The sequence below is a fragment of the Mauremys mutica genome, chromosome 1 (genome assembly GCF_020497125.1).
Source record: "Mauremys mutica isolate MM-2020 ecotype Southern chromosome 1, ASM2049712v1, whole genome shotgun sequence".
Classification (NCBI taxonomy): domain Eukaryota; kingdom Metazoa; phylum Chordata; order Testudines; family Geoemydidae; genus Mauremys; species Mauremys mutica.
The window spans coordinates 240998756-241242548 of NC_059072.1; the positions used below are offsets into that span (position 1 = coordinate 240998756).

A 243793-nucleotide genomic window follows, 5' to 3' on the forward strand; every position below is an offset into this window, starting at 1 on the left:
ACAGTGCCGCACTGCACATGAGATGCAAAACTACAGCCAATCCACCTTGTTAAGAGCCCTCTTCACTGACAGGGGAGGAGTCAGGAAATGGGCATAAAGAATGGAATACTGAAATTTGGCAAACTCAGCAATCCTACCCAGCATACACACACACGTATACCCAAAACCAGCTCCTTATATTTATTTTTCTACATGGTGAAAAACCAAAGTAAAACTTATGGTTCCACATTCTTACTACAGAAAATGGCAAGGTCAGTCCTCAGCCACTGTTCTGATCACTTTTGCACTGTCTGGAAAATTTATCCGAAGGGAGCACCTGAGAGTTCCACCAGCATAGAGGAATCCTTCAGTGGCTTAAAGACAGCATAGCCAGAGCTGTCCACCAGTTGTTCTCATACCCCAGGTAAGGCATGCATCAAGAGCAGAGAAAAGAGGGTCAGAGCCTGTCTCTGACACTGGGTAGTATCAGATGCTTCAGGAGAAAATGCTAGAATTCTTTTAATAGATCATCATGGAAGGATTTCACTATATGGGAAGTTTCTTCTTAAACCCTGACAATTACTGATTGGCTTATGCCTGGAAGCAGAAGGGTTTTTTACCCCTTATAATTTTATCCTGTGTAATATTACTATGGATGTTCCCGCCATATAAATGGAATATATGTAAGAAATGCCATATAAATCCTCTTTGAATCCTGTAAATGTCTTAACCACAATGAAATCACATGGCAATGAGTTCCTTTAATAATTTCATTGCCTATTTCTGACCCCTTCTACTGCTGCTAAATCTTGTTCTGAGATGCCATGACCTGCACTAAGCACAGTTATACCATTACTATATATAACATCATTAAAATATTTTCTATTCCGTTCTCCTAACATTTTGCTTGCTTTTTTGACCATTTCTGAATATTGAGCTGAGGTTTCTATTGATTTTGTCCAAAATGACAGCCAAGCCTTTTTCTTGAATTTTGCCGTTATAATGTGTATGAGTAGATCAGATTATTTCTTCCAATATTCATTACATTGTATTTGTCAGCAATAAATTTCATCTGACATCATGCTCCCCAATCACCTAGATTTTTTAGGTCCCTCTGGAGTTCCCCACAGTCTTATCTAGTCATAACTAACCTAAAAAACTTTGTATAATTTGTAAATTTTGCTACTTCACTATTCACGCTCTTCTCCAGATCAATAGCGAATATATTAAATACCTTGGATTATAAGGGTACTCCATTGCTAACCTTTTGCCTTGTTGAAAATTGACCTGCTTTGTTTTTTTCCTCTCAGCTAATAGTGGCAGAATTTTGATTCTCATCCCATAACTAATCGGTATTATTAATCGGATTTTGCCAGTGGCTTTTTGAAAGTCCAAAATTCTATATATTAGTTCTCAGAACTTAAGGATGAATAACATCTGTCTGGACAACTTGTTGCTATTAAAGGTACCAGTTTGTTTGAATACCTCCTCTTTTGACACCTCTCTGCATGTGCCTCATTTTTATTACTTGAAAAGAGTGTATGTTGTTTCTGCGTGCTGCACTGACTCTGGCCAGATAGCCTGTACAGCAGACCTTGATTGAACTCCCAAATAAGACCACAAAACCCGTTATAGCAGCAAAGGAACTCAGTCAGGTTTATTACCGATGAAGCATGGTCCTAGCTCCCCAGATCAATGTTTACAGTTACACTAGCACAGGTATGCCTGTGACAATGGATGCAGCTCAGTCAGTGGCGGGACTTTCCACTGCCCCCTACAAAGGGTGAAGGCGGGGTATCCTGACATTTATAGACTGATACAAACAATCTAGGATAAACAGCTTACGTATCACCTTACAAGTTTCATTACATGTTTGTTGCCTCCCCTTGTACTTTCCTCCTGATGATTCAGACAAAATATCCTTATTCACCACCTGTCTTTGTACTTTTATTCATGATGTTTCAGACAAAATAGCACTATTCATCACTTTTGTGAAACCATTTTATCCTGTGCTAGGTTGGGGTGTTCTTGTGCTGGCCTGCTGGAATGTGTTTACATATTCAGTGTGTTTTAGCAATGCTAGCAATACTGGTGCTGAATTCGTGTACTGGACACTGACTTGCAGGCAAGCAGCTGCTTTTGACAGGGCCTGACTGTTGCTCATAGCATAACTTTTGCTGACTTTGGTTCAGGCCTTAGGCCTTGCACCAGGCCCATGCTTCAGGCTCTCTCTTTCTACTACACTTGCTTATGGTCATTGTCAGGGTTCCCTCCCCACTCTGAACTCTGGGGTACAGATGTGGGGACCTGCATGAAAGACCCCCTAAGCTTACAAGTACCAGCTTAGATTAAAACTTTCCCCAAGGCACAAATCCTTTCCTTGTTCTTGGACGGTATTGCTGCCACCACCAAGTGATTTAGACAAAGATTCAGGAAAAAGACCACTTGGAGTCCCTATTTCCCCAAAATATTCCTCCAAGCCCCTTCACCCCCTTTCCTGAGGAGGCTTGAGAATAGTATACTAACCAATAGCTTAACAAAGTGAGCACAGACCAAACCCTTTGGTTTTTAGAACACTAAAAATCAATCAGGTTCTTAAAAGAAGAACTTTAGAAAGAAAACAGTAAAAGAATCACACCTGCAAAATCAGGATGGAAGGTAACTTTACAGAGTAATAAAAGATTCAGAACACAGAGGACTCCCCTCTGGACTCAACTTCATAATTACAAAAAACAGGAATAAAACTACCTCTTAGCATAGGGAAAATCCACAAGCAAAAACAAAAGATAAACTAACGCATTTCCTTGCCTTTACTTACAATTTCTGTAATTTTAGATGTATCATTTCAGGTTATCTTTTTAGGAGCTGGTTTACCTGCTTGGTCGCTCTCTCTCTGTCCCAAGAGGGAACAAACAAAGAGAGCACAAACAAAACCTTCCCTCCACCCAGATTTGAAGGAATCTTCTTTCCCCATTGGTCCTTCTGGTCAGGTGCCAACTAGGTTAATTGAACTGATTAACCCCTTACAGGTAAGTGATTCTGTACCTCTGGCTAGGAGGGATTTTATGTTACTGCATATATAAAGGTTGTTACCCTTCCCTTTATATTTATGACAGTCATATTCCATATCCTCCACATATTTAGTGGTTTTTTCTACTAGAATTTCCACTACTTTACTAGAGATAGAAGTTAGACTGACAGAATGGAAATTCCTAGGTTCACTCTTCTCTCTATTTTGGAAAATCGGTAGTAGCATATTTACCACTATTTAACATTATATTTAAATTTGATGCTATTTAAATATCTCTACAGAATTAACACAGGGATTCCCCTTGATATTTCCAATAAGTGTTACTGTAACGTACATGAGATCAACCAAACTAACAGCTGAAGAAACTGGGTTAGATGCACAGTTACTTAACAACATTTGCATTAGACTGAATGGATTTGCTCTTCATACCAAGGCAGAGAATGGAATCTTTTGACACTAGGAAAATTATTTCAGAATGAATATTTGGGGACTAGTCCTCCTTTGGGCCCATTACTCCCTGACAATTTTTCAGAAATATGTGAGGTTTAGCATAATGGTGCTTAAACTCTGTACTTTTGGCAAGGGGTCCGTAGTCTGGACCACCCAGGTGAAAGTCCACTGGAGTTCATAAGTACTCTTCCTCTAAATGCCTTGGAATGTCCCCCTCCAACATTTGGTTTTGGGGGAAGTAGGGGGCTTGACCTCCTTTTGAATTCCACTTTTGTTGCAAAAGTCCACTTGAGTTCCAGGGGTGAGAGGAGGCCTTTGAAATAATAAAATAAAATAAAATCACAAAGATTTAACTCATTTATTGTTCCCAGGAGGCCAACCCCCAGACCCAAAAACTTAGCCTTACTGGAAAGATAAAAAGAAGGGCTGGTTAAGGACATGGCTCTGGGCTTCTTTATCATTTTGTATTAACATGTAGCCTTGAGATGCCATGTTCTACCTACAAATCACATGTTCAGCAACCTATCCACTCAGCCACAGTTATCCAGTAATTGTTTGCTGCACAAACTCTGTAACACTTCATTAGTTCGGACACACATCTACTTCCACTGAAAGTAAGTTTCCAAAACAACAAAGCACAGGGCAACATTACAGCTTCGATCTATTTTTAGTGCAACTTAAAAAAAATACAGGAAATGCAATTGAAGAAAAGGGTGCTTGCACTACAGTTTACAATTTTAAAAAAAAAGGTCTGTTATTTTTTCTGACAATCTTACATTTCTCCAATGAGACTTTGAGAAATGTGAAAAGTTATGTGATCATTTCTGACAGTTCCTGGCAGCTGGGCAGGCAAGCATTGGAAAGGATATCTCTCTCCCGATCCAAGATTAAATTTGGACTGAAACACAGGGCTCATTTAGGCAGCAATTAAAGGACCTTATAGACTGAGGGAGAATGAAATGATAAATGCAAAGAGGCTTATTTAATGGGGATATTAAGTAAACTGCTGGTAAAAATGCCCATTTATCATCCATTGAATCCTAATTGGTTTCCTGTTCCTGCCTGCATGTGGCATTTTCAGAAGGAATTACCTTCCTTTAGTGCGACCGTTGCAAATGCAATAAATCAAGCCCATAGATTTTAGCTAATTTAGATAGAGGCTAAATGGGAGCCAAAGCATGCAAGAATGCTTGCAATTAGTGTTCATTACAACTTTTAGCTTCAAAAACTGGAAGGATAATATTAATGCACCACTCCCAACCAAGGCTTTCATTCCAAGACTAGGCCACTCTTCGTATGTCCAGCAGCAGTCATCCACCTTTGTAAGAAACCCATCCTACCAGAAATCTAATGGGAACTGATCCTGCTTTCTAGCTTCCCTTTAGATGCTCTTATCTTAATAAGATTCGTTCCTGTGTCCCGCCTTTTGCCTCCATGTACACTACTCAGTTCTCATCATTTTCTTGTAAGGTTCAAACTTTTATCAAGCTAATAAATAACTAAATAAAGCAGCATAACCTTATAGATTTCAACTGGCATTTTAGCCATTTAAACTTTATCAGCGGACCCTCCGCAGGCACGTCTGCAGGAGGTCCATCGGAGCCACGGGACCGGCGACCTCCAGAGCGCCCCCCGCGGCGTGCCGCCATGCTTGGGGCGGCGAAATTGCTAGAGCCACCCCTGGTTATAGGCGGTGCTCTTGGGAAGACGGTGGTTACGCTGACTCTGCCATCCGCATAAAAATAAATATTGAATTAACCAGAATAGATTAGACCAGAAAATAATCAGACACATAAAAACATATGTACTTTTACTAACACCGCAGCACAGTTCACTGGGGAAAGCATAAGACTGACAGTCAGGACACCTGGGTTCTATTTCCAGTTCTGCTCCTGACTTACTGTGTGACCATTGCCAAATCACTTAACCTTCCTGTGCCACATTGTGCCCATTTATGAAAAAGAGGTAGTGATACTTACCCACTTTTGGAAAGTGATTTGATATCCACAGATAGACACTGCTGTATAAGCGTCACATATTTCTATTTATTTTAACTTAAACTCACCTTTAAACAATGTACCTGAAACACCAGAAAAGCTTAGGAATTAGTGCAAAGGCTCTGGAATTTTATCCTGTGACAGGAAGGGAGGTGTCACCATTTCAAAACTAGCTCAGTCTGTCTGGTCACACTTGGGTGCTCATTTCAGTTCTTGTCTCCAAACAGGTCTAAAAGTTAAACTGTAGGATAATCTCTATATAGCCTTTAAAACAAAAATCCAACACACTGGACAGAGAAGATGGGGGAAAACTTAAATTTGCAACAATCCTACTCTCCCTGATGACCCCAGTTGGCAATCGTTATTGTTGATTGATGGTGGCTGCTGTGTCTCTAGGTAATGGTGAGTCCTTTTTTATTTAAACCGTAGCTTAAAACTATAAAACCTAAACTTTATAAACAATTCCCTTTCTCTCACTTTCTCTTTTCCTGCTAATCTAACAACCTCCTAGCACTGGGCCATATGTCAGGGGCCTTTCACAGACAGAGCCTGATTGTTCCTGTTCTCCTCCCCCACCCTCCCTCATTCACACAGAACGGGAGGTCAGCTATCTCCACAGAACCAGCGTTCCCTTCATCAGGGCCTAAGAGTGAGTCCAGGATCCATGTATGCGGAGGGGAAAGAACTGGGGTTGTCCTCTCTTTACTTCAGCTCCAACTGTGAGGCCACTATCTGTAAGCTTCCATGTGCCTGATGGAGCCCTGCTGTCTTTCAGACAACCCAGAAGGTGAAACTCCTTCCCAGTTTCAATTCTGATTTTTTTTGTTTGTTTTTTTGTTTTTTTGTTTTTTAGTACACATTTATTGATGCAGCCATGTTACAAGTTTAGAATCGCAGCTTCTGGAAGAACCACTTATTCTTGCCAGTCTTGTATCTTTCCTCAAATTTCACCTTGGCTTCACGCCTTGCCTTGCGTTTCAGTGCAGGGTCCCTGAACACATCTTTATTGACAACGGTTTTGTCCAGAGGAATATCCACAGAATACCTGGTGGGCATTAGATGGTTGTAGTTATAAACCTTCACAAAAGATTTGATCTTGGACCTCTTCGCTATCTTCTTTTTTCCCATTGCAGCAGTTACCTTCCGTGGGTACCAATCGATACCAGCCCCCAGGGCGTGGCAGATTTTCCCAGAAGACCATATGAAGCTGGTGGGCACTGGTGCACTGGGCCATTACACTTCAAAAAGGCAAAGACTGTGGAACTTGGAACTACAATCCTTCTGATTTCCAAATAATTGCCTTGATTCTGATCTTACAGGTTTTACACTGCTGTAACTCCATTGACTTCAGTGGAGCTACTTCTGGTTTTATACCAATGTAAGTGACATCAGAATCAGCCCTAAAGGCCGGGCTGGATAGCACCTCTCACCTAATTAGTCTGACAACTCTTTGAAAGCCATCTCATTTAACCATTCACAAGGCCTCACAATCTTCAATAAGGAAGATGCTTAGGTTTTCTTTAAACCAGATGCACCCTCTCTGCCAAACATTTAGTCCAATTAAATCCCAATTTTATATTATTTTTCAGCCACATGTTACAACAAACAACAGACTAGAAACTCACATATGGTTCTTGATACAAGAATAATGAAACTCAAAGAAAGAAAGAATTGAATTTCCTGTGGCTCTTATAAAAATATAAAATGTGTAATATTTTAATGGGCTAATATCAGTACACATGTCTTATTACGTGGTCCCTGCTGAATACAAGGTTGCACATTAATGGAAAAGTTCTGCTGATGTAAACAAAGAGTTAGAACATTGCTCTAAACAACTGGGAATTTATTACTCAACCAAAGTCATGTAGAGTGGTGATACAAGTCACATGCCTGATACAAGGAGAAAATGTGTTGGTGTTAATGTGAATAGCCTTGTAATTGCCAGTTTCCAATGGTGTTACAGGGCCTGATTCTGATTTCACATGGTGTAAATGAGAAGTAATTCCATTGATGGCATTGGGCTTACATTAGTGTAAAACCTGTTTAAGTGAGATCCAAATCAGGCCACAGTGTAGCTGCAGCAATCATTACCATGAAATAATGTGCAAACATATATAGTAACTCTGCAATTAAAGGGACACTCTCAAATGTATTTCACTATTTTTAAATGAAGTGCATTTAGCATCCCTGTTCAATTTCTGTCCATACTTTTCCTTTTTTTGTTTTGCTCTAAAATCCTGAGAATGTGCGTAACCCACTGATGAGTGTGTATTATAGGGCCCCTCTGTGTTTGAGCCACAAAGGCTCTGTTACAACATCTGCCTGTGGATCTTTAGCTCAAGCTCTAAAGGCTCATGCTTTTAGCTATTCAGATCCTCAGTTTAACCCCCAGTGTCAGCCAAGATGGAAGCTCTCACGTGTGTACCTGGGGCCTGATGGAAAGACTCCCACTGACTTCAGGGGGCATCGGACCATGCTCACTGAGCACAGCTTTCAAGCCTGCGCTGCTGCCACCAAGCCATGAAGGACAAAGAAAAGTTCAGGTGTAAAATACTTCTCTCCTGTGATGGCAGGGTGAGGGAAGAATAGCTGGACCAGAATCCTCCCCATATCCTCTACACCATTTTCAGAGGTCGGGAAAAAAGACGCAAAAACTCATGATATACTATTGGACATTCCACAAAAAATCTTGTGTGTGGGAAGTGTACTACTGCAATTCTCTAGCCCATCCTCTCACCCCACAGCCAATGCTAGTGCAGAGCTCCCCAGAAAATGGTGCTGAAGTCAGTGCCAGTTTTGCCTAGGTAAAAGACTAAGTTAAGCCATCAGGATTTGGTCCATTGAGGGGAGAAGTCATTCGCAGTGTATGGGATGTAGATGGAAAACTACTGTGGTGGGTGTGAAACTGGATCAGGAAAGATTATAATCTGGGTATCTGGCAACTAGAAGACACAATGAGTTACAAGGAGGAAGAGATCATTTCAAAATTAATATAAGGTTCTACACTGGAGAATTAATCGCATCTATATTACCAAGTCAGGTAAAACAGTAGTAGTTATACACTAATTAATATGGAATCACAAAGGAAATCCTATTTCATTAGATAGATGAAGCATTCATGTATTACCCTTTCCATTTTTATTGTTCACTTTATAAAATGCCTTACAGGAGGTCAAATTAAGAGACCAAATGAACATTTTAAAAATTAAAATAAATGCTACACCACAGTGAGTCTAACTACACTATTCTTTATCATCATGGCATCAAGGCTTGTTTTAGCTTTGGTGTTAGAAATTAACTACTGTTATTTCCACAGAGGCCCATTTTTCCTGAATGTAGATCATTCAGTAAAGTCAGGCAGAAGAAACAAAAGCATTACTCATTTCTTAAAAAGGTGTAAGCCGAACGGGAAGAAAGCAAGCAGAAAATTCAATGGGTCCATGGTGCTAAATCAGTTCCACTTTCTACCAGAGTGAGCCATATGAAGGAAGTCTCACAAATCTCAACTTGTGTTTATGACAGAAACCAACAGCGTCTTTGGCTTTCACTGACTCTCCCAAGTCAATAAATCACACTTGAAAACCAGCTATACAATTTTAGAGGCCTCCCTTTAATTACCAATAATTCGGAATGATGCAACATGACCGCGGTCCATGCAAAAACACACACATAGAGTTATACACGATTAAGCACATGCACACTTTACCAGAATCAGATCCAAGCCATAATATTTTGTTTTCGTGTTTTTTATACCACAGGCATTGCGTTGCTAACACAGTTTCCATTTGGTTCTTTGCGATTGGTAATTTACATTATCTTCAACTAACATTAAAGTCTAGCACTCCAGTTATTTTAGATCAATTTTCTGAGGAATTTCTATTTTATTTTTGAAATGGTGTTTACATGTCAAATACGTGTCAAGTCTGAGGGCATTAGGAGTTTAATAGCTTGGAGTAACTAGTGGAGTCACATCTGGAAAACAGCATTTGTTGGAATCGGAATACTAAATTGATATAATCATTATGCCAAACAGGAAAGATTTCTGTATGGAAATTCATAGCTTTCAAATAATAGTCTTTAGTTCTATAGTCTTCAGAAATAGAAGTGCCAGGATGCAGTTGAGCAGTGCTATTTCAACTGCAGTAATATTCAAAAGAAATACAAAACTGCTCTTCTCATTTTCTTTTTTTCATAATGAGCTTTAATTTGAAATGCTTTGATGAACAAATACAATAGATTTTCCACATCAGTTGGAATGGGAGGAGAATGTGAGGATAAAACACAAATTCAGATTGACTCTGCCTCCTACAAAGACCTTAAATGTGAGCCATGTTTCTCGGATCCTTTGCTCATCCAAACAACTCATCTGCTCCATACCTTTACTCTGATGGCTACCCTTTCCTTCTCTGTCCCTTTTACAAACACCCCTTTCCACTTGTGACTGTCTCCTCCTCCAACACTTTCCCCATGATGAGTGATCATATTTCTCATGATGAGTGATCCTTCTCTTCCTCCTTCACACTGCTTCTCCTCAAAACCCCCTTTCTTCTACTGGGAAATCACCCTTCCTCTTCCTCATATCCTTTTTGTTCCTTCTAATCTTCCTGTACTCTTAACTGATCTATTGTGAGCTCCACAAAAGGAAGAGGCACACAAGTGGCCAACTTTGCAGAAGTTTCTCTTTCCTGCCCCAAATGGACACTCTTCAGTGAAGGGGATTGTTAGGCTGTTGCCTGCCTAGATAAGCTGGTCTAGTAACTGGCTGCATTAAAGTGCACAATGGGAAGGGGAATGACAGACAGATAATCAAGTTGGGGGACTGTGAAGGAGTAGTCAGCTATTCAGGTTATGTCTACATTGGGAGAATAAAAACAACAGCTTGCCCAGATCACAGGATTTGGACTCTGGGGCTGTTGCTGTGTAGACATTCAGGCTTGGGCTTCGATTCAGTAGCTATTATTCTTCCTTTTACATTAATACGGAATCAGTGCCTTTCACAAGAGGCAAAGCAGGTATCCTAACCATTTTTGGTCATTAGAAATCTCATGGCAACTTTTGCAAGAGTAGAAATGTTAACTTTGGTGTTCTGACTGAATTGTGGCAGGGTGTATTCTGCGCACTTTTTTCTATTCTGTGTTTACCCCAGAGAAGGGTGTATTTCATTAATTAATGAGCAAAGTAGTCCCTATGTAGATGTTTTGATTAAATTAGTGATCGATCAGTTTATAAACTTGTCAAGATTTTGAGATCTCTGGATCCTTGGTCACAGTTATTATTTAGTGTGAAATGATTTTGTGAGGAAAGAGAAATCTTATTGAGGTAAGTGCAGTGGAGTCATTGAACAAATATCTAGTCATGGTTCAGAGGCCACGGGCAACATAAATAGCATTTCATGTAGAGATGTGAAAATAGTCACATTATATTTTGTACTAGTGCAGCCGGTCTGAGATTTTGACTGAATAAATTTCCAGTTTTGTTTACTACACATTGTTCAGGATAGAGGAGAATACGATAGTTAGAAAACAAAGAAAAACAACATACTGGGGCCAATAATCATCGGAGAGAAACCACAGAGAACATATTCTGGTGCTGCACCATCTCATCAGCCACGTTCTAGTTTTGCATAGCACAAATACACAAGACAAGTAGAAAGAAAGAAAACCAAGCATGATTTGGATCCGGGTTCCATTTTATTTGAAACAGCAAAGTTAAGGGTGGGTATTTTCAGTAGAAGGTACCCATTTCTTTGGATGGACTGATCCTGCTTCCACTGTAGTCAATGGCAAGTCTCCCATCAAGTTAAAAGAAGATGAGATTGTATCCTCTGCAGCTTTGAATATTGGGGGCTCTGGCTAAAGAAGGCTGTGGCTTCTTTCAGGATCTCCCACATGTTTCCCCTTTCCCCTCCTTGTGCAATTTTAGCTTCCTCATGAGTTTGGGAAGGAGAAGGCATCATCCTTGTTGATTGGCTAGTCTGAGGGGCACATTGGAAGCCCGTTGGCTCCCATGCACCCAACAGGAAGGCATATATGCCTTTTCTCTGTGGCCAGGGTTCCATCATGGACCAGGTGTGGAGGGATTTAGATCTGATGGCAGCCCTCCCCCACAGGTAGATTATGGAAGGGAGGATAACCTGCACTATACAAGTTATTGCTGGATAGTTCCCAGATGAGTTAATAAAGTTGCAATTTAGTTAAACCATTTCCCTTGCATCTTGTCTTTCTTCCTGTATGTCTGGGAGAAAGCAACATTGTCCTTTGTATTACGGAGAGCCTCTGTGGCACACTAAGCCTAAATTCTGTAGCAACGACTCAGCAAGGCAACCGTGAATTCTGCAGCAATTCGATGTCAGTGTTGATTGATTACAGTTCCTAAACTGCTTTAAATGATGTGATCTGCAGCCAGTCACCACACCATCTGAGCATCTGAGTGCCATGCTCTCAGCCCCCTGGCATGCCCTCTCTCAGACACACCTACATTTTTAACAGTAATTAATTGTTGGAACAATTTATCAAGGGTCATGGTAGATTCTCCATTTTTAAATCAAGATTGGATGTTTTTCTAGAAGACATGCTCTAGGAATTATTTTGGGGAAGTTCTATGTCAGCTTTGCACGACCCAAGGATTTTCCTGCTTTCCAGTTGCTTTGCACTGCTGAGACTCTGCTACTATTCTCTAAGCACTACAACACCCCCTAGTGCACAGTAACTCATACATTCCCCATTCAAGCCATACTCTCAGAAAAAACACAGTAAATAGGCCTCATTCTTTTTTTTTTCCCACAAGGCCATGTGCTGCCCAGTTGTTAAGCAAATATTTGTAATGTTCTCTATCATTAATTTTTTTGGACAAACCTCTTGATTCACTGGCTGACTCACTCACTGCACTCTGTGATGTCCTGTGATACAAAAAATTCATCAAAATCTCCAGGAACCTCAGTGGAGAATACTGTTGGGTGTTGAGGAACAAGAGAGATGACACTGATCAGCTAGTCACCCAGCAGCTCAGTAATGGAGACTTGGTCTAGATCTGTATTTTGAATGTTACTACATATTCAGAGCTGGTTAAGACTCTTAGAAATATTTTTTTTAAAAGCATGTGTTTTGCAGTAGAATCAGTGACTAAGTTGTGCAAATAACTTGTACCAAACCCCAAACCATGCAAAAGCCTCATGGATTTGATAAAAAAAACACAACCCTTTAAAATTCATGCAAAGCCCTATGCTGATTATGCTGCACCTCCATCCTATGCAAAGCATTCCTTTCTCTTACCAAGCTCCTGTTACCTTCATCTTCAGGTGAGAGTCAGCAGCCTACAATACCCAAGGATGAAGACCTAGGCCCTTTCACACACACCTCAGAATGATAAGGAACATCTGACTGGCGGTTGCAACCTATCCAGGTTTTTCCCAGGATCATCCCTTTTTTAAGGTAGCTGTCCCAGGAAATCTGCAAGGGATCTTAGTGCACACTGCCAGCTATTCATTTTCATGGGCTCTAATTCATCCTGGCTGTCCTGATTTTTTGTACCTCAGAGGTGGCAACCCTACATGACTTCTTTGCAGAGCCAGAGAGCTACCTGGGAGCCAGGCAAAGAAGCCAGTTGCCCTTTTAATTACATGGAAAGATAGTCCTTTGGGGTAGGGTGCCAATCTACTCTTCAGTTTAGCAGTATCAAGGCAGCAAAGACCACAGCTTCCCACTGAACCCAGGCCTAGGGAAAGTCAGAGGCTCTCTCCATCGGTCACTTTTTCTGAGCAATGAAACTAGACATCTGCACACAGAGAAAATCTGCAGAGGGGATTAAGGTCCTCCTGCTGATTTTGCTGTCTTTTCCAAAATCTTTGTTTTCATTTTAAATACAATAACGTTTATAGTTTCTTTTAATGCCTTCACTCTGTCAACCAGCTGAGTCTGTGGCCAAACAGACTGAAATAATAGTTCTATTCATTTAACAGGATGTTAGCTTTGAAGTTTAATTATCAGGGATAGTGACTCTCCACATTCATAGAAATGCAGACTGAAGTGTGGAATCCAATTGGCCAAATGTCATTTTTATTCCATGTCAGTGCAATAAGGAATTTATGTTGTGTGCCTGGAGACTCTGCTTGTTCCCTCATAGAATCCCAACACCCAATCTGGTCCCGATAGCCATTGTTAATTCCACGGCACTGTCCCCAACTGTGGTCCTTGGGAAAGAAGAACATGATTTTTTTTCAACCTTATTGCTGGCTGTGCCATCCCTTGTAACATCTGTGTATTTAGATGTTCAGCTATTGCAGCTTTCACACTAACATTCACCGCCATGCCAAAAATCCTGAGATTGTGGAAGCAACCATGAGAGTCTGAGAAAACTCCCAAAAGACTGATGGGCCATTATCAACTGCTCTGCACCTTGTGCAGTCATTTAGACCTGTGAAAAATGGATGGAGAACACTGTCCTTCTGATTTAGTAACATTTTACACTCACTTTGTATTTATGTAAAGTCTATCCATGGGACAGTGAAACAGGCTATGTTTTCAAGCCAAAAAGCTGAAGTGAGTCAGGTCTGCTTAGGATCAGTCCTGGTTTTCAGGATTTGGCCCTTAATGAATATTTGTAAATGTAATTTTAAAATGTTACTGCACTTAGTCACATTTTCAAATTCTCTAAATTTTGTGAAATTCAAACCAATCTTTTTGAACTAAGCAAAGATCCTAGTCCTAACTGATGACTATGCCAGTGCCCAGGTTAACATTTCAAACTTTATCCATATTTGTTACCACATGATTCTCAAAATTTGTTTAGTTTTTTTGGTTTGTTTTGTAGAAAAAAGTGATTTTTCCAGTCCTGCATAATTCAAAAAAGATAATGAATTTTGCTCTAATTTTCCAAAAATAAGAAATCATCCATCAAAAACATACTATTCACTAGAGTGCCAATAAAATCAACTGGCAAAAAAAAAACCACCCCACAATTTAAAAAAATATATAAGCAGAAGATTTGTAAAAGCCAATTTTACATAACTGAACAATCCACTTCATCAAATGTATAAAAAATACATTTATATTTTTACAGAATTGTTTTTAATTGGCCTTGAATTTTATGTACCATAAGTATCATTCTCATGACACAGTTTGAGGAATACAGTAGACAGACAAACAGATGGTGGAGAGAGAGAAATTTAGGACAAATGCGTTTGATAGCTGCATAGTAAGTATTGCTGGGCATTATGGTACACTGATTTCCCCACTGATAGAACAATAAGATCATATACAATAAACTGCACACATGTCATTCTAATAAATAATTTCCCAGCTCTTCCCCACCCACCCATATTGAAAAGCCAGGTACAAAAATAAACATTTCCTATCAGAAAGTCTCACTTTTGACAGATAAATCCCCTTAAGCTTATAAAAAAAAGTTAGAATGTAATAATTAGGGTGAGTTATCCAATATGGAAAGCAGATCCCATGGATTGCTCTGGAATTGCTGAAGGTTTATTCAGCAGGTTCATCCAGCAGCAGTGGATTTCTTAAAGAAAACAAACAAAAAAACACCTTATTCGTGGAGAGGGAGGTGTAACAAATAGAAAGAATAGAACCTGCCCTTTCAGTGAACATCTAGCTGACATGTAGCTTGCTACAAAAAAATATGTAAATAACTTTAAAAAAGGCTAAGCAGAAATGTACATCAAGTGCCATTATTTTATCACCAGCTTTAATCACACACTGCTGTTCAGAATGGCTTGGTATGTTTGTTGTTAGAGAAGAGATTCCTATACCATTATTAGTACCTCTGAACAAATATGGTGAGGGAAAAAAAAGAGAGACAGAGAAATGTAGCAGTGGTTAAAGCATAGTTTAATAACTCCAATCTCAGTCACTTTTTCATATGTATTGTATGTGCAAGTCCATAGTACAGCATAATGTGTCATAATTTGGGCTCCAATTCTGACAGCACTGCTTGACTTGGGCATTAAATCATTGCCCCGAGGAATTCACATTCTGGCAATTCCTGATGGTAGGACTGTCATCTCCTCCCACACATTACCTATCACTTTTGACATGATTGAATCAAAATTAGTCAGTACATTTAGATGTAAATTAGAGACATCCAAGAATAATAATGAGCACAAAAATATAGCTCTGTGTAATTGACACGGCAACAGCTTAGTACAGTCTTCCACAGTGTCCTGGAAATTATTAATATCATGATAACAAAAGTATTGTATCAAAAAAGTGAAAAAGTTTTTTTTTTGGAGGGGCATATTTAACTAAGCCTTAAATCCCAAAGAAGCCTATAAAAGTTAGCTCATCCTACACTTATATTAACCAAATGGTCTCAAACAAAAAGACATAACTGGCCATTTGTAAAGTACGCAACAGCACGAGCATCTTGCCTTTCTTCATAAATCATAGTTCTAACTTTTCCATTTTTTTATTCGATTCATTTATACACAGGATTCCCCACCAAGCAACAGGGAAGCACTGCCCTGTTGCCAGTCCCAGGAAGTCATTGCCAGATCATTTCTGATATAGCAAAGATCAGTCTCACAACTTGTGTTTTCCAAGAAGGGGGAGAGTTCCTGATGTATATGGGTTTCACAGCATAGTGTCCAAGAGGGACACAAGAAGTTGGGTTCTAACATTATTTTCATTATAAGCCTCTCTTTGTGAAAGGTCTATATTTAAGGCTGGATTATTTATTTTCACACAAGCCAGGGATGTCAAAGGCTTTGTGAAACTGCATATCTGCCACCAAGAACAAGAAAGCTCAGTGAGAAGCATGAAATTCACATTTTCCACCAGTTTTTCTACCAGTCATCACCCATGCTCAGATGCCTAAGAAATAGTAACATTGGGGAAAGCAGGAGGCAAATGGGTGTGGGAGGGTTGGCTGAAGCACAATGGCCTGTTCTTACACTCTAGCAGACCAAGCTTGCAGCCCCAGCCTCTCAGGACTTGTCTATGTGGTGCTTTAGTCCGTACCAGAGGGGTGTAAATTTTAGTCTGCATTAGTATGTTGCACACTAGCTGGCTTGTGTGGACCCTGCTCGTGTGCACTAAAAATTCCCTCATGCACCTTTATGTAATCCTGTTTCAAACAGCACTATGTTAGCATGCACAAGGAAACTTTTAGTGTACACCAGCAGGTCCACACAGGCAAGTTAGCATGTGAAACTCTGGTGTAGACTAACGCACTGTGTAGACAATCCCTACAAGCAGAAAAGAAAATATTGGAGCAAAAAAGGAAGAAGACCTGATGTGCGCCTGAAGAAATAATGCTGGGAAGGACTAAGTTCCCTTTATACTGAGCATCTGTGTTTTCCCTCCTCCCCGGGTAGTTTCAATAGTCTAGTCTGCAAGACAGGCTCCTGCTTGAAAGGAATTCTACAGAAATGGGGGGAAAGAATAAATACCCAGTATATGGAAAACTGTATTTAAATTATAGCGCTATCATTTTAAATGCTATGGTTTTCCAGGTCCTGCTTACAGGTTAGGCAGCTCTGTAGGAAAGCATGCAAGTGTATCAGACAGACAGCCTACGGTAAGGTGGGGTAAGCTGTGTCTATCACTTTTAGGGAGCAGCCTGTTTTGTCTCTCTCTCTCTTTCTCTCTTTGGGTTCTTGTGTGTTATCAATCTGAATTCTAAGAAATAAAGTAGTGTTATACTAAAACCTTATAGCAAGAGTATTTATGTTTTTGGACCTAACTTCACACTGCATGTGCTGAAAAACATAACACCCAAGAAATTAGGGGAAAGAAGACCCTGATGCTAGACAAAACAGTCATATTAATCAATAGTAGTATTTTCTCAGGTGGGGAAGTGGGAGAGAAGTTCTTGATTTCTTTTTCATTTCCACCATTTCTGAATGGTTCATTCAGGGTAATAGAATTGCTACCTGGTCAGTTTTCACCTGGCCAGTTTTTGTACTACTTGTCAGTTGAAAGATTTAATGTGCCGGGGGGGCTGGCTGGGGGGGAAGCACTTTGGACACATTAGAGTGCTCTACAGTCCCCCCACCCCGCCCCATCTGGACTGTAGCGCCATTTTAGAATAAGGTAGGAAAATAATAAAATAACTTAAAATACACATATTGTAGGTTGTTTTGATTGATGTGTGTGTGTAAAATGGTTCTCTAATATATTTTAGTAATAATTAGCTTTAGTTGGCACTGGTGCTCTTTTTAATGATGCGGGAGTGGGCAGTGTCTGGATTTTCTGCATCTCAGAGGTGGCGACCCTACAGGGCAAGCAGGCTCTGTCTTCTTTGCCCTAGAAAATAACTGACTTTAAAGCCAGAGTTATTGTACATGCAGTATTGAGTGAAACAAATGCAGATTCTACATTAGGAAACATTTCTGCCAAATTTCAGTGTATTATTTCAGCAATAAAAAATAACAACACTCTATATTTCTGGTGGTGTTATAGTTTGCACCATGTGCAATATTTCAGTTACCATAGAAAAAATGCTATATGTGATCACCACCTAGAAGCTCTGATACATACTGAGAGAAAGAGAAAGCTTGAGTTTGCTGTAACCTGCTCTGCAGAAAAACAGGTGACTGAAAAGAATTGTTTAGGACAAAAACAATTCAACAAGAAAAGTAGCTCCTTTTAATATGGTGGGAGCATCTGTATCTGATAACATGGCACTCAGTGATCTAGATAACCCAACTCTGTATTATTACCTTGAAGCAAACCTAAAATCTCCTGAGGTCATGCCAACATCTCAATGGTTGCATACTGAGTATCTCCCTAAAGTCTTTGATTACCATGTTGCCGGGGGGGAAAAAAGAAATTAGCTGGAACAATTTCTGTGTCAGTTGTCTGGGAAGAAAGAGCCAGTGCCCAAGATTGCTATGTCCTCAATGTACTTGCCATACCTTTTCTCAAAAAAGATGTTAATATGCTGAACAACCAAGTGAAGTGACTGTCAAAGCTATTTTATTGGAATGTTTTCTGGAAGCCACAAATTATAAAACCATTTCTGAAGCAATATTGAAAACACTAGAAACATTTGATGTTCCCTGTATAAAGTGTTAGTGGCCAGCAATATTGTATATGTGAGTAAGAGCTGGTAAAAATGCTTCACATGCATGCAGCTTGACTTTCAAAGGTGGTAAATATCCGAAGCTCCCATTGAACACAATGTGATCTTCAAGTGCTTGGAACCTCAGAAAAATCAGATTAATATTGTTTAAAGGAGTGTATGTAACTTGTAAACCTTACCTACCCAGCTTGTTGGGTACCTGACCTTGGTGTAGCTGTTAAAAAAGCAAACTTATTCACAACTATTCCTGAAAGCAAAGCCAGATACAAGCAATGCTTGCATGCTCAAGGCCAGTCCTCATCACTGCTGCCTTTGTCAGAAGGTGAAACAACTGATTCCTTTGTTGAACAATGAAACATTTGATTTTTTTGATGTTTTCTACCATGGAAAATACTGAGCTAGCTACTTCCCTTTGAGATTGCCTCAGCACCTGAGCTTTACCAAAGCCTCTTATCCCAGATCTTTGACAAACTGGACAGGATGGGAGTAATTGTTGATGATCTGCTATTTTGAGGATGAAAATGGTGTAAAACACAATGAGAGAGAAAGACAAGGGATAGAATCTTAAATTAACCAGTAACCTGTGCCAAATTCAGATGGAAAAGATTAATTATGCACAGGCTTGGAAGGATTAGATTTTTATCAGTAAATGTTGGTAAATGTTAATTTCAACATGCATATACAAATCATTGAAAAATTATTTCCATCCATAATAATCAAAAACTTACAGATAGGCAAAATAAGAAAAACGCTGCTTAAGAACTCAATAGAGTTCCATTTAAGGATATTTACTTTTTATATTTTACATGTGATGTTACAATTTGTGTTTTAATGGTTATAAAGCTTCAACTTTTTTAATCTCAATATCTACTGTCATTAAATAATTATTGTCTGACATCCTATTGTCTGACACACACCGCATAATTTCCTACAACTGTGAAAATTTAAATCAATGAAAATAAAAAGTGCATCAAAATAAACCTTGATATTATTTGTCAAAACATTTTAAAAAATTGAATTTTGCCATGCCTAGTTATGCAGGACCCATATTTAATCACAAAGGAGTTCAAATGGACCCTACCAATGTGACAGGAGTTATACAAATGGAAAGACTTGAAAAAAGGGTCCTGACAAAGATTCATGACTTGTTAACATATATATAGGAATTCATCCTTAATTTGTCCAAATTAAGTGCACCATTCAGAATTATACTTTAGTCCAGTATAGAAAGGCGCTGGGATGATTGGCACTAGGGAGTTTAAAAAATTATCATCAATACAGAGGTATTTTGAAATGAACAGAAGAAAAGCCTGGGCTTTCTAATAATCATTTGCCCCTATGAAAAATGGCTGCCATCTCCCATTGTTTTCAACAGAATTGAAGCCATGAGGTGCTCTTAGCCAAGCTGGCTGCCACTTCTCTACATCCTGCAGAAGTAAAAGCAAGGCCTCTCCTAGTAAAGTTGGCTGCTGTGGGTAGGGACAGCGTGGAGGAAAGCAGAGAAAAAATGAGGTAACAAGGACATAAGGGAATTGGGAGACTGAAAGGTGGAAAAGGAAGAGGAACATGGGTAGCAAGCTGACTCCTGGAACTGAGGAGACAGGCAAGTAATATAGAGGACAGGAGACAGAGGAAGTAGTAAGGGAGATGGGGGTAGAAGAAGGTGGAAAAACAGGGATGGGCTCAAAAGACTTAGGAAGCAGGAAGGGAAGTGACTTGGAGAATCGGAAGGGTGGTGGCAATGGAGTGAGCGCAGAAACATCCCCAGTTATAGACTAGGAGAACATACATGGAATTCTACTCTAAACCATCCAGGGCACGGGTGGAGGGAGAGAGTCTGCATTTTTGTGTGTATAGCGTAAGAACATAAGAACATAAGAATGGCCGTACCGGGTCAGACCAAAGGTCCATCTAGCCCAGTATCTGTCTACCGACAGTGGCCAATGCCAGGTGCCCCAGAGGGAGTGAACCTAACAGGCAATGATCAAGTGATCTCTCTCCTGCCATCCATCTCCATCCTCTGACGAACGGAGGCTTGGGACACCGTTCCTTACCCATCCTGGCTAATAGCCATTTATTGACTTAACCACCATGAATTTATCCAGTTCCCTTTTAAACGCTGTTATAGTCCTAGCCTTCACAACATCCTCAGGCAAGGAGTTCCACAAGTTGACTGTGCTATCTTCAATAGCAAAGATTGAAAGCTGAAATCACCGCACACAAAACTAGGGATGGAGTGTCCCCCAAAGTTTAAAATAGGACAAAGACCTGAAATACAAATACAGTTTTATTTTTATATCTATGCCATTTATTTCTTAATTCCTGAACAGTTCCAAAGAAATGAAATGTGAAAACACAAAACAAAGGTACTAAATACTGCATCGTAAGAGATAGTGTAAAGAATCTTGATAGAGCTGACAAGCCAGTCTTGTGGGGAAACAGAACAAATAATAATTCTCCTACAAACTTTTACCCATGATCTGTTGAAACATCTCTTCTGAAATTCAAGCAAATCCCACTTCAGTTCAATATGCAACAGTAATAAAGGGCAAGCATGATATACAAAATCTCTGACTGATTAACAGATATACCAGGCTACATTAAATTAGGTAATTAACACTTATTTAATTTGTCAGACATGTTTAGGGTAGCAACCTGATACATGAATGTGTAATTAAACACACACAATCTGCTGTTTCTTTATTATGTAAAGAATGCCAGTGTATGGTATATAAAGTATATGGTTTCTAAAATACATTTTGAAGAACAGGGTAAAGGCAATCTATGCAACTGTAGTGAATATGATTGCTGGTACACTGTATCAATGACTGGTCTAACTAGGACAAGGTGAAAACCCGCCTCCAGCTCTGTACAGGCAGGAAGGCAGAGTGTATGTTTATTGTTACTCTCGTGAACAGCAATTCACAAGCAAAATAAGCATACGTTGTTATAAATAGGGCAATTCAAAAATCCATCTGCAATGAGGAGAAATATTCTATATCTTCCCAGACTGCTTTGAAAAATAAACTGGAACCAAATGAAAACAAATTATTTGGTGTTTCAAATCTTTACTTTTATTTAGCAACTGCAGATTGTTATTCATATAAATTCCTACTCCAGCAGATAGGAAACGTTTCTAACAATCTGAAATATTTGCATGTAATGGGCAAGTATTCTGCAGAGAATATTTTCATCTATCTTTTAAAAATTCTTCCTCCCCCAGTTTCCATTTGAAATTGCTGGCACTTCCTGGTTCATGGAAGGGATCCCAGAATGCATCATTCTATGACATGAGAAGTCCTTTGCCAAATACCCCTGGTATTTGTGATGGCACAGAAAGAGGCATTTGAGGCTACCTTTAGCAAATTAGAAAAAGATATTTTAAGAATTTAGTTATAATGTATTCTGTGTTGAATGCCCCTGTAGCAGGGTGGTTACCCTGCTCCTACCCTAAAGGGCTTAAACCAGCCCTGGGAGGGGGCTGTGGCTGGAGAAAGCAGCTCTAAAAGGCTGGACTGATTGGAGGAAGTGGCTGTAGCTGGGGCCACGCTCCAAACAGACTCAGCTGGCCCTATAAAGGCAGAGAAGCCAGGAGCAGACAACAGTTTCCCTCTGCCTGTAGGGGGAGAAAGGCCTGGCTGCAGGGATCTAGAGACAGGGCACCTGAGTGGAGCAGGGCTGGGGAAAGGCAGAGGAGCTGGGGAGCTCCAGCCTGGAAAGCCCCAGGCTGTGGCCTAGCATAGGGCCAACAGGTACTGGGGGTTGCAGAGGGCAGCCCAGGGGTAGGCCAAGGCAGCAGGTCCAAACCCAACCTTGCCTGTGATGAGTAGGCTGATCCTGCAGTCTGCCTCAAGGCACGGGGGGTAGACAATGACTGGCAGTAGCCATTACTGGGGTGAGGTGGGCATAGTGGGTGGGGATTCCCTGGGGAGGGGAGACCCAAAGGGAAAGGGGTTACTGCTTGGGGGCAGCACCCTAGCTAACAGGGCACCAGGTCCAGGGAGGGACATGGGGGCCAGGTGGATCACCGGCCTGCAGAGGGTGCTCCAGGGCTGGAATGAGCTAATTCCCCAAGTCACCAGCAGGAGGCACCACAGGGGTGAGTCCACTCATCTACAGCCCCCAACAACCTGGTTAGTGGAAGCATTCAACACATAATTCTAAGATTAAATCAATGTTCATGTTAGCTTTGCACTTCATATTTAAATTAGTAGATAAAAATGTGAATATTGTTTTCATATGACAAGACATATCTAATTGTTGCTATACAAATGGTGCACATAGGCACCTAACTTCCCCTTTAGGTGCCTAAATCCAACATTTAGGCCTCACTGGCATTCACAAAACACCTGCTCAGCTACTGCTTAGCCTTGTATGGGTCTAAAGTCTCCAGATGCCTACGTTTCCATTGGTAAAGTCCCTGAGGTGCCTCATTTTCAGCTGCTATGCATGCACCAAGCCATTGCAGTCCTGACCCCACCAAGCATCTCAGTGCCTAACTCATGCCTAAGCCCTGCTGGGATTCATAAACCAGGCGGAGGGAGCACCTAGTCTCACCTGTGGGGCCTGATACAGTATCCATGCTCAGAGGCTGCCTAAAAGCACGCCTACCCAATTGGGCCTCACACAACTGAGGAGGTGGTGGTGCCAGTACAGGGACTGGGACCTGGGTCTACCAGGAGACTGCACTAACCAGTACGCTATAGAGTCATTTTCTGTCTCTGGCCCAGCTGACTAGTTAAGTATTTCATACAAAGTGGAACAACTTCAACAGGAGCGATTAAGAAAGACACACCATATAACTGAGTGGTTAGGGCCCTCACCTGGGAGGTGGAAGAGCTGGGTTGAAGTCCCTGCTCCAGAAAGACAGAGTAGGGACTTCAAGCCAGCTCTTCCACATCCTGTGTGAGTGCTCTAACCACTGGGCTATTTGATTTTTCTTGCGAAAGCACTGACCCGGCTTAGGCACCTAACTCCAGGAGAGGGTTAATAGCTATGACTCCTCTGCCTCCCTCCAGCCCAGAGTTAGGTGCCTAATTTTTTTTAAAGGGCAGGGTTTAGGCCACACCCTTTCCTCAGTATTTCCTTGTAGCTAATTTAGATGGCTCCCTGTTCAGTGTGCTGCTTCTATGAATCCCCTTTTTTAGGTGCCTGGCTCTCCCCAGGCATTGTACAGGGAGCCTGGGAGCCTAATTCAGGATTGTGAATTCCACTAGACAGCAGGGCACCTAAAAGTTAGGTAATGCTACACCTAAGTCTTGTGAATTGAGCCCACAAAGGTCTATTTCACCTTTATTCATTCCAAGTGTACCTGTATTACATTGCAATGCACTGACACCAATCTGTTTCTCCTAGGCTGAAGATTTTTGGGTAGCACACATGAATCCTTTTTAATAAAAGCAAATGGTCACAAGGAATGCTGTGTTTTTTTAAAAAAAACCCGATGTTGTATAATTAAGATTTGAAAGGTAAAATAATCAGCAAAGTTGCAGTGTTCGAGATCAAACCATTTAATTTTGCACAACACTAGTTCTTGTACAAATTTTGTAAATTCCCCTGTTTCACTCGCAACATTTTAAGTGTGAATCTCAGGATAGGATCAACTCTTAATTCTCTGAGGCCAGATCAGAACATGTTGTTTTAATTGCCAGATTCTTAAGAGTTTCCTCCATTCTCTTTGCAGACATTGTCTGTTTGGATCTAGAATCTTTTGGTATAGAGCACCTGCTCTTAGCCTCATACCCCAGATGCTTTATACCACTAGAAGGCAAAAAATGGATACTTAGCTCATGTTTTTGATTGACTGCTGGACAGTTGTCTTTCAAGTCCTTTTTCTTGGTTTATACTGTGTTTATTTCATCTGCAAATTGGATGAAGATACTCTGTAGCTCACTTTTGCTGCTTATACACATTTTTTAACAAATGGAGAGATAAAGAACTTATCTCAGTCCATTTTAGGTGAACATAAACATACCATATACAACTAAATTTATCTTATCCTTAAATTATTACAAAATGTTATATTTCACAAACCTAAAACAAAACTGCTATCTTGTTACATTGAAAGGTGCACAGCAGGGCCACGTCCCAATGTTTTGCACAGTAACTGTTACAATATCACTACACACCGGGTTCACCCTGGGGGGAGAAAGTAATGTCTCCACCCACAAGCCAGTAATGTCTCCACCCATTTGAGATAACTGTTCATAGTAGAATATGCAGCTCTTTGTATCATCACCCATCTTCTTTCTGGAGTGTTTTGCAGGCAGTGACATCTGCTGATCATTTTCCCTCTCATTTCTTGCATATTTTGCTGAGCAGTGAAATAATTAACACGTTGATATTACCATCATTAGGCTTCAGAGTCAACAAATGGTTGCAGTGAATGGGGTAGTTCAGGCTCTCAGAGCTGTTGTTTTAAGTTGTCTGCAGAAGCTGGTAGATTACATTGCATCAATTTGCTTTCATGCGCTAGAGGCTTTTTTTTTTAAATGAAGAATTAAATTTTATACCACCATACGACAGCCTCCAAAAATGAAGAGGCCGGGTGATCTGCCACGAAACAGCCCAGTTCAATCTTTGACGATGACCTCACTCCATCTGAGTACTTGTTGACTTCAGTGGAACTACTGACATGTTTCAACTTCAGCACATGCTTAAGAGCTCTGTTGGATGAGGGCCTTAATATACCGCATATTGCAGATTCTTGTTACAAAGACATTGTGCAGTAATGTACTAAGATGACATTTCTTTCAAAAACTGCATTATTAAAAAAAACAGCCCAAAAAACATAAAAATGGGATCAAGAAACTCTCATTTGAACTAGAATGCAGTTGGAAATACATAGATTACTGACCCTCTGTACTGAATCCAATTTTGGTGTTATTTACAGCTAAGCAATATAGTGCACTCCCTCTGTAATTCTTTATTTTAGAAGGAATCCTGTTTTCTAAGGACTCTGTACTTTGGCTTCCAAAGCCACAAAGTCCTTTACTATACAATTAATTCCCCCCATTAGAACATACTGAAAAGAACAGTCTTATTGAGTGAGTGAGCTGGATTCATGGCTGCCAAGCTTAGTGGAGTAACAAAATTAAAATAGGCTTAAATTGTCATTTTTGGAACTGAAATGTTTTCCTTAGTGTTTTGGCTCATCACAACACAGACTGTTGACATGCCCAAAAATGTAATGCAACGTGGTGAATCACATTATTTGGCTAGTGTCACTCTGCAGAAGTCTGTCACTGTGTTAATATCCAGATTTGATAGATTTTGGAAAGATGTCATTGTATGTCCAGTTTTCAAGCTCCTTATGCAGGGACTGTAATGAAAATTAACTATTTGAGCATAAAATTCTGCACAGAAGTACCCTGGAGTTATAAGGTCAATACTTACCATGCAATTACAGAATATGACATAGAAATGTCGGTAGATAAATTCAAATATGCAAACTACAGTGTTCACTGCAGCTCAGTATGAGCTCCCAGTGTGAGGCTTTGGCAAAAAGGGCTAATGGGATCCTTGGATGTATAAACAGGGAAGTACTGAGTAGGAGTAAGGAGGTGATTTTACCTCTGTATATGGCACTGAGGAGATTGATATGGTAACGCTGCACTCAGTTCCAGCGTCCCCATTTTCATAAGGCTGTAATGAAATTGGAAAAGGTGCAGAAAAGAGCCACAAAATGTTTTTAGAGTTGAAGAAAATGCGTTATAGTAAGAGAGCCACAAAGAGCTCAATCTGTTTAGTTTAGCAAACAGAAGATTGAGAGGTGACTTGAATACAGTGTCTAAGTACCTTAACAGGAAAAAATGACTAGATTTGGAAGGGTTCTTCAATCTAGCAGAGAAAGCATAACAAGAACCAATGGCTGGAATCTGAAGCCAGACAAATCCAAATTAGAAATGATGCACAAATTTTTACCAGTGAGGTTCATTAACCACTGGAACAAAATACCAAAGGTAGTGGGGAATTCTGCATCTCTTGATGTCTTCAAATCGAGACTGGTTGCCTTTCAGGAAGATATACATTAGCCAAACACAAGCTATTGGGATGAATGCAGGGGTAACAAGGTGAAAATTAATGGCCTATGACATACAGGAGTCAGACTAGATGATCTAAGTCTTTTCTGGCCTTAAACTCTGTGACTCCGTGACAATGAGCAGATGCAATATGCCCCAAAAAGATTTTCTCTCATCACTAAACAATTCAAAACTCCCTCAGCCCCACTCTTTAAACACAGCCCCCCCACCCCCTCTTTGTATGGTCTAACCTCACCCATTTCCTGGAGTTTGGCTTTATTCACAAAGAACACCACAGCCACTTGATTCATAGACTTAAGGTCAGAAGGGACCATTATGGTCATCTAGTCTGACCTCCTGCACAACGCAGGCCACAGAATCTCACCCACCCACTCCTGTAACAAACCCCTAACCTATGTCTGAGTTATTGAAGTCCTCAAATTGTGGTTTAAAGACCTCAGGGTTGAGGCTGTGATCACATTACATCTGCTAAGCAACCTTGGACCTGTTTAGTACTTGGGCTGGAGACGTTCAAAGAAAACCCAGCTGGTACAGGGAATGCTGCTGGTGGATCAGTAGATGGCACTCTTCCCCATGATTCACTATGGGACAGAGCCAATGCCCCCCAGGTTGGCACTGGGGACCCTATGCTGTCGGAGGTGCTGTCTACAGGAAACTACTAAAACTGAGCCCTTGCTATAGAAGTTAACTAGTGGCCTGATCACCACTATCCAAGGAATTACTCACAGAAAGCAACTCTAGGGGAAACTCTTCCAAAATTCTCTCACAGAATTTTCTTTGGCTCAATCCCCCCTGAGGAATAAGCAGCGGTTCTGCCCACAGATCTCCTGAAATCTGTGCTGAGGCCAAGGCAGCCCTGTGCCTCTGTTCCAGCTCTAGAGTACCCTGTCCCACTTACAGATAGCTCCCTGGGAATCTCCCCACCAGACACTCCTGCGCCAGCAAAATTCCCCCCAGAAGCCCAGTGAAAGTGGAGTTCCCAGGTGAGGAAGGGGTGAGAGATTGGGAAAGTTAATGCAGCCTGAGGTTGCACTAATTTCTCCATCCTAACACCTCTTCCTAGCCGCAAATCTCTGACCACACAGACGGCGGGGAGGGGGGAGCACCTGGCTGTACAGAGGAAGTTGATTATCTCCTCTCCACACTGAAGAGAACCACACACAGGTCCCCACCACATTGTAATGTGGGAGAAACAATCAGGGCCTAGAGCTGTGGGAAACCTGCCTGTTTGAGTTCACTTGGTCCTGGTAAATCCCAAATCAACAGATTCATTACCGGAGTTCACACACCTCAGGTTAATTTGGACATTCACATGAACCTGAAAACACCAGCAAAGCTCACCATTTTCATAAGCTTCTGAGTTTAGCCAGCCATTTCCTGCATGCAGCTCCCCTCTTCTGATGCTTCTCCTTTCTTACTGTATGTATGCTGTCTTCTGATTGAGAAGTCCTTTCTCAGTGTCATGACAGTGCGGACAAGTTGGGTATCTGTTTCTCTAAGATATTCAGAGGGCAGCTGGCTGGCCTACTTCAGTCATCCTAAATCTTCAAAGGGCCAGTAATGGAAATGTGCTTCCCTCCCACATGGACAAGAAATTTTTTCGTGTGATTGGGTGGCCTGCCTTCTCCATCTCCCAATCCCATTCAGCAGCAGTTGGGCCAGGAAAGGGTTCTCTGGTCCCTCTGTTCATACTTAAATCCGCTTCATCTTTTTCCAGACCCTATGTTCCTCAGAATGCCACACGCTAATAGGGAATTCCCACTCTGGTGACTGACATAATATAGTCTCTGTATATGCAGCCCAAGAATCATAAGATTGACCAGTGAAGAGCTTTTCTTTCCTTAATTCATTGGTTAAGCAGTTGCTGGATACATAGGGTGACCATACATCCTGTTTTGGCCAGGACAGTCCCCTTTTTAAGCCCCGTCCCAGACGTCCCAACATTTTTGGCAAAAATGGATATTTGTCCCATTTGCTTTTGCCAACTAATCATCAGTTGGCAAGAGCAAATGCTCAGTTTCACCAAAAAAAGTGGGGTGCTCCCCCCCATGGGGGTGCAGAGGAACATTCTGGGGGGGGAGTGGTAATGCGAGGCACCGGGTGGCAGGGCTCAGGCTGTCAGTCCTAGGCAGCATGGGACTCAGGCAATCAGCTCCAGCTCCAGGCAGCGCTGGGCTTGGGCGGTCAGAATCAGATTCAGCCCTGGGTGGTTACAGGGCTCAGGCAAGTGGTGGCGCCAGGTGGCTCAGGCCAGCCCTGCGTGGTGTCCCGTTTTTACTTTGGGAAATATGGTCACCCTATGGATACATAGCACAAGCCCGGATAAATAAAGCCAGCTCATTTTGCACAGTAACTGAGCCAAATTCTACTTTTAGAGACACCATTAGCATCAGTCAAGAAAAACTCAACTAAATTCAATTGAGTTACTTTGGATTTATGCTAGTATAACTGAGAGCAGAATTTGGGCTACTCTTCTTAACAGCTAAAACAATTTAAAAAAAAACAAAACATAATGACAACACATGATTTTTCAATCATTTGGATCTTTAAAAAAGTGTAAACACCTTTGTATTAGTCATAAGAGACCTTTTGCAATGGATTGGTTGCACTAAACTGTCTCAAGAAAAACATAAAGTGGTGAATGAAATACCAATGTAATTTTCCCTTTATTTACTGTGCACTGTAGGACACCTTCTGGGTGAAATACAACCTTCTCCCCAAGTGAGACATGCAAATGGTTGACAAGCATCACAATAAGGAAAATGAACTGCAGTGGGAAAAGCTCTGAATATAGTTTTAAAAAATATCATGTTAGAACAATTTTAAATGAAAAGTTAGTGCCATGGAATTTTATTAAAAGTGAATTTTTAAATATTTAAATACATTCTAAATTTCCAGAGAAGCACCATTTTAGGAAGTGGCAGAATTCTGGAGTGATATTGTAGTATCTTTAACTCTTGCAGCCTTGGACTCTGATCCTCCATTGCTAACATTAACGGGCAGAGTCTGAGGCCCTTTGTGTAAAGATGGGTCACATGGACAATACCAAACTGGGAGGGGTTACAAGCTCTTGGGAGGACAGGCTTAGAATTCAAAATGATCTTGACAAACTGGAGAAATATTCTGAAATAACTAGGATGAAATTCAATAAGGACAAATGCCAAATACTACACTTAGAATGAAATAATCAATTGCACAAATATAAAATGGAAAATGACTGCCTAGGATGGAATACTGAAGAAAAGGATCTGGGGTTATAGTTGATCACAAACTAAATGTGAATCAAAAATGTAATACAATTGGAAAGATAGTGATCATATTGGGATGTATTCAGGGCCGGCTCCAGACACCAGCCTACCAAGCACGTGCTTGGGGCGGCACCTTAGGACGGGGCGGCGCTCAGGGTTTGTTTTGGGTTTTTTTGGTTTGGCCGGGTGGTGCTGAGGGGGGGCAGGGCTTGGGCGGCATGGCGTGGCACTGGGGGGGACGGGGACTTGGGCGGCATGGCGCTCGGCGGAGGCGGGCTTCAGTGGCATGGCGCTCGGGGGGGCGGGGACTTGGGCGGAGCGACGCGACACTCTGGGGGGCGGGGACTTGGGTGGCGCGACCCAATGCTCGGGGAGCGGGGTCTTGGGCAGCGCGACGCTTGGGAGGGCGGGGTCTTGGGCGGCACGACGCTCGGGGGAGCCAGGCACTTGGGCGATGCGATGCTCAGGGGGGTTGGGCACTTGGGCGACACGATGCTCGGGGGGGCGGGGACTTGGGCAACACGACGCTCAGGGGGGCGGGGCGGCGTTCTTTTTTTTTTTCACTTGGGATGGCAAAAATGTTAGAGCCAGCCCTGGATGTATTAAGCAGGAGTGTTATCAGAAAGACTCACTAAATAATTCTTCCACTCCACTCAGCACTGATAAGGTCTCATCTGGAATTCTGTGTCCAGTTCTGGGCACCACACTTCAGGAAAGGTGTAAACAAATTGGAAAAGGTCCAGAGGAGAGGAACAAAAATGATAAAAGGTTTAGAGAACATTACCTACAAAGAAAGATTGAAAAAAATCTATTTGTGTAGTCTGGAGAAGAGAAAAATGAGGGAGGACATGATAATAGTCTTCAATTCCTTAAAAGCTGCTGTAAAGAGGAGGGTGATAAATTGTTCCCCTTATCCACTGAGGACAAGACAAGAAGTAATGGTCTTAAATTACACCAAGGGAAGTTTAGGTTAGACGTTGGGAAAAACTTCCTAAGTGTCAGGGTAGTTAAGCACTGGAACAAATTTCCTAGGGAGGTTGTGGTAACTCTGTCATTGGAGGTTTTTAAGAACTTATTAGACAAACACCAATCAGAGATGGTCTAGATAATACTCAGTCCTGCCTTAGTGCAGGGAACTGGGCTATTGAGGTCCCTTCCAGTTCTACATTTCTATGATTCTGTTGGAAGCAGCATTCACATGGGGACAACAGAAAAATCAAGATCAACATGATGGTCAAATCACCTTAATTTTATGTGACTGGTCCAACTTCACTGGGATTACCCATGTGACTCACTCAAACAAGATTTGACTCAGCTAAAACCTATGTAACAAATACTAAGCTCCATAATTATTAAACACTACCTGATTGTATTTTTGTTATTAAATAATGTAATTGGTTATGGCAAACTAACCATCACTTTGAGCTATGGACTCACTGTTTCTCTGTGCCACAAAATTTCCCATAAATGTGTTTCATGGCCTGGAAGTTTGTCAGTACATTTTTTGTGATTAATTTTTTCTTGATTGTCATAAAGAAACAGACAATGAAAAGAAAAAAGAAAAGAAAAAAGGAAAGCACACAAATGTAAATGGCTTACAGCATCTATATATTTCCAAGTAGTGTATGCTTCACAGGGTCTCCAGTAGAATTATGCAATTACATATCAAAGCTGCAAGACCAGATAATACAAAACCAGACAGTATTACATAAACATAACAAGTTAGAGTGGTGTAACACTAATAAAATAGGACAAGACGTACATAAATAGGAGAAGAGAGAAAGGTGGGGATAGGTGGAAAAAAGGTCTGGCATTCTATGAGCAGTCTCAACATTTTTATCCTATTGTATCTAGAAATAGGAGTCCAAATTTCTTTAAATTCATATAATTGTTAAGACCACAGCTCTATTCTGAGCATAAGCCTACTCTTCCATTTTTGTAAAATTCCATGCTTGGTCATCATTGGTACCCTCAAGAACCAGTCTTTGTGGGGCATTAAATCCAGTTTAGCAGCTACATAATTTAGGATTTGCAGAATCTTTGTATTATGGTTCTTGTGTTATGTGAATACTTCCTTATTCACTTTCTCCACACCAATTATGATTTTATAGACCTGTATAATATCCCCCCTTAGTCATCTCTTTTTCAAGGTGAACAGTCCCATAATTTTTAATCTCTCCTCATATTGAACCTGTTGCCTTTCTCTGTTCCATTTCTATTTCTAATATAACTTTTTTGAGATGGAGTGATCAGAACCGCACGCAGTATTCACGGTGTGGGCGTAACATGAATCTATATCGTGGCATTATGGTATTTTCGGTCTTATTATCTATCCCTTTCCTAATGGTGCCTAACATTCTGTTTGCTTTTTTGACTGCTGCTGCACATTGAGTGGATGTTGTCAGAGAACTATCCACAATGACTCCAAGATCTTTCTTGAGTGATAACAGTTAATTTAATCTCCATCTTTTTGTATGTATAGTTGGGATTATGTTTTCCAATGTGCATTACTTTGCATTTATCAACACTGAATTAATACACACTTGAAAATCCCTGAAGAATGTTGATTTCATCATGACACAAGAATACAAAGCCCTACCTCTTACTATTACCTTCTGGAGGTAGGGCTAAGGAGGTAATTAAATAAAGAGGACTGAGTGACTAGAGGTCAAGCCCTGCTTGCCTTACATGGAGACCCACTGATGCCAATGAGACTATTCACGTGAGTAGGGTGAGCAGTATTTATCCCAATATATAATAGGCAAATTGAGATTGTTATTTAGCCTGGTTTGCTTTAGTTTTGATGCTCATTTCATAATCAAATACCACTGAGCTAAACTAAACTATGAAACATCAGATACACTAAAATAAAGCAAATATAGTGTTATGTCATGTAGGGCCAAGATTTTCCAAAGTGACTAGTGATTCGAGGTGCCTCCATTTCGGGGTGTCCAACTGGAGACACCTTACAGGGGCCTCATTTTCAGAGAGCGGGTGCTCCTCACTTTCTAAAAGTCAGGTCCCCTTTGAAGCGTCTCAGGCTGGGCAGCCAAACACTAAAGCACCTAAAATAACCAATCACTTTTGAGAAGCACAGACTAAAATATATATCAGAATGCAAGAGACTGATCTGGTTGTTTGAAATGAAAATCTAATAGCTGCCCTTATTAGGCCAAAAAGCACAGCTTCCTTTCTCTGGTGAAGTGTTCTCCAAAAGGAGCTCCTTGCACCCTGATGGAATATTAAAACGGGGTAAAGAGGATAGCAACAGACTATGACCTTTCTCCTACATTAATATTTCATCAGGCACTTGACCTCACTGGATTACAAATTAACAGTAATTGGGACCCGAAAGGATTCTTCTTCTTAACAGTTTTTTTCCACTAAAACATGTTATCAAATTGATTTAACTATTTTTTTTAAATAAAAGGGAATTTATTACTTAAAAAAATATATTGAGGTGCCTTAGGAAGCCTAGCGTAAGCCTATTGTCCCTGCTTTTACTGGGGGGGTTTCTTTGGCACTGCTTTCCCCTTCCTCCTCCAAAGTAAACTCCACTTAGCCTCAGCCACCCCTGGCGTAGCCATAGGAATTCAGCACTACTCTGTGTGTCCTGAACCCTGATTCCTAAAGCAGTAGCTGGGAAGTTCAGCCTGGTGACCTCCCCAGCTGCCCCTTCTGACTCACAGACATACACAATAGAAAACACACTTCCCAAGGAAACTTCCTCCCCAGCTGCAAAGAACTACATGAGCTGCAAAAATGTGTATCTGGATCCAAGCTGGGCTCTGAAATTCCTCAAGATGTGGGGTGTTCATGTGTGGGGGATTTGGTTTGTGGCCGTCTCCAGTAAATAATGAACACATGGCATAGACATGGGATGAACAGCCCCCTCCGCACACAAAGCTAAGGGGCAGTATTGATCCCAGGGTCTATATTCAGACAGCACTGCCACTGGAGCCTTCAGTGGGAGTCTGACCCGAAAAAGGACTTCAAGATTTGGCCCCATGCTTCTCTCCCACAACATAAGTCCTTCCTCCCACTCTTCTCCCCAACCCCAATTCACTATTATAGCAGTTTCTGCTACTTCTGTTACATTTTTATAGCATTACAGTTGTAAACCCATTTTTCCAAAGGTTTATAAATCATATGGGAAAAATATTGATCTGAGAGGAAACAGAGCATGCAGGTTTTCAGTCTGGGAGTGGATTTTTTTTAAAGTTGTGAAATAATTTTGTTCAGCTGTCTGTAAGTTAAGAAGGTAAAAAAAAAACAACACAAATACAGCAATTTTGTGGGATCCAGCCATAACTCTGAACCATCTTTGAACTAAAACTTGGAATCAGGTCAAAGACTTGCTATTATTTGTTAAGTCCCAACAGTGTGATTAGCACTATAGAAAAGAGAGGAAAACTCTGACCCACAGAGAGAGGTCTCTGCTCCAGGGAGCTTACAATCTAATTAAGGCCTGATACTGAGAGGTGCTGACTACCTACAATTCCCATCCATTTTCAATGGAAATTGTAGGTGCTCAGGTCCTCCCAGGATGAGGCCCTTAAAGAACTGACAAAACATTACAAACTGCCTTGGAGGACCAGAGCTCGAGCCTGACGTGGAAAGTGAAAGGAAGCCAGTGGCTGGACTCAGAGTGGAGTGACACTAGTACAAGCAATGGCTACAGGAGATGGCTTTAGCTGTGGCACTGAAGATGGACTGGAGGGGAGTGAGGTGGGATGTTATAGTAGTGGAGGTGAAAGTCAATCATTCCTGACATGGATAAAAAGTTTAATCCACAGAGATGCAAGGTAGGAAATGGGCCTTTAGGGCCAATTCATCTCTTCTCCTAGCCTGAGCTCTGCATAAGGATAGACAGGGCTTTGCACCTTCGCTATCCAGAGGTCAATTCTGCCCTTAGTGCAGGTTAGAGCAGCCACTGGACTACCCCAATTCGTGTCCTGTTTCCAGTGGCTGCTATGGGCAATTCTGGCAGCTGGGAATAGCTGAAGAGTAGAAACATCCAGGCAATGCCTATTCTCTCATCCAACATACCTCTAACACACCTCCTGCACCAGGGGCTCCTGCAAGTAGGGTGATCAGATGTCCCGATTTTATAGGGACAGTCCCGATTTTGGGGTCTTTTTCTTATATAGGCTCCTATTACCCTCCACCCCCCGCATCCTGATTTTTCACACTTGCTGTCTGGTCACCCTACCTGCAGGGGTTGGCACAGGGCCAGCAACATAAGAGGCATTCCCCAGGTCTGCAGTCAGGTGACCTGGTGAGCCCTTTATGCCAGTAAAGCAAGCTTAAAGGGACCACAATGCACCAGCAGATCTGACCCTTAATCCCTCCTATGAGTTTGCAGCTATGAATAGTTCCAACAAAAAAAACCACATGCAAAGTGGCTCAAGGATTGACATGGAGGTGCAAAGCTGGAGTTGCACCTCTGCTATCTTAGGGCTAGCCCAAGGCTAACTGAAAGTTTCTGTGCATGCACAATAACAGCTGGATCAGTTATGAACAGAATTCCTTTGTGAACTGTTTTCACTTTCTGTAACCATGAATTGGAATGAGGTGACATTTCTTTAATTTTGTTTGGCAGCAGCCATCTTGCAAATTCTAACAAAGGCTTTGTTTTTCAATTGTAGCAAAAATCTTGACTGTTATAGCTTTATGTCTGTTTTGACTTGTCTAGTCTCTTTGCCAAGATCAGAGTTATTGGTCATCCATGGGTTAAGTCTGATATCTGGTAACTGAGTATGTACACAGAGGTTCTGATGGTGATTTTCCACCTTGCACTGTAGCAGAATAGTGCTATATATGGATCTTCTCATGCATCAGTTGGAGCAAGTTCTCCCCTAGGCAGACTGCACATTCTGCTAATCTGCTTATGGGTGTCTATGGGGTTGTCCACATGGAGACTAAGTGCACGGCAAACCTGGGTGTGGATATACAGAGCACGTGCCTGCCGTGCCTGAGTCACCATATGGACCCTGCACTTAGTCGTAGTTCACTACAGAACTTTTAGTGCACAATAGCAGGGTTCACATGGCAATTTAGTCACAGCAAAGTAGGGCACTGTAAATTTATACCCCAGCTTGCCACACACTAAATCTCTGACTGGACATGACCTAAAACTTGATGCCTCATGCTGAAATGTGTACATCTGAGCAAAGTCTAGGAATCCAGAATGACTGAACAGTGGAGCATTGTCCATCATTAGAATCCCAGAAATTCTATGTTATACAAACATGGATTTAACATGCCTGATCCCAACTGAGCCTGTGGTATCTTCAATTGTCTTTATTTCTTGAAAGGTACTAAACTAGTCCATTATGATCTGGTGGTCATGTTTTTCCAGCCCAAAAAAATCAATTCTGACTTTGTGTCATGGAACTCCATCTGGGTCCCTGTTATATCATAGACTCTTTCCATTGTGCATCTCTGTACATCAGCAGACTTTATACCTGGTCACCATTTCATCAACAGCTCTGTTCATCTGTGACTAAAATATAATTTCCCCAATGCTTTTTTCAACTTAGTCATTCCAAGGTACCTGTCACAGGATGGCACTGGCCCTTGAAGAGGAAAAAGACCAGTGGATCTCTGGTCAGCTGACCCCCAGTTGGGTTTAAAAGATGGCACCTGGGCCGTAGAGGGAGGAGTTTGGCAGATGAGAACTGCCTGAGGCCCAGAGAATCAGAGCCTGTGAGGAGTCAGAAACAGAATGCAGCAGGAGAGAGCTGGCAGGAGTTGCTTAGGAGAGAGCTGAATTTGGAAGGACAACAGTAATTGCGACCTGCTGGTGAGGAGTTTGGAGAAAATTGTTGGTGAGAACTGACCAAAACTGGGGACCTCTGAGGAGTGGAAGGCTTGGGCAGTGGCCGCTAGGAAAAGAGGAAGCTTGGTCAGGGGAAGTCGAGGCCAGAAGCAAGAGCGTTCTTATGTGATGATGGATCCCATTGAGCAGGGAGCCTGGAGGACTGGAACACTTCAGAGGGGAAGCTCTTGGGACAAAGACCTGAGTGAAATGATGTGAAATGATGTGGGAAGCCAGAAGAGTGAGGCCTTAGGTAGGAGGCAAAAGGAACAGGGAACACAGTACTGCTATTGAATCTTAGGTAGGCAAGTTGGAGGTGATGTCCCTGAAGAGCAAAATAGGAAAAACCCACTGTACCTTTATATGTTTATTGTGAGAAATGGTTTTCTTTTACAAGGCCAGCGGAGTCACTGCATTGATGTATGTGAATAAATTATACCCTTAGGTTGGCTTTGTATCAGACACTGAGATTATGTGCTTTCATAGGCAAACAAAAGGGGAAACTGAGGCAGGTGCTGTGACCTGACACAAGAGGAGCCCCAGGCAGTGGCCAAACTATTATGTACCCTTGGTTTATTCTTTACACCAGTTTCTTTTTCATCACTGTGATAATTTCTATTGTTGTACTTTTTGTGAGTACTCCTCAGATCATGAAAGCTCCTTTTTATATTAGGAATATGCATGTGAGAAGTGTTGGGGTTGTCCCATAGACTCATAGACTTTAAGGTCAGAAGGGACCATTATGATCATCTAGTCTGACCTCCTGCACAATGCAGGCCACAGAATACCACCCATCCACTTCTATAACGAACCCCTAGCCTATGTCTGAGTTATCGAAGTCCCCAAATTGCGGTTTGAAGACCTCAAGCTGCAGAGAATCCTCCAGAAAGTGACCCGTGCCCCATGCTGCAGAGGAAGGCGAAAAACCTCTAAGGCCTCTGCCAATCTGCCCTGGAGGAAAATTCCTTCCCGACCCCAAATATGGCGATCAGTTAAACCCTGAGCATGTGGGCAAGACTCACCAGCCAGCACCCAGGAAAGAATTCTCTGTCGTAACTCAGATCCCAACCCATCTAACATCCCATCACAGACCACTTAGCTGCTGATAATCAACTATGAAGTCCCCTTTCATTGCTTATAGCTTAGATGACTGCTTGCAGTGGTTCATCCTTAGTTCTTTATCCAGATCATCCCACAGCCATGGTGAATACAGTTCTTGATGCTTTTATAATGTTCACATGTTCTGTTTCTGCTCATTCCAAATCACTTAGTCGTATGTCATCAAGTAGAGCATATGCTTCTGACAGCATGTCTGCAATTACTAGGTAATGTCCTGGCTGGAACTCCAGAGTCATTGCATTCTTTTCGTTATTTCAGAAGGAATTTCTGTATCCGTGATGATGTGTCTCCAAGTCCTTTATTGTGTTTTTCAATAAGTGATTTATGGTTAGTTTCAGCTTTGAAGTTATGACTCCAGAGAAAACAAGAAATTTTGTGCAGCCGCATGCAAGGCCTATTTGGTATCTCTTTTTCGATGTTGCACTTATATGTTCTCTGGCACTGTCACAGTTATCGACGCATATGTTAAAGGCAACATTTCCAACCCACCAATACTGCTCTCAGACTTCCTTTTGAAGTCGCAATGGAGAGTTTGATTTCTTCCAATGGGTCAAGGAATCGCAACACTGGTGCTAATGTCAGTACATCCTTCAAATCCTTGAACTTTCTATCAGGCTCTGGCATTCCATTGCCCATTCTGTGTCTTTGTGCAGGGTTGGGTATGAACTTGCTGACATCATTCAACATGCCTTGCAGTCTCTGAAATCCCTTTAGGTCTCTGCATGTATCACCTGAATTTTAGAATCACCCAGCATTTTTCCTTTTGTGGTCAATTTCTCTCACAAGCTAGTAGGTGATTTTAGTTGCTTGAGATTGACATTTGGCCTTGTTCAATTTAAAACTGTTTCTTCGTGCCATTTTCAGTATTCTCCACAATCATTCCTGATGTTCAATAGTGGCGCTGCCCCATTCTATTACTTTCATTCCTGTGAGATCTTGTAGTGCTTGGGTCATTGTGCTGTGAATATTTTTTGCTGCCGAACAGATTCTAAAAGGCAATCTCAGAAAGCAGTATCTGCCAAATGGTGATTTGAAAATGCAAATCCTGAAGTATTCTGTATCTGGGGGAATCTGCTAAAACCCAGTCTTTGCATCTGATCAGCTGAAGAATTCGGCTCCTGCCATCTTGGCAAATATTTCATTCCTTGAGAGCAAATGGAAATGTTTGGGTTTTTTAATGCTCTTATCCAGCTCACGGTGGCCAATGCAAAGTCTGAGACCACTCCTTTTTTTCTCTACAGTTACTAAGGAGTTAGTCCAGTCTGTTGGCTCAGCTCTTCTATAATGAAGATGTCTGCTGTCGTGTTTTGCAGATCTTTTGTTAGTGTCACATATAACAGGTTCCGCATCCTTCCATAACTGTATCACCAAGTGACACCTCTTGCCTGTGAGCACATCTCCATATCATGTGATTAGCACACCCATGTCTAGTTCGAGATTGATACCAGAGTTATTAATCTGGCCTACCCCATGGCATACACCTAGTCACTAGATCAAGCATGGGTGTAAACTCTAGATTAGTGACCATCCTTAGAGTATTATCACAAATTCTTTACTATTTTTGCCTTTGAACATCAGTGAGAGTTCACACTTGTCCAGTGCTGGGAATTGTCCCCCGCTAGGATTTCAGTCTCACCTTAAAATTTTCAAGCAATATATTTTCTTTGAACCGCTCTATTTCAGTTTCTGTAATTCCATTTGCTTGTGCTCCTGAGTCTAATTTTCAGGTCACATGGAAATCATTTGTGCATATTTTTATCAGCCTTTTTTTGAATTTGCAGCATCTTTCTGTCTTGTGTTTGTGAAGAGCTCTTCCTCTGCACATGAGGAATCTTTACATTCTAGCTTTACCCCAGGAGATTTCCGGCTTAGTCTGAACATTTTTTTGCAAGGGCTCGGGCTTATTACAGTTTCTCCACGTTTGCCTGAATTTTGTATTTTCTATAGTCACAGCAGCTGCCACATCCTTTTCTAGCATTTTGTAAAAATCTTTTTAGATTTCTATAACTCATTTAACTGGTGTCTACAGTCTTGTGCTCTGAGCTTTGATGTAGGGGCTTCTATTTACATTTTTGTTTGTTCTGTTTCTTGCGATATCCGTATTGCCTTTTCGAGTGTCATCTCCCTATGTAGCCTTTTATTGATGCACCACGAAACTACATGATCTTTAATAAGGAGGCTTCAGGTGCCTCAAATTCACAAAGACTGGTGTCTTAATGACAAAAATCCTTTATTGTTTCCTCCTCTTTTTCTGGATCTTTACCTGAAAAATACATCTTTCATGGGTAGCACTTTTCCTAGGGGACACCATGATCCTCAAACCTTTTTAATTCATCCTTCAAAGTTTTTTTTTCTTTCTTCCTTCTCAGTGTGAAGTGCACCCTACTTATGCAATGCTTCTGCACCTGGCCCCATAAAAACAGTGATGCTTTTTTGCTCCTATTCCATTTGACTAGTCCCTGTGGCTTTCATATAGAGTTCAAATTCGTGTTTGAGTCTTCTCCAGGGTCTCCTCAGCTTTCACCATAATTTTTAAGGCTAGTGGGGGATTTATGCATTGTAGGCACAGATTCTGCTTAATTTTAAAAAATAAACTTCTGCTTCTGTGCCCAAGAAACAGCCTCAGTTAGGCTCTACTTGCATTTTCCTGGCCACAGAAGTAGATCCCATTGGTGGCCCAGTGATGAAATCTAGAAGCCTGTCTAATCTTGTGTCTTTGTATATGAAAGCTGCATCTCCCATGTATATCTCAGTGGCAGCTCTAGGAGCTATTCTTTGGGTGATCACTGCATTTCCAACCCTTACAATTCTTCAGGCAATCACAGAAGATTTGCAGACCTGCCAGCTCTGCTTCAGTTTGTGAAAGTTAGTCCTACTGAGGGCAGGAAAATGGCATACCAGATTACTCTTGCCAATTACTCTCTTCTGTCTGCCACTTATTCTGAGGGCTTGGCTACACTTCCAGCTAAACCTGCACTGCTGCGATCGATGCAGTAATGTCAATTTAGCAGGTCTAGTGAAGACAAGCTAAATCGATGGCAGAGTACTCTCCCATCGATGTCTATACTCCACCTCCCCGAGAGGTGGAAGCTAAATTGACAGGAGAGTGCCTCCCGTCAACATAGCACGGTGTAGACACCGCTGTAAGTTGACCTAAGTAACGTTGACTTCAGTTACGTAGCAACTGAAGTAGCATAACTTAGGTCGACTTACAGCTTTAGTGTAGACCAGCCCTGAGTCATGGACTTCTAATGCATGGTTTGCAATACATTGCTCAGGCAAACTTTCAGGTTGGTGCACAGGCAAAGAGGGCAACTAAATTTGGAACCGTTGAAGGTATAAAGATGTTATGTAACAGGCGCAGTGTGCAATGCTGAATCTTTAGTAATATATTTTCAGGGAAATTTGTTGGGTCACTTTATGAATTTAACAAAAACAACCATTAAGAACTATGAAGCTGCATGACAGAAGATTTAAAAGAGAGGATGGCAGTTCTCGATCAATTTGGAAAACAACTTTGCCCAGTCTAATGGTCTTGTTCTTTCACTAAAGATACTTTTCTGACTTAGCCTTCCTGGTTTCTTTGGGAGATCCTTTTTCCAGCAATAGGCCTTGCTCTTTTCTCAAAAGTAAGAACAATTGCACTTGTCTCTACTTGTCCCTTCATTGAATTGTTTCTGGGTCTCACCGAACCATTTGGGAATCTTCTGTTAATCACTCTGATAGGCTTCACTATTTTTACCTAACTTCCCTTGTCCACATGTATCCATTTGTTTAGTACTGAATATCATTGATCTTACTCTTTGAAAGTCATAATGTAAACATTGACTAGACGTGTTCTGAGGGTTTTTTTATATGGTAAGAAGTTATGATGATGTAATAGATATTGAATTCTTCATCAGTTTGGTGTAAGCTATGTGTAGTTGTGGGCCAGATCCTCAGCCGGTCTAACTTCACATAGCCCCACTGAAGTCAATGAAGCTGCACAGATTTACACCAGCTGAGAATCTGTCCATGTAGCTTTCCTATAATTGCCATTAGATTATTAAATAATGTAACTATAGAATGGGGTTAAAATTGTGAACTGAAATGTTCTCTGTGGTGTGCACTGAGGGTGCTAGTATAGTAGAACCTCGATTTTTATGGGAATCAATCTTATGAATGATTACACAAACAATTTTTCCCCATAGGGAAAAAAAATCACACCACAAAAGTGATGTTGAAGGATAAGTCGACATTCCCTCACATTCCAATGCCTTCAGTGCATTGGAAATCGCTTTGCAGTGATTTGAAGGACAAAAAGAAACCAATGCAATGCACCGCACTGCAGCTTATGCGTCTGACCTACTATAATTTTGAGATGTTCAATTTAATAACTTGCTGTTTTTATGAACTCCCCAGCCCCCAGTTAGTTCATAAAATAAGGGTTCTAACTTATTTTTTAAATGAAAGTGAGTGTGTTGAAGAAGTTATTAGTGTGTTTGAGTTTCATGATGGTAGTGAGCTAATGTTTGGACATTGCTATTGTGTTGAGGGAGAATGTTATGATTTGGGATTTTCTTGCTTTTTAGCATGTGCATTGTTGTGAAGAAATACATTTCTGCATTCTTAACTTTATCAATTTTTTTTGTATTGGATAAAGAAAAGTACTACAGTATTCTTACAATAATGTTTCACAATGCTAAGTATTCGAGAGTATTATAATTCCCAGCAAGTTGCTTGCTCGCTAGTTTATTTTTAAAAGAAAGAAACAAAATTCCAACTACTGTGTGGCTGGCAGACTATTCTCTTTCAGCTTTTATTCTGTAATCATCAGTGGAAGGCCTCCAGTCTGCCCCGGGGAGTCAAACCCCCAGGAAAAGTATTGTTCTCAAACTAGCCAAATTGCACAGCTGGATTGTAAGCCATTGCATACTATTTTCTAAAGTGCCAAAGTGAGTTAGGAGCCTAAGTCTCATTGGGGGGTAAAGCTTTTCAAAAACACCTGTCTAATAGAAGGCCTCAAATTAGGTTTTGTAAGAAAATTATTTTATGAAATCTAATTTTAATTTAAATGTTTTGAAAATTCTTTTTTCAGCATGTCAGTGAAAAAATAGTTTTGGTTGGATTTATACTTCTACCTGCAGTCCTTGTTATCCAGACATTGCTGCATAAAAACCACGCAGTGAGTGACAAGAAACTGATTGATGAGACCAGCTAGTGTATACGCCTTGTCCAATGCAGATGAAATGCTAAGCATAAACTAAAAATAGCGAAAAGTATTTTTGTTTTCATTCTTTGAGTTTTTAATGCTATTAGTAAGGTGGAAAAAAATAAATTTAAAAATGTTGTATATGATTTTTATCTCTGACAATATCCTTCTAATAAACCATAATTTGTATTGTATTGGTGGACAAGGCCCTTAACACTAAAAAAAATGCTTGTTTCCATGTACCTCTCTTCATTTAAAGTAGAAATATATTATTGACATATAACCAAGCCTATCCCTATGTGCATGTCACTTGTGCATTGAGCGTTCTCTGTAAATAAGAAAAATCCACAATCTCTTAGCATACAAACCACTGTGTTTCTTCTTAAGTATAAACCCAAGCTAAGGCCCAGAGTAGGCAAATTTTAAATATAATTGGTAAATATATGCCTAAGGAGAGTATTATGATAATTATATGTACTGTATTCTCCACAGTCCATTGGATTAAAAGCAAAAACACATACGCAAAACAAGCATGGCATAAACGTGTCATTAAGCTATTTGGGAAAAGAAAAAACCCTGTCTCTGAAAATTTAATAACAATTGACTTTTTTATTTCTTATTGAGTATCCAGGACAAACTTTTATTTGACAACCATTTGTCCTTTAAAAGAGATCCATAACTCTTCAAATAACCCAGATTGTGTTCTCTCGCTCGCTTTCTCTCTCAATCTCTCTCTGTCTCCCATTTTAATGTCCACATCTCCACTATCAGGAACAAATATGATTTCTGATTGAACATCACTTTATTTGCCAGTTCTGTGGTCTTTTCTTATCTTGTTCCACACTTCTCAGGCTTTGTGGTTAAATTATGTATTAAGGTCAATGTCAAAACACGGAAGATCTGTAATCTACAGGGAGCTCCCTTTTATTCGTTATTACAGTGAAGGCTGAGCGCAACTGTCAGGGAGCTTGGGATGTGCTCAGCATGGAGGCTTGCTACACAGCAGGGCTCTACAAAGCCTCTCTCCTTGTTCTCCCAGGACGAACCCTTGATAGATTTACCCAGATAACCCATCTCACTTTAAAGCTCTCTTGTCTCTGCTTCAATCTGAAAGCTGTCAAGTGCACCTATATAGTAATGTCATAAATCAAACGTAAAATGTGTACACTGGAGACACTGCGAGTGTCATGTATTCACTTGTACTTTGAGATCTTCTAAAGTAAAACGGTGTCAGAATAAGGAAGGCTGGGAGGAATGCTTTTTTCCTTAAAAAAAGACAGAATATTTGAAAAGGTTGGCTGTAAACTTCTTCTCTTTTTAAATCTGTGTTGTTATAAAGCCAAATTCTGGTTTATCCTAAATTAATCAGGGACAGCTATTTAGTAAACAAAAAAAAGAGGCTGCAAGATATCTATCTGTAAACAATGTGATTTAATGCAAGACTGTGTATTGATTTTGTTTCTTTGGTTTTCTTCCTGACAAGCATTTGTCAACATGGATTTGTATTAGTTCCCAGGTTTGTTTATTAAAGACGCATCATTCTTTCCCTGAACTAGAAACAATTCTCTTGCAACAGGAGTACAACATCAAAGAGGGATCTTAAAACAAGATGCCAAGCATGACAAGAAAGACAAGCAGCTCTCTTTGTGGAATGTACCATTACAGAACTTACGTTTTTTTTCTTACCCCCAAATAAAGAGAACTTTCACTTGTTATTGTGAGAAAAGTTATTATTTCTTCATTAGGTGAGGTTAGATTTTTTTAATGTTGCATTTATAATATCTAATCTGCCTCACAATTAAATACCACTCAGCAAGAGATTGCAGTTCAAACTCTCTTGACTTTAAAAGTTCTAGCTTGCAGCACACTTACTTTGAGGGCAGTATGTACATTATGTTTAATGAAGGGTAGCTGTCAGCTATAGCACAAATGCAGGTTACCACTATATGTATCCCGCATTCATCTCCAAACAAGTCTGAGAACTCATAGCATTAATCCATAAAGGTCACTGAAACAGGTTGAAAAAAGTTCACCATTAAGGTCAGTAAGATACTACCACGTCCCATTTTAAAGTTATTTGGAATCTAACATTTTATATCCATCCCTCCTCATTTGTTATACGCAATGTGCTCTCTTCTCTGGTGGTTTTAACTATGAAATTGTTATGCCTTTGTATTCTATGTAGTTCAGCTTAACATTTCTAAGGACTCTGCTTTCTGAAGAGACAGGCAGCAATTTTGTGTTGCCTGTATGCTCTCATTGGAGACACATACACTCTGTGATCTCTCTTGGATTACTTTTGTTCTTTCTTGCTCTGTTTCTCTTTCTTTCTCTCTCTCTTTGTTCTCTTAATCTAAAATAAAGGTCATCCAGCCTCAAAGGATCTGTTTGTTCTTTAAGTCTGGAAAAGCACATCATGCTCCCTATGCTGGAAGATCCCAATGTAAATTGTAGGTTGCTCAGTGGAAGGGACTGGGAGGGAGGCGCAGTCTGTCTAAATATTACCTATGTTTGTGTGAGTGAGTGGTATTCACAGTTATTTTAAAAACTTCAGGGAGAAATAAATTACACTAGTGAAGAAACGTGGCTTACTGTTGCGCAAATGAGTAATTACTACTCATGCAAGCAGCCAAATTGAAGTCAATGGGGCTTACTCACAAGGAAGGAATACTCACGTGAGTAAAGGGTGGCTCAAACACCTGGATTCTCAACCGCACTGGGATTAAATACTGTATTGGGTTATATGCTGGTTGGGTTTGTTTGGGTGTTTTTCTTAGTCAGCCAGGGTTGTGCAGGAGTTTGACCTGTCACAGTAAGTCTTGGCACTACAGACTACAGTTCCTAAATATAAAAGGATTACTACTGTTATTTGGACATCTGCTATTCTGAATATCTCCTGGTGATGAGATCCATTCCTATAGCTGCATTAGGCACAGGAATTAGAGTTGTGCAATGTAAGCAAATGTGTCTCAGCCTAGCCAAAAGGCATTCTGCATTATTACCCCACCCCAGTGCAGAGGACTGCGCTATGTAGTACACTGCAGCTGCCTTCTGAAGTGGGGCACCAGGGAATAAGTGGGTAGGAAATATGTAAATGTTTGTGTTGGCCCAAAACTGCTGGGAGAGTGGGTTTGACATATGTTGCACTATCCCTGCTGGTTAGGCCTGCTGTGAAAATAGGTTTACACAGCCATCCCTGCTCCTCCACTCCACTGCAGCAAGAACAGTACTTGTGAAGCTGATGTCTGTCAATAGGGGTTCGACTCGCTATCAGCAAGGAATGGTTCTCATTACAAACCACTAAAGTTGATCGGAATATTTTCATCTGAACATTTTTGATGACTAGGCAGTGAAGAGCTCCCTCCTGGTCACCCAGAGAATAGACCTAGTGAGAGAAGGATGGGTCTGGGAGTTTCTCCATGGAGGCCTAGGGAATTGGCATAGAACAGCTACCCAGACTAGTGGCTTGGCCTGGAGAAGGCCAATGTTGGACAGAGAGATGCAGGTGGATGGCAGCTGACTGAGAGAGCCATTGAGGAGAGAGATGGACAATGAGCCCCCAGCTGAGAGGAAATGAGGAAGGAGCCTACATGGTGCTTGAGTGGTGCTTGAGAGAAGATTGTTTATTTGATAGCTCGGGGGGAAGGGATAGCTCAGTGGTTTACACATTGGCCTGCTAAACCCAGGGTTGTGAGTTCAATCCTGAAGGGAGGCATTTAGGGATCAGGGCAAAAATCTGTCTGGGGATTGGTCCTGCTTTGAGCAGGGGGTTGGACTAGATGACCTCCTGAGGCCCCTTCCAACCCTGATATTCTATGAAAAGGCCAGGGAGAGGGACTGCATGCTCCAAGTAGGAAGTGGCCCTGGGAAATAATGGAGCAGGGCAATCCTGGGCTTGGGGCAGAAACCTGTGCACAATTTAAGATTCCAGTGGTGGACTTTGTGATAGAGGGAGGACACAGATTCCACAGAGCACATCATATACAGAGGTGATGTGACAACCCCCACATCAAGAGGGCTGAACAGACTGTTGATCCTGGGGAGGGACAAGGGGTAACATTTTCAAAAGTGCCTAAGTGACTTAGGAACCCAAGTTGCATTTGTTCTAAAGTGACATAGGCATTTAATAACCTACGCCTCACCATAAGTCAATGGCACTTGGGAACTTTTGAAAATTGTACCCAAGGTCTGATATTTATCCCTGCAGACAAGGGGCAGGAATAAGAGCTGGAAGACACCTGCAGTCAAGGGGGGAGCTGTTTGTACCCAAGCTGGGGTGGAAGGACTGGTCTGTTATCGTTTGGACTCTTCTGTTTATCCCCTGAAGGGAAAGATTTTCTGTGTAGCTGGATTCCTTAAATTGTATCTGTATTTAAACATACAGCCTTTCATATGCCTGAATTATGCAGGACTTCAGACTTGATGATCATAACGGTCTCTTCTGGCTGTAAAATTTACTTTGTTAACTTGTTCTCTAGTTTCCTTTTAAACATGGGGAATTGTTGAAAATGGGGAAACTCTGAAGAAAAGCTTTCTTCTCCACCAGCCAGATTCTCTTCATGTGTAATCCTGTAGTAAATTCAACATCCTGTGTGTGTATGACATCCTAGTAGCCTCTTGCCATACAGATGATTGTAATGTCCCAAACTGAGCTGGACAAAAAAGAAATTGACAAGACATTTTTCTATTGAAACTGGAATGTTTCACAGAAATGTATTGGTTTTGATTAAAACATTGTCAGGAAGGTTTCTTGGGTCAAGAGAGAAAGAGAGAACCACATAAACTTGGCACACGACATAACGTGCCTCACATTTGGGTTCTCGCAGCCTAACAAAATCATCCTAATAGCAGAAACTACCTTCCCATAGCCAAAGAGCTCAGACACTCGCATCTCACTGTGAAGGAAAGCGAGGCAGAACAGTGAAATAAACTATTTTAGTAGCAGGAGTAAACAAGGGGAAAACTTGAACAAAAGACTTTTCGACCCAGAGTCCCTCCTCTACCAAACCATTCACAAACTGCTCCATTCAAGAAGCAGATTTTATATTAGCAAAGCCAACAACCTTACCTACACTCAGCAACACATCCTCCACAGTGAAGGAGACAGCAGGAACACACCAAACCCCATGTGTGTGGGTCAAACTGCTAAATGCATCTGAAGTGGACCCCATGGAGAAAACCCGCTGCCCCCAGGAAAAAAGGGGGGAGCCAACAATACCCCTAAAACAAAGAAACCGCAAGTAACAGAACAAAAACAGCTAGTGCACACAGTACAAACCAAAACCACCCTCTCTCTCAGAAACTCCCACAATCCCAAAAGAAAGAGAGAGAGCACCACCCCCAAAACAGCCATTAGCTCGGCACCTAGGGCACTCACCTGAGACCCAGGTTCAAGTCTTTGCTCTGCCTGAACTTATCCTTGTTCACACACCTCACGCATGAGTGCCATAGCCAATGGGCTAGGTCTCTCTTGGGGGGGGGGGGCAGAGTCACAAAAATATTTTAAAAGGTCTCAATTTTCACTCTGCATTGGAATGAAAATAAATTTAAAATTTAAAAACCTTTGGCCCTTGTCAGAAATCATGTCCATGCCACAGAATCAAATGCAATAGGGAAGGTGATGGGCTCTGAGAATGAAAATATCTCAGATAGGGCTTGAATTTACAAACCCCCTACACAAGTAGTTCTGATTCACCTGAGTAAGTCCCATTTAAGTCAATTCCTATTACAAGCGGGTGAGAGTTTGTATGTTCAGGGCCATGATTTCCAAAAGAGTCAAGGGAAATAATGAAGCACATAAAAGGCAAATATTGCTGTATATTTAAACAAAGACACAGTTTAAAGTTTTCCCCAGGAAATGTGTTTTTAGGTAGAGCTGATCATTTGCATGGGAAAGGCTTCTCTTTTTTTTAAGTAGCACCCAGAAAAACATGGTCTTTATTCAGTCCTTTACAAGGAAGTTTCTGCAATTTCTCAAAAGTACGTCTGGGCTCCAACTATATCTTGAACATGTCTCTTTAGTAAAGTAGTACAAAAGGATTTTTTTTTTGTAGAGACTAGTAGATTTGTTGTTCCATTTCTTTGATTTTCTTTCTTTTTCTAACAATCAGAAGGGTCACATTTTTTATCAGCAACAGCTCATCTGGGGAGAAATGAATGTTAAGAAATTCAAGTCACATTGTCATCCATCAGCCATGCTTTGCACCTTAAGATGCCTCTGAATATCAACATTCTTAAGTGGCAGCAACAGTGAAGACAAGCCCCTGAAACCACTGCGGATTTTCAAACAGATCATTCCAGACAGTGAATTTAGGGTTTTCTTTAGGTGCACGTTTTTATATTCTCGAGATGACGGGATGTCAGGCTCACCACTACTCAACTTTGCATATATGCTTTCCACTTCAGAAGCAAAAGCCATGGCGTATCCAAAGCAAACCCCATTTGAAGAGCCACAAAAATAACTTCTGACTACCCGGCCTAATTAATGCCTCCACACTGACCTCTACATCCAGCCCCATATCAAAAATGTTACAGCTGAGCTGATTCAACATGAACTCAAGATCAGGCAAGACCTGGTACTAATGAATACTAATGAACAGTAATTACTGGAGCTCTGCCACTGAAACCCATTGCAGAGACATATGCTAATAGGATTTACACAACCACGCACAGGGCTTCAGACCCACTAAAAAACTTCTGCTAGACTCTGAACAGAAAGAACTGCAATTCACGTACAAAGCAGCTTGCATTCACTTCCTGTCTGCTGACTCCCAGCTGGCAATCCTGACTCGAGGTGACTGGATTCCGAATTTTTGCTCCAAGCACTGCTGGCCTCCTCACTATCACTGGGGCTTCAGTGGCCTCATCCTGCGGTGTGGTTTCACATCTACTCTCGATGCTCCCCAGTGGCACACAGACAAAACATTAACTTTCAGTTGAAAATGGTTTGAGTAGGACTGGCCTTTGCCTTCAGGGAAGGCCAGGAAGAACATTTGTCCATTTAGTGGAGAGTACAAAGTCACATGATCAATCACTGGGAGGAAGGGAGGGGACCTTGGAGCATGGAATCTGGGCCTTTTCTGCTGTGATTCATGGAAAAATCACCATCCTTCAGGAACTTGTGGACCAGCTAGTAGACATTTTAAGGCATACCTTTTGGCCACTTTAACAACCTTCCTCCTCATGTGATGCTCATGATGGCCATTGAATGGGTGTCATTGCATTTGAATGGAAGCCGCCAGAGAGACTGGGCTTAATTTGTCTCACCAGTTTTACAGCAGTGGCGGGGTCCACTAATCTCAGTGTAATTGCTTCTGTTTTATACTGTATGAAGAGATCAGACCACCATGTATTTAGTGCTCTTTTTACTGTGTTTGGTGTTAGGGATTTTTTGTTGTTGTTTCAGGAAGCCCTTTAATAGTGAGGGGTCAGATCTATAGTTCAAATGACTGACACTTCCTTGGCTATAGGATGGCTAGAGATATGTCCTAGTGAAGGTCAGGGCTGCCCAGAGGATTCCGGGGGCCCGGGGTCTTCGGCGGCGGGGGGCCCTTCCGTTCCGGGACCCGCCGCCAAAGTGCCCCAAAGACCCGCGGCGGGGACCTCCCGCCGCCAAAGCGGGACCCGCCGCCAAAGTGCAGCCCGGTCTTCGGCGGTAATTTGGCGGCGGGGGGCCCCCCACCGCGGGTCTTCGGGGCACTCCGTCTTCGGCGGTAATTCGCCGGCGGGGGGGTCCTTCCGCCCCGGAGCGGAAGGACCCCCCGCCGGCGAAGACCGGGAGCGAAGAAGCTCCTGCGCCCGGCCCCGCAAGAGTTTTCCGGGCCCCCCGGAGCGAGTGAGGGACCCCGCTCCAGGGGCCCCGAAAAACTCTCGTGGGGGCCCCTGTGGGGCTCGGGGCCTGGGGCAAATTGCCCCTCTTGGCCCCCCCTCTGGGCGGCCCTGGTGAAGGAGGATGTCCCTCATTTAGAAGGCATGTGACATTTAGCAGAATGCTGGCTGTATCATCTGATATGACAAACATCATAAGTTTGGAGCATTATTATTCTATGTTATGGTTTGCTTGTCTCCTCTAGAGGGGATCATTGCTACTGTTTCTTCTTTAGTCAGATTCTAAGTAAAAAAGAAACGTTTCTTTTTGTTTCTCAGTATCTAACAACCTCTGGTCCCTTTTCACCCCTCTTGGGTATGGACAAAAGCTTATCAACCTGACCCAAGTGGATGCTAAAGGTTTAGGAAACAGAAGGCAAATAAAATAACCCAAAATATCTTTTTTTTTAAACTCTCATGATATTCAAGCCAATCTCGTGGTTTTCAAGGTCCTGACTCATCATGTTTGAATACTTACAGTTGGCAATACTGTCAAAGGTGTGCGCAAGGCTGCCCCATGGGTGGAGCTATAACCACAGCTTCCTCCCTGCAGCCTTTTGGGTGATGTGCACTCACCTGAGCACAGGGATAGTGACTGTGCATGACTGACCCCTGTGCCTGGTGCACCAAGTGAAGGGGCATTTCCTAGCATCCTCCTCACATCCTCTCTGCATCAGCCTTAGACCAGACACAACCTGACTCTTAGTGTGCGTACTTTAAGTTAGTGTCAGACACATTCTGGAGGACTCTGAATTCCATTTTCAATTCATTTTCAAGAGCTGTGAGCCGGGGTATAAATTTTGGAATACTACACTACCAACAACCTACAGTGGATTTACCAGTGATGTCAATGAAAGGTTTGCACAAGAGGAGCATATAGCCTTTATGCAGTAAATGGTTATTATAATTGTAATAGTGCACTCAGACCCATTAAGGGCTGGTACAGATCCATCCAGCCCTGTTCCAAGACTTGGCCTCTTTAAGGACAGGCATTCTAGAACTTGGGGATAGGACTATCTAAGGCAATTTCTGTGGCTGGTCTGGGAGAGACTAGCGGCTTCCCACATGGGCCCAGGGAAGAGCAGCACTTTGGCAGAGAACTGTGTGAAAGAAGTCGGGCGATGGCCCAGGACCAGGCAATGTAGGAAGTCACCCTGGGAAGAGGGAAGCAAGGCTGGGAGTTTGAGTGCACACAGCTGCCCATGATGTAGAATCCCAGACCAGGGTCTGGACCTGAATGATGATATGAACTTCCCTGTGATGCCAACTGGTATGGTAACTCATGCAAAAGAAAAGGAAGGAGTGGGAAAGGAAGCTGTGCCCCAGAGAAAGTGAACTGCTTTTTGCCCCTGGAGGAGGACAGGAAAATTGAGCCCCCAAGATAAAGGGAATACTAAGGCATGCATGAGTTGATGTTGGACCAGGTAAGCTGTGGTTACATCTTAGTTATTTGTTTATTGTCTTATTGTCACACTAAGCATCGCTTGGCAAGAAAATATGCTCCATTTTAGGAGCAACACTACTTCTGCCCTTTGTTGGCTTTCTTTCCTATACTCCTATCTCTGCTGTTCTTTTTCTTCTTTGCCTCTGTTCCTCCCCCTGCATTTTCCTCCCAGCATTATTTCTCCACCTCAGACCCACCCCCTCACTCATCTCATCTGCTAAGATGATAAGCAATTTAGTAGCTAATGCTTGCATTAAGAGTACCCTCACTGGGCTTTAAAGCAGTGGTTCTCAATCTTTTTGGGCTCAGGACCCATTTGTAAATGTTTATGACCTGTCGCGACCCAGTAAATAGTCTGGGGGCGGTTTTAGTCAGGTCCTGCCCTCCTGGGGGGGTGTTGGGTCCTGCCCAGCATTCACCCCACAGTAACAGCTCCTGCAGCTCCCACTGGCACTGGCTGGGCGTGGCTCTCTACCCCCAGCATTGCAGCTCTGCTCAGGTTTGCCCCCCGCCCCTCTGACTGCACCAAATTTGTATCAGCAGAGTTGTGACCTGGCTCATGGCATTGCAGTGCCACTTACTCAAATTTGGCCTACCCTGGCTCCCATCATCATGACGGCTGGGCCAAACCTGAGTGCCGCTGGGACCCCAGAGGTTGTAGTGCCTGGAGCAGGGAGGGGAGCCCGGCCAGCCCCGCAGGACAGGAGCCTCAGGAGCTACCACATGCCCCTTTGAAACATTCTGGTGAACTTTAGAGTTTAATATCCCAGTGAGACAAATGGGGGACAGAGGAGCTGACATCAGCTAGGTAATTGTTTCAGGCTGCGAGCAGACTCAGAAAGAGAACACTGTGTCAGTTTACATTGGTAACTTTCAGCCCTCATGGTTGTAAAAGAAATATTCCTTTTAAAAAAATGAAAGCTTAGATTCCGCAGAGTCTGAACATACCATGTGGTCCACAGAAATATATCAAACAGGATGGACGCACCCCAGGGGCTAAGCATTTGACACGCCTGCTTTGGATGCTTTTCAATATCACATTCCTCCTATGCTTTCCCTTGTTCTCTCCATTGCCTTCACTCCCTCATCCCTACTGTATTTGCATCTTATTAACTGAATTTAAACCAACAGGATGCACCAGTCTCAATCAGCAGGACAAGAGGACCATTTTCCAGCTGGTAACTGGCTGTAAAATACAACTGCCAGCTGAAAAACCTCAACAGACTAGACTTTCAGTTCTACACCAGCTGGCAAAAGGTTGTTTTTGCTAGTACCCAAATGGTACTTGAAAATTCATATCCCTTCACCTTTAGGAAAACATCTGACGGAAAAGCTAGGAAAACTTTTCTGTAAGTTAAGGGGTATCACTCTTACCTTACTGCTCGATTCTCTTGCCCAGCACTTCTCTGTCTAACCCAATGGGATGATTCTTCCTCAGTCGAGCACTTACGGAAATTCCACTCTCTGCAGTGTTCACAGAAACAGGTGTTCATTTTTCTTTTGAACAGAATTTTAATCAGGCTTTTTTCCCTTCTCTGTTGTCCAAAAGTAATTAAGCAATCTATTCAATTACAGGGGCCCAGACCTTACTGAGGCTATTTCTGGAAAACCTCTCCAGTTTCTTTAATCAGCTACTGCACACTGAAAGAAACAAATGTAGTAGTTCTCTCCACTCTGGCCATGCAGTCATTTCTCTTGATTCTTTTGGCAGCACAAAAGCTTTCACCCCCAAACAACAATGAAGCCATTAAGTCAGAATAGGGCAATTCAAAATTAGTTTGCCTTGATCAAGCAAGTACTTCTATAACCAGTACACTTTTAGAATTTAATTCACTAGAATCACTGAAGAATAAAGGCCTCTCTTGATCCAAAATGCACACCTTTCCCCATGTTTGAAATAAGGGATTATCACACACCCGCCAAATTCAATGCTAGTTTTACGTTTGGCAGGACTGCATATTTTGTGACATAAATTAGGTACTTGGATCTCAGTTCTATTCAGATCTCTGCCATTAAACCCCATATCCACGGATCAGTATTCTTCAGGCAAACTCTTTGATGGTAACTACTATAGAGCTAGTGGGCCAAGTACCAGTCCCACTGAAGTCAATGGTCCCACTTGCTTCAGAGAGACCAGGATTTGGTTCCGTGACAAAGAGTTCAAGTAAATCATCTGGAAACTGAAGTTGGTGCTCAATGGAGTGACCCACTTGTTGAGCAGAGTAGCTTGCTGTGAGCATAGCAGGGCTCTGTGATCAGCACTGGCAGCCTCTGGGTTTCCAGGCAGAATTTAAGGTGTTGGTTTTGAAACTTTTGACCTACAAAATCCTAAATGGCGTAGGGCCTAAACTTTGCAACAGTGACCCGTTTCTTCTAGCGTAATCTAGTATAGATGCAGTCCATTTGGAAAAGGCTATAGCACCAACACAAGCAATCCAAATGCTACTTTAAATCCAATCTAGCTATCATAAGATGGTATTTCTTGGCATATTAGAAAAAATTGCCTGCCACTTTGTCACTACGTCTGATTTAGCATCAACAATGGCCTTGACTTGTGCATCCATTATACCTTCCTCTCTCTTGCAGAAATATTTTGAGACTCTAAAGAATCAGTGCAGTGCTCTTTCAGTTTATGAGGACAGGAATACACAGCTGTTTGGGCATTTTTTACAACATTCTATTATCTTTACTTCTCTTTTTTTTTTAATATACTATACAATACAATACTGAAGAGGCACATATAGCAGAGTCAAACACTTTGCATGCACAGATTAGCAACAGTGCAGTGGCCAGAAGCAGGAAAAAACAGATTCACATCCATGAGCAATAAGTTTTGCCAGGAAGATTCCACTGCCATATTGTTTGCTTGTTACCATAATGGACAGAAAATGTGCCACTTTTCCAATGGCGCGAAGGTTCTTTGTGGAGCAGCATGCTAAATCTGGAAGGATTTTTAAAAGAAAGTCTCTTTGCAAAAGCTCATTTCCTAGTTCAAGAAGGGCACCAGCAAATCCATGGGTAAAGTCTGTGCCATTTCTAAGGTCTTGTTCTTGCATGTGGGAAGACTCTACAAACATTTTTGTGGCAGGATTCTGGATCTCAAGCACCCTTAAAATAGCTGCTACCTCATTTGTTACAAAAAGTTTCTCTAAATGATGAGCAACCAATTATGTTCATTCCCTTTGGTCCATAAACTGTGTGAGTGGTTTGGGCAAGCTCCTTAACTGCCTGAATGTTCCAAAATACAGCTTCTTCTAAGCCTGAATAATGCTTAGCTCCAATCTTCAAAATCTGGACAAAGCCCACAACTTTGGCAAAGGGAAGTTACTTACCTTGTTGTAACGGGAGTTTTTTGAGATGTGTGGTCCCTATCTTTAGTCCATTATGGGTATGCATGCAGTCCATGCACCTGAGACTGGGAGTTTTTGCAAGTAGTGTCCTTGGTCCAAATGCTCTGGACCAAGAGCAAAAGGGATAGGACAGGCCAACAGCCTCTCCGGTTCCTTCTCTGGTTCTAGTCATGATCCGAAGCAGAAGGGAAGGAGGGCGGGTAGTGGAATACAGATAGGGACCACACATCTTAAAGAACTCCAGTTACAACAAAGTAAGTAACTTTTTCTTTTTTGAGATCTGGTCCCCATGTTATTCCCCTGTGAGTGACTGACAAGCAGTACTCAGAAAGGGAGAGGGTGCAAGGACACAGGTGGTATGGCTGCTTGCAGAACCGCTGTCCAAAAGGATGTGTCAGCAGTGGAGTCCTGGATCAAGATGTAATGTCTCCTGAATGTGTGGATGGAGCTCCATGTAGCTGCCCTGCAAATATTAAGCAGGGGTGCCTCTTGGAGTGATGCTACTGAGGCTGCTTGTGCCCTTGCAAAGTGACCCCTTACCCTGTGGGGGGGAGGAAGCTGTGTCACCTGAGTAGAATCAGCTAGAGTTCCACTTAGAGTTCCTCTGAGATGATACAGCTTCAAGAACTTGGCTGTTACCAGGAGGGTAAAGATCAGTAACCTGTCTGTTGGCAGGTAAGGCTCTAATTGATGCCAATTAAACCCATAGCAAGCTAAGGGAAACTCCTGTCATTTTGAGGGTATGAAGATTGTTAGATTTGTTATGCCTGCAATTAATACTCAGACAGAGAGCTAAGTAACCTGTTTGTTTATTCAGCTGCTGAGTTGTTTCTTGCTCTGCCATACTTTACTGCTCCACTACAAGGGATCTGGATACATACAGATACCCTCTAGTGGTTAGGCATGAAACATGCACAATTACATGGCATACATTACAGTCTTCCCCTCCAAGTTATTACCCCCAAAACATGCCTAACCTAACATTATAAATTGCAGTTATAACTAAAGAGGTCAGAATAGATTATTTGAGCACTCCAGAGTGAGAGGATTATTCTTTCTCTGTATCACTTGTCAGCCTTAACTATCAACTATGTTGTCTACAGATTTAGTTGCTCAGGTGGTTTCCATGACACACAGGGTAGTGTCTCTCATGTTCTGAAGTAGACACTTGAACAGAAGCTTGGCTGACAATTATTCTTGTTCCTCTGTGCTAGGAATCAATGGAACTATAGTGTCCTGCGCTTCAGAATTTGGATCAGCTAGATCAGGTACAGACAGTGTCGCGACAATTTGTTTTCGGGTTAAATCCCAAATCTGCTTATTGTGATGATGCCATATCACATCTGGTGTCACTGCAATGGCATAAGACTAAGGTCCCTTCTGAGCTTGGATAGTGGCAGGAATCTACTTGTGGTTGCCTCTGTAATCTCAAGCAAGAAACGTCCCATCTGTAACTCTCTAACTGAAGAGTTCCCAAGGTCCTTTGCTTGAACGGTCTGCTTGTTAACTACCTCCCTTTGCAGATCAGATTTTTAACAAATCCAGGTAAGACCGGAGGTTGTGTCCTAGGAACAAATTTTCAAGTGACTGGTTTGTTGCCACATGCACAGCGTTCTGATATCCCAGCAAGAACCACGGCCAGTGGGAGCCGCGATCAGCCAAACCTGCGGACGTGGTAGGTAAACAAACCAGCCCAGCCCACCAGGGGGCTTACCCTGGTAGGCCGCGTGCCAAACGTTGCCGATCCCTGATCTAGCCAATGTCTTCATCTTTACTACACCAAGGTGCCCTGTATGCAGCTCCTCCAGGACATAGGAATGATAGCACAAATTTCATCAGGCAACCTTGAATAACTGTGATTTCATTCCTCTGGGAGAAGAATGGCTTCAAGCTCTCCACTGGTTCTGTTTTCCAGCCTTTTAAGGTAGCTTCACATACCTCTGATCAGGTAATGTCTGCTCATTTATTTTTTCAGTATTGCTTGAGTAATAGGAAGTATGCCAATTTGTGCCACACTGAACGTTTCAACAGCTGCAAGTTGGTCTTCTTGTTGCATGGAACTTGTATCCAACAGTGGTAGTCATGATAACCTGTCAGCATGACAATGTTCAGCTGTTCCATTAAATTTGACATCACAGTTGTGGGCCCCAAGTATAAAGCCCATCTCTGAACATGAGCAGCAGCCATTTCCAGAATGCCCCTTTTGGAGTTAAAAATGGACAATAAGGGTTTATGATCTGTCACGAGTGTAAACTTCCTACCACACTGGTAATGTCCAAATTTCTTAACTCCCCAGATCAGACTCGAGGCTTCACTGTCTGTCTGGGCATAGATGCATTCTGATGGACTTGGGGATCTGGAAGCAAAAGCGATAGGTTATTCCTAACCATCCGGCATCACATGGGAGATCACTGCTCCAGTTCCACAGGGTGATACGTCACATGCCCAGGATATTGATGGTTTCAGGTTGTAGTGAGTTAACACTCACTCAGACCTAACTAACTGCTTGGCCTTTGTGTTGCTTCGTCCATTTCCAGCATTTACCTTTCTGAAGCAACTGATTCAGTGGATACAACATTGTTGCCAGGCTAGGCAAGAATGTCTCCTAATAGTTAACAAACCCAATGAATGAACGACTCTGTGACACTTTTTCAGAGTGAGGTGCCCTCATTACAGCTTCACCTTTCTCTGGTGACTTATGCAGTCCTCATAGACTCATAGACTTTAAGGTCAGAAGGGACCATTATGATCATCTAGTCTGACCTCCTGCACAATGCAGGCCACAGAATCTCGCCCACCCACTCCTGTAACAAACCCCTTACCTATGTCTGAGTTATTGAAGTCCTCAAATTGTCTATGATGTGTGTCGACAATAAGTGACTGCTTCCTTGAAGAACTCACATGTATCACAGTTCACCCGTAAACCATATTCTTCCAACCATTAGAAAACTTGTGCCAGATTCTTCAAATGATCATCATAATTGAATCTGGTGACAATGATGTCATCTAAATAAAACCTGCAGCTTGATATTCCTTGGAGTATTTTGTCCATTACCCTCTGCCAGACTACAGGAGTTGATGCCACTCCAAAGACCAGCCGGTTGTACTGAAACAACTCTTTTTCCATGTTGATGGTGAGAAATACCCTCAACCCTTCCTCCATTTCCATTTGCAGGTAAGCCTGAGCTAAGCCCTGTTTGCTGAATTTCTTTCCTCTGGCCAATGATAAGAAAATATCCTCCATGTGAGATAAGGGCTATTGCTCTGTGTGGTGCACAGGATTAATGTTTACCTTAAAGTCACCACAAACCCTTACTGCACCATTTTTCTTCATGACAGAAATAATGGGAGTCACCCATTCACTCCAGTCAACTCTGGTTAGTATTCCCACACCTTCCGGACATTTCAGCTCCTTGTCAATGGCATCTCTGACAGCAAGTGATATTTGCCAAGCCTTGAAGAACTGAGAGTTTGTCCCTTCTGTCAGAATGACATTGGCTTTAATGCCTTTCCAGTGCTCAGTGTTGTTGAAACACCAGCGCAGCTCTAGATAAAATTTCTTCCAGCTGCTGTTGTGAGCCAGCACTCTGTTGGACTTGAAGAGCCTCAATGAATTGCCAATCCAAGCACATGCTCTTCAGCCAACTTCTTCCAAACAATGCTGGTCCTCCTGTTTTTATGATGTAGCGATCCAACTCAGACCACTGTATTGTACATTTACTGTGTGCTCCTAACAGGATGATTTTTTCTCGTGTGTAAGTCTTCAAAATAATGTTGGTCCTTTCCAACTTGCTATTGTTGAAGGTTTCCAGGAATGCCTTGTGTCAAATCAGAGAAAGAGCTAAACCTGTGTCCAGCTATATCTTAAGGGGTTTCCCATATACCACAGGTGTTACCCAGCTGGCTTACTTGCCTTTGTCTTCCATGCAAGCCACTTCCAGGCACTCTGATAGATCTAGTTATGCGCTGCCCTGGAACATCAATTCAGATATGCCTTACCCTTCTGGGCCAAATGGCATCATGTACTTACATGACACCATTCACAGACTACACCTTCATGGCCTTCAAGCTTGGCTCTGAACAGCATATATACCGAGCAAGTACAGCATGAATACCATAGTGGGCATTTGTATCTCCCTGATAAGTATCAGTCCCGATAACAAGGGAGACCCTGTGAGGATGAAGATATCCAGAGAGGTATAAATCACTGCAACTTTGCAGGTTGCCTCTTGTCACTCCATCAAACCAGAGTAGGTGTAGAGGGCAGTTCCTTATGGGGCTGTGATGGTATTACCAGTGAATGAATCTCTGACCTCACAGTTGGGACAGTAACAGCGATTCCCAGTCCTTCATACCCCAGTATTTCATTTTAGGTGGCACCACCATTGGTGTCAATGTGGAGGCTGCTACCAAAGAAGCCTTGCTCCCATGAGTCTTTTGAACATGCCCATGTGCCATAGGGGGGCCTAAGTCCTTGTGGCCTGGTTGTGAAGGCTCACTTGACTTGGACAGGGTCAGGAAGGTATGTCTCCTCTTAGAGGGTCTAGAAGGGGATCTGCTTTTATGTTTGTGAGAGTGCCACTTACTCTCACGAGAGGGCCACGCCAAAGGTTCCTTCCCTGTACACTTCTCCACTCCGGAGTCAGACTAGTACTAGGGGGTGGCCTCCTTGCTGACTCTGTCCAATATAAAAAAGGGGTCTCCCCAGCCTGAGTCTGAATGGGGTCTCATTGCCTGCTCCATAATGTGCTTCCGAAGCCAAAGTCCTCACACCTGCTTCATTCAGTTGGGAAAAGCGTGGTAGATATTGCACTTAGTGGAGATCTGAACTTCCCTGAGGCAGCCCTGGTGGTCATCGGTGACCGAAAAGGAGCGGGGGCATGACACACAGTTTTTAAAGCCTGGTATTCTGGGCATAATCTAAGTCCTGTGCCAGGAGACCAGGAGAGTTCCCCTGGGTGCGGATTCTAACAGTAACTAACTGGGGAACTATACAACTCTAACAATAAAAAACTGAGAATAAGATCACTTGAATATTTACAGGGGAAGAGAAGGGTCAGCTTTGAACACTGGAGGATTCCTTCTCAAGTCATGTAGCAGTAAGGAGGAACTGGATAGGCAGTCAATGCGCTCAGTCCCCTATGCTCTCAGTGCAGAACACTAGGAGTGCAGGTGTGCAGGACAGACCAACAGACACTGCTTGCAAGAATGCTCTAGCCTCAGGTACTTGGAGTGCCTGGGTACTCCCATAGTAGAATACACATAGGGACCAGAACTCAAGAAAGAATGTGTGGTGTTATCTCCACTCTGACCCTGAGCATCTAAGCACTTTGCATTCTTCAAAGAGATGTATAACTATTAACTAATTCTTACAAGCCCCACAATGGTAAGAAGCACTATACCCATTTTACAGATGGCGGAACTCGCAGAGGTTAAACTACTTAAGCCACAAAATAAGTCAGTACCAGGGCCCGGATTAGAATTTGGTAATTCCTGTCTCCTAGTTCCAAAGTCAGTCCAATAGACCACAGACAACCTGTAATATACAATAAGCATAAATACATGTAGAATTTTTGTTTCCAGTGGAACAGGTGTTGGAGGCAGCTTAGATCCCCATTAAGGTGGATTTTGCACAATGTGTTAATCAGGAAGTGTTTTTGCAATTTGGACTTTTAACAAGGGATCACTAAAAGCTATGTGACAACATCATGTGCTTGAATATTGCTAAAAAGGTCCTGGTCCGACTTTATCAAAGGCAGACCAAGCTAAAGTGGAAAACTATGGCATTATAGGGAAAGTTACCGAGTTGTGTGTATCTGCAATACAAGTTCCAAAGGAGTACAGAATTTTAAGTAAGCAATACATTTTTATTTTAAAAAGCTAAGCAAAACAATGATACTGCAAATCTTCAGGTGACATCAATCCAAAACTAGCAGGATCCAAAGAGGTTTCTACACTTCCCATTACTAGTTGGTTATGGAAGTGTTAAGCTGCCAACAGTCATCATCAAAAAAATATTGCTTTAATATACTTTCAGAATTACACATGCCTCCAAAATATTGCAAAGAGAAATGACAGAACCATTCTGAGCAGCAGGCAGAGTTGTAAGATACATATCTGAGTGGAATTCTAGTATTGCCTCATTCATGGAAGGGCAAGATCGAGTCTTAAATATTGTACGGAAATCACTGAACCCTCTGGGCTGGAGCTGAAGCAAAAGAAATGACAAGTGAGTCATGCAAATGAATCGCATGCATCCTTTCAGGTCACGTTGTAGATAACAATGTGGAAGACCCAGTCTTGATCATCAACATTTAAAATGTTCCATCTTTCACTTAGTGAATGATACGGATGGTCGCTCACCTTGATGACTACCTGAAGGGTATCATTACCAACAAACCACCTCCTAAATGAGTCTTTCCATTGACTTCAGTGGGCCTGAATCAGGCCCTGAGGTACTAAAGTCTAATTTAATTCAAGACAGATATGTGAGTCCTTGAGTAAAGCTTTAAAGAAATGCTCTCCGAGATTTAACTCCCCCATCTCTTTTTATTCAATCACAACAACGTTTGGTAGTATCGTGTCACATTATTTTTGACAGTAAAATGCTTTGGGGAAGGGCTTCTCCAGAAACAGACCCCAAACCCCATGTACGGTTAGGATTCATAATCTATTGAAAAATTCATCTTTCTCTTTGTCTCTCTTAATCTCTCATCCTTCAACTCATTTCACTCTGAAACTGCTGCAATTTAAGCTCACCTTGAGAGACCAGTTTATAGTATTTGTACTCCTCACATATGTTTTACCTCCTGGATAGGGTTTTTTGAAACCAGAGCATATTTTCTTAAGGCTGTTATCTCTGCTGACATTCTCTCATTCTTGGAGCATTCTCTCAGCAGCTGGTACTCAGTAAAAGTGACCCCCTTTGCCAGATTTAAGAGATAATAGCTGTGCAACCAGGTATATTCTCTTTCAGTGGCCTGGAAGGGCAGACGAAGATTGCCAGAAAACCCTGGAATTCAAAGCCTTTTTTTTTCTTTTTGTGCAGATGGGGAGGAAACCAGCAGGTCCAGGAAACAACTGAAGCTCTTTAGAAGCCCCACACATAACCCTGCCCAGGTTTTCTGACATGGTCGCTGTCCTACCCCTTTCAGCACCTTGATGGATAGTACTTGCCATCAGGGCCAGCTTTATGACCCGCGGGGCCTGATTGGAATACTTGGGGGCAGTCCGGGGCTTCGGCAGCATTTCGGCAGCAGGGGGTCCACTTCGGGTCTTCCACAGCACCGAAGGACCCCCCGCCCCCAAAATACCACCAAAGACACCTGGAGCGGACACCCCCCCACCCCGGCGAAATGCCGCCGAAAACCCCCAGAGCAGGGCCCCCTTAGGCACGGGCACGGGGCCCTATTCAGCGCAGGGCCCGATTCCAGGGAATCAGTGGAATCGGCGTAAAGCCATCCCTGCTTGCCGTGGGAAGCAGAACATGAACAGTGTCCAAGGGAAGCTCATCCTCTTATCAAAAGTTTCTTTCCTGGGTGAGACCATGTTCATTGTTGAAAACTAATAGTCATTTTCTTGCTCGTCCTTGCCCTAGCCAGGACAGGCAGTTGTTAATGCTGACAATATCCCAGTTCTGTGCTCATTTACACACATACACTGAAATGAATGGGGAGGGGAGTCCAGAGTTAGAGCAGAATTTGATTCAAGCTGTGAACAGTATATAAGCTAACGTGGCATGTGTGGAATAAAATGGTGTGTGTGTTCATAATGATGTGCGTGGGTAGTTGTAATTTTTAAAATGTTCTTACTTTTGGTTGTAATTTATATCGTCCTGCTGTGGGACTACTTTTCATTCCTCAGTCTCTCCATCTTCAGGAGGAATTATAATTAACATGTGAGCAGTCCACATCTTCTAGCAAGTCAAAGTGTCCTCCCTTTGCCTCTTCTGTCCCTATGGGAGTATTGGTGAGGTGAATGATCTCAGTGTAGTGAGTGACTGCTGCAACCAAGTACTTTGCCTGCTGATGTGAGGGAGGGAGATAAAATTTAAAATTTGTGATCCTTTCCCTTTCAAATACCATTTACAAGTGTCTTCTCTTTCCTGTTGGCACTTAAGATATTTCACAGTTCTTAAAACAGGTGTTTTCCTAATGACTCCTCCTGTGTTCCCCACCAAAATGCCCCCTTAACCTAGGGAGAATAAGCACAGATCAATGTTCTAATTGTGGTAACTAAGGGAGCGAGCGCTAACGTGACTTGCCAGAAGGTACACGGGAAGTTTGTGCCCGAGCCAGGATTTGTCTGGATATCCAAGGTGATGGTTTTATTTGATATCTATAGACTAGTACTGCTCAAGCCTTAGGTGGGTCAGAAAGGGGCACCAGATGGATTGCACTGCACCATCTATGACAATAAAATTTGGCAGAATCCTGTGGTTGCCAGGACCCAAAGGTCAGCAGGGAAAGAACAACTTGCTCCCTCCACATTTGTCCACTGCTCCCTCATCCCTGCTGCACCTTCTCCTACCCCAAAATGTACACTGATTATATAAATGTCAATAGTTGTGATATGCTGCGGTGAAATATATATGATCATGCTTGGACATTTGTCTTTCTAAATGCACCTTTCTCACCATTTTTGATGATCCTCTGAGCAGGTGCAGTTCCACCTTAGCAGGGAGGTATTTCCATGCTTCTGATAACCTAGAGAAGCAAAATGTGCATTAAAGGGAAGGCTTCCCAAAGTGCCCAAAGGATTTAGCAGAACAACTCCTAGCATTGAAAGTCAGTGGGACTTATTCTTTCACACAACTGAAAATACATGATTTTCCCAGTGCCCTTTGAGATCTGATTGTGGCTATTCTGCCACAGAGGTGTTTAGTGAATAACTGGAAGCCCTCTTCTCTTTAGGCCATATTCTTCAACAAAACAACAGATTTTTCCAGTTTTTCTTTGTCAACTTCTTTTTAAAACCTTTATTTAAGGTATCTTTGTTTCTCTGCTCCTTTTCTGAGCTAAAGTATCCAAACCAATTACACTGTGTTCCATATCTGGCATTTAGCCATAAGAATCTTGCTGGTTGGAACATGTACTCTCTCATTTCTTCTGTCCAATACCTAGTGTCTTCTACCTGGTTGGAACTTGAGAAGGAGATATATTTGATCAACAATTCAGGCAACACACTAGCCAGATATTTCTTGTGGCTTCAAAGGACTCTATATTTGTCACCTGTTTAACCTATCAGGACATGGGACCCTGATCCAACACCCACTGAAGTCAATGAAAAGACTCCCTTTGACTTTAATAGATCAGGCCTCAGATGAAGACCTAAAGCAGGTGAAGACCAAGATCCGGGAGAAGTTGTTATTCTGATTAATGAAGGACTTCAGTCTTCAGGTCTGTCAATTTAGTGCCTCTCATCTGTATAAAATTCATTTTTAATTAAAAAGTTTGAGAGTGAACTCAATTATGTGACACAACATGGCTTATCACAATAATAAATCAGAGGGTTCTTAATCTAGATCACTGGATATTGTCTCATGCTACCTGCAAGAAATAATATAATTCAGATACCCTATTTTACAACCAACATCTCTCTAGTGGCTTAGTAGCTTTCTAATGAATATCAGCTTAAAATAAGCTGTTCCCCTTAGAGATCTGCCTCTGCAAAGGCAATAGTCTCAAAGCAAACCAGTTACTGGTAAGTAACTATTGTGTAATATTTATATGACAATAGTCTCTTTGCCTAAGAAATAGCCAAATTTTATATAATTCTTAGTAAAAAAGCCCACACTTTTTTCTGGTAGCTTTTATAGAAATAGCTCTTGATTTTTTAAATGTAGAACTGATACTCATTCCTGATTGATTAAGTAACTGGCATAAGAGACGACAGTGACAGTGACATCCTATAGGACAGAATTCTAAGAAGAGTAGAAAGAAGAGAGAGAGATACTTAAACTAATATTCGTGAAAAATCATAAAGGCAACTTTAAAAAAATCTATTGAAATGATACAAGGCTTTCAAAATGTGTGTTAAAATGAGTGAATAATGTGTGTATACGTGTTTGTGTGTGTGTATGTATTTTTGGTATATGAGCATTATGTACTATATTAGAGAATCATGTTCGTTTTAAGATCCATTTTTATTACATCCGGTGGGAACTGTTAAAAACTTTCTTGCTGCTACTTGATACAGTAACTGATGCTAAATCAAGCAGATGAAATGAAAATCCATTATTCTACTATACCTTCCTGACAGCTATGCTCCAGTAATGGGAAACTTTTCCGACAACCTGCCTATATCTAGTATAATTACAATTTTTAAGCTTTAGTTTTGACATATTTGTTACTTACCTCATTATCCCCCATAAACCTAGATCATTCCATTTAATGGTATTTTAAATATCCCCCATCTGTGTTGAAAAGTTTCAAACAACACATTTTCTCATGCTCTTTCAGTATCTCTGGATTCTGTTGTTTGATTAGTGGATGCCCTGTCCTCGTTTAAATATGCTAAAATACTCACCTCTTCTGATTAGCACAGTCTGCCATGCAAAACCTTTGTGTTGTACTTTCTACTGATTTGTACTGTATTACACTTAGATCCAAGTATGTGTCTGCTCTTTTCTATTGAACTCATTTATCGTCAGCGGTCAGCTTCACATGTACAGTCAGTGTCAAGTGCTGGAGAAAGAAGCAGCCACAGAAATGCCTCTTCTCCTTACTCTTAATTTTTGCACTGAAGAGATTGTGGATTCAATGCCTGACAATTGCCTTTCAAGTCAGCAGCAGAACCACAGATAATTAGCAGAGTTTGGATTTGAAAACACTGTGCCAGACAAAAGAGTTCTTGACAAGGCAGACTCTGGAGAACAAGAAAACCTAGAAGGAAGAAAAGTAGCATGGCCTTGTACAATGAGCTACCATCATACACAACCAGCTCCTGGGTCAACTTCCCACAATAACGTCGAAGTATCACTGTCACCAGTGGGTGTCCAGACCAGGGGGAGTACTGAGTGGGTATTCACTGGCTTGCTCTACCAGCACATCTAGGCCGCTTCTACAAAATTTGAGTTTCCAAAAAGTTAGGGATCTGATTCTCCTCATTTATACGTGTAACTATCAACTTAAACTGAGTTTCTCAGGTAAGTGAAAGACACAGGTTCTAGTCACCAGATACTGGTCCCCACTCCAGCTGGGCAAAGCAGCCTAAACTTGGCTTAATGAACTGAGAATGATTCCCTGGCAAGGAGGAATCCTCCAGTGGCTTAGCACTGATGTAGCACTTCCAGCGAGGGGCTGTTCCCTGTGGAAAGGGATACAGAGTGTCTCTATGCCCTGGCAGTCCTCTGCTGATAAAATAACCCTTTGAACTACAGACAGTAGGTGTAAAGTGGCAGCTCTACATTGTCCCAGGAACCCAATCACAGAAGTGTGAAGATGATAAAAATGTTTTGTCGAGCAATGCTGGGCCCAGAAGGCTAGATCCAAGATTCTGATCCCACATCTGTAGCCCTTTTGGGTGTGATGAAAATCCTCTGAATGTTACCTAAACTGTCAGCAGGTGAGCTGAAACAATAGGACAGAAGACACTGAGGTATTGTCTCTGATATGTTAAAGACAATTTAATTTATCAACACTGTTAACTGTTTAGATGGAGATCATATTTGCAAAACCAACCAGTTACTCTGAGTTGGTGCGTGGAATTTAAGTATAATACTGCCACTTTTCCCCCTAGCAATCTGGCTTTGGCTTGGATGGGCACCAAGCAGAAAGGGCCCAAACAGGGTAGATCATCCTCTAAGTAGGCACATGTGTTGTATCTAGTTGTGAGCTCACTTTCACTGATATAAATCAGAAGTCCCACTGTTGAATTCAGAGGAGTGACACTAGTGCAAGTGAGAGCAGAACTGGGCATACAGGCTGAAAAAGCAGTATTAAAGTGCACCCATATTCTGGATCTAAATGACCCCAGGCAAGTGTGTGTGTGTTTGGGGGCTCGCAGTGCTTGAATCAGAGTTCATATCCATTAAAATATGGCTCAATCTCCTCAATCCCCAGGCCTCACCTCAGAAGTTCCTATGGTGGAAGGCCAAGAAACAGTGTCTCTGTGGGCTTAATGGGGAATCTAGGCTGTGTGTGCCTCCTCCCAGAATTTGGCTCAAAACCTTTAAAAATTAGGATGTCCCAATATTTCTGATCTCTTTCTGTTTCTTAATTTCTTCAGCCTTTCTAAAGGTCTTGGGCCACATCCTCTAGTCCATTAAGACCTTCTTGCATAGCCCCAAAGCTAGCTTATCCCACCACTTGGGTTTCCCCTTGCATAGGGGAATCTTCCAGTGGTTTAAAGCCTCTTTAAAAGACCCTATCACACACCTATGTTCAGACTCCAATATAGGAGGTGTGTCCAGTGCATGGCCAGGACATCCTTATACCTCGGAAATCTCCAGCTGCCTCTGGGGCCATGGGCAGACAGCATGAATTATAGCAGCCCTAACTCTGCTCTAACGTATGACAGCTGGATGGCCTCAGGATCCAGGGGATGCAAAGATGGTTTAAAGTCACATTTACACACTCCTCCTGAGCTGCAGCCATGCAAAAGATCTTGGCTCTGAGGCCATCTTGCAAAGAGTTTATTTTTGTTTCATTCTTTCTGTCTCTTCCTCCCTTTTTTAAATAAAAGCAGGTAATAGTCTTAATAGGGAGTCTTCTAAAGAGAATTAGCAAGAATAAAATAGTACATTCTGTTCATTCCTCTAACTAACTTATAATCTATCACAAATGTTCTGTGTACCGGGGAATTACTCTCTGACGATAACACTGAGTTCTCTTGGGGAGGAAAGGTGGCCTTTTAGGTGAGAAAATGTTGGCAACCCTAGCAACCCAGGTGCTTCCCTCTTTGATGAAAGTTGCCTTTCTGATGTACCAAAGCATCATATTTCAATGTGCAAAAACAATGAAAAAAAGAGAAGTAGAAAAGAAAACACTTTTCTCCCATTAAGAAAGTCTGATAAAAACTGCTCTTTCATCTGGCATTTGATACTCATATGCACTTTCACATTCACAGTTGGATGGAGATTTTTTTCAAGTTCCGCCCTAATTTATTTATCTTAAAATAGGCGATGTACTGTAATTTTACAATAAAGGACTCTGAATCAAAGCTTACCTTATCCAGAGGTAATTAATACAAAGATTGTTGAATTAAAGATGTGAGTCTTGACACTTTGGCAGGGGGTAAGGGACATGGTCTCAAAGGCCCAAATTATGCCTGAAACAGACCAATTAACACCATGTATCTTCTTTTATGTTAACTTCAATTAAGGTTTCTTAAAATTTTTAAAGTTATTTTCTTCTTTACAATCTCGGAATGTCAGAAATGTACATCAAAGAAAAACGATTCAGTCCGAACACCATAGGTAACACTCATTTGCACAAAAATCTGCATATTGCAAAGGAGTTCAGAGCCCATTTTGCATGAATTATTGCAGGATGTGAGTCAATGAATTAAAAAGCTTAACAATAATAACCATCCAAATGATGATAAGCTGCACCTACTTGTGTTGACATAATGAATTTCCAAAAAGTGAGTCAGAAATTGACTTCTGTAATAGAGAGAAGTAAGGAAATGGTCTAAAATGGAAGGCTATGCAGCTCTGTGTGTTTTAAACCACTTTTCAAATTCACTTTGCTCATTATTAGAGAGCACGATTCAACACTCCTGTAGTGGAAGAGGATATTCTTTTCTACTAGAAGAAACAGCAATGGATGGATTTTCAGACTCTTTTCTCCTTTGATTTTGACAGTAAATCCATTCACTCCTTTTTCAGAATTGCACACAATATATTATCGGAGTAGCTTTCATTTTGCAATCATTTGTATATATCATCAGTTTGTCCTTATACAATTCCTTTTGCTAGGTATCATTCCTCAGTTTGCCACTGATTTGCTTAGCCCCGATAACTATTTTCCTCAATTTAGGGCAAGAAATATGTTCTTCAAAATGCCAACGCAAAGAGGAGTTTGGCAGTAAATCACCACGCTGACTAGCCTTAATTTTTACTGAGAGTTTATAAGCAGCACCAAATAAAGAGCACATATCCAAAGACTTTCAGTGCAAAGCCATCTTATTCAGGACCAAATTCTGCCTTGGGATATCTGCATGTGACTCTTGCTGACTTCAAGTCACTCCAAGTAGGAGCTAGTCAAATTATTTATTGTAAACAATGTATTCCTCTACTGTGCCCCACTTCTGCTTTTCTCTCCCTTTGCAAATTGTCCACAAACATAGCAAAATTTTCCAGAATTTGTACATTATTTGTTGTTGTTCAGATAATAGTTTTTATGACTATATTTGGGCCTGTGGCTTTTCTACAAAGCATCATAGTCAGTGGCCCTCAGTGTATTGGCTAGTTAGAAATCAGTATCCTCCAGGCTGTGTAATTGGGCACCTCTTTCACATTGTAAGCAGAGTCTGAATGAGCTCTCCCCTGACATCTAGTGGTGAACTGTGGAAAAAAGATTTCAGGAGCTGATCTCTTTTGCATGGACACACCCACCCTGCCTAGGTGCTCAGCATGATGGGATTGCTTCCCAAATGATCACTTGTGGCTGGTGTTGGATCCCCAGTCTCCTTGTTATTGGGGCAGGAATAATAAAGTGTTGTTATCCTTGTTGTGTGAACTGAGGGCAGCAGAACTGTACCTGTCATACCCCGATGGAGGAACTCACCCTGTTTAAGGGTCCTAGACACCATTTGACCCTTCCTCTCTCCATGGTATAATAAAAGAGCTCATTTAGATTCAGTTGAGAGTCACTGCAGAACTGAAATCACTGATACCTAGGTCTAAGTATTAGACCTACTTTGGGACTGTGTCTCTATTGCAAGAGACTGCCCAGTGTGCACCAGCAGTGATACTCCCCCACTAGCAGCTGAAATCACTGATATGTTTCTGTTCCCTAATTGGATGACTTCCCTTTATAAACAGGAGTAGTACCTTCAGCGATCATAAGGACACTCTCTCAGGGAGAGTGATCACTTTAAGGAGAGAGGGAGAGAGAAGCAGGCCTAAGAAATTTTAGAGAACAATCTTGTGCAATGACTGGGGCCTTGGTAGTCCTACCTAGTGGTCAGAACCATGAGTCAAACTGAAGACAACATCAGGTACCAAGGTAAAGGTAAGAGCTGGAGACAGAATCAGGTATCAAGCCAGAGATAGTGTCAGGTGCCAAGCCAAAGAGCAGAGCAAAAGACAACATCAGAGATAGGGTGGAGGAGCACGGATCTGGAGTAGATACGAGCCTAGAATAGGAGGGCAGGAACCGGGAGCAGGCAGGAATGCAGGGCTCAGGAGTCAGGTAAGCAGAAGGGGGCCCTCATAGCAGCCATCCAGGGATTCCTCTAGTTGCTCAGACAACTTCCTGTTGGTACTTCCTGGTTTTATAGAGCCCCTCAGCCAATTGGGGGGCTTGATGTTTTCCCCCAATTGAGAGTTTGGGGAATGGTTCCCTCTGCAAGCTCACTCTTCTCTGGGACCCTTCCCTGGTTACTCAGGTGAGCTGCCAGGCAGTGGTTGTGGCCTAGGGACCCATGGGCCTGGGTTCAAGGCCCATGATCCCTCACACCTTGTAGATTTTGCTATGCCCTCCTCCCCCTTCCTCTATGACTAATGCCTCTTCCTGATAGCCCACCATGTCATCCTGGCAACAATGGTGTAGAACTGGTGGCCACTACCAGTCAGCAGCTCTTCAGTGTCATGTCAGTGGGCAACTATTTGGCCACAGGACCATATATATGTCCCTGTACGGATGTGGTTCCATAGAGCGGCAGCACTAAGTGCCAATCTCCACATTTCAGTATCTGGCCCTTTTGTGGACATCTTGCAGGGGTGGATGCAGCCTCTTGATTCAATAGGTGCACTACACTCGATTTCTGGGGGGGGCTCCAACCATCCACAGCAGAACCCTCCACCCCTGCACCACAACCCTAATCCCAGGCTGGTGAGGAGAGACCTGGAGGGGGAGGGGGAAGCTAGAGAGCGAACCTCCCCCATGCTCTTCCTGCAGAAGCAACTGTTGTCCCACAGACCTGGGCCCAACTCCCCTGTGAGCATTGTGGCCTTGTGCATGAGATCACAGCATCGTCCAACTTTGGCCTGGCACTTTGCTCCATGTTCCAGAGCTGGAACCTAGGAAAAGTGTCTCTGGCCAGGGAATTTTTCTGCTCTTCAACTTTTCCCGCATACTATGCCTTCTTTCCTCCCTCACCCCTTCTGCTCATGTTGAGAGATCACTTGTATTCTCTTCCTGCCTCCTAACTCCTGCTCACGCATGGCGAGTTAATGTAGGATGATGAGCCCTTTTGACATGAATGTGCTGTTTTCCCCTAAATACTCATATCTGCATTCGTGAAAGATTCTCTCCAACTATTCCTGTGGGGGAAAATAACAATTACCCAAATGTTAATGGAAAAATAAATGTGTAACATGGACTGATTGAGCCATGAGTCAGATGCACCCAGTCTGTTCACACGTACATTTTCCCACTTTTCACCCAGCTCCATTAGTAGTTGGAGCAGCTACTACAATATTTCAAGTCAGCAGCAGCCAAACATGCATAGCCAAGAAGAAGTATTTGGATATTAATAATTTGGATTTGAAAACTGATGTGGGCAACAAAACTACTATTTTTGGTTGCACTTTTCTACAATTTATAACATTTATTATAGTAATTATAGTTGCTTCTCCTTTACAGAGCTCCAGGAGAAGTAGAGCATGACCCTGGCTTTCACTGCATTAAAAATGGCTTAATCATTCTCAACAACTACTGGTACATGTTACATTTAAGGTCACACTCAGGTTTTATATGTACCTCATTCTCTAAAAAATACCAGGAGTTTGCCCGTTCTAGTAACTTTTACACCTCTATTACCCCCCAACTTCCTAGTATGTCACAAAAATCACTAAACACACAATCTAGAGTGAAAAATAAAAAAAGGAAGAAAAAAACCAAGTCAGCTAAAACTGCCAGGGCTCAAATTCCATCTGTTTTAGCTCATTTTTTGAGATGTCAGTCCTTTTCTGAAAGACCAACTGTGATAAAACTGATCTTTGATCAACAATTCTGAAAACATTGGACTTTAGCCAGAACTCATCTGTTTCTCAGTTTGGGCTTTATTCAAAGGTCTATACTGCCATGAAACTTCTAAAGAACTGCAAATGCCAGGGGAAGGATACTAGTCCCATCAGTGTTGCAGGGCAAACCTTATTATCCTTCCAGCTGAGCTAAGCAAAGGTCTAAAATCACCACATGGGCCTCATCCCTCTAAAAAAGACATCACTCTGGCATCATAAGTCTCACACATTTGGACATTAGAATCTATTTCACTGAGAATATTTTGAGCAGTACAAAGAAGATACCCTTTAACGGCAACCAGGACAGCCACGAGCAACAGGCAAAAGAGGGTCTCAGTTTAACACCTCATCTGAAGAATCTCATGTTACCCTGCCTCTAGTTTTCCATTGCAATGACAACACTGGGCATGAGCCTACATCCGGGTATGGAACCTCTAATCTTCTGACATAAAGGTGAGCCTTACCAATACACTGACATCTTGATGACAGCAACAGAGCCATATAAAAGGAGGAAACATTATGTACCACTCACACACTATTGCTCTGATGGTGGAGTAGCTAGTAAGTAGGAATCATACTCTCGGAGTCACCTGGAAGGAGGGAAAGCGGAAGGAAAAAGCCATGGGGCCTCCTGAAGCCACAAAAGGCAAGCAGGGGAGTCACAAGGCATGCTGGATTAGGGGAGGGACCTGCTCTTGGGTAACAGTGGATGTACTGAGACACTTGAAGCAGTAAATTCAAACCTCAGAACACAGTGAAGGCTTTGGTTTGCCGCCAATCCCTTGCAAACAGAACTGCAGAGTTCAGTCCGTGAACACCATCATGAACCAAACCTGCAGAGTTCACACACAGCTAGTAATTCGTAATTAAGTAATAGTCTCTAAGGGAAAGTGGTGGAAGCACCATTGCTTGAGTTATTTAAACTACATTGGACAATGTAATATAGAAGGGGAAAACCCCTCTATATTAACTTTTTTTAGTACAACATTGTTATAATGTTAGTTTTCTTTAAAAAAAAACTGAATCTGGGGAAATTCAGTTTCCGCAGCAGCCTCCACTATCCCCAGTCATTCCCATTACATATGTCAATTACAACATAATGGATCTTTCATTCTGTGATGCTATAATCTGCACCTTTCTTCCCATCCTATATAAAATATAGGGAGATGTCAACCTACTACTGTGAGCTGGTGTATGGTATTGGGGTTTTACAATGTACATGCTAGAGACTGACTTCTGCTATGTATAAGTAGAGTGGGTCCTCTGACCACTACTGGACAAATGAATGTGATACCCTGGATCTGTACTCAAAGTGAGAAGGCAGACAGGCGCATATGTATGATCAACATGTCGAATGTGTAACGTAATCCCCTGGCCTATGTCATAAGGAGAAGGTAAGGTTGGGTCAAGAGTCACCGGTCTATAAAAAGTAGTTAAGATTTCATTCTGCGAGCAGCTGTATAGATTTTTCTCCTATATAGTATCAGAGGGGTAGCCGTGTTAGTCTGGATCTGTAAAAGCAACAAAGAATCCTGTGGCACCTTATAGACTAACAGACGTTTTGCAGCATGAGCTTTCGTGGGTGAATACCCACTTCTTGCATCTGAAGAAGTGGGTATTCACCCACGAAAGCTCATGCTGCAAAACGTCTGTTAGTCTATAAGGTGCCACAGGATTCTTTGTTGCTTCTCCTATATAGTGGTGATCTGTGGCACATATTTTGTTTGAGTTAGGGGAGCAGGAACACCAGCAGGGACATTTCGCTACTGAATGGAAAATAAAAATAAAGGACCTGATTCTCTACTGTCTCGTACTTTATGTAGACCCTTGCATCTAACTCAGTGCAGAATGGGTATAAAAATGATACCAATTCAGAAAGGTTTGTTTTTCATGTGCTTTGCACAAGCATAAATGACTGCACAACATGCAAGAATGTGGAGAATCAGATCCGACATCTCCTACATTTTCAAGAAATCCTACAAGTGGATAAGATGCCCTGTGTTGGATAAAGTTCCCAATTTTGGTTGGACTTGAATCTTTAATTCCTGGAGGCTCCAGGACAGTCCTGTAGGGTTGGCAACCCTAGTGTTGGAGAACTTGTGAATTTGCTTTTTAAAGGTATTTACTTTTTTTAAGGCCACATCTGTACCTTTTCAATTCAATCAGAATGTAGCTTCTACAAGGCACTTCATCCTTTGCTGGAATTCTAATTCTGACCTGTAGCATAGTTGCAGGCACCAACATACAGTATACTGTTTGTCATTAAAGCAGATTTTTTCTTGTCCATGATGCTTTCTTCAAATGGGGTTTATGTCCCTGTCAATATCTGCGAGAGCAGTGTGTGCGCACCTCTGAGATCTGCAAGTTTCATTCTAAATTCACCGAGAAAATGGGACATGACACCTAGCACTATGGGCTATTCAATCATTTCTGACCCACTTGCACACCTGGCTTGTCAAGACCATGTGACTGTGGCCTGAACCAGCTTTTCACATTACTGCAAACAGTACTTGGAATGAGAGGTTTTTTCCGTAGACTTTAGAGTGTAGGTTTAAAAACAAAACAGATGGGCACATGCATAGGATTGGGCAAACAGGTTAAGATAAAAATAAGAACATTGCCGTGCTCCGTTTCTCTCTCTCAAACACACAGAAACAAATATTCTGAGTACAATTGATAGAAGGCTTAACTTCCATCCTCTCACTTCCATCTTTCTGGGGATCTCCCTTTCCCCCTCTCATTTCTCTGAGGGGTTAGCTAGTCAGTGCCTCAGGCAGGTATCTCCTATAGTCGTTAAATACCGAGCACTCCAGTGTTCATATGACAATAAATAAGAATAGAAGAGTTGCTTTTGCCAGGAATATTCAAGGAGACATCTTCATTGGAAAGCACTTACTGACTCTCTTCCCCATTCTTCTACCTTAGGTCCTAGTTGCTTCCCACTGAACACTGGCTCTTTAACCGTTAAAAAGCTTTGGACCAGCAACAGCTCAGAATACAGCAGGCCAATCTGAAATTTCACTTTTCATGCAGTTTTTTTCCCTATCTGTATGAGCCATCATATTTTATTGCAGCCAGGAGCAGCGCCAGAGTTTCTGGTGCCCTAGGCAGAATTCGGGGGGGTGGCATTTTGTGCGCTCCCCACGGGGCGCGTGTGAGCTTCCGGTTCCACTCCCATCGCACCGCCGAAGAAGGACCCTCTGCCGAAATGCCGCAGGCGACAGCGGCAGTCATTGAGCTGCTCAATTGCCTGCCGCTGTTTTCCACGGCACGTCGGCAAAAGGTCCTTCTTCGGCGGTGCAACAGGAGCGGAACCGGAAGCTCCCATGGGCCCCGTGGGGAGCGCACAAAATGCCGCCCCCCGAATCCTGGCACCCTAGGCGACTGCCTAGGGTCACCTAATGGAAGCACCGGCCCTGATTGCAGCTATTTGTAGCCACAAACAGGTGGTTAGTTGTGATTAGTTTAGGGTGACCAGATGTCCTGATTTTATAGGGACAGTCCCAATTTTTGGTTCTTTTTCTTGTATAGGCTCCTATTCCCCCCCCCCCCCGTCCCGATTTGTCACACTTGCTGTCTGGTCACCCTAGATTAGTTGCAAGCAGAGGTTCAGGGAGCTGGGCCCACTCCCTTCCTGCTCTTGCTGTGTGTGGACTTCAAGCTTAAAAACTCTTCCCTTTTGTGATCTTCACTATTCCTGATAAGCTGGAAACTGCCATTTGCACCAAAGCTTTGCACACGATGCTCTAAATGGAAATGGCCTCTGCCTCATTGCAAAAGCTTGTCGGAAACTGAAAGCAGAACGGCTGATGACATGTCAGCAGCAGGCCAATTACACCCACCTACAAAAAGGAAGTAAAGGAGTCACCTGGTGGAGAAGAAATATGGAGCTTTCTTTTCCTTTTTCCAAGGCAAAGACTGTATTTTACTTCCTCTCAGCCTCACATATTGGCAGAGTGCTCTCAGGAACTGTAACCAGAATTTAAGCTTAAGAATGCACAGAACTCCCTCTCCCTTTGGAGTGCATGCACATACACCACAAGACATTTTCCAAATCACAGCTGCTGAACCTGGTTTAAAATCAACACCGAGACAAACAGCAGAACACAGGCCACCGCCACCATCTGCATTAACAGTTTCCCTCTTGAAGCTGAATTCGCAAGAAGGCAACTTGCGAATCAAGAGGGGATGAAGAATTGCTTAGACAAATTCTGAAATGCCATTGCATGTCTCCTCTGACCACTTCTATTTCAAATGACTTCTTTAAAAAAAACCTAAGATCAGCTCAATAAAATCAACCCTATGTATAAACTATGCACTTACAGTAGAGCAGAATCTGGTCCTATCCACTTATTTGTCTGTTCACTCAATCAGATGGGCCTTTACTGAGTATTTTATATAATTCTATCTGCATAGGTTCATAAGTGTGGCATTGTCAGTGCTGGAGAGAGAAGGTGGGTGAGGTAATATGTTTTATTGGACCAACTTCTGTTGGTGAGAGAGTTAGTCCAATAAAAGATATTACCTCACTCACCTCGTCTCTTTACTATCCTGGGACAGACACAGCTACAACTACATTATTAGGGCTATATATTTTTTTCCAGGGCAATATTTTAGAAGGGAAAAAAAGCATAGGACTTCAATGGTAAAAATATCATGAATTGCAAGCATCATTCTGTACTCAAAGGAATGGTTATTTTTCAATCATTAGTGTTTGTGCTGTGCTGGGAGTTTTCAACAGAGGATTTGCTATACAGGGGTTGACCTTTGTAAACTGAATGTGACTCAGAAAATTAAAACTTTAGCCTGGGAAAGCAGGGTTAGGGGTTAGGCTCCTTATGGACAACTTTAGGAAACGAAAGCCTTGATTGAAAGTTGACTGGTGTGGTCCTTTGTGTAGTCATCCCCTTTCAGAGGACGATGTAGCTCAGGCTTTAACTGAGCACCTCTCAGGTTTGTTCCACTATTTACCACAATGCATCCACCCACTCACTCAAACCTGAAATTATAAAATGGCAGAAGTCTTGTTTGTTTGTTTTGTTTTTAGATAAAATGAAAAATGTGGTGGTGGGGATTCCTGTGACAAAAGTATAGCCTTACATTTTGTAAATTCCAGTTGGGCTACATCATTTCCCAGCGGTGAAAGCCTTAGCCAGAAATTGTGGCTACAAGCAGAGATTCATTTATTAAGGAGTGTTAGTCACGTAAGAGCCATTTGCCTTTGAAATGATGAGCACATTTTTTGGAGAGGTCTAGGACTATTAGACATATATCTATCTTTGCCGAACTAACCTAGAGTTGACTATCCCAGCTGGAGGTGATTAGCAGTCTGCTTAAGGAGGTTATCGATATCACACTTCTGTTGTATATAGTGGGGAATGTATGGCTCTTCCACTACATTCCATTCATTACAGTAAGTCTCAGCGGGATGTGCATTAACCAAGATAATACATTTCTAAAGCTGGAATTAAAAGAGAGACATTAAAGTAAACTTTGTAAACAGTGCAAGAAGTCATCTATAAGTCCGCTCTTATGTTAGAATTCATTTCCACGCATGTCGTTAGGGAGAAGAGGAGCCAGGTCAGTTAATATAAAAAACAGCATTACTTTTGTTTGCCAAAAAATCTACAAATTCAGACTCAACGTTTTTTTAAAAAAAAAACTATTTTCAAATCTAGTAGTGAAAATACCGAAAGGAGCAAGAACATAATCAACAATTGAATTAGCTGGCCTATTGAGTAAGAAATATAGGGATGAATCCAATGGTCACTTACTCTAGGATGCTGACAGTTTTATTTCTAACCAATTTAAAGAAATTGTCCCAACTGGTCACTTTTTTGCATCTTGTGCAGTTATTTACACCTGGGTGTAAAATCACCACAGAGTCTGAAAGGCAGCATTTTATGACCATTCTGCACAGGTGTAAATGACTACCTGAGATGCAAGGCAGTGGGCAATTAGGGCCTGTAGAGAGATTCTGATATCAGCTACCCCAGTTTACATTAGAGTCTCTACCTTCTGGAATCTCCTCTGTCTGACACTACTACAGAACTAGCTAGCAATATTTTCATTCTCACAGGTAATTCATGACTAGAACTTTGGGTTATTTTTTCCCACTGAAGTACAGTGGCCTCGGATGAAATGACGCTTACCAACTACTAGTGCAGGGAATAATATGGTATTTTAATATATTGAAATGCTGACTTTGGTACTATAGCAGTAGATTATACTGTCATCTAGTGGTAGCTAAATAAACTTGCATGCAAAAGTACTTGAGGCTTATCTAAAGCACTTAATACTGGCATCTACATGAGGTTTTCTGCTGGTCGACCATCTAAAACAACAAAATAATCAAGAACACAAAGTATGTAATGAGTATACTACACTAGTAGAAAACATATATGTGCCTGATGAATCCCACTGACCTGAAAATTTGAAAATAAAATGTTCTCAAATATCCCCAAAACTACAGAATAGCTGCAGGATCCTGACTTGGAGGATGCATAACCCTACCAAGTTTGTCCTACTTGCTGAATAAGGAAAATGTAAAAGCTGTAGGCCTAAATTCACAGAAAACCCAGAATCCTTGATTACAGGAGCAGTGAAGATGGAGGAAGCATATTGCATAACCTTTAGAATGGGCCATGCTGATGATATTTTTCCCAGCTTGATGGGGAGGGGGATGTGCATCTTATTAGCTGTTGGTTGACTGGAAGATCCATACAGCCCAAGATCAAGTCAGATATAGTATAAGTGAGGAGGTACTAGGAATCTACTTCTGAATGCACTTTTCTAAAATACTGATCAATCAGCTTTGGGGAACATTGAACTAAAACATCAAGACATGAACTTCTTTTGTATTTTTCCCTATGTTCCTATAGCCAAATTCTGCCCTAAACATTGTGTAGCTATAACTGTGGTTCACGTAGAAAACATCTGCATAAAACGCACTGGGAATGAAAACAAATTATTTCTGTCTAACCAGATGCAAATTGGAGGTCTCTCAAAAAAGTTGCCGTTAGTTTTTGAAGAGGCAGATGGCTATATTGTTTTGTTATATTCTTTTCTACTCTATTCCTCATGCAGCCTAATATTTTGTTTTCTTTTCTTGGACTGCTATTGTGCAAAAATTACTTCTATGCATAAGTTAGCAAGAAAAAGGCCTTTAGGTTAGATTTTTCCTAGTGTCCTAGACATGTATAAACCTGTATATCCAATTATCCATCCCCTGAGCCATCCTGTCCCCCTGTCCCCCTCCGGTGAATTGTTCTTTTTATGGCTGTGATAAATTTATTTTCTGACTTTCACTACTCACGAGTAGAGACAGCTTTCCCTAATTTATTTATACTTATATTTTTGTAATTTGCACAAATGAAATTGATCTACATACAGGAAGGAATTCTCAGTAGTCTAAATACATATTATCACAAAGAATGCATTTGTAAACGCATTAAAGAAACTTCAAAACTAAAAAGCATTTTGATTGCAGCAGGCCATTTAATATGCATACTCTTTGCTAAAATTAAGCTATATTAGCTAATCATTGAAGAAATAAGAGAAACAATATCTCGGTGTGAATTAACATCGCTGGCTGTGGAAGATTGTTAATTTAGATCTGACACAGAGAGAATTACAAGCAAGAAACCACCAAATTAGGAATTAGCACATTCTGAAGTTTTATCATAGTTCTTTTTACATAAATTGTTTTTCTATTGGTTAGAAAGATGGCAAAGAAAAATCATACATGGAGGAATTAAATATGATTCATCTGCCTGCAGTTATGCCTCAACTGTAGTTGAGCATATAAATAAATAAGGGAGAGTAAGAAAGAGATGAGGGAGCAATTATTTTAACTTACTGTTTCTAAATCTGTATTCCCTCTTAAGACCACTTACTATCCTTTGAAAGAAACTTTGCATGTGAGAATCCCAAAGCTCTTTATAAATTGTGTGAGGATATTGCCCCCATTTTACAGACAGGGCAGCAGAGATTTCAGCCAACATTCTCCAAAAGTGATCATCAGTTCTAGGTGCCTAATTTGAGACAGCTAGCCTCTGATTATCAGTGGTGAAGCTCTCATTGAAGATAATGATGCCCAGGACCTCTGAAAATCAGGGCCCAGCCATCTCAAAATGAGCACCTAAAACAGAGGCCTTCACAATTAGCAGTCACTTTTATAAATTTAGGCCACTGTCCCTTGTCCAAGATCACACATCAATTCAATGGCAGAGTAGAGAATAAAATTCAAATTTCCTGATTCCCAACCCCTTACTTTAGCCAGCAGGCCATGTTAGCTTCATAGCCATGCCACAATCCATCAGACTGTCAATGCATTATGTCTAAACACATTGCTAAATAGATTCTAATTTCAAATACATCAGAGGAATAATTATTATATTTCCTTAGCTGTAGTCTGTTGTTCCTGCTGTCCAGTCTAATAACTAGTATTGCATTCTTTGGCTGTCTTTTTTATTCAGTTCTATATGTTTACATTTGTAACAAGGTCTGGAGCTATTCTAACAAAAAACTCCAGGAGAACTACAGTTTGCTTGGGTCTTTAGCTGTAGCAAAAGAAAGAGTTGAAGCCTGACCATGGTCTGTTAGGACGCGCCAGTCTTCCAGGATAGAGAGGCTCTCAAACTGTAGTTAGTGAAGGTAGAAAACATAAGGCTGGTACCTAATACTTTTCAGACCCTTGAGCAGACCACAGATCTCTCTCCACCACTAGGAGGTGGAAGCTAATGGAAAGCAGTTGCTGCACTTCACATGCACACCCTACTTCATTCCAAATGCTCTTGCTGATTGGAATTTGTCTCAGTTCAGTAGCCCAGTAAAGCAGCCATTTCTGGCTCCCTTTTACAAAACCAGGATGTACTTTAATCCCTCAGAATTCACAAAGAAAAGCTGTAGTTCTCCCATTGTTAGCAGCCATCAATAGATCACTACATCAATAATCTACTGTCAACGGATGAGCTGAGTGTTTTAAAGTGCAAGATAAATTAGAGAGAGAGGTTATTCAGATGTACCCATCAGGGGTGCTGAATATACCAAAATAATCTGTCCAGGACCTCATCTTCTGCTGATTTCTCTTCTTTCACAAGGTGAACTATGGCTCTGACCCCTTTTCTGATGCTCTAACACCTTCCCTGAGTTCCTCTACTGCAGTTTGTGCCAGCGCCTTCTCTCTGCTGCATTGCGCAAACGACACTTGCTTAGTCCTTACTCTTCATATAAAATTCTTAATTACAAATATTACATTTTTTATTATCGCAATAGTGCCCATAGGCCTGAGCCAAGAGCACAATCCCATTGTGCTGGGTGCTGGGTATACATATAGTAAGAGAGCGTCCCTGCTCGACAGAGCTTACAGTCTATATAGATGAAGGGGAACCAGAGGCCCAGCGAGATGCCCAAGCTCACACAGCATGTGAGTGGCAGAGCGAGGGTTAGACCTCAGCTCTCCTGAGTCCAAGTTAAGTGACCTATGCATTAGACAACAGCACCACACACTTTTGGTTGCAAGGTCAGAGCGCTGCTGTTAATGCCACTGAAGCCCCATAGCAGTTGTACTCCTTCCGTTCAGATGGCAAATATCAGTCGCTCTTACCTGCCAGGGCGGTCAGTTTTAGCTTTTTAAAAAAAAAAAGCTGTAGAGATTTTTAACAGCTCCCCTGTGAAGCTCCTTAAACATTTAAAGAAAACAAGTTTGCAGATTTCACATTATTAATAGAAAAAGATCCCCCAAGGAACAAGAAGTGCTCATATTCTCAGGGGGTTGCCAAGAGTCAGGTGAGTGAGGGAGAATTTAGACCTAGATCCCTCTGGCTCCCCTGCTGCACAATGAGATTTTATTGTTATTTGGGAAAACCCCTCTGATTTGTGAAGAAAGATTTTGCTTATTTAACCAGACATGTAGCTGAGGAACAATATCGTCAGAATTCCAGCTTTATTTCTTTGCACAGAGGTGGAGATTTTGAAAGGAACACTGGGAATTTTGTCTGCTACTGCAATTATTTATTATTTTTTACTATGGCAGTACTGAAGGACCCAAACAGGATTGTGGCCCCATCACGCTTGGTGCTGTACAAAGCACATAGTAACAGATAGTCCCAGTCCCAAAGACCTTAGAATCCAAATAGACAAGCCAGACAAAGGATTATTCTCCCTGCTTTACAGATGGGGAACTGGCACACGAAGAAATTAAGTGATTTGCTCAGACTTACACTGGAAGTCTGTGGCAGAGCCAGGAATTCGACCCAGATCTCCTGAGTCCCTGTCCAGTGTCTTAACCACAAATCCTCTCTGTCTCCTCCTTCCTCTCTCTCTGTCTACATTATGGTGATTAACTAGATTTATCTAAATGGTAGAGTTCCATTCTAAGTGGCAATGTAAAAAAATGGATACACAAGACCAGATTTTTCTCTTTATTACACTAATATAAATCAGGAGTAACTCCAATGAAGTCAGTGGAGTCACAGTGGCATAAAACTGGTGTGCTTGAGCATGTGCTCTGGTAAATACAGAACAATCTGCAATTATACAATTTCTCTAACAAAAAAACAAATCATTCTGTACAATACTGGAACACTTTTGTTATATGGAAATCACTAATAGCACAGATAAAATAGACACAGATAAAATGACACTGATCAGAGGATCCCAGCAGACTGGATTAAAAAGAAATTCATTATGTTATGTAATTCCATAATGTATATAGTGAGTCTCAAAATGAAGTGTCTTGACTTCACCAAGAAGAGTAAAACTTGTCTTGAGCACTATTTTAGATAATGCAAGAATAAAGACCAGCTCACCCCAAGGAATGCTGGTCATCAAATTATGATGTGTAGCTTCACTTCTTCTGGTTATTTAATCTGTGTCTACACTAGCATTAGTGTAAATTTTCCAATGTTGCATTTTTAAACTGTAAGCGCTTTGGGGCAGAGACTATCGTATATTCTATTTTTGTACATTGCCTTACACAATGGAGCCCTGATCCCTCATAGGGGTCACTAGGTGCTACAGGTGCATAAATGTAAATTAATATTACCAGTCATGTCGTCAAGGCTCAGGTGTAGACAACATGGTGGCTAAAATGCGAGCTGCTGAGCTACATTAGCACGCCCACCAGCTCTTACACAGATGGAGCTGGCTTTAAAAGGAATATGCAGCAATTTTCTAGGGCAGTGCTCTTCACTATTTTTGAAGTGAGGGCCACTTTGGCAAAAAACCTTCAATGTGAGAGCCACATCAACTACTAAATTAACACATTGCTTACTACTCCTTAATGATGTAATGTTACAGAGCCACTCATGTAATTAAAAGAAAGTCTACTTGTACAATAAAACGATACTCCTTTTATAAAATAATAACCCGGAAAATATACAAAATTAAACAAACAGGCTTCAAACATGTTTCATTCAGCACAAAGATATACTCATCAGCCTACTTTTCTTGAAACTTTCGGTTTTCATCTTCCAAAACCTGTACCTTTCTCTTTTTTTTTTTTTGGTTGGCTCTGGGAGGGAGCTCAAGGCTGGGGCAGGGGCTTGAGGTGCAGGAGGAAGCATGGGGAGCTGGCCCCAGGAGGCTGCAGGTTGGGTGGTGGAAGAGAAATGCTGGTCCAGCATAGTTGAGCCTGCTGTACTTATGCTACTCCTGGTCTTAATGCTGCAGAGCTATTCAGAACCTTCCCACTGAAGGGAGCAGCACTTATTTTGGGCAGCCTCAGCCCCATGCCGCTCCCAGAAGAGGCCAACGCATGCCTAAGGCCTGTGGGGGGGCATGTGGCTCTGCGCGCTGACCCTCTCTGCAGGCACCACCCCTGCAACTCCTATTGGCCACAGTTCCCCGTTCCCGGCCAATGAGAGCTGCAGGGGCAGTGCTTGAGGGCAAGAGCAGTGCACAGAGACCTCTGCTCTCCCCCAGGGGCATGCTGGCTGCTTCCGGGAGTGGTGTGGGGCCAGGGCAGGCAGGGAGCCTTAGCGGCAGGCCCGTTGCACTGCTGGAGATCGCCGGAGATTGCGATTGACAGGGAGCCGCACTGAAGGTTGATGGGAGCTGCCACTGGCTCGCGGGCCTTGCAATGAAGAACACTGGTCTAGGGCCTGAGAACATCCCTTCTATTTGTGAATGCAATTTGAATGTTGAAGTAGTTTCATTTAAAAAAAAACCCACCACCACCAGTATACGGCACTATTTATTTGCTCCATGAATCTCTTGGAAATAAAGGTACTGGTTATGCTGGAAAGTGCAGAATTTACAGAAGATCACATCCTCTCCAGCAATGCCCCTAACCCAATAGGTAGACAAATTCCTATATGCCCAAATTGTTTATAGGATCAGTTTGTATTCTACAACAGGAATACTGTAGTGTGCCCAAATCATTTACAAATATGAAACAAAGACCTATCTATGGTACTTATATGGCCCCCATCACTGTACTATCTGGGATTTACTATGGCCTGGTCTACACTAGGACTTTAATTCGAATTTAGCAGCGTTAATTCGAACTAACCGCTCAACCGTCCACACCAGGAAGCCATTTAATTCGAACTAGAGGGCTCTTTAGTTCGAATTTGGTACTCCACCCCGGCAGGTGGAGTAACGCTAAATTCGACATGGCTAGTTCGAATTAGGCTAGGTGTGGATGCAAATCGAACTTAGTAGCTCCGGGAGCTATCCCACACTGCACCACTCTGTTGACGCTCTGGACAGCAGCCCGAGCTTGGATTCTCTGCCCAGCCACACAGGAAATGACCCGCGAAAATTTGAATTCATTTTCCTGTCTGGGCGGTTTGAATCTGACGTTCTGGTTGCACATCGGGGCGAGCTCCGCAGCACCGGCAGCAATGCAGAGCTCTCCAGCAGAGGAGTTCATGTAATCTCTGAATAGAAAGAGGGACCCGGCATAGACTGACCGGGAACTCTTCGATCTGATCGGTGTGTGGGGCGAGGAGTCTGTGCTTTCGGACCTGCGCTCCAACGAACGGAATGCAAAGACCTACGAGAAGGTCTCCAAAGCCATGATCCAGACAGAGGATACAGCCGTCATGCAACGCAGCGCCGCGTGAAAATCAAGGACCCCAGACAAGCCTACCAAAAAATCAAAGCGGCCAACGGACGCTACGGAGCCTGCCACCACTGCCCCACCAGTGACCATGGACTCTGATGATGGGACAGTGTCGACGGACAGTTCCTCGACGATGTTCACGGACGGGGAAGATGAGGAAGGGTTTGTGGAGGACGAGGCAGGCGATAGCGCTTACAACGCTGGTTTCCCCGACAGCCAGGATCTATTCATCACCGTCACGGAGATCCCCTACAAACCCTCCCGGCCAGGAACCCGGATCCTGAATCAGGGGTAGGATCTGTCGGTAAGTGCTTTAACCATGTTAACTTTTATTCTTAATATAACAGGAATCTGAAGTGTGTGAAAAGGAGGTCTCTGTATATATGGTGATAGAACAGAAATCCTCCTGGGAGAATGCCACGAAGCTCTCCTGCCGTTAATCGATAAGCATCAGCAGGAGGTTCCTGGGGAGAGCTGCCTTATTGGGTGCTCCGTGGTAGCACACTTTTCCGCGCGAGGCTTTCACGCGGTATTCAGGGAGCACTGCCTCCCAGAGCACGGCTGCATAGGTCCGTGGTTCGTGCTAGATTTCACGCAGCATGCGCTCTCTATCTCCTTCAGTGCCCGTCCTCACGGTGATCTCGCTCGGAGACTCCTGCATCTAAGTAGGGGAAGAAATGTTACGTTACGCCTGGTCCAAAGTATTTTTAATAAATAAACGGACAGACGGCATAGCACAGACTCAGCACGCAGCTGCGTGACGAGCGTAACGGAAAGCCAAAGAATCAAATGGACGCTCATGGAGGGAGGGGGGAACGAGGACGCAAGGTATCCCACAGTTCCTGCTGTCTCCGAAAAGCATTTGCATTCTTGGCTGATCTCCAAATGCTTCTAGGGTCAAACACAGTGTCCGCGGTGGGTCGGGGCATAGCTCGGCAATTTACGCAGCCCCCGACCCCCAGAAGTTAAAGGGAAAACAATCCTCTGTTGACTCTTTTACATGTCACCGTATCTGTACTGAATGCTGCAGATAGACGCGATGGTGCAGCACTCAACACCAACATCCTTGCTCCCCCACGCTATGGATGGCTGATGATGAGGATGCATTTCCATCTTTTTGTACCATCAGCCTATTGGCACATGGGGCAGTGCAAAAGGGCTGGTAACCATGACAACCGTACCAACTTGCTTGGGACCGGTCGGTCAAGGCCGCCTGTTGCTAATTTTTCATGGTAGATGGTGCAGTATGGCTGGTAACCGTCCTCATCATTGCAACAGGGGGCTGAGCTCCATCAGCCCCCACCCTTCATTGTAAAGAAAAGATTCAATTGCCCCTGGACTAGCAGAGGGATGAGTGGCTCCCTCCTCCACACCCCTTAATGTCATCTCTGGACTATCATTGCAGCTGGAGGCTTCCTTTCACTCATTTCTCACAAACGACTACCTGTGTCTTGTTCATGCATTCTATATTACTTCATCACACAAGTGGGGGGACAATGGTATTGGAACCCAGGAAGGCTGGGGGAAGAACGGAATGAACAGCTGGGGTTGTTTCAGGAGCACACCCTGTGAATAGCGTTCAGCTCAAAATTTATGCAGGATTGGACAGAGAGCAGCTGTGGTCTCTGGTTGTATGATACAGTGGTTCTCTAGTACACTTGCCCATAATCTAGGCAGGACTGATTCTATTTTTAGATACCCAAAAAGGAGGGATTGACTCGGGGAGTCATTCCCAAATTTTGCTTTTGCGCCCCTGGCTGATCGACCAGGGGCACTTATGACAGCACCAAATGGCGCAGTGCAAAAGGACAGGTAACCATGACCATCTTATTACCGTCTTCTTACCAGTTCATGGTATGGTAGACGGTGCAGTATGCCTGGTAACCATCGCTGCTGTCATGCAAAAGCATAAGCATGCTGCTGTGTAGCGCTGCTGGTCCGCCTCTGTCAGCGGCATCCAGTACACATACGGTGACATATACAAATGGGAAATGAGGGTCCATTGTTGCCACGCTATGGCGTGTGCCAGGGCATTTCATGGAAAACGTGCTCGAAATGATTGTCTGCCATTGCTTTCCCGGAGGAAGGAATGACTGGCGACATTTACCCAGAATCCACCGCGCAAATGATTTGTGCAACAGCAGGCACAGGGGTCTCAACAAAAAATTCACAGAGACAGCCTAGACTCAGTTAATTGTTCGCAAAAAAGTATCATTGCAAGGAATTAACTAACTGTTTCCCATCTCACAGCTTCCACTGTCTCCAGACCTGCCACAGCATCCACCTCGCAGAGGCTGGCGAAGATTAGGCGGCGAAAGAAAAAGACAAGGGACACGATTTTCGATGAATGTGTGGGCTGCTACCTAGCCGAGGCGGACCAGCAGAGGCAGTGGAGGGAGAAAGTCTCTCTGTACCAGCGCTCACACAGCGAATGGGAGGAGAGGTGGCGTGAGGAACACAAGCAGGCGACTCAAGCAATGCTTGTACTACTGAGGGAGCAAACGGACACGCTCCGGCGACTTGTGTATGTTCTGCAGGACCGCTGCAGGACAGAGCCCCCGGCAGTATCTCTGCAACTGCCCTCCCCCGCCACAAAGTCACATTCCCCCCTCACCTCAAATAACCAGGAGGATGCCCGCCCTGGGCCGTGAATACTGTCACTGCACCCCAGCAGAGTGCTCAAGTAACCAAAAGCTCTCCTACCCTACATTTGCATAAGTCCTTCCCTTCCGGACTCAAACAAGTCCCAATCCCAGTCCCATCCCATAACTGTGTACTTAAGTAATAAAAATACTTTGCTGTTAAGTACTGTTTCCGTCATGTTTCTTCACTGAAGACTGTGTTTGAATGGGGTGCGTGGGGAAGTGCGTTGCTAATTGCATAGGACAGGCACCTTTCGCAGGGTACAGACACGGGGGCCGGATCAGCAGCGGGTAACACACACAGTGCAGTCAGCAGGCACCGTGGTCGGTATGGGAGGTGGTTTCCAGGTTCTGTGTGGGCGGTGGGGATGTGACTTTTTAGCGGGGGAGGGCAGGTACAGATCTTATACAGCGGTCCTTGTCGTGGACCGCTGAGTCACGCAGCAGAGGAATCTGTATCCGTCCTCCTCCGCCACAAGGCCACATAGCCCCCCGCACACAGAATCCCAAAAAGGAGGGATGGCAGGCTCCGTTGAAACAAGCAGTCCGGCAATGCGGACCGCTGTAGGAGCAGGAGCCTGTCATTCCTTGAGTTTAGAGGCGGTCTTTACATCAGCGCACACCCTACCCACCGCAGTCTGCGTTCCAGTTTCGACCCTTTAACGAAAAGTCATGAATAAAGAAACCTCTCCTCAGTAACAGTGTGACATGTATTTTATTTTTACACGTGTCTTGGAAGTGGAGGAAACGGGGAGAACGGGGTATTTAACCGAAGAGGAGAGTCAACAGTAACTGGGTAAAGAAACAGGGGCAGGTTCAGCTTCTCTGTAAAGAAACTGAACAGTCACAGGTCATGCTGCTCGCTGGTATTTAAAGAGTTCCTTGTCGCTGTCCCAGGCGCCTGTATAGGGCTTCATGAGCAAGTGCATTAGCGGGCAGGCTGGGTCACCGAGGATCACTATAGGCAAATGCACATCCACAACAGTTATTTCGTGGTACGGGAAGAAACTACCTTCCAGCAGGCGTCTGAGCAGCCCACAGTTCCTGAGAACACACGCATCAGGAACCTTGCCCGGCCATACGACGTTCATGTTGGTAAAACGTCCCCTATGGTCCCCCAGTGCTTGCAGAACCATTGAAAAGTAGCCCAATTTCTCAGCAGCTGAATGTGGAAGAGGTGGACGATAAAGTGCGAGGAGGAGAAAACGGCGAGGATCGCAGCGGGCTCCATGCTTGCAGTGCTGTGGCGTCCACGCTGTCACTGACCAGAAAAGTGCACGAACAGATTGCCCGCAGGCGCTTTCAGGGAGGGAGGGAGTGAGGGCGTGATTGACGGTTCAATGACGACAGTTACCCAAAACCACCCTCGACACATTTTTTCCCCCAGCAGGCATTGGGGGCTCTACCCAGCATTCCAATGGGCAGCGGGGACTGCGGGAACTGTGGGATAGCTTCCCACAGTGCACCGCTTCGAAAGTCGACGCCGGCCCCGTTAATGTGGACTCAGAAGTTCGAATTAGTGTATTTAGTATGGATACACAAATTCGACTTCATAAGGTCGAATCCACAAATTCGAATTAAGTAGATTCGAAATAGTCCTGTAGTGTAGACAAGGCCTATGACGGGAGATGAGGAATTCGTACTATCCCCATTTTATTGTTTAGGATCTGGGCCTAAATGACTTGCTGAATGTCACAAAGGAAGTCTATGGCAGAGCAGGAAATCAAATCCAGGTCTCCCAAATCCCAGGATTATGGCCTAAGCACTGGGCCTTCCTTTCTCTCTTATGCAGCATCAAGGTGTTAATGGAGGATATACTGAAAACAGTCTATATATGATGTGATATTCTTGTGTGCAGATGTACCATCAGCATACTGTAGTTTGTGGTTACATTGATATGGCCCTGCTCCACAGTTATACCACAGAGTCTCGTCATACTACTTCAATTTTTTCAGAAATTGAACTGTACAAGGGAGCTATTGATCTTAAAGGCAAATGCATTTAATTAGTAGATCATGACATCTGAAGGGTAGTACACTACCGAAACTCAACTTTTTTCTCTAGTGGACAGATCCCCTGCAGAGAGATAAAGTGACTTCCTCACTGGGTTTTTGTTCTAATAAGTTTCCAGACTTTAGCTGACTTTGTATGAAGGCTGCTTCTCAGCAAGTTGGAAACTCCAAACTAAAGATGGGTCTGAGCTGTGAAGATCAGGATCTGAATTTTTCCCAGGTTCTGGATGTTCACATTTGCATTTGTAGTTCAGGGCCCAAACTGCAGAGTTTGGATCTGAACTTTCCTAATGTTGGGAGGTTCCAGTTCAGGTCTACTTTAAGGAAAATGCACCTTTCCCAGCTACCCAGTCAGGGCTGGTTCCAGCTTTTTTGCCACCCCAAGTGGCAAAGAAAAAAAAAGGGAAAAATAAAAAGAAAAACCCGATTGAGCTGCCGCCGAAGAAGAAGGGGAGTGAAGGACCCACCGCAGAATTGCCACCGAAGACCCGGACATGCCACCCCAATCACAGACGGAGTGCCGACCCTTTCTATTGGCTGCCCCAGGCACCTGCTTCCTTCGCTGGTGCCTGGAGCCGGCCCTGTACACAGTTCCCGACTACACAGTTCCCAGTCATAGGAGAGAGAGTCTTTCCTGCAGAATAGCTCATCAGATTATGCCTTACAAATAAATTTTCTGATAAACGGAGCATCTCTCCTGGTTCATGACCCGATCCTGAGTTCTTCTAATTTCTTTGTTATTCATAAGTAGTCTCCAAATAGTTTGGACAAATAATGTTCAGTCTGTGGGTTTCTCATGGCTGGTTCCCTTTGAATACTTGTTACTTCTTATTTAGGATGTGTGATTGCTCACTTACATCAAATTGTATTGTTCCCTCCCCTTGAGTGGATGACTAAAACTATATATAGAGGGATAAAAAATACAAACAGCAAATAATGAATTACACACATTCTGTTTTGCATTAATAGCCTGTTCATTTGTACATATGAAGCATTTCCCAAACATGCATGTTAACATAAACGTGGGAGGTTGACAAATAACAAACAATAAATGCAGAGAGACACAATCATGGTAAAAACAAACAGCAGTTCTGAAGACTACTGAATATTTGCAGTATTCAAGCAGTTTTATCCTAAAGTGCAAGGTATTTATCTCATACTTTAGGTAGAGGCCACAATACAGGAAAGCATCCTTATTCAAGAACAGTGCTTCAGCACCTGTTTAAGTGCTTTCCTGAATCAGGGTACGTCCATACTACCCGCTCGGGTCGGCGGGTAGCGATCGACTTCTCGGAGTTCGATATATCGCGTCTCATCTAGACGCGATATATCAAACTCCGAACGCGCTCCCGTCGACTCCGGAACTCCACCACCGAGAACGGCGGTGGCGGAGTCGACGGGGGAGCCACGGACTTCGATCCCGCGCCGTGAGGACGGGTAAGTACTTCGAACTAAGGTACTTCGAGTTCAGCTATGCTATTCGCGTAGCTGAACTTGCGTACCTTAGTTCTAACGCCCCCCCCAGTGTAGACCAGGCCTCAGGGGCAAAGACTGCAGAGTTTAGCATTCAGGAATAAGGAAATGCAAAAGATAAGGTATCATGCACTGGGTGGGGAGGAGGATAGGCACTATCAGAATACAAATAATGAACAATAGTATTATGAGTGGGGTTAAATCATGTTATAGGTTGAATTAAAATCTCATTGAAATTGGTGGGTGTGAACATACCCTTCAATTAATTTACCTGTAAGATTAAGTTAATCACAAACCCACACCTAAGACAAATGGGTTATATGAACCCACCCAGGAATTTTGAACTGTATGGTCAGAGGGGTTTTTGCTGATGTTGTTTTGGGTAAGGAGGTGTGTGCACCAGCTCACTAACTGGGAAGTGAGAACAAGGGAAGGCAGAACTCAGAACCAAAGAGAGAAAGAGGCTGCAAGAAAGCCAAGCAGCAGCCTGTAAGCACAGTGTGATTTATGGAGAAGCCTACAGGAAGGTTCTGGGTCCGAGTACTGGCCCAAAATAGAGAACAATGCACTATGCCAAAGTTATGAAAGGATCGATGAAGTACTTATAATCAGACTAACTGGTCTCTGTGGCTTGAATAATAATTTATATGTACTGAGGAGACACAAAGATGGGTTATGTAACACGTGTAAGATGAAAGAAGCCATTGATCACCTGACATGGGAATGCAGAGAGTGTTCCCAGGAAAGGCAAGTTCTTTATGAAGAATTTAGATGCTTTAAAGTGACAGAATATACTGTGAGAGGTTTTGTGAGAGTATCGGGAAAGTGGGGTAACATTAAAAAAGCTCTGCTGTGTTTCTTAGGGATATAGAGCAGGTTAAGAGAGTACAGTGGCATGAATGTATGAGGAATATAGTAGGTGGCAGCCATTGATTCAGGAGGTGAGTCTGCTTCCCTGTAAAGAAGCAGAAGAAGAAGACTCAGAGAGTCAGAGCAGACTGGTTCTGTCAGAGTCAGAAGGGGGAGAGCAGGAGATGACTGTTGCCAGAGACAGAAGGTGATTCCTGGGAGAAGGCTGAAAGCAGAAGAGTAGCAAGAGGGGTTTGCTGGCTGGCATTCCCCAGCCAGAGCCAGAGGCCTGGAGAGGGCTGAAGGCAAGAGGAGAAGCAGAGGAAGATGCCTTCTGGCTCTCAGCTGGAGAGCCAGTGTCTAGGGTCAGAGAGGCCTGCAGGAAGGAGGAGGAGCTTACCTGCTGGTGTCTCCTTGCTAGACCCAGAGGAAAGGGCCGGGGGCAGTGAGAGAGACCCTCCAAGCCAGGATACTCCCAGTAGAGAGGCTGTGAGAGTTCTCACTGAGCAAAGCGGGATTGCACCCCAGAAAGAAGGGCCAGGGTGGCTGTTCTGGCAGAGGGATAGAAGAGGACGGAGAAGGAGCCTAGCTGCAAGGGAAGACACTGGGGTATGGTGAGAACAAGGACTACTTGCACTGGGCTGATATGGATTAGGCTTTGGGACTTTGTGTGTGGACTAGAGGATACACTTCCATGGAGTTAACGGGGACCCAAGAGAGAAACTGAGGTGAGGGGCCACTTGCAGGGCTGCCCTGAGGCTATGAGGGGGTGCCTGGGAGGAAGCTACTTGTTTACATTCACAAAGGTGGTTTAGTGGTTTGAGCTGATGGTGAGCTATTGAAACTGCTTGAGTTCTAGTCCCAGCTTTGACAAAATTTCCTCTGTGACCTTGGGCAAGTCACTCAACCTGTCTGTGCTTCAGCTTCCCCACCCACAGAACTGGATCAATAATACCTCCTTGGATTTTACTAGGACTATGTGAACATTATCTTGTGATAAGAACAGTCATTCACCAGTATGGATTATCTTCCACTAAAGAGTTTATTTGTGACAGGGCTGTCCTGTAATGTCACTGTCATCTTATTACCAGGGGAAGTAGGGTTTTACATCTATTTTTTAACCTCGCATGGCCTACTGGAGTTTGCTTAGTGTGGAATGTATTTCTATATTACAGGTGTTCTTCAAGTGTGTTCACTACAGCATACATGTTTCTGAAGTGTTCCAGTTCTTTCAAAAGGAATTTTACCGAACTTTTGAATATGCTAAAGAAATGTCCTTATCTTCCTGGTGAGGCACATGATTTCTTTTCTAAGCAGGGAAGGCCTACTATGTCTTCTTTTTCTTTCCCCCAGTAATGATATGGGATGTATTCTACAGCCAGGTCAGCACCTGCATCGTGAGTACAACAGCAGAATTCATTGTCAGCGACACAATGACTCACACAGGACATTTCCTCTATTGCATGGATGGACCTCTTGTGTCTGTGACCTAATTTGCGCTACTGGGCTTTGTAGGAGTATTAACCAATCCAAACTGCCAGAGATATTTATTCACACAGCATCCTTCTTAGCCAGGTCTCCAAGCACTTTTTCTCTCCAGGCCCACTAGGTGGCACCTATTACCAGATGCAGGATTAGCTGACATGACATTACCTTTATTTAGGACAAACAAGTCTCCTCTGTCAAACACATTCACTAGAATGTAGCGCTCTGGGTGCTCAGGATTATTTGTATGGATTGTCACTGTAACCTAATAGAAAAGTAATAGCACAGTTAAGCAACAAAGATGCTGTCTAAACTACCCAGACTTTCAGCTAGTGGTGGGGATTAGAGCCGGTCGGAAAATTTCAAACTCTGAAATCTTTTGGCCAAAACAGGGACAAATTTTCCCTCAAAATGTTTACTAAACATGTTCCTCTTTATCAACCAGCTCCAGTGGGGATTATTCTTCCACACTGCAAATTACTTGAAGCCATATTGCTCCCTACTCTAAGGGAATGGAAGCTCCCCAGTTTGTATATGCAGTGCACAGTCTCCGTCATATCATCTGTTAGAAGGGTGGGGCTTGCCCATAGGCCTGCAGGTGATTGGCCCCAAACCCCAGTGAGACCCATGCTTTTAGTGGACCTGCTGCAGCCAGTGCCATGCATATAGCCACCCTGTGTTTCCTCACTGCCTATGGCCACTGCATGACCTACCCCACAGGCATTCAAATATCTCAGATCAGACTCCTCTCTCATTTAGACCGCCTGCCTTGCAAATCCAGACCCCATGAGCATCTGCATGTGAAGGACTTCCATGGAGCTAGGGAAAGGAAGAAAGATACGTGATAGAAGATACAGCAGCCCCTCTTACCTTCCATGGCCTCTACCTCAATCCATCAGCTTTTATATATCACATAATACTAGAGGAGGACAAATCAGTCTCTGAAAAACCAAAACAGACTTAAAACATCACCATAGCTTGACCCAAGCCATGTTTTTAAACAGCCTTTTCATTATCAAATTCGTTATCCATCTACTCATCTAGCTCGATACTCCTATGAACTCTAATGATCCCTTTCGGCTTTAACATCTGTGAATCATATGCACATACACTCCAAACACAGTGATATCTATGCGCCTAACAAACATTAGTGAATTTATCCTTGCAAGGCTCTGTGAGGAAGGGAAATACTATTCCCATTTCACAGAGCTGAGACACAGAGAGATCAAGTGACTTGTCCAAGGTCACACAGGGAGCTTGTGACAGCAAGGCATTGAACCCACATCTCTGCAATACCAGCCCAGTGCCTTTAACTACAAAACTATCCATTAAAAACACTATCAGCGTTTCAATATTTTTCCTATAATTTCCCTTGGAAAGAGAAAAGGTCACAATACAATTTAATACTGAAAGCATTAGGGCGCAGATCCTCAGCTGCTTTGAAGTCCGTGAAGCTTTGACAATTAACACCAGCTGCGGATCTGCCTGCAGGGGTGTAACAAAAAAAAGGAAAAATTCAGGTTATCTGTGGAATCCACCTTCTGTTTGAAAAGAGTGCAGTGACTCCTGCGGGATAAGGTTTTACTAGCTGATTTTAGAGTTCAAGGATAGTTGTATTTACCATTCTCCAGATCCTGATTGTGTGCCGCAAACAAAGATCACATCTTCCAAATGAAAGTATTCTGAAATGTAAAGATGCATCCCTAGTGTCTGTCAGGATATTATATTTTAGATAATGCACACACACACCTATTTTTTTTCTCAACAACACAGTAAGAATGACAGCAATGCCAGAGATCTGAATTATCTCAACAGTAACTATAGCATTCAGCTGTTAGAAGCCTGTATATTCTTTCCAGAAAACAAGCTGTTGATTTTTGGTCCCTGGAAATGTACAGTTTCTGTTACAAATTTTCTGAAGTTTGACTGAGAATAGAGTGGCCTCTATTCTCACATCATTTAAATTTTGTTTCACACCTCCAAGCCATGATTCAGCAAAACACTTAAGCATATGCTTAATTTTTATGGGTCTTCACCATGTGCTTCAAAGCTTTGCTGAATAGGGGTAGACTTAAGCACATGCCTAAAGCTAAGCAGATGCATAGGGAAGGAGGAAAAGCATACACGACCTGTATGCATATCTTTCGTATTCCTTCTGCTATTAATACTAGCTCCCAATCTCTAAAGGCCTTACTGAAACAATCGGGGCCATTTTCTACCATCCTGTCTTTTTTACAATAATAAAATATTTTTAGCCCATAAAAATATAATATTTAATAGTAACACCCAGAAGTTCAGCCAGTTTTGCTTCATATATACCCTGGGGCCTGACCTTTCTTTCACTGCAGGAACCCATCACATGTATTATTCTGGGAGCACGTCTAGGTTCTCAAGGATATCTGTACATCTTTTCAGCAGTGTGTTATTTTTTATTAATGCTTTGTTTTGTGAAGTGATACCCCTAATGCAGTCATTAAGGCTTAGCCTCAAGGCTGAGGATCCAGATCTCACTGAAAACAATGGCAAAACTCCCATTGGCTGGTGCATGATCGGGATCCAAATCCTGTACCTGAAGTCAGTGTTGTTAGCTTTCTGTTCGGGTATTTAATCCTGTGTTTATCTCTTCCACTTTTTATTTCCGAGGATTTTATGGCGGATTGAACCTATCCTGTCACAATCTTTTTCAATATCCCTCTAGTCATATGCTGGTAGTCTGACTTTCAGCTTCTCAGATCCAGAACCTGACAGGGTTATATGTATTATTCCTAGCTATTGTGTATTACTGTGATTTATCTTGTGGGTTTTTTTTAACATCATAAGGACTCTTAATTATACCCAGAGATTGCCACAAAGTGTTTAGACTGATGCAATATTTTGTACTATAGCTTCCATGAAGTATATAGTTAGAGGATTTGTTAATTTGGAATATGGATCAGCCCTGACCTTCAGATATGCCACTTCTTGTCAGGCTCCACCCTTCAGAACAAAACCTTTCCTGATTGGTTGGTTAAATGATTTTTCATTATTATTTTCCTCATGCCCCTGAACGTTCGGGTTCTGGCTGGTTCAGAAGCAGAACTGACAAAATAGAAGCTAAGTTAGCAATCAGGACAAGACTGTGAGATGACTGGAAATAAGAAAATGCCTCTGTTGAGCTAGCTTCTTTCCTGGCCAACTGTTATTACTTTAGGTGATAATTTTCCATCTTCACATTGCCTTTTATTTTCTGAAGGAACTTTTCTAGGACAAGAAGGTTTTATATATAAAGGTGTGAATTAGAGCTGATTGAAAATTACCGATATTTTTTGGTGGGAAATTTCAAAAAAGTTCTTTATTGAGGGGTATCAAGGCCTTAGCCAAAATACGTAACAACCAAGTTGGAGACTTTCCCCTCTCGTCTTTCAGGAAAGAGAGAGAGATTTTTTGACTATTTAGGGGCTTCACACCAGCTTGTGACACAATGTAGTAGCATTGCAATGAATAGATCAATAAGTCAGGTTGTGTGTATTTTATCAGGCAACAGGTCTGTTGATTTTATTTTCTCTGATCTCTTATTAGAGACTTTATAGAAGTAGATCTAACTTCTAATTATCATAAAGATTATGGGACACACATTGGCTTGATTTTGGCTTTTTAAAAATCACTCTCATTTTCCTTCCTTTAATTCCCTATTGTTCAACTTCTTACTTTTTGGGGGGAGAGGGGGCTTTGTACTTCCGCTTCTCCCTTCATTTGGGCTGTTCTAGGACTCACTGAGTCAATGAGAATTTAGCTAATGTCTTCACTGGCTCTAGAATTTGTCCTCAAGTCATTTGATAGCATGAATGACTGAACAAACCAGTTACACCTCATCAAGCCAACAAGTATAGGTGTCCCAGGGAAGAAGAATTTAACAAAGGTCTCCGACTAACAACGACAGTAAACCAACATGAAAGTAGGCACTGCAATCACAATGTACTCTCCCACGTGAGAGGAGCTCTCATTTTGAGGTTTTATTTCCAGGGGGGTTTCTGTGCATTATGGTCAGTTTCTCAAGATGGACTCATGGCTTTGTTAAGCTTAGGTTAGCCATGTGAGAGAATCACGTATATGAGTGTCTCCATTGGTGAGGATCAAATTGGCCCACTCTGCTAGTGGTGGTTAATAAAACATGGGAGTCTGTTTTTTTAAATGACCATTATCATGGCACTTCATATGCAAGAAAGGGACATGCAGTAAGAGAAAAGATGCTCTCAAATGCCCCCTCATTTGCAGTTCTTTGCCATGATATATTCATTTTCTTATTGTCCTTGAGAAAGCATTATATAGTTATCAATACCAAGTACCAGTGACAGGCAGGTATTTAAAATGCCAACATATCTTTCCCATTATACCAATGTAAGCAGAGTCAGGATGAGCTCTACCCTGACATCTGGTGGTGAATTATGGGGAGTGTGGAAAGGAATTTCAGGTTTTTGCATTGGCATTTCAGTTATTTGCATTGGCACCCCCCACCCCACCTAGCATAGCCCACAGCAGCCTGGGATGGTTATTTTGACAGCTTTGGGATCCCCAATTTCTTTGTTATTGGGGCAGGAGGAATAAAGTGGTGTCACTCTGATTATGTGAATGAGGAACTATGAGACTGCTTTATGACAGAGAGTCTTACCATCAATTAAGTAGCACTTGCTAGACAAGGGACATGGGTGCCAAAACCCAGTGAAAGGAGAGAGGTTGGAGACTGGTGTGTGTACCTTATGGTATGGGCCCCTTTTGAGGGCCTGGAACACCAATTGCACATCCTCCTGTCTCCACTGTTGAAGAGCAGAGCTAATTTTGATTCCATTAGGAGTCCATCTAGAGGCTGCTGAGCTGAATTCACATTGGGCCAGTAGTGCACCAGAGCACCGGGGCTCCCCTACTACAAGCTGAAATCACTAAGAGCTGAAATCACTAAAAGAGCTAAATTTACTGAGCTGAGATCACTGAGTGCTGTGTTAACTAGTGGGGAAGCCTGAAGATCTATCGCCAAGCAGCTGGCAGAGCGGAGCAGTTTGCAGCATGTTGGAGCAGCCCATGGAACAGTGAGCGGAGTGGAGCGGTTTGCAGGGACGGCTGGAGCGGCTCACGGGTCGGCTGGAGGAGCGGCACAGCTGGTGTAGTGGAGCTGGTCGTGGGGAAGGCTGCAGCAGAACTCCACGGAGAGGCGGAGCAGTTGGCCCTGGCCCACATAAGGTGCCCCTTAACACCCTGTGTGTGCCCCCCCCCATTTCCACCCATGCTGCGGGGGTAAAACTCTGCAGATAAACTTTTGAACTCAGGGGTGGCACTGACCAGAGACTTTCGGGTTGTTGGACTTTGGGGTGATTGGACTTAAGACCCTAAGGGGGAAAGGCCATTGCCAAACGTACTTGGAGGTGGGTTTTTGTTGCTTATGGTTTGTGTTATAATCCTGTTTGTGGTGTTTCTTCAACGTGATGTCGCATTGTTTCCCTCCTTTATTAAAAGGATTTTGCTACACTCAGATTCCTTGCTTGTGAGTGGGGAAGTATTGCCTCCTAGAGGCGCCTGGGGGGTGGTATGTAATTGTCCCAGGTCACTGGGTGGGGGCTCGAGCCGGTTTTGCATTGTGTTATTGAAACGGAACCCCTGGATACTGAACCCGGCCCTTGTTGCTGCTAACTCAGAGGGGCAGAAGGGTTACACCAAGATGAATCATTTAATTAAAAACGTATCAATACAGATCACAGAGTTCAATTCTGGAACCCCATTCACATGCTGGGACTACTTGTGTAAAGAAGGGTTTGCAAGATTTGACCCTTTGCTATACATTTAGGGCCTGACCCTATTCCCATTGAAGTCAATGGCAAAACTCCCATTGACTTCAGCAGTGCCACATGAGGCCCTTGCAGAATGAACAGGATACAATTTTATTTCCCACTGAATGCAAAAAGAAAAAAAGCTAACTAAGTACCAAAGTCTTAGATGAAAAAGAAAATAAACACCTTTTGCAGGCTTTTTAATAACTTTTTTTTCCCAATAAAAAGAGCAAGGTTTGTCTGAAATGATTACCTGTTTGAATAGAAAGCACATTTTGTCTCAGGCAAGGCAATTATATCATTGTCTATGAACACAACAATGTAATATAAAGTAATAAAAAGAAAATGCAATATACAATAAGATTCAGACATTCAATTGTTTAATGAAAACACAAAAGAAAAAGAGGACAGGAAATGTGGTTTGCTTTATTGAGAAAAAATCCTTTTCATATGTTTAATCAATAATAAAGTTCATATTTCCTGACTTATGACCTGATTAAAACATTCTTCCCTCCTTGAAATAATTTGTATGTGTTTTTGAGAAAATAATTAAATAGCTGTAATGAATACAGATGGTGTGGACTGATAGCATCCTGGACAGACTGTTCTGTGTATAAACCATTCCCCCTTTGCAATTGACTGCTTAGATAGGTTCACTTCATCATTTTGTTTCAGGATCATTCTTTTCACTGGATTGTATAAATGTAAAACAAACATTTGCAAATGCATCTGGGAAAAGGAAGTCCTGCAAGATCATAAAGCTGGTAATATGGAGATGTATCACAGTTGCATCTTGCATGGTACACACGTTGCTGTTGTTAACAAGTTCTTTTATATTCCTGAACTATCTGAAAAGTAACAGGCAAAAAAGTACAACAAAATTCAAGCTCCATAATTTGAGCAATGGAGACTCTAAGCCAAAGATTCCCAGGCCATGATCCTAATTCATCATCCAAAGAGTGTTAAATATCCTGATTCTGTAATTTGACAAAAAAGCCATATTATTATTCCAGAGACAGAACTTACTGCAGTAGCACATATGAGCTTGTCCTCATATGTTAGCTGTCACACCAATTGTAAAGAATTTTTCTGTTTTATGATTTTTCCCTCAGTTAGCCATTTTGAATTTATGGAGTCGTTGTTGTTCCTCCATATTGGGTGTCCTTCTTGTTGCCCAGTTTGGTGCCCTTTCTGGCAAAGGTGGGAAAGTTAAGGGTCATCTGACCCTCTAATCCACCTGGCAACAAGAAAATATTTAAGGCTGAGCAGCATGCCCTTGAGGTGCTGTCTGAGAGGCAGCCAGTGCCCATCATTGTTCCATCTGCTATCACATTGCTCCTGCTCACCTGACAGAACATCTAGTCAGACTAGCATCCGCATATACCCACACAGGATGACGCAAAGCATCGGAACACCTGGTGGAAGAAGATGAGCCTACCTGAATGTCTACCTACCTGTTCCACCTAAAGACCCATCCTGTTGTATCCTGTGTTCTCGTCAGTCCCAGCTGTCATGGTGTCTTGTTCCAGCTCTGTTCCTGTGTCCATGTGATCCTCACCTGAGAACATGGTGATGTAGTTAATCTTTTGTTATACCTTTTATTCCACTGTGTGTACCTTTTTGGGTTCCTAGCTTAATGCCTTTGTTAGTTCAATGACTGAGTGGTTTTGTCTATTTGTTTAATAGTTTGGGGGTCCTTCTTTTAATAAATTGTTTGTGTTTGCACCTTACCTATGTGTCAGTTTTCTGTCAAGCCCCGATGACAGATGCAGGAGGGGGTTCAAACCTGTAGTTTCTCGGGATTTCTATGCCATCTAGCCTAGCTTAAGAAAAACCCCGTAACACAATGACTAAGACAACTGAGCACACTCAAAGGAGGTGATAAGTCTAATCACACTATCCTTATTCCTTCACTTTTACACAAGAACATAGGAATTGTCAGACTGGATCAGATCCAAGGTCCATCTAGTCCAGTATCCTGTCTCCAATAGTGGCCAGCACCCTCTAGAGAACAAAAACAGAAAAAAAAATATGAATAATACTATAGTCTAGTGAAACAAACTGAATTAAGATAGGAAGGATCACAATGCAGGGGTATGGCCAATCCAATGCCTATGCTTACATGTGCTTGTTCTATCCTTTTGTTTAACAAATGTGGTCCTAGGTCTGGAGCTTGTTTAATTATATACTCCTGGCCATGGTTACACTTGACCCTGGCTTCATAGGAAACTAGAAATTGCCATAAAAAGCAGACCAGTTGTTATCGGGTATGCTGTCTCCAATAGTGGTTAGTATCAGAAGCCTCTGAGGAAGATGCAAAAATCCCACCGTACATACCGGTAGTTACAGAATAACTACTCCATAGGGAACATTTCTTCAAAGCTCCCATCAATTACAGATTGGCAGATGCCCTGAAGCATGAGGAGTTTTATCTCTTATAAAAAGTATTTCCTACTTTTGAGTATCAAATCTGGTCGACTCCCAAGGCAGGAGTCATGCTATTGCTTTTGTTTTGTTTTGGAAAAATATTATCCCCAACTTACTGGTAGGGAACTGAGATATGGGATAGAATAAGTAACTATATCAAAGTCACATCTGAAGCCTATGACTGCGCCAGGAATGAGCCGGGTCTCCCAACTCCCAGTCCAATCTCCTACCCACTAGATCATCTTTCCTCTATTCATTCTGTGATAAGACACCAGGTAGCATATTATATTTTTTCTCTGTTTACCAAGGTAATTGGTCTCAATAGAATGAAGTCTTCTATATTGGCTGATCTTCATACAGGCAAAGAGCAAGGTCTTATTTCTCCTTAGGTCCCTGCCCCTTGCCTATTGGTCATGTAAGCACACTACTCTCTGCCCTTGAACAATGTCCCAGCCACTGTATAAATGCTCCCTTCAGAGCTATCTCAGCAGTAAACAGATAACAGATCTGTGCAAACGTAAAATTTACTTATAATTTCATTAATTTCATTTTCTAAGAGAGCAGTAAGAATGCATTTTCAGTATGAAGCTCACTGTCCAGAGACTGCTGTGAACTGACCTGGGTTCCAGGTAGGACCATAGACAGCCCAAGAATTTTGGTAGAGCAAAAGTGGCTTAGAGTCATCCACACACCTCTCAAATGCTGTGCCAAGTCTACCAAGGACTGTTGAGACAGCCAGAGTGACGACAGTTGATGATGTCACACCAGGCATTGTGTGGTGAAGTTTCCAGATCTGGCTCAATCCTGCAAATCCATGAATCTCTGGGGTGGCCCCCTGGGTGTCACCAGGTAGGGTCAGGGCATGCACCCCTTTGCCTGTCAATGGAAAGTTTGAGAACACGGTGTGATAAAGTATTTTTGTCCATCCTGGTGACATGGTCGAAGAGCATGGAACACCACTTTTGAATATAATGAGTGATTGAGGCCAGATCTTTGCAAGATTGTGACATTCTGCACAAAGTCAAAGTACTTTAGACTCAGGATGTGATGCTGACATCACATATAGAATATTTCTAGCCACACCAATTCTGCCTATCAGCAGTTCCAGGCTTCTGACCCATATAGCAATACAGGTGGTATACAGGCTTGATAAATCCTGAACTTTGTCCCAGTGCAAATATGTCTTTGCATCCATAATTACCTTGAGTGGTTACCTTTAAAAACTTACCAATTGCCTTAAATAATATTACCTCCATGTAGGGTATACTTTATAAGATTGAAATACCCTTATTTATTTATGTATGGCAAGTTTGTACGGGCATTCATTGTAGATGGATAGACAGACACATATGGCATTAAGAATGGAAATGAGAAAATGTTCCTGGTTCCATTCTGCTCACTACCCTGAAAGGAATGTTATCTTTATCTTGTGCTTAAATTAGATTCACAAAAATCCAGCTGTTAAACATACTCATGACATCAAGGCACAAGTGATTTCAGCACATGTATGCACATGTCATTTGAAACACTATACCCCACTAGAGCATCAAGATGGATTATAACCAAAAGCACAGTCAGGCAGGAAAATAGCCTGTCACATAACAAAATGCTGACAGCTCTAAATAACACCTTTTTTGGAAGATTTTTAAACTCACTAAAAATACAGCACTTGTTTTCCCAAAGAAAGTAGGATTATTTTATTATTATTTTCATTTTTAATTCCCCCAACATGGGGTCTGAATAGTTTAGTATTAGCACAGATTCCGTTAAACAGAGTGTCATGACAACCACAGTTCCGTCCGGTATCTGCATAGCCACTCTGCTTATTACCTGTGGAAAAATGTACATACCAAATGCTCAAACTGTTTTTTAAACAGATTGAATATAAATAACTAATCTGACTTGACCTAGATAACTGAATGTAATGTCTCACAAGATGTGAACATAAAAAATTAAATGTAAATACAGTGACGTATTTTACTGGAGGGGAAGAAAGCTGCTAAAAATAGTGTGGGTTAAATGTGTGCATGTGTGTGTGGGAGGGAGGTATTTGTTACTTTGGTTTTTGTTTGGTTTTTGTTTAAGAATAACCATTTTAAAAAGAAATGCTTTCAAAGCTGAAAAGTATGGATCACCTATGCAAGACTTCAGGTATTCCTAGCACTTATCAAGTATTTTTTTCCATGAACAGCACAGGTAAAGCATGTAAAGTATAAGTATTTTTATAAATCTGACATGTATCTATTCTACTGATTTATTTTTCCAATAATGCATAATTTATTTTAGATTGTCCTTTTATAACACTCAGGCTTTGAATCTGATTGAATCCTAGACTTGATGCATATAATTTATATCTTTATAGAGCCATAGTTATTATGTAATTGTATATAACAGGGCCATTGTTATGCACACCCATGCATAAGGAAATGAGGTGACGCCAAATGGATTTCTGAGTAACTACTTGTCAATGACACAAATTCTAATTTATGTGCAGACTATCAGATTCCTAGAGCAGTCACAACCTGCCAATCTTGCTTTGCTCTATCCTGTTGGAACTGACTGATACAAACTAAAAATTTCACATGGCACTGATGTCCAATTTGCACTTGATCTACAAATACCAACAATATAGCCAGCTTTACATTTTATCCTTAAAACTATGCCATACATTTCACACAATCTGAGTTTTCTAATAATTTCCCCTAGGAACACTGTATTTTTGGCAGCTAGTTTTCACAAGAGAAAATAGGATTTGAATTTGAAAAACGATAAGGGAATGTTACTCCAAGGTTATGCTGACTCAGGTTTTATTTTATATAGAACATCTATATATCAGACCAATTTTAAATGCATATGTAACTTTATTGCTGTAGTACAGACAATAAAATAAGACCCAGCATTTGGGCCCTATGACCTTTATTAAGAGATTGCTTTAAGGATGAAATATTGGATTCTCTGATTCATTTCAACTTTATTCCCTGATTCATTTCAACTTGATTCAGTCTAATTCACCTCATCCTGTAATCCATCTTATTTCAGTTCCCCCACATCATTCCAATATCTCTGCAGCTTCCTCCTCACAGGACCTCTCCAAGCTTTCACTCCTCACAGTATTGAATTCCTAAATATATCGTTAGTCATTAGTTTTTCTCCCCTTTCCTCCTTAAATTGCCTCTCCAGTCTCCTTCGTGTCTTTCCAGTTTCCCCAATAACATCCAGAGATGTACAAAACTGGATGGTTTTGTTTCCCAGGTTCCCAGCTGTTCACGCAATCATTCTCTTTGATTTAAATCTGGGCAGGGTCACGCTCCAGGAGTCTTCTTTTGAAATTTGGGTTTAACTGTGCCCCAGTCAATAGAACAAAATGAAATCAAAGAGTTTATACTGCTGAGTCAGCAAACCACAGCTTTTGATGAAAAACCACAAAGTGGGCTATGTTCATTTGAAAGGACTCTACTATTTTGGTGAATATGGTCTAAGTTTTGAATCTGTCATGAAACCCAAAACCAAATGAATTTACTTGGTTTGAGGTTTCATTGTCAGCCTTTCAGACAGCTCTAATCACATTAGCATCATCACGACTTTGCACCAGATTAACTACATTTTTGGTGAGGAATCTGATATGGAATCTGTTTCTTCCTAATATAGGGCCAAATTCTGCCATTCTCTAGTTAGACCATTATTGACTTCAGTGAGGTTGCACAGGTGTAATTGATGTCAGGATTTGGCCCATAAAAGCCGTTGCAGTCACCGTTTTGCTGCTTGGGGGAATGAGACAGATTCATGCCTGCAGAAATGCAGCAATAAAAAGGATTATAGGAAGATATAACAAAAATTGTTGTATTTTTTCCTCCATGGAATGTTGTACATAGTCTATTGAACATTTTCTCCTGTATTTCATGATAGCACAATTAAAAAAGGAAAGGACAAGCACTGACATAGCACATGAGAGTACCTCCCAAGGTCACCCCAATAATTTACTATTGTAGGGCACGGGGTTTGGTCTGCAGCTGTTGCAAGGGAATTCTTCTCCCTGGAGTATCTCATGACTTCAGTTTCCAACAGAAAATCCATTAACTGGAATAGAATATCAGAACTACCAGGTATGCAAAGCTCTACTAGAGAACTGTGTTTTTCCTGGTCATTTCTGGTATGTCATTCAATCTTTTTAAATGTTAATGGATTTAAAGTATGTGTGTGTGTGTGTGTGAGAGAGAGAGAGAGAGAGAGAGAGACTATCTACAAATTCAAGGGCCAAATAATCCTCTTTAGAGGATTTTTAAAGGGTGTATAAGAATAAAAAAGAGCCTCCAAAAATCCTTAAAAACAGGAAAGAGTAAATGGCACCCAAACATCCCCTAAAATCCATGCAAACATGCAACAGATGTGATCTGTGTGAGGATGGATATAGCATATATGGAAGAATCAAGGTTTGACTAAATGCTACAAAAGCACTTCACATCTCCTGGAAGGTACCTGACTCATTCAGAAACAAATCTGTAATGTAGACAGTGACCCACAGTCAGATACACATACCTGAACACTGAATGACCCACCTCCCAGTTCATATAGTTTTCTCTGTGAGTATAACAGCAATTGTGACATCATTATACCAAAGGAGGCTTATATTACATTAATAATGGCTAGTGTGTCCTCCAGGCATCCAAAATCTCCCAACATCCCCAAGTTGGACCAATATCTGCTTCAGTCTCCTATGCAGAATGGCAAAGATGCAAGTTACAGTTACTTTAACTTGTTCCCTTTACTATTTTTGTTTTAATACTGAGTTACATTTGGCTCTGATGGCACTTGGTCTTTGCTAGGTCAAGTCCACGTAGAGTATATTCTACAGTTTGCTTGAGAAGTGAGCAGGGCGTGCACACTACATTATGCCCTCCTGTGCTCCCCAGGTTATTAGGGCAGAATCTTATACTTCTTTTTAGATAATTATATATAACTTACCCCCACACACACACCCCCACACCTTCCATGTCATATACCAGGTGGGATTTGGTGGGCTCCTGATCATTTTACATTTCCCAAATGGCAAAGCCATTAGAGTTATTCCAGTTACAACATGTCATTTTACATTCATTTCTTTATATCATTCTTTACAGAAGAGAGCTAGTTGTGCAGAACACACAGTTGCAGAAACCTTCTGAATATAACCAGATCAGATGGTCCTCAGGTTTGCTCAGTTCACATTCGACTTTACTGGGGTCTCTAATATATTTGCACACATTGAATAGCACCTTTCTTCACAAATAGTCCCATTGGAAAAAAATAGCACTACTCATGGAGTAAAAGAGCTCTTCAAAGTGAATAGAGACATCAGAATCTTGCTCTCAGTGGCATTATAACTGATGCCAATGACAGCCAACACTGAAAAATTTCCAATTCAGTATTCTCAGCATGAAAGCCTACAGTACTATCATCATAACATGTTTATGTTCTGGACGTTGATGCTAGGTATCACACTCCCTGCTTCAGAGAACACTGCAAAGTCAATTAGAAACTATGACATAAAAAGACCTATTTTCCTGTGTCCCTGCAAAACAATTCCATGCTTTTTCTGTTTGTTCCCTTCAGCAGAGCTTTTGATGTGCTACGGAAACAATTTAACCAGACTTACTCATTTGGAGTTCACTCAAGGAGAAAAGGAATCTTGGTGATATATTCTCTTGATATAAGGTTAGTTTGAGAAAGAGAAGAACATAACAAATAGTGTCTGACTTTTCCTTCTTCCTCTCTTATATCCTGTCCTGTACAGTTTTTGAACTTGCATTTATGATCCTATTCACACAGGTTTCAGTGAACTATTCCTCTGTCCTTCTAATCATCAGTGAGCCAGTAAATAATAATAATATTATTATTACATATGAGGAGGTGATATTCTTGAAATAAGTTGCAGAGATAAAAATATGTGATGTATTAATTTATTGTGTACCTCTGACTGCCTCTCCTGCCCTCTGCCCTTCTGATCCATCTCTTTGGATTTATTCTAAGATTCCAAGCCTCTGAGCATCTTTTTAAATAGCACCCATTTCTTTTTAGATCAGCTGGTCAGATGTTTCCTCCTTCTCCCCAAATATGGACTTTCTTCCCAAATTACACCTGCGCAAGGCCCAGAACAGGCTAGATTTAGTACTTAGTGACTGACAGGTTTCTAAACAGCACTTCAATGTTCATCATCTTGAAATGTTGTGGAACCTGAATTGAAAGTTTTGCAAGATTGGAAAGGGGGCATTCCCAGCTTCTCAATGGGATACACAATAGTTGCTCCTAGCAGGGGAAGGACTCAAGATACTGGACTTTAAAGGCGTGATATTTGTAAGTACTGAAAGGCAACTCTGGGTCACCTTCAGATACTTTTATGTCTGCCTTTGAGCCCTGTACAGTTAGACTCCTGGGGAGGGATCGCCCCCTTCTCTGATAAAACACATGCAAAGGGATTCAAGATGAGGAAAAATCGAAGAGGTCCCTTAGGGTATGTCTACACTACAGGAGTAGTTCGATTTAACTTAGGTCGAATTTGTGGATTCGACCTGATGAATTCGAATTTGTGTATCCACACCAAGGAGACTAATTCGACTTTGTGAGTCCACACTAACGGGGCAAGCATCGATATTGGAAGCGGTGCATTCTGGGCAGCTATCCCACAGTTCCCGCAGTCCCCGCTTCCCATTGGAATGCTGGGTAGAGCCCCCAGTGCCTTCTGGGGGAAAAATGTGTCCAGGGTGGTTTTGGGTAACTGTCATCATTCAACCGTCACTCCCGCCCTCTCTCCTTGAAAGCGCCGGCGGGAACTCTGTTCGCGCACTTTTCTGGTCAGTGACAGCGCGGACGCCACAGCACTGCGAGCATGGAGCCCGCTGCGATCATCGCTGCACTTATGGCCGTTGTCAACTCCTCGCACCTTATCGAACACCTCTTCCACAGTCAGCTGCTGAGAAATCGGGCGAGGAGGCTCCGGCAGCGCGGTGAGGACGTGAAGTGTCAGAGTGGCACAGACCTCTCACAAAGTACGGTACGCCGCGCCGTGGAGATTATGGTGGCAATGGGTCACGTTCATGCTATGGGATGGCGATTCTGGGCCCGGGAAACAAGCACGGACTGGTGGGACCGCATAGTGCTGCAGGTCTGGGATGAATCACAGTGGCTGCGAAACTTCTGGATGCGTAAGGGCACTTTCCTTGAACTGTGTGACTTGCTGGCCCCTGCCCTGAAGCGCCAGGACACCCGGATGCGAGCAGCCTTGAGTGTGCAGAAGCAAGTGGCCATAGCCCTCTGGAAACTTGCAACGCCAGACAGCTACCAGTCAGTAGCGAACCACTTTGGCATGGGCAAATCTACCGTGGGGGTTGCTGTGATGCAAGTAGCCCACGCAATCGTTGACCTACTGCTCTCAAAGGTGGTGACCCTGGGAAACGTCCAGGTCATCATAGATGGCTTCGCCGCGATGGGATTCCCAAACTGCGGTGGGGCTATAGATGGCACTCACATCCCTATCCTGGGACCGGCCCACCAGGCCAGCCAGTATATTAACCGAAAGGGCTACTTTTCAATGGTGCTGCAAGCACTGGTGGACCATAAGGGACATTTTACCAACATCTACGTCGGGTGGCCGGGCAAGGTTCATGACGCGCGTGTGTTCAGGAACTCTGGTCTGTTTAGACGCCTGCAGGAAAGTAGTTTCTTCCCGGACCACAAAGTAAGTGTTGGGGATGTGGAGATGCCTACAGTGATCCTCGGGGACCCAGCCTACCCGCTAATGCCCTGGCTCATGAAGCCCTATACAGGCGCCCTGGACAGTGACAAGGAGCTCTTCAACTACCGGCTGAGCAAGTGCAGAATGGTGGTGGAGTGTGCTTTCAGACGTCTCAAGGGGAGATGGAGGATCTTACTCACTCGCTCGGATCTCAGCGAAACCAATATCCCCATTGTTATTGCAGCTTGCTGTGTGCTCCACAATCTCTGTGAGAGCAAGGGGGAGACCTTTATGGCGGGATGGGAGATTGAGGCAAATCGCCTGGCTGCTGATTACGCTCAGCCAGACACCCGTGCGATTAGAAGAGCCCAGCGGGAAGCGCTGTGCATCCGGGAGGCTTTGAAAGCTAGGTTCCTCAGAGAGCAGGGCAACCTATGACTGTCCAGTCTCTTTACAGAGAAGCTGAACCTGCCCCTGTTTCAGTTACTATTGACTTTTTTCAGCGGTTACATACCCCGTTCACCAGGTTTCCCCCCTTCCAACAGACGTTTAAAAATAAAGTTATTGGAACATTTTTAATTAACAAAGTTTTCTTTACTAACGAATTCTCGTTCAAGGGTTCCAACAGGGACGCAGACTGTGGTGGGTACAGTGTGCAGTGATGTACAGACCGCTTCTACACTCGAGGACTGACAGGCTCCTGCTCCTACAGCGGTCTCTGGGGGGAGGACGGTTACCGGAGGGTGTGCAGGAAGGGGTGGGGTTTGCAGGAAGGGGTGAGGGGTGTGTGGGAAGGGTGAGTAGGTGTGGGTGGATGATGGCTCTGGCTGGGGCTCAGGGCATCGGAGAGGTTCATGGCTAGGGTGGAAGGGCATGGTAAGGGCAGCCTGCCTTGCCATTTGTGGATGCCAGCCGCTCGGACCCTGGGGCAGCATACACCTCCCAGACTGACCTGGGGCAGCAGACACCTCGCAGAGTGACCCGGGTGCCTAGTGACTGCACTCTGTGTGTGACCTGCTGTTGATCCTGCCCCCATGTCTGTACCCTGTTAATGGTGGCTGTCCTACGCAATTAACAAACCCCTCCCCCACCCTTCACACAAAGTCTTCTGCAAAGAAACATGACGGAAACAGTAATGAACAGCAAACTATTTTTAATACTCAACTACACAGTTGGGGGATGAAACTGGGATTTGGGATCGGGTGAGCCAGGAAGGCAAGCAATTCTCATACTTTAGGGAATGAGAGCTGTTTGGTACATGAGCGCTCTGCTGGGGTGGAGTGACAGTTTTCACGGCCCCTAGCGCCCCTCCTTCTTGTGATTTTGGGTGAGGGGGGGACAGGACTTTGTGGCGGGGGAGGGCGGTTGCAGATATAGTTCAGGGGGGCTCTCTGCTCCTGCCTGCGGTCCTGCAGAACATCCACAAGGTGCCGGAGCATGTCCGTTTGCTCCCTCATTAGTCCAAGCAGCGTTTGAGTCGCCTGCTGGTCTTCCTGCCGCCACCTGTCCTCCCGTTCGCTGTGTGAGCGCTGCTGCTGAGAGAGGGTCTCCCTCCACTGGCTCTGCTGGGCCGCCTCGGCTCTGGAGCTGGCCATCAGTTCAGAGAACATCTCGTCCCGAGTCTTTTTCTTTCGCCGCCTAATCTGCGCCAGCCTCTGTGAGGGGGATGCCGGGGCAGTTCGGGAAAGAGCCGCAGCTGTGTGATGGGAAAAAGGAAGTGATTTCCTTCCAAAGATACGTTTGTGAACACTGAACACAGTCTACTCAGTTTCTGTGAACAAGACCATACAGGGCACCTAATCTCATGTGCTCTCAGGACAAGTTCGAATTTTCGGCATTCGCTTTCATTGCCTGGGGTCTTGCACTGGAGATCGGACAAGCGGGGCAGGACAGCAGAATCCGTGTAGCAGCCAGGCCTGGTAAGCCGGAAACTTTAGGCTGCTTAACAGTTAATGGATAGCAGGGCCCTCCTGCTGCAGGCAATCTGGAAAGCATAAAGTCTGACCCTGTTCCAGCCCCTCGCGGCTGTCCCCGGGAAAGATCCCTGTATGCTTTTCCTCTACAGCCTCCAACACGTGGCTGTTAAACGACGGTCATTGTTATGCAAAGGAAAAGTCAAGCATTCACAATAGTAACATTAAAGTAATTCCCCTAATTAGATGCAGCAGTCGCCGAGCGAGATCACCCTGAAGCGGGTCTCCAGGACAAACAGAGAGCGAATGCTGCGTGAATCCCTGCACAGACCAGGGCCCTATGCTGCCATGCTGGTCGAGGCGATGCTCCCATTATACCTCCTGATGGCCTGGCACGGAAGAGTGTGCTTCCACGGAGCACCCAACAAGGCACCTCTCCCCAGGAACCTCCTAAGGAGGCTTTTCGAGTACCTCTCAGAGAGCTTCGTTGAACTGTCCCAAGAGGATTTTTGTTCTATACCTATATGCATTGACCTTCTTTTTATATAGTTTTTATTCCTGTTTTGTTAAGAAATAAATGTTTACATGTTTATAGCACTTACCGACTGATCCTTCACCTGATTCGGAGTCCGGGTTAATGGCCGGGGAGGGTTGGTAGGGGATCTCTGTGAGGGTGATGAAGAGATCCTGGCTGTCGGGGAAAGCAGTATTGTAACCGCTGTCGCCTGCCTCGTCCTCCACAAACCCTTCCTCATCTTCCCCATCGGCGAACATCGCCGAGAAACTGCCCCTCGACACTATCCCATCCTCAGAGTCCACGGTCACTGGTGGGGCAGTGGTGGCAGACCCACCGAGAATGGCATGCAGTGCCTCGTAGAAGCGGCATGTCTGGGGCTGGGCTCCGGAGCGTCCGTTTGCCGCTTTGATTTTTTGGTAGCCTTGTCTCAGGTCCTTGATTTTCACGCGGCACTGCGTTGCATCCCGGCTGTATCCTCTGAGTGCCATGGTCTTTGCATTCCGTTTTTTGGAGCGCAGCTCCGAAAGCACAGACTCATCGCCCCACACAGCGATCAGATCCAAGACTTCCCGGTCAGTCCATGCTGGGGCCCTCTTTCTACTCTGAGATTGCATGGACTCCTCTGCTGGAGAGCTCTGCATCGCTGCCAGTGCTGCTGAGCTCGCCACGACGTCCACACAGGAAATGAGATTCAAACTGGCCAGACAGGAAAATGAATTCAAATTTTCCCGGGGCTTTTCCTGTATGGCTGATCAGAACATCCAAGCTCGGACTGCTGTCCAGAGCGTCAACACAGTGGTGCACTGTGGGATAGCTCCCGGAGCTAGTAAGTTCGATTTGCATCCACACCTAGCCTAATTCGAAATAGCCATGTCGAATTTAGCGCTACTCCCCTCGTCGGGGTGGAGTACCGAATTCGAACTAAAGAGCCCTCTAGGTCGAATTAAATGGCTTCCTGGTGTGGACGGGTGCACGGTTAATTCGAATTAACGCTGCTAAATTCGAATTAAAGTCCTAGTGTGGACCAGGCCTTAGTGAAGTTTCACACACATTATTCCATCAGTACAGGCTACTAATAATAACAACAAAGCTTGCCACGCACAGACTCTCTGTGTCAACAAGCCCATGGTCTTCTCTACTCTATAGACTCTATTGTATGACCTATTCTCACAGAGTTTTATTGCTGTTAGCCAAAATTAACTACATGAAACTAATTAACAACATTGGAATGGACTATTTCTTTGATCCCACCAGTTTCCTCTCTTCATATTTCACAAATATCTGTTAACTCCCTGACAGGTAAGGGTAATGTCATTTGTAAATTTCCTATTAAGCATTGGTTTGCTTTTCCATATAATATTCCTTCCAAAATATCTTCATTTACCAAGAAAATACAGATATTTTCTATTATTTCCTCATGAAGGGCTTCATCCTGTTCCCACTGAAGTCAATGGCAAAACTCACAGTGATTCCAAGGGTACAGGACAAGAAACTACTTTTAGATTAACTTGTAAGTACACTTGGGCAAAACAGTAAAGAGTCATACAGCAGACCCTTAAGCTTGCACCAGCAACAAAAAGCTGTACAGATTGACAAAGTTTCTCACAAATGCATCTTAGTTTAATTTTGCACTGAAATTGTGTTTTGCAGTAGTGGACTATACTTAATATTATGAGAGAGAGTCATATTGCAGGAATTTTGTAAAGTTCCCTTTTATAGTTGAGTTATGAAACAGTACAAAATGAAAAGAAAAAAAATGTTTCAGTGGAGACCCTGTATCAGTGTTGCATTTTAGGAGACAAAAAATAGCACAGACCTCTATTTGAGTGCATCCTGTTCAAAGATCTTTTCTCTGTATAATTCTGTTTTTCATTTTAGACATTCAGAACAAACCATACACCACTGTATGAGACATAGATGCCATTTTTCCAGTAGAAAAGGCTTTTATGAGTGCTTATACAAGACGGCTTTATATGGGTCTGACACATCAGCTTGCTGATTTACCATAAATGCATGATTATGCAGCCACCTCCAAAATAGCACTAAAATTCAAGGACATGGTAAATCATAGAATTACACATAGGCCTGAACTCCAAGCCAGCTTAAGCCCATTTATGTCTGAAGAAACAAAGAGAGTAATGGACTGAAATGGCAAATTATATCTGAACCCAAGTCACCCTAAACTATACAAAAGTCCATCATCTTTCTGAAATCAGGGTTCAGAAAACAAACAGCATAGCATATTTTGAAGTCAGTAAAGAAAACAATAAGACATACATAAGTACCTGCAAGACAAAGTAGCATATGCCTCTTTATGTTCTGGGGATAGGAGTGTTATTTGTTTTATTTCATTTTGTGGGGAGAGCTATTGAATTCCTTTCTGTATTGAATGTATAACATTGATCTATACATATATTTTATTGCATCTCAGAGGGGTAAAACTGCTCACAAGTTTCTAACTATACTCACTTATCTTTGTTCTTTTTGTATTTGATGTCACTTACAAACTTCTGTACAGAAAGAGCAGTCTAGTCTACAACCAAATAGCCAGAGATTTTAAGAAGTTCTGAAGATGTGATTTATTATTCTAAACATCCCACACAGCCATTTCAGTTCCATAACCCACACCAGTGGTCCCCAATGCAGTGCCTGCGGGCACAATGGCACCCGCCGGGGCATCTATGTGTGCCCGGGTACTGGCCGGTGGACAAGCATCCGCCGAAATGCGGCTGAAAAGCGGTGTCACCAAGAGGCGCCGCCGTTGAAATGCTGCTGATTTTCAGCGACATTTCGGCGGCAATGCCTTTTGATGACGCTACTTCGGCGGCATTTCGGCGGCGATGCTTCTTGACGTTGCCGCTTCTCGGTGGCATTTCGGTGGATGCTTGTCCACTGGCCACAGTCCTTGGTGGCTTGTTGTCCGGCGCCCGCCACCCAGAAAAGGTTGGGGACCACTGACCCACACGATTGCATGTGAGGATACAGGCCATGTACTAGGCAGGTACACAAGGGTAAGAGAAGGAACAGGGATCTTCACCTCACCCTCATTTTTTGTATTTCAGGTTGTTTCTAGTTTTCAAAAAACTAGTGGACACCAGACAAACCTAGAGTTCTTGCAAGTTCAAAATGTAAACTCCAAATGTGACATTTTCTGCAATCTTTCCTGGCGACGTCATGGCATCAATCAACATGCAGAATGCAAATCTACACATCCAAATTGCTGCCACTCCATGGAAAGTCCTTTGCTTTAGTGGCAGATCAGAAACACTTCCAGCACATGATCTTTCCCCTCAAGCTGGCTATGGCCTGGAAGACCCTTGAGGAAACCCTGGTCTTTGTTCCATCAGCTCTGCAGAAGGAGGTTATCTGTATAATAAATTATTTAGACAAGCGGCTTATATTTCAGCAAATTTCCCTTGCAACTGACAACGGCAGGAGCCTGTGTAAGGGGCTGAGCCTGGTAACAGACAGATCAGAGTTCTCTTGTTCCCTCTCAAAAGATAACTAATTTGGGAGGCTCTTAGGGTATGTCTACACAGAGCTTTGGCACCCAGCCTGGGTTAACAGACTTGGGTTACCAGGACCCACAATAGCACTCTGAAAATAGCTACAAAGACAGTGTTTTGAAGTTGCAGCTCGGGTTGGAGTTTTGGCTCTGAATCTAGGGAGGAGGTGAGCTTCAGTGCCCAAGTTTCAGCCTGAGTTACAACTCCAAAGTGCTGTCTACACAGCTATATTTAGAGCTCTGGCATGAACAAGCCTTTTCTATCCAGGCTGGGAGGTTCATTCCTGTAGGCTGCAAAATGCCATACCCTTTGAGATTCAGGATGAGGACTAGTGTTTCCATCCATGCACAGAAACTGCAAGATGGAACTACTCATTGAGCAGATCCAGTAGTGTTCCACTTTGGTGAGCCTTCTAAAGCCAATGGTGTACTGCACTGTACCTAAGGTAGAAAGGGGAATTGGTACCATTGTGACGTGCATGCAGCTTTGAAGGCCTTCTTATTTAGAACAACCAAATTTAGAAAATCCTCATTCATTCCCCCAAGAGTAAGAAGCAAGGGACTGAAGCTTCAAGGCCTGTGTTAGTTAAATGAATAAAACTGGATCAGACGCATACAAGCTGGCAGACCTTTCATGCCCTGTTCATAGAAAAGCTCATTCAATTAGATCCATTTCAGCTTTCGGTTTCAGCTGAGAAACTGTGCAAAGCTGGCGCTTAGCTGCCCCTGGACATGTCCTCTAAGCACTATCAACTCAATGTTCTTTCTTCAACAGATAAAGCCAATGGGCAGTTTGGCCCCCAGGCAGCAAGGAAGAGAGTTCCCCAGAGCTTCTTACTAGGCCTTCCTCTCCCCCTCCTTTCCACTATAGTCAAGAATTTGTCAGGGCAACTGTTTTTATGTGCTGGGGGACCTTGTAGTATGAATGCAGTCTGGTTAGCTTGGTCCTTTTGCTTTTTACACCTTCTGTATATTTTATTTTATTTTATTTTATCTCTGGGAGATGCTACACAGATCCTATTTGTCTTGTTCTCATGTCAGCTAGGTTTCACATTTTCTTTTCATGCTCCAGTTCCCCCAATACAGGAATTCACCCCCAGCCCTCACTCAGGTAAAAATTGCATCTTTGTGGTTATGCACGTTGTATGTAATGTTGTTACTAATGCAAGGTAGAGTTGCAGCTCTGGAAGTCATCCAGGCTGGAAGAGAAAAGAGGGGCATGACCTGAATGGTTAGTGGGAACCACAACAGGAGATTCTTATTAGTTGTTGATCTGCCTGTCAAGTAGAGAGAGAAGAAGGAGATACCCATTTCTCCTGGGTTGATAGACCAGGGCACAAAAATGAATTATCCTTTATTTTAGTGCATTTTTTTTCTAATATTTTTTGTGAGAGCTCATTCTCAGAAAGATTATAACATAAACCTTCCAGTAGTTATGTAACTGTGTTTATCTTTTAAAATTTCATTTTGCATTGTTTTTCACATTGTATGATTTAACGTGGGTCCTATGCTACATGCAAATAAGGGGCCCAGAAGACCTTCCTCAGCTTTCACTTAGCCCTCTTGCTTGAGTAAAGACATCAGAATTTGCCCAATTACTTGCTGATCCCTAATTCCTATATACCCCTGGCTGGCCGGGCCTCCTTCTTCCATATGAAATTTTTTTTTTTTGAGGAGCAGGAAAAAAGTCTAGGGGAGAAAGACATGCAGCCCAGATACTCCTCCACCATGAACTCCAGTGGCTTTTTTCCATGATTTAGTTCCCATCTGCACTGGGCAGTGCAGGAAAACGTAGAGGCTACAGTTTTCACAAACCAATGTGAGAGTCACATCAACACAGATACTGATGGCTATAAAAGCTAAGGGCCCAAATTTTGCCCTTATAATTGCAAGCAGAGCACCCATTGAAATCAATGTGCACATCAGACCACAGAATTTAGCCCCCGACATTTACACAGGTCCATCTACATATGAAAGGCAATTGTGGATGGGACACAGAGGAAAAGATAAAGTTGGGAGCAAAGTGTGCACAGGAACTTAAATTTGACTGCTTTTGGAGGGGCACGTTCTGTGCCCCCACCATGGCCCCGGGACCGGAGGAGCTCACTTTCCCCACCATGGTGATGGGGCCAGAGGAGTTCTGTGTCCCTGCTGATTATTTGAGGGGCTCGTGCCCCTGCTTGCCCCCCTTTATGCACGCCTCTGGTTGGGAGGGTACTTATAAGAGCAATTAAGTGCATTTTGTTCAAAATGGTAGTTCCCGTGGCTTAAAATTAGCACATAGATGCAACTTTTCTTACCCATCACATATTCAGAACTAAATTATCTGCATATATCATACATATATACACACACTGCTATTTAATAAGTTGATAACAAAAAAAATAAACCTTACTCTTTTAATTAGAAGTGTTTGAAAAGCACAAAAGTTGGCTTTTTCACATTCTGCTCTCATCCAATAACCTCATGTAACTTATTCTTTATTCAGTGAAATTTCTGACTGTTTAGTTTTAAGTTTAAATCAGTTTAAAATTGATTGCTCATTTTTTGTTTACCTCTGCAATCATGGCTTTGAAGCTGTGGAAAAGAGAACTGGCTCACCATTATAAATAAGAAGTAACAAAGTCAAATATATGTTAAGATATATGCCACATAGTTTATTTGTCCTAAAGCTAATAATTTTGGAGCTACAAAAACTAAAGAGAAGGAATTTGTTATCTTTTGCCATTCTGCAGGTTTTTTGCATCAAATGACAACACTGTTGCACAGTTCCAGTGATTTTCTTCCATTCTGTTCCCTTGTATTTCTTTTGCATATTACTGAACAAAACTGTCTACGAAGTGTGATCTCTCTATTCAGTCATAGTAGGCATGGGTGGCACGTGAACTGCTGGCTGCGGGAGGCTAGTCCTCAGCCCTGCGCCTTCCACCCACAGCCCTGCCCCTTTTGCTCCCCCCCCTCCAACTGGAGCCCAGACCCCACCACTGTGGACAACGGCTCCTGCCCCAGGATAGTGCCCCCAGCTCCCTCAGCCCCAGAGTGCTGGGAGGGCAGGCGACATGGCTGCAGCCTCCCCAGCACTGGGAACAGGGGCGGCTCTAGGCACCAGCAAAATAAGCAGGTGCTACTCCGACCTGAGGCAGTGTCCTGGGCTGGATCCTGACCGTCCTTTGTTCTCTGACCGGGTGCGGTGGGACGGGGGAGCCGGCTCAGTGGAGAGCGTGTCCCTGCTGCTCTCCCACAGGCAGAAGCCAGCCCCCATCAGGCAGGAGCCAGTAGCGCGGCTCTGCCCAGGTTGCAGAGCACAGCAGGTGGCGGTGGAATATGGCGGCCGGGCGGGCCACTCCTCCAGCACTGGCTGTGGGCTCCTCCTCGGCTTGTCCCCGCCTCTGCCTCCTCCTCACTGTGCTGCCTCCTGCCAGGGGAGGGGAGTGGCAGCCCGGGCTGAGCCGAACTCGTGCCATTGCGCAGGCCTAGCCTGCAGCCGGCTCGCAGGGGTCCCGGGGAGCAGGAGACCCGGGCACACTGCCCTGTGATCACCAGCCACCAGTTGCTCTGCCCCGGACCCTGACAGCTGAACCCCGCAGTTGCCCCAGCTCGCTCCGCATGAGAGTTACAGGTGGTGCCCCCCGCCCGGCTGGCTCTGTCCCCGGCCACGCCGCAGGGTGACCGCCCAGGACTCTGGGGTGTTGCTGAGGCTGCCCCAAGCCAGGCTCCCGGGGTCCGCTGCCCCTCCAGCCACGGGGGCCCTAGGCTAGTGTGAGAGCTGGGCTGCAGCCCTGCTCTCCCCATGCTGCATAGCAAGACGTGGGACCATGGGCAGGGCTGCTACAGCCATTTCAGACTGGGATTGGTGCCAGGGGAGCAAAGGTGATTGTGCCCTGGCTGGAGGGACCAGGCAGCCCCCTCCCCACTCCCACACCCGCTGCTTGCTCCTGCCGGCACAGGGCTGCGACGCCCAGCTCCAGAGGGCAGCTTCAAGCCCCCGGCGTGCTTCGTGGGGAAGGAGAGACAGGAACCAGAGCTGTTTGGTGTCTCCCATGCAGCTCCAGGCCCCACTGGGTACTCGGCAGCGACAGCCAGGCTGGGTAGTCCACCAGCAGCGTAACTTGGTCTGACCCGCATGGACCACATGAGCCCTGGGGTTGGCGCTGACATCCTGCCTATGCCAAGGCCTCTGGCACAGAGGCAACCCAACTCTGCCCAGGCAGACACAACCCAGCTCACTGCTTGGCCGGCCCAGTGAGTAAAAGAGTACACTCGTAGGAAATTGTTTTATTTCACTAACTACAAATTCTGTGTTCATTTTTTTTTATTTTAAACAGTCAAAAACATGATATCTGCCACCTATGGTTGTACGCTTGGATCCTGCAAGCTGTTGCTCAACGTTAAACTCCATTGAAGTGAATGAGAGCTCAGAGTGCTCATCATCTCACTTGAGGCCTGATCCAAAACGTATTGCAATTAATAGAATGACTCCCATTATCTTCAGTGGGTTTTGGATTAGGCTGCACTGATTTCCGCCCATTCTCACCATGCAGTCTACTACACAGTACACTTGAGTGAAGGGTTGGAATCTGGAGAGAACATGGACAATCATAGCATCAACAAAGGAGAGACAAGAGGGAATATAGCAGGGAAATCTAATGAACATCTTAGACGTCTGTATACTAATTCAAAAAGTATGGGGAATAAATAGGAAGAATTAGAATTACTAGTGACTAATCACAATCATGACATAAAGAGCATCAGAGACTTGGTGGTATAATTCACATGACTCGAATATTGAAATATAAGGGTACAGCTTGTTTAGGAAGAACCAGCAGGGAAAAAAGAGAGGAATTATTGCTGTCATTCTATGGACCATCTAAGCAGGAAAAAGAGGTGGTTCTGTTCATTCCCTGTGAAGCACCTGGCACTGGCCACTGTCAGAAGACAGGATACTGAGCTAGATGGACCATTGGTCTGACCCAGTATGGCCGTTGTTATGTGGATGAGGCTTTTTTTAAAACAAATAACAAAATCATCCCAAGCACAAGACTTAGTAGTGCTGGGGGATTTCAAATATCCAAACATCTGTTGAGAAAATAATACAGCAATACATAGGTCATCCAACAAGTTCTTGGAATGCACAGAGGACAACTTTTTTATTACAGAAGGTGGAGAAAGCGACTAGAGGAGAGGCTGTTCTAGATTTGATTCTGATGAATATGAAGGATCTGGTTAAGAATTTGAAGATGGAAGGCAGCGTGAGTGAAGGTGATCATGAAATGATAAGAGTTTGTGATTCTAAGGAATGGTATGAAGGAAAACAGTAGGATAAAGACAATAGACTTCAAGAAGGCAGATTTTAGCATACTCAGAGAATTAGTAGGTAAGATCTCATGGGAAGGAAGTCTAAGGGGAAAAGAGTTCAGGAGAGTTGGCAGTTTTTAAAGAGACATTAAAGGCACTAGAGCAAACTATTCCAATGCATAGGAAAGAGAGGAAGTATGGTATGAGACCACCCTGGCTTAACCAGGAGATCTCCAACAACCTATAACTCAAAAAAGTCATATAAAACGTGGAAACTAAGTCAAACTACAAATGATTAATATAAAAAAGAACCAAGCATATAAGGACAAAATGAGAAAGGCCAAGGCACAAAATGAGATTAAACTGGCTAGGGACATAAGGACTAACAAGAAAACATTTTACAAATACATTAGAAGCAAGAGGAAAATCATGGACAGAATAGGCCCATTCTTCACCGAGAATGGAAAGACTATAACCAAAATGCATCAATGGCCAAAGTATTAAATGCCTTTTTTTGTTTAATTTTCCACCAAAAGATTAGCCGTCCTTAGATGACTAACATAATTAACATCAGTGTAAATGGGGTAGGACATAAGGCTAAAATAAGGAAAGAACAAGTTAAGAAATTACTTAGACAAGTTAGACATCTTTGAGTCAGCAGGTCTTGATGGAACACATACTAGAATACTTAAGGAACTGGTTGAAGAGATCGCTGAGCCATTAGCAATTATCTTTGAGAACTCGCAGAGGGTGGGAGAGATCCCAGAAGACTGGAAAAAGGCAAATATGGTACCTACCTATAAAAAGGAGAATAAGGACAACCGAGGGAATTATAGACCAGTCAGCTTAACTTCAGTACCAAAAAGATTTGTAAGCACCAATTTGTAAACACCTGGAAGATAATAAGGTGATGATCAGTAATAGTCAATATGGATTTGTCAAGAACAAATCATGTCAAACCAACCTAATACTGTCTTTGAAAGGGTAACAAGCCTTGTAGATGGGGGAAAGCAGTCGATGTGATATACCGGTATCTTGACTTTAGTAAGGCTTTTGATATTGTCCCACATGACGGCTCATAAGCAAACTAGGGAAGGGATAGCCTAGTCAAGCCAACTACAAGGTGGGTGCACAACTGATTGGAAAACCGTACTCAGAGAGTAGTAATGGTTCACAGTCATGCTGGAAGAGCATATCGAGTGGGATCCTGCAGGGATCTGTCCTGGGTTCTGTTCTATTCAATATCTTCATAAATGATTTGGATGAGGGCATAGAGAGTTCATTTATAAAGTTTGTGGACAATACCAAGCTGAGAGGGGTTGCAAGTACTTTGGAACACAGGATTATAATTCAAAATGATCTTGAAAACTGGAGAAATGGTCTGAAACAAACAGAATGAAATTCAATAAGGACAAATGCAAAGTATTATACTTAGGAAGGAATAACCAATTCCACAAATATAAAATGGGAAATGACTGCCTAGGAAGGAGTACTGCAGAAAAGGATCTGGGGGTCATAGTGGAGCACAAACTAAATATGAGTCAGAAATGTAATACTGTTGCAAAAAAGTGAACATCATTTTTGGGATGTATTAGCAGCAGTGTTGTAAGCAAAACATGAGAAGTAATTCTTTCACTTTACTCAGCACTGATAAGCCCTCAGCTAGAATACTGTGTCCAGTTCTGAGCACTGCACTTCAGGAAAAATGTAGACAAATTGGAGAAAGTCCAGATGAGAACAACAAAACTGGTTAAAGGTCTAGAAAACATGACCTATGAGGAAAGATTGAAAAAATTGGGTTTGTTTAGCCTGAAGAAGACTGAGAGGACTTGATAACAGTCTTAATAAAGAGGAGGGAGATAAATAGGTCTCATCCACTGAGGCTAGAACAAGAAGTAATGGTTTTTGATTGTAGCAAGGGAGATTTAGGTTAGGCATTAGGAAAAACTTCCTAAATAAAAGGGTAGTTAAGCACTGGAACAAATTACCTAGGGAGGTTGTGAAATCGCCATCATTAGAGATTTTTAAGAGCTAGTTAAACAAACACCTGTCAGAGATGGTCTAGATAATACTTAGTCCTGCCTCAGTGCAGGGGACTATACTACATGAACTGTTGTGGTCCCTTCCAGTCCTACATTTCTATAATTCTATGATTTGCATACTGCATTATTCAAAAATTGTGTAGTGAACATGTGGAGCAGGAAATTTCCTGACATGTACAGGTGCACACCTAAACATAGCTGAACTATTTATAAGCACACAGATACTTAAGGGCTGAATCCCATTAAAACCAGTAAGAAGATTTCTATTGCCTTCAATGGGGGATGAAGTGAGTCCTGAAGCCAGCACTTGAAAATGAAGATCCTACCTTCTGTCCTCAATTCCCATTAACTTCAATGAGAACTGAGAGTGCTCAGAATCTTACAAGAGGTGCACAGCAACTTGTAGGTATAGGCCCTTTGAGAACAAATCTTTCTTAAAGCATGCAGACCATTTTGTATATTACACTATTAACCTATTATGCTACTATCCGCCTTACCTATTTCCCACTTCTTGTTTGTTGCCAACAGTTTCTGTCCCCTCTGTTTATAAACTGACTGAGACAGCTCAAAAGGTGAAAAAATATCCTGTTATACTTTATCACCTTTACAGAACCTCTGTAGTTGATATCTACCTCCTCCACTGCTTTGCCACTTCTGTGCTGCACTATTGCCTACTCTATTCTAGTCTGTGATTTGTTTATCCAGCAGTACATTCCATACATTCCTTTATACAACAGACTCAGGTCTTTGAGTCAGAGCAGAAACTAAAGTTCCTTCTCTACAGAGTTTGGTTCTTTATTTATTTTTATTCCTTTCCTCAAGCCTTAGGATTTAGTAGTCAAATTTATGGAGAAGCTCTGCCCCATATAATTTTGTTTCCAAACACTGTGGCTTAGTTTGCTTTAGAAGGTAAAATACATTTATTTTGATATTATTTTGGCAGTATTTCTTTTAGGTTTAGCAATCACTTGGTGTTATTTTTCTGAACTGTATATATTTTGTTTGTTCCCATCAGAGAAGCAGTTGTTTAATGCTTAGCTGTACATTTGCATCTGTTTGATCTCAGGTGTCTTGCTGCCTAAAGAATTAGTGGTGCTTTTGATAATATGTACTCAAAGGTATATTATTTTGAGGAACTCTTTTGACCTACTTGTTTCGATAATGTTTGAGATTTCTATCAATATTGCTTCCCGTTATCACTTTTCTTTCCTTCCCTTTACCAGAGGCCAATTTTCTTCTAACAACCTGTTCCATTTCTGTTCAGTAAAATTCTCTTTATTCTTTAATTTTCGTAGGTTATTGAAGTCCCCTGCTTTCAAAAAACATTAATTTTACATTTTGTCAAATAAAAGAAAGTTCAGTAGACCAGACCTGACTGAATAATCCTATCTATGTAATGTATAGCATTTTCCTTTGCGTTGAAAAATTCAGTAAACATGGATGAAATGTTGTTCCTATGATAGGTGGAAAACAAAAATGTGTATTATTTCATTAGATCTGGAATATAAATCTCATTGTCATTTTTAAAAACACTTATTCAAACATATATAAGGAGTAACATACTGATTCCTGCTCCATTTAGCAGAAGCTTCCATTTTAAAAAGACCCCAGTCATGCAATCTGATCCACAAATGGACCCTTACAACTCAACAAAATCCCATTGAAGTAACTTTGGGCCAAATTTTCAAAAGTATTTAGTTGCCTAAATATTCAGATAGATTCCCAGTAGATTTGTCCATATAAATCCCATTGATTTTGGCTCTTGGGCTCTGCACAAGCACAGGGATCTGTCCATGTGGATCGGGATTGCAGGATCAGGGCCGAAAACTAACATAGACCCTTGTTCCCCTGCAACATCCCACTGAATCGTGTTCATGATCAATGCAAAAATTTTTAAAGTCTTGTTTTTACTTCTCAGTACAGCTGATGAACAAAATTTTGAATGACGTTTTCCATTGGAAAATGCTGATTTGATTAAATCAAAATGTTTTGCAGGAACATATCCATTTCACACAAATTTTCAATGGGAAATTATTTTACTATTTTGTTTCTATAAGGTCAAAAGAATCATTTCTACTTCCGTGTTTTGATATACTGTCAATAAGATCAAAGGGAAACATTGATAAGGTCAAAACAAAATATTTCAGACTTTTTCACTTGACAAATATTCTGAGATTTTGATCTTTCATCGTAATTCAGGATGAAACTAAATTTTGAAATGTTGGACTTCCCACAAGACAGAAATTCCATTTTTCAAACAGGTCTAATATAGGTCCAATTTTTGAATAGATATCTGATTGCAATTCCCTTCACCTCAAAAATTCCCTAAATAAGATGAACAATGAACATTTTGAGATTGGTTTGGAGGAGGCTCAAAGATACTCAGTACCAAAAGTCTTGTTCTGTGATTTATTAAAAACAGTCCACATCTAGCATCTGAACTCTCCTCTCCCAGCACACTCACAAATGTGGTGACTGGCAATTCCCACCCGCACCCCGCACCTAAAATACAGAGATTGTGGACTCTCAAAGTGGGAAAGGGCCAAAATTTCACATTCAGGGTTCACACTGAAGCTTCTTTGTTCAAAGAAAAATGATTCAATTGTCCATTCCATTTTTGTAGGACAAGAATGTTTTTGTTGAAAGGGAGGATTATTTCAGACTGCACATGAGACACTTTTAATGATGATACGGTATTACAAATAAACTGAAAAGCAATAATCAGATCCAGATTATTATGCTGAATTGAAGGCTAAAGGTTTGTTTTCCAGGCTGTGCAAAGGATTGGGCTTTCCAGTGCTCGACTGCCCGGGTTGCCTCTTCTACTTCTCCTGTTTTTTCTGTTACTTGTTTGGCCAGCATGCCCGCATGCTGTTTAAGCCACCTCACTGCCATAGACATGAGTTGCAAAGTTTTTGCTTTTTTACTTTTATTACTATTTTTCAGAGCCTCAGTTTTTACCATTGCTGGTAAAGGACCCCCTTTACTGGCAATCCAGCGGGTCCAGGAGTTATCAAACTCCGGGGGGATTAAAAGGAAAGGGATCGGGGGGTTTCCTAGCTCGAGGTTTGCTGCCATGTTGGATTGCGATTCTTACCATGGCAGGTTCGCTTACTCACCAGATCAGCGGTCGGGGTCACCAGTGTTGTCAGAGTTGTACCGGTGTGGTGCTCTGCTTTCTCCTTGTTGATATCACTCGGCTGTGTGTGTGAGTTCCCTCTGTGTGCTGCCCCAGCTCTGCGCAGATAGCTGATACAGCAGACCCGACGAGAACCCCCAATAACCACAGAGTCCAGTAAGATGCAAAGCCATGTCGGCTAGGTTTATTGCGACCTCGGACACAATTGCAGTTCCCTGTAGGTTTCTTAGCCTAACTCAGGGCATACTACGAGAAAGTGCCTCTTGGCAATGGACCCGGCTCAGTGGCGGGACTTTCCATTCCCCCTTCAGCCAGACAAAGACTCCACCCCAGGAGTGCATTCTTATACACAGATACAAACAAGTTACACATCACACCTGACGTATTGAGGTACAACCTCTCTACGTAGCAAGTTACAACCCTTCTACGTATTAAGGTACCGCCTTCTACCTTGTACATGTTGGTTCGAACAAAACAACTCTATCCATCATTTTACCCTTTTGCCCCTGTCATTGGGATGGGTCGGCCTGTCCTTTCGTTATCCATGGAATGTTTCAGTATAATATGTTCTAATGCTGTGTTTATCCTTTGGTATGCTAGGTGAATATGTATTTCTGCAGCATCAGCCCTTTTCGTGCCAGCCTCTGGCTCACAGCTTAACTTTGCTTTATGTTAGCAGAGTCTTGATCATTACTTTAGTTCAGGCCTCAGGCCTCATACTGGGCCTTTATCAGGGCCTGCACTTACTACACTATCAGAGGAGTGAAGTTCTGGAATAGCCTTCCAAAAGGAGCGGGGGTGGGCCAAAAAACCTAACTGGCTTCAAGACTGAGCTTAATAAGTTTATGGAGGGGATGGCATGATGGGACTGCCTACAATGTCATGTAGCCCATCCATGACCACTAGTAGCAAATATCCCCAATGGACAGAGATGGGACACAAGATAGGGAGGATTCTGAGTTACTACAGAGAATTCTTTCCCAGGTGTCTAGCTGGTGGATCTTGCCGACATGCTCAGGGTCCAACTGATTGCCATATTTGGGGTCAGGAAGGAATTTTCCCCTTAGTCAGACTGGCAGCGAACCTGGGGGTTTTTTTGCCTTCCCCTGCAGCATGGGGCATTGGCACATTTAAACTAGAGTAAATGTAAGGCCCTACAGCTCTAGAACCCAGGTCTGCAGAGCTACCAGGCTGCTGACAGCTCCAGGCTGCCACCCAGTTTTTGTCTATGGAAATAGACCATGGGAAGTTCCACCTCAAAGGTTTAACAGAGCAGCCTCATGGCTCCTGGTTGGCTCCCTACCCTATTTAAACCCATGGGGCATTCCAGGAAGTGTCTAGTCAACAGTGTGGATCTCCTATGGCTATCACGACTTTCCTGTTCCTGAATTCCTGGCTTTGACCTCAGCTTGATCTGGTCTTCGCCTCCTGACTCGGACTCTGAAATCTGATTCGGACTCTGACCCTGGATATTGATCTTGGCCTGGAAATCAATTATGAACTCCTCTGCTGCTCCCAGCCTCAGGTTTGCCCCTGCTCTGCCCCCCAGGTCTTGACTGCCTTTGTTGGGATCCTGACAGTAAATGGTGGATTCTCTCTAACTTGAAGTCTTTAAATCATGATTTGAGAACTTCAGTAATTCAGCCAGAGGCTATGGGTCTATTACAGGAGTGGGACGGTGAGTTTCTATGGCCTGCAATGTGCAGCAGATCAGACTAGATGATCACGATGGTCCCTTCTGACTTTAACGTCTATGAGTCTCGTAGCAGCCTGTGCACATGCATTAGTGCATGTGTGTGTGTGTGCACGTACATACACACAGAGAGAGCTCACCATAAAAAGCCAGGCATGGGTGGTATCTGAGAATGCCACAAGAATTTCCTTTTAGAAAGAAGAAATGTTTAGAGATAAAATAGTAAAAAAAAGAAAATGTATAGAAAGGTATTTGAGATATGTTGGTATTTAAGGTACACTGATAGCAATAAGACTACTCATTTGATTAAAGTTAAGCAATACCTTGCTGAAGCAGGGCCATTGTTTGTAAATTAAAATTTTCAGTGGTGACTCCTGCAGAAAGGCTCTGTCTTGTTTCACAGATTTGTTGTGCCTAGATTAAAATGAATAAAGAGGAAATCATTAACTTCTTTTTGCACAATGCAAAAGTACTTGCACGATTATTTGTCATGTTAGCTCACTAAGACCTGGTCTATACTAGGAACTTAGATCAGTATAGCAAAGTCTCCACACCCCTGAGAGACATGATTATACTGACCTAACCCCCGGTATAAACAGTGCTATGTCAACAGAAGAATTTGTGCATTGATAACTGCCTCTCAGAGACGTGGATCACCTAACCAGTTGGGAGAACCCTTCCCGTTAGCGTATGTAGTATCTACACTGAAGTGCTTCAGCAGCGCAACTGCAGCTGTGCCATGTAGTGTTTTAAGCATAGACATACCCTCAGACTTTGAAAGATCCTCTGTTAATATTGGCATTTTAAACTATCCTTGAAGAGCAATAGATTATAAAATTATAATTTGTTCTTACTTAACTATTTAGCTTTATACAAGCAAATTGTCAGGCTTTTGCTAATTATCTTGCCCGTGTTGATGATTAACAACCTAATGTTGAAGTAGTAAAGATTATGTAGACTCAGAAGCTCTATTTTCACATGGACTTTTACCATCTCTTTATAACTGATTGAGAATGTTTTCTGATTTATATTTTTAAAAGTTTAAACCACTTGACAAATACTTCATAGCACTCATATGGCTCACTGCTGCCACTTGTTTGGGAAAATGAAAGGTAAGTTGAAAAATGCACCTTTTCCATTTTCATCTCTAATTGAATTCTCTCTTGACCCCCTTATTCCCTGTGGCTGTATTTCAGGTTTTGATGATAAGAAAAAGAATTTTGTATTTGGATAATACAATTTTCTCACTTGCCTTCAGCGACCTTCAGCTCAATTTCCTCTCCCTAGAGACACTGTATATTATAGAATTGAATCAAATTCCTTATTCATAGAAAAAAAGTTCCAATTTAATCTGAATATTCAGCATTTTACACTGGTCAGGGTGATGGATGGCATATTGAAATGCTTTTGGTTCAGGTAATCAAATGGTAGAATTCAGACTTGTATTGAAAAAAATAATGAAGTCTATTCAATATTCTTATAAGGTACAAAAATGCACATTACATGGTAGAACTGGGACCTTTTCTTATTACCTTACCAATAACATCTCCATTGCAAAAAGTATAGTCAAAAATTAAGAATTTATGTAGGTTAGAACATGTGAAAAGCAGCAGCTGTTGAGAGCAAAAGGAGGTAGGTACTTAAGACTGCTCAAATGAACAAGTACTAAAACTGGGGGAAAAACAGATCTATTAGTAATATACATCTGAAATGTTAAATATTGGTCAACTATGGTGTTTAACATTTCCTTAAAAGGCATTTTAAGAAGTAAACAATAGAAAGGGTTTTTTTTACAACATTTCAAGTAATCCAAATTTGTAAATTATTTTGATATTTTATTACCATGCCAAAGAGTGTTATAAACTAACAAATTTACAAAATAATTACTTAGAGCAGTGGTTCTCAAACTTTTGTACTGGTGACCCCTTTCACATAGCAAGCCTCTGAATGCGACCCCCCCCCTTATAAATTAAAAACACTTTTTAATATATTTAACACCATTATAAATGCTGGAGGCAAAGCGGGGGTTAGGGTAGAGGATGATAGCTCACGACCCCCCATGTAATAACCTCGCAACCCCCTGAGGGTTCCCGACCCCCAGTTTGAGAACCCCTGACTTAAAGCAACCTAAGGCTGGCTGCAGCTTATTGAGGTATGGTACTTGGACAAAATATTACCAGTGGAGCAAAAGCTAATGGTTTTGCATCCATATGATTGTTTTATATATAGATAATGTGGAAGTTCCCTGTATCCCTGTTGAAAATCTGAGGATAACCCTGTTTTGTTTTTAAGGTCTTCTAGGCACCTGTGACAATTGGTTAAAAGCACTAAGACAAATATACACATCAAGGCACTGTATTCAATAATTTAATACTGGGTAGTTTGTTACAATGATTTTACTATGCAATGTGCAACAGGGAAAACTAACCTTTCTCCGTGTTTGCAGTCTCTTATGTTCAAGGCCCTATACCAAAGTCTTTATCCTTCCAGCTGAGGCAGATGAGATGGGCTCTATCAGAGCCCACCAGTACAACTCCCTAGCTGACTGATGGGAGGCAATAATCACATCCTGGAGTTTAGCATCCTCCCTCCACACCATTAACAGCCCAGAGGGCAAGTTATCAAATTAAGGTCCCCTGCATGGAAATGGAGAGCTTTAACACTATGCTGTGGATGCTTGATTTGTATCTTTACTTCTATGAATAATCCTTACATATGATTTTTACCTTTACAGGCTGTATACAGCTTTAGGGTGGTATTTTCAAAAGCAGTTAAGGGAGCTAGGCATCCACTGAGCCTGAATGGGAGTTGGATACCTAGCTGCCATTTGAAAATCCCACCAGTCTTGTGCACTAACAAGTATAACACAAATGTGTAGAATTAAAATAGCCCTTCAGGATAATAGTCCTACAGAATCTTTATAATATTGGACATCCTTAAAATTATAGTAGCCCTTCAGAATTAAAACAATATTGTTAGAAAACAGAAAATGCTATAAACAGCTGTAGTTTGTGATTTCACCAGCATATTAACTCTACTTTTGGAATAAGAGCAGGACCCAGACTGATATAACTACATCAGCTTCACTCAGATGAAGATGAGTTTCCTCCCTTCCCCCCTCCAAACTGCTAACCCTGGAAATTCATCCTAGGAATTGAAAATCACATGCCATTGTTACTAGTAATGCAAGTTCTACAATTGGACATTAGTTACCAATTCTGTTGATGAATGAGCTAGCCAGAGCAGAATCCATCTCCCAGAGCTGTGTTACCTCTGCAGGAATAGCACGTAAAAATGTCTTATTTTAGAAACTAAAGTGAGCAGATATAACCAAGTACCTACAGACAGTTGATCAGCTGAGTAAGAGTGTCTTTTTAGTTAGTTAGTTAGTTAGTTAGTTAGTTAGTTAGTTAGTTAGTTAGTTAGTTAGTTAGTTTTTTGACAATGGCCCTGATTAAGGAAAGCATCCTTATTCAGGATAGGGCTTAAGCGTGTGACTTCGATGAGATTTGTGCTTAAATGCTATCTTGAATAGGGATGGACTTAAACACATACTTTAGTGATTTCCTGAATCAAGACCTATAACTGCACTTTAAGGCCAGAGGAACAACACACTAAAGTCCTGATCCTACAGACACTGTGCATGCATTTAGCTTCATGCATGTGAGTAATCCCATTAATGTCAAAGTGACTGGTCATGGTCACACTTTTCAAATGTCCCTCATTCTGAGGAGATTCACTTATTTCAGTCCCTCAGTTCCCTACATTCCACACAAATCTTATTGTTGAAATGTATTTATCAGTGCTTTTGAAAATTCTATCCTATGTACAGATATAAATAATGTATATATATGTGGAAGTTACAGCATAGTACAATAGTGAATTAGAAATATTTTACAGTTCCATAGAAAAAGTACTTAAAGTCTTGACCCTGCAAGCTGCTGAGCATGCTCCTCACCTTGCAGCATTGCTCAGTGCCCTCCCAGAATGAGCCCTAAGAGAACATGAAGGTTATATGGGGAGCATCTAAAAGTCAGGAAATGCCAAAGTTAAGATGACACAAACAGTATGAAATGTGTCCTCTACTATATACACATTATGAGATATATATACACACAGCACTGGAATAAATTGCCTAAGGAGGTTGTGGAATCTCCATTATTGGAGATTTTAAAGAGCAGGTTAGACAAACACCTGCCAGGGATGGTCTAGATAATACTTAGTCCTGCCATGAGTGCAGGGGACTGGACTAGATGACCTCTCAACATCCCTTTCAGTCCTAGGATTCTATGATACAGTCTTTAATTATATGATCAAATATTAATCCTCAACCTACAAGAATTTATTGCATCTTTTCTCCAGCCTTATATACACACATTAAGCATTTTGTAATTTTTTTTCTTTTTACTTGCACTGTTTTCATTTCCATAACAGTCAAATATTCCTCTAATGATTTAGACATTATTATTATACAGATTAGAATCATGGTGCCATTTGCAGTCTGCAGTCACAACTGCTGGTCTCATGAGTCTCGAGTCCTTTCACATAATAATATTAGAGGATTAATACTAATTACAGGGAATATTTCTCTAAACTTCTCTCTGGAACAGAAGATTCAGTTACCAACAATGGACTAAGCTTTAGCTACTCCCCACAGCACACATTTATTCTGACAACAGCCTGTACAACTTGCTTTTTTCTTAAAGCCACAGTGCTTGATTCCTGAGTTCTGTACAATACAGATCACAAGGAAAAAGAAGAGGGGGGAAAAAGGCATCTATTAAAGGGAATGGCTCAGCTCAAGGTACCAGTCTGCTAATGTGTCCCAAATGCCTGTTTCAAAGAGAATCACAAAGTACTTTGTTGAACTGTACAAGATACTGTGACAAGGAATTCAAGGATGTTTGGTTCTTTCTATGCATGCTTAACTTCGATTAATGTAAATGGGAGTTTCATGAGCATAGGGAAAGAAGTTGTACAGGCTCTCATATTAGCTGGCACACCATGAATTAGTTGCTAATGTGCTGTGTCGTTTCACTCTGGATATAAGCTAGTATGGGTAGCAATTTAATTGAGCTGCCGAAGTTAATGCCATTTTTTGGCATCACATAACAGAGTTTGTTGTGGGGTCACATACATGCATCTAAGAGGTCATGTACTAGCAAATTTCAGGAAATCATAGACGTGCATATTATTAGACTGAATTGCTGTCTGGCTCCAATATCTGAAATATGTAACCAACTCTTAACCCTACGCTTCAGCCCACCCTGATGCATTTAAATCACAAAACATACAATTCTTAAAAAATAGAATATTAAGAATGCATGACAAAATCTGTACAGAAATACTTGGATAGATCTGTAATATCGATTTTACTGACATAGAATTGCAAATCCCAAGCATTCAGAAATCATGAATCAGCCCCTCCCCCCAAAAAAATTAGGAGATTGACTGAAAAATCTTGATTTTAAAAAGTTATAAATTTGGGTTTCTTTTTATTTGCCTTCTGGTTTTTGGAGATTCACATTTAAACTTTTCTCTGCAACCAGGTGGGCTAGAAACTTACTTGTTGTTATATTTTCATAATCACAGGACTCCAGGTGCTGGGGTATTTAAGAAAAACACAAAATATTATGAGACTCGTGATAAATGTGTGAGTCTTGGCAACACTGCAAGACATACACTTAAGAGTTGTATGGTCTTTTATTCCTTTCTAGAAGTAATTTTTACAACTAAAAAGATGTTAATGAAAGGAAAGGAACATGGTTCTCTATGCCCAGAATCTTTTCAAAATTTTTAACTTTTCCCTAGTAAGAATGGAAACAAATGTACTTATTCCTGAAGGCTTTTATGGATACTAGAACTGAACTGGTATTTTCTAATGATGAAGACATGAGGGAGCTCCTTACAAAAATCAAAAAAGCAGTAAATATGGTGTGCATTAATGTTCTAATTTGCCCACAGATTTAAAAATAATTAACCTTTTAGTTACTGGATTAAAATATAGTGAGAAGCCCAGATCCAGCAAACTAAAACTGGAATAATGCAGTAGTGAATTAGGCCGCACTGTGCATAAGGACCTGTTCCTGCAGCATTGTAGTGACTGGAAATTCTGCTACTGATAAGAGCAGAAGTGAGTCCTAACTGCAGTTCTAAAATATTATTCAATAGATTACAAACAAATCAAAGTAAAATGCAGGGACATATGTGAATTCTTAGATATGTGTTTTGCACAACATCTTAATTCAACAACTAATTTAGTTAATTATTGTTAAATGTATGGGTTAATTAGAACACCATTAGCCAAGATAATATGGAGTTTTACTTCACAGTTGTCACTTGGTACACTTATAATACATTACAGTAGACTCCAGAAACAAAAGAAATTATTTCAGAACCAGTTAAAGCTGCTAACTAAAAAAAATATACTTGCCTGTCACGTCCTTTGCAAAACCCAAGCACTGAAATTCAAGAAAATTAGTAAAGAAATTATAATTACACTTCTCACGTAATAAATATATTATTCTTATCAAGTGCAAAGAAATGCATGTTCTGTTACAACAACACAACTCCATCTCCAGCTTCCTCTGCTGGGTCCTGGCCATGTACATGGAGCTGCTGGGGTTTTGGTCCTGGAGTGGCTCGTGTGTTTCGGGGCAGATGAAGTGGTTGGCAGACCTAGCCACTGCTGGTTGCTGCTGATTGCTGTACGTTAGCTTCTCCTCTCATGTATAATGGTCACATCAGTGTGAGAGGAGAATTTGGCTCAATGACACTCAACCTGGGGAATGAATAGATTTCCACTCCCACATCCCATTAGTGTCCTCACATACATCTTGCTAAACACGACTCCCGAGATTGTGTTTTGAGCAGTTTTCCATATGCTTCATATGGCCTGGATACACTGTTAGAGAAAACCTTTATATATAGCATTAGAACTCTGTAAACCCAGGATCAGAAGTTCAGGGTGACTTAATGGGGAACCAGCCTTTCATACTTGGATTGCTGTAAACATGGTCCAAGCCAAAGCCCTAAGGGAAACAATCCTCTAGATATTAACTAAGCAAAATGTACAATTGCTCAATTTTCTTGCTCCAGAGTGATATAAAAATTTAATTAATCTAAAACTGTAATGGCAAACAACTGCTCAACTGCTTTTCCTGTTTGGTGAATAGTGCACCTGCTCTTACAGTAACTACATTTTATATTACTTTTTCTTTTCCCGTTCTGAAATGTAAATACTTCCATACAGCAACAACCACTAATGTAAAGGGACAGCCTGTGATGATGTCTCAGTCAATAAACACACAATGTGATAAAGAGGGAGTAAAAACATATTCATGGACAAAAAATATTTTAAAATAATGTCTAAATCCATGACACAAGTTGACAGGCAGCAAAGCAATTCATAATTAAAACCTGCACTACACCCTGCCTGGTGCTGCAAGAATTGCTGATCTGGAAGTGATTATACAGACTCTATTTTCTGCAATATCTAGTAACAAAGTGAAGGCATAAACACAAATGTTGAGCCTTAACTCTGAATTTCATGCTTTTCCTAGTTTGTGTACTGGCTGCGGAATGTGTACACTAAGTCAGCATTGTTGAAATTTTTTGTCTGCATATGATGCTACTTTTGGAGGCCATATGATATCTAGCTCATCATTCTAGCTCTATTTTTGGTAGGCAGCTGCAAGAAAGGCTGAAGTGTCATGGTTGGGTGGTGTGGGTCCGTAGTGTAAGAGAGTCCCAGCCTATTAACATTTTCTTAGCCTTTCCCCTCAGCCTAGCATACAAGAGGATGCATGAAGCCCCAGCAGTGTTCTAGATCCACACACAAAATTATAGTACTTCATGGCTTTCAGCATTAGCACTTCTTTTTTGAATAGCAGAAAGTTGGATTTTCTCCCATTGATCAGACAGAAATCTCTACATTTTACTGTATTATCATAGAATCATAGGACTGGTAGGGACCTTGAGAGGTCATCTAGTCCAGTCCCCTGCACTCATGGCAGGACTAAGTATTATCTAGACTATCCCTGGCAGGTGTTTCACTAACCTGTTCTTAAAAACCTCCAATGACAGAGATTCCATAACCTTCCTAGGCAATTTATTCCAGTGTTTAACCACCCTGACAGTTAGGACATTTTTTGTCATGTCCAACCTATACCGCCCTTGCTGCAATTTAAGCCCATTGCTTCTTGTCCTATCCTCAAAGGTTAAGGGGAACAATTTTTCTCCCTCCTCTTTGTAACAATCTCTTATGTACTTGAAAACAGTTATGTCCCCTCTCAGTCTTCTCTTCTCCAGACTAAACAAACGCAGTTTTTTTTTTCAATCTTCCCTCATAGGTCATGTTTTCTAGACTTTTAACCATTTTTGTTGCTCTTCTCTGGACTTCCTCCAATCTGTCCACATCTTTCCTAAAATGTGGCACCCAGAACTGGGCACAATATTCTAGTTGAGGCCTAATCAGGTCAGAGTACAGCAGATGAATTACTTCTCATGTCTTGCTTACAGCACTCCTGCTAATACATCCCAGAATTATGTTTGATTTTTTTTCTGCAACAGTGTTACACTGTTGACTCATGTCGAGATTATGATCCACTATGACCCCTGTCCCTTTCTGCAGATCCCTTTCCACAATCCTTTGATTGTGTCAGATGACCAAGTCATAAAAGCAACAGCAAGTTTTGAGACACAAACAGATTAGTAGCTACGGCCAAAATTGTTGAATGTAAGCACTTAAATAAAAGTGACCTGATTGTTAGAGATGCTGAGAACACCTACCTCCAACTGAACTAAGTAGGAGCTGCAAGTCATCAGCAACTTTTAAAATCAGGCCACTATTTATTTCTTAGGTGCTGAAATATAGGTTTTACACCTAACTTTAGGTACATAAATTTGAAAATTGTGGTCTGTGTCAGCAACAGCCATATTAGAAGCCTGACACAAAAGTAGCTTTTTTCTTTTAAAACTACATCCTAATACAGTTTTACAGTTTTCCTCCACACGTGTGCAGTTTTAAAGTTCCAGTATAAGGATTCATAAAGATTCTTCACAGGGAGTTGCGCCTGGATCTAAAAAGTAGGTATTTCACCTCACCATACGTGCAATCTATGGCAAAATGGCAGCTCTACATTCAGGAAAGAAAGATGGAAAAGTAAGCGTGAAAAGCTGTTTTGGAAGTGGTACTACTATAATCTATAGGCTAACTATGAAATACTTAGAATTTACTGAGACAAAACTCCCACTTAAGTTAATGGGAGTTTTGCCTGAGTACTCAAGACTGCATGATTTAGGGCTTATACAATACACTGGAAGTGTATAGGTCATTTAGGACCCACTGTGTTTATGGCAATAATCTTCCCTTGCTGTCCACAGATATTTACTATGCTGACATACATGCATAAAGAAATCAGAAATGAAAAAAGTCAGCACTCATCAGTTCTAACTGTTGATTGAGGACACTGACTTTATAGTGTAGATGGAGTTCTGGAAAGTGACAGAAAAAGCTGAAGGCATTTTAGGATGAAAGTGGTATTTGGAGCTACTTTACATATATCATATGTTCTATATACATAATCTGAAAATGATGTTACCAAGCAATATTGGTAAACTATGCTCTATGGTTTTAAAGAGCAAAAATGAAATGCTAGCCACTTTATTTTGTTTTAATGCAGCTTCTTATTGTTAGATTTAATATTGGAGTCAAAGATTTCACAAAATTGCCCTTCTAAAATATTATATTTGAAGTAGGGCAGGGGTTCTTAAACTGGGGGTCGGGATCCCTCAGGGGGTAGCGAGGTATTACATGGGTGGTCATGAGGTGCCAGCCTCCACCCCAAACTCTGCTTCGCCTCCAGCATTTATAATAGTGTTAAATATATTAAAAAGTGTTTTTAATTTATAAGGAGGGGGGGTCAGAAGCTCTTAGCTGGAAGGGCAAAGGGGTGCAAAGGGGTGCATTTTACAGCTTTTTCTAAAATTGGACAAGTATGGGCTCACATTTATAGAAGCAAGTTCCAGGGACAGAGACACCCTATTGAAGGAGACCTGATTCAGCTTCTGCAAGTTCTTTCTTTGGACCAACTTGCCAAAGTATTACTGCCAATTGCAGTACCAGCTGATGATCTTGCCCCAAGTACTACCTGCTTCACTGAAGACATAGAGGGTCTGATTCCCATCTCACCGAAAGCAATGTAAATCTTTACAAATTCTATTAAAGTCAATGGAGTTACTTTGAATTTACACTAACATGCATAGACAAGACTTAGACCCTGTGTATTATTCACAGATGTTTTATTTCTTTTCTCTGATTTCTCCGTCTGCTCCCAGTGGGACATCTCATTGCCAGTGTCAACAAAGGGCATCATTTCTATGCAGATGATATCCAACTTTACAACTCACTCCACTTGCTCTCTGATCCCTCTATTGCCACCTGTTGTCACTCTGTCAATCAACAGATGGCTACACCATCACTAAGGAATGCTTCAAAGACATTCAAAATGTTTTAAGAGTCCTCTTTGTTCCATGTCTCTGACTCTTCTATCACTCTGCTTAATTCAGACCTGTACTCCTAGGGCCAGAAATCGTGTAATCTGTGACAAACTTTTTTGTCTTCCCTCATCCTCCATATTGAAGTCTGTCCTTCACTATCTCCAGAACATTCACAGATTTTTCCTTACTTCAGATTCTGCTTTGCATATTTTATGCTCAATGCCTTAATCACTTCCCATCTTGGATAATGCAGTTCAATACATTTTAGTCTTCATAAAATCCTACTCTCCTAACTTTACAGTCCAATATGCAGGAACCAGAATACTATCCTACTTGAGAAAGTGGGGGCCCCATAACCTATCCTTCATCAATTTACAGGCTTTCTTAACATCTCTGAATCCAATTTTAAAAATTGTGTAAAAATATGAAAGTATTTTACAGGAATGGTTCAAAAAACTCAAAACCAATGACAATAGCACCATTGTTTTGGGTAGAAGGCTAGTATTTTTAATACAGGAATAGCTTTCCTGAATTTGTTGACCTTTGGTTTTTTTCCAGATTCTCTCTCAGAGCTTATATGAATCTTCTCCTTTGCTCATCCAATCTTAGCTTCCTCTTATCTATTGCCTCTTTCCTTCACTCTTAACAGGTGGAGGAGCAATCCCACTTTTTAACTTCTCCTACATTCACCTAATCTTAAAAGTCAGGGTATGTCTACACTGCAATAAAACACCTGCAGCTGGCCTGTGTCAGCTAACTCAGGCTTGCAGAAGTCAGGCTGCAGGCCTATAAAATTGTGATGTAGATGTCTGAGCTTGTGCTGGAGCCTCGGCTCTGGGATGCTCCCCACCTGTGGGATCCTAGAGCCCAGGCTCCAGCCCAAGCCCAATGTCTTCACTGCAATTTTACAGCCCTGCAACCTGAGTCAGCTGAGATGGGCCAGCCGTCGGTGTTTTATGGCAGTGTAGACACACTCTCTATTCCTTCCTTCTGAACTACTTCTTTGTTGCTGCTTCATGTAGATGATAAAGTGGGGAAAGAATATCTCCAATGCTGCCCCAGTCCTGGAACTCTGACACTTCAAAGACTGCCATTCCACCACTACACAGAAAATGCCAAAGGAAGCCAATAGCAAATAGATTAAATTTAGCTAAATCCTTTCTTTCACTTCACTGTGATAAGTGGATGATATATATATATGAAAGGAGGTGAAATCATATCAGAAGAGAGGGTGGGAGAATCTGGATACAAATACAGGGGGCCTCCAGCTGTACTGAGCGAATGCCAATAGGTGAGTGAAAAGTTGTGTGCGTGCAAGGGTATGAGCACATGTCCCTCTTAACCCCCTCAACCCCACAAGCCTATCCAGAAAGTCCCAGAGGTTTATTTGTGAAATTTATACAAAGTATAAAACCACACAGGTTTTGAGGCTGAAGAGAAAGATAAACAGTGAAGTGAACTATATGGCAGGGAGTGGCTCTCAAACTGTGAGTAGTTCCTAATAGAGAGATTGTCTATCATCTACCTTTACATTCACCATTGCCGGGCTTCACCTCCCCTCCCATTTGCTATCACATAAACCACCTTTCCTCCCATTTGCAACCCCACCATAGCATTCTTATGGCAACTACAGCAATTGCTTACATAGAAACGCAATTGGAAAATATTTAATGTATTTTTAGCTCTCTTTTAATGGAACGTAACAGCTGGAAACAAGAAGAGCCAGCATCACATGATTAGTCAGCTCTCTTCAGAATACCAGCAAGTACTCCGTGGACCATGAACCACAGATTGACAACTATTGCCAGGAGAGTTGCCATCCTTGAGGTTTTGGGGTGGGGGTGGGAGAGGGCCTAGGAGGGTCATAGGAACATGGTGGCAAATGGCACTGAGACATGCAGCAGCACCTTGCGTTGCGCCTACTTCCTTGCAGTGCCAAGCTGGGCCCCTACATTGTGCCTCTTATGTTGCGATGCACTATGAGGCCAGGCGGGAGCTTCCCCACCCCAGGATGCCCCCTCAGCCACAGGGTTCAGGAGGCTCCCAAGAGGGAGGGAGGGAAGGAACCCTGGTGATGCTCATGGCAATGGCACGGGGGTAACTGGAGGGTGCTAGGCCCCAATCCTTGACCCACACCCCCAGGAGGCAATGTTGGGAGCGCAGGGCATGGGGGAGGTGGCAGGTGTACATAGGAGCCGCAAAGGGGGCGCTACAGCACACAGGCTGCTGGCAAAGGACGGGAGGGGGCACAGAGCCGCCCACCCCCCCGCGCCGCACAGGCTGCTGGGAAAGGAACAGTAGAAGGGAGGGGCCAGCAAAACACGGGGAAGCGGGGGGGGGGGGTCGTCACACCGCACAGGCTGCTGGGAAGGTGAGGCGCCTGCACGGTAACGTCAGGACGCAGCAGCAGCCTCGCGGCGTGGCTGTGTTTTCTTCCAGCCACGTGCCCCCCAGTCACCCCGGCAACCGGGCGCAGCTTCTCGCGGGGAGACTCTCGCGAGAGCTGGGCAGTATAAAATGTCCGCTCTCGCGCGGGGCGGGCCGGAAGGCGGCGCGGCGGGTTTGAAGGCAGCGGCGGGAGGTGAGACGTGAAACCGCCGTCAACGCCCCTTTCTCCCCCCCGACGCAGCGCGCTGCGCCGCCCAACCCGCCCGCGGGGCCGGGATATTGCCGGGGAGCGCGGGGCGGCCCGGGCCTTGGGGGGCTGTTTGTGAGCGGGTCCGTCCCGCGGCGGGGGCCTGTCCAGGGGTGTGGCTGCGGGGGGAGCGGGGCAGAGCAGAGGCTGAGCAGGGCCGGACACCGCCAAGGCCGTAAGCCCGGCCGTCGCGGTTAGCTCAGTGGTCCAGCTGGTCCAGCGTCCTGCCTTCAGAGCTGGGCAGTTATCAAGTGATCCATCATCCGGTCTCAGCTTCTGGCAGTCAGAGGCTTAGCGTGCCCGGAGGGAGGGAGGGTGGGTGGGGTTGCATCTCTGACCATCTTGGCTAATGGTTATGGAGACCAAATGTGAAAAATCAGGCTGGGGTAAGACAAAGACCCAAAAAATTGGGGCAGTCTGGTCACCCTACTAATAACCGTGGTTGGATCTATCCTCCATGAATGTAAATTCTTTTTTAACCAAGTTATAGTTCTGGCTTTAATAACATACCCTGGCGACACGTTTGAGGTGAAGTACTTCATGATAGCTGTTTATTAATTTCATGACTCATGACCCACAACGAGGCACCCCGGTTCTCTCTCCTCAGGGGACAGAGTCTATCAGGTGATAGACCATAGGTGTGATCAGTCCTGCAATGAGCTGGTTGGGATGGGCCACTCAGTGCGTTTCTTCCCTGTCATATTGTTGCCATTCCGTGAACAGTGTATGAGTTCAACACCATGGATAACTCTGATTTCATAAACACAATATCTGAAAAGCTATAGTAACCAACAGAAAGTGGGGAGGGGAAGAGATAAAGTTGACCATTTAACTGTAGTTCTGCCTGCCTTGTCTTGAGTGCTTAACTGCAACCATTATCACTGCATAGTGCATTTTGGCTGCCTCTCTCAGGCATGCTTTCCCTGCAGAAAATTACTGCAAAATCAACATGGATGTTGTTGAATCAAACATATGCAATTTAGGAAAAGCTGAATCTTTACTCTGCCCTTATTTGTTGACACCCTAAAATATGGACTGTATAGTGTATTGTGAGTGGCTTTTTTAATATGTAAAGAGCCTCAGTGGTTTTTGATGCACAGATCACATTGACTTTACATGTGCTCCTAATTTGCTTAGATAACATAAAATCCCAACCGGCAAATACATAGTGGAACATCTAACTTGCAGTTAATTCAGATTCCCTCTGTCTTGGTTTGAATTAGTGGCGGGATCTGCAAACAAGCCATATCTAAAGAAAGTCTGAGTAAGTCATGTTATGGATGTTTAAAGGTTCCTGAGTTTGAGTTTGTCCATTATTGTGAAGCATGCTAGCTGGAAGACTGGATAAAGGCTCAACCTTCCTAATTTTAAACGTATCTAAATTATGGTGCTAACAAAAGCTTCAGATATATTTCTTCCTTACTGAGGTTTTAATAATAATAATTACAACTATTGTGCATATCTATAAAGCCTTCCACCTAAGGATAAGAATGCTTTGCAAACATTAAGCCCCTTTATGACAGGTTTTTTTTACAGATGCGGTACTGAGCTATCAAGGTCAACTACAGAACTGGGACAGAACACAATTGGGTTTTTTTTTAGTATTTTGTTTTAGTTCTTTGCTTCTTTCCTTAAATTCTGAACTCAGGCATGCTCAACCTGGAGCTTTGCCTCAGAAGTGAGAGTAATTCAAAGCTGAAATGTCTTGCAGCCATCCCAACACTTAAAGCCATCATAGGTTTGCATTGGCTTTTAAAAAAACAGAACGTTCCATACATTGTAAAGGTTAATAACATTAACTAGTATTTTCAACTTTGATTTGTGTTGTAGTTCTGACTGAGACATAAGAATCAAATAGTCTGAAGACAGCACCGTACCCTAACTGAATAAACTTGATAAGAAATTTCATTTAGGATTATACTGATAAATCATTTAAAGTGAGATGAAGGGATCATATTTTAAGGCATAAGATGCAGAATTAAGGTTGAGTTTTCAACGTTAGCGCTGTATTTCCTGACTCAAACACTTGATATCTCAGTCTTAACATTTAATTAATACTAACTTCATTTGCTTGGAATTTCATTGCTTGCGTGTAATGCCTCTGTAGTATGAGTCTGGTTTGAAGCCTTATTTAAGACCCACTTCTATTTTTATTTTTTTTTAAAAAAAGCCCTTAAAACTTTGCACGTCTACATTCACAGAAAGGAAGGGTTTTTTTTGCAAAATTGGAAATAAATGTCTGAAAAGTATTAGGGCTTGTCTTCATGTACAGTGTACAGCGGTAAAAGCTTTAGGGAAAACAGTCCTAGGCTGAGAGAAGAGCTTCTCTCATTGTTGTAGTTAATCCACCTCCCTCAGAAGCGGTAACTGTTGACAGGAGAGTTTCTTCTGTCCACATAGCACTGTCTACATGGGGGAGGTTAGATTGGTATAACTAAATTGGGGTGTGGATTTTTCACACCCTGAGCAATGTAGTTATATCGATATAGGTCTGTAGTGTAGACCAGGTAAATTGTCTCCCTTATGCTAAGATTGTACAGGATGGGGACTTGGAGGAACAACCTTCACAGCCCAGATTAGTTTTAAAAGCCTTTTCATAGATTGTGATACTAATCCATAGTTGATGGAATGTGACCCAATTTTCATTTATTTGTATGTATGTTTGTCATCAAGCCTTGTATTGGAGTCTGTACCACGTGGCATTAGTTCAGTCTTGACATCTTGTTGCAATCATAATATTAAGCAATAAAATCTTTCTTTTAACAGGCATCTTGGATTTTGTGCAACAGAGTGAAAGACAGTGGAATAAATAGTGAAACTTTTTTAGTCTGGTTGACTTGAGTTCCTTTGTTGGAACAAAGGTAAACTGGTAGAAGATGCCGACTGGGAAAGTTTTGCAACCTGTACTAAAAATGAAAGTGGATGAACTCTTCCTGTGCTGGCTCAGTCAGCCTACAACCCAGTTGATGTTAAAGGATTGTTTGAGAAGGATCAAGAATGAAGAGAAGACTGAAATTGGTAGTGGAGATGCTGGGGACAGTGAACCTCTCATTTTTACTAATAAGACCTCCAAATCTAAACAAAGTATGCTAGATAACCTGATATCTCCTCTGGTGACTCCTTCCAGTCCTCCTCATCTTTCCACAGCTCTCCCCCTGGGAACTTCAACTAGCCCAAGAAACCTATCTAATATTAGAGGAATACGTAGATCTACAGGGACGAGAACAGTAAGTTCCTTTAATTTCTGAGACTTAAATTAGAATACTTTTGTAATAGGTGAATCTGAGGTGTGTGGTGTTGATGAGTTATGAGGATGTTTGTTTCACCACTGCATTCAATCAAAAAGTGAGTTAGTGGCATAAATCGCTAATCTTTGCAATACTTGTCTAAACTACCAAAAGACTGATAGTTTTATAGCTGATTGCTTGTGAGTTTCTTGTTTTGTTTTGAGTAATGTTCATTTTGTTTTTTCCCTCTTGAATCTCTGGTTCTTCAAAATCAACAATGGTAGTTGTTAGTTATTCAGTACTTTGAAGTTTAACAAAGTAATGTAAAAGGACACTAAACTCTTGACAAATATAATACCGTACAGTCTGAGCTGTATATCTCTGTTGCAACTCTTACTAGATGCTAAACATACCACAGTGAATGCTACATGTGCAGGAAAATCATTTCCTCCTAGAGGATTAGAAATTGCAGAAAATTGTTGATTTTAGTTGTAGAGTAGCTGTTTTAATAAACTTAGCATCTAAGGGTACCTCTACACTACCCGCCAGATCAGTGGGTAGTGATCGATTTATTGTGTCTAGTATAGACACAATAAATCGATCCCTGATCGCTCTGCCGGCAACTCCGGAACTCCACTATGGCGAGAAGTGGAAGTGGAGTTGATGGGGGGGAGTGGCGGCCGTCGATCTTACGCTGCGAGGACGCGAAGTAAGTGATTCTAAGTCGATCTAAGATATGTTGACTTCAGCTACACTATTCTCATAGCTGAAGTTGTGTATCTTAGATCGATTCTCTTCCCTCCACCCCCCAGTGTAGACCAGGCCTAAGTTATTTTGCACTCTTATGTGGGTGTGCATCTGATAAAATCTTCTACTGCACTGTTTGGATTTACAAGCTACACTAGTGTCTGAAATTGGTATTAGGGATTTCATTTGACTAAAGATGTGGAGTAGAGCCTTACAAACTGACATCTCTAGTTGGAAGCTCTAGTTCACTGATTATCCAAGGGCCACATGTCACTTTTCCTGGTGCTAATACAGTGCAATGCACTTCACTAGAGTTTGAAAAATTTACCATACACACCTGACTCTACAAAGAGAGAGGTACTATCTACCAGTAGAAGGACAATGTCCTGGTGAAAAGCCTAGGCCCAAATTTTTAAATGTATTTAGGTGTTGCTTTGTTCAGCATTGCAAAACCTATATTTCTTTGCCTTAGGCTCCTAAGTCTCTTTGGAAATGAGGCTTAAACTCCTAAATCAGTTCAGCATTGTAGTGCTGAGTGAAGCAACATTTAAATCCCTTTAAAAATCTAGGCCTTAGTCCCTTGTTATCCTTAGCCTCTGGGAAGGTTAACTAGTATTTTGCCTTTGCTTCTGGAGGGTCATCATTTGTATCCTCTTCTGCCTAGTAGATGTATAAACTTGAAGTTCTATCAGTATAGCGTAGAGGCTGAATGATTTATTGCCTTATGTAAATAGACTTTGTGGGAGTCTGGTTTTAAGTATGTGCTTTTCTTTCTACTTGTTCCATTTATGATGGGCACAGAGGCTTTAAATTTGAATTCTCAGTGGAAGACTAACTGTAGAATTTCTTATCCAAGAGATCAGAATGAGTCAATCTTGCTTTTCTTCCCAATACCAGTAGCTATTCTTAACATTTCTCAGTGGAAAAAATCCTCCAGAAATTCTCTATTGTGAAAGCATCATAAAATAGAATGAAACTGAAGAACTTAGTTATGTGGACTAATGCTCTTTTGTTATGCAGATAATATGACTATATTACAAATGTGTGAATTCATAGAAATTGCATATCAGAGTAGTATTGGAGTCAGGTTTTTTTGTGTTTTTTAATTCCTTCCCAGTGCAGTAAGGCTAAGTCTGGTATCTGTTTTCCAGCACTTTCCTGACTGAAAAGGAAAAGCGAAGGATTGGGGATGGAGGGGTGGGGAATTTAGATGATCATTGGTGGATTTACAGCTTACTGTATTTAAAAAGAAACAAAGAACCCTATGACCTGGTCATCCAGATTTTGTGCCCACCTTTCTGCATGAAGCTATCCAGGTCCAGACAGGCGCTCTGAGGACATGAATACCATTTGTTTGGAAGCCCAGGGGCGAAAGCTTACTGACTCTAGAAGCCAAATCTCAGACTCAGTAGCCATATAGGTGAAGTAGTGCTGATTATACAGACATATCCATAAAATAGCATGTGATATTATACCTTTTTAATTAAAGAAAAGGCTAGCTTTCTAAAAGACTAGGTCTGATGGAAAGATGTATTGTTGCTTATCCTTAATTTAATTTGGTTGTGCCAAAGAGCAGAGTACAAGGTAAACAGATATGAAGACATTGTCTCTCTCCCTGTAGTGATAAGCTTACCAGGCGCCATATTTTATATGGAACCTCAGACTTAATTACACTTAAACAGAAAGTAATAGTTTTGGTCAGTGGATGGTATGTTTCTAAGCTCTCCTTTTCTGAAGCTCCTGGCTTATATTGAAGGCTTCAAGTATTGTGCAGTGTTGCGGAATTTGCTTCAGAATTGTTCTAAATTTCATCTTTTTTAAAAAAAAAGGCAGCTAGCCTTCACTGTTATGACTAAATCCTAAAAATGAGAACTGAGTGTAAACTAATGCAGAGTCTTCATACAGTTTGAAATTATTTCTGAGGGCTTGTCTAAACAGTGTGGTAATGTGCACTAAAAGGGTGTGAATTCTCAAGCACATCAACATGTTGCATATTAACTAGCCCATGTAGATCTTGCTGGCATGCGCTAAAAGTTCTTAGTGCCTGTTAACATAGTGTTGTTTGAAACGGGACTGCAAGGGCCAGTTAGTGTGCAACATGTTGATGAGTTTTAGAGTTCACACTCCTCGAGCGTGCATTGCTGTGCTGTGTGGACAAGCCCACAGACACACGAACTGCCTCCTCTCTGTGGGCTGATAAAATGTTAAGTTTAAAAGTTAAATATCAACACTACTGAATATTATAGCAAAAACATTCAACTAGTGTCATCCCAAATTGCTTTCAGGTCAGAAACTACCACTAACCTAATCCAGTTGCTCAAATTTCCAGCTTCCCCCTCTTCAACTGCTTATATGGTGTACTTGTGTTGTCTCTGCAAGGTCTGCAGCATGTTGTAAATGGAAAATGGCAGCATAAAATTTAACCCATTTAAATGCGTGGCCAAATTAAAAGGTCCATAGGACAGTGATGAAAGTGTGAAGTGGTGTAATACCCCCCCTGGACTGCACTACTAGTGCTGTAGGGGTCCCTGCTAGTAATGGGGGCAGACTGTACGTGGGCCAGAGAAGGCACTGTGAAGGCAGGTCAGAAGTGGGAGAATCTAGCTGGGGCAAACCTGTCCCCAGGAATAATCTGTGCAATGGCTTATAGGATGCTTGTAACAGGACAACAAGTTAAGGCATCCCTCAACACAAGGATACATCATCTGATCTATGGGATTGCTGTACTGGCTTTATAGTACACCTCTACCCCGATATAACGTGACCCGATATAATACGGGTTCGCATATAGTGTGGTAACCCCAGGTCTCCGGCAGTGGGGCGTGGGCAGCGCTTTAAAGGGCCCAGGGCTCTGGCTGCTGTGGGGAGCCCTGGGGCCTTTAAATCACCGCTGGAGCCCTGCCACTGCTACCCCAATATGAGGTTTCACCTATAATGCTGTAGGGATTTTTGGCTCCCGAGGACCGTGTTCTATCAGAGTAGAGGTGTACTGTATTCATTTTCACATCTAGTCCAGTAACCTGCAGTTTTGAATTTAAATAAAGGTCCCCCCCAACTACTCCACACTGAGAAGTGTGCTACAGAATTTGGCTAGTTTTTTTTATTATAATAGTGCAGTGGCAATAGTTGCCTCTTGTTTGAGGCCTAAAAATTTCTTATTAGGCATTTAATTATCTGTAGGCTTAAAGTTCCTATAATAGCAGAGCAGATGGCAAATGAATGACCTGGTCTTCCATTACCAAACATAAGTAAAACTACTGAAGTCACAACCTCTCACATTTCACTCCAATAGGCACCAGAATTTATCCTAATTTTCCTGTAATATAAGGATAGTTTTATAAATATACTAAAAGTAATGAAGACTATTTGACAGTAAGGAATTACAACAGCTCTTGTTTGAAGCCTTCTTGGTGGCAACAATAGAAAAAAGATAATGGTTTGGAGAGAGAATTTTTATATTTCTAATAAATGTATAATGGGAGGAAAACTAAAATGCCATTTTTGGCTAAAAATGCACTTGGGGTTTGGTTCCATGGTTGTCACTAGAAACCCCTTGAAGGGTATTGGAGTCTTGTAGATTAGTTGTTTAATCTACTCCATTCTTCAGCCAATACTTAAGAGGGGAGAGAAAATCTTTCGAAGTTAAGTTAATATTACTCAGTTTGCTTGGCAGTCTGAATACTCTGCAAACTGTGTACAGTAGCTAGCCCAATGCATCTAACAATATACTGCTCCAAGTAAGTATAGCAGTTGTTAAAGAAAACTGGAAGTGTTGAATATTCATAATGGAGAGTAGGGGAAGTCATAAATGAAAATGTAACCTTGTTTATTTAAATGGTGGTGTGGCTTTTATAATTCTGTTTAGAAATGACCCTTATCGGCTCAGTTCCCCCCAAAAATTGGGTTCTAAACTTCAGAAAACTTGTATGAACTCTGGTCTGATTTTATTATCAGCTGAACTGAACCTTCATCTTAAACATTTCTCTTCTATAAAATACAGAGTTTAAGAAATAAAAGTTGCTTTAGAATGGCGTGCATTTGCTGTGTACGTCAGCCCTTAAAATAACACCCTTGGTATAATTGCAGGTTCTCCTATGGCTGCTAGCTTTCTTATAGATAGCAGAATCTACCCTTTTTCCCTTCAGATGCATTCACAAACCACCCCTTACAATGTTAAATAGAATGCATCTGTTTGTGTATGTGTACTTAATCATGCTTCCAAGATGAGTTAAAACAGATTTACCTATCACTAGTTTAAATTTAAGTGGAATTTGGAATCCTGATTGTCCATAAATGGAAAAAAGTTCCTAACTGTAGAAACAGCTTGTAATGTAGCTCCAGTAATCCAGATTTAGTTTTCTAAACAGGAACCATAAAAGGATAGAAAAAAATTAAGATACAATATTGTAGCATTTGGGACGATGTTCCAAAAGATGGTATAAGAGAAGGGCCCTACATCTAATCAGGAATAGTTGAAGAATGAATCGAATTTCCTAGAGCTGCTTAAAATTTCGCTATAGCCAACTTCTTTCAACGTCTCTGCCCTTTTAACTACAGAAGGGAAATGTATGCGTGTGCTTTGCGGTTACTGAAGTATATATTTTCTTTTGGGCAGAGGCCTGTTAGAGGCATCTTCCATCACCACCTTCGGTACATTTGGGCTGAGTTGAACTCAATTCCAGAAACGCATATCAGTCACAAATAAGATATAGGGCATGCAGTGGTGCTGAATACCTATGAACAAATAGATTTCAGGAGATAACCATGAGACTTGAATTATAGTTCTGTTTGAGGTTAGTCTCCATAAAAGGGTTTTGAGTTGTGAGAAAACAGGTCTTATCTGAAGGGAGGAAAATCTTGTTTTTCCTGGGCCATATTCCCCACACAATCAGGGGGAGAGGCAGGAAGAAAGATAATTGAGACAATTCTACATTAGTGGAGAACATGGAGTCCACCATTCTTTAGCCAGCAAAAGTGCCAGTCTTATTTGAAGATAAGCTATGTTTGTGCTACCTCAAAGCCACTGATTATTCAAGCAGCTAAAAACCAGTAAGTTAGAGGATGAAGACTTAGGAGTTAGTTCACGTGCTGTTGCATGGACAGCATAAGGATACCCATCGTGTTATGTGCTTCCATGATGATCTGTCCTGAACCAAATCTGGCACGTTAGAGTGGGATGCCTGTGAGGAACAGGTGCCTGTCATTCAGCCATCATGTTTTAGGTCTGGTTTTTTTCATCTTGCTTTCACTGGATCGTTGTCAAAGATGACTTTTGCAGGGAAGTTGGTAGGTAGGTATTCAGAGCAGCCGATTACACCACTTTGGAGAGAAGGATCTGTTTAGTTAGAAAATGGATCTATTCATTCCACTTGAATTTTTACCGTTTGATTTCAATCATTTGGAGATGCTTCATGTGATTGATATCCAATTTCTTTTCAATCTTAACAGTATAGGCCATGTTTCAGTCCCATATCTGAAAAAACTGACCACTGAAGCATTTATATAATCCTCAGCTTTGTGTGTCTACGTATCTTAGTAGCCCAGGTTGATATTCTGGTTTTGAAAACTGAGAAAGCAGGTGCAGAATTGAACTTAAAAGAAATTAAGTTATGTGAAGTTACTTTACTTTTAAAGTCCACCAACTAATTTAACCTGGGTTTCTCTTTATTTTTGCTCTTAAATATTCACACAGAGAAAATGCCCTCATTGCATAAACTCTGAATATATTATTTTACTTGTTTTTACTTACTTACCTCACCGAACCCAAAACCAACCTGAGGACTTGCTAGATAATTTAGTATCATGATACTGCTCATAGATACATTACTAGCTTTTGAATAAGGGATATCTTACAAAGTTTACTTTTCTTATATAGTCTTTCAGTGTTGATGCTGGAAGTTATACTACACTTAATACTGCTTTCTGGAGGAAAAATTTAAAATGTTGTCAAGGCTGAATCCCCACTCTGTCACTCCGAGTGCGGAAAGTGGGGGCCTGCAAGGATTCTAAAAATTAATACTTGCACTCCAGGCTTGTATTAAACTCCCAAGGTTACAGCTTTTCTCTGACCTTGACTTGGTAAACACTGCCACCACCCAAATGCAAAAACCGCCTTGGACCAAGCAAGGAGCACTTGGGAATTCCTCCCTGTGGGGTACCCTCAAGCCTTTTCATTCCCTGCCCCCCTCCCCGCCCCCGGGGAAGAGCTGAGAAAGAAAACAAAGGAAATTGATTATCTGGTGGTGGTAACAGCTAAACAGCATATGCACAGACCTCTTAGGACACCAAAAATCCAAATCCTTCTTGAAAAAGGTAAATTTAATTAAAACAAAAAGAACATAAATACATCTGGAACTTAGGCTGTTGCTAGATTTTAAAAGAGCAATTCCAAAAATTAAGCACCCAAAATAGCTTTCTTGGGGGTTCAGCTTAAAGGTTACAAGCAAACGAAAGTATCTGGGGTTAGCACAGAGGAGATCCACAAGCCAAAATAAACACGATTAGGCTTATTCTTTATCTAAATGTTCCCTATCCAAATAATTCCTTCTAGGTATGGAAGATAATTTTTCATATCTGGTTCAAACCTTACACAGCATTCCTGCTTATAGCTTTGCTGCTCTGTCCCTGCAGCCCAGAGAACAACAGACAGAACGTTGCCTTCCCGATTTTAAACAGTTCTAGCTTCCCATGGGCTCTTTTGGTCAGATGCCCACTCCTTTTCTTTTATCTGTGGGCTTGTTAACCCTTTACAGGTAAAGCAAGCAGACCAAGAGGGATTTTACAGCTGGCTGGCTGGGTGTCCATCAAAGGCAGCTACTCCTCCCTCCCCCCCACCCCCACCTTCATGTATCATACATGTAGTCTTGAGCTTAAATACAACTATACAAATGCTACATTAAATGAATGTTAAGGTTGCAAAGTCAAGCACTCAAAGGTTAAGAAAAGCCAGAATTAAGGTTGCACGTTCAACTTTAATTTTGCCCTCTTGTGTGTGTGCAATATGATTGTCTTTAATTTCCATGACCACGTTTTCCAACAGGACCCCCTGCCTCATTCAGTATACAGGAGACTTATAACTTGATCAGACTTGGGCAGATTTTCTGAGGCAACAAAAGGCATGTCCCTAGCACCAGGCTATATTATGCTCCCAGGAGAATCACCACCATTGAAGCTGCCCAAATCCTGCCCCAAGGAGTTACCCAGGGTAGTAAACTGCTTTATCAATCTTGAATGTCTATAACCTGTATCAGAACTGAGTTACCAAGCACTGCAAATAACTATTGCCCAAATTTACTGAAATCATGTGTATGCAGGTAATCTTCTCAAACAGCATGGATTCTCTGCCTGAAACCACCAACCAACAGCCTCCCCTGCATTCCCAGAGTATAGTACATTCACTCATGAAGACATTCTGGGCACTCTAAAAGAGTCCTGACCCAAGACTTGCAAATCTACCCCATGCCCTTCCTGGCTCTTGAAAGTAATGAATAACTGGGTGCCACTTATGACTGAAATAGCCAATGCATCTTTCAGAGAAGGAATCTTCCCTTCCCCTTTCAAACACGCAATAGTCTGACCAATGCTGAAGAACCCCACCATGGATACTTAGACCTAGCCAACTATTCCCAATGTCAAACCTCCTATTCCTGAGCAAGCTTACAGAGAAACTAATAAAAGGCCAACGACAATCTCATCTAACTGAAGCTAACATTCTATACCTGGAATAGTATGGATTTAGGCCAGGATGTGGAACTGAAACTGCTTTAGTGGCACTAATGGATGATTAGTCAGTGGATATAGAACAGACATCCATTCTCATCCTCCTGTACCTCTCTTCCACATTCAACACATGACCATGTTATACTGCTGTATTGCCAGAGAGAGAGAGAGAGATGGTGGGGTCCAGAGTAATGCACTAAAATGGTTTGAGTATTTCCTGGAGGGATTCGCCCAACAAGTAGTGATGGGAAACTGCATCTCCACTGCTAGACCACTCATTTGTAGAGTTCTACAAGGACAGTTCTCTCTCCAGTCCTTTTCAACATCTGCGTGCAACCACTAGATCAGGGGTGGCCAACCTGTTTCCTGAGCCGCATGTGGCTCTTCAGAAGTTAATATGTGGCTCCTTACCTAGGCACTGATTCTGGGGCTGGAGCTATAGATGCTAACTTTCCAATGTGCTGTGGGGTGCTCACTGCTCAACCCCCTACTCTACCCAAGGCCCCTGCCCCTTCCCCTGAGCCTGCTATACCCTTCTTCTCTCCCCTTCCCCTCCATAGCCTCCTGTGCACGTGAAACAGCTGATTGCAGTGGGCAGGGGGAGTAGGTTCTGATTGGTGGGGGCTGCTGGCTGGCAGGAGGTGCTGGGGAGCGGATGGGGGGGCTGCTGATGTATTACTGTGGCTCTTTGGCAATATACATTGGTAAATTCTGGCTCCTTTGCAGGCTCAGGTTGGCCACCCCTGTACTAGGTGAACTGGTCAGACAGCATGGAATCAAGTGCCAGTAATATGCAGGTATCAGAGGGGTAGCCGTGTTAGTCTGGATCTGTAAAAGCAGCAAAGGGTCCTGTGGCACCTTATAGACTAACAGATGTATTGGAGCATGAGCTTTCGTGGGTGAATACCCACTTCGTCACATGCATCCGACAAAATGGGTATTCACCCACGAAAGCTCATGCTTCAATATGTCTATAAGGTGCCACAGGACTCTTTGCTGCTTTTACTAATATGCAGATGACTCACAGCTCATCTTATCCTTCACTACATATGCCCAATTCAATGCTACCAACATGGTCTAGTGTTTGGATGAGTTCAGCTCATGTATGAACAGCAGCTGGGTGAAGCTAAACCTAAGCAAAACAGAGATGGTGCTGGTGGGCAGAGTTTTCAGCCACGGTGCAGACTCTTTTGATTGAAGGTTTCACATCCACAATTAGTCAATTCAGTCCATTGTCTAGGATTACTCTTAGATTCTTTGCCAGCACTGAGCTCTCACATAGCAACAGCCATGAGTAACACTTACTACCATCTCTGGTTGGCTAGGAGACTGCTGCATCCTGTTGGACAACGACCTGGCCTCAGTTATTCATGTCTTTGTCACCTCTCAGCTGGACTACAGCAATGTAGTATACCTGGGCATATGAAACCTTCAGTATTTAGGAAACTCCAATGCCTCCTCAGCAGCACAGGCACCTTACACCCATACTCTGCTCTCTACAGTGGCTTTTGAATTTTGAATCAAGTTGAAGGTCTCAGTCTTTATCTTCAATACACCCCATGCCCTGGGCCCAAGATACTTAAAAGTTCATCTTAAGCTCTGGTAAAAAGACCATTGTCGGTAACTTCACTCCTCTGACACAATGGAACGCAACAATAAGGGTAAAGCTCGTTTGTGTGGGAGACAAAACTTTCTCTGAGGGTGATCTGAAACTGGAATGAATTCTCCCAAGGGCTAAGCACCCCACAAACCTTACCACTTTACCCTCCAAGTACAAGGCCTTGCTTTCTCTAATATAAACACATAGCAAAATTCTATTAAAGTTAAAAAAAAAAAAACTAACCAAAACAAGATGCTTCACTACATATGCTGCTTCTGGTGAGAGGATGAGATCCGACAGGTGACAGCTGTCTTCCTTAATGCGCTACTGGAATGCTCTCAGATGAGTACAGTATAAAAACCTATCTAGAATAGACATTCCTTTGTCCTGATGTTGATGATGATGATGATTGTATCATTGCATGTTTGTAGCATTCCTTTGTTTTTGCTTTTGTATGTTTAAAAAAATAAGTTCTTAAAATAGCATTTACTAGAAGAAATTGGTGTCAGACTACAATTTGATCACCTATTGTAACTTTGAAAGAGGTCAGTTATATCCATTACACTGTGGGAAAGCTGAAACCCCCCAAATGTTTTCGAGGGGGGGTACTTTATTCTACTGTCTGCCCCAGTTATATGTATGCTAATACAGATTTGGCAGTGCCAAATAAGTATTTTATGTTTCTAGCAAATGTAAAACAGGAAGAAAACTAAAATGCAGTATTTTTTGCCAAAAACTTTATTCTAGTTTTTAACCTACAGCAGTTTCAGAAACGTACTTTAATATCGCAGACAACTTCTGTTGCATAATTTCTTTTCTTATTCATTACTAACAGGTTAATGCTCCCATCCATGGAATTTGGAGTTGATCCAATGATAGTGGATGCTCCAGAACTAAGTCCCCACCCTTCAGCTCAGGTCATCAGATTTTCTGCTTCCAGCAGCTGGTTGTTCATTTTCGTACATTAGCAATGTATGTTTCTTCTCTTCTTGCCACCTTTGTTTGGATTTTTAGTAACAGCGTGGCTTCAATCATTCAATGCTGCAGCATCTCTTAGGCATGCTTCTGCCCCCATTTGGCCATGGCAGAGCTGGCCTGCAAACACTGAGGCTGTGGCTACACTTAGCACTTCAAAGCGCTGCCGCGGCAGCACTTTGAAGCGCTAAGTGTAGTCAAAGCACCAGCGCTGGGAGAGAGCTCTCCCAGCGCTGTCCGTACTCCACCTCCCTGTGGGGAATAATGGACAGCGCTGGGAGCCGCGCTCCCAGCGCTGGGGCTTTGACCACACTGGCGCTTTGCAGCGCCGCAATTTGCAGCGCTGGAGAGGATGTGTTTTCACACCCTGCTGCAGCGCTGCAAATTTGTAAGTGTAGCCAAGCCCTGAGCTAAATCTATGTGACGTAGCATTTACAGACTTTACAGAGGATGTATTATGCCCTACCTGCTCACAGCCAGACAACCCTTGTAGTGCCAGAGCATGGGTCTCAGTTGGAACAGTATGTCGGGTCTCGCCTCTTGCCCCAAGGAGCCATGACTCAACATAAAAGACCAATAGAAAGATTCTGAACATTTTAGGAAGATAATCTAAGGATGAGAAGGATGCTATTTGGCTAGCTCAAGGGGGTAAGTCCTGCAACAGACCTGGGCTGGAGGGGAGGAAACCCTGAAAGGATTCATAAACCTTTTCCTCCCCCCGCCCCACCAAAAACAAACTGGGTTCTCAACTCCCTGGGGGAAGAAGCACAGGGTTCCCTACACAGCTCACAAAATTAGATATCTTATTCAAATCACATTGAATGTCCCTCTGTGGGAAGGCAAGTACAAACAACATGATGAAGTTAACCTGATTTTTTTTAACTCTAATCCTTGCATACTCACTATGAAAGCAAGCATTGCAGAGGAGAAGCAAATTCCAGAATCTGAGTACACATACTTCTAGTTCATTTGGGCAGCTATGTCTGATGTCTGAACCAACCTCCCTGCACCCCAAAACCCCCTAAAACCATGGCCAAATGGGATTAGACCAGTGATCCATCAAGTCCAATATTCTGTCTGACAGTGGTTAGTACCAGTTGCTTCAGAAACAGTTTAAAAAATCATGTAGCAGGCAACTATGGTGTTCACAAGGGAAGTTTCCTCCTACCTTCTGTTAAGTTAGCTTATAATTAAGGTATGAGTGTTTATCTCTCTCCCAAAACTGGGGAGTAACAGGGGTCAAAGCTTTTCTGTGGCAATGCAAATAACATCCTTGGCAGAGAAGAATTGGTTACCTTTCCAGACAATTTACATAAAAGATAGAGAAAAGAAGGGAGAGTTTAAGTCGTCCTCCTAGTCCCAACTGGTGCAAAATGCACTTTGGACTTGCCAGCTAGTCCAGGAGCTCTCACTGCACTAGCAGAAAAGACCAGATTTCCTGAAGCAGGGACTCCTTCATCTGAAGCAGGAAGACCTATAATTAACAACCTGGGCATCAGAACAGAAGCGTAGTTCTGCATAGATTCTCCATTAGCCTCTGATACATTTTGGTATCCACACAGAACTCAGCCAGGAAATTTCTTTCATTGGTGTGGTCAGACTACTCAAGATCTCACATTAGCCCTTTTGGACGCAGTGGACATGCATTCAGCTGATTGTTCACCACAACCCCAAATCTTCAGAGTGACTGCTTCCTAGGATATAGGATATAATCCCCTATCTTGTAAGGATGGCTGTGGCCTTCGTTCTTTGTTCCTAGCTGTATACGTGCATAGTGTTTGCTTGTGCCCCCACATCACCAACCGATCCATATTGCTCTGGATCAGTAATCTGTCCTTTATTTACCACTCCCCCAATTTTTGTCACTTTCAAATTTTATCAGTGATGATTTGATTTTTCAAGTCATTAAATAGTGTAGGACCATGACCTGATCTGCGCGGGGCCCCACTTGGAACTCCCCACTCAGTGATAGATCTCAAAATGTAACTGTAAAGGTGAAATCATCACTTAACCACCTTTTAATCCATTTAATGTGGACCACATTAATTTCATACCATTCTGTCTTTTATCAAAATGTTATGAAGTACCAAATCAAATGCCTTATAGCAGTCTTAAATATATGACCTTGTCTGAGGAAGATTTGCAAGTAAGGTTCCATTCCTTTGCAGCAGCAGCATCGTTTTGTAGGAGGCAGCTAATGTTCCCACATAATTCCTTGCTTTATATGGGGGAACTTCCATTAGGGTGACCAGATGTTAAGGGGAAAATAGCGGGACTGCTGCGGGGGGGGCGGGGGGGGCATTTTTTTTTAAACACTCACCCATCCGGAAGTTCAGCAGCAATTTGGCGGGGAGCCCTTCAGTCGTGGACGATCTTCGGCAGTATTTCGGCGGCAGGTAATAAACCTTGCCGCCAAAGACAGAAGCACCCGCCGCCGAAATACCGCCAAAGACCGTCCACGACTGAAGGACTCTCCACTGAATTGCCGCCGAAGACCAGGAAACAAAATATCGGGACAAATGGCGTCCCGACCGTACTCTGGTCAGGACGTGGGACAAACTTCTCAATCAATTTTATCGGGATGTCTGGTCACCCTAACTTCCATTCCTACTTATTACTCTACTATACTGCTTATTGTTGTACTGCTTCTGTGTTTCACTGCTTTCTGGTCACAGCTTCCCATTAGTGAGGAGGACAGCAGGTGTGGATCAGAATGGGGAGAAGAGAAAATATTTTTTTATTTTTATTTATTGATTGGTATTAGCTTCATTTCTCATCTCATTCCACCCATCCAGTAGTTTGGTAAATGAACAAAATACAAACTGAATTTTTTTCTAAAGAGACACACACATAATACATTATGTCAAGTTGTTGTCTTAATGCTAATGTATGTATGTTCGTCCATCGTTTTCGAAGAAGAGTTGGGGTGTATGGGGAGTTCAGGGAGGGGTAGCAAGAAGACCTTGACATCTAGCAGGTTGTGAGCTGTCCACAGTGCGTCCGCAGGTGGCTGATAAGGCCAATACGGGCACAAAATGTTCTGCCACATGTCGGGCAGACATGTGTGGGCACCACTGTAACAACATTTACAGCTCTGGCTTTACGGAGTGCTAGCTTCTCTTGTGCTATAGTTATCCTTCTGGCTTCAGATGTCTGGCAGCCTTGGTGGATCAGCGTACGCCATGTTGATCGGTCTTGTGCCAGAGTTTCCCAGGAGGTGATGTCAATATCCAGGGACTTAAGAGAGGCTTTCAGCGTGTCTTTGTATCGCTTCTTTTTGTCCCCTGTGCGATCGCTTTCCTTGAGACAGCTCATCATAAAAGAGCTGTTTGGGGATGCGGTGGTCTGGCATCCTTACAACATGGCCTGCCCAGCTTGTCTGGGCTTTCATAAGCAGAGTGTAAACTGACGGCAGGCCTGCTCTGGAGAGGACTTCTGTATCTGGCACCTTATCCTGCCACCGGATCCTCAGAAGTCTGCAGAAGCAAGTCATGTGGAAGTGGTTCAGTTGCCTAGCGTGCCTCCTGTATACAGTCCAAGTCTCACTGGCATACATCAGGGTAGTTAGCACTACTGCTCGGTAGACTTTAAACTTTGTAGCAAGGCTTATTCCACAGCGGTCCCACACGTTGGTCAACAGTCTGCCAAATGCAGGACTTGCCTTAGCGATTCTGCAGTTGACCTTGATGTCAATTGTCACTGCGTGAGAAAGGGTGCTGCCAAGGTATGTAAATTGGTCCACTGCTTGCAGCTTTTGTCCCTTCACTATGATGGTGGGCTCTTGGTGTTGGGCTTTCGGAGCTGGCTGGTGCATCACTTCGGTTTTCTTTATGTTGATGAGGAGGCCGAAGATATCGCATGCTGCTGCGAATTTATCCATGCTAGCTTGCATTTCCTGCTCTGATCCAGCATTCAGGGCACAATCGTCAGCAAAAAGAAGGTCTCTTAGCACAGTCTCTTAGCCTGGAGTCTTCGCAGGTTGAACAGTTTCCCATCAGTCCTATATCTCAGGCTGATTCCCAAGGAACTGTTCTGAAAGGCATCTGACAGCATAGCTGAAAACATTATGCTGAACAGGGTCGGTGCCAAAACACACCCCTGCTTGACGCCGTTTGTGACGGGAAAGGCCTCTGAAGCTTCTCCGTCGTCCAGAACACGAGCCGTCATGCCGTCGTGGAACTGACGTACCATCAGGATGAATCTGTCAGGGCACCCAAACTTCGACATGATGCGCCACAGACCTTCGTGACTGACAGTGTCAAAAGCCTTGGTGAGATCCACGAAGATGGTATACAGTTCACGATTCTGCTCTTGACACTTCTTAATGCTAATAATGGGTAGCTGGAGCATTTCTTCAGCTTTGGGAGAACTCTTAGTGGCCTAATCTGAAGAGCAAGGTATAAATCATGGAGACTCCAGCAACAACACTGGATAGTCTCTGAATTACATAGGTAGGTGGCATTAACCTATTAGTGATGAATAAGGAGAGTTTACTCTCTATTAGCAGCTTCTATCAGGTAAGAAATTTGCCATTGCTTGTACTGCATAGATTTTGCTAAAATTTAAATGTAATGACAGTTCCGTAGAATTTGAACTATAAATCCTTATTGTAGGATGTCACAGATCTGGTTGGGACAAGCTGTAGAGACCGAACCCCAAAATCATTATACATGAACACTAAAAACATAACTGCATAGACTGGGATGCAGCATGTCTGCCTTTGTATTGCTTTCTATAACAGTGTTACTATGTAGTACAGCCTTAGTGGTGGTATTGATTTATTTGTAAATTTAAACGTGTTTTGTGTTTAGTAAACTGCAACTTAGGACTGGATGGTCCTTTGTCCTGTGCCAGTTGTGTAATCACTGTACTGCACAAGAAACCACCCTGTGCTCTTGTACAGGACTGGGCAAAGCCCAGGACTTTCATTCCCCTGAATGCAAATACTAAATAAGGATAGAAATGACAACACTAGCCTCCCGGAGGGTCATACACATGGCTACCAATTCAGGGCTTTGAGTTAAAAGAGCACAACAGGCTCTTTAGTCTTCCAGAGACCATAGATATAATTGCATCAAACATACTTTTGTGGTATTCTTTCCTGAAAAGATGCTGCTGTTTTCTGATAATAGTGTCATGCCACCTCAAGTACTGTGAGATAGTTCAGTGCTGATACATTCAATTATAAAGATCTTTTCTGGCTCCATGGGAGGAAGGGGCTGCCATAAAATCTCCTTTTTTAGATCTGGAAAAATGTAGCTAAGTAATGTTCCTCTGAACAGCGTATCAGTACCTTGATTGCAGTAATGAAATGCTAGCACTTGAGGCAAGTTGATGTACCATTGGTGTCTTGTGACGCTCTTAATGTATACTGTAGAGAACAACTTAGAAAGGAAGCATTGTCTGTCTATGACTGAAGAACCAAGTATCAATTTTTGATATGAGACACTGAAGTTATTCATTCACTAGCTTAGCTTTTCTGTTTTTACTGTGTTACTTATGCAGTATTCCTTTGTTGTTCACTCATTGTACATATGACCCTGGAACAGAGAATTTTTCATATCTCCTCATCTTGGTAACCAGAAAGTTAATTCTGATTAGGCATGTTTCTTTATTCATGTTAAAGTTTTAAAAACAAAAAACAACCACCCAAACCACACCTTCCAGTTAGCCATGTTCCAAACCAGCAACTAAATTTTGATAACACTTAAAAATTCTCTAAATTTTCTAAATACTAATTTTATTAGTAATTTTCTTAGTGTCTAAATATTGATGTACTCTTCCTCCACACCCATTCTTATGCTGCTTTTTGGAATCTTCACAGATGAAAATAAGTAAAATTCCAGAAGTATAATTAGCTTTCTCCAGAAAATAGAGTTCACCTGAATGTTTTAGGCGTAAGACAAATACGAATTTTGGAAGTTGGATGCAACTTATTTAAGTTCATGAAGATTCACAGGTATACACCAGGTCTGTCTGGTCCAAAAATTAAACCCATAACTAACTTAGAAGATTGGACACTTCCTGTTTACCCTACTGTTGTGGTTTGCAGTCACTGGAAAATACTAACAATGAATTGAAATGAATAACTAGATCAGGGGTTGGCAACGTCTGGCACGTGGCTCGCCAGGGTAAGCCCCCTGGCAGGCCGGGCCAGTTTGTTTTCCTGCCGCGTCGGCGAATCACAGCTCCCACTGGCTGCAGTTCACTGTTCCAGGCCAATGGGGGAGGCGGGAAGCCGCGGCCAGCACATTCCTCATCCTGCACTGCTTCCCGCAGCCCCCATTGGCCTAGGATGGCGAACTGCAGCCAGTGGGAGCCATGATCGGCTGAACCTGCTGACGCTGCAGGTAAACAAACTGGCCCGGCCTGCCAGGGGGCTTACCCTGACGAGCCGTGTGCCGGAGGTTGCCGACCCCTGAACTAGATCAAAGAGAGCAAAATGAAGACTGGTTGCTCCCTAACCACCCAATCTAACCCAAAACATTTAACACATTAAATTGCAATCAGAAAAACGTAGCTCCTTACTTAACATGAGCTAATCATTTCTTGTTTTAAATTATATAAACTTCCTCCAGCGTTGCTAAAGCTAAATTTTGAACTAATGGATACCACAATTGTCCTGTCAAAAGCTAGATGCTGTTAAGCTGTAAAAATGTCCCTCTCAAATCTCCAAAAAAGTGATACTCCTGAAATCGATTCATTCCAACATCAGTGATAGGTCAGCTTCAGTTTTAAACAACAAAAATGGTCCTTCAGAATGCAAGCAGAAAGACAGCCTTTAATTATAGCAGTCGCTATGTGCTCAGTTATTATAAAGCTGCAATCCTTTGGGTGGACATGTCTAATATCTGTGTTTGTGCCACACTTCTCACTTCAAACAGTTTTCTTAGCTGAAATCCATAAAATAGAATTGGTAACATCAGGTGACCTTAATTTCTCTAAATTGGAGGCCTCCTTCCAAATGACTGCCTCATGGAAGAAATTAATATAACTAAGTAAAAACTTTGTTGATCTGGGGAAAATGTCAAATTAGTTTTTCCCCCCTATACTTTTCAGGTCATAATGAAGGGTACCAAATTTAAGATTCTAGCTTAATTAGAAAATGAAAATTATGTAATGCACCCCTATATCTATACAGTATACTTCCAATTATCCAAATAGCATGGGGGACACGTATTTTATTTGGGTAATTGGGAGTTTGGATAATTGAGAGGGCAGGAACTATTCAGCAGTGAGGTATCCACAGCTGGAGGTTTGTCATCCTCCTCACAGTCCTGGTTGGTGGTCTCTGCCCCACCTCGACTGCAGCCTCCTCCTCCTTGCCCACCTCATGCCTTCAGGGATCAGGTGTCACCAGCCTTTTGGCATCATAGGGAGTCCTCAGCGGAACTGCAGTCACAGCCCTGCTCACTCACTTTTGCAGAGGGCTTCCTATGGCGCCATAAGAGCCAGTTAGCAGTAGAGTGGTCACTCCTGCATCCTGGAGCCTGTCACATTACTTCTGCAGTAAGTATCTTATGCTGTGAGACAAAAGTGATTCAGTTAATGTGGAAATTGGGGTAATAAAGTTTTAGGTAAATGGGAGCATACTGTAATAGTTAAATTACTGTGAACTACTTCTCAGAAGTTAGTTCACCAGGAAGTATTGTTGCATTGTTAAATAAGAGTAGCTTGCAGTCCTTCAGCTGAGAGATGAGGATAAAATTTTCAGTTCTGATTTAGTGCATTGTAACCAACCAACTATCAAAAGGGCATGTTTTTACATAAGAACAGCCCTACTGGATCAGACCAATGGTCCATCTAGCCCAGTATCCTGTCTTCCAACAGTGGCTGGTGCCAGATGCTTCAGAGGGAATGAACAAAACTGAGCAATTACCCTGACCATCTTGGATAATAGACATAGATCAGGGGTCTCAAACACACGGTCCGTGGGGTTATTTCCTGCAGCTGCCAAGCTCCCCTCACCCACTGCCCCCTCTTCCTCCCCCCCCAGCACACGGCGTCCCTGCTCCTCTACCTACCTCCAGGCGCTTCCCGCCGACAAACAGCTGTTTGGCAGTGCTTAGCACTTTCCAGGAGGGAAGGGGGAGGAGCAGGGAGCCGTGCGCTCTCGGAGGAGGTGGAGAAGAGGCGGGACAGGGGCAGGGATTTGGGGAAGGGGTTGGAATAGGGACAGTGAGGGGGCGAGTTGGGGTGGGGACTTTGGGGAAGGGGTTGGAATGGGAATGGGAAGAGGCAGGGCAGGGGCGAGGCCTCATGGAAGGGGTGGGGGGGGTTGTACTTTTTATATGAAAAGGTGTCAGTGATGTGGCCTTCGGGCCAATGTACTAGACTTCATGTGGCCCTCGTGGTGATTTGAGTTTGAGATCCCTGACATGGATGGACCTATCCTCCACGAACTTACCTAATTCTTTTTTGAACCCGGTTATACTTTTGGCCTTCATGATATCCTCTGGTAGTGAGTTCCACAGGTGACTGAATTGTGTGACAAAGTACTTCCTTTTGTTTGTTTTAAACCTGCTGCCTAGTCATTTCATTGGGTGACCCCCTAGTTCCTGTATTATTTGAAAGGGTAAATAACACTTCCTTATTCACTTTCTCCACGCCATTCAAGATTTTATAGACCTTTATCAAATCCTCCCTCTAGTCATCTCTTTTCCAAACTGAACAGTCCCAGTCTTCTTAGTCTCTCCTCATATGGAAGCTGCTACATAGCCCTAATTTGTTTTTGTTGCTCTTCTCTGTACGTTTTCCAATTTCAATCTTTTTTTGGGGATGAGGCAACCATATTCAAGGTGAGGGTGTACCATGGTTTTTATCTTATTTTTTCTCTCTTGTATGGTTCAGAACATGGTTTGCTTTTTTGACTGCTGCTCTGTGTTGAACAGATGTTTTCAGAGAACTATCCACAATGACTCTCAGATCTTTCTTGAGTGCTAATTTAGATATTGTAATTTATTATGTATAGTTGGGATTGTTTTCCAGTGTGCATTACTTTGCATTTGTCAACATTGAATTTCATCTGTTTTGTTGCTCAGTCACCCAATTTTGTGAGATCCCTTTGTGACTCTTCACAATCTGCGTTGGACTTAACTATCTTGACTAATTTTGTATCATCTGCAAACTTTGCCACTTCACTGTTTACCCCTTTTTCCAGATCATTTATGAATATTACAGCACAGGTTCCAGAATAGATCCTTGGAGGACCCTGCTATTTACCTTCTCCACTGTGAAAACCGGCCATTTGTTCCTACTGTTTCCTATCTTTTAAACAGTTACTGATCCATGAAAGGACTTTCTCGCTTATCCCATGACTGCGTACTTTGCTGAAGAGCCATTGGTGATGGACCTTGTCAAAGGCTTTCTGAAAGTCCAAGTACACTATATCCACAGGATCACCCTTGTCCACATGTTTATTGACCCTTCTCAAAGAATTCCAGTAGATTGAGGCATGCTTTCCCTTTACAAAAGCAGTGTTGATTTGTCCCCAGCATATGTCCATCTGTGTGTCTGATAATTTTCAACCAATGTGCCTGGTACTGAAGTTAGGCTTACTGGCTGTAACTGCCAGGATTGCCTCTGGAGCCTGTAATGCCAATTTTTTATACATTAGATATTCTCCAGTCATCTGGTACAGAGACTGATTTAAGTGATGGGTTACACACCAAAGTTAGTAGTTTTGCAATTTCCTATTTTGAGTTTCTTCAGAACTCTTGGGTGAATGCTGTCTGGTCTGACTTATGGTTAAATTTATCTACTTGTTGCAAAACCACCTTTATTGACACCTTAGTCTGAGACAGTTCCTCAGGTCACCGAAAAAGAATGGCACAGATGTGGGAATCTTCCTCCCATCCTCTGCAGTGAAGATTGATGCAAAGAATTCATGTACCATCCCCGCAGTGGCCTTGTCTTCCTTGAGTGCTCCTTTACTACATTCATTGTCCATTGGCCCCACTGATTGTTTTACTCCTGGGGGAATTCTGCACCACTGTGCATGTGCAGAATTTAGGTTCCCTGAAGATCTCTTTGCTTCTCCACAGAAAAATGACTTTCCAACTGGGAAGCAAAGGGAAGCCACAAGAGCGGTCATGCAACCCTCCTCCTCAGCAGCGTTTCATGTGCCATGGGCAGGCAGCAGAGAGGTAAATTACTGAGGGGCAGGAGGCAGGACTGAGGAAGATCCGACTGGTGGTTCCTACCTTGCATCGAGCTCAGCTGCTAGTCCAGGCTAGGCTGGGCTGGGGAGGATGGGACTTCCTCTTCCCCAGCACAGGATCCAGGACCCGGTCAGACCCATCTCCGGATTTCTCCCCTGGCTGTAGGAAACTCCGCAAACTCCAACCACCCACCCACATGCTTCTTGCACCCATTGCTCCTTAGCTGCAGGGGGAGGGATCCCCATCCAACCAGCCCCTGTTCATTCAGACCCTCCCCATGACCCCCCACTTCCCCGCATCTGAACCACCCTGACAAGTCAGCCACACCCAGATCTCCACCTCACCGAGCCCCAACCAGTTGCATGTGAATAGCTACCCCACTGAGCCCCACTTCCCCAGCATCTGAACCCCCGAACCCCACACACCCAGACCCACCCGCTAAACTCTATCCCCTTCACACCCAGACCCCCCCTGCTGAGACCCAACCACCTTCACCTGGACCCCCCTGCAGAGTCCTATTACCATTGCGCCCTGAACCCCCCCCAACAAGTCCCTGTGCATCCAGTCCCCTCCGCACCCGGATCCTCCATTGAGCCACATGGACCCAGATTGCCCCACGCAGAACCTTCTCAACCCACACCTGGATCCTCAACCCACACCTGGATCCCCCCACACTAAGCCCTTCCATATTTGGATCCTGCCTTGCTGAGCCTGCCTCCCACACTTGATACACCTGGAATGGAGGGGCAGGGCTCTGGGGTGTTCTGAGGCGGGCCCAGTCCTTGCACTATGTCAGGGTTGGGTGCAGTCTCACTGCTGAGTCCATGTTCCCGAGTGTGTGGGGGGCGGTAGGGGGGAGCTGCACAGTGATCTCCCACCTTTGTGCTGCCAGTGTCCTGTGCTCCCTAATACTGTGCTGGAGCCTCCACATTTATTTGACAAATAAAATCTGCAGAATTTTAAAATAGTGTGCACACAGTTTTAATTTTTTGGCTCAGAATCCCCTCGAGTATTGTTTGGCGGGCTTTCTGCTTCTGGTCTACTTAATTTTGCTTTTAGTTTTTTGTCTTTTGCTAGTTCTTCAGTTCTGTTCTGGCCTGCCTAATTGTACTTTTACACTTGACTTGCCAAAGTTTATGCTCCTTTTATTTTCTTCAGTGGGATTTGACTTCCAATTTTTAAAGAATGTCTCTTATCTCTAATTGCCTCTTTTACTCTGTTTAGCCATAGTGACATTGTTTTGGTCTTTTTTTAAATTTTTTTTTATTTGGGGGATACATTTACTTTGAGCCTCTATTATGGTGTGTTTAATCAGTTTCCATGCAGCTTGCAGGCATCTCACTCTTGTTACTTTTCCTTTTTATTTCCATTTAACTAGTTTCCTCATTTTTATGCAGTTCCTCTTTTTGATGTTTAGATGCTACTTTGGTGGCTTTCTCTGGTATTTTCCCGCCCCTACAAGGATGTTAAATTTAATTACAATGTGATTGCCATTTACAAGCAGTTACTAGTGGATTGTGGATACTTCTGCTTGTTGGCGCTGCCCCTTCCCTTACTACCACTAAACTTCAGAAACCTGAGAAGCAAAACCTGTGGAGGCCATGCAAGTGCTGTCTTTTGGCCCTGAGCATGTGGAGTCAAAGCCGTGTGGCCCCAACTGCCTCAGTGCCTCTTTTTTCTATCTTGCTGTAGAAAAACTGTTGATGAACCCCTTTGGGAGAGCTTAGGGTTGACAATAAGTAAGCATGTTTTCAAAAGTGTTAAACCATATCTGTGCTAGTGTTTAAAACCATGATAGTTACTGTTAGCTAATTTTTCAACAAAAAAAACTTTAAAAACAGACTCTAACGAGAAACTGCCGAACTGGAATTAATTTGCAAACTGGACACCATCAAATTAGGCCTGAATACAGACTGAGGGTGGATGGGTCACTATAAAAACTAATTTTCCCCTGCTGATACTCGCACCTTTTTGCAAACCAGTGGTTCTCAAACTTTTGTACTGGTGACCCCTTTCACATAGCAAGCTTCTTAGTGTGCCCCCTCCTTATAAATTAAGAACATTTTTTATGTATTTCACACCAATACAAATGCTGGAGGCAAAGCGAGGTTTAGGGTAGAGGCTGACGTCTTGTGACCCCCCCCATGTAATAACCTAGCGACCCCCTGAGGGGTCTCGACCCCCAGTTTGAGAACCCTGGTTGTAAACTGTTTGAAATGGGCCACGTTAATTACATTGGCCTCATTAGCACTACAAAAATGATTGTTCAGAATAGCCCATTTCTACCTTAATTGAATTGACTTGTTAGCACTGACCCCCACACACTTCGTAAGGCAATTCCCATCTTTTCATATGCTGTTTTGTTTTATTTTATTTATTTATACCTCCCTACGGTAATTTCCACTCTATGCATCTGATGAAGTGGGCTGTAGCCCACGAAAGGTTATGCCCAAATAAATTTGTTAGTCTCTAAGGTGCCACAAGGACTCCTAGTTGTTTTTGCTGCTATTCTTTTATATTCTTAAACGTGACTTGTTTGCTACTCTAGATGTGACTGAGAGGGTTAAGAAGATTAAACTGAGGGGGTTAGTGAGTAAACTTTTCTTTTCCTTTCCGTATTGTGGTTTGTTTTCCATAGTGAACTTGCTTTCAGGGTTAATTAGTCTAAATAGCTATGTTGAAGATGCTTGATGTATTAGATTTTTGTCTCATTTGTCAGTGTAACATTAATCACTATGTGCTTCTTGCCTTTGTAACAAACTTTTAAAATCTTCTTTTAAAGAATCCTCCTTTTCTTTAGGCCAGAAGGATCATTATAATCATCTGGTCTGACTTCCTGCATAACAAGGCCAAAGAATCTTACCCAGTAATTGCTGCATTAAGCCAAAATTTCTGCTTGAGCTATAGCATATCATTTAGGAAGCCTGCATATCAAGACTTCAAATAATTAAGAATCCACTACATATGTAAGTTATTTCAGTGGTTATTTACCCTTGCCATTAAAAATGTCCACTTTATTTCTAGTCTGAATTTGCTTAACTTCAGTTTTCAACCTTAAAATCTTGTTATGGCTTTTTCCTTTAGGATTCAAGTCTCGTCCCAATATAGGTACTTTTTAGTTTTGTGGTTTGTATTGCCTTCTCTTGCCTAAACTAAAGAGATTGAGCTTGTTTAGTTTTTCTGTAAAGGCTTAAAGGCATATGTGGAGAATATGAGATGTCTGTATTTTTATTAAAAAGATATGTTAGTCAGTTACCCAACTGCTTTTCTACTGTTACCTACTGGGTATGAAAGGATTAATTTCTTTCCAGGAACAAAGGGAATAAGAGATCAAATGACTAGGTCACATAGACATGCTGGAATTGGTATGAATGGACTATCAAGATCTGTCAAAATGTGAATGGAGCTACCTTGGAGATACCAGTTAATGGTCCAACCATTGGTCTTTCAGTGTAACAGCTGCCAACCAAGGGGACTTTTTGGATGTGGACAGGCAAATTACATGTCTGACCACAACTCCACCCTTCCCAGGCAGGGGCAGGACATGTGAAAATAGCATGACTGAAACTTGAAACAAAGGACTCTGAAGTGTTAGCAAACGCTAGTAAGAGCCCTATTCTCATAGTTGATGGTAAATCAGTCTCATATGGGTGGGCAAGATGAGGAAGGCTGGCTGCAAGCATGCAGTCTGCCAGCAAAATGAGACCCCGCTAACTAAACAAGGAGATGCTGTCAGGCCAGATGGAAGACTTTTAGTTTTGCTTGATCTTTTTAACCCAAAGCCATAAATACTGTATTCCAGTGGACTAATAAATGCCAATTTATTTTATAAAGGCTGTCTTTTGTCACTGCAAACAGCTGCTGGTTGCATAACTGTCATACGAGTAAGTCTCCAACGGGTGGGTGGAGAAGTAGTGGGGGGTCCAAGCTCATTTGGATCTGCTGAAGAAGCTACAGTGAGAAACTGGTGCAGCAGGCAGGGATGCAGTCTTAGAGTAACAGCCATAGGGCTCCTCTTTGAGCAGGAAGTCAAGGCCTATAACTAACAAGGATACCTTTCTGAAAAGCTGTACAAAGGTCAGAAGCATAGCACACCCTTAGTATCTGTAACAACGTATTTTCCAAACATCAGATCCTTCTTGAAGCTTTTTTCTTACCTCTTCCAGTTTTTAACGTTTTTGAATTGTGGACACCAGATATGGACAACTATTCCAGTAATGGTCTCACTAATATTATATTCAGATATAATACTAATCTCCCTACTCCTACTTGATATTCCACAGCCTATATAGCCAAAGCTTGTGTTCTCACCCACTTAGCTAAAGCGTTGCACTCGGAGCTCATGTTAGATTGGTTGTCACTGCTTTCCAGGCTACATCCCCATCCCGTAAGTGGGGTTTCCTAGATGCATGACTGTGCATTTGTCTGTGTTAGAACAAATGTTCAAGTGAACATACCTTACCAGGTGTTCCAGATGGTCTGTCCCTGACCTGCCCTTATCATTATTTACCATGAGCTTTTGTCGTCTACACATTTTATCAGCAGTGATTTTATATTTTCTACCACATCATTGATAGATATTGAATAGCGTAGCCCAGAGAGCAGATCCCTGTGGGACTGCACTAGAAACCCCTCACTTAAGGTATGTCTTCCCTAGCAATGTTAAAGCGCTGCCGCGGCAGTGCTTTAACATGGCTTGTGTAGTTGTGCCATAGCGCTGGGAGAGAGCACTCCCAGTGCTAAAAAACCACCTCCACAAGGGGAATAGCTACCAGCACTGGGAATAGCTACCAGCCCTGGCGCACTGTCTACACTGGCACTTTACAGCGCTGAAACTTGCAGGGCTCAGGGGTGCGTTTTTTCACACCCCGAGAGAGAAAGTTGCAGTGCTGTAAAGTGCCAGTGTAGACAAGCCCTTACAGTTACTTTGTGATCTATCAATTAACCACTTTTTTTGGCGTCTTGAGGACTCCACAACTTTTAAGACCACGTTCCAACCCTTCTTGTTCTGTTGTCTTTGAGCTTTAGGACTGTTAGGGAGGGGACAAATGTGGTAGAAACACATGCAGGAAACAGTTCTGCTGCTATAATTAAAACAAAATTACTATCTTGTGATTTGAGGGACCAAATTACATGTACTGTTAGTATGTGGTGTTTGAATTAAAGTGGTGGTTGTACTTTCATACAGCAGTCATTCTATTTTTGGAAACCCAGTGAAATTCCAAGATACAAATGCATTTTTGAAAGGATTAGTTAAAAATTCAATTCATGTCAGACTGATGAAGCACTGAACAGCTGGTGCTATGTTGGAAGTAGCTACTGATAAAGAGTTGTCATTCATGTACTTTAAAAATACCTCTCCTGGTACCAGATTACTCTATCAGCTTTAAGTTAAGGTGATTCAAGGTAAATGTATACTTAGGAGCAGTTACATTTCTAAATCTGTCTTCAGGACTTCATAAACTCCTATAATGCATAACACCAGCCTAGACTATAACTATGCCTTTTGATGGCAAACCTCAAAATAGCATTCTTATGCTCTGGCAGGGTCTTTAAACCAAATCAGTGTTGTTTTTTTTTCCCCTACAAACTAGTCCAAGTATACTTAGACAAAATACTAAGGGCTGTAGCAGAAAACTTTAAACTGTATAAGTTGGGTGCCTAAATAAGTGGCTTTGTTTTGAAAGTGATCAGCCTCAGCTTTCTCTCCTTGGAATGGGAGCTATAAATGCTCACCTTTTTTAGGTAAGCACCCAAGCTTACAAATGTGGGTGTTCATAGATTCTTTTTTTATGGGTAGGCTTTTGTAAAGAGGTGGGTTTTGCATTAACATCTCTGGATGGTCACACTGGACTACATCTCCATTTCACGGTAGTTTGTCTGGCTCTTTCTAGTTTTCATGTTTCTGATGAGCACATTTTAGGATCATAAATAACAAGGACTTCCTTGTTGTTTATGGTAGCCTAGTTCCACTCCAACAAGGTGATATTTGACACGGAATTGTGTTCCAGAAGCTGTTTTAATTTATTTTTTCTGCGCGGCCCCCCCAAATGCTTAATATTGTGTGTGGGGGTGGGGGGAACCATGAAAGATGGACCAGTTTACACTGTTCATAGTGTTGTCTTCCTGGTGCTGCAAAAGAGCCTGAAATTATAGTTCTCATTCCTCTCAATAGTGAACACTGAAACCTCAATTCGATAATTTCAGTGTCAACATTAACTATTTCACTACTGATCTCTTTAGCAGAAACATCCACCTAATGTTTTTACCTGCAATCTCATGCACACCAACTCTCTCTTGGGCAACTTCTTAAAACCTCCAGTTCTGCCTTCTAATTTGTTCACAAGTTAGACATCAGTCAATTAAAAAATGTGCAAATATTAAAAACAATGTGGGGACAGTGTAAAATTGAACTTAATATTAAAATAAATATAGACTATTATACTGATTGCTCTAATATTTGATTCACTAAAACTATCTATTTAAAACTATTATCTGAAGCTGCCACAGAATCCAGGGGTTTTGCTACAGAAATTGTCCAGACTACACAAGGCCTTATCAATAGGAAACAATACTAACCCATAAAGATGGAATGCATTTTCTCTGGTAGTGATGGGACTCCTTTCTGAGATGCAGTTTTAGAGCTTCTGTGAATTGCACTGCTGTAATTCAGTGCTTCAGTAAGTGCATTTCAATTGGTTCAATAATGAGAAATCTGCTTTATTGCAGATTTGGTGAGTCTGTTCTATGTATGTGTGTATATTTGTGTCTTCTGCACACTTTCTTATAAAGAGAGGAAAGCTATTCTCCCTGCATCCAAAGTCTAGTGCTGATACAAGGGTTCCACATATAAACAGATATTCCAGGAATGCAAACAACCTCTCATTTGGCTGCAGGAGAGCCTTCTGTACTTAAAGTCCTTGCTGGGAAGCAAAGGAGAGTCCAGACTAAAATAGTTCAAGCTGCCGGGAGGGAGGGGGTTGTTGATGCTTGACAAAGTATGATTAAAACTTAATGTTTGTTTCCTTTTACATTAATTTAAATCAAACATTAAGTGAGACTTCAAACTAACTGCTGTGCTTTTGATGATTTTCTGGAGTTCAGTATGAGTTTATAGGGAATGTAACCTGCAGTGTCAAGTTTGTTTTGACCTTCACTACTTCACATTAATATCATGTGTGGCCTGTAATGTTGCTGAATAAAGGGAGGAAATTCTCCCTGCAAACAAGTATAGAAAAGTGTGTATACTCCTATTTTCTCTCTCATAATACAAAAAGGGAAACTTTGATACTGAAAGACATCAAATCTGAATGTGATGAAAAGGAAATAACTTATACAGATATACCTGTTTATACCTGTGGAATTCAATACCAAACATCACCGAGGCCAAGAAACCATAGAGTTAAAATTAAAATTTTCCGTCCAATTCTTTATGTACATTAACATCTTGCTTGCTTTTAGAGAGCTGATCTAGATTAAGCAGAAGTTTTTGTTGATCTGTCCACAGTGACACCCAAGATCTTTCCTGAGTGACAAACATTAATTGGAACCCAGCAATGTGTGAATAGTTCAGATTGTTCCTTTCACTGTAAGCATGTTTTGATAAATGCAATTAACTTCCCATGTTGTTCATTCAGCTAGCTGCTTAAATCTAAAGTTTGTCTCTCATAAAATTTAGTTATCCCCAGATTTTGTCACCTCGCCGTTGATCATGTTTAATAAATTAATCACTGGTTTTGGTAAGGAAACTTGGTGTGCTTCATTATTAACAAATAGGCATTTTTCAGAGTGGTAGCAGTGTTAGCGTGTATCAGCAAAAACAACAAGGAGTACTTGTGGCACCTTAGAGACTAACACATTTATTTGGGCATAAGCTTTCGTGGGCTAAAACCCACTTCATCAGATGCATGGGTGGAAAATAAAGCAGGAAGATGTATATACACAGTACATGAAAAGATGGGAGTTGCCTTACCAAGTTGGGGGGGTCAGTTCTAACGAGACAATTCAATTAAAGTGGGCTAGTATCAACAGGAGGAAAAATAAACTTTGTAGTGGTAATCAGGGTGGCCCATTTCAAACAATTGACAAGAAGGCATGATTAACAGTAGGGGGAAATTAGCTTGAGGAAATTAGTTTTTAGTTTTTGTAGTAAACCATCCACTCCGTCTTTATTCAGGCCTAATTTAATGGTGTCCAGTTTGCAAATTAATTCCAGTTCTGCAGTTTCTCAATGGAGAACAAATTGGCATTTGTTCATATTACTTGTTTTGTCTCTTGGACAATCCATGCCAGTTCTTTTAGCTCTCACGACCTTGTGATTACTTGATTTTTGTGAAGTAATTTGTCAAGGATAATTTAATTCACCATTGTTTAGTATTCTTTTTTGATAAGCCAAAATCAAGTATTGTTGCTTTAATAGAAACTTTATTTGTTTTCTAGCTGCAAAACAGAAATTTGAGGACTTCACTCAATCTTCAGAGTCTCTTCCTTATCCAGTTAGATGAATCCATACTCTATTAAACATTTAGGAATAATATTCTGTCATCTAAACTAAAAAATAAAATAAAATAAAAGCCAACACGTGTATCTCAATCTAGATTGAGGACATTTGATCTCATCATGTAAGCTTTACTACCATGTTAAATGCAATGTCTCTTGTAGTCTTTCTTATATGGTGTTACTAGATACATTTGTTGGTACATAATAGATGGGATCAGAGTTAAGGTTTTGTGTTAACTATGCATTTCCTGACTCTAAAAGATACAATTGTTTAGAGGCTTTTTCAACTGTACCTTAATTTCCTGGCTTTCATTTTTCATAACTACAACTTAACTTTGTAGTAATGCTTTTCTTAAGTAACTGTTACTTTTAGAACCTCAGAAAACGTTGTCTTGACTTGTATGTTACACATTCCAGTGATCTATGATCCTGTAAAGAGCCCATTTCAATTTTTGTGGGTTTTGTGAATTAAATCTAAACCTTGTTACACTGGCATCTGAGTAATTTCCTTTCCTGCATGCCAACTCTCCCCCCCCCCCCCCAAAGCAAACAGAAAAACCCAATCTCTAGGTCTCTTTCTCTATGCTTGTTTTAACTGTACCCATTCTGTTATACACAGGTACAGAGTCAAACAGTCTGTCCACTTTTTTAGAGGTACTGACAGTGCTGGGAGGGCTGAAAGTTTTAACAAGCTAAATGGAGATAGTAAACAGGATGCCATTCTCAAATAGTCATAATGGTGACATTTAAAGTAAATGTATCTAAAAATGAATGTGTTCCCAGTGACAGCTAGAGTAAACCTATGACAATTTGAAATTTTAAAGCAATACCATTTCAGTCAATTAAAAAAAAAATTCTGAAACATTAGAACATGGGAGATGGAAAATGTATGTATTTTTTTCACTTCAAAACCATATGAAAAAGTATAAACCTGGTGGGATGGTGGAGAAAGGAGGAGGGAAATTTTGTGAACTGAAACTAAGCCTCAGTCCCAAAAATATTTTTTAAACTACAATAAACTGAAACTAGGAGTCTAAAACTGCTGTCTCTAATTGCAGCATTGCTACTGAAACATGATGTTCATGTTTACTTTAAGGTGTGGCTTTCTTTGCAATACTTAAAGTACTTTTGGGCAAGAAAAGTTCATCCTGATAAAGCAGCTTCATATGTGATATCTAAATCTTCCCTTTCCTGCTATAAAGAGCCATCTCTGCAAAATTTCTTTTAAAAGCATGCAGTTGTGGTAATGTGTGCCTACTTTTTTTCCTCAATATTTTCTGCTTTAACATTTTACATGACTGTAATCCTACAGTATGTGAATAATTGTTCAGACAAATACAGAAGCTTCATATTATTGAACTGTGAACATGAGCTTTACAACAGCTTATCCCAGCTAGTTTGTTTGAAGTTTATCTTGCGGTTGCCTCATGTTCTCTAAAGTGACAGAGTTCACCGCTAAAGGGCTGAACAACTTAGAATTTAATTGCTGTGTAATAAGCCTTATCCTTCAATGAAATACTTCACTGAGGCTAGAGAGTGAGTGGTTTCTGACAGAAAGAAAGGGAAGGGGGGAAAAAACTGCAAAATTGGCATCTTTACATTCCTCCGGAGTTTGCCTTTTTTTAAATTGGGAGCTGCTTATATAGATGGTTCTCTAAACAGGTTTGTTTCTTTACATACCATCCCATTTAGTCTTTGGAATGCATGCAGCAAAAGGACAAGCCCCCAAAGTGACTTTCCAATCTGTTTTTGTGATTCCAGCCAAGTTCTCTTTAATGTATGGTGCAGGCTAAGTTGAGCTGGCTCTCTTAGAATATCACAGAACTAAAGCGCAGCTGCTGCTCTAAGTGGCACTGTGTGATAATAGAAAGGCTCTGCTATTTACTTGGACTCAAGTGCCTGGACTGGCACACACAGATATTATATGAAATCTGAAAGCATGAGGATAAAAGAGATTTCCTTGCGGCAAGATCCTGATCTAAGAAAGGAGTTGGCATTGCTAGCTCGAGGATGTGATTTTGTTTTACCTTCTAGATTCAAGAAGAGACTAAAAGCTTTCCAGCAGGTCCAGGTTTGTTTATGTTCTTCTCTATATAACTGCTTCCCCTACTTGTGAAGGCACAACTTTGATCTCCATAAACCTCATGAAGTACATGAAAGTTCTTCACTAACTAGGAATATTTGAATACTAGTTTTTTTCCAAAATGTAACATGTTTGTGTGTTTTGAAAAGAAGTAGATACTGTGCCTTAGTCCTGTTACATGAATTGTGAATTGTTTTGAAAGCAAAAAAATCATAAATTTAGCATAACATATATATGCATGATTTGTTTGCAGATGTGTGTGAAATAGAAAGGTTGGTATACTTAATTAGCATGATTTGATTTAAAAGAATAGTTCCATTATAATCTACGTGCACTTTCCCCATGGATATTAACTTACTCCTCACTAAAACTAGGTACAGAAAAGTAGGCTGCAGCTGTGCCCAAATATGAATGTACTCCCGCTTTAGCATGCTCTGTGTTGAATTCCACACATTATGTAACCCAATAAGACATTACCACTTTGGACTTCATGGATCAGATCAGTCCCATAGTAAAGAAAATTTAAGATATTACTGTGTATTACACAAGTATCTGCGTAACTGCTACTTTGCAACCAGTGAGTTAAATCCACCATTTTATGAAGTGGGTTCATTATTATTTGAGTGATTATGCATTTCAAATATTGCTAATAAGTTAAAATTATACTTGTATAGAGCAGAAGTGCTCCATTATTTTGTAAACTTTTGCAAGTGTGCTAGTTTAGTGATGAAAAATTAACGAATGTGATTTTTAAAAGGTATCGAGTATTATCATTTCCTGATATATTAAAGCTTCAAGAGTTAATGCATTCATCCTGTTCTTAACTTACGCCCACCTCCAATCTATGAGCAAAACGTGTCTCCAAACTATCTTGTATAGCACGTCTGACCTTTTTGTACCCTATTTATTTAGGAAAAGATTGGCTGCCAAATTCAGAATTTCCTAGTTTTTGTGGAATTAAAGGTAATCAGAACGTAAATGTGGCCTACAATTTAATTCTAAATTCCAAGTCTAATCTACTAGTCTCCTTCAGGTGACCTTCAAGAGAAGGTCAAAGAACCCCATGACCCTATAAATGCTTTGGTCTCCTATTAACTTAATATATTGGATTTAAAAATTGAATGGTGGTGTTTCAGGTTTGATTGAATTAAACTTGATTTGAAAAGGTCATTCCTTATTTTAAAGCAAACTTATAATGCTGACCCTGCTATTTTAAAGCATTTAATGAACATTTGTTGTGAGTGTGAAAAAATTTGTATTACTGCAAAATTAGTTTTGGTGGCTTTGAGCACTGTAGAGAGAGCCTGAAAAGTACAAGAAGTGAGAAATGCTATATGTGCTATTTATTCGTGCATCTTTGGTAATTTAGTTAAATGTTTAGAGATATCAAAGCTGGAGGATGGCTTACTCTAGTCACAATACCTTTTTGTAAACAATCAGTATTGCCCTCTGTAGTGTCCTCTAGCTTGAAAATAATCTTATCAACAAAAATGATAGTTACATTGTGTTGTGAAAATTTTGTTTGCTTTATGTGGAAAGGAACACTAAACATAGTGTAGCTAGATTGTATGTATAAGGATGTGTGTATGTACTAGGTATATAATATCACTAAAGGAAACTTAGAATAAGTGTTTGCAAATCTAAGGGCTTGTCCACTCTGCAATTTATAATTGTTTTAACACGTTAACCAACATACTTGTAAAATCTAGCATGGACAAGGAACAAACATTTGTTGCCAAGTCACTTTTACCCTAGGGTTAAATATTTGTTCTTTGTGTAGGTTGCAAGTTCCAGTTACTTAATATGTACATGATTACAGCTTATAATGTAGTTGTAAACCAAAATACTCTGTGCAGAACAGGGGAGGAGGGAATGGCTTGTGCCCTTCTTTGCTTCTTTATGAGACTAGGGAAGACCCGAATGAAAGTTTAAGTGTCTTCTGCTTGTTTTTTACATAAGTATCAGGAATGTCAAATTTTGGTCATCACTGATTTTGCTAGAAGATGTATTGGGAGACTCAGAATATGCTTACTGTGAGCACGAACAATTTAACTGAAGGAGCAAGAGAGTTGAATTTTTAACACAGATGTTCTTTATCCAAATTAGAGCTGGTTGGGAATTTTTCAGTGAAACTATTTTTTCAGAAACTGTTGATTTGCCAAAATTGAAATTTTTCATGGAAATGAGTTTTGACAAAACTTTTATCGAGAGAGTTTCTCAAGATAAAATTTCAAGAGAGACCACCACCCCCAGAATAGCCAAGAGCCTCGTGGTGGTTAGGACACCAGTAATCAAGTCCTTGTTCTGAATTAGGCAGAGCATGAATCTGAGCCCCCACATCCCTTAGGAGTGCCCTAACCACCAGGCTATTGGCTATTCTGGGGGCAGTGGGAGGTCTCTGGCTTTTCACATAAAAAGAATAATTTCAGAAGATCTCTGCTCTGTCCCAATGTAGAATAGGAAAAATTTTGAAGTCTCAAAAATGTTGGTAGGACACAAACAAGTTTCTCACCCAGTTCTAATCCAAATGTTACTTATTTCCAGTAGTGCCCACTATGTGATAAGTGCTTTCCAAGTAGAAGTAGAGATGGTCCATGTTTCATGAAGCTCATGTTGAAGTTATGCAAGCTGTTGAGGGTGGGGAGGGAGAGGAGTTTTAAGCTCTCTGACCATAACTTACTTACCCATTCAGTTGCTTAACTTTTATTCTTGACTCTGATAGTTTCATTTCTCTACTTCTCTGGTAGTCGTAGTGCCTTTCAGAGGCGACAAGATTTCAATTACTAACATAAAAACTAGAATATAAATCTTTCAATTTTCAGACATCATAAAGAAGCAAAAATAGGGGCAACCCACTTTTTTCTTTGTAGACTGCCTTTAATTTTTTTTAAATGTGGGGAGCAGATGAAATGTTTAACTTGTTAGACAAACTCCAGATTTCCTCTAGCAGATTTATTGCAATTAACACTGAACTCTTGAATGAATACCCAAAAAAGAAATAACATTAGTATATAGCAAGGTTTTGTTCTTAGTTTGTGTGTGAACATATGCGACTAAAACATTTGTTGTGAGGTAATTCAAATTGATTGGTGGAATTATAATGGCTTCTGGGACAAGTCAGTGGGCTTTTTTTTTTCCCCCTGAGCTCCACATGTAAACAACTTCCAAGTACAATATATCCTTTCTGGAACCAAACAATTTGTTTTGTGAAAGTCTTCTAATGAACTGCAGTAGAAATCACTGGAAAGCTGGGTAGGCTTGAAGAGCCTGGGGACAGGCTATTTTCCAGCATCTGGTTTTGTTATCTCATAGACTAGGAGTGATAAAATAGAGACAGATTTTTTTTCCCTAGAAAAGTCCTGAAAGTAATCGGATCAGTCTTTCAAAATTGATGTGGAAAAAGTAGCCCAAGCCTAAAATCCGCCTTTTACCATGTTGTTGGAAAATACTGACTTTCTCAGTTATCACAATTATTTTTCATGGATAAGCAGAATTTTGCATTGATTATATGCAAAAGGGGCTAGTCAGGAGATTTCAGATACTCTTAACCCATCACACTTACAGTATGTAGGTAACTGGAAAGTGAAATTTTAAAAGGTAGCTGTATCCCAATTGCTCATCAGCTTCAGGGAAACTTTGGAATCAGAAGTCAACCATATGGAACATATGTCAGCTGTATTGGAAACTTAAATATGTGAACTGAATTGAAAGGTTTGTTGCCTGCTGATAGTTGAGTTTGGGTATTTCACTCCTATGGTTGGTGACACGTCTATTGGAACTGATATGTAAGCCACCTTAGCACCTACATAGTGTGGTGATGTATTTGAAGTTGGAAGCAAAAAAGATAATACACAATTAAAATGTATAATTTATCATTTGCACCCAGATATCCTATTGGTTGGTTGAACTAGAAAAATATATTTTCTATGTTTAGGAGCCCAAGTCATTTTGTAAAATAGTTCATCTTTAATGTTGGAACTGTAAATTTCTTCTTTAGAAGAGCTAAATTTATTTTTATGCTGAGTGCTTCTAGCATTCAGCCTGAATTCTAAAATAACCCTTTTCTTGAATTTGGGAGAGCCAAAATTAATATACACAGCTCCTGCTGTACTGTGATTTTTTTTTAGCATAATCATTCTGTGATATCACAGCTACTATTGTCCCACTAAAGTATAGAGCAGGACTGGAAGGGATCAGGCAAGTACACCGCTACCTTGATATAACATGACCCAATATAACACAAATTCGGATATAACGCGGTAAAGCAGTGCTCCAGGGGGGTGGGGCTGCACACTCCGGTGGATCAAAGCAAGTTCAATATAACGCAGTTTCATCTATAACACGGTAGGATTTTTTGGCTCCCGAGGACAGTGTTATATCGAGGTAGAGGTGTATAGTTGTACAAAACATTTTCCCCTTTAGATAAAAATAAAGGCTAATTCAATGAGCATCTCTGTCATGATAAATGCCTCTTATGCTTGCTATTTGGGATATAAGCACACACACATCTTTAAACATTTTTTAAAAGTGAGCAACTCAGAAGACCGGCTTTCCTTCTATCTAAAGGAAGCAGCTAATCACTCTTGAAGTAGAAGAGCTTTTTTAGCTCATATCTCCAGTGACGACTTCCTCAATTTTTCTGTCTCCTAAAAATGACAATGGCAGCTAAGATTGGTGACACTTTTTTTGCTTTGCCACTGAAATTCTTTGTAACTCTCAAGCTCTGGTGGTATGCCGAAGAGAGGACAAGGAATGTAGCCTTCAGACCTCTGTGTGGAGTGTGCTAGTCTATAGCTTTTTTTTATGGTCCTTCCTGCTTCTTCCTTCAGTGACAGATAAGAACTCTAGCCCAAGTCCAGGTGAAATCATTGAATAGCTGAATGACTTAGTTGAGGTAGCAGATAATGCTTAAGACTGCAGTTACCGTGGAGAACTCCTTTGATCACTGATCTTCTAGCAGACCAGCTTTCCATAATGGATCTGTTCTCGGAGCTGGTATTAGTATATCAACAAGGGTTAGTATTCATAGGGCAATGCAGGGTCAGTACCATATCACAGCCATACATAATCCTGTTTAGATTGGTAGCCCTGTTTCCCTCTCCCCTTCCCCTCCCCCCCCCCAAACAAAAACCTGGCTGCTACACAGAAAAGATTTGAGATCAAATTGATATTTTTTGCAGAAACCAAACTTATTTTATACATCTAGTTACATAACAGTATAGTAAGAAAAAATGAAAGAAAAGATCCTGTATGCTTTATCTGGAGGGAAGTGCTGCAGCTAATCGTAGCTGGTTATTCACCTGTTCTATACCACAAAATTGTTTGGAGCCCACACTGTTAAGACAGCACTTAAGAGATCTAAGATACCTAAAACCAAGAAGTCAGATAATCCTATTTAGATTATAAACTACCTGTTCGGAAAAGGGCCAGTGCTACTGGATTCCCATGGCTTTACCTGTGAGACTATTCATTTCTTTAAAGAAGACTATCAGAAAGTTTCTGGAGCCAATACAATGGTGACTATTAAAATAAAAAAAATCTCTTAACCTGGGTTGAGAGTCTATTTTACAATCCTCTCTGCTCTGCAGATGACTTTCAGAATGTCTGAATCACTGGGCGTAAAAATGTTGACTGACTTCTTACTGTAATATGGCTCCGATATCACTGCTACCCTTTGACTCCTCTGATCTAACCATATTTCCCCAAGTTATAGAAACCCTGGTCCTCCCAATTTAAAAATATTTGAACAAAACCAGATATTAGAGTAAAAACAAATGTTAAACTCCACTGTTGATTCTCTTTGTTAATCATCTCTACATTGGCTATTAAAATTGTAAACTCTTTGCAGAGGTGCCTGTTTTATTAATTTACATGAAATATAGGGGCCCAGAGTCAAAGGTGTCAACATAACCCAATCACTGTCCAACATTTAAACAAGGTTCAGGGTTTGATTAGAGACAGCCTGCTTCGTACCATGGCGCAAACACCATTAAAAGTCCTTTTAACATTTTATTAAAGATACAGAAAAAGGAAAAACAGTTAAAGCATTTGGCAAGTATAGTATTAAATAAGTTTTCCTTTCTTTTAACAACATCCCTTTCCCTTTAGCTGGAGTTTTTAGAAGGAAAAAAACAAACCTTGTTTGACTATCTCTCAAATAATTATTCTTTCTTGGGAAAAGAGGAGTTCATTGAGGTTGGCTGGAGCTGTTAAGTCTGATTCTATTTCCTAAGATGACAGAACAAACACCCAAAAGGGAGAGAAGAAGCAGCTTCTTTGATGTTGGCTTTCATTTGCAATCTCACTGCTGGAAAAACATAGGCACAGCACCTGGTCATAGCTACTCCAAGACCTGGCAACTCGTATCAGCATTGCTTTTAGTTACACAGGCTTACAGCATTGCTACAAAATATACAGTCTTGGTGGGCTAAGCCAGACTCTTGCTAGACAGAAGGAAAAAGAAGAGGGGGTAGGAAAGAAGAAATAAAGTAAGGAAAGGACACATTGGGGGAAAGAAGAGGCAGAGACACAGTCATTCTCATATCTAGGTGGTGACTGGGCTTCAGCCAGCACTGGTTGAGGTGGCGATGTCATCTGGTTCCCTCTGGCCATCTTTCAGGATTGGGATGAAGGAAGTCTGGGGTCCCAGAGGATGGTGCAGGTGGCAGCTGTGATGGTGAAGCCTCTCCAGTAGTCAATTTTTCTCCCAAAGGGAATTATGGGTGGAGTAGCCCATCCCTTCATTATTCTGTCCACCAATTAGACCTAATATCTGACATACCAATTTTGGTGATTTTCAGTTTCACACTGTTCTTGTTTACCAGGCATGATCTTAACACAGTCCTTGAATTATATCAATAGCCTTTTTGTTTGAACTAATTCAGTTTTTCCCAGCAACATTTGTTATAGGTTATTGTGATATCTTATGAACTTACACTCACATCTTATAGTCGAACTCACAATTAGGGTAAATTTATCACAAATTTATCATCAGTTATCACAATATGACTTACCTTCATCTACCTGGAAAGTGCCTGGAGTGCTATAACTAAACATTAAATATCTTCAGGACCTCCGGCTTCTCTGTGGTGAAGGGCTGCAAACACTACGGCAAAGCTGTTGCATTACTATTTACTTCTGAAGCAGATCAGTATATCCACACCAAGCAGTCTGCCTTATGTAAACTGTTTCAGCATGTCTACACTCTGCATTCCTTCCAAATATTGCCAGAGCAATACATTGAGACACAGGTTCCTTTTCATAACTGTCCAAAGCAGGGATATGTGGGGCAACTTATAAGATATTGTAGGACCCAAAAGGGTATTCTGACAAACAAGGGTAAGATCTCAGAACGCTTCCTGTCCCAAAGTAATGTTGTTCGAATGTCTATCCATATACATATTCCACTGTTTGAGTGCGCTCAACATGCACATGCCAAGTCTTTTCTAATCAGTTGTGCCCACTGAGCTGGCACATATGCCATGCATGTCTTCATACCTGCAACAGAGGACATAAAGAATAGGGCCCCATTTCCTTCTCACCATCCATAGCTAAGAGTTGAAGTTTATCACTTCTCTTACCATACTAGTCATTGTCTTGTAAATAGTTAGTTTATAGCTAACACTAATAGGTTTACTTTAGTTTCTTGATTTTATTCACATTTGGGAACTTGTTTTGCTTGTTTTTTCTTTCTGGGAGTACTGGGTACCAGTCTGGTCAATATGACTGATCATAGGTCCCCAGGATTTAAACATTGTTCATCTTGTGAAATGGTCATGCTGTTGAATGGTGGTTACATAAGATGTTTGTTCTGCCTCAGAAGGTCACATCCCTGACCAGTGTGACATTTGCTGATCGTTTTAGAGAATTCTGCAAGCTAGAGAATCTCATCTCAAGGGATTTCTCCTTGAGCAGTCATTACATGCACATTCAGGCCTAGCTTTGGTTGCTAAAAAGTACAAGAGATCTTTGAGGAGTACTCCTGCAGCTTTGTTCTCACAGATTGTGGAAATAGCCCTCAAATAATCTGTTTTGAGAGAGTCTTTGGGAGACAGTGGTAACAAGGGGTGCAAGACCCCCAGGGAGAAGAGGGGCCGATCTTCTTCTCCAAGTATGACTTCTAGATCTCATAAAAATCCTGAGACATAAGATGCCTCAGAGCTTCAAAAGTCCCTGAGCATCCATACTGGTATTATTTGAATGAATTTCACTTACCTCAAATCTCACCTGGTATCATATTGGCCATTTGGGTTCCTTGGTAGAGATCCTGTGATCAAGCCTTAGCAGTGCCAACTACCCCGGTACCATAGCATCAATACCATCCGTTAGTGGATGACCAGTGTAACTATGACTCTAGCACCAACAAGAACTTATATTAGCACCTATTTCTCTCATGCCCGTTTCTTTGGTACAGATGCAGTTTGAGCTACTCCAGCATTGAGACTGTATCTGGCTACCACAGAACTTACCATTTCATTGGTACTTGATTCCACTTCTTGCTTCCACAAGACTACTCCCATTGGCTCAGTCTGCAGCATGGATTACAGTACAGTCTACTGTACCAGTACTGACTAAAGAGCATCCCATGTATATTCTCACTACTCCAATGGGAACAGCACTGTCCTTTAATGAGGGCTATTTCCACCTCATTTACTTCAGTGGTCAGTGGAAGACTGTCTCCTACAAGATCGCAGTTATCTGGACTTGCTGAATCCCCTATCCTACGGAGAGCATCTAAACCAGGCTCCCACTATTATGGTAGGAGCTCATATACTCACTCTAGATACTGATACTCATTGCCTTGGCTACCGGTTGGTATCTTATTTTCCTGCATCCCTGGAATTTTGGGGTATCTTGGGGATCCCCCTGAGCATAGAAGACTAATCTCAAGTACATATTCAAGACTTAAATCTCTAGCCCCTGATCATGAGACCAGTTCACAAGGCTCCTTCTCTGGACCAAGACTTGCAGGCGGAGAACAGACCATCCCTGCACTCTCATAGGGGAACTGACAGAACCTGTTTAGATTTTCCACTTAGTGGTAATATTTAGGTTTGGAAGCCCACTGTAGGGTCTGCAGTGCTGGAGACATGAGTGGCAACACAGTCCTGAAATGCTGTATTATCAACATGCAAAGTGTCCCTGATGGATTTCCCCAAAAACTGGGGCAGTAGATAGAATCCGTATTTCCACATGTCAGTCTATACAACCATCAGAGTATGACAGCTGAAAAGGCCACTACTCCTTGGTATCTGAGATGGATCACAAGATCGTGAATGTTTAGTCTGGCAAAGAAAATGGTACATAAATCACAAATATTCTAGACTGGACAATCTTCCCCACAGTAGTCTATTAAGCTGGGGCAGGGGAGATTGTAACATTACCCTGCTTTAGTCAGGTTAAGTTTTAATATACACACAGTAAAAGGCACTGCTTCACTGCCACCTCATAAGGAGCAGAATGTGGTGGTTGCCTTCAGCAGGACATATGTAAGACATTTTTTAGCCTGTTATGCTTTGTACAAAATTTGTGAAAGCAGGAGGGGAAGTTTCCTTCTGACAGTGAGCTGAGATGCCAGGCTGAGGAGGCAAAGTATTTCACTAGTCAGTGCCATAACCTATAATTAGGTACCCCACAACAGCTGGCTTTAATAGATGTTCTGATATAATTAAGAATGTTCTCTATCAGCACTTCGGAAAGAGAAAATGAGACAATGCAGATTGATATTGACTTTTTATATTTGTAAGTTGATACCAACATTTTCATGGTGTTGATTATTGGTAACTTTCTGGAAACTCCAAAAATGATCATAGAACAGAATATCTGAGCATTAATTTTTTTTAAATAAAAGCTGCAGTTCTGTTAATGATAAGCAGTACTTCAGCAGCACATCAGAACAACTAAAAGCAGTATCTCAGCAGCAGCAGTGCTGACACAACACAGAAGCAGTAGTGGTACTTCAGTTCCCAATAAGGCTGCATACTTGCCCAAGTCTCTTGTAACAAATCAAGAAACAAAAGGAACAAGAACAGAATCTTTGTACTTCTGAAATTATAAGTGGTGCAGGTATAGCATTTAGGGTCTAGGTTCTTACCTGTTGGGACTAGTGTTGAGTGTAGATGCAGTCATAAGTGAGGAGTGCACTGGATGCATTCTACAAGGGTGAAATGTCATTTAGCAGTAGATGAAGAGCTGTCAGTTGGTGTGCTTTTTGCTACTTTTAAAATTACATCTAATGTTCCCAAGTGGGGAGCGATTATGATATTTGTTGCTGATCTACTGAAAATCAGTTTGATTTGCCAGTTGTAAGACTTTTTAAAATTTTTCCTGTGTGCTGGCTTGTGTTACACAATAATGTGCCAATATTCCACTGCATGTGTGCATATATAAATTGAAAATATTTTAAGTACTCTTGCTCAGTGCTCTAAATTTGCATGTATCTAAGGAGGTTGAATAGAATTTCAGTTTTAATGTGTGAATTTGTTGATTATGGTCTGCAGAGATCAGATTTGGTAAAAATAGATAGAGGTATTCCCCAAGTTCTACCCACTTAAGTCTCCAAAGTGAGACATTATTTCTAGTAGATTGTGATAGCCCAGAATTCAGTGTGCCTTTTGTCTTGCTAGGCTCTATTAGGCTTCTTGGATCCTTCTTGATTGGATGAAAAAATACCTGATGGAACTCTTCGAAGTGACACCTTCTTGTGGTCCAGTAAACTGTTGCGTTATGAGCTCCTGTCTCCAGTCATCCAAGGACATGCAGCTAATCTTGCAATAGAGTAATAGGTAGACCATTGCTGAGACCCTGTAATGGTGGAGGGGTCATATTCATTTCAGTGAAGCTTGTGGAAGGCTGCTTTACCTGGTATCCTCATTGCTAATCTAGAGAAGTAGATAGTTGAACTACTTGTTCTGCTGTCTTATGGCAGGAAACATGTAAAAATTGTTACTTACACTAGATAGTAGGCTTGATCCTGACGGAGCAGCAGAAGGATTGGCTAATAGACTAGAAGTTACCAGATTGATGATTGGTACTGAAGTACTTCAGTAGAATAAATAGATCTGGCTTCTGTTCTGGTAATGATACTGGTTGGGCAACCCGTTTTGAACACTTGACTTTGAAATATGGCAGCCTATGGAATTCTGGAATTTCTGTCAACTTCTGCCCTTAAAGTTGTCCCTTTCAACAACATGAAATATGTTGGTAGCTTGTAACTGGGTTCAGAGGAGAGGTGGAATTGTGGTCCCAAGGATAATGGGTAGGAACCAGTTGGTTTACCTGGGAAATAAAGCTTTCAGTGTTTTGGGTATTAATCAGCCACCAGAAGGTGTTCCATACCTTGCTTATTTTATCCCCCTGAATGGAAAAAGAGGGACAAACTTACTAATATTCAGCTTTGCTGGTTGCTATATCCACCCTTACAGTAACAATGACTGGGCCCTGTGAATTGCCATCCCTGATTGCTACTGTACATCCCTGATCAAGCACACAGTGAAATCCTACATGGAGAGCTCTTCATTTCTAGGGTTTTTCCCATCTGTAATGATGGCAGGTGGAAGATCAAATAGTCTGTCTGAGCCATTGAGCTCTTAGTCCTAGTTCCCATCCCTGTCATTCTGAACACGGCCCTCAGCAACATTCTACCGTGGGCCACTCTACTGTTAAAAGTTCCCAGACAAACTTAAGACATCTTGTGGATGAGAATTGTGCTTTAACTACTTGAAGAAGGGATGAGTCAGCCTTCTTACCCTGAAAGTCTAGTCCTGTGGTTCTCAAACTTTTGTACTGGTGACCCCTTTCACATAGCAAGCCTCTGAGTAACCCCCACCCCCTTATACATTAAAAACACTTAAAATATATTTAACACCATTATTAATGCTGGAGGCAAAGTTCATGACCCCCTATATAATAAACTCGTGACCCCCTGAGGGGTCCCGACCCCCAGTTTGAGAACCCCAGTCTAATCATTGCTCTAAATCTCATTGAATCTCACTCTCAGGCTGATTTTTGTTGTTGTTTGTTGTTGTTTGTGTCCTGTTACTTCATTGCTTTTGCTGCAGTTGACAATTTCATGCACATTGCAACACTTTCATACGCCACTCTCTTCCAGTTGTGTACTTACAATCACTGTGGATTGCATAATTGCCTTTGCTTCCAGGTAAATTTTAATCTGCCTTGGGCCAGTAGCATCCTGACCATAAGAGGAGTTTTACATGGAAATAGATTGTGGATCCAAAACTTGCAGATAGAATACACAAGAATTGTGAGATCTCTGTTGTGAATGTTGGTGACAAAATTATATGCTATAATTGAGGCGAATACACAGTATTGTATGTAAGCCAGGGGCTTCGTGGATAATTACCCTTTGGCTGCCACCAGGCACATAAACCATAATGCACAGAACATTTATCTAGGATAGTTGCAGAATTGAGTTAGAACATCATGACTGCACTGGGAGGACAGTTGAACAAGTGTAACTGTGATCCCATCACTTCCCTTCTGCATTGACCAGTTGAATTGATCTCTGAAGTGTGTACAAGACTAGCTGGAGAGCTAGTGCAAGCGATGAAATGGTATTCTGTACTCTTGTGAAACATTTGAAGCACTCATGTGGACAGTGTTCCAGATACTGGAATGTGCATTGTAAATGCCAAAAGTTTCCAGGATAGACTGGCCTTTTATTGTCTCAATGCCCCACCTAAACCACTAGGCGACTTCAGTGTCTAATCAGCCAACATACTATGGTAGCTCCAGTACAATCTGAAGGACCACCTAATTTCTAAGATTAAACCAAGCCTGAACGAGAGCTTTCTTCTACAGTAACTCCTCACTTAGTCGTCCCGGTTAATGTTGTTTCGTTGTTACGTTGCTGATCAATTAGGGAACATGCTCTTTTTAAAGTTGTGTAATGCTCCCTTCTGACGTCGTTTGGCAGCCACCTGCTTTGTCTACTGCTTGCAGGAAGAGCAGCCTGTTGCAGCTAGCTGGTGGGGGCTTGGAACCAGGGTGGACCGGCAGCCCCCCTATCAGCTCCCTGCTCCCCTAACTTCCCTGTGCAGCAGCTGCCCAGCAGGCTAGCAATTGCAGCTGTCCCTCCGCCCCACTGCCGTGTGCTGCTCCTGCCTTCTGCCTTGGAGCTGCTGCCCAAGACACCTGCTTGCCGTGCGGTGGGGAGAGAAGGAAGAGGGGGGCTAATGTCAGGGAGTCTCCGTCCCCCCTGCTCCTGCACCCTGCTTACCCCATCTTCCATAGAGCAGAGGGGACACACCAGGGCTCAGAACGGAGGGAGCTTGCAGCAGCTGCGGTCTCAGCAAGCTGATATAATTAACAAGGCAGTGTACTTAAAGGGGAAATGTGCATATCTCCCTCCATTCCTGCTGCCTTGTAGAGTGAGAGTTAACCCTTGAGGGCTCAGCCAATTGCTAGTTCATCATTTAGCAGTAAGGGAAATATCCCACCCTCTGACTCCTCCACCTCAACCAAGCTTCAGAATCATCACTGTATACCAGTATTGTTTAAAACTTATTGTGTGTGGGGGGGGGTCTTTTGTCTGGGGAAAAAAATTTCCCTAGAACCTAACCCCCTCATTTACATTAATTCTTATGGGGAAATTGGATTCGCTTAACATAATTTCGCTTAGTCGCATTTTTCCAGGAACATAACTACAACATTAAGTGAGGAGTTATTGTACTATTTTCCAATGGGGGAAAAAAGATGAGTTCTCTTTGGAATGTTTTGGAGGAGGATGGTCTTCCTGCAAAAGCAATATTGTAAACCTTAAATTATCTCAAAAACAACCCAAAACCTCCCCTTATTAAGGAAAATACTAAGTTCTCAAGGATTCCTAAAGGATGTGGGGTGGAGGGAAAGTATCCCCATAAAGTGGACTCTTTGCTCTCAGGATGCAAAGCTTAAGTCCTTCTGGTTTGTCTGCAAGAATGAAACAGATGTAAGGAATAGTATAATTATGGCTTTGATTTATGTAAAATAGGATATGTTGATCTCTACCTGAAGTCACAGAATAGATACTGCAGAAGGCTTATTCTCTGTACTGGTTCAGAACTTAATATTGGTTGTAAACTTACCTTCCTACCTTGGAATTGTTTGTTGAAGCAACTTCAATTTAGCCCTTCTTCCCCAATTTTATTTTTAAGTTTAGGGTGACCATGCGTTTCCATTCCTGACACGCGTAAAGTCTTCCTTCATCCAAAAGTGTTTCCTAGCTAGTAACAAACTTGTTCCTTTCATAACAGCTTAAGTCCATCCAGATCCTTTTATCAACTTTTAGAGTATCTTTCTTGCTTTTTTGCTCCTGGTCTATTCAAAAGTCTGAATCAGTGGACTACTTCTGACATCACTCCAGGCAGAATTAGAAGCATCCTGCTGGGAGTCTGCAAATAGCTCGCTAGTCATGTTGCTGGCTTCTCATTCTGCTTGCTAAATCACTTTGAGACTGCTAAAATATATTTCCTAAAATAACTTTTCTGTATAGGCAGTTGCTGTAGTTGGGATTTATGTGATCAAGAACAGGAGGATGCTAGTTCCCATAACTATCTTTGTGAACCACACTGAAAATTCTAGATCCCTCTAGTCTATAAACTTGCAGAAGTGCAAGACCTTCTCCTTGTTTCCAAGATTGTTGTCTGGGAAGAGCCCCAAGAAAGATCACTTAATTTTGCAGAACAGTGGATCAGGAACAAGACAGTAAAGAAGATGAACCATTGATATTTTTTCAGTTTGGCAGTTCCTTTGCTCATTATGTAGGTAACTGAAGCCTACCTGTTACTTGAGTGGAGCAATTCTGTTTTTGAGGGTGACGGGGCACATGGCTTCAGCCCTGGAGTAATGAAGGACAGCTAGGTAGTCTTGCTTATGAGTTCTGTTGAAGCACTCATCAGCTTAGCTTCAGCTAATAATGCTGCTTCTGAGTTTTCCATATATAAAGCAATTAAGCCAGTCTAGGATTTTGACTGACTAGCTCTAAGAGTGACACATACTTAAAGATTATTTGTCAAAATTCTATTTTGTGAACTCCTGTACTGAATGAAGAAGTGAATATAGATAATTTTATGTTAACCAAGTTTTTTCCTGCTGCTCAGTACAGCAACTCATCATTGACCTTCTGGGAAAACTGTTCTCTGTTCCATATTTCTTGTCCTCTCATTCCAGTCTCAATTTCTGTGTGCTGACTCCTATTCATCCCCATCCAACTAGTTAAGGGTAATAAGGTATTTAGGGATCTTGTGGTAGTAGAATATCATAGTACATGCTGTGGTCACAGCTATGGAAGTCTTCTCCTGGGAAAGAGGGAGTAAGTTGTCACTGGAGAGTGGCAGAGAGAAAAGGTGTCAAATTTCTCTACATGTAAGTATCTCAAGGTGTATGCTAATTAATGTGGAAGAACCCAGATCTTGTTTTCAGCACCTTCGATAAAGCAAAGCAGAAGTTAAAATAAAATCTTCATATGCGCCCTGCTATTGCATTCATACAAAAATATACTGATACTTGGTGTTGGGGGTGTGGGGGAGTTTCCCTTTATATTTTGACAAGTTCCACCTACATATAGGTCAATGGAGTTTCACTGTACTAATACACTAGACACAGAATTTCTTCAAGAATGTTTCCTGCTTCTGTCTCCTAAAGCCAGAAGTTAATTTTAATGTGCCTTTAACTTTGCTAAAGAAAGCACAAAGTGTAATTTTGTGAAAATCAAATTGATGTGAACAATAAACCAGCTCATAAAGGAATGTTGGGATCCATCTTCTTGTATCCCTACTATGTTGTAGCTGCAAGTCCACAGCTATCCTGTAAGAATGTACCACATTTGCTAAATGAGAGCTTTCTTTCATAAGGATTACAATATAATACAGGCTCAGCATTTTATATTCGGGGACTGAATAGCATATATGATGTCTCAATACTGTAAGCAGAGCATAAATAGCTGTTTTGAGAAACTCTGCATTATAATAGCTATTAAATTCAAACAGAAGCTTCATTCAGAACTGAAGATGAGGGTTAATTATCTTATTGACTGAAAAATGTGGGATAAGAGGTTAAAGAGCCTAGTAACTACTTCCCTCCTTTTTTCCCTCCCATGGAAATTTCATTCCCTCTGAATTTTCCAATTGAGGCTTTTGGGCTCTTCTGCAGTAGAAATATCTGTAAACTTTGATCATACTTTTGATTGTTCTTCACTGCATCTGTTGAAATTACATGTCACTCAAATGAGAGAGAAGGGAGTTAAATACTGAGTTTTATTTGTTTAGGCTTGCTCATAAGACCTAAAAATGGGTTGTTCCAACAAGTTTTGGGTTCAAAAGGTAGATGAGTAATATACACCTACAGAGTATCAGAGGGGGAGCCGTGTTAGTCTGGATCTGTAAAAGCAGCAAAGAGTCCTGTAGCATCTTATAGATTAACAGACGTATTGGAGCATGAGCTTTCATGGGTGAATACCCACTATGTCGGATGCACCTACAGAAATCTTTATTTTTCATCCTTTTTTAAATCCACATAGCATTTGAATAAAGTTTGTGATCTACAGATAGGTCTAAAACTAAATGAATTTAAAAGCAGTGTCTTAAGTAAAATGGATTGCGAACCCCCACACTGTTTTGTTACATTACCTATCTTAAAGGAAAAGAGAACATCTGCAGAACCAGAAATCTTTACCCTGTTAAAGTGGCTCTTGCATTCTGAAACTTTTAAACCTTTAATTGCTGTTTTTGACGTAGCACCTTATTCTGAAAAGATAGCCATGATGCACCACTTCTTAGAAGCGACAACCAGGGTGGATAAGAATCGGTGATGTTTTTTATTTAAATCAGATTTTTTTTAATGAAATGCTCCGAAGGAAAAACCTATCTAAAAATATCTGAGCTATAATGTGTCTTAATTAATACTATCTATCTTATAATGGAATAGGGATTATAAATTGTAATTCTATGGTATGAGACAATATAGCCATGTAATGAAGAAATTTTTTAAATGAGTTCCAATAGTTCATGGATTAGGGATCCAATCTTATGGAGTTTCAGGGGCTTCTGTATAGATTATTTAGGTTAATTTTTCTGTCTACTCAATGGGACTCAGTGCTCAGTCTAGAAAGTACCATCAGAGATGCTTAGTTTTGCAGTTCTCTAACTGTGTATTTGTATCTCCAGAGATAACATGCTTGTTAACAGCAAAAATGTTTTTAAATATATATAGAGGTGAGAAATAAGACCTCAACTCTATTGTCCCTCTGCAAGTTTGTGTAAACAGAGTCAATCCCTTATCTCTCTCTACACATGCAAAGTTTCAAAAAGTTCAATGAATAGAAGATTGGTGGGGGTGGAATAGATCTGGACAAGGAGAAGTAGTCTGGAGATAAATGTGAGAAGGGAGGGACAGGCAGTAGAAACAAGCATGAAACTGTTTGAGCAGCGTATTCCAGAAGTCTTGGTCTTTCTAAGTGTAGCCTTCATTGATTTGAGATCTACCATACCATTCTCTTACTATAAGAGAGAACCTACAATGTCAGCAGGCCGTAAGAGATCCAGTTTGGGAATCTTTTAATGAAGTTCCTCTACCTGTGGGTAAGACAGGCATGCGTGCAAAATGCAAACAGTGCAACAAAGAAATGCAAGACCTGGTTGCCCGAATGACACAACATCATGAGAAGTGTTCCTTCTCAGGAGGAAGCTGCGTTGAAGATTATGAAAGGAACATGTCTGAACATGCAGGATCTTCAGGTTGGTAACAACCAACAAGAATACATTTTTATGTAGAAATCCATGATTAAATAGTCTTCCTGACTCGTGATTTAAATCATGAATTAAATCAATTTGATTTAAATCAGATCCACCCTGGTGACATCTTAAACTTTTGCCCATACTTTACAATGTGTGGTAAGAAATTCTGGATCTTAGATTAATCTGATCCTGCTGCATGTTTTCCATCACCTGAAGTCCTAATATTGAGTAGAATCTCGTTCTTGAGATCTGCGTTCTATGGAATGTACCAAGGCTGTTGATTTAACACTAGAAAATACCCTTTTTCCTTATAAATCTCTACTCATAAACAATAACAAAGCTGCATATAGTGACAGAGTCCTTTGGCACCCACAAACACTTATGCTCCAATACATCTGTTAGTCTATAAGGTGCCACAAGACTCTCACTTTTTACAGAGCCAGACTAACACGGCTACCCCTCTGATACAACACAAAACACAAGCACTGCCATATGAGGACAAATTCATTCAATTATTCTAAGTACTGCATCATGTCAAAGCAGTGCAAATACTGAGAATTGTTTAGTCTGTGGCATCTTGATCAGCATGTTGTCTAAATATATTTTTAAGTGGGTAAGTGTGCTTGATTTCCCCTATCCCCACCCTTAATGAATACCACGTTTAGATATTTAACTCACTTTCTCTTGACTTTCACTCTGTAAACAATTGAAACTTAACCTCATTGAGCTAATTGATTTTATGCATTTATTTCTTTAATGTGTTAGTTCTCGCACAAACAGAGTTGCCATCCTGAAAAGTGTACAGTCTTTTTTAAAAATAGAGGAGAAGAGGCCTTTCCCCTTTCCTTGATTTCAGGAATAAGTTATTTTAGGTCAGGAAGCAGAGGAGATGGGTTATCTCATTTCTAAAGTCTTGCGGTAATGGTGGATAGAATGGGCCCTGTGACCAGCTGCAACTACTCCACATCCCAGTAACCCAGTAGGCAGGGAGGGGAAGGAGCAGGCAACCGTGCCTCACCAGAAGAAGTGTACCATAGCCAAGGCAGTCCAAACTGTGTAACATCCAGAGATCTCTACTTGGGAGAGTGCTTGGGATAAGCATCCCCTTTATTTATTTATTTGTTTCTTTTTAAATCATCTTAGGGAAACAGGGAAAGCAACAAGCTGGTTCGCCATATTTAGAAACGGGCCCATCTGGCTTCTAATCTCCTTGCTTCCTCAGTTTTGCTCAAAGCCAAATTTGCTGCTCGAATAGACATTGTCCACCACGAGGAGGGGAGAAAAACTAAGGAGGCTGGATAGGGTCAGAAGATTCTTATTTCTGGGGAGGGTGGGGATGTACATGTTTCCTTTTAGCCTGCTTGATAATGTGATTGCCTCTTGTTATTGAAGGGCTGTAGAAATAATGTATCTGATGTTGACATACTCTCAGATGTTATCAAAGAGTAGGGAATATTCTTGAAACTAGCAAAGGGAATGAAGAAATGCCTTTGTGCCACTCCATGCAAAAATAAAGTAACCACCTCACCACTTTTACAAAGTAAGAGTAAAGAAACACTTCATAGTCTGAATTTACCCAAAGCCTTTATGCTTTTTGTATGCCGGGGTGAAAATTGACGATGTGTATTAAAGGGACGATCTTACATTCTCTTTTCAAGGTGAATCTTACAGAAGCTTATTTGCAATATTACAAAATTGTAAATCATTAGCAGATCACATTTTAGAGGAAACTTATTGGCTTTCTGAATTGCGAATTGAAACTCAGGCATATGTTCATTGCTAAGGCCAATATGTCAAATTGACTTCATACTGTTACACTTCGACACATGCAAATCATTCATTGAAATAAACTAATTTTTAAAGTCTCCTTTTAGCTCCAAATGTTTCATAATTTTATGTGGTTTGGCAAGTTGTGTGCTGGAGTTTCTCACTTGGCTGAACAAGTCTCTTTTGGTAGTTTAATTTATAAACAGATTTTTAGCACAGGCAAGAAAATGAAGGCTGACAGCCAACTGAAAAAATCACAGTAGCAAGAGTAAACAGTGTCATATCAGGTTTTCAGTCCAAACAAATGTATGCTTGGCATTAGCAGGATTCTTAGCAATACTTTTTTAGGTGTGAACAAATATCCCACATTAATTTAAATTGTTAGAATTAAGCCAGTAATTTGAGATTTTTATTCACTGTGTGGAATTATAGTCATAGACATATAGGACTGGAAGGGACCTCTAGTCAACCATCTAGTCAATCCATCCTCCCTGTGCTGAGGCAAGACCAACTGTACCTAGACCATCCCTAACAAGTGTTTGTCTAACCTGTTCTTAAAATCCTCCAAGGATGGCAGCCTAGTCCAGTACCTAACTATCCTTGTAGTTAGCTTTTCCTAATATCTAACATAGTTAATACATTTAAACTTTTTCTCTATAAGGTTAGTTTTCCTAATATCTAACCTTAATCTCTTGCTGCAGATTAAGATGATTACTTCTTGTCCTATTTTCGGTGGACGTAGAGGACAGCTGATCACCATCCTCTTTGTAACAGCCATTAACATGTTTGAAGACTTATCAGCTGCCCCTCAGCCTTTTTCACAAGACTAAACATACCCAGTTTTTTAACTTTTCCTCATAGGTCAGGTTTTCTATCTTTTTATCGTTTTTTTGTCATTTTGTCAAAGTGCATTTTTAATAGGTTGTCTTATTTAGAACAGAAATAGCCCTTCTTTTGAGTATTTTCGGTATGGGGCCCTCTTGATGAGATGTACATATGCTCTAGGACATCCTACTGAATGCTCTAGAAAGCAGTGATCATAGGGGACATCCAGGTGAACCTTCCCATTCATTCATAGGGGACATACAAAGAAGTGCAACATTAGTAGTTCCTCAGTTCCTTCTGACCTTCATCTGAAAGTTGGAACTGAGGGTCAAAACCTGTAGTTATTTCCTTTTTCTTTAGAAAAGCAAAAACCACTCCTGTATCTACAGCTTTTGATTGGCTGTAACTGATGTACCATAGATTTGGTTTTTCTGTACTCAGTTTTTGGAATGAGCTAGTTGACCTTGTGTTCAGTGTTGTAGGTGTAGATCCCAGCAAGAAGTCTGGGTTTAAATGTTGTACATAATTCTGTTCCAAATTATTGATCCCGGATCAACAGTCTTAGTACCTGAATGGAAATAGTTTCCCAGGGTAGTGTGCAGCCTTTGTTGCCTTTACTTCCTGCACCTATAGGGATTGGAAGTAAATGCTTGAACTCTTTCTGCTTAAGTTGTCTCGTCAATCATCTGAGTTGATACCATCCTAGAGACTTGAGACCACTTCCAAAAACAGCTCATAGAAGTCTTCAGTCAGAGATTCAGTTGCATAAAAGGTGAGGGTGGCCTTAGTGCATGCTACTTCCTTGATGCTGAATGGGCAGGGGAGGGGAGGCTCTTTGTTTTCTGTAACATCCTTCAGGATATTTCTGGAAGATGTGGAAGCCTGGGTCAGTGCCTCTACTTAATGCTAAAGGAGGCTTTGGAATAGTTGTGGCAGGATTCTTCAAGGGAAATACGAGTGTGTCATGCTTTGATACAGCTGCTTCACCTCAAAGGTTATCTGGTTCAGTGCCAGGGGAATGCTTCATACTTGCTGCTGAGGAGTCAGTGGGGAGTTACTATTGTAGCATTCTGTTTCCTCTTCGGTATGCCCTAGAAACCATCCCTGACCTTGCTTTCCAAAGATGATAGGTGTTGAAAATTGCTTTGACATGGCTGGTTTGGGGCTGAGCTCTTGTTGCAGCCATAGTCCTCAGCCCCAAGAGGCTACTGTATATCTGTTGCCTTAGAAAAAAGATTCTGTAGGTATTTCTCTGCTTCAAAGACCTAGAGATTGAGCCCAGGAAAACTGACCGCTTTGGGGAGGGAGTTGTATTTGTTGTTCACCCTTCAAATGAAGATTTCTGGTTATTGAAGGATAACACATTCACCTTCCTGTTCCAAAACCAACTTCTCTCCCTCTTTAATCAACTCTCCCAGAAGGAAAGGAGACCAACCAATTGTGCTTGATGGGCAAAGAGTAACCATAAATACTCTTCAAGCAGTGCCTTTAGGACCTCAGCATGCTCTTGGACTATAGCTGTCTCCCTGAAAAGGGGTAAAGGATCCAGACCTTAAAGATAGCCAAGATAAGTTGGTGGATTGTAATAAGGCAGATGATTGTTGCTGCCTGGTTGGGGAAGTGGGGAAATATCAGACCAGTGATTCTGGAAGCTACTCCAAAGGGTTTTCTTTATTCAGTTCCACTACATGTTATTGCTATACATTCTTTTTCAATCCATTTTCAGGTATCGCTCACAAGAGTACAAAGGCTTAAATTGTTTTCCTCTTCCAACTTGAAGCAATAGAGAAGGTCCCTCTGTAGTGCAAAGGAAGGTTATTTACTTTATTTCCTTTTTAAAAAAAAAGAAAAGCCTGCATCCCATATAGGCTCTCAGAAAATTGAACAAGTGCATAAAAAAAATCAAATGTACATGGTAATATTAGCTTCTGTATTCTGTTCATTAAAGGGATCCTAACTTGACATAACCTTTTACCTCACTATTTCATAAGGTGTTTGTTTTCAGTTTGGGTTAGTCTTTCTCCAGTGTTGTGTAACTCTTCATATGCCAATTCCTATGCAGATTGAGTTTGTTTAGACATCTTGTTGCTTCCTGTTCAAAATCACTCTGATATAAATATTCACAATAGGGACTAGTTATGTGTAAATTATCACCATCAAAATTGAAGCATATATTGAAATAGCACATATTTAGTGTGCTCTTTTTCTTTTAAACAACACACTAATGATAATTTTAACTTGTATAACAAAAGCTGATGTTTTTACTGTTACCAAAATATCCTCAAATCAAGTTTATCCACAGCAGTATTTAACTTGGAGAAATTAAATGCTGGTATGGTTGAGCAGTTTTGGGATGAGGAAGCTTCTGTTGTGATGAAGTGGAAATGCCAGCTGTGTTAAATTTGTCCATCCGGAAAGAACAGTTCTGGGAAAGGATTTATCGTTTGTTGTACAAAGTTAACTTTCTAAATTCCAGATAGAAGTTTTTGGATTTTAAAGACTGTGTGTAAACTAAAAGGTTACCATTTATCTTGCTGTATCACAACAGATGTGCAGTATACTTTATATAATTGAAGGAACAATTTTTGAAGAATATCTGCTGTTCCAATCTTCTGCAGAACTTTCAATTTTATTTTTATTAAAATATTTTAATTTTAGGTTTTATTGGGTCATCTTCCCATTCTCTAAGTCTTTTTACATATTCCCTTTTCCTTCTTTGCTAAGAATCATAGAATCTCATAGAATCTCAGGGTTGGAAGGGACCTCAGGAGGTCATCTAGTCCAACCGCCTGCTCAAAGTGGGACCAAACCCAACTAAATCATCCCAGCCAGGGCTTTGTCAAGCCTGACCTTAAAAACCTCTAAGGAAGGAGATTCCACCACCTCCCTAGGTAACCCATTCCAGTGCTTCATCACCCTCCTAGTGAAAAAGTTTTTCCTAATGTCCAACCTAAACCTCCCCCTTTGCAACTTGAGACCATTACTCCTTGTTCTGTCATCTTCTACCACTGAGAACAGTCTAGATCCATCCTCTTTGGAACCCCCTTTCAGGTAGTTGAAAGCAGCTATCAAATCCCCCCTCAGTCTTCTCTTCTGCAGACTAAACAATCCCAGTTCCCTCAGCCTCTCCTCATAAGTCATGTGCTCCAGCCCCTTAATCATTTTTGTTGCCCTCCGCTGGACTCTCTCCAATTTATCCACATCCTTCTTGTAGTGTGGGGCCCAAAACTGGACACAGTACTCCAAATGAGGCCTCACCAGTGCTGAGTAGAGGAGAATGATCACATCCCTCGATCTGCTGGAAATGCCCCTACTTATACAACCCAAAATGCCATTAGCCTTCTTGGCAACAAGGGCACACTGTTGACTCATATTCAGCTTTTCGTCCACCGTAACCCCTAGGTCCTTTTCTGCAGAACTGCTGCCCAGCCATTCAGTCCCTAGTCTGTAGCAGTGCATGGGATTCTTCCATCCTAAGTGCAGGACTCTGCACTTGTCCTTGTTGAACCTCATCATATTTCTTTTGGCCCAATCCTCTAATTTGTCTAGGTACCTCTGTATCCTATCCCTACCCTCTAGCGTATCAACCACTCCTCCCAGTTTAGTGCCGTCTGCAAACTTGCTAAGGGTGCAGTCCACACCATCCTCCAGATCGTTAATGAAGATATTGAACAAAACCGGCCCCAGCACTGACCCTTGGGGCACTCCACTTGATACCGGCTGCCAACTAGACATGGAACCATTGATCACTACCCGTTGAGCCCGACCATCTAGCCAGTTTTCTATCCACCTTACCGTCCATTCATCCAGCCCATACTACTTTAACTTGCTGGCAAGAATACTGTGGGAGACTGTATCAAAAGCTTTGCTAAAGTCCAGAAATAGCACATCCACTGCTTTCCCCTCATCCACAGAGCCGGTTATCTCATCATAGAAGGCAATTAGGTTAGTCAGGCATGACTTGCCCTTGGTGAATCCATGCTGACTGTTCCTGATCACTTTCCCCTCCTTTAAGTGGTTCAGAATTGATTCCTTGAGGACCTGTTCCATGATTTTTCCAGGGACTGAGGTGAGACTGACTGGCCTGTAGTTCCCTGGATCTTCCGTCTTCCCGTTTTTAAAGATGGGCACTACATTAGCTTTTTTCCATTCATCCGGGACCTCCCCTGATTGCCATGATTTTTCAAAGATAATGGCCAATGGCTCTGCAATCTCATCGGCCAACTCCTTTAGCACCCTCGGATGCAGTGCATCCGGCCCCATGGACTTGTGCTCGTCCAGCTTTTCTAAATAGTCCTGAACTACTACTTTCTCCACAGAGAGCTGGTCACCTCCTCCCCATACCGTGCTGCAGAGTGCAGCTGCCTGGGAGCTGACCTTGTCTGTGAAGACAGAGGCAAAAAAAGCATTGAGTACACTAGCTTTCTCCACATCCTCTGTCACTAGGTTCCCTCCCTCATTCAGCAAGGGGCCCACACTTTACATGACTTTCTTCTTGTTGCTAACATACCTGAAGAAACCCTTCTTGTTGCAGCTAGCCAGAGATGTTAGGAGTAACTCCAAGTGTGATTTGGCCTTCCTAATTTCACTCCTGCATGCCTGAGCAATACTTTTATACTCCTCCCTGGTTATTTGTCCAATCTTCCACTTCTTGTAAGCTGTTTTTTTGTGTTTAAGATGAGCAAGGATTTCACTGTTAAGCCAAGCTGGTCGCCTTGAGACTTAATCTTTACACTTTCTTAACCTTGGATTTAAAACACCTAGTTTCGTGTCTATACTAAAGTTACACTAAAAGACTGTTTAGGCTAATGCTCTGAAACTTTTAACTACAGGAGTTTGCAATAATTTAGAACTTCCTGGCATTCCACCTGAAGAATGGACAGCAATGGATCTGAAGAACTTTATTACCTGCCAGTCTTGTCAGCAGTTGAAAGCAGCTGCCTAGGGAAACAACAAAGATTAGGGGGAAAAATAATGAAGTAGCTGGATCACAACTCAATCTAACTTTTTTTTTCTTGCTTCCTTTTTTGGTCTTTCTGTAAAAATGGCCCGTCAACACACAGCACTGAGAGCACACTACTGTGTCAGTCCCATAGAGAGGGTAGGGCTAGAGATCTACTGGCACAGGCTGGCACAATAGATTAAAATGTGCTATCTATATGATAATATTCCAAGGGTGTCGCTCTAAAGTATAGAATGTCTGAGTTAGTTTGAGGTGATGGAAACAGCTTCCAACATGGTTGAGATCTCCTTTTGTTTAGAATATCACCAAGTTGAATATTCACTGGGATTCACTGTCTAACTGTCCAGTTTTCAAGTTCTAAGCCATTTTGCCTTTACGAATTACACCTGAGCAACAGTACAGGCTTTCAGCGACTAGTTATGTCATAGAGGCTCAACCCAAGCAAGCACTGATGTGGTGGTGGTTACCTTGAAATTTAGGGGGAAATTATAAAGAAATTGTTTATTGCACTCTTCATGGTGCTAACAGTAACACCACTTTGGAGATTGGAGAAATGTTTGTCTTTTTAAAAAAAAAACAAACAAAAAAAACCCAAAAAACTCTGAAGTGTTTTCGGCTTGGGAAGGTTTTTAGGTGATCTGGAGTATTTGTTAGTTTTTATTTGGTGATTCTGTTGATGTGACTTTTACATTTTTGTATGGCATCAAGAGAGCCTTTATGGTGTAACTGAAAAGTGCAAATCCAGTAAACACAAATAAAAAAACTTTCACATACAAATACCACAAACTCAAGTTAACTTTTTTCTTTTCTGTTTTTTATTCTGACATACTTAAAGGATAGCATTGAATTTTAGTGAAGTTGCAACATCAGGGCAAGTGTAAAGTTGGAATCGTTTGGCTCATTTGTAGAAAAATCCTAGGGGATTAACTCAACCTCTTTACATGTTATCTCAGTGAAAGGTGCAGGATTAAATTTAATAGTGAAAAGTGTAAGGTCATGCATTTAGGGATTAATAACCAGAACTATTGTTATAAACTGGAGAGGCATCAGTTGGAAGTAACAGAGGAGGAGAAGGACCTCGGAGTATTGGTTGATCACAGGATGACTATGAGCCGCCAATGTGATATGGCTGTGGGGAAAAAAAGCTAATATGGTCTTGGGATGCATCAGGCAAAGTATTTCCAGTAGAGATGAGATGAGGTGTTAGTACCGTTATACAAGGCACTGGTGAGACCTCATCTGGAATACTGTGTGCAGTTCTGGTCTCCCATGTTTAAGGAGGATGAATTCAAACTGGAACAGGTACAGAGAAGGGCTACTAGGACGATCCAAGGAATGGAAAACCTGTCATATGAAGGGAGACTCAAAGAGCTTGGCTTGTTTAGCCTAACCAAAAGAAGACTGAGGGGAGATATGATTGCTCTCTATAAATATATCAGAGGAATAAATACCAAGGAGGGAGGAATTATTTAAGCTCAGTACCAATGTGGACACAAGAACAAATGGATATAAACTGGCCATCAGGAAGTTTAGACTTGAATTTAGATGAAGGTTTCTAACCATCAGAGGAGTGAAGTTCTGGAACAGCCTTCCAAGGGGAGTAGTGGAGGCAAAAGACATATCTGGCTTCAAGACTAAGCTTGATAAGTTTATGGAGGGGATGGTATAATGGGATAGCCTAACTTTGGTTCTAAAGCTGGATGAAGACTAGAGGTGGGATAGAGGAGAAACACAGTTCTTACCTTAGCCAGATAGGTTTCCTTATGTCAAACTTCATTTCAGTTTTTTCAAAATGAATTTTTCTAGATGCCAGTTTTCCAGGAATTTTTCACTCTTCATTCTTAAAGAGCTTATTTCCATCATATGTAATGATTTTCTGTAGGAATATGTTACAGTAGTTAATACAAAACAGGATAAAGGCGTTTCAGTTTCCTTGTAAGGAGGATTGTATGGCATACAGTTTAATACACCTCACTATGTCAAATGTATTTACCCATTTAGGTTCAGACAAAGAAAGAAGAACCTTTGCCGCCATCACTGAGCCAAACCATTCCAACGTTTTATTTTCCCCGAGGATGTCCAAAAGAAAAAGTGAATATAGATGCAGTGATTGCCAAAATAGAGAGAACTTTCTCTCAGTTTCCAAATGAGAGAGCAAGATTAGAAGACATGGGCAAAGTTGCAAAGGTGAGGATTTACGGGGTGTCTAATTCCAGTATACTAACCTACAAAGAAGAAACAAATGATGGTTTTCCTATGTTATCTGTTGTGTGATAGGAATAAAATTCCAAAAAGTTAAGTAAAGACATTACCAGTCAAATTTAAGTTAATATGGTGCCTGATCCATAGCCTGTTTAAAATCAGTGGGAGTCTTTACATTAACCTTAGTGGGTTTTGGAGAAAGCCCATAAACGTCAACATCAGAAACTCAAGCAACCAAATTTTCTTAGTTATATGTTGTGCAGTCCCAGAGATATCTGTGGGATAGCATTCTCAGTGCAAAATTTGGCCGTGTGCCTTCACAGTAATCAATTGTACTACTGTAGATGTTTTAAGTGCATTGCTGTTGGCTTACTTACATGGTGCAAGATTAGAATTTTGAGTTATCACTCCGAATATGTCTACGTAGAACTCTACAATAAACCAGTTACTCATCTGAAAACAAAGAAACTAGATAACTTTCTCACCTTAGACAAGAAAAAGTCATGGACTTGCATTATTTCACCTTCAAATCCAGAATGGCTTTGGTTTTTTTGGAGGGTTTTTTCTTAGTCCTTCAGTACTCACTAGATTTATTGCTGTGTCAGAATATGGGGTTTATCAATCTAAAAAGACTGACTTGTTTTGCTTCTGTATAACATACATAGCAAATTGGCTTGAAGGAATTTAATATTTTTCTCCTTATAATATTGAAGGAGGAATGCAAATGATAAATATTTTGTTTTCAAGGGAGCTGTATTGAGCACTCCGTATATCTTTCCATAGTAGTCTAGGGCTAACACTGCTGTATGTATAAACTGTAATTGCTTACAGTAAACATATGCTTGTCTTCATATGTGAATCTCCCATTTCTTTAGAAGCACAAGTAGAAAAATGTTTCCCAACTGTGGGGAAAAAAAAGAATAAATGGAAATGACTTTTCCCCTTAATTTCTTTTATTTACTGTGAAAGTCTACCTTGTGCAGTACAGTAGAGACTAAAGCTGTTGGTCAAATTAAAGTTTACCAGTCAATAAACCAAATCTTCCAGGAATTGCCTTAAATACTTCTGTTCACTGTAGTTCCATAAGAGTGTGTGTAACGAAACAAATGCCTGTCCTATTCTCCCATAATGCTGCCTTACAAGTACACTAGCAAGGTTTCATTTTATGCTAGTGTTTTGAGAGGGAGTAACACTCAGATAAGTAATAAGTAAGCTGACTGTCTGCATTGTTCTACACCTTAATTCCAGGCCTGTGAATGCCCACTTTACTGGAAAGGTCCCTTGTTTTATTGTGCTGGAGGAGAACGAACAGGATGCGTCTCAGTTCATAAATTTGTTGCAATGTGGCGAAAGTAAGTAGGTTGCTTTTTGAGGTACTGTATTTCTTAATTTAAATATAATACTTTAAGTTATGAATGTGATCCAGCCTGCAGACAAACAAAACCCCTTTCTATAGTCCAACAGAGTGGACTTGATAAAAAAAAAATTGTGTACAGTTTAAAATCTTGATATTTGCTGTGTAAAGATAAATAATATGCTGTGGTTAGTGACAAGTGCCTAGTGGCCCTAACTGTGTAAGGTTTTGAGACGTGTGGTCCTAATTTGCAGGAATATGTCAACAGTTGTGGGCAGATATTTCTCCTTCCTAGCCCTTTCTATTCTCACTGATTCCAGAGAAAGAACTATGGTCTTGATTCTAAACTGTCCTCTCATTTGACTATTCCACTGCTGGGAGCAGGTACAGCATAGATAATTTAATGTAAATTATGCCTAAAGTCTAGTATGAGAGGAAGCAATACGGGATTATTGGCCAGTGCAATGCTTAGAGCTGTGTAAGATCACTAGTAGGCAGAAGAAACTGTGACCACATGCCTGCCTTTATATTATGGTAACTAATTCTTTAGGTGCTCATGTTACATCAATAAGTTGAGAGAGACTGCAGCTTTTCCGTAAGTCCTGCGGTAGAACTTCCTAATGCAAGTATGAGCATTTTTCCTCTGAATAGAGTAGAAAAGTATTATGATGCAAATTCATTTTATATTTGCATTTCAGAATACTACAGACCTGCCACGATGATGCGGCAAAGTTCGTTCATCTTCTGATGAACCCTGGATGCAACTACTTGGTGCAAGAAGACTTCATTCCATTTTTACAAGTAAATAGCAATTTAAATTAATCATGACCTCTTTATATCTTCCAAAGCTAAACAAAAGAATATAGATGTACCAGAGCAACTTAAATTTCCTAACTGATAGAAGCAAGGTGGCACCTTAGAGACTAACAAATTTATTGGGCATAAGCTTTCCACTCACTTCATGAGATGCATGGAGTGGAAAATACAGTAAGCAGGTATAAATATACAGCACATGAAAAGATGGTAGTTGCCTTACCAAGTGGGGGTGGGGGAGGTCAGTGCTAATGAGGCCAATTCAATTAGGGTGAATGTGGCTCATGCCCACTAGTTGACAAGAAGGGGTGAATATCAACAGAGGGAAAATGACTTTTTGTAGTGCTAACGAGGCCAATTCAATCAAAGTGGATTGAAAAATTTACTGATACAGACTAACACAGCTACCCCTCTGAAACCTAACTGATAGAGTAATTCTAGTAAAGAGAATAAATAAAGAGATTACTGATATTTAGTGCATGCAACTTGGGTGGTCAACTGACCTACTAATGAGTTTAAATTGTTACAAGTCATTTTATAGTCACAAATATTTATAGCCTACTTTTATGTAGGGAAGAAGTTAAAAAGAAAAAACCCTACACATCCTACAGTAGCTCTTAATTGATATTTGATTTTGACTAACTAATGTGTCAGAACCCATTTAACCTTAAGAATGACAACTCGTGATTTGACATAGTAGTGCTAAGGATGTGCTTTTCAGGTTTCTGGGAAGATATTGGAGAGGGGAAAGAAGAAAAATGGGAATTGAATCTCTTTTTGAACTGTCACAGGTCTTAGTGTATTGCTAATGAATGACGAAAAGCAAACTTGCCTGTTGGACTACCACCAGGGGTCCCCAATGCAGTGCCCGCGGGCACCATGCCGCCCACCAGGGCATCCATGTGCGACCGCCTACTGGCCGCCAGACAAGCAGCCGCCGAAATGCCGCCAAGAAGTGGCAAGGTCAAGAAGTGCTACCGCCGAAATCCCGCCGAATTTTGGCGGGATTTTGGTGTCGACGCCTCTTGGTGACGCTCCTTCATGACGGGATTTCGGCAGCGACGCCGCCTCATGACATTGCCGCTTCACGGCAGCATTTCGACGGCTGCTTGTCCGGTGGCCACAGTCCTCGGCGGCTAGTCGTCCAGCGCCCGCCCCACAGAAAAAGTTGGGGACCACTGGACTACCACTATCTGTAGTGTACTTACACGTGGTTTTATAGAGTTTCTTCATTTATAATGGAAAAGCATCTGTAATTTTTCAGTAATGCTGTTTCTTACTAGTTACATGTATCAAGTCCCATCAACACCAGGAAAATAAGTTTGTTTTTTCTGTCCAGAACATATAATTTGCACATTTCTGCCTATTGTTTCTGAAATCTCCCTCTTACAATTAAGAAAGCTCACGTTAAATGGCTTTTAAAAGACAGATTATTTTTAAAACATACATCACCATGGGATGTTTACATGAGGCACTCTACAAATGAAGTTGTATTTAGTAATGAATCCTGTGGCACCTTATAGACCAACAAACGTTTTGCAGCATGAGCTTTCGTGGGTGAATACCCACTTCTTCGGATGCAAGCTAAGGATGTGCTTTTCAGGTTTCTGGGAAGATATTGGAGAGGGGAAAGAAGAAAAATGGGAATTGAATCTCTTTTCACCCACGAAAGCTCATGCTGCAAAACGTTTGTTAGTCTATAAGGTGCCACAGGATTCTTTGCTGCTTCTACAGAACCAGACTAACATGGCTACCCCTCTGGTATTTAGTAATGGTTGCTTTGCTTAACAATTAAATTTGGAATGGCTCTTTCAAGGAATTGGAGGTAGTATTCTGCATTAATGAGTTGATACCCAGGGTGAGAATGGGTACCAATTGGCACTCCATTTCTTCCCCTCTCTTTATAGGATGTGGTGAATAGTCATCCTGGACTATCATTTTTAAAAGAAGCATCTGAATTTCATTCTCGTTACATTACCACAGTAAGTGATTTATTTAGAAAAATTACTTTGTTTATACAATTTAACTGTTAGTTAATAGGTCAATTGAAATATGTAAAACCATCCTTTTCATAATGGATTTATCTCCAGAGACAAGTATTCTGCTGATCTCAACTTTCCAGGCTTCTAGTGCATGATACTGAGTATATTCAAATCTTCAGGAGACACGGCAGTAGGAGGATGAGCATCTGTCATTGCAACTGATAATTGTAAGGTTTCTCTATACTTTAGGGTGTTAGAAGAACTTACTGAATAACAGTTGAAATGAGGAATACTGAGTGGAGATGGTTTGTGTGGAACATGTTTATGTATTTCTACTGAAGAGCAAATTACTTAGTTAACTTGGATGCTTATTTGGGTGTGGTTTTTGATGTATGGCTGGTTAGAATACTGACCCTGGTTTGGACTTCGTAATAAAAAAAGCCTAACTTTAAAATGACTTCTGCATTATTTCAAGTTCAGATTTATCAAGTAGATAATGTATAAGCTCTCCACAATATTATGGAATTGTAAAGAGATCATGATAGAATTTAAACCGGTTTTTTAGCTACTTGCAGCTTCCCAGTTCAAGGATTTTCCTTTAATTGAAAATTGTATACGTGGAAAGTTGCAGATCTGTAGCTCTAGGCGCCTATGACTAAAGTTCTTTCTGTCCACAAACTGCTATATGAATAGCAGTTAACTGTTCTATCAATTTCCCTCAACTACTGATCTGGACTTGACAAACTCTCTAGAGATTGTTGCTTCAGACTGTGCTCATTCAGTCCTTCAATCTTCAGAGTCTGAGATCCCTCCAAAGGGCATTCAATTTTTTAAAAAAAAATTCAGCAAGCATCAGTGACTGGGTTTAACAAGCATCCTCTGGGAACTAAATTATGGCCATTAATTTGGTATACATAAGATACAGTTGGATGTAGCACAAATTTAATCTGGAAATCTTTCTTTTGAGACATTAACTTTGGTTCTGCACCTTTCATACTCTAGTCCAGAGTTGAAGGTCTTCAGGTTCATCCTCCTCACTCCAATAGATTTCGCCAACAGACCAATAGTAGTATCGCCAGCCACAAGAGTTCAAAAATCATGGATCAACCCCAAAAATCATGATTGGCTTAAAAATTAAGAGATTCTTTAAGGAGATTAAATTGCAGAGTTTAGTCTACTCTGATTTTTGAACCCCACTGCCTACTTGCAGTGTGTTTTAGAAGCACTGTAGTGCAAACTCTTGCATATTTAGCAAAAATAAGACGACTTTGTCCCCATTTGCAGTTACTCTTGTCTATATGCAGTTTTGGAGCAGGTGGTTGTTGGTCCACTCCCTAGCTCTTGCCTTCCCAGTCCAAGATAGCCACCTGCTCCCTTAACTGCCAAAATTTGCACAGCTCCATGTGACATTTCTCATCAATGTGAAAAAGTCAATCTCCCCAATATGGTCGCCTGCCACTACTTGGGAACATGGAGGGGAGACATCATGTGAGTGACATTAGTGACTTTTTCACCAACAAGGAAGGGTTGCGCCTGGGGCTTCGTGAAACTTTACTTTTCTCTCAAAAGTTACCTGCTATTATTATCCTCTTCCTCCCCCACACCTTCCAAAAGTCAGTTGGTGCCCCCCTACCTTGTGTGCCTGCTGCTGCTCCTGTTCTCTCCTGCAGGAAGCTCTCAGGATTGGAGGATGTAGGGGAATATGCTGAAATTTTAATACCATACCCCCAGCCTCTAACTCCTGGTCAGGACAAAGCCCTGCGGAAAGGCAGCGTGGAGGTGCTGTTGGAGGTTGATCAATAAGGGCCAAGCTGCTGAGAGAGGAAGTGTGTAGCCATTGCAGACCTCCAATATCAAAATGCCTCAACAAAACAATGTGCTGCTCCCCAGAGCAGCAGGGGATGAGGGGTAGAGGGCTCAGATTTATCTGCATAGTAGTGGGGTGAAGTGGGAGGGGCGTGAGGGCTCAGCTTTACCCTTGGGCGGGTTGTGGGGGGGGGGAAGGAAGAGATTTCCCCCCCAGTTGACACCTAATGTATAGGGGGCTCAAGGCAGGTCCCTGGTGAAAGCCTTTTCTCAGTGCTGTGGTGGGTGGGTGTTCCCCTTGTCTATAATGGGTTACCTTCAGAGGGATAGCCTGCTCTGGGGGTTGAGCATTCTACTTCTGAGCCAGCTTATGCAGTCTAGCATGAGGAAAGAACCGCCCCCCTGGTAGCCTGCCAAAAAAGATGGGGATGCAGGTCAGTCAGTCACCTCCAGAAGCCTGCAGCAGGGAGGGGTGGATCAAAACAATCAGGTCTCCACAAGAAGACTGCCAGGGTGGATGAGTGGCAAGAATAGCTTGGAGGATGGTGCAATGGGGAGTTGGAGCAGGTGCCTGCACCCAAGTCACGTGAGGCAAGGAACTTTGACCTAGTCTACACTATGCATTTAGGTCGAATTTAGCAGCGCTAAATCGAATTAACCCTGTACCCGTCCACACAACGAAGCTATTTACTTCGACACAAAGGGCTCTTAATCTATTTCTGTACTCCTCCCCGACGAGGGGAGTAGCGCTGAAATCAACATTGCTGGTTCGACTTAGGGTTAGTGTGGACGCAATTCGACGGTATTGGCCTCCGGGAGCTATCCCACACTGCACCATTGTGACAGCTCTGGACAGCAATCTGAACTTGGATGCACTGGCCAGGTAGACAGGAAAAGCCCCAGGAACCTTTGAATTTCATTTCCTGTTTGCCCAACATGGAGAGTTCATCAGCACAGGTAACCATGCAGTCCGAGAATCGAAAAAGAGCTCCAGCATGGACCGTACGGGAGGTACTGGATCCGATCGCTGTATTGGGAGAGGATTCCGTGCTAGCAGAACTACGTTACAAAAAACAATGCCAAAACATTTGAAAGTCTCCAAGGGCATGATGGAGAGAGGACACAATAGGGACTCACTACAGTGCCGCGTGAAAGTTAAGGAGCTCAGGCAAGCATACCAGAAAACCAAAGAAGCAAACGGATGGTCCGGTGCAGAGCCACATATATGCCGCTTCTACGCTGAACTGCATGCAATTCTAGGGGGGCCGCCACCATTACCACACCCCTGACCGTGGATTCCGAGGAGGGGGTACTCTCAGCCATGCCTGAGGATTTTGTGGATGGGAAAGATGAGGAGGAGGAGGATGACGACGACGAGCTTGCAGAGAGCACACAGCATGCCATTCTCCCCAACAGCCAGGACCTTTTCCTCAGCCTGACTGAAGTAGCCTCCCAAGGCGGTATCCCGGACATGAAGCCATGGAAGGGGACCTCTGGTGAGTGTACCTTTTTGTAAATATTACACATGGTTCAAAAGCAAACTTTTTTAATGATTAATTTGCCCTGAGGACTTGGGATGCATTCGTGGCCAGTACAGCTACTGGAGAAGTCTGTTAATGTGTCTGGGGATGGAGCGGAAATCCTCCAGGGACATCTCCATGAAGCTCTCCTGTAGGTACTCCAAAAGCCTTTGCAGAAGGTTTCTGGGCAGGGCAGCCTTATTCCGTCCTCCATGGTAGGACATTTTACCACGCCATGCTAGTAGCAAGTAATCTGGTATCATTGCATGACAAAGCCTGGCAGCGTTTGGTCCTGGTGTTTGCTGGCATTCAAGCAACATCCATTCTTTAGCTCGCTGTGTTATCCTCAGGAGAGTGGTATCGTTCATGGTAACCTGGTTGAAATTCAGCCATCTTAATTAAGGGGACAGAGGTGGCCGTTCCTATGGGGCTGTTTGCGTGTGGCTGAAAAGAAATCCTTCCCTGCAGTTAGCCAAGCAGGGCGGGGGCGGCATTGGCGCTGAGCTGTTTGCGTTTGACTAGCAGGGATCTTCCCTGATACCAGCCATGCGGTGGGGGGAGGGGTAAAGTGATCATCCCAGAGAATTGGATGGGGGGAAGGTTAGTTTAGTTTCTGCTGCTGCACGTTAACACGAAAAGTGCAGCATTCAATGGGCTTTGCTTGGTATGGGAAAGGAGGGCGCTGCTTTTATGAAGGTTGCAGAAGCCAAAAGACAATGGCTTACCATGACCACATGCAAGCTGTATTCTGTTGCCCGGCCCTGCGTCTGTGATCTCTAACACCAAAGCCGCAGGCACTCAATATTAAGATGCAAAATGCGACCTTGTACCGAAATCACATGTGCTATGTAATGTGAATAGTGTTGTTCACTGTGAAAGAGTATAAGCATTGTTCTGTAAAATGTATCTCTTTAAATACTTCTCTCCCTTTTTTTCCCTCTCTCCCGCAGCTGCAGATTTTTCAAGCCTCCCTCCTCCGTCCTGAAGGCTATCTCAGATAAGGCGGCGAAAAAAACGCACGCAAGATGGAATGTTCTCTGAAATCATGCAATAGACCTGCAGCGAAAGAGCTCATTTGAATGAGTGGAATGACACAGTATCACAGTACAGGAAAGCGGCCAACAAACATGAGGACAGAAGGGACGAATGTGAGGACAGGAGGGATGCTCGAGATGAGAGGTGGCGGCAGGAAGATCAGAGGAGGCAGGATGCAACGCTGCAGCTACTGCGGGATCAAATGGACATGCTCCGGCATCAGGTGGAGCTTCAGGAACGGCAGCAGGATCACAGAGTGCTGCTGCAGCAGTGGACAGCCCAAGCAAAAGGCTGTCATTCAGCAAGTTTTGAAGTGGCCTTTTCCTTCCTTCCCTCATCCCCTCCTCCCACACCCCACCCGGGCTACCTTGTCAGTTCTCTCCCTATTTTTATAAATCAATTAATAAATAATACATGGTGTTTAAATGATAGTGACTTTATTTCCTTTGAAAGCAAGCTGTGATCGAAGGGGGGAGGGTGGGTGGCTTACAGGGAATGAGTCAATCAAGGGAGCAGGTTTTCATCAAGGAGAAACTAACACACTGTAGCCTGGCCAGTCATGAAACTGGTTTTCAAAGCTTCTCTGATGCACAGCACTTCCTGGTGTGCTCTTCTAACTGCCCTGGTGTCTGGCTGCGCATAATCAGCAGCCAGGCAATTTGCCTCAACCTCCCACCGCGCCATAAATGTCTTCCCCTTACTCTCTCAGAGATTGTGGAGCACACAGCAAGCAGCAATAACAATGAATATATTGGTTTGGCTGAGATCTGAGCAAGTCAGTAAAGTGCGCCAGCAACCCTTTAAACGTCCAAATGCACGTTCTACCACCATTCTGCATTTGCTCAGCTTATAGTTGAACAGCGCCTGACTACTGTCCAGGCTGCCTGTGTGTGGCATCTTGAGCCATGGCATTAAGGGGTAGGCTGGGTCCCCAAGGATAACTATAGGCATTTCAACAACCCCAACGGTTATTTTCTGGTCTGGGAAGTAAATCCCTTGCTGCAGCCGTTTAAACAGATTAGTGTTCCAGAAGATGCGAGCATCATGAACCCTTCCTGGCCATCCCACGTTGGTGAAACGTCCCTTGTCATCCACCAGTATTTGCAGCACCATTGAAAAGTACCGCTTGCGGTTTATGTACTGGCTGCCCTGGTGCTTCAGTGCCAAGATAGGGATATGGGTTTCATCTGTCGCCCCACCACAGTTAGGGAATCCCATTGCAGCAAAGCCATCCAATATGACCTGTACATGTCCCAGAGTCACTATCTTTGATAGATAGCAGCAGCTCAGTGATTGCATTGGCTACTTGCATCACAGCAACCCCCACAGTAGATTTGCCCACTCCAAATTGATTCCCAACTGACCGGTAGCTGTCTGGGATTGCAAGCTTCCACAGGGCCACTCGCTTCTCAACTGTGAGTGCTGCTCTCATTTTGTTTTCTTTGCACTTCAGGGCAGGGGAAAGCAAGTCTCAAAGTTCCATGAAAGTGGCCCTACTCATATGAAAATTTCCCAGTCACTGGGAATCGTCCCACACCCGCAACACTATGCGGTCCCACCAGTCTGTGCTTGTTTCCCGGGCCCAGAATCAGCGTTCCACGGCATGAACCTGCCCCATTAACACCATGATCTCCAAAGTGCTAGGGCCCGCGGGTTGAGAGAATTCTGTGTCCATGTCCTCATCACTCTCATCGCCGCGATGCCGCCGCCTCCTCGCCTGGTTTTGCAGGTTCTGGTTCAGCATAAACTGCATGATCATGCATGAGGTGTTTACAATGTTTATGGCTGCTGCGTTGAGCTGAGCGGGCTCTATGCTTGCCATGGTATGACGTCTGCACAGGTAACCCAGGAAAACACCGTGAAAGTTGTCTGCCCTTGCTTTCACAGAGGGAGGCAAGGAGGGGGAAGGGGCCTGACGACATGTACCCAGAACCACCCACGACAATGTTTTTTGCCCCATCAGGCATTGGGATTTCAACCCAGAATTCCAATGGGCGGGGGAGACTGCAGGAACTATGGGATAGCTACCCACAGTGCAACGCACCGGAAGTCGACGCTAGCCTCGGTACTATGGACTCACACCACCGAATTAATGTGCTTAGTGTGGCCGCATGCACTCAACTTTATACAATCTGTTTCCAAAAATCAATTTCTGTAAAATCGGAGTAATCCCGTAGTGTAGACATACCCCTCTTCATGTCATCACAAGAGCTCATCCAAGAGGTGGCAAAGTTGTGGGACTTACAATAAATTAATGAGAGTTGATGACTCTGTAATTGCTTGCTGGGTTTTTCTTGCTAAGAGCTGATACTAGTTTTTGCCTCTTACCAGTGAGGCCATAGCAATTCCTAGATGAATTATTTCTCAAAAGTAATGTTGGAAGCAAGGGGAGAAAGAAGGAAATATGTCATCTGTGGGGATTTTTCTTAGGTAACTGTATTGGAGCCTGGTTTGTCTGAATTGTGGAAAAACTGCTGTTCCTTCTGAGGGCTGCAGCAGCTAAATCCTCTTATCCTCCAATCCTTTCTTTAGCTGAGGAACATATTTACTTAGGGAGGCCTGGGTTGAAATAACATTTGACAAATTCATCTTAGCAGTTTGCCAGTAGAGAGAGCTAATGAAATGTCCACTACTTACTTTTGCCCCTAAAAGAACTTCTCATAGAAAAGAAGCCCAAACTGCTATGAACAGTCTCTCTGAAAAGGGAACTGTAACACCAGTCCACTAATTAAAGAAATGTCAAGAAAACTGTCTACACTGTTGTCCCTGTTTAGAAGAAAGAGCATCTGCTGACCACTACAGATTTCTAAAGAAATTAAGCCCTGTAATTATCTGAATGATAACAAATAGATCCACTGATCTCCCTTTTAGTTAAGTATTGTATTTAAGTGTATTCTGAATGGGAGTTGTTTAAGAAACTTCTTGACGTTTTAGTGATCCTACTGCTGAGTGGAAGCTGTGTCTGGAGGATGTTGTCTTCACGTAATTAAAGTTGTAGGTTAGAGGTTTTTAGTGGGTTCCCTCACCAATTTACTATTAAATATTGAAATCTAATTGCTGCTCCACTTCCACTTCTGGGTCAGATGCCATCTGAGTATTACCTCAGAGGGAGGCAGACCCATCTGCTGGCCAGAGGTTTAAAATTTCCCTCAGTTTAGGAGTAAGGTCTGGTACATTAGCTTTATATTAGCCTAAAACTTAGCTGTAGAAACAGTATTTATACTGATACAAGAGTTGTGTAGGCCACTTCCATAGGAATTAAACATATCTCTAGAATTTCAACAGTGTCATGGTTATTTTGCACAATTTTTCCTTCCCACAATCAAAAAAATAAAAATGTACAGCAGCAACTGCCTTGAGTATTGTAAATGAAACAAGTCTCAAACTATTTATTCATTCTCTGCTCTGGTTTGTTTTAGAGACCCAAATTTTAAGACTTGTCCAGTTGTGTCTAGCAAACATTCAATTTTGGGGTTTTTTAGACCAGTTAGATGTGTAACAGATGAGGTAATGATGTCCAGATGGATTAAACTGCAAAGCTAAGGCAAAACTTTGATAGAAAAAAAATTGCTTTGTAGTTTAAGCCAAAAATGGGCTTTCCCTAAACACACAATTAAGACTGAACTAATTAAATTTCAGAAGAAAGATAAGCCATTCCCCTTCCTAGGCTTATCAAACCAGCTGTTCCTATTGAAAGTAAGAGCAGCAGAGCTTGCTGTGTGCTGCAGCTTTAACTATATGTAAAATTTCATGATTAAAATATCAGTAACTCACTTAATGCCCTTTACTCATAACTCAAAGCCAATTTCATTTTGATATGGAAGTATGATGGACTGTTTCATAGCGTTTTTTGACATCCCTTTATTTTAGTAATAGATGGATTTATAACTTGGGACTTCAAGAGCTTCATTGCCAGATAGGTAATGTGTTTAATAGTGTAGTCTGAAATAAAAATCTCACATTCTTTGGACTGAACCTTTTTACACTAGGCTTCTAAGACTATTCTTAAGCTAAAAATATAAAGTGGATGATGCATGTACTTTATAATATCTAACCAACTTTTCCTTCTTACGTTTTCTCAAATAATTCTCTTACCACATTCTTTTCCTGACCTTCTCTTCCATATCCTGTCTTTATCTTGCTTAGCTTAAAGTGTAAACTCTTTGAAGCAAGAAATGTTATGCATTTTTCAAACACAAATTTACAGTGTAAATAAACAAGTTGTGTGTTTTCTAATTTAGAGTTTTAAGATCCCAGAGAGTTGAAATATTGTCTGTTTAAAGCACTATATACATGGATGGCATAATTGATAAGTGAAAACGCTTACATTTGTAAAATTGACATAAATTTACATCAGTAGAATCCTTGCTGTGGGTAGAACTAGTATCTTGGATGTACTAGATCTGAAGACTGGATTTGGAAGGGAAAAGGTGGTTGGTAAGCACGAGGAAGGAGGCTGTTGTGGATGTAGTGGGGGAGGTTTTGAATGTGATAAGAGTATAAGGCAGAAACCCAGAGAGGGATATATGAAATGAGTTGGTGGGAGTAATTAGAGAAGAAGGGGATATCAGCAATGGGATTCTTGAATAAATTGGACAGTGGTGCGAAAGTTGATCAGGGATAAAGTTACAGTAGTTGAGGCAAGAGAAGCCAGGACATGAACATTTTTAAGGGTTTTCCAGGGGGGGTTTAGCAATGGGAATAGAGAGGCAAAGGATGGATTTTGGGAATGCAGAAGTAGCAGAATTTGTCATGACTGAATATGAAAAGAATGCTGGCAGAATAGAAGGGTGCTGGAGTTGTCAGTACAGATAGACATCTGGAGAGGGATTAGGAAGAAATAAGTGTGGCTTTGTGGCACTGAATTGAAGATATTGAGACACCTGGGGGATGTCTAAGTGATATCTGTAGAGAGTTGGAAATAATGTCTGGAAAGGTAGTATCTGAAACAATAGGAGGATGAGCTCACTAAGACAAGGGCAGGGGGAGGAATGGACCTAGGCCTCAACAGATAGAGGAGGAAGATAGACTCTGAGGGTAATGATGACCAAATACTGCAGACTGAGCAATAGTAATAAACAATGGGAATTGAATACAGCAGTAGACTGCAGAACCTTATTTCATATTTTTGTTTGCATTTGTACCCAGGTATTTTTAAACTCTTAACCAAGACTTGGAACAATACAGTGTTTAGTTCAGATAGTTAGAAGTAGACTTTCAACTTGTCTGTCTCTTGCAGGTTATACAAAGGATATTTTATACCGTAAATAGGTCTTGGTCTGGAAGAATCACGTGTAATGAACTCAGGAAAAGCAGCTTTTTGCAGGTATTTATGTAAAACTGCAAGGTAGATATAACTTCTGCTCATTTAAAAGCTTTATTAAGTTAAATACTTAAAAGGGCATAAGTAAAGATGGTATTTGTTCTTGCTTCTTCCCAGATCAGTGAAGACTAAAGTGCATGGATTCTCAAGGGAGCAATTATTAATACAAGACTGTTTCAATTTAGCTTACTATGTTGTTCAGAGCTATATTTGTCTCTCACTTAGCAGTAAGTTGGCTGTCCTTACTATGCAGCTTTCTCTGGCACCTTAGCTTTCAACTCAGTTTATTAAAATCTGCTCTTAGCATGCTATGTGGTGCATAAGGTCTTTGAAGATAAAATAATTCCACTGGAAAACTGTTAAATATTAGTGATACTCATTGATAATATGAGAACTTTCACTTATCCTTCCAGTTGCTGCTGTGACCAACAGGCATCTTGCAGGTTCTTTAATGAGATTTTCTTTTTCCTGATAATAGAATGTGGCATTATTGGAAGAAGAAGCTGATATTAACCAGCTGACAGAGTACTTCTCTTATGAGCACTTCTACGTCATCTATTGCAAATTTTGGGAGCTGGATACAGACCATGACCTCTATATTGATCCAAAGGATTTAGCCCGGCATAATGATCATGGTATGACACATGGAACAACTTTTAACAGTCTAACTTTAAGAACAGAAGTCAAAGTTAACTGAAAAGCTATACCACACTTCATATGGAGTTTTAAGAATATCTAGCGGCTACACGCTGTTCTGCATTCACAAAGTCTGCAGTGGTTTTGGATTCAGTAATCCTGCACATTTTGTCCAAAAACCTAATTTAAATATCTCTTTACATCTTGCAGCTGCTCTGGAAGTACTTTGTCAGAGGCTGTGTGTCTATTGTCATCTTAAGGAATCATTCCTCTCATGATTGGAAAGATCACTTACAAACAAAATCTGATATGCCCTGCTCTCCCACATAGTGAAAAAGATCCAGGACATCATTCTGATTGCCCTACGGAAGGGAAATATTTTTCCCTAGGATTGCTTCTATTCAAGTCTAACTACTTTTTAGTCAATATTTCATTCAGGAAGGAGAACACTCTTGTTTTTCTGCTGGTCATGATCATTTGAACCAGCAAAGGCAAAAGCAAGTTTGATCACATATTATAGATGACTCCCTCCTCATTCTTAACAGGAAGAAAAAGTAACAGCTGTTAAACATGAACAGTAGGAAATACGGGCACAAGCAGCTTGAAGGGATTGATCTTGAGTACTGCATGTCTGCCATTCCCATTAAGTTCAGTTGAAATCAAAAGGAGACACTGCGTGCTCAGCACTCTTGAAAATAGGTACTTACTTAGGTGCCTAAATATGGACTTCACAGCCTAACTTTTGGACACACATTTTGAAAATTTTAGCCCTACACTTAAAAAGCAGGTGGTAGAGCGAGGTATGTCTTCAACAACAGTCGTCTCCCACAGGGTGTGGCTGTCTCCTCGTTGCTGTCAGTCTAAAACTAGACTAGACCAAGCACTCATACACGTTGCAAGGAAAAATACTGAAGTGGAAGGAGTATTGACACGATAGCCTAACAGGTCTCTTCCCTCTCTAATTTTTGTGATCTCAGCTTTCAGTTGTATCATGCCTTTTTTTTCCCCTGAAGCAAATGAGCTGAGTGTCACCCAGTTCTGGGAATAAATAGTGAATAGGTTGCTGGTGTCCTTTAGAACAGTCATTCTCAACCTTTACGGACTATTGTATCCCTTTCAGGAGTCTGATTTGTCTTGTGTACCCAAGTTTCACCTCATTTAAACTACTTGCTTACACAAATAGAAAAATGTCACAGCACACTATTACAGAAACATTTCTTTCTTTCTCGTGTTTAGCATATCATAAAATAAATTGATTGGAATATAAATATTATACTTACATTTCAGCATACAGTATATAGAGCAGTAGAAACAAGTCATTGTATGAAATTTTAGTTTGTACTGTCTTCGCTAGTGCTTTTCATGTAACCTGTTGTAAAACTAGGCAAATATCTAGATGAGTTGATGTACTCCTTGGAAGACCTCTGTGTACCCCCAGTTGAGAACCACTGATTTAGAACATCATTATGATGATTTTCTACAAGATATGTTCAAACAGGAATTAATTCAAGGAAATCCTATAGCCAGTGTTATACAGGAGGTTAGACTTCAGTGGTCCTTCTAGCCTTATCTATGAAATGTTTGGTGATAGCAAAAACAAATATATACTACAGGACAAGGTTTGACTAGTTAGCCTTTTACAGAAGCATTGGTGGGGGTTTTTTTGCTTTGAAATGAAAGGTTTCAATGGTTAGGTTAATCAGATGCAATTCTGGTTCTCTTTTTCAATATTAAACTTTGAAATATAGAAGTATCTTTTGTAAAACATTCAGCTCTTAAAGCCTATTAATTCCTTAATATGTTTTGTATTCTGGTAGAGAAATTACACTTAGAGTATGCTGGTAGAAAGCACCGTAAAACTATGCAAATAAGACTCAATCATTTAACCAAAGACACTTCATCTTTAGTAAAACCCCAGCATTGATAACAAAATAAAAACATGCATCTCAAAACTGTGTGTCAGAGATAGTTAAGTATTATCTTTGTACATTAAAATTCCTAATTCCATGTTGGCTCCATGATGAATTATAGGGCTTCTAAAATGTAAAGACCCTTGAAAGCAAGATTTACTTGTTAAGGCAATGCTTGTTAAATAAATACTGATCTAATTATTGTCCTAGACCTCATGCTTCAAGTCAGAATTTAAAGCCATTTGGACCCCGTTTTGGAGGCTGTATGTGTCAAATGGTCCCATCCATGGGGATTCAAAGATTAATGAGAGCTAATCTTTTGTTTTACAAACCTCTATATTTATATAATTAGGTGGTTTTCAATAAATATATTTAATCAGCTAAACACAATATAAAGCAAAAATATGACCTTTAAATGTCTTCTAATATTTTTTTCTCTTTCGCAGCTATATCAAACAGGATGATAGAGAGGATATTTTCAGGAGCAGTAACAAGGTAACTTTTTTATATGCTGCTTTAAATACAGGTAATCCAATTTAATGGTCAGACTTGTTTGTGAAAAATTGAAAATTAAGTTCCTAGAACAGTTGAGTTCCCCTGAAAATCAAAAGCTAATTTCAAGGATTCAGCACTATCACTCCAAATTTTTAAATCTACTGTTTCAACAGGAATTTTTGCGTTGCTGCTGCACAATGTACTCTGTGCAAAGGTCTTTGATTTTGGTAAATAAGGTAAAGCAATGTTGTAAAATCTAATTTGGGTTGGGAAGAAAGTGAAAAGTGATCACTGGCTTTCTCTGCTATTTTCTTTCCATTTGCCAATTTAAAACTTTAAATGAACTCCAGTTGGAAACTCAAATTTTCATTTGAAAGCTTTTTCTACTAGTGTTACAAATAACACATAATTTTTCTCTAACTTTAGTTATATTAACCTTATTTATCTTAAGTGTGAGTACTTTGTGCATTTGACAACACCGTATAGGAGCTTCAATATTTTTTGATGGTCATATGTATTTCCTGTCTCATGGAATAGCTCTGATGACTAGGGCTGGCTAGAAAACAAGAATTCCATTTCGTGAAAAACTGACGTTTTACCATGTAGTTCCTCATCAGAATGAAAACTGGACCTGTAAATTTTTTTTTTGTTTAAAAATGAGAGAACACCACGCTAGAATAGCCAGTAGTCCAGTGCTCACTTGGGATATGGATGACCAGGATTCAAATCCCTGCTTTGCCTGATTCTGCCTCTCTTGCACTCTCTTTGACCCAATGAACATGTAACTATTTACACCAGTGATGTGGACCCCTACAAAATAGCGAATGGAGGGGTGGGCCATTTTGGAAATTTAGACATTGTCTGCAGACCCACAGGGGTCCACAAGTTGAAAACCACTGATTTACACAAAGTGAAACCGCTCCAACAGAGGAGAGAGAGAGAGACTGACTCTATGGCCTGGTGGTTAGGGCATGTCATGAATATGGGGGGAAGGGTAGCAACCTTTGTCTGCTTGGCAGCTGTACTGGATTGCCTTACCTGTAAAGGGTTAAGCAGTTCAAGTAATCTAGTTGGCACCTGACCAGAAGGACCAATGAGGAAAGAAGATACTTTCAAATCTGGGTGGGGGGGAAGGATTTGTTTTGTTGTTCTGTAGATTGTTCTCTCTCCAGAAGGAGGGAAAAGCCAGCAGAACATACCTGGGATACTTCAACTAAAACCACAGAAACTGTAAGTAGGTCAAGGAAATGCATTAGGTTATTTTTTGTTTTGGCTTGTGAATTTTCCTATGCTAAAGAGGTAGTTTCTTTCCTGTTTTGTAATTGTGAAGCTGAGTCCAGAGGGGAATCCTCTGTGTTTAAAATTTTATTATCCTGTAAAGTTACCGTCCATCCTGATTTTGCAGGTGTGATTCTATTACTTTTTTCTTTATTTATAAAGTTCTTCTTATAAGAACCTGATTGATTTCAGTGTCCTGAAGACAAAAGGTTTGGTCTATGCTCACATTGCTAAGGCAGCTGGTTAGTATTTTATTCTCAAGCCTCCCCAGGAAAGGGGGTGAAGGGACTTGGGGGGATATTTTGGGGGATAAGGATTCCAAGTGACCTTTCCCTGAATATTTTGTGTAAATCACTTGGCGGCGGCAGCAATATCAATCTAAGGAATTAGTGCCTTAGAGAAGCTTAACCTAAGCTGGTAAAATATAAGTTTAGGGGGTCTTTCATGTGGGTCTCCACATCTCTACCCCAGAGTTCCGAGTGAGGGGGGAACCCTGACAGGGCACTTGCATGAACCAGGCAGAGCAGGGACTTGAATCTTGGTCTCGTACATCCCCTATGAGTGTCCTAGCCACTGGGCTAGTGGTTATTCTGGAGCAGCTGTTCTCTTATTTTGACTTATATGTGAAACCTTCACGACAAAACCAATAAGTTGGAGTGAAAATTTCAGTTTTGATGAATTGGCATTTTTGACCCAAAAACCAGTTGAGTTGTACAATTCTCAGTCTGCTCGAATGACATCACACTCATGCAATGCTTTTTTGGCATCTCTCATGCATGCTGTTCCTGAGGGCTAGCAAAGGGGTCTTGACCAGTAAATGTAGCAGAAAATCTGAAACCAAAGTGGCAGTAGGCAACCCTAGAGAGGAAGACATGTGCTTGGGTATGTTTCATGATGCTGCTGTCAGACTTCCCAAAAAGATCTAAACATCAGCAGGGTATCAGAAAGGTGCTTAAAAACAGGAATTCTCTACAGGAGAAATCTCACAATGTGCTAAGCCAAGGCTGCTTATCGAATTATTTTTTTAATTGGTCAGTTTTTTTGTAAAAATCGAAGTTCTCTTTTGGAAGGTATAGGACACAAAGGCAGTTGCTTGGAAACTGTAATGATCAGTGCAGTATAAGAACAGAAATGAAACGGAAGTGAAATCAAAAATAATTCAGGAAGTATCTTGTGTATATATAGGTGGGCTGTCTTTCACGTGAGTTAACTGTGATTAACTCAAACATTAATCACGATTAATCACAGTTTTAGTCACTATTAAACAATAGAATACTAATGGAAATTTATTAAATATTTTGGATGTTTTTTCTACATTTTCATATATAATTGTATTCTGTCTTGTAATTGAAATCAAAGTGTATATTTTTATTACAAATATTTGCACTGTAAAAATGATAGTATTTTTCAATTCACCTCATACAAGTACTGTAGTACAATCTTTGCGTGAAAGTGAAGCTTACAAATGTAGATTTTTATTTTTTTAAGTTACTGTGACAAAGCTCTGTCCTTGGCTCTGTGGGTCCTGCACTTCCTGGAGGATTTTGCTAGCCTCAGAGGCTCACTGTGACCTTCCATGTAGCCCTTCTCTTTCTAGAGGCAAGGGTCACAGCCTACTGAGCCATTTTCATCATAAGCCAGCAAGGGAGGTGAGGAGAAGCTACCCTTCCTTGCACAGTCTCTTAGAAACAGGATGCATACAATTCCCTGGGCCACTTCTGCACAGCAGCCCCCACTTCTTCAGTATCCACTTCACCCTTACCTCAGGGCCTCCTTCCTTGTGCCTGATATGGTTTGTACTGCTCAGTCTCGCCAACGGTATGGGTTCCTCCTACAGCTCCTGACAAACCCCCACCTAACTAACTGGGAGGTTTTTAACTAGTTTCAGCCAGCCCCTGATTGACTTCAGGTGTCCCAATCAACCTAGCTGTCCTCCCTGCCTTCTGGAAAGATCTTCATTGGCTCCAGGTGTCTTAATTGACCTGGAGCAGCTGCCATTTGCTTATCCTGGTAACAGGGATTTGTTTAGCCTGTGGATAATATATGTCTTCCACTACTTTACTATAGCCATCTGGCCTTGCCCTGTCACATAACATTGTTTTGTTTTTGAGTGCAGTTATATAAAACTTCAGAGCCTCCAAGTCCACTCAGTCCTACTTCTTGTTCAGCCAAGTTTCAGAGTAGCACCCGTATTAGTCTGTATCTGCAAAAAGAACATGAGTACTTGTGGCACCTTATAGACTAACAAATTTATCTGAGCATAAGCTTTCGTGGGCTACACCCACTTCATCGGATGCATAGAATGGAACATATAGTGAGGAGATATATATACATACAGAGAACGTGAAAAGGCGGGAGTTCCCCTACCAACTCTAAGAGGCTAATTAAGATGAACTATTGTCAGAAAAAAAAAAACTTTTGTAGTGATAATCAAGATGGCCCATTTAAGACAGTTTAACAAGAAGGTGTGAGGATCCTTAACATGGGGAAATAGCTTCAGGGTGTGTAATGGCTCAGCCATTCCCAGTCTCTATTTAAGCCTAAATTGACTGTATCTAGTTTGCATATCAATTCAAGTTCAGCAGTTTCTCGTTGGAGTCTGTTTTTGAAGCTTTTCTGTTGCAAAATTGCCACCTTTAAATCTGTTACTGAATGGCCAGTGAGGTTGAAGTGTTCTCCTACTGGTTTTTTAATGTTATGATTCCTGCTGTCAGATTTGTGTCCATTTAGTCTTTTGTGCAGAGACTGTCCGGTTTGGCCAGTGTACATGGCAGAGGGATTGTTCAGCCAATCGCTAAGACAAACAAGTTTGTTTACATTTACAGGAAATAATACTGCCATCTTCCTATTTACAATTTCACCAGAAAGTGAGAATAGGCATTTGCATGTTACTTTTGTAGCTGGCATAACAAGGTATTTACGTGCCAGATATGCTAAACGTTTGTATGCCCCTTCATGCTCCGGCCACCATTCCAGAGGACTCGCTTCCATGCTGATGACGCTCGTTTAAAAAAGTGTTAATTAAATTTGTGCCTGAACTCCTTGGAGGAGAAGTGCATGTCCCCTGCTCTGCTTTACCCACATTGTGCCATATATTTCATGTTATAGCAGTCTTGGATGATGCCCCAGCACATGTTCATTTTAAGAACACTTTCACTGCAGATTTCACAACGCAAAGAAGTTACCAGTGTGATATTGCTGAAGATAGCTACAGCACTTGACCCAAGGTTTAAGACTCTGAAGTGCCTTCCAAAATCTGAGAGGGATGAGGTGTGGAGCATGCTTTCAGAAGTCTTAAGAGCAACAGTCTGATGTGGAAACTACAGAACCCAAACCATCAAAGAAAATCAACCTTCTGCTGGTGGCATCTGACTCAGATGATGAAAATGAACATGCGTCGGTCCGCAGTGCTTTGGATTGTGTTAGAGTACAACCTGTTATCAGCATGGATGCACATCCTGTGGAATGGTGGTTGAAGCATGAAGGGACATATGAATCTTTAGCACATCTGGCACATAAATATCTTGCAATGCCAGCTACAACAGTAGCACGGGAGTGCCTGTTCTCACTTTCAGGTGACATTGTAAACAAGAAGTGGGCAGCATTATCTCCTGCAAATGTAAACAAATTTGTTTGTCTTTGCAATTGGCTGACAAGAAGTAGGACTGAGTGGACTTGCAGGTTCTAAAGTTTTACATGGTTTTATTTTGAATGCAGTTATTTTCTGTACATAATTCTACGTTTGTAAGTTCAACTTTCATGACAGATTGCACTACAGTACTTGTATTAGATGACTTGAAAAATACTATCTTTTTTTAACAGTGCAAATATTTGTAATAAAAAATAAATAAGGTGAGCACTATACACTATGTATTCTGTGTTGTAATTGAAATCAATATATTTGAAAATGTAGAAAAAATCAAAAATATTTAAATAAATGGTATTCTATTGTTTAACAATGCAATTACACAATTTTTTTTAATCGCTTGACAGTCATTCTCATATATTTATATCTATATACGTCCGAGAGTGCTTGGAAAGCAAGAACGGAAAAGCGACAATTATATGTTTTGCCAAAAAAGTATCATTGTTGCTCTTCCTTTGTTGCTTTCCAAGCACTCTCAGATTAGACTACAAAATGCTGTGCAACTTTTTGTATTTTTAATTCAAATATCAGAGGGGTAGCAATGTTAGTCTGGATCTGTAAAAGCAGAAAAGAGTCCTGTGGCACCTTATAGACTAACAGACGTATTGGAGCATGAGCTTTCGTGGGTGAATACCCACTTCGTCGGATGCATGTAGTGGAAATTTCCAGAACATGCATCCGACGAAGTGGGTATTCACCCACGAAAGCTCATGCTCCAATACGTCTGTTAGTCTGTAAGGTGCCACAGGACTCTTTTTTTTTTTAATTCAAATGTAATTCTAAAAATTTTATATATACATAATAGTGAACCAGATTGTCAGCCCTACTTGCTGCCTAAGCAGCCATAATCATAGGACTGGAAGGGACCTGAAGAGGTCGTCTGTCATGAATGCAGGTGACTGGACTAGGGCTAAGTATTGTCTAGACCATCGCTGACAAGTGTTTGGCTAACGTGCTCTTAAAAATCTCCAGTGATGGAGATTCCACAACCTCCCTAGGCAATTTATTCCAGTGCTTAACTACCCTGACAGTTAGGAAGTTTTTCCTAATGTCCAACCTAAACTGCCCTCGCTGCAATTTAAGCCCATTGCTTATTGTCCTATCCTCAGAGGTTAACCAGAACAATTTTTCTCCCTCCTCCTTGTAACAACTTTTTATGTACTTGAAAACTGTCATGTCACCCCTCAGTCTTCTCTTCTCTTGACTAAACAAACCCAGTTTTTTAATCTTCCTGCATAGGTCATGTGTTCTAGCGCTTTCATCATTTTTGTTGCTCTTCTCTGGACTTTCTCCAGTTTTTCCACATCTTTCCTGAAATGTGGCGCCCAGAACTGGACACAATACTCCAGTTGAGGCCTAATCAGCTGCCTTAAAGAGCCATCCACTGAGAATTCCTCCTCACCGTACGCTGTGCCATCCACTTCCCCGTTCTTTCATATGGGATGTTAGGGCTGGGACAGCACATGGAGTGTTGCTGATCCTGAGCCAGAGCTGCATTCCCTAACTTCAACTACGATGTCAGCTTCTGAGTAAATTTTAAAATTAACAAAATCAACATGAACAAAATGAAAATGACCCTTTTAGTGATCAAGTCTAGTCCCAGTTTTGTTGCAGTATTTCAGTGCCTTAAAATACTTGCGTATTCTTGTTTTCCATTTATGTCAATACCTGGATTGGTCTTTAAGGGGCAGAAAAGCACAGAAAGAAGGAAAACTTAGCTACGCTGATTTTGTCTGGTTTTTGATATCTGAAGAGGACAAAAAGACTCCAACTAGGTAAGAATTAACTGACACTTGAGCCTAACTAGATAGAAACTGGCTTTATCTGCCTCTAACTATAAACTGGCAGAACATACCTATCTGACTTGACCCATTAAATTCCAAAGCAGTTTGCATTTGAATACTTCTAATTAGTGTTTTTAATCTGTATGTTTCATTTGATTTTCTTTGGCCTCTTTTCAGCTGTTGAGTCTGATTCATTTAAAGAGGGGTTTTGTGTTAGAGGAATGTTTTCAAACATATCAGGTTTAATCTACCTATCCTTCATATAAAATTGTTCTTTCTAACTAGATTTGGTAATTTTCAAAGCTCTCACTTTCAAACAAGGTCTTCCTTGAACATGTTCATTCTATTCTGACATTATAGTGACGTTATAATGCCAAATGTGTGAGACAGATGTCACTGCACAAGCAAAGTGAATCTGAACTGGTAAGGAGGAAGTTATTAACCCAATACCAATCTATAGAAAAAGTAGGGTGTAAAAGGAAGCTGGCTAAAGAAATTTCTTTATGCCAGAATTCTCTCTTCAGTTTTGGTTCTTCATTAATTCCTCCTCAAAGCACTCTTTCAATGCCTATGAATATGGTTAACTGAGGCTATGTCTACACTACCTCAATAAGTCGACCTACGCTACACAACTCCAGCTGCGTGAATAATGTAGCTGGAGTCGATGTACCTTAGGTCGAGTTACCCTGGGGTCGACAGGAGAAAATCTCCCGTTGACTTAGCTTACTCTTCTTGTCGGGGGTAGAGTACAGGGATCAATTGGAGAACGATCTACAGTCAATTTGGCAGGTCTTTGCTAGACCCACTAAATCGACTGCCGGTGGATCAATCTCCGAGTGTCGATCCCTGCCGTAGTGTAGACCTGCCCTAAGTAGTGCTGCTATTTTATGGGGTTATATTTTATTCCACCCTAATACTGAGTAGGGATAGGCGTGCAAATAATGCCATATTGCAAAGCAGAATTTCATTCATCAAAGACTTCAGTAAGAGCTGCATTATGACAGAGCAGAACTATGAGGTGTTGATGAAATATAAGGTAGTCCTTCAGTGTGAACTCTTGTAGGAAGCCAGAATTTGACTCTTAATGACTTCACTTTCCATTGACTTCATTGGGAATTGTGGCCAAATATCTGAGGTGGAATTAGGTCCTCTTACCTACTTAATTTAAAGGTATTTTTAAAATGCACAATATAGCTTACCCTGTATTGTACCTTGAGTCAGCAGCTGGTGAGAGAAGTGTTTATGCAGAAGTCTGCTGTATCATGATAGTCCATTCTTGACTTAATGCAAATCCCTACTAGGTATGCTTAAAGCTATGCAGTGTGATCTGTGAGCTGTCCAATGTCTGTAAAAGGTTTTTTTTTTAAGTAGATGTTTGCCAAGACCCATTCATGCAGTAAACAGTTAGTGTTATCACTTATTTCAGCATTGAATACTGGTTTCGCTGTATGGATCTTGATGGGGATGGTGCATTGTCTATGTATGAACTGGAGTACTTTTATGAGGAACAGTGCCAAAAACTGGATAACATGGCCATTGAACCTCTACCTTTTGAAGACTGTCTGTGCCAGATGCTGGATCTTGTAAAGCCACAATGTGATGGTAAGGGGCTTCTTTCCATTCTATAACTATTTTCTGCTCTCTCAGATTAATTTGGTCTTGGCCTATGGGGTCATCATTGGGCTGTGTTGTGAATCTGCCTTTGCTAGTTGATCAAGCTTAATACTCCTAATTAAGCAGAAGTAGCTGTTCACTGATCAGCCTAGAATATCAGTCTGTTTTTATAGTAAGAATCAGATTGTTAGGCCTAATCTTCGTTACTAGTTCAGCAAAAAAACTTAGACCAGAAAATGTTGGTTAATAGTTCTGTAACGGGGGTCCTTCCACTGGAACATGTTTGTGCTTGTGAAATGAAATGTCTGCTGAGTGAATTACTGTGCGCATTAAAATCAAGAAGACCTATTTTAAAATTTTGTAGTCTTTTCTTTATATGAATCCAGATGCTCCTTCTCATAGCTAAGTTGATTGTGCTCAAAAACTGAAATCCTGCATCACTGACTGCGACCCAGGGCTGTCTATCTCACTTTAACTGACAGGCTCCATACTGCAACTATAGGTTTCTTTGTAGAAGCACAAGTGAAATGAGAAAACTAATGTTTGACAGAGATTAAAAGATAAATGAACTATTAATCAGCTGTGGAATGACTTGGCTTAGACAAGGGCAATCATTTTCAAATGTTGGTGCCAAATGTTAGTATCCTAAATCCATATTTAGGCACCTAAAAAGTGGCCTGATCTTCAAGAGTTGAGCAGCTCAGTCACTTAACATTCATTAGGGGCTTACTGCATTTTAATACTCCTAAATTTGACCCTTAGCTGATAAAACCTACAGAAGAAACTCAAGTTTAATATAGAAAATGTTATTCCTGATGACAAAAACTCTTAAATATTAAGTGAGCATCAGGCTGTAGTGACTGATCCATTCTGCGGTTTTCCATAATCCAAGTAGTTTTTCTTGTCTTTCCTAAACTCCTTAAGGTACTGAAGTGTGCAACAGTAATCTGTATCCCTTATTCTTATTCCTACATCTTCAAGCCACTTTCATTTGCTCCACATGTTGGAAGCTTTGGCTTCTAGCTCAGGATAAGGCTTTGGAGTCCATCAGTCCATTATATTTGACACTACACATGAGTCAGGCTGTCCAAAAGTAATGTCTAAATGTCTGTCTGACTATGGTTAGGTTTCCTGTAACCTATTTCAGTAACAACCAGCCTTGTATTGGTTTCCATCCAACATATTTGCAGAGTAGATACATGAAGTTCCAAACATATAATGTATTCACAATATCATTGCATGCACTCGGCATTGTAGCATAAATTTAGACCTGGCCTATCTGTTTTTTATTTTAAAGGTATAGGATGAGTAGCTCAGCTCTCTTATCTTGCAGAGCATCTATTAATTTTTCTTGTGGAATTAAATTTCAATAACACTTTCTTATTGACACTTTTTATGTATTATCTATACGTAGTCATATTTTTTTCCTAAGACATTTAAAGTGATCTTGCTACGTAGATGTCATGCACTCAGTTCTTAGACATCCTTGGATTTTAATAGCCTCCTGGAGTGTGAATCTGTTGTACTGCCTATAATTTTTGTTCACTGAACATAGTAATTATTTTGAAGTCTCACACTCACCCCCACCTTCCTTGCTCAAATTAAGGGCTATTTAAAGGTTACAAAACTTCTCTAATGTGGTCGAAAAGAAACTGACTGAAGCACTAAAATATGCTGAGAGTTGGGGAATTGCCCAGATATTAGATCCCCACAGACGAGGACAAGGGAGCTAACCAGCACCTGGGCGGGTGTTGAATAACCATCAACAGCCATTGTCCAGCAAGGGAGTTACAATTCAATGACTCACTTGCACTTTGTTGGTGTGTGGTGAAGCTGGAGGGCTGAGGAAGGGGTAGTGGGAAAGGAGAGCTGGACTGAAGCCAAACATGTGGTTCACTGGACTGGAGGAGGAAGAGGCAGACAGAAGGATTGTAGAAGGAGAATAATAGGGGAAGCTGTTATGGAGAAATAGGTGAGGGACCAGGGGAAAATCCTGGGGGCAGGTGGATCCCAGCAGAAGCTACGCTGACATCCAGGAAGACTTGCCTCATGGGAGTTCAGGGAGCATTGTTAGCCCTCCATGGGAAAGGAACTATGCTTTGTACATGTGGGGGAAATAAATAAGACAGCAGTGAGCACAAAACCAGCTGAGAAGTTGCTCCCAGCTGGTTCTGAAACAGCAGGAGCCCTTCAAACCCATAAGTGTTTAGAGAATGTCATCTTAACTAAGGAGTTAACCACCCTAAACATAGGCTTCATTTCTGCACGTGACCCCGCACAGGCAGACACCTGTACTTCAATGATCAAATGTTGAATTGAAGTTTTAAATATTCAAGTTTATCTTTAAACCAGTTTTAAGGCAGATTGGGACCTGTTATAATTTCTTTATATAAGACACCCAGAGCATATCAAATCACTCTTCATCAAAATGGTTACTGAAAATTGTAACTTTAAACTGAAATAGTGCTGATAACCTTATAGATTTTTAGTTCTTGAGCAAAACGGGGACTCTTTTTTTTCCTTTTAAATTTTCAACACATTTGCACTTTCAGCGAAGGGATGAATTATAGCTCAATCAGTTTATATTTTTAAATATTTTACTACTTCTCTTAATCTTTTCCCAGAGAAAATTACTCTCCATGACTTAAAGAAATGTAAGTTAGCAAACGTGTTCTTTGATACCTTTTTCAACATTGAAAAATACCTTGACCATGAGCAGAAGGATCAATTTTCTATGTTGAGGGTAAGAAAACTTTGTCTTGTTAAACACAAACATACAAAATGTAATACCATGCAGTATGCATACATTTAATGCATAAATAAAATGTTAAAATTGATTCTGTTCAGGATGGTGAAAATGAAAACCAAGAGATTTCTGATTGGGAGAAATATGCTGCTGAAGAGTATGATATCCTGGTAGCTGAAGAGGCAGCTAGTGACCAGTGGAATGATGGGTAAGAACGATATGGGGAATGTTAATACTATGAGTTAGCTAAACTAATTAGAGTACCGCGTATTAAACACCTTTTGATGTCCATCATGACTTTGCTTTCAGACCTCCCACTGTAGGAGTTCCATATCTAGCTATATGGCCAAGGAACCTTTTTGAGCAGTAGATTAGAGGGTATTGAGGGGGCCCAGGAGGGCATCCTCATGCATCTCAAGGAGAACATTCCAATGACAGAGGTATAAGTGCTAGAACTGGTTAATGTGTTACAAAGTTTGTCAGTCTTTTTTTTTTCAAATCAATTTTTTAAAAAGCAGTTTCACAAAATGTATTTAAACATGAAAAATTTTCATTTACAGAAAAATCTGGTTTTCAATAAACAAAATGTTTGAATAAAAGTCAAAAAACAAACAAAAAAAAGGTCTGTTTTGGACGCTGTAAGATAGAAACAACTTTAAACTATTACACAATTTTATTTTTCTTCCTTCTCTAATAAATACCCCACCCATCTAATCATGCCTCAGCTACTCGCTATCCAACTGCCAGAGCAATCACAAAATCCAACATCTACTGTACTCCATGCTAGTCTTTCAAATCTAGTTTTTAATAGTCTAAATACCTTTATATAGTAAGTGTTTAGGACTCAGGTTTTGTGTTTGCTGTTGTAGCTTTAGACCACTATTTTAAAAAAAGGGGAGGGGCGCAAAAATTTAAGAAGTTGCCATTGGCCTCAAGATGTAAGATCTGTCAGAAAGAATAAAGGGTGTTGATGTTCCTGGGTTTTCCATATCAGATGGGCATGAAAAGTGCCTTTATGCCTCTGAAAAGGGCATTCAGTTAAATGCTCTGGCGCCTGCAAAATCTTCTCTAAAAAGGACCAAAAAGACTGCAAGCTTCTGGTCTAGAGCTTGTTTGCGCAAGAGGTTCTAGTAGCTTGAGTCCGAGGCCTCTTAGAAAGATGTGTCCAGGCATAAGTAGTGAACTTTTTTGCAAATTCCCAGGCTGAAAGACCACTATCGCTTAAATGTCTCCTGAATGTCTGCTTTTAGGAGTCAATGCAAACCCTTTATATGTAAATACCTATTGGAGAATGGAAGGGAAATATAAATCCCAACACCATGGAGCTAAACTGAAACTGGTTATATTTCTTAGTTTCATACTTGTAAATCTAGCATCTGTAACATGATGCCACAGCAAAGTAATCAGATGTTCCTTCAGATTCAGCTATTAGTGGTTTTATGTTCTTCTGTTTTTACCAGGAAAAAAAAAAAAAACCCTGCATCAGCAGAACACTGACATTCCTTCTGTAAAATTTTAGGGATTCTGATTTCTCTGACTACTAGCCTTGCCTGGGGCTAGGGTAAGGAAATGTTAAGGTAAGGATGCTTGTTTTGAGAAGGTCCAGAGGTTCCTACTGGTGCAGGGCTGCATGTTTCTAAATATCACATCCTTGCATAAGATCCAGAGTTGAGTTTGTTTAATGTTCTTAATTTCTAACTTCTCTCCTCCTAAGCATCGACATCCCCAGTTGACAGGGTAATTAGAGTATGGTTTAATTGATGTTTCCCTATGAAGTTTGCTAAATATTTCTATAAGCATAATTTACCAGTGTTTCTAGAGTCTTGCTTCTCAGTGTTTTCTTGCTCTATAACTTGCACCACTCATTGCCTTAAGATTAATTTTCTGACCCTTTAATCATTGAGGTGGGTGTTTTAAAGTTACAGTAGATTCTGCTGATTAGCAACCAGCCTCAGTTGCCAGCAAAAAGTTGCCAGCAAAAAGTTGCCATTATCGGGCAGTTGCCAATAAGTGAAAGGCAAGTTTTTGAGACTACAGCCAGGGAAGGAAGCGCTAGGATGTGCCTTCCCTGGCTGCAAACCTGCCTGTGGGGAAGGGGACTGCTGCCTGGATGCAGGGGCTTTCTATAGGTAGCAGAGGTGGTAGGGGCCCACAGATGCACAGTACCACTCCATTTGCTTTCTGGGGATTAGGGCTTAGCACATCTCAGCACTGCATTCCTTGTGTGCAGTCCTGCTAGGGCACAGTCTGGGAGGTGCAGGGAGAGGTACCAGGCCCACAGCCTCCCTTCCCAGCCTGTAGCCCCAGACCACCTGCGTGTGGCCCCAAGTTTTGTGGGTTGCAGCCCCAAAAGGAAGCACTGGAACAGGTTGAGCACCAGCATAGCCCAAAACTTCTTCCCTGGTTGCAGCCTTGCAAAGCTGCCTGCAGTTGGGGCCTTTCTTCCAAAAAACATTCTTAGTAAGCAGCATGCCATTGCCAAAAGCTGAATCCCATTAACATTGAAATCACTGGGATGTTGCTGTTAACCTGAAGTTGTTAATACCCAGGTTGCTATTAAGCAGAATCTACTGTACTGGTGTCCTAATTTATTTTAATCTTTCAAGTGAGGCAGTGCATTTCTGTTGTCTGATGGGAGCCAGGGTGGATAAAATACTCTGCTTTTTGTACAATCTTTTTTTAAAAAATAGATACTAGATTTCTTTATTTAAATTTAATACAGGTTTATTTTTTTAATCTGTTTAAAATTACATTAGAAATTAATTATGTGTTAAGGCCTAAACCTGTTAAAAATAACTATTAAAATCATTTAAATTACATACAAAAAGTAGTATTAAGCAGTATGCATTTGCTGCCAAGTTTTTAAAAGAAAGTCAAACCACTGAACTAGTTGAAATCACTAGCTGAGCCCCTGGAACCAAAGTTTGTTAAAGTGCTAAGCCAGTTTTTGCTGAGCAGAGAAACCAGCAAGCATGCAGAGAATTTTTTTTATTTCAAATGTATTCAACTAGTTCAGATCAGTGACTAGCAAATTCAAAGTTAAGAAGCCAGTTGGGAGTTTCAAAAACAAGAAAGCTTTTTTTCCTCTTCCAATCTATAAATACAAATTTGGTATGAAAGTATGAGATCTTCTAGTTCTAAAATCTTGAAGGACAGGGTGACTAGAAACAATCAGTTCAATTCAATAACTACAGCTTCCTTTGTCTAACAACTCATGTTTTGATAAACTTTTTTTCTTGTGTCCAGCACATTTAAGGTAGTTCTAGGTTTTTAAAAAAAAAAAATTCTGTCTTATGCATTTTTAATTGAATTTGAATTTTCATCCAAATAGACCTTGACAAAATTCACAAGTTAACGTTTTTAATCTAGTAAAAAAAGTAAACTATAATTTCTTAAATAAATGTGTGTACATGTAGTGTATACTCCTGGTTAGCAAAAAGAAGTACCAAATTTAATGTAAAGGCTATATTTAGTTGCAAATCAGTGTATTTTAATGGTTACCAACCAAAGAGAGTGTCTTTCTTTAGGAAAATAACTAATATTTAAATGCAAAATAAAATTAAAATTGATTACTTAAATCTAGGTTTCCTGCTTCATGTTTTAAATCACATGGTCTAGATTTCCTTCAGCCTCTGAATGCCAGATGCTGGGACTGGATGACAGGGGATGGATCACTTGATTGCCCTGTTCTGTTCATTCCCTGTGAAGTATCTGCCTTTGGCCCCTGTTAGAAGACGGGATACTGGGCTAGGTGGACCATTGGTCTGATCTGGTATGGCCATTTTTGTGTTGATTTAAATAGATCCCCCCTGATTGAAACTACCAATATTTATAACTTACTGATCTTGCTTTATTGGGCTTCCATGCCTAGATCCTATATTATCAATGTAGAGACCATTGGCTTGGAAGTACCAAATGATTATATCTCTAATACAGTGGTCCCCAACCTTTTTGGCTGGCAGGTGCCAGCCGAAGGACCACTGCAGCGGTGGAGCACCTGCTGAAATGCCACCAAATTTCGGTGGTATTTCGACAGCGACGCCTCTCAATGACATTGCTTGTTGACGGCAAGCGGCGTCATCGAGAGGCGTCGCCGCCGAAATGCCGCTGAAATTCGGCGGCATTTCGGTGGGTGCTCTCCCGGGGGCCAGGACGCGGGCGCATAAAGATGCCCCCACGGGCACCGCGTTGGGGACCACTGCTCTAATGCATCAAAACTAGGCCAGCTACTAAAATCCACGTGTACAGTAATAGGTTGAAGTTGGCGAGTGAGTTTCTAGAAGACTCAAAGCAAACAAATACTAGTGTTTAAGGAGTAGGACAAGACAAATTGTTTTGTAGTCAGTTTAAAGTTGGCTCACAGTTTAAATGCTGTTAAAACAAGACCAGTAAAAATGTGTTTACAATTTTAATATTCCAAAGAAACAGTTAAATCAGGGGTAGGCAACCTATGGCACGTGTGCCAAAGGCAGCACGTGAGCTGATTTTCAGTGGCACTCACACTAGAACCTTATTTTACATACAACAATAGTTGAGTTATATATTATAGACTTATAGAAAGAGACCTTCTAAAAACATTAACATGTATTACTGGCACATGAAACCTTAAATTAGAGTGGATAAATGAAGACTCAGCACAGCACTTCGGAAAGGTTGCCAACCCCTGAGTTAAATAATAACCTCAAAATGAAGCAGACTTCATTTGACTTTTTGTTGAGGCCAAGAGAGAATGCAAGATTATAAATAGTGATGAGTAAACTGATTTTAAAATAAAGATCTTTTCTTACAATAGGTGACTGAATTGGCATATGGCTTTGTTACTGCATTATATAAAGAAACTGATTAGCCTCCTGGATACTTCTTTTGTTTTGTAAGTGGTAGTGTTGGCCTTTCTTGATGTATGCAACTATCTGAAAATCCAAATTTGTTTTTAAATTCAGCAAAGTTTGTTCCAATTAATCCTTTGGGAATATCAATAGTGATACTCCTGTCTTGTCTATTAGAACAGCTAACTTAAGCAAAGCTCAGCTCCTGACATCACGGGATTCAGTACAGTCATATCTAGAAACAGGGCATTCCAGTACAGATTTTAACCTTTCTTTTTTAGATTGAGAATTCCTATTAATTTGAACGGTGTTTGGAAAGTGAGAGGAAAAAATAAAGGACCCGGACAAAAGTATTTTACCTATAAAACATTAAATAAATCTGTCTGAAGCTTCTGATACAGTGGGTGTGTGGGCTGGGCTCCTTAGTAATCAAGAAATAACCAAAGTACTGCATAAATGCTGGCATATGTGCAATTTAAGGAGTGTTTAAATAACCTTTTGAGTACATGGGTGTCTTTAAACCAGGAATAACAGAGTGGTAGTGCAGGATGAAAATCTTATTTACTCTCTTCCAAAGTGCAGGTATCTTCTAGCATGGAATAGAAATTGGTTAACTTCACCGTATAGGACATTATCTATGGGCTGCCACCCTTTATGACTGAAAAAAGGTGTTGCCACCTCTTTCCTTACTGCACAGTGTGTGCACAGTGGCATAAATGCAAACAGTACATTCTGGATGTTTGCTTTTTTGAAGAATTTATGTCAGTCTGCAAAAGAAGGAATTAATGGTGTAGAAGACTGTAAATTATAGTGTCTGTTAGGAACCCCATAATTATGGCTGAAGAGTCGCTTTCATTATAAACCCTTGTTTTCAGGCACGTATAACATAAGTGAAAAATTTAATCTTTAGACTGAAGTTTCTCATGCTTGTTCTCAGCCCAGTGATTAATATTTTGGGAAAATTTTGAGAGATTGTTTGGCTGCCTTTTAGGATTATCTGAATATGAAAAAATGTCTAGTATCAAAGACATTTTTCAGATGTATTATTTTGTGCCCTAGAACTCAAACAGCTGCTTAATTTAAAACATCCATTAACTGAATCTTAAATGGGGACAACTATATTCTGATTACAAAGAATGAATCAAAGTACTAAACATTTGAATACTGTGCATACACTGTGGACATTCCATTGATTTAACACACCAAGCTGTGGAGCTCTTCTTACATGCTTATAAATATCCAGGACTTTGCCACATTGATTTTAGTGATCAAGGTTAAGGTATAAAAAGGCTCAATCTTAACTAGGTATCCTTATTTCTGAATTCACTGTCCCTGTTCACCTAATCTTAGAAGACACCTGAAACTTTACAGGTAGGGACTCATGATAGAGCCTGACAGACATGGTGGACCCATTCAGATATTATCTTAGCAGTGAATTCAGTCTCTAATTCTCTCACCCCTACATTAAATTGACATAGCTGGGACCCTGTAACCATGGTGGCATCCAGCTGCCCCCATTCCAAAATTTCTAGTATCTGGGATGCACAAAACAACTTGGATGTGAGAGCTTGTGATCATGTGTGTGCATTTTTTTGGCAACATATTGAAAAACTAATGCAGTTGTGTTTTAATTGTGCCATCTCTTACTTTTTTATAGTGGCAGTGACTAAAATCAGCATTTCTATATTGCTAGCTTTCAACACTATCACACAGCTGTTCTGCCTCTCCAAACAAAATGTTGAAGGGCCACACTTAAAGCACTGGCACCAGCATATTGCACTGATCCTTTACAGTGTGTGGGTGTGGGTGTGGGCAGTGATTGTCACTGAGACAGGGGCAAATGTACTAGTGATGAGAGCCATAGAAAAGCCTATAAATAAACAAAACTCTATTCCAGGGGTAGGCAACCTATGGCACATGTGCCGAAGGCGGCACACGAGCTGATTTTCAGTGGCACTCACACTACCCGGGTCCTGGCCACCGGTCGAGGGGGCTCTGCATTTTAATTTAATTTTAAAGAAGCTTCTTAAACATTTTTAAAAATTGTATTTACTTAACTAAATTATTGTTGTATGTAATGTATTATAGACTTATAGAAAGAGATCTTCTAAAAACATTAAAATGTATTACTGGCACGCGAAACCTTAAATTAGAGTGAATAAATGAAGACTCAGCACACCACTTCTGAAAGGTTGCTGACCCCTGCTCTAGTCTCTTCTAGAAATTCAAGAAAAAAATTCTGATCTCACCTCTGCTTAACACACTCTCTATATAAATGACTGCAGTCATAATCAATTTTCCAGCTCTTAAGACTTCTCACAAGTCCATTTCTGACCTGTAGCCCAGTTCACTTCCTACGAGACTTCTGCTTCCGTCTTCCCTAGCCAGCTTCTATGCTGTCACCTACTTGTGTGTCCAGGCTGCTGGGCTCCTAAGTACAAACAATGGTAACAGCATTAAAGTTAGGATTTTTCTGTGGCCAGATTCTCTTGTTGGTGTACCGTACTGTGACAGCCTGGCCTACTGGAAATTCACTCCAGGGACGACAGGTGGAGCCATGGCCTATCCAGTAGGGGAGGGCATCTTTAATTACCTTCATGCTGTGGGCTCCCAGTGGAGTTCTACCTTGTATTTCAGAATCAAAATGGCAGATTTTGGTCTTTCTCTAGATTCCACTTTTTGTTCCACTGAAAACAAAAGTGCTTTGTCTTGTCCCACTTAGGAAGTTATCTCCCACATGGCTGATTCTGACTAGCCTGGTGTTCAAATGGAAGGAGAAGGGTAACTGAGCTCTCTGTACTTTATCTGATCAACAAAGTATATGGTGGAAAGGAATTGGGGGAAGTGGAGGCGGCTATCTTTTCAGCTCTTCTTTTTCACATTGGCATTTCCAAACTCTGGCTAGCAGACAAATACATTTTGTGAGCAAGAACTTTGAGAAGGGATGCTTCTTTGGAGGGACTGAGCTCTGCTGATCAGACAGTCCCCCATGCAATGAATTGCTGGCACAAAGTTGTGTTTGTAAAACTTGTGAAAATCTGGGCCAGTGCTCCTATTCAGAGTGTCCGTGTGACAAGTACTGTTCAGTAGTAAGTCAAATAGCAAGTGTGGATTTCAGCCCCATCCTGGAATAGGCTGCAAAGAAGTTAATAGTAACAGTACCATTAAAGCTTTCTGTCTGGACTGTGTAATTGCACAGTCCTTCAGATACCCAACTAAAGTTGTTCAGTGATTTTAAAATGAGTATTTTTACACACAGATCTAGTCTGTGTTCTGTAACCAGATGGACATAATGTAAAAGGGTGTTAGTCAGTGAATTCTGTCGTCTTGGCACCATTTGCTGTGAGCCAGTTAATTTAAGTGAGAATCAGTGGATCTGAGAAATTACACTTAAGTTTTTAAGGCTTTTACACACTTGTCAGGGAAAACTGACTGACTGGTGTGTTCCATTTTTAATTTGTTTAAAGTAGAAGCTTTATCCTCTCCCACTCCAGCACAGGCACATTTACATAGTTGTGTCGCTAAATCCCATCTAGCCCTTGAAATCTCTCTCTGCTAACATTTATAATTATTAGAGTTGTGTGAAGAACAGAAATTTTGTTTCATGGAGGATTTTGAAATTTTCTTTCATTCCAATTAAGAAACCTAGAATTTCTAAACTCTGTGGGGGAAAAAAAATTTCTGAAATAAAAATTAATTTGGGCTTGATTGAAATGTTTCATTTCAATTTTGACATTATAATGTGGTACAAAATTTAAAATTCAAAGTCCTATTGAAAGGAAAAATTGAAATGTTTTGTCCCAAAAATGTCAAAATGGGAGGTTTTGGCAATGTGAAAACCTTTTTTTTGTTTTCTCTTCTGTATGACACTTTAATGAAATCAACACAATTTCACAGTATTTCATTTTAGATGAAGCTGAATTCTCTGAGGGAAAATGATTACACCTAACTTTTTCTAACTAGCTCTAATATTGTCATTTTATTTTAGGGTTGCCAAGTGGAGTCCTGGTATATAAACAGTATAGGTTGAGGGGTAATCTTTGATCTCTGTCAGTTGCTAGAAGAATGATCTTGTGATTTGTCACATAATGCCACTTTAGAGTCTGATCCAAAGCCCATTGAAAGCAGTGGAAAGATTTCCACTAACTTCAGTGGGGATTGAATCTCTTTAGTGTCTCTGTATACCAGCTTGTCCTTGCTGTTCCTTGTTGAGGAGGCAATAGACAGAGAAACTGTTCTCAGTAAGTGCTACTTTCTGTAGAAAGACAGCATCTGTACAGAATGATGGCACTCAGTGGTAGTTTGGATGACAAATGTGAACCTAAGATACCCTGGCTCAGAAAATGACTGAGGCATAATAAATGTGAGGTATTTTTAAACTGGTCATGAGATGCACTGCTTCCTGGGTGCTAGAAACTGGGGGTCATTCAGAAAATTCCTTAAAATTCTCTAAATTTTGGAGTGGGATGCCCAGTTAAAGCAACAATGCGGAAATTGATCTTGCTGGATACTGCCAAAATCATGGAAATCATTCTCTTGATCTGGATACATTTTAGCATTTATCAAGTAGCCATTTGTTATTAATGAAAAAAGTTGGCTTTTGTTTTCTAGCATCTGCTTTGTTTGATTTACCACTCGCTTTCTACCACTGGGTTACTGTGGCTTCCTCTTCATTAGGCCCACTTTTAATAACATTGTAGCCTCACTATCCTTCATATTTTGATACGTTTCCAAATCTAATTTCTACCTTTCTAAAGAAGGGAATTTGTTTCTTGTCAAGTACATGTATGTGGTGCATTTGGCAGTCTCTAGCTTACCTACAAGTACTCCACTTGCACACTAAGAGTTTGAGTCCTTTTAATTGATTCAATTCCTACTATGGCTGGTGTAATTTTTATGAAAAGGGGTATAAAATCACATAACATTTGAGCTAGAGAGTAAATTAGCCAATACAACTGGTATGGTAACTTCCTTGAGAGTTGCTATATTCAAATTAAGTTTACCTATACTTACGTGCTGCTTAAATTTTGTCAGAAGTAAATCTCTTAAGGCAGGTGCATCATTAGTACACTGATGTCTACGCACTTCCCTGTGATTCTGGGCCCTTCTTTAATTTGTCTTTTTATTCCTTGTCTGTTTCCTAGTTATGAGGCAGAGCTGAATCCTGTAGACCATCAGAAGGCCAATGTCCTAAAATTTCAGATGGAGAAAAGACCTTTCTTTGAAATGCCATCCCATCTGGCTGATGTAGACTTGGATGACTATGATTATGAAGAGGACTTTGAGTAATTCTGATCAACACTTGCAGAAGGAAAAGGACAGTCTGCAGCAGGTCTGCTACACATGTATAAAAATTCAGTGGATTTGTCTTGAGAGAAAGTAAACTTAGTTCTTTGTGCCACAAAATAATCATTAGGTTATCATTTAAAGAAAATGAAGTGCATTTGTATGGAATGACAACTTTTTTGTATTTATTCAGTAGTTTATAGTTTGTAAAATAGATTAAAATATTTATTTATAGATGTTGCATAATTCCTTAATGGAAGAGTAACCGTATTTAAGTTCTCTAAAGTATTCTGTTGGTTTTAAGAGATGACTATATAATTCTCTCTATAGTTGATACATAGTGCACTGACCACCTTCATCCTGTATCTGTGAACCGAAGTCCCTGTGCTAGGATGGGAAATAAGGAGAATGCATGTGCTCTCATGGCAAAAATCTAGTAACCGTATCATTGGTAGAGAATGAGAGTAGCTGTGAGTGAATGATTTGGCTCAGTATTTTTGAGTAGTTTCATTGGACAAGCCAAATATATTAGTGCACAACGTAAACTACTTAATGCCTGAAACAAGCTTCTCCTCTTTCCTTTCCACCCCCTCATTTTATTTGCCCCCAACTTTCTTTGCCCTTTTAAACTTCAAGTCCTTTCATTGATGTCCATTCTCAAATACTAAAGTCTGTTTTAGTGTTCATACTTGACGCCGAAATGGGTATTTTACTCCATGTAGAAGGAACCAATTTTTTTAATCCTTGTATAAATGTTACTTGATCTGTGATGTGCACTAATCTGTGGGCATTCAATGTTTTTGTTTGTTCCTCCTTTTCAATGGTTAGCTATTGACACATTCCATAAATATTCAAACAAATAGTGTCACAGCAGCTTGAAATTGTCTCCTCACCTGCCTACCTATGGCAAGAGATTGCTTACTAGACAAGTTGACATTTGTTACTCAATTAAATCATAAGGTTGTGGTGCCTTGAAATGTACAAATGTAAGTGAGAATTTAGGTATGGAACGTTTTCAGCAATACTTTACTGCTAAACAGATTTTCATGTAAAATGTACAAAAAGATGTAAATTATTTTTGTTTGCAGTGTAAATCTGTTTAAAATGTTTAAAGGATCATGTTTGTATTTTCAAATAAAGATTTTCATACATGTAATCTACTTGTACTCACCTGTTACAGACAGCAAATGTCTTACTATTTTAATTTCAAGATGCCTTTTTAAAAATACTACAGGTTATCCATGTTTGTACACGCTTCTTTAAATGGTAAGCTTGGATCAGTTTGGCATACTTATTCAGAACTAAAATCTGAAAAAATCCGTAGGAGTTTTCCACTACTTGAGGAAGGCAATATGTTTCTAAACTGCAGGAAGTTTGCTGTACAAAACAAGCAGGATATTGTGTGATGATCTAAGATACTTGGTAGCCCAAGTTATATCTCAATGTCACATAATGAAAGAATACCCTTTTTGTAACATGAGCACCAGTGTTGATTTCCAGTACCAGCGTGTAATAAGAGAAAAGGCAAGCAGCATTCTAATCACTTAATCAGGATTATAAATAGAACCCAGTCTACAAGCTTTTGCATTTTGTCTAGTGGAAGTTCACATAAATCTAACTTCTGCAGTCTTGTAACACCTTGTAGTCACCAACTAAGTCAGACCCTGAAGCCAAATTTCTCAGCAGACTTCATTTCAAGCTTCGTCATGGCTCCCTGAATACCACGGAGGATGATTTGCATTGCGGTGAGTAAGCTGACTTCACAGTGCATGCTCAGATACAACTTTGAAACCCTAACCCTCAACCTGGCTCCCTTTATATAGAAGCCAACTTGT

General features: G+C 41.6%; 1 protein-coding gene and 2 long non-coding RNA genes across 6 annotated transcripts; 2 read left to right on the forward strand and 1 right to left on the reverse strand.

Annotated features, from left to right (window-relative positions):
* Positions 1-100543: 100543 nt before the first annotated feature.
* LOC123356087 lies at positions 100544-103283 on the reverse strand. The gene is made up of 3 exons (XR_006575281.1): positions 103077-103283; positions 101486-101589; positions 100544-100879 (listed from the first exon to the last, which is right to left on the reverse strand). It is a non-coding gene; the product is annotated as an uncharacterized LOC123356087 (long non-coding RNA).
* Positions 103254-115903, forward strand: LOC123356096. Its single transcript, XR_006575282.1, has 3 exons — positions 103254-103307; positions 108048-108149; positions 115659-115903. It is a non-coding gene; the product is annotated as an uncharacterized LOC123356096 (long non-coding RNA).
* A 25374-nt stretch (positions 115904-141277) lies between these two features.
* On the forward strand, positions 141278-243094 carry PPP2R3B (protein phosphatase 2 regulatory subunit B''beta). Of its 4 annotated transcripts, XM_045004677.1 has the most exons (15): positions 141278-141351; positions 144172-144632; positions 203704-203889; positions 205153-205256; positions 205957-206059; positions 207979-208053; positions 217654-217740; positions 218216-218372; positions 220730-220778; positions 227388-227477; positions 228913-229088; positions 231725-231843; positions 231948-232054; positions 233366-233423; positions 241817-241953. In XM_045004677.1, the coding sequence occupies exons 2-14, from the start codon at positions 144282-144284 to the stop codon at positions 233388-233390; spliced, it is 1629 nt and encodes a 542-aa protein (XP_044860612.1). In that variant the 5' UTR covers positions 141278-141351; positions 144172-144281; the 3' UTR covers positions 233391-233423; positions 241817-241953. The 4 variants fall into 4 exon arrangements, with proteins under 4 accessions (XP_044860612.1, XP_044860594.1, XP_044860604.1 ...); XM_045004659.1 differs by lacking the exon at positions 233366-233423 and having other exon boundaries at positions 241817-243093; XM_045004669.1 differs by lacking the exons at positions 233366-233423; positions 241817-241953 and adding an exon at positions 233307-233358.
* Positions 243095-243793: the final 699 nt, after the last annotated feature.

What these genes read in the sequence shown, in the direction of transcription:
- PPP2R3B (XM_045004659.1), top strand. Translation starts at nt 144,282, where the DNA reads ATGCCGACTGGGAAAGTTTTGCAACCTGTACTAAAAATGAAAGTGGAT. An exon ending in GGAAAAGCAGCTTTTTGCAG is followed by an intron (nt 217,741 to 218,215) that starts GTATTTATGTAA and finishes TCCTGATAATAG; the next exon opens with AATGTGGCATTATTGGAAGA. An exon ending in AGCCCGGCATAATGATCATG is followed by an intron (nt 218,373 to 220,729) that starts GTATGACACATG and finishes TCTCTTTCGCAG; the next exon opens with CTATATCAAACAGGATGATA.